This window comes from Balaenoptera borealis (genome assembly GCF_965194805.1).
Source record: "Balaenoptera borealis genome assembly, chromosome: 5".
In the NCBI taxonomy this organism is placed as follows: Eukaryota; Metazoa; Chordata; class Mammalia; order Artiodactyla; family Balaenopteridae; genus Balaenoptera; species Balaenoptera borealis.
In genome coordinates this window covers 81,291,291-81,579,648 of record NC_138862.1, presented here as the reverse complement: position 1 = coordinate 81,579,648, position 288,358 = coordinate 81,291,291, and the positions used below count along the sequence as shown (strand labels likewise).

General features: G+C 44.0%; 2 protein-coding genes across 5 annotated transcripts; both read right to left on the bottom strand.

Moving 5' to 3' along the window:
• Positions 1–11,930: 11,930 nt before the first annotated feature.
• ETV5 (ETS variant transcription factor 5) lies at positions 11,931–68,114 on the bottom strand. The gene is made up of 13 exons (XM_082392980.1): positions 67,815–68,114; positions 64,578–64,696; positions 64,355–64,442; positions 64,175–64,222; positions 64,031–64,081; positions 40,697–40,826; positions 39,516–39,803; positions 29,071–29,330; positions 26,941–27,000; positions 22,782–22,850; positions 22,464–22,633; positions 17,679–17,780; positions 11,931–14,429 (listed from the first exon to the last, which is right to left on the bottom strand). The coding sequence occupies exons 2-13, from the start codon at positions 64,620–64,622 to the stop codon at positions 14,208–14,210; spliced, it is 1,533 nt and encodes a 510-aa protein (XP_082249106.1). The 5' UTR covers positions 64,623–64,696; positions 67,815–68,114; the 3' UTR covers positions 11,931–14,207.
• Positions 68,115–95,861: 27,747 nt separating this feature from the next.
• On the bottom strand, positions 95,862–261,457 carry DGKG (diacylglycerol kinase gamma). 4 transcript variants are annotated; one of them, XM_082392943.1, is made up of 24 exons: positions 261,328–261,457; positions 247,069–247,145; positions 239,034–239,199; positions 238,393–238,455; positions 222,778–222,948; positions 219,114–219,163; positions 215,661–215,735; positions 214,801–214,923; positions 210,485–210,602; positions 208,847–208,935; positions 205,644–205,760; positions 204,554–204,646; positions 202,934–202,993; positions 200,357–200,436; positions 199,100–199,174; positions 196,438–196,523; positions 191,771–191,860; positions 189,529–189,689; positions 182,074–182,138; positions 153,405–153,495; positions 134,377–134,554; positions 113,445–113,565; positions 111,117–111,177; positions 95,862–102,283 (listed from the first exon to the last, which is right to left on the bottom strand). In XM_082392943.1, the coding sequence occupies exons 1-24, from the start codon at positions 261,392–261,394 to the stop codon at positions 102,185–102,187; spliced, it is 2,376 nt and encodes a 791-aa protein (XP_082249069.1). In that variant the 5' UTR covers positions 261,395–261,457; the 3' UTR covers positions 95,862–102,184. The 4 variants fall into 4 exon arrangements, with proteins under 4 accessions (XP_082249069.1, XP_082249070.1, XP_082249071.1 ...); XM_082392944.1 differs by lacking the exon at positions 199,100–199,174; XM_082392945.1 differs by lacking the exon at positions 205,644–205,760.
• Positions 261,458–288,358: the final 26,901 nt, after the last annotated feature.

The window sequence follows — 288,358 nt, the reverse complement described above, 5'->3', positions numbered from 1 at the left end:
TATCTTTCATATAAGCACACAAAAATGTATTCTATTTAAAAATCTCACGTGCTTGCAAATTTGGTGTCCATCATTCAATTAAATAGTTAAAACCTATTTTGTCAAATCATATTGTGACATGTGCATTACGATTATAGTCAATACTCATCTTATTTCAGCTTATAATAAGATTTTCCAGCTCCTATTAACAAAAAATAAAATTATATGCTAGCTGCCAGACCAGTTAGTTTTGTAACATATATACCTTTCTTTTTAATTAAATACATGCGAAATTTAATCATAATGTCTAATGAAATAAATGGAGCTATTTTGGCTTTTTAATGCATTATTTTATTGCATTATCCCCAAAAGCTTTCCACTAGAGTTCAATATTCACATGAACACACGTTTACTGAAGTGTGAAGTACACATTACTTGCCTTCGGTAATAGTCATCCCGTTAATAATTGATAACTTTAGCCACATATCACACTGGATAATTAGAAGATAATGAATACTACCATTATCATCTTGTTTTGATAACTCCAATATGATTAATTATATTTGCTCTGCATCAGTTTGATCTTGACCTGACTGCTTTTAGTAATCTTTCTTACATTATGTGCTACAAAATATATTATTCCAAGCTTTTATACTGTTTCTTAAAATTTTTCCTAACACACTTATTTGATTTGAAAAATGACATCAGACTCTTTCTGACAAAAAGTAGTACATAGTCGGGTTTGGCTGATAGGTTTGAACATGAGGCCCAGCTTTGCCAGAGGTGTTCTAGTAAACATTTTTTCAGAATGTTTAGTACTGAATGATCTAAATGGAACCTCTGAAGTTTTGATAAAATAGAGGTAAAGCATGCGATAAAACAAAAGCATTTAAACAAAAAATATTGAGTAATATGGCAGAGTATGAAGTGGCACCCATGATCCCTGTTTCCTAGGATTCCTGCCTGTGTGTCATCCTCTCCCCCGCCCCTCCCTTGAGTGGGTGTGGGACCTTGGGATTGCTTCTGACCAAGAGAATACAGCAAAGATGATGGGACTGAGTGATTGTGTTAATGTGATTATGTTAGATGAGGTTGTAGCACCAGTTTTGTTAGGAGAGACTCTTTCCCTTGTGTTGAAGAAGCAAGTGGCCATGCTGGGAAGACCCGTGTGGCAAGGAGCTGAGGGTGGCCCCTAGCTGGCAGACAGCAAAGAACTAAATGCTGCCAACAACCACGTGAATTTAGAAGTGGATCCTGTCCCCGTTGTGCCTCAGATGAGACTGCTGTCCCAGCTGACACCTTGATTGCAGCCGTGGGAGACCCTGAAGTAGAGGACCCAGTTAAGTCATGCCTGGACTCCTGACCCGCAGAAATTGGGAGAAAACAAATGTGTGCTGTTTTAAGCCACTGTGTTTGTGGTAATAGTGTTGTGCACTAACAGATACCTAAAACAAATGGCAAAGATATGTTGAAATCCATATTTCAATATTTAAACTTTTGGAAACTATCAGATTAAGTACAAGTCCAGGTGAAAGAATTACAGACATAATGGGCAGCAGTGATTCTCAAACTTGAGCATGCATCAGAAACACCTGGAGGGCTTGCTGGTAAAACACAGACCACTGGTCCCACCCCCAGAGTTTCTGATTCAGCAGGCCTGGGGTGGGGCCTGAAACTTTGCATTTCTAACAAGTTGCCAGGTGATGCTAATGCAGCTTGTCTGAAATCCACACTTTGAAAACCACTGATGTAGAGGCATTTGGTAGCTAAGTCTTGGTAAAACTTTTTTGGTATACTCATCAGAAATTGAGAAAATGATTAGATTCTAGTAACTGGTAACTTTTACTTTTGTAAGTTAAATTGTTTTCAACAGACCTAAGGAGCTGTGAGTTGATAGATCATTTAAAATAATTTCTGATGAAAGATCAGTATGTGAATTTTGGCATATAACTTGGAAAGACTTCCAAGAATGGAATGGCATTTCTGTTAAAAAACACATACACACAGCTCCTTCCAACTCCTTCCATTCCTAAGTACTTGTTTAAGTGAACAAGGTATATTGGTTGGGGTAGGTTAAACTGCTGTTACAAATGGACTCAAACATGGTTCAAACATCGCCAATGTTATTTCTTAATTGGCAGGTGTTCTGCATGTGGTGAATCAGAGACCCTGGCTTCTTCAACTAGAGGAGAGCATGGAGGAAGTACACATGCTTTCTTAATAGCCCTAGCCCATAAATAGCACACGTTATTGTCCCTCAGTGAGAACTAAGTGACATGACCACTGTAACTATCTGGGTCCAGTCAAGAGAGAAACCACGAAGTAATTTGAATAGGAAGAATTTATTAACTGTAACAGGAGATTGGAATAACAAGAGATTGGCAGTTCAGAAGTAAAGAAATAGCAGATAAAGAACAGATACTACTCACAGAGCTGAGATAGGGTGCCCAAGGAAGGGTCCCTCCTTCTCCTCCACCCTCAGGGCTGAGTCACCCTTGTTGGACAAGTGTATTTGAGGGCCCTCAAAATCACACTCAGGTTCAATGATTTGTAAGAATGACTCAAAGAACTCAGAAAAGCTGTTGTACTCAGGGTTATGGTTTATGAGAGTGAAAGTATATAGATTAAAATCAGCAAGGAAAAAGGCACTAGGGCAGAGTCCAGGGGAGACCAGATACAGGCTTCCACTTGTCCTCTCCCAGTGGAGTCATATGGACAGCATTTAATTCTCCCAGCAACGATGTGTGAAAACATTTATAAAGTACTGCCAATGAGGGAACCTCACCTGAGCCTTGCTGTCCAAGGCTTACTGCCCACATGTGTGACCTTACTTACTCAGTCTCCAGCCCTTCCAGAGGTCAGTTGATACTGTGAGGTCCAAAGCCTCCCCTCACTCTCCACATAAATCACATTGTTAGCATAGACTGCCTGCATGGCCCAAAGTCCTAGTTAAAGGAAGTTACCCTTCTCAAGCAGAATATTCCAAGGACTTAGAGGTTAATTCCCAGGAGCCAGGCAAAGGTCAAGCTTTTTTTGGAATGTGCAGGGTTTGGACAACGTAAAACTGCAGTAGAGGTCATGGCTATGGCTCATTGAAAGGCAGAGGAATGTCTGGCTGGTGGAACTTGATGGAAATCCACCCTTTTGGATGCCAGAGAAAGCTGCTCAAGGCACTTTGCTACAAAACTGCCTGGGAGGGTATGATGCCAGGGGAGCTGCTCATTGCTGGGTGCTGCTGGCTACTGTGCATTGCAGGAGCCCTCACAGGAACTGGAGAAGCTATGAGCATGGCAGGGGGCAGAGGCACTCTGCTACAAAATCACCCAAGATAAGTGGCACCAGAGAAAACTGCTGGAAGCTGATTGCTGTGCACTGCAGTAGCTGGACACTGGAGAAGCTGTGGTCACATCAGCAGTCTGCACACCGGATCTAGGAAGTAAACCCTCTTCTCCTTTAATGTCACACCAGTGCCTTCTACTGACAAAGCTTCAGTGCCAACTAGCAAAGGAAAGGTGTTTAAAGGGCCCAGATCCATTTCACAGAGCAAACAAAAAGGACGGATTTGAGCTGAGAGGCAATAAATTGACAACCGGCACAGCCAGCTACAGGGATGCTGGGGAATGTAGTCCAGCCAGATATCTGGCTGCAACCTTATTACCAAGAGAGAAGAAGGAAAATGACTTTGGTGGACAGCTAGCACTCTGTCACATGATATTTCTTAGCACTTACTTGAAATTGAAAATCAGGAATAGAATTGATGCTAAACCCTATCTCATTCTTGCAATGAACAAATGGAAAAAACAATAACACTCCCACCCCGATGAGATCATCGAGAGATTTATTTCTGATAAATTTTTACTTTTTCTGTTTCATAATTATACATCAGATTTGGCTACATATTTATGTTGTCTTGATCAATTATGAACTAATAGTTACAATAATCACTCAATACAGAATAATATTTAACTTGTAAAGCCTTATCATCAAAGGAAATTATTTAAAATAATTTGTTGTGTACAAGTATGATAAGTAAGATATAAAAGCAGGATAAAGACTTCCAAGCATACAAATATATTGGGATAAAATTTGGGGGGTGGGCACACATGGAAATATGGATTCAAGAATAAAAAGGAATGACAAAATTCGGTTAAGGAAGAGAGTGTGTATTTTGGTGATAGTTAATGGTGATAATTTAGTGATGGTGGTAATTACATTGCTGGTGTATATAGAATCCATTGTTAAATTGGACTAATTATAGTTTAAAATGTCATAATTTGCAATATATTGGAAATTATATACTTTTCAACTTTTAACAATGTGATGGAAAATATTAAATGTCAACTTAAAATAGTGCTAAAGGGTGCCTTGCTTTTCAAAATTCTTTTAGAGGGTATGTAAGCAAAAAATGTGAAAACTACTGATTTAATTCATCCACCTTGGTACACGGTATGTAATAGGTGCTCAATAAATAACATTTGAATAAAGAAAGAAGAGACGGGAATGGTAAATAGATGTGTAAATGTAAATAATGCCCAGTGTAGACAGAGGCTGTAAGAACCAGGTAGTCCCCTACTGATACAGGTACAAATTAATACAATCTTTTTGGTGGGCCTTTTGCAATTCATATAAATAACCTTAAAATATGCCTACCCTTTGCCCAAACAATCTATCTTCTAGGAATTTATCCTGAAAGTCATATATGAATAAAGATGCATATTACTGTATTTAGTTGTTCAATAGATATTTTACAATCATCTACTCTGTATTGGAGAGAAAGCAGTAGCAAAATAGATATGGTCCTGCCTTCATGGAATTTATAGTCTATTGGGGAAGACAATCAACTAACCTTTCAAATAAGTGAATAATTCAGAATTGTGAGACGTGCTATGAAAAAAAAGATAGCGAGTGCTGAAAAAGTATACAATGGTAGAAGAGAACATATCTAGGAAGGTCAGGCAATTAAAATTATTCACTTAGGACTTCCCTGGTGGCACAGTGGTTAAGAATCTGCCTGCCAATGCAGGGGACACGGGTTCGAGCCCTGGTCCAGGAAGATCCCACCTGCCGCGGAGCAACTAAGCCCGTGCACCACAACTACTGAGCCTGCGTTCTAGAGCCCACAGGTCACAACTACTGAGCCCACGTGCCACAACTACTGAAGCCCGTGCACTGCAAGGAAGAGTAATGCAGGCTTGCCACAACTAGAGAAAGCCTGCACGCAGCAAGGAAGAACCAATGCAACCAAAAATAAAAAATAATAAATTGATTAAAAAAATTATTCACTTATTTCCTGGATTAGTAGATTGTCTTCACCTGCGGAGACCTTGGAATTGGGATTAAAGTATGTGTGGAGGTTGAGCTGGTTGGAGGTTAGGGATGGACTTGGAGGCAGTGTAACATTTCAGGTCCAGGGAACAGTTTGTCTCAGGGCTGGAGCAAGAGGGAGCAACGTACAGTTGAGATACCAGAAGAAGGCCAGGGGCACTCGAACAAATAAGGGAGAGAATTGTGCAGGGTGAAGCTGAAGAGATAGGCAAGGACTTGCCTTGTAAGGCTAAGTTAAGGATTTTGGTTTTATCCCAAGAAATGACTATATGTATTTTTTGGAGGAATAATTAATGTAAAATAAAATGCCTACCCAACCCTTGCTACCACTTTCTGATCTCTATCACCATAGTTCATTCTTTTTTTTATTGCTGAGTAGTATTCTGTTCTATGGATACCACATCTTGTTTATCTGATCTCCTGTTGATGGACATTTGGGTTGTTTTAGTGCCTAGTGTGAATAAAGCTTATATAAATGTTCTTGCAGAGGTCTTTTTGTGAACACATGTTTATCTCTCTCATGCATAAATACTTAAAATAGAAATTGCTGGATCATAGAGTATATGTATTTACTTTGATAAGAAATTGCCAAACACTGGAGTACTGCCACACTGTGTCATGCCACGTGGCTTTCGAGGAGCCACTAAAACTTTCTGTGCCTAGACCTCCCCACCTGTAGAATGGGGTCAATACCACCTACCTCACAGGGTTGTTGTGAAGACTTAGAAGAACAATGTCAAATGGTTTTAATACTTTGGCGAGAGAGATGGCATAAATGAAACCAGTACTTCATGAGTTACACAAAAATGGACATTTGGTTCACTGTACCAGATACCGGAAATGTGTGTTCAGAAAAGCATTTTACCAACTCAAAATATTACTTATTTGTAGAAACAAGAGAAATTGCCAAACAGTTTTCCACAGTGGTTGTATCGTTTTATAGTCCCACAAGCATTGCATCCTTGCCAACATTTGGTGTTGTTAGTCTTTTTAAATTTTAGGTGTTCCTGTGGGTATCATTAAAGTCTCAAGAAGGGGAATGACTTGGGCTTAAAAAAGAATCCCTCTGACTACAATATGGAGAAGGGGTGGGAGTGGGATAAGAGTGGATGTGGTAAGACTGTTAGGTGGTGATTGCAACAGTCCAGGTGAGAGATGATGGCAAATTGGTTATGGCAGTGATGACGGAGATGGGTCTGAGAAATATTTAGAAGGTAAAATTAATAGGAGTTGGCTGCTAGTTGGGAACACTTGGAAAAGCCCAAATTGTTATTTTTTGTTTATTTGATTTTGGGGGATGAAGATCACTTGGCTTGGTTTTGGATATATATTTGTGGTGCCTTAATCTCCAGTAAAGGGGACTGCTTAAATATGTCATATTACATACGTACTTTGGGATAGCATGCAGGCAGGTATTGTAGGAGAATATTTCATGATATGGAAAGATGTTCAAAATATATTGTTAAAAAATAAACTTCAAAACTACGTACAATATATAGTATAACCACATTTTCCATTTGAATAACAGTACAGAGAAAAGACATCTGAAACGAAGTAAAGTGTTAACTCTGATCTCCATGTTGAGTTTTCAGAGTAGTTTTAAATTTGGGCTATGTCTTTTTCTGTTTTTCTACAAAGAACATATGCTAATTGTGTAATATGAAAAAAAGTTATTTAAAAAACACTTAACATTTCAAAAAAAGAAATTTAAGAGCACAAAACAAGAATAGAATCTCATAGGGATGGGAAAGGTGTTGGTAACAGCATCCTCACCTCTTCTCCTTTATCCTCAAGTGGCTCACCCTATACCTTTTGGGCAGGATACCTGGCCGGGATTCCTAAGCCTCTCTCAGATTTTGAGAATCTGAGAATGGAAGGGCTTAGTGAGAGAGACTGGGCTGAACTCAAACCCAGGATTTTGGAATCCATGGAGATTTCTCTGATCCCTGTCCCCAAGTAAACGCAAACCTCCTTTGGATTCCAGTAGTATCAACCAGTTCTGTCTATTATTTCTCTCAATCCATGGAAATGGCTTGTGTGAGTTACCCGTGACCTCCATTGTTGCCAACTCAGTCCCCATCCTCACCCTACTTGACACATCAGAAGCACCTGTTGATCTGTCTCCTGGAAATATCCTCCTGGTTATCCCTACTTCACCAGACACTCTTTTGCAGTCTCCTCTGTTCTTCATCTCCCCAACCTCTTAATCTTGGAGCGTCTCAGGGCTTTCTTTATTCTCCCTAGACCTATTCCCTTAGTGATCTCATCCAGTCTCAGCTTTAAATACTCTCTTACATACTGATGACTCCTAATTTCTCTCTCCAGCCTGGATCTCTCCCCTAAACTCCAGACTTGTATATCCAAGTCGACATTCCCATTTGGATTTCTAATAGGCATCTCAAAGTTATTTTGTCTAAAACACAGTGCCTCTTCTTCCCCTACTCCCACCCTCCATTTGTCTTCCTCAGGCTTTTCCATCTTAGTAAATGGCAACCTCACGCTTCCCTGTACTCAGGCCAAAAACCTTGGAGTCGTAACTGACTCCTTTCTTCCTCTCACTCTACAATCCAAAACCTATTGGCTCTACCTAAAAATACATCCAGAACATGACCTCCTCGTGCCCTGGTCCAGACCACCATCTCGCCCCACCTGGATTACTGCAATAGCCTACTCCTTGGTCTTGTTTCCTTCCTTACTCCCCTGCAATCGATTATCAACTCATCAGCCAGTGATCCTTTAAAATATAAATCAGATTATGTCACTTCTCTGCTCAAGACCTCTAACAGCTAAACATTGACAGAGTAAATGCCAGAGTCCTTAAAAAACCTACAGGGCCCTAGATGATACGTCCCCAGTTACTTTTCTGACTTTCTCTCTTACTGTGCCCTGTCTCACTCCCTCTGACCCATTGTCACAGGCCTTGCTATTCCATAAATAGTCCAAGCATGTTCAAAGTCTCACGGCTTGCTCTTCCCTCTGGCTACATGCTTTCCCTTCAGATAACCATCTGGCTACTTCTGTATTTATTGTCAAGTCTTTGCTCAACTGTGAGGTCTTCCCTGACCTTCCTATTTAAAATTGCAACCCCCATCCCCATCACTCATCATATCCCTTCCCTGCTTAATTTTTCTCCATGGTACTTAACATCATCTAATGAATACTTTTATTACTTTCATTTATTTGTTTCATTTGTTTTTTTGCTCCCTTCCCCAGATGTAAGATCCTCAGCAAAGATTTATATCTATTTTTTCCCCTCCACTAATCCTAGAGCAGTACCTGGCATAGAACGGGCACCATTTATTGGATGAGTAATACTCAGTATGCTATAACTTGTATTCTAGTTTCATGCAGACAAATGTTTCCCCCACTAGCCTGTGAGCTGTCTAAGGGGAGGATGGGTTTCACTGTGAGGTCCCTCTCCCCACCCCCTGCGGAAACGTCTATCATGGTGCCTCACAAACAATAGATGTTTGATATATGTTTGTTAATGGAATGATGGAAGCAAAGACTCACCCACCTTAAGTATGGAGACAAAGAAGCCAGGTCATGCAGGAGAGCCCTGCTAGTGTTAAAGGTGGGCATAGCGAACACCATGATGTCTGCTCCAGGTCTCCTTGGCCCCCTGAGTTACTGTATCTTCCAGCAGTGCCCAGCACACTGATACCTGCTCTTCTTTTCTTCCTGGAAGGAAGTACATTGGAGTGTTAGCCTCCCTGGGGTTGACCCTCAACCAGTAGGGGCAGGAATTGGTGGATAAATGTCCCAGCCTCCTTGGCCTCTGGTCAATGTGGTCAGAATAAGACAATGCCAGTAGTGTTGAAGTAGGAGCTGGAGAGTAGAGCATTTAAACATTTACAAGGTCAAGAACAGGGATTTATTTGAAAATGCCAGCCTAAACCTTTATTTTCAGTATCTAGCAGTGTCTGGCATCTAGTAGGTGCTCTGTGGATGCTTAGGGAATGAACAAACATATGCCTTTAATGGTGGGACAGAGCAATCTTCAGAGCTTGCTCAAAGGTGAGAATGATGTTAACTGTTAAATCTGCCTACACACTCACACACACACACATGCACACACACACACACCCCCTTAGAATTTCCAAGGAACTCCTTTCTCCTTTACCTCCTAAGAGATTTGGTAAGTAACAATTCATCAGTGTCCTCACTGATGTAGGAGGTTAGGCCAGGATGGCCCTCTGAGATCATCTAGTCAAATCCAATCAATCCCTGAACTGGGGCCAGAGCCCCAATGTTCCACCTCCCAGTGTCCAGTCCTCTTTCCACAGTAGCCACTGAGAACATTCCAAGAAAGTAATTTTGTAGGCTAACAGCCGTGAATATTTTCAGATTCAATTTCAGCAAAGTGTTACCATTTAAGAAAGTCTGCCAAAAAGATAATGCAGATGAAAATGTACTGTGTAAACTGTAAAGTGCTATCCAAACGTTAGCTATCTGAGGTCCACTGCCAAGGTCAACAAGGCCTGGGTGTAGAGCCAGCTCTTAAATTGGAGGAGCTAAGTAAAGGCTGGTCATTCAAGCGGCCCCTTCCGAATGGGACACTGGTGTCTTTGCTGGGATCAGAAGGACACAGTGGCTTGTCTGTGTGCCTCTTTCACCCCCATCCCACTAAGTACAATACACTTGTGCTGAATAAGATCAATGCTTACATTGTATATGTGATAAAACTGATGATTTTCCAGCTTCTTCTCCTTTTGCTTGTGTTTTAGAAGCCACACACTGAGCTCCAGCCACCTGTACCACCGGGCAACGGACTGTCTCTCCAAGGTTTCCAACTGTCTGGGTACGTGAGTGTTTTTCTCCCACATTCGTTTACATTTGTCCCAGCTGCACTACAATTTAGATTCTGAACATACTCTGGCTCTCAAAACCGCATTCTTTTGCCCTCACACTACTTCTTTGTCATCTAACAACTGAAAAAGCATTGTTTCCTTGACTTGGCTCGAGAAAGGGGACCTCGATGAAGAGTAAACTTCACATTTTCTGGGCTTTCTTATCCTAGTGCCCAACAGGAGAAGGGAGGCCCAGTGTTTGGTGACCTCCTGCATTAGGTTAACGATCTGGATATGGGCCCAGGGGGATAATGAGCCCCTGAATAATAGGGAGCTGATTGTCAAAGTCTTATCATGGTGAAGCTGAGTGGCAGAGCTTGCTTTGTCCTGGCTCCCTCGCCTTCTCCCCAAGCATCTCTTAATCTGTCGAAGCCAATGGGTTTATGTGGCAGACATTCATTCCTCACAAGCTTCGATTCAAGCGGCTGTGCACCGATTCAGGCTCAGATGTTTCTACACTTAGGGCTTGTAAAACAGTGAAAGAAAGATAGCAGATAAATTCACAGAAAGCCTTCTGTTATAGGCTTGAAAAAAGGATCTACTTATTTCTCTACTGTAACAGGAGTCTTGAAAAGCCCAAACTAAGGTGCAGAAAAAGGGTGAAATGAGAACACTAAAAGGCCTAATACTGCAGAGAGCCCTGCAAACTTTTCCCAAGTGATATATATATTCCCGAAATCATGAGTTAAATTCATTTCACCTGCATTCACTAATCAACGTGGTTTTAAGACTTACCATGTCCTCCAAGGAGCACGTGGCCTAAACAATGTTTGCCTGAGATATTCTCGGGAACTTGCAGTCAGCTGTGTGTACCTAGTTGGAGCTGGGCTGGTTAAGACCGGACAGGAGCACGGACCCTCCAACTGGGCATGCGCGGTGTCCGCTGGGTGACCTTTCGACACAGAGGGCTGAAAACTCCACCCTCAGGATGTGCAGAGGCCTATAGCCTAGTGCAGAACCTCGATTCCCGCACCTTTTTCCAATCACCTTTCGCCGTGCTCCCCACGCCTCAGTCGGCCCTGACGCTTTATTCCTAAACCTATAAATACCCCCGCCCCTTGCCTTATAGGAGGTAGTTTTCAAACTTGTTTTTTCGTCTATCTCGCTGCTTTCCCTTTAAGCTCTTTTTTTGCTGCAAACCTCGGTGTCTCAGCATTTTGGCTTGCTGAGCATTAGAATGAACCTGGTTCGGTAACATGGTTCAAACTCCGAAGAAAGGTTTTTACTGCTCTATGGCTGTAAAGAACAAACAGCCAAAACCTTCCTAAGTTGTTGTTTTTGAGGGAACAACTATTAGTAAAATTTCTACTCCTTAAGGTCAAACCTTTTGGGGGGAAAACTAGGGAATGGGCGGTCTTCTTAACTTCTGTCTGGTTTTCCAAGAATCCATCTAAGGAGCTGAGCTGGATGCGTCCTGGAACTCAGAGTCCTAGCCTAGTTAGTGATCTTTTCATGCAATCCAGGGCCCAAGCGTGAGCTATGCTTTAAAAAAAGTTGACTAAAAGTTGGCAAGTAGATGGGTTCAAGGAGAGGGGGTGGTGTCAGCTCACCACTGGCTAGGAAACCCTCTCTGCTTTCTACTTGCCTACTCTCTTGGGTCAAATGTTTAGCCAGAGCTTAAGAAATGAGGCAAGAGAGCAGTTGTACACAAACCATCAACTTCCACAGTCGTAAGGCTAAACAGCTGAGAGGAGGAGAGAAAGATGCCAGGTGGCTTCTGCTTGCTTCAAGATTAGACCACTGAGGGCAAGAAAGAGGCGGGTTTCAAGCACTTGGTAAACTGAAAGCAAACTTCTTTATTGTACACAGTACAGAATATAACGCAGCTTGGCAGGATGCAAACGGCCCTGCACAGGGGAAAGTATTTCAAATCAACTGGCAGGTTAAAGCCTTTCTGCACTGTAGACTTTCCACACTCTGGAAAGAAGCAAAAACAAGAACAAAGAAACAAAACCATCAGGGAGGTGCATGAGTCCGATGGGAATGCAACGGTGATGCTGCCATCCTGTGTCCCGTGACAGCACAGGCCACGTGGCTACAGCAGGGGAGGGGAGCTCAGGCTACAGAGGATTCTTTTCGTACTTGCTAAGACAGCATAAATCCATCAAAAAAAAAAAAAAAAACAACCCAACAAAACCCAAACCCGGATAAGTAAAGAAAGGAAAAAACAAATCCTATACAGCATTTACAACAAATTAACCTCTAGCCAGCTGGGGGTAAAATATGCATCTATGTATAGACTATGTGTAGGTTAGAAAGCTATAAATACCGGTTTGGAAAGTCCTTTGATTAGAATACAATGCTAATTAAGGCCCAAGCTACAGGTTCAATAACTTTGTGGGCTAATTAGCTTCCAAGATAGGAAAATCTTGTATTTCCATAGCTATAAAATGCACCCCTTATCTCTGTGACCCTCTTCACAAATGTGCTCCTGGTCACCAGGGGGACTGTTTGAGACTACAGAGCATTCCATCAATAGAAAAACAACTCAAAGCACTGTCCTCCGCATATGAAGAGTAGCATAGTCATTCTTTGTGTGCTAGGTGTCAGGGGAAGCACAGAATCCTATCAGTAGGCAGCAAGGTGCTACCACTTTCTAATTCTTTTTCCACTACTTTGAGCTTAACTTTCATATAGCTTTAGCTGGGTTATTTAAAACTTTCCCAATATAATACAGCAATCAGAGAAAACCTTTTTTTAAAGTGGCAGGAAACTAAGATGCTAGTACTGCTTTACCTGTCAGTGTCGCACATATGTCTCAAACCCTATTGAATCATATGCAGGGTTTAAAGTCCAAAAATTAAAGAAAAAGGAAAACAAAACAAACTGAAATGGAAATTGTCATCAGTCATGCCCAGGGAAGAATCCCTACCTAGGGTTTCCACCAGGTGACCAGGTTTCAAATGGACATGACATGTATTATGTACATATGCTTTCCAGAGAGGGCATGTGAGGGAACGGGGGGGACTATACACATAGAACCTAAACGGTGTACCCAGGCTGTCCTGCACACCTCAGAAATGTACAACTCAGGTGCAAATGTTCCATCAGGCTGTCTGGTGCAGAAAGCACAAAGCAGGCAATAAAAGAGGGCTTGTACTCGGCTAAGGGGACGCCCCCAGCAAAGCCCCTTTCAAGCTGCAGTGTCTTCATAAGTTGGCACTGCCCCGTTTAAAGGGTGCAGTGCACAGTTACCAAAAGGTTTGTTTTTTTTTGCTTTAAATACCAAAACTACAAAAATCAGTTTATAAACTGTTTTTCCAAAACAACCACCAAAACAAAACAATCCCCCGAATCAAAGCAAAACAAAATACTGTCAAAAGTATTAATCACCCTTCTCCTAAAATTAAAGCCATCCACACACACAGCCATGTTGTGACTGGGAAGAGAAAGGGGACTTGCTCTACTTGGTGACCACATGGCCACAAGGTTCCCAAGGGTAGCAATGGTTTTATTATTTGAGAACCATGGAGTGGGTAACAGCTGTTCATCCTTTTCCCCCTTCTTTCCAGACCAAGAGGAAACATTTCAGATTAAGCTGGAAGAGCTCTCTGAGTTTTAAGATATATTTGTAACTCTTCATGGTTTGAGCCTCCCCAACTTTGCCTACCTCCTGTTCTATGGGTTTGTGACATCTTTTTCAATAAATTGTGCAAATCAGAGCCCTTCTATGTAAAGGCATTTAGTAGTCCATGATCAATGCAGATTGTCACACACTCTGTCCTGGTTTGTGGGTACTAACCTGAACAAGGTATTGCTTTGCATATATTGTCCATGGGAAGGAGACTCCGTTTCAATTGCTTTCCCAGAAACCTTGTCAGGTTCAGAGCTGAGGCACCAGCCTTTTGGTGGTTTTCTGCCCCTCCCTGTTCCCACTCCCCCGCCAAGGTATCTGTCTTTAAGGGTGCCGATCCAGAGACAGCTTGGGTTCTCCAGATAATACTCAAAGGGCAAGCTTTGGGAACAGCCAGAAACACAAACAAAACCACTGCCCTCGTTTGCCTGAATGGGAACTGCTAGCTCTAGGGTTTGGCCGCTCAGCTGCTCGGAAACTTAGTAAGCAAAGCCTTCGGCATAGGGGAGGCTGCTGCAGCGGTCCACATCCAGGAGGTAAGCAGGGTTGTCTTCAAAGTGGGTCAGTGGCAGGGTGTCCTCCTCGCTGAGGTGGCACTCAGACTCCGCTTTCAGGAACGGACGTTGGTTGTCGGGGAAGGCCATGGAGAAAAGGGCATCGGGGTCGCAGACAAACTTGTAGACGTATCGTTCCCCGGCCACCTGAGAGAGAAAACACACCTTATGAGGCCCAGCTGGAACAGGGCGTGGGCCGGGGCCAGGGCACCAAGGGAAGAATAACGAGATATTTGTAAGTCACCAAGCTCTCAGGGAGCCAGGGACCAAGAGGCTCACTGGTAGCTGATTATCCAAATCATTCAGATTTATTTTGATAAACTGTGGGAACCTGTTACCTGCCAAGTGTTGACACCACAGCTTAGCAGTTGAAAAGAATATCTGAATTTCAAACTCATATTAGGTTCTTTTAAAAGAAAATCCTCACTGTGTTATACTCACAGCCTAGAAACAACGGTTATGCTGACGTTGGTGCCTGATATTACGGGAAGATATACGGACTGAAAGATGCAGGAGTCGGACCATGTGTTCAATTCCCTCCAAAGTTTACAGTCTTCCCAGGACAGCTTTGCTCTGAAGGGCTAGGAATTCAGAGAGCTGTGTGGGAATTTTAAGTTTGTTCCAAAACCAAACAGAACTGTGTTTTGGCTTACCTGCAGTTTTAAATTACTCATTCCATGGCTCTGCTACACTGAAGGAACTGATAACTACCTTTATATGAATTTTATGCATTATAATATTACGAGAACCAAATGGTCTTGATTAAGGGTGGCAGATGTATAAAATCAATCATCCCTATTTGGGTTGTTTTGTTTGAAAGCCAGTTTTACGTTAAATCTCTGGTTCCCCGGCCCAAGAGTCAGCTCACGTATGTGGAAGAAGGAAGTAGGAGGACATAATGGCAATGATATCAGCTCAGAAGCCAGGAGCGGATGGCTCCCAGCCTTGGCTCAGTCGCTAACAAGTCTCAACCTCTATGAGCCTCAATTTTCCCTTTCAAAAACCAAGGGTATGGGACTACTGCTTTTCTAAGTCCCTCCCTAGATGGGCATGCTACCACTCTTTTATTTAGTTCTCATTTACTCATGGGTCATGTAATAAATATAACAATGATCTCTTACACTGGATAGCACATTACTATTTCTAGAATGTTTTCACATATATTACCCTTTGAGATTAGATTAGGGACTATTATCTACATTTTTATTGGAAACAGGCTTTGGAAGGTTGACTTTCCTTAAAGCATAAATAAATGGGAGTGCTGGATCTGAGCCCCCCAAGTCTCATTCCTGTGCCTTCCTGTACTTTTTGCCTGTTTTATTCTCAGAAAATTCTCTTCTACTTCCTTAGAAAACCTAGGAACAAGTTCGTAGGGACAACTCGTTGCCATTAGTTCAATTTGACTGTCTTGATTACATTCCCTCAGATTGGATCTGGAGTTGGGAACAGCAAAGGAGTAATGGCCCTCCTTCCTGAGTTTAGGATTCTACCTGATAATGTTAAAACTAAAAGGGGAGAGAGTGTGTGTGAAGTTTGAGGGGAAAAAGGCAGTGATTGCTAATGGGTTCAGGGTTTCTTTTTAAGGTGATATAATGTTCTAAAATTGATTGTGGTGACGGCTACACTACTCTGTGCACATATTAAAGCCCCACTGACTTTAACCCTTTAAAAATAAAAGGGGGGAGGTCGGGCTTCCCTGGTGGCGCAGTGGTTGAGAATCTGCCTGCCAATGCAGGGGACACGGGTTCGAGCCCTGGTCTGGGAAGATCCCACATGCCACGGAGCAACTAGGCCCGTGAGCCACAACTACTGAGCCTGTGCGTCTGGAGCCTGTGCTCCGCAACAAGAGAGGCCGCGACAGTGAGAGGCCCGCACACCGCGATGAAGAGTGGCCCCCGCTCGCCGCAACTAGAGAAAGCCCTTGCACAGAAACGAAGACCCAACACAGCCAAAAATAAATAAATAAATAAATAAAGTTTAAAAAAAAAAAAGGGGGGGGGGAGGTCAGGTGGGGTGACCACCCATCCTAGAGTATTCACTCTGTGCCAAGCACTGAAGTCAAACCCTCATTCCTGCCCTAAAGGAGCTGATACTCCTGCGGCAGATACTGACAAGCCAGGGAGTAACTTACAATACAGACAGTAGGGGAAGTGATGGAGATGAGCCCAGGTGCTCTCAGAAGCAGAAGAGGGACCATGTAACTCAGCCTGAGAACTTCAGATTCTTGGAGTAAAGAGGTGATTTACTGAGAAAACAAGTAGGGGCTGGCCAGGCAATGAAGGCGTTAGGAGTGTTCTTAAGTGGGACGGTAGTTTAATAGGTATTTTTTTCATTTTATAGTATGCTTGATAACTTACATGAATGATACGTATTGTTCGGTAAACAAATATATTAAGATAAAGATGGCTAGGCTAGTGAAAGCAGCCAAATACAAGTGAGGAAATGAGGGTTTAATGGTGCCTTGAGCCTGTATGAAGCATTAAAAAGTCTGGATCTTATCCAGAAGACCTTCCATGAAAAGCTGTTTTAATATTTTTTAAGGAGATGAGAGGAATATGGGGTCATATTACCACCTGCCTCTGAGAAAGATAAACCTGGCTTCAGCGTAGACAAGTTCTCAGCAGCAATGACCATATACTTCTGAGTGCATCTTGGCATCTACCATGTAGGCTGCTTAAATGTGTAAATGCTAGAATCTGGGCAACAGTACAGTATAAAATCTGGTGGCTAAGAAAAACCAATCAAAGATTTGCCATTCTCATCTTCTGCCTATCCACAGGATTTTAAGATTGTGGTTCTTCACCACCTATCACAATAAGGATTTTGTATTGGCTTCCTCAAAATTACACTTCATCCTCTTTTCTGCTACCTGCTACCAGGTGATTCTGCCATTTTGCAAACCTTGGGTTTTTAACTTGAGTTCCAGTTTCTAAGGTTCTAAAAGAGAAATAAGATTTTTTTTTACTGCCCTAACACTTTTGGGAGTATTAAACCAACATATTTGGAGGTCTCGGTGTTTCAACTAAAGACTTCGCCTAAGCTCTCATGGGAGGGGAGACCTTCCAGTCGATTCCCTCACTTGCTCCTTTATGGATATAATAGTTGGCCTAAATGTCTGGACATTTTTGTAAGTAGAGACAGTTTAAAGCAGAGGAGGCTAATTTTCCTACAGTGTCTTCCACACACAACCTTTGGCTTTCACGTACCCAACAGCATTAAAGGTGCTCTTTATTAACTCATTTAACTCAAGTTTTTCCAAGATGTTTTTCCTATCACAGAATTACTTACGAGGCTGGCATTTCCTCCCAGTCATCACATACAGTTTTATTTCAGAAACCCTTGACATTTTCTTTGAGAGTGGTCAGAGTGGTCTAAGCGTCTCTAGTAATCGCTCACCTTCTGCATGATGCCCTTTTCATAGTAATAGCGCAGAGATCGGCTGAGCTTGTCGTAGTTCATGGCTGGCCGGTTCTTCTGAATGCCCCAACGCCGAGCGACCTGAAGAGACAGGAAAGCAATGGAAACTCATTCCCTGGGCTTAGTGGTTTTCTCCCAATCCCAGGAGAGCCAGTTCTAGAACCTGACTGCTTTGGTCAGTGACCCATTTCTCTGACCTGGAAGGAAAAGCACTTAATTCCCTCAAGACCAAACATTCAGCAAAGGTGATGATTCAGTCAAATGCTAAGAGGTGAGACCTAGAGGTGGAAAAATCCTAGCACTTTAATAAGACTGCAGAGGGCTCGGCTAGCGTCCCAGAGGAAGCAGGCTCTCTACTGTTTCTCCACATATGAATTATCGACCAATACCCATAGACCATTAGCATGTTGCCATTAAGTGCTATGGTTTCTGTAGCAGTCAATAAGGAATAATTAGAATGGTCATTCCTGAAACATTAGAAACACACTGGTGAGTTGCTAATGGGCCAGCAGAGCAAAAGTTCAATTCTAATAAGATTGGAGAGGGGCTGGGAGATGTTTACTTATAGCAGCTCATGGAGTAAAGGGGAATCGGATCATTTCAGCCTGCTGCCATCCAATCCCCTGCTCCCAGCAGACTTGCAGAATGGACATTAAAACATGTAGCACCATTATCCACTTAATGAAAAATTAACAGGGCTTCCCAAACAGTTCTGAAGTGCATTATATCCAACTTGGTCCACCTCTGAGGTGCAGTGATGGGGGGGTGGTGTAATTGGAGCTTTGGGCAAAGAGGCCTTATAGCAAGAAAACTTCCTAGTGGAGTTCAGCAGGACAGCCAAGCAATTTCTGTTCTCAAGTATCTCAACATCCCAAATCCTACTTATAAGGATGACTGTCAAGGTAAGAGAAGAATAACCTTGGAAATATGAGGTCTTTAAATGTATGCAAACCAGGGATCATGTTTTGAACATTTTGGGTCAGTTTTAGAAACTTAAAAAACCAAAATAACTACATTCCTTTTTATTAAAAAAAAAAAAAAGATGACAAACATGGAATGAGAAGTAGGGAGACTGCAAGTGGAAAAGGTGGATCATAAAACCACATTTCACTTGAAGTATTCTTTAAAAGTATTTGGGGCAGAATGAAAGCAACATCTTCTGAATTCAGGATTCTAAGATGACCTTTAATAAATATCAAAAATAATCTGATAAGTAAGGAAGAATGCATCTGTCCTAATTATATTACAGTAATTCAATAGCCACGATTCCACTCTGCCTTGCAAGAAACTGTGAAAGTTAAATTTCCATTCGTTTGCTTTGTGCCCCCATGGCACACACGATTATCCCTGGCTCTCCCCCTTTCTCCACATTGCACCCATTCAACTCTTTGAAATGGCCAAAAAGGCAAAATTAACCAAAAATACATCCCCTGGTTAAAGAAGACAAACATTTTATTTTACTATTATTATTTTTGGCTGCACCGAGCAGCATGTAGGATCTTACTTCCCCGACCAGGGATCAAACGCATGTCCCCTGCAGTGGAAGCGTGGAGTCTTAACTACTGGGCTACCAGCGAAGTCCCGAGAAGATAAAACCAATTTTTAATCAATTTCTATTTTGAACCAGTTTTTAATCAATTTCAATATTTAACCAATTTCTATTTTTAAACCAATAGAAATAGGGGTAAGAAAGAACCTGTTAGATCAGTACATGTCCTTTTACCTGTTCAAAAGAAATGACACCATGAAACTGTACTTGAACTGCTGTCAGACACAAGTGATGCAGGGACCCTTAAAAGAAGCCCAGCCTCATCATTTTACTACATTCAGTAGTGGAAAACAATTCGTGAATATTTTTCAACTTCAGCCGTGACCTCTCTTTGCTGTCACGTGCATATGCAGTAGCTTGCTGGAGAGAGGTTTTATATATGCACAGACTTCAAAGCAGCTCTGGTAGCCATAGTTACTGACTCATCCTCTTGGGCCAGGGCCCTCTGATTCAGTAGCCCTCACCAGGGCTGCTCCTTCTGCAGTAATCATGATGCAGCACAACTGCAGAGCAGCTGGGAATTAGGGCTGTCCCATTTCTGGGGGGAGGGGAGCAGGCAATATCTTGCTACCAGATCCTCCTTTCTTTTCATCTTTCACATTCGTTACTTTGATAGCATGCATCTTGAGGATGGAGGCCGAAGGAGTTTTAAAAACAAACAAACAAACAAAAAAACCTCACATGTCTCTTCCTCCCTTTTTAAGAGAGAGCAGCCGCAGCGCAGGGAGCGGCTCTTTCTAGCAGCCCGTCCTTTTAAACCTCCCCATGGCATCATTTATCTGCCACATGTTCAACAAACAACCCTACCCCCCAAAATATTCATTAATGCAGATTCACAGTTAAAATGGCTCCAGATTAAAGCCGAGTCAGTCATAATTGAGAGGGTGCTAAGCTGGATGACAATCAAAAGACATTTGATTAGGAGGCCTGCCAAAAGCAGTTCCAAAACCACAATTTCCATGCACAGTGTAATGGATATTATGGATAATTACCCAGAGTGCACTACTCAGCCACACAGCTGCCTACAATTACGGCCCAAACAGCTTCCTCCTCCGCTTCACCCTTCAAGCTTCCCCCATGACAACTTCTTACAGCTTTTTCGAGGAGTTGGTATCTTCCTGACAGTAACAAGAGTAGGGCCCTCCAAGTTACACAAGGATTAGAGAGAGAAAAAATTCAAATGCTGCATGTTCCGAGGCCAAAGCGCACATGTGGAACAGAGCTGATCCTGGGTTAAGAGAATGGAATATTCGGAGTTCATGGAATGCTCGGGGATTTCAAGGTGCGGCGGAAAGAAGTACTTCCTGAAGAAACAAAGCTGTCCAACCAGCTGAGGGGAGGCTCAAGGCCACCACAGGCCTCCCCTGTGACTTGGCTGCTTGGCATTTATGTGAGCATTCTGGCTTAGTATTAGCTTCGTTATTAAGAAAGCCGGGCCCTTTGCCATCTGTTCATCATTTTCTTTACCACTGGTAGGAGAGCAGCAGATTCAATAACAGCTTTACAAAGGGTCATAACCAGGTTTACCTGCAACTATACAGCCTGTGCTTAGGCCAGAGGCAGTGGCAATAAAGTAATAAAAGCTCCTGTTTGAAATGAGATAAATCAATAAGGGCTGCCCACATGACAGACTGACTTTCAAAAAGCCTTAGTGAGTCTGGGCGACATGCTTTTCTCAAGCCTCACATAAACCAGGCCACGTTATGAGGAAAAGAATGCAGGGCGGATGCTCTCCAGTGTGGCTGGAAGCCGCAAACACGGCTCCACTTCTAAACACGACTTGGCCAAAAAGACACCCTTAGAAAAACACAGCAGTACCAAACTCTGGCTTTGAAGGTAGACTGACTCTTAACAGAAACCATTTACAATATGAGGTGTTGACACATTTCCATTTTTCTGTGAATGATGCAAGATCGGGAACACCATACATGTATCTTCTCTAACTGCCTTTAATGAAGCCTGCCTTCCTCTCCTATCAGTCAGGATTCTCCTTAAGTCTCCAATCCACACATTCTCCTTTGCTCATCTTAACTTTCAGGTCACTTTCTTCTTCCAAGTCTCCTGCTGTTAACCCCCATGCCCACCTGTCCCCTTGGTGTGCTCAAGTGAGCCCTGGAATTGATGGAACAACATCTACAACTGCAGTCCCTGTTCAAACTCCTTCCGAGAGCATTGGTCCCATTCCAATCACACCCAACCCAAAGATACGTTTTGCTCTGCTGGTTTAATATGTAACACCTAAGTACATGCTACCAAAAGAAGCATATGTCGGATTTTCAGGGATGTTATTTCTTTTCTATTTATAATCTCTCTAGATTCTAAATCAGATAGAAATCAAATCAACCCCTTTGGGAATTCCCTGGCGGTCCAGGGGTTAGGATTCCGAGCTCTTACTGCTGAGGGCCCCGGTTTAATCCCTGGTCGGGGAACTAAGATTCCATAAGCCGTGTGGCGCGGCCATAAAACCAAAACAAACAAACAAAAAACAACCCCTTTTGAAATATGCCAAACTCAGAGCCTGATTTAATTTACTTTGTTATACTCAGGAAAGGAGGAGTTCTATGATGTCCTCCCCTTTTGAAGAAATGGTATTGGTTCTGTCCATTGGCCTTTCTGTCAATAGTGTGGGCAAACAGACAGTAACAATGTTTCTTTTTTCTATTAACAAAATAATGAAGGTTTGTGTCCTCTCTCAACCACTGTGATACTACATTTAAAAAAAAAAATCTAACTTCCTAAGATTGACCCATCTCTGATAATTTTATTTCTCTAGGTTAGAGCCATTTGAAATACACAGGGGGGTAGTTGCAACCTATAGTATATTACCAAAATGTCTTACACTCTGTTCATGTAACCTCTGGTATAGGCTATGACATATGAGGGCTGACACCAAAACAAGTCGGTATCACTGAAAGAACTCTTGAAAAAGACTTTCCGAGAGAGAGCAGACCCTATTAGAATGTAAGTCTTCATGGCCTCCCTCCTCAGAGTTTGCAGAAGTGTTACTAATACTTTTTATATATTCTGCAGTGGAGAACTCGTGTCTGTGAATTGTAAGTTGTCCTATTAATAGAAAAGGCACTGCCAAGCCCATTGGCCAGGCTAGAATCTGAATGAGAAGGAAGAGCATATTTAACACCGTAAAAAAGGCTCAATGGAGAACAGGAACAAACATCAACAAATCAAATCACCTGATGCCAGCTTCCAGTGCTTACCTCCTCCGGTTCTATCAGCTTGAACTCCATGCCTCGGCCTGTCCAGGCAATGAAGTGGGCATTGGCTGGGTCGTCAAGAAGGGTAACCAGGAACTGCCACAGCTGAAGGGAACCTCGCCTCTGGTAAGGGGGCCCCTCCCGATACATGGTGGGCTCTTGCTTGACTTTGCCTGTTTGGGACAAAGACACATATGTGGTACTTTAGTCTCAAGTTTCTCAGCTGATTTGGGCAAACGCTAATTTGGCCTCAAGACCGATGAGCGTACTCTGACATCTTGAACCTTCCAGTTTCGCAACAAACTGGATGTGGCTACTTACCTTCCAGTCTCTCAGGAACAACACAGGTGTCGTCAAAGTACAACCGGGGATCCTTCTCATATGAAAAACCTGAAGGAGAATTTAGAAAGAACATGTTGCTGAACAAACTGTGTTCTCTGAATACTCTGGATTTAAGGACTAAAACAGGATTCTACCATTTCAGGTCCTCAGCCTGATGAACTGCTCTATCTATGCCAGACTGAATTTTGGGGGGAACTTCAACTTCACCAGGACTTAGGTGTCCTGTTCTGATGCGATCAGAACTGAACCTGCGCTTCAGTCAGAGCAGTATCAATTCCTGCTATTAGAGCTGAGACTGTAGGGAGGCACCGAGTCGCCAGAACGTTCCTTTGCATCTTGCTTACGAGGTCTGCCTGGATCAGCGTGGCCGTGACTAAGCCTTTGTATCTGAAAAGACATCTCATCTATTTCAGTTGGCCTTACTGGGTGGATTTGGTTGATCTATACGTGGTCTCGCCGTGTTCCTTTTAGCAAATATTAATTTCAACCTTTCTTACTGCTCGTCCAGGCTGCCCACACACCTCATTCAATTACGAAAAAGCTTGGAGGGTAGGGAACAATGCCAAATGAGTGAAGACTTGGGCCTGTGGAGGATTGTGACAAGCAATAATTTTAAAGACAAGTTGGAGGTATTATCACCTCCAGACACTGTGGAAGGAATCTGAAGAGACTTGCTGTCAATAAAACTTATTCGTTGTATAGACAAGAAAACAAAGGGGAACTGACTGGGTCCAACAACACATGTAAGTGGAAATGAAAGGCAGGCAGGGCAAAAGGTGGAAGGTGTCAAGGAGAAGGATGGTCTGGCATTCTAAACCCACCAACCCTTAATATGCATTCAACGCTGACCACCAGGTCACCCGGCACCCTGACAAGGCCAGCGGCTCAAGCCAAAGCCAGTTAGTAGACAGGCGTGATGGGACCACACCCTTGCCTGTGGTCCAGCCTGTTTCAGGGGGCGAGTGCTCCAGCGTACTCCCCTCTACCCGCACACTGCTCAAGAGGAAGCGCCAGGAGCTCCCGTCTGCTCGGTGGAGCTCCCTGTGCTCGGTTCTCTGATCAGTTCGTCCGGCGTGGGGTCCAGGCCTATGAGTGTCAGGTACGCGGTAGGGGGAGGGCAGAGGAGTGAAGGGCTCTGCAGTGAAGGGCTAGCATTAGATTTTGAGAGGGATTTGATCTGACTTAAAATCCTTGGGTAAAGGTGCCAAGAAAGAATCTGTTCTTTTTCTTCACAATCAGCCCGGGTCAAGTTCTCCTTGGCAGGATCAGCACAATTTTAAAAAGGCCTGGGGTTGGGAAAACACTGCCCAACCTGGAGGAAACAGACTGTTTTAAGGTTCTGTATTATTCATTTTTGTTTCCTCAGCCCCAAGCATTATTCCTCTGCTTAACTACAAAGGAAGTATATTTTATTTAGTATTTAATCCAATAAATATATATGCCGGGCACTGTGCTAGAAGGGGGTAGATAGAAGAATACAGACGGTGCTTGCTCTCGTGGAGCTTGCATCCCAACCGGTGGAGACAGACAACAAAGTAGGGAAAAAAGAGACATGGTGTAGTGTGAAGAGTGTGGGCCCTGGAGCCAGACTGATAGACCTAGGTTAACTGTGTGACCTTGAACAAGTTAATTAATTTCTCTCAAGTTAATTTCCTCATCTGAAGACTGGGGAAGATAATAATTCCCACCTTATAGGCTTGTAAGAATTTAATGACTTGATACATATTCTGTTCCATTGACCGATTTATCTTTACAATAGAGAGCTAACAATAGCTCCTGGTACATAAGTGTGCAATACATGATAGTTATAAGAAATTAAGACAGTAAGTACTTGTACATTGTGATAAGTGCTATTAAGAGATTAACTGGATAATGTGAGAGCTTTATCTTATATTCTGTCATGGATTCTAAATTCCTTTAGGATAAGGACCATATCCTGAATATCTTAGCCTCCTTATAGCACCTGGTACATAAGTGCTCAATAAATATTTCAATAAATATGAGGGAATCTATAGTTTCCATTAAAAGATTTAAGAATGCAATACTAACTTTTAAGTTAGGGACTCAGGGACTCCTATAATTTATTTTCCAATTTGGTACTAGGAAACTGACTTATGACAAACTATTATACTTTATATTAACAAGAATTACATAATCCATCATGCTTCATGCTTTTTGCCTTGGCTACCAGGAAGCTATGTATTTCCTGAATTTCCACATGGATTTTGCTATTCCAGTGATGTTTTAACAGCCTTATTATAAAGTCATTATAAATAAACTACAAAGTTTACACACCTGTCAAAATTGCCATGTTATTTTTAGAGCTTTTCTTCCTCTAAGGTAAAGAAAATACATTCACAGTTCACAGTATATAGGGAAAAAATGTAAATCTAGATTAAATTCTAGGTTTGTTTTTTCAAACTAATCAGATGAAGCCCTGCCCATGAGTATCGTTTTGGTGTACTTTGTGGTTTCTAGTCATTGCCACATGTGGTTCTCTAAAACATCTGGAAGATGCTGTTGGTTTAAGTGAAATTTAAGTCAGTTGACTTTGCACAGCAGTTACATCAGTTGTGGCCACAACCATCTAATCACTCAAATAAAGGTGGCAGGAAGGAAGAACCTGTTTGAGGGACAAAGTGGAAATGAAAGATTCAAAACAGTATGCAAAGATTCCAGGTGAACGCTAAGGCAGGATGGCTGTCTTAGTAATCACAGATGCCAATCAGAAACACTTGTCTCACTATTTCACGGGCATCTGTGGTCAAGCCCGTATAAGGAGGAGAGAAAAACCATGTCAGGGTAATTGAGAGCAACTAAGAATGCAGATCTCTTTGAAACTAATTTCTTCAATGTGTATGGGCTCAGGGAAGAAGTGGGGGAAAAACACAAGCTCGCAGATATTCTGTGTGTAGTAAGCAGCCCGATGCCTTACTAAAAATATTTCCTTTAAGAGCATGCTCCTTTCTAAATGTTGTAATCATGCAAAGTGTTTTCCTCCCTCTCTTCCCTCACTCCCTTCTAGTTTGCCTGCTGCAGACATCACTTGCTGCTGTAGAAACATTCGGGAACCTGGAAGAGAGCCCCACACAGCTGTGCGGATCATGGCCAGAGGTCCAGTAGACAGCCCTTCCTTCCCAGGGCTGGACACTCACTCGGAATATCCCCGGGTGCCCGTGGCAGCCACACTGGGTCTCTCCTCTAACCAAGTCAGTGGGAGGCAGCCACCCATAGAGACCACTCTTGTGAACCAATCACTCACAATAACCAGCCAATGCTTCACAGTGCTATTTTACCGGGTCTTTCAAACTTTCTCTAAAACTCTAGAACAGTGGTTGTCACCCTGGGACACATGAGAATCACCCAGGAAGCTTTACAAACTACTAACGCCTGAGCCCTAACCTGAGAATTTCTGATTTAATTGCTCTGGGTGAAGCCTGGACACCAGAAGTTTTAACAGTTCCCCAGGGGATTCTAATGTGCAGCCAAAGCTGAGCCTCACGACTCTGCAGTAGTTCTCATGTGAGTGTGCATCACGATCGCCTGGGGGGCTTGTTGGAACACAGCGCTGGGCCCCTCCCCTGGAGACTCTGATTCAGCAGGTCTGGGGTGGGTCCTGAGAATCTGCTTTTCTAACAAGTCCCAGGTGAAGCTGACTGATGCTGTAGGTTTGGGGAATCACACTGCTCTAGGTATTTACGGAGAGACGTATAGGACAGAAAACAGGACATACTTCTGGGGAACGTGTTCTAAGAGAGAAATCCTTCCCTGTTTCAGCGTTCAGAAGAGAACTCTTGAAGGTACCATCTCAAGCCGTGACGTAGTTCCTAAGTGCCAGTTTAGGTGATAGTGTTATCTACAGCTATGTATACATAACCTCCTTGTATGGAAGGGTGGAAACCAGACGGTTCGTGTTTTCCTCGTAAAAGTTAGGGTCATTACTATGGAAAAGGATGGCAGCCCTCACAGGTCAAGAGCATGCCTCAAACCCTGTGTGTGAGATAACTGGGGATCACAATAAGTGAACTCTCGTGTTCACAAGCTAAGGAAGGTTTAAACTATGATCTCAAATCTTAGCCTGGAAACTGAGCAACTTTAAGCTTCCTTGAATATTATTATTTTTTAACGAGCTACTTACCTTCATGGCTACTGGAGAAGTAGCCCCCTCTCATGTAGGACGACTGGCAGTTAGGCACTTCTGAAAGAGAAACAGACACACACACTCCTGTCAATAGTCTCTGCAGCTGAATCAGCACATCGGTCCAACTGCAGCACTGCGGGAAAGCCCCTAAACCTTCTCCTGCTCCAAGGTCATGTCTTTTTGGCCTTGTCTTGGAAAAGAGGTACCACTCTAGTAAGCAGCGTGGGAAACACTATAACCCACCATCTGAACGGGGAGGACTCGACTCGCAATCAAGAGAACTGGGAGGAAAAAATACTCACTCCCGTAACTTGCTCATTTTAGAAACTAGTTAACGTCGAACCTCGTGAGAGAGTTAATGGCAGAAAAAGAAACTGGCTATCAAAAGGCCAACTTGGCCTTCTGCCTGTACTGACTCAGGGGCTTTGGGGTTTGGAGGGGCAGGAAGGTCACTTTAGAGCTTTCCCAGTTTGCTCCCCTTTACTGCTGATGGTCATATCCATTTCTGCTCCAAGAAGTGAGGGTATTTTTAGGTCACAGAGATGAGGGGATTGGAAGTGATGAAGCGAGGATAAGAATGGGCAGGAGTGAGGAACTGCAGCTTGGCAAGCACATTTCTACCACATTGTTACTGTTAGAATGGAACCCATGCTGACGCGATCTCTTCTTCAGACACCATGTTATCAAGGTGTCCATCGAGACAAAAGACAGTGAGCTGAGCTGTGCCCGTGTGGGATGAGGCTTCACCCTGGGAACACCTCTCAGATCAAAGCATTGTAGATACGGTAACATCTGATGGGTGTCTTGCTTTAAGGGAGTGGGATGGGGTGAAAGACTCATAGGACCGATGGAAATGTCAGTCCCAAAGGAAAAATGCTGCTGGTCATGCCTGCTCCTGAGAAAAATACATCAAAGCCTTCAGGAGGAATGCCAGTGGACATTTTATAAGCTATCGATACCTATACTTGGTAATTTTTCCATCATAAAGCAACAGATGTCTCCCTTCTGCCTACCTCCCCAGCCTTTCCCATAACCAATTTCTGCCTGAATTGAGCAATCTATGTATTATCTCAGAAGGCCAAGAGAAAATTCTATATCCTATTCCATTTGCAAAAGCCATTGAGTACATACTGCCCCACCCGCTCCCCAGGGTCTTCAAGGAAAGCACGCACAGGAAAGGTTGATAACTGACCCACCACCCTCAAATTCCTTTAGCACCAACTGCAAAAAAAAAAAAAAAAAGGAGCAAAAAAGTGTCATTTTTAAAATAAGGGGAAATGAAGAAGAGGAAAGAGTTTCTAAATGTGCAAGCTGCAAAATTCCCACTCTCCTTTCCCATAATGATCTCATTTAATAAGCCTGGCCTATAAGATATGTAGTCAGTGAATGAGTGTTCGGGTGAGGGTGGAGAGGACTCCCAAGGACAGCTGAAACTTCTTTACGTTTAAGTTTCTAGAGAAGAGGTAACCCAAAAGCAAACCATAGGTGTTCTAACATGTTATACCTCTCCCTGTGTACACTGGCAACAGCTGAAGGACACAGGAATTTTCCCAGATGAAAGTACTGCAACAGAACAGCGACTCCTATGAAGCAACCAACAGGACAAACTTTTCCATGGCGCACCCAGCACCCTATACAGCCATGACAGACCAGGCAATTTCTCAGAACACCACTCATTTCAAGAATAGAAAGAATCCCATCCTGCATGTGGACTCTCTTATATTTGTATTGGGAGTTTAATGGGTCACTGTATTCAAAAAGAAAGCCACAAAACTACAGGCAGGACTAAAATGCAGAAATAATATCCCCTGTGTCCAGTGACTCAAAAGGTAACCGGTCTTAAGAAAGGACATCACCAAGACTGGATGGCGGCAACCCTCAGGCTCGGACTCAGATGTACTGTGACCACTTCCGACTGCCTACTGCTCTTCCTACCATTTGCATGGCTTCTCTGTTTTGTTTTGTATTCAGTTATGCATAGACATGTTTGCTTTACTAGCTCCTAAGTTCTTTGAGGGCAAATTTTATAAAACTACTCCCCAAAGCCCTGCACATAGAAGACAGTCAGTGACAACCTGACAGATGAATGGGAGACTGAAGAAAGGAACGGCATGATTTTATGCTTACCTGAATCAACGCAGTAATCCCGGGGCTCCTGCTTGATTCCCATTGGTGACTGGAATCCATGTGCTGGGGGGCCCGGCATGTCTGGGACCCCGTGTTCATAGAGTGGGTCATGGTATTCTTGTTTGAATCCCTGAGGGGGTGGGGGAGGTGCAGGGACGATAGGTTCTGACATTTGCCGGTGGTAATTGGGGCGATTATCTCCAGGAACTCCTGACTGAGGAGGGAAGGGGTGGCAGGGTTCAGACAGTTGTCTCTGAAATCTGCAAGAAGAAAGTAGTAGTTACATTGTTAAGTAAGAACAAGATGAATACCTTCTATGGATTTAGCATTGAGGATTAGAAGTCCAGATTAATGGAATTATTTGCAAAGTACTTATTAATGCTTATTTCTGGACATCTTAGACTCTTCCCAAAATTATATCGCACATTTCAAACCTCCTGAGTCAGGGACTGGCCAAAAAAATAAATAAATAAAACAATGACATGGTAGCGTCTTATTTTCCATGCATTTTAATTTCATGCACAGTCTGTGTATAGTTGGGCCAGATTACGTATCTGAATATATAAGACCAATTATTTGCAAATATCACATGTTATGCTTGTTTACTCGTTCATTCATTCTCTAACCTGTAGACAGAATTAATTTTTAAAGACAGAGGAGTATTTAACCAGAAGTTAACCAGTTAGAAAACGTAGTTTAAAAAAAAAAGCCTACATGTAATAGCAATCAAAGCCATAAAATCCCTAGGAATAATCAGGAAATGTGTAGGCTATACAAGAATAAAATCTTAAAAACTATTTTCTAAGCAACAGATCTAATGAAAGAAAATATTTAGGACTTGGAAGGTGTTCACTCACTGAAAATTATTCTGTAAAAGCAACTCCTTCCCAACCAACTTGACAAAATGATTCTAAACTTTAAAAGATTAAGAAAGAAATAGTGATCTATTAGATTGACAAATATTATAAAGCCACAATAATAGGAATACAAAGAATGAAAGATAGGCATGTCAAAGGAATCCAACGAGAAGTCACAAACTGTCAAGCATGTTCTAGAATATGCTACTTGTTAAGGTTAGCATTTCAAATAAGAGGGTAAAAAGATCCCTGGTTTTATACCACATGCCAAAATTTTTATATAAAGATTTAGATGTGAAACCATGATAGTAAATATATATGAAAACATATCTTGGAGTGAGGAAAAACCTTTCAATACATCATACCAACAGCAAAAATCATGAAGATAAATACGGATATATCTCCTTGTATAAATTTCTGTAAGTCAATAAACACCAGAAACCTAAAGAAAAACAATAAACTGGGGGAAAAAAATCTATATTAGTCAGAAAATACCAGAAACAAGACCCCAAATTAAACAAACTGAGGAAAAATCTCTAACAGATACAGTAATGTTAATACTGTTGATATAAAGAGCTTTTAAAAAATCAATAAAAGATGGACACGCCAACAGAAAAAATGGGTAAAGAACATAAACGGGGAAATCACTAAAGAAGGGATGCAAATGGTCATAGACAAAAAGTTTAACTTCATTAGTAATCAAAAAAAGTAAGTTTTAAAAGTCCACAATGTAACCCTATAATATTAAGGTCTTACTCTCTACTTTTAGTTTGATCCTGTTGATAGTTTTAATCAAATAATTTGAATTTGATCTGAATCAATCTGTGACAACAGGTGGCCAATAGATTTCTAGAGCATCAAGACTTAAAATCTTAAACTGAAGAGATTTGTGTGCAGATAAAACACTGTTTAGATCAGGGTATAGCGTGGCTCTCACTTTGTGAGTCTTTACTATCTTACTAAAAGCAGCACCACAAGACCATTTTATAACATGAAGATCACCAAACTATTTTATATATATTTATCCTTTTATCCCAGACACCAAAAGCATCAGAATCTGCCTGGCTAATTATTTAAACAAGCTTTATGAACTCTGTAAGGTTCAGTGGGCACTGAATGCATTACAGTGGATTGTCACCAGGAGCGCAATTTTCAAGGTTGCTGTTATTTAAGGAAACCCTTCTGTGGTCTTTGAAGTGTAAATTTGAAACTTGGGTTTAGGCTTGACATTTAGAATACAGGCACCAGGAGCATGCTGCACCTGATTTTTTTTTTTAACGCAAATTCTGAAGAAGTGGGCAGAAAAGAAAGTGAAGATACTCTTTAGGGCTTTTTAAAATAAAGTACCCAAAGTTTATGCTAGCAGGAACAGTAACGAGGGCACCCACTGTCCATGTTCTCTCCCTCCCCCGCTCTGCAACCTTCCTAGCACCTTCCAAAGTAACCTCCACAAATCACTTCCTCGATGGCTCTGAGACAGCACCGAACCGCTCAGTTCTGTAACCAGAGCCTGTGCAGCTGGCAGGCCCAATCACTGCACTTCCGCTCAGCGCTCAGCTTCTCACTTTCCAGAATGAAACTCTAGAGTTGGCCTGCTATGGCCCCCTCAGGAAAAGGTACTTCCAGGTGGGCACCAGCCAGCAACCCTCATCCCCTCCCCCCAGCATAACTTTAAGGATGCATGAAGCTTACAGGCCTGGGATCTGCAGAACAGATTCTATAACTGGGATTGTTTTGTCCTAGTTTGTTTTGAGGGAGCGGGGGTGGCAAAGGGGAGCTTAAGGGTAGGTCACAAAACCAACATATTTGGAAGAAAGATTCTCTCAGAGCTTGCTGCCGATAATGGCTTTTATTTGCAGAGATTAGTAAAGTGATTCAGTTCTTGTCCTCAAATACATTCTGTGAACTTTACTCACTGACCTTCATTTGAACCCCCTTCCCCTTTCTGCAATCCTTCTGAAGTATCTAAGAATGTGTTGTATTCATAGCACAGCTATGACAGAGGTGCCTCTTGTTTACTGAGGCAGGCATTCATTTTCAGTGGAGGGGTGGCTTGGTTCCTAACAGACCTCTTCTTCCTCCTGATAACCACTCCCCCCTTCCACCACCCCCTCACCCCGTGATCCCAACAGATTTCAGGCCATAGTGAGCTCACAGTTGGTGAGCAAAAGGAGACTTCTGACTACTGAGCAAGCCTAAATTCAATAGGTTACAGATTAAGGCTTTTTTTTCAGTGCCAGTTTATTTAAAGAATCAGTTATTTATTTATTTGTCAGATTTATATAGCGCCTTTCCTCCCAAGAGCTCACCCACGCTACCAACATTTGGTTTACATTATGAAAACCGTTAGATGCTTTTTCTGCATTTCCTTTTCGGTTTCTGCTGCCAACACATAGAGTAAACACAATCCTTAGAGAAAAAAGGAGAAAAGTGTGGATTCAACGAAGGCTACACAGTGGCAGGCTATGGGTGCCAGGTGAAGTAGAGTGACAGTTCAGAGGCTAGCCGAGAGATGATACAGAAAATTGGCTAAGAAACCACCACCACGTACTTAATATTTCCGTTAAAGCTAAGTAAGAGAAGATAGAAAATAGAGAAGCAGCATAGCTGGGTAAGAGGCTCTGGCTGTGAAGTCAGAACACACTGGGCTGAAATCCAATCTCTACCCCTTACTAGCTGTGTGACCTTGGGTTAGTTACGTAAATGCTCTGAGCCTCAGTTTCCTCATCAGGAAAATAAGGACAGTCCGGTTGCTTGTCCCAAAGATCTGTCGTAAAGATTACATAAGATACTGTGTGAGACAGGGCCCAGCACGCTGCTGAGTTCTTGATTTTATGTTACCGTCAAATGTCACCATCAACTCCCCATGCCACCCTGACCCCCACAGTAAGCTAAATTCAGAAGGTATTCAAATGTAAGGGAAGAGCTTAAGGAGCTGGGAGAAGACTTTCCTCCACACAAAATAAGAGTCTCCTAGCTGCCTAGTCAGTCTCCTGTCTCAGAAAGAGAATGCTGACTTTTATTCCGGGTGGTAACATACCACCTAACTTCACATAATATTGACTTTCCTGACATATACCAAGAGCCAGGCACTGCTGCAAAACAAAACCCACACATTGTCCCTAAAAAGCCCAAAGAACTCTGAAACAGCTCTCAGGACTCTGTGAGGCCTGTTGGCATTGCTTAAACTCAAATTGGCTTAAACTCAAATTGGCCTATCTAAACTATGGTAAAACATAAAGAGATGAGGAACAAAATATGTCCTTTAAAGGCCTAGATATTTGTCTGATTTCTCATGATCTAATATGGAAGAAAAAAGGTGATGTAAATACAAGATGTTACCAGGAGATTAGATGGTGAAAGTATTAGTTTTACGTGTACAACATTAGTAAGTCTAATGATGAAAAGATTTAGGGATACAGGGAGCTTTACATTTTTAAAACTTAACATTAAACAGTGAACCAACTAAAGTTTCTGTTGTAGTATCTACATCATTTAAGGAAGATTCCTTTAGGATAGTTTTCTTTATAGAACGTAAAAGTGATTTTTGAAATAAAATTGTCATGGAAACATTGAGTACTTTCCCTGTGCCAATATGACTTCATCTAATTCACCCAATGAGCTAGTATTCTCCCATTTGCAGATGAAGAAACCAAAGCTTAGAAAAGTTAAATGCCTGCCTGAGGTCACACAGACAGGAGAGACGTAAGTGAGAGAGCAGTGTATTCCAAAATTCTTAGATAGGAAGTAGCAGAGCTGGGATTCAATCTCAGGCTGTTAGTCTGTCCAACTCCAGAGCCATTGGCCTATACTATTTGTACAATTGTTTCCATAATTGTTTTTAAATACCCTCTTGATGACATTTAAATAACAGTCATATAGTCCAGGCAGCTAGAAAACTCCCATATGTTTAGAAATCAAGAAATATATATTTTAAGAACTCCAGGATTGAAGAAATAATAGAAAACACTTGGAACTGAATTTTTTAAATACCACAAATCAGAACCTGTGGGATACAGCTAAAGCAGGACTTGGGAAGGGAGATCAAATAACTGATTGTCCCAGCCATGATATTTTGGGGAGTGAAAAGGCAAGCTATTAGCAATTACTTTCATAAACCATAAGTGACCCAGAAAAAACTGAATGTTTGGTCACCCCAGCCTTAGGAGAAATTTTATTTGGTTATATGGTTATAGTATAAAGAAAGAAAGCTAAAAAAATTAATGAGCAAATCATCCAACCAAAGAAGTTAGAAAAAACAGAATAAGCAAAGAAAATAGAGTAAAACATTTTAGTAGGAGCAGAAATCAATGAAATAGAAAACATCCAATAGAAAGAATGAGCAAAGCCAGAGTTGATTTGTTGAAAAGATGAGTGATATAATCTGCTAAGACTAAGAAGGTCTAGATAAATAGCATCAAAAATGAAAAATGGATAAACAGATGCTATAGAGGTTGTTAAAAGGACATTACGAACAGCTTTATGCCAATTAATTTTAAAACTCGTAAAACAGAAAAATTCCTAGAAAAATAATGTATTAAATTCACTCAATTAAATAGGAATCCCCAGAGCAAGACCATAAAAGGTGAAGACACTGAAGCAACCAGTAAGTAAAAAATCTTCCCACAAAGAAAACATCAGGCCCAAATGGTTTTACTGGTAAATTCTTCCAAAACTTCAAGGAATGAAAAACCCCAAATTCACACGAGCTATTCTGGAATATGTAGAAAGGAGAATACCCTCTACTCATTTGGTGAGTATAACCTCAATGCTAAAACCCAACAAGGACAATATAAGAAAGAGAAAGTATACATTATTCTTAATCATAAATACAAATGCAGAAGTCCTAAATATATATTGGAAAACCTAGCCCAGCAATGTATAAATGATAATACATAACAAATAATTTTGCCTTATCACAAGTATATGAGGTTGGCTTCATATAACTCAATGTAATTCATAACATTGAAAAATTAAAGGAGAAAATTTGTTTGATCCTCTCAATAGAGGCAGAAAAAGTGTTTGATAAGACTCAGTATGTATGTAGTCATATTAAAAAATGTCAGTACACTAGGGAAAGAAGGAAATTTCCTTTGGCTTGACAAAAGGTAAAAAAAATTAAAAAAACCCAAAATCAACCCCCCACCCCCCAAAAAAACCTATAGTAAACATGGGGAAATGCAGAAAACAAGCTCTTTTAAGATTCAGAACCAAAAAAAACCCCATACTCGAACCATTAGAAGTACATTATTCAGTCTGTCAAAGAAGGTTCCATTAAGCATCTATGAAACTCAGTTTTGGATCCTAAAGTGAATTTGCGCTGCCACACATAACACGCTGTTAACAGGAGTGTGTGGAGAGGCATGTGTCAGACAGGCTACAAGTGTGACTCACTGTCAAGTTCTTCCCTCTCTAAAAACTACGAAATATGAAGGACAAAAATGAATAGCCATTTATTAGGGATGGACTTTAAGAGAGGAAGTAGAAGCAAGAGAAAAACTTGCATATATTACATCTCTTAATCTAGCATCTTTAGGGAATAAATAGTTTTCTATTAAATCACAATTCTAGAAAACGTAGGCTCATCCTTTAAGCTCTTAAGTTTCGATCATAACCACTGAGGGAACCTTCTCAACCAGGCCATTCACTCCTTTAGATTGTGTGGCACACAACAGACCCTTTCTTGGTGACTCTGGGGACTCGGTTCTGACTATCGATTTCAGTGTGATAGCCTATTGCGACACTGATGCCCTTAGGAAGCATCAAGAAGCAGAGGATTTTTCCACCATCAGAGGTATCTCCTTAAATTTTGTCTTTTCTTGAGTTTTTGCTTCTTGATGCCATGTAAGTGCGACAGCAGTGTATTCCAAAATTCTTAGATGATGCTTTTCTTAGTGGAGTCTCTTCAGTTGAATTGTGGGGACTCAACTTGAGATGGATGACAAATGGAATAGTAAAGATGAAAACATATCTGGCCAGGACTATGGGCATAACATAGGAATGTTTTCTAAGTTCCTCCACCCAGCACATGTAAACATTGTAAACAGCACAGTGAAAACTCCTGTGAGAGTGGAAAAGCTGCATGAGAAGCACTCCTCCTTCTCAAGGAGCAGCTGCTCTTTAAGGATAAATGGAACATGTCTGAACATGCCAAATTACATGGTTTTTTTTTTTTTCCTCCTCCTTGAGGGGAGGAAATAACGAACATAAATCACGGCTTTCAAACACAGTATTTATCTTCTAAAAGTGAATTTTGAGTTGTAAAGAATTATATACTAAGATTATACAAAACATTAAGAATGTACTCTTGACTGGATTATATTTTACTTGTTTAAAGTATAATCTTAGCAAACAATCGCTATCAATAAACATTGAAGACAAGATACTGAGCTAAATGTGGTTTAAAGAAAGGGGTCTAAGTCATGATTTTTAAACCTCAAAGAGTTTGCTCTAGTCAACTGAAGAAATAAGGCACTCTGTGAGCAAAACAGAAAATATAGGTGTTACAATGTGGGCTTAGATAAGTGATGTGGGAATTAAGTAGGATTTTGTAGTTTAAGAGATGGATAAAGTTCTGGTAGTTTAGGAGATAAAGAGATAGATAAAATTCAAGGTCGAAATGGATTTCTCAAGGTCCCTTACTCAGCTTTCAGTAGATTGTTAGCAACCTTCCTCCTGCAAGCATAACCAAAATGGTGTACTTATATGTTAATGTTTTGGCTTCTAAGTGTAGGACCCTGTATTTGGCTATGTGACCTTTAGGAAGCCCTTTAGATGCTCTGAGGTCTGATTTTTTTTCCTTATCTGTAAAATGGGGTTTTTGTTTTTTTACTCTGCCTTGGTTACAGAGCTGTTGAAAAAAAAAAAAAAGCTCAAATAAGACTATATTTCCTTCTATCCTGCAAAATATCACATTTTTGTTATGGGGTTAGTTTTGAAGCAATATTCCCTCTAATTTAAATTAAAAGTCAGCAAAGAACAAGCTACAGTTACAAACTAAAGTAATCTGCCCCACTTTCAGGCAGGTATAAGTTATTGAATATGTAATTATTAAGCTTGTAATCATACATGACTACAATTCCCATTACTTTTACAAAATCAGACTAGGGATTTTAGTTTGTCTCATTTTATGCACGCTATCCAGTATCTACAAGCAAAATCAATTGTCATGTTTTTGATGTATTCTGCATCACAGATATCAAATCTCATTAATAACAGACAAGGGCAATAAGAACAAAATTCAGAGTATTGGGTACTTGCTGCTTAAAAAGAAAAAAAAGATGGGTTGGAGTAGGCGTGGGGGGTAGAAGAGAGGGTGGCACCATGATGTCTCAAAGTGTGACAATAATATTTCCAGGTCCTGCCCCAAAACCACAACTCCATCTCTGGGGTAGAGCAAGAAATGTGCATTATTAATAGCCCCCCACGGGGACTCCTGTGTACCCTCAGCTTGGAGACTACAGTGGTCTGGGGTAGAAGCCTAAGCACCCAGTGTTGCTTGTATTTTACCTCTCTAGGCGCCTGCCCTTCACCCCAATTTTCTCAAGGATCTCTATCACTTCCGTGTGTGTGAGGTCTTTTTATTTCAGACCCACCATTCCTAAAGGCAGAGGGGAAGGGGAAGTGAGTGCAAGGCGGACAAGCAGATTTCAGGGAGGAATCACCCCCCAAAAGAAATACCTACTTTCTGGCTCCTGCCTTTGGACACCTGAGGACAGACACTCAAATTTCAGGGATCAAATGTCCTCCTTTTGGGAGGAGGCAAACCTACTTCATCACTGAGACTAAGGCTCCCTGTCTGCCAGGGCTGCAAGGGGATGAATAACCACAGCAGAACTAGGGGATTTCTCCCCCAGTGTAGTTAGCCATTGACACCATCTGTTTACACAGGCCCCTGGATAAGAAACAGAGATTGGGAGGAAATAGGAATAAAATAGACGGAACACAAAGTAATTTTCCTTTCTGTATGGTGTAATAAATGTAAAGTTTGCTAATTATTTCAAATACCAAACATATACCCCACCCCAACCCTCCTCTTCAATTAATAATCCCTGTAGAAAATCAGAAAGATACTGTTTAAAAACATAAAACCAGAAAAATTATTGAAATAAAAATGGCATCCAGGCTCGAGTTCACAAGCTGGCAGGCCTGAGGGTGATTCTGCCCACAGAGGTTTTGTTTAGTCTGCAAAGTGTTACTGCTGTTTTAAATTTGAATTAGTTGCCAGCTTAAAACAAAACAAAACAAAAAAACCTCAAACAAACCTGAAATTTCTACATAAAAATCCAAATTTCCAAATTTTGAAAAACTCCAAGACTATTATTACAAGGCAAGAACTAGCAAAAGCTTCATGGTAGCTGTCTCCTTCAGATGAGCTCCCTGTGGAAAGCAAGGCCCACCACTGAGCCAGCCCCCAGTCAGCACTCTCCCCTCAGGCCCCGTATATCATTGGCGTTTGTGGCCCCCTGGCTTCAGCAGGGGAATAAACACTAACCAAACAAGTTATGTAGTTCTTTATGGTGACTTTCACAGCAAAGGGGGAAGGGAATTGGAACCAGACAAGAGTGCTTACTTTTCTACATTTCATCTAGAAATAAAGAAAGTGACCTCCAATTAAATACCAGCAGGCATCTGGGTTGGACCAGGCCAGGGGAAGAAACACTCATACATCCTTCCTCTCCTGTCCTCCTCCCCCACACCCACCTATGCAGAGCAAGAAAGACAGAAAGGACAAACAACAGTCACCACCTGGCAGCCCTTGGTAACCACAGACAACTACCCACTCTGTTATCTCCTCATCCCAGAGGGACTTGAAATAAAAAAAAGACAGGTCCGCAGAATATCCTGTATAAAGGAAGGTGACAAGCATCCAAAGTTCTAGAATACTGCAGATAATGGACTTTGAAGGCTGGGACCTAAGAGGTTAAGTTTGGTGTTTGCAGAGTAGATTCCTTTTACATTTTAGTTTTTCTGAGAATGAATGACTTTGGACAAGTTATTCCTGATGCCTCAATTTCCTTATTAAGAATGTAGAACTACCTGGAGTGAAGTCAAGATCTCTATCTCAAAAGTGAAAAATTATAAATAAGGTCCTTGGGTAATCCCCTACTGTAAAAATGTGTTAAAAATCAGATGAGTAATAATACCTCCTATAACTCAGCAATCTTCCCTAATACGTAAGTAAAATGGTAATAAAGTATTTATGGGTAGCATAAACCAAAGTGCAATTCTAGCAAGCAGCATCCAATGAGGAGCCAGGAAACCTGCCCTCAGCCATGGTCAACGGACTGTGCATCCTGAGCCGGCCCCTCTTCCTCTGCCTCTGCAATGGGGAGAGTACCAGCTACCTCCCCCCTACCTACTTCACAAGGATGTCGTAATGTCTATAACCCATGTGCAGTACCTCAGGTACAGGGTGATATATAAACAGGTCATATTCATATTATTAGTAGTCTTACCTCACAAGATGTCTCAATGGAATGAGAACTTTATAGGTACCTGGTAAATATGACTAACTGCTTCCCCTCTCCCTGGGAGGTAAAGGGGAGGGGGAAGGAGGCAGTAAAGGAAGCCCAGATATGCACCCACCTCTGTTCTGATGGATACTGGCTTTCAGGCATCATCTTTGGCATCTGCAGGGGCTGATGTGGCGGCCGGGGGACCGCAAAGGTTTGCTGCTGTGGTCCAGGTTCTGGAAGTGAATGAGGGCTGGGGGTGGGGCCCACACCTGGTACTGGGCCAGCTGCAGGGGCATGTGCCGAGGTGGGCAGAGTTGCCTGAGGCGGGGGAAATAGGGAATTCTGATGGGTAGGCGACAGTGGGGTGGTAGGAGGGGTTAATGGCTTGAACCCAGAGGGAGGCTTCCTATCATAGGCACTGTAAACAGAAAAAGAGAAGGAACCATTTAGCTGCAATGAAGCCATTAGCATGGTCACCAGGTCCAGCTTGCAGCCCACGGTTGCCAGGAAATGACAGCATTAACATAGTTAAATTGCTGGCAGCCCCGAGGGAATATTTGTACCTCTGAAAAGTGACAAACACACTGCGTCACAGGGACTTGTTTAACACTTCTAGTGATTCTTCTCAAAGATAATTTTAGCCTCTGCTTCCGGTTTCCTTTTTCCCCTTTTCTAAAAGAATTCTCCATGTATGCGTGTGCAGGGGTGGATAGATGAGGGGAGAAAGTATGCCTTGGGAGGAGTTTTCTGGCCCCCTCTCCAAGAATTCCAGGGTTCCCAGGAATTAGAATCTTTATTGAAGATAAATTTCTGCTGTAACATCACTTAACAACTCTTCTTCTCCCCCTTTCAGGCAGGTCTGTGTTTATCTTCCAGAGCAAAGAATGATTTAAAATTAAAGCTTCATTCCTGGGGCTTGGATATTCTTAAGTAAAGGGCACAAGCATGGGGACTTTTTCATATATTCTGATTTGAAGATTACTTCTTTGGTGCTTAAAGTTCACATTAACATATGATAGACATGAAGAAGCATATATTCCCTCCCTCGAAGCCACAGATCAAATATCCCAGCATTCAAGGTTCTTTCCCTTAGGAGGGCTCAGTACCCCATGAACTCAGTACCCCGGAGAGCCGATTTAACAGTTTTGCATTTTACGTGCAGACAAAGCCGCATTTGGACTGGCTACACCTAGAGGATCATTACACTGCCACGAAAGATGGGGTGCGCTACACTGAGCATCTGCTGAATAATACTGAAAGCAATCAGCGTGCCGGCCACTTCCAGGCCAGCCTTCCTCTGGCTCCACTTACCAATAGTTGTAGAGGCACTTTTCTCCATAATTAGCACCGAGAGCCTGTTCATGGCTACAGGACGACAGCTCGGAGGAGGGGCTGTGCAGCTCCCGTTTGATCTTGGCTGGAGGTGGGGCATGAAGCACCACTAAAATCAGAAGAGGGATGAGGGAGGAACAGAGGACAGCTGATTAACAGGGAGCACAATGCTTCCTTCTGCAAACCCTATACTAGCTGATTGTTCTTGGAACTCGTGTCAAATCACATGCCAGAGAAAGCCCAACCCTTAACACAGAGCCTACCATCTAAAACCAATGAAAAGTTCTTTAAAGTCAGAAATCATCATCTGACACTTTACATTAGCCAAGTCTGTTTTCACCAAACTTCTTTGGTGTTGGGTCTGCTTCCTAGCAGCTCTGAGGCCCTTAAAGATCCTGTAGGTGATGAAAAATCTTCAAGAAAAATGCAGGTGTGATAGAATACCAAGAATTGCAGATAAGAATAATTTTGTTTCTGAAAAGGACAAAACAACACCAAAAATATACCGGTAGACATTACACATTAGCTTATCAAAGGCTTAAAATTGCTGTGGCAAAATACAGAGGCATATATACAAATTAAATATGTGACTTTTAAAAAAAATACATGATTTTGAAAAGTCCTTCCTCAAGCAACTAAATATTAGCTCTGAGTAAGAAATACTCAGTTTTAGGGGCATTTCAAAATTTTTAGAAGCAAAGGAATACAACGATGGCCCAAACCACAACCGAGGAGAGGTTAACTGCATACGGGAGGAGGCCTGGAAACCTCTGTGCTCGTGTCGGCTCCATGCCTGTCCTAGTACCCGGCCACGAAGGGCAGGCTCTCATAACCAATCCTTTCACAGATGGTGCCAATTACTTTTCCTAAATTGATAGCATACAGAGCTGTTGCTTTATGTTTAGAAGTCGACTGCACATTCCATACGTGATTCTGAGAGGGCAGAGTAGTAAGAGTTTTTCAAACCAAGGTGACTTAACACGCAGTGGCAAAACCCAACCAGTTTTGTCTTTTCTGCCGTATCTAGGAACTAACTCATTTTAGAGAGGGCGTTTTACCCAAAGTAGAAGGGCAAACTCTAAAGATGCCGCGTCGTAAGGGTTGTCTTCTAGCTACGGGCTAGAATTGTTACTCTCTGTCCAGCATCTGGGAAGGAGAGGGAGGGGAACGAGTTAAGCTTTCCTGCCAGCTGTTCTCCACTGGATCCAAATTCTCATTAAATAGCTAACAGAGCTTAGTGCTCTGGTGACCCACTAAAGTTTTCTGTTCCACTCAATCTTTACTTATAAGCCATCTTCCAGGAGCTTGGTTTTCTTAGTGATTCTATTAGGGAGAATTAGCTAAAGGATCATCCCTTTCCTGTCTGGTAAGACTGAACAATCTTCCCACCAACTGGTTTCTCAGGTGCCTCCTCCAACCCCTGAATTCTGGACTCAGAAGTGAACAAATGAGACTGAAGACTAGATCACAGATGACAAGTTTATAAAGCAAAGTCCTGCCAGGGACTGACTGGCAAGGGCAGGTTTTCATTATTCCTTTCCTACATAATGCCAACTGCTTTTCCCGAACATGCAAAGTAAGTTCAGAACTGGCAGATTATATTTAGAAGTCATTAGAGTCTCTCTTGTGATTTTTTGATGGTGACATCATGGCAGCCAACCCTCAATTGCTATCAAATGTTTTCAGACATTCAGACACAGAAAATGGCTAAGCTTGTTGTTGTTAGAATGTTGTTAGTAAACGAGAAGGGAGAATTGACGACTTGACACAGAAAACCATTTCTCCAATGCAGTGGATGCTCTGGTGGTTCTCGGCACTGCCCCTGTGTCATTGCTTCTCCTCTTACCAGTCTTCTGCCATAAAAGTTTTGGCAAGATAATGAGGGAAGGTGATGATGCCCCAGCGTAAACAGAAGTTACATGTCCTGGAAAGTACTTTTCTGACTTTATCTAAAGAAAATCATTTATAATCACTGTTTTACCGAAGTTTGGAGAGTAAACAAGTTATGGCATTATTCAATTTTCTCACTTCAGGTTTTAGAAATGTTTTGACATTTTCACAATATTGTTATAAAAGTTACCAGCTCTGCTGACAGGACTAACAACAGAGGGTAAACCAAAGTTTCCCAGGAAGCAAACTTTCATAATGTCTTCAGGAATAGTATATACCCATTTTGAAAGAGAATCTAAGCTTTTGGCTAACTGGATGTCCTGATTCCCTCAAATCTACACAGTACTCTTAGTGTGTACTACACCATTTTGGCTCTTGATTGTATGGTGTCTTCTACCACACCAAACTGTCCTATACCTGGAATCTTATGTTCTCTAACCAAAGGAGGAGTTCAAGAAATAGCTGATGAGTGCTACGGTCTGAATGTTTGTGACCCCCAAAATTCATATGTTGAAATCCTAATGCCCTATGTGATATTAGGGGGAGGGGCTTTTGGGAGGTGATTAGGTCACAAGGGCACAGCTATCTGAGGACACAAGTCTGTGACCTGGAGGGGAGCCCTCACCCAACCATGCTGGCATCATGATCTCAAACTTCCAGCCTCCAGAACAGTGAGAAATAAATTTCTGTTGTTTGTTAGCTCCCCAGTCTGTGGTACTATAGCAGCCTGAATCAACTACGATAATAAGTGATTGAATGGGTTATATTTCCAATTAATTCTTAACCTTGAAGGTAGGGACCACATTTACCCTTCAAGGCTAGACACGATGTTAGTCATAAATATTCTTTCCCTCAGGAATCAACCATTCGAAGGAGGGAGAGAGAGAAGAGTGGTACAGAGCAGGAACGAGAATTGGAAGTTTCACAGATAACGGACAGGAAAGCCAGTAGGGGCCCTGTGAGGGGTTAGGACGAAGGCTCGGTCTCCAAAGGGACTGCTGGGCCAGAGGATGTATGAAGGAGCCTGACGGTGGTACGCACTAGTCAGAGCTAGTCGTGTATTTTAAGCAGGAACTTAGAAGTCCAAGGAATGCTCCTTGCTTTCAGCCTGTTCCCTCTTTGTAAAATGAGATAGGTGATGCTGCCTTCAGAAGTTAAGAAAATGGCACAGCACCTTGCAGATGGTGCTATAATGTTGTGTAATTATACACTGTGCTTTCAAAAACAGAGTATTTACCTTCGCATGGGCGACTTACTAAACGATGACAGAGACTGAGGACTATGAAGCACGGCAATGAATTGCAATTAAAAGAGGAGCATGAACTCCTTAGGAAGTTTGAAAAGAGATGCTACTTGACTATTTGAGTTGATAAACATTTTCTACAATTAGAAACTTTGAGTTTAAGCTCAGTTATAGAAGATGAGCCCATAAAGCCAACAGTGCCCTGAGAACAATTCCTGGCAAACGTGGGCCACCTTCCTTGTTGTAAAAATTTCTTTCATTCATTCATCCAATCATTCATTCATTGAACATCTTCCATGGGTCAGGCATCCTGAAGGTGTTGGGGATATGACGGTAAACAAAACAGACATGGCAGTCCTTTCTTCAGGGCATGCATAATTTAGTGAGAGGTCTGACTTTCAGCATCTTCCCACAGATGTAATTAGAGTTGGACTAGGGCCTCATGATCCACTTAATTCAGGCCCTTACATTTATAGATAAGGACCCTGAGGCCTAGAGGAGTTAAAGAAATTGCTCAAGGACTTGGAGCTTCTGATATTGGAGGGGAAAGGAGGCAAGAGCCCCCCACTGTCATTTCAGTGATCTACCACATTGACAGCAATGGGAGATACTGCACTCACCCACTTTGTACATCAAAAATAGAGGACAGGGCTTCCCTGGTGGCGCAGTGGTTGGGAGTCTGCCTGCCAGTGCAGGGGACACGGGTTCGAGCCCTGGTCTGGGAGGATCCCGCATGCCGCGGAGCGGCTAGGCCCGTGAGCCACGACTACTGAGCCTGCGCGTCTGGAGCCTGTGCTCCACAACAAGAGAGGCTGCGACGGTGAGAGGCCCGCGCACCGCGATGAAGAGTGGACCCCGCTCGCTGGAACTGGAGAAAGCCCTCTCACAGAAACGAAGACCCAACTCACCCAAAAATAAAAATAAAATAAATAAAAATTAAAAAAAAAAAAACCTTTAAAAAAAAATAGAGGACATAGACCTTTTTTTCAATGAAAACAACAAAAATACCACATTACATCTGGTTTAGAGAAAGTGTTCTAGAACAAAGGAATAATGGATAAGAACTAACACCTCTGGAAAAGAACCAGGTAGACCAAAAGAGAGGCAGCCAGACAGACCCCTTATCGTTGGCTTTGGCCAGTTTGTTTATATACATTATTTTATTCAATCTTCCCAACCCAGTGAGAAAGCTACTTTCACTATCTCCATTTTAGAGATGAGAACATCAAGGCTCAAAAGGTAAGTAATCTGCCACAGTCTCATAGCTGTAAGTGATCAGGATACTGTCCTAAACAGTTGTTAGTCATTCCATCATATTGCTTCCCAGAGGGAATCTGAGAGAAAAAGACTAAATCAAAAAGGGATTAAAAGAAATACAGAAAGAGGTCGAGAAAGAAGACAACACCAGAGAAGAAGATGAAGGAATACTATTTGCCAATTATCAGGGTCTGTGTCCTCATGTTTACTCTGCACTCGCCAGCTGGAGGCACACCTGATACACCTGAATCCACTCAAGGGCTTACACCTTCCCCATCTCTAGGCCACCAAAATACCCAGGATCCCTGCCTCACTCCTACTGGCAACTAACATCTCTTGACTCCAGTGGCCTCTACTTCTTACAGTCTTTGCCTCCCATCCTAGTATTCCATCTAGAAGATCTCATTCTCCCTTCTATATCCTGCTGATCAAAATCTTCTCATTCAGATAGCTGCAGGCACTTTGGAAGGCCTGGCATCTTCTACAGCCAGTCACTGACCAGCCAGATGCCACACTGTTGCCATGGATACCATCTCGCACCCCAAATGCCCCACCCCTCCTGAAACTGCTTCTTGACATTCCCTCTTAATGCCACCTCTGAGGCAAGAACACTTTGAGTGAGCTGTCTGGACCCCTATTTGACTATAAGACCTCTGTTAAGGATTCATGCACAAATATATGAGAGTCTCTGCTTGTCAGGGGTAGGAAAGACAAGGGTGGCTGGCTGACAAGATACAAGTCCATACCTGTGGGCATGCATTACAAAGTACAATGTGCTGCTTTGCAGACCATCATAATACCATCTAAAATTTAGATACGATGTTCAGAGATCAACCAACTTAACTTCACAGTTGCTTTTCTTACTAGGGAACTCCTTGGAATATTTTTCTATCTGACACAGTGATCAAAAATCAAGCCTGATCCTAGCCAATGCAGTAAGTTAAGAAAAATGAATAGAAGGCAAAAAGATTAGAAAGAAAAATGTAACTCTCATTATTCACAGATGGCCTGGTTGGGTACACAGAAAATATTAAAGAATCCACAAAGTATAATAATCAATAAGCTAATTTACCAAGATCATTGGCTACAAGGCCAGTACATAAAAAGAATGATTTATATACACAGTAACTAAAACAACGTGACATTCAAAAAATACATTTACAATAGCAACAGATAACATCAAATACCTAGGAACACACCTAATAAAAGACATGCAAGATATCTAAACTGAAAACTATAAAACCATGAGGAAAATCAAAGAACTCTCAATAAATGGAAGAATATATTATGTTCATAGGTTGGAAGGTTGATACTGTAAAGATATCAATTCTTCCCAAATTTATGTATAGGCTCAATGTAATCCCAAACAAAATTTCAATACTACACAGAAATGAGAATGAAGAAATTACAATCACACTTAACAACACGGACTCATAAATAAAAGCCAGACACTACAAAAAAAGCCAGACACTACATGAGCCCATTTACAATAACATTCAAAAGGAAACAAAATTACTCTATGGTGTTTAAAGTCAGGATGGAGGTTACTCCTGAGTCTGGGGGTGGTGCCTATTCAGGGGGCACATGGAGTCTCCTTGTATTTTGATAAGTTCTAGGTCTTGATCTAAAGGCTTGTATAGTTTGAAAATTTATCAAGCTGTACTCTTATGATTGCTATGTGTTATTTCAATTGTTCCTATTTAAAAAAAAAACAGCCCTCTCCTGGTCAAATAGCATCACTGAGTTAATACTAAGATTTCTCAAACTTTAGGAAATCTTCCTTTTGTGATGGTGTAGAAGCAGTCTTTCAAAGACATAACCCAATTGTTTCAAAATAGAGAAAAAAAAAAATAGACAAACTAGTCCATTCAAGAGAAATAATAATTCCCTCTGCTGACAAAATCTGTTTCCTGCCCACAAGTACAGGCCTGTGGATTCTGTCCAAGGCAGCTACCCCATGCCAGTGCTGGCAGTGAACTTCACTATTACAGCACAGAGGATCAAAACAAAGGAAAACACTTTTGTTGAATGTTATGATGCACGACAGTTTGAGTCAAAAGGAATTTTTTTCAGAAAGACAAAAACCACCTTGTCTAATAATAAGCCTTTCCTTTGGTGTTTCGTGATCATCAAAATTTCAATTCGCCACAGCCTTTGTTGTGAATACATACAGCATTTATGTAGTCGCTGAGTGTTAAAGAAATTGCCAATCAGTTATACCGCGGTCTGCGCGGGAGAGAGACCAAGACCATCCTACTTCTCCTGCATCACACACGGGCTCTGCCTGCCTTCTGTCGGGTGCCGCCGCTCTGATTTGGTTTTGGGGTTTTCCTCTCCACCTTCTTCAGTTTCATTACTTGCATCTGGAACAGACTCATCCTTCCCAAATCAGCTGTGCAGGCATGACCTCAGGGTAGGACCTTATGTGGTCACGATTGACAGCACGATCTTCTTACCGTATATGGAAGGTTGACTTTGGGCATGTCCATGAGGTTATGTGGCCAGGTGGCCAGCCCGTGTCTCCAGAGCCTCTCACAGCACTCGTGAACAAACGTGGTGTGGATGTACACGGTCATGGCTGAGACACTTCTCAGGATTCCAGAGCCATAATCCTAAAGGGAAGGTCCATTCCTAAGCTTACTACTCCCTGTGCCACCAGCTTTGGGTCACTGTTCCTCTCTTAGGCCACTACCATCCTGCTTCATTTCCCTCCATAGTATGGAATACATACTGTTTAGTTCAAGAATGATGGTGGAGGGGAGCCCGAGACACATGCCTGTACTGCTCTTTGGCTGTGGCTGTCAGTGGAACTCAAGGAGAGGGCAGAGGGACACATGAACTTAAAAATGACATTGGCAAAACAGAAATGCAGAAGCCGTCTGGAAGGAGCAGGTGTGGCCTCTTCTCCCCTGATTACTCTTAACTTGTCAGGGTACCCAGTTGGCAAAGACCAGAGGGCTTTACGTCACCAGGTGCAGTGTCCCTTGAGTTCTGTGCACAACAAAACCAAAAGGCTTACTTTCCAACATACTGCCGCCTTTCCTTAGTGCTGGCCTGTTTTGGACAAATTCTGAGACAAAGCATAGATAGCTAGTGAGTAAGAAAAAAGGGGTAGACAGGCTGAGGCTTATTTTAAGTTCTACCATACTACTAGAAGGGGTCAGAAATATGTCTTTATTTTAGGCCTGAGTAGATTAGAAATTCATTTCAAGCATAAAATATACTCCTAATCTCAATATTCTTTGCAATTGCTATAGCAAATGACAAGGACATGAGATAATACCCTGGTCTGGGAACCAAAGAGGTTTAAGGGAGATGAGATAAGTGGACAGGTTCTGGCACTTAAAAAGAGTATCTGGAAAAGGAGATGCCTTTTAGATTTCTAAACCAAATAAGAGACATGCTCAAACCCGTTTGAATGGATGGTTAACATTGATTCTGCCTGGCAACAGTTGCCAAAAATAAAAATTTGAAATGTTATCAAATTTAGTTAAGGGGCACAAGTACTAAAAGCAGAATTGGTGGAGATATGGGGGATTATGCCATTTTCTTTAATATCTGATACAGCTAACCTTTGTAAACATAAATTCAAAAATTGAATATAGCAAAAAATCATCCATAAATAGTAAAATCAACTATTTAGTAAGCTTTGCTAAAAAATTGTAATGAATCCCTCAAAAGCCCTCTCCTTTTGAGGGATTCATTTACTTAGTTATATGCATGTTTAGTTCTCTCCAGGAACTAAACATGCATGTAACTAAGTAAACATGCACAAACTCTCTCCATCTGATTCACTCTGTTCTTCTACCAGTGTTTCGAGGTCAACATAATAACATGGATATGAGAGGTGAGAAAACCCAAAACATAGGGAATTTCCAGGCCTAAGGTCAGCATTTCTGTATGTTGTTTGCATTTCTACATATCCTTTAGAAATGTACCCTAAAAAAGTCAACAACTACAAAACAACTGGCCAGGACCCTGCAAAAAAAGTCAGTGTTTTTTTTTTTTAAATCTGTATTGGAGTATAATTGCTTCACAATACTGTGTTAGTTTCTGTTGCACAACAAAGCGAATCAGGCATAGGCATACATATGTCCCCATATCCCCTCCCTCTTGAGCCTCCCCTCCCATCCTCCCTATCCTACCCCCCTCTAGGTCATCGCAAAGCATGAGCAGATCTCCCTGTGCTATGCTGCTGCTTCCCACCAGCCAACTATTTTACATTCGGTAGTGTATATATGTCGATGCTACTCTCACTTCGCCCCAGCTTTGCCCTCCCACCCCATGTCCTCAAGTCCATTCTCTATGTCTACCTCTTTATTCCTGCCCTGCAACTAGGTTCATCAGTACCTTTTTTTTTTAGATTCCATATATATGCGTTAGCATACGGTATTTGTTTTTCTCTTTCTGACTTACTTCACTCTGTGTAACAGACTCTAGGTCCATCCACCTCACTACAAATAACTCAATTTCATTTCTTAAAAAAGGTCAATGTTATTGGGGGGAGGGGGCAAGGTAGGCAGATTGTTATAGATTGAAGATAAAAGAGGCATAACAATAAACATAATGTGTGATTCTTAATCAAATCCTATATCAATAACAATGTCAATATCAGTTATAAAAGACAGCTGGGGAATATTACTGAATAAAAGTTAATTTTCTTGACTATGTAGAAGAATGTCCTTTGGAGACGCACACTAAAGTATCTGGGGGGTGAAATGTCATAATGCCTGCAACTTACTTCCCAATAACTTGGAAAAAAAAATCTATACACAGAGAAATGAAGTAAATGTAGCAATATGTTTTAAAAATAAATTGATAAAACAGCTATTATATCTCATCTCCTCCAAGATACTTGGAGAAAAAAATTATCTTACGGTTGACTAACAGGTCAGTAGACGTGCTAAGAACTTCAAAACCATGCATTTACACACGAAGGAAGTCACCCCTGGCCTATTACCAAACTGGAAGGAGACTGCCCTGTTTATACTGTACATTTACCATGTTTGGATAATACAGCCCTGGCAATCTAAAATTACACAAGGACAAATGTTGTCATACTCTAACATCTAAGCCAGTGATTCTCAAATATTTTTTTGCCCCTGGCCCACTTAGAAAGAAGGGAACACCCAAGAGAGGGCAAAATGAAAACTGCCACTACTATCACCATGACTACTGCCCAGTGCCACCTCTACTATGGCCTGGGTAAAAAGACAGCAATTACACAAGTACAAAATATTAACAAAAGTAAAATTGATCAGTAGTTCCATATACATATTAATACGCATATAACAGGAACTAAAACATAAGCTCAACTCAAGATCACAAAGCATTTTTGGACAAAAAAAAAAAGGAGAATGTCCACTCCTTGTGAATGTATATGCACAACAGGTTTAGAACACTACCAGAACAGATGAACAACTCATTAGATTTCATCCCGAGTCCTCAGAAGGGCACAATGCAGCCATCATCAAGCTGTGAAGGCTGGCAGAATTAAAAGGAATTAAAGTTCTCTTCCTTGAGGTTCTCCTTCATTCTTCCCTCCAAGCAGCTGGTTTGGCTCCTTCTGCCCATAAAGGCTGAGCAGGGCCAGGGCCAGGAGAAGAAGCTTGAAATGGGTGGCCTGGACTTTTGGTGCTCTGAGCCTTGGGGAAAAAAGGCACAAGAGTTTCTGGGAGCTACAACTGGTCCAACCTAGCTTATTAAGCTAAGAGATCAGAAAGGAGTGTGGAGCTGGAGACCTAAATTGTGTTCAAGTCTGTTGGCTTGGAGAATCCCCTGTGCATTTATGTTTTGGGAATCAAGAATGGCAGCAGGACTCTGGTATGGAAACAGGCTCTCCACATAACTCATGGGAAATATGACAAACATCTGGTACAGCCAACATCTGGGTGAGCATACCACATACAGGGGCTGAGATTTCAGGGTAGGTTCATTCTGAATCTCAAGTGGCAAGAATAGCTGCATTTGTCCTGGGCAAAGTCCTACATGGAGAAAGCAAGGCTTCTGTTCTGGGATAGAATCTGGTATCAGTAGGTATAGGGAAAGATCTCTTCACAATTGTCATAGTGGCAGTATTCAAGATTTTATTTATTTAAAGTAACTTTTGTTTTCATCACACTAATAAATTCACATAGTTTCAGAAATCAAATAGAACTAAAAGGTTTATGACGATGAGTAACAGTGGTAGTATTCAGGGTTTTAGATTGGAGATTAATCATGGTGGTGGGGGGATATGTTGATTATTCCGGCTTATTCTTTCCTTACTTGTCCTGTTTCTCAGTAAGGACCAAAGGACTGACTATCACCCTGGTGATATATTTCAGGGCCCCAGGACGTAAGATCAACCATGAAGTAGGAGAATTCATCAATTAACAATTAAAGAAGTCCTCCCTATACGGCCAATATCATCTTCTGTACAATAAATAACGCAAGAGCCAAATTAGGAACTGATAAAACTAGTTCCTGGAACATCTGGCTCCAGGAATCAGATTTCTCCCAAGCAGTGGGAAAAACCTACAGTCAGCAGAAGAGAGGCTTCAGGAATTGGTGTGTGGACAAAAAAACCCACTCTGTTTTTCATGATTTAGAGCTAGAAACTTGGGGTAACATAATCAGCTCAAGAAAAAAGCCTTTGAACTTATCATGACATGGACTATGGGAAAAGACTGTCAGATCCAACAAATAGGGTTATAATTACATTGGTATTGGAACAGGACCAGCCCAAGAGCGAGATTCAAATCTTGATGACCCTGCATGAAGATGGCTGGGTAATACCAGAGTGAAATAATAACCTACAAAACTAGAGCCAGGTCTTGCTACAGTGGGAAAAGAGGCGAGGGAAGAAAACACCTCTCTTAATCATAAGAGTAAATGAGGTTATATCAAGTATTTGGAATTCTAGAGCTGGAAACTTTGGGGGATGCAAGCCCAGGAATTTTGTTGGTGAGTTCCTATAAAAAATGATAGGCACTTAACTTGAAAGATGGTGTGGATTGGGAGTTTGGGATTGACATGTACACACTGCTATATTTAAAATGGATAACCAATAAGGACCTACCATATAGCCCAGGGAACTCTGATCAATACTCTGTAACAGCCTAAATGGGAAAAGAATTTGAAAAAGAATAGATGCATGTATATGTATAACTGAGTCACTCTGCTGTATACCTGAAACTAACACAACACTGTTAATCAACTATGCTCCAATATAAAATAAAAATTTTTTTAAAAGGTGGTACGGAGACTGTCTCCAGAGAGACCCCTCTCAATTCACAAATGGGGTGGCAGAAAAACAGGGTTCGCAGGGACATGAGACGATCACTTCAGAATTCTGAAAATGGAAACCTAGAGGTCTTGAATACAAGAGTTAGAAATTAAAGGGAGGAAAAGGAGCTTAAAAAAAACTGGCCCAACTTTGAAAAGGTATAAATAGCATTAGTAAAGAGTGGTATCTGAAACTTCTGAGAGGTCACCTGCAAAGGCAGTGGAATTTCTCCCAGGAGACAGGAATTAGAGTTATTGATAGAATGTCTCCCACCTGGGTTTTAAATTAGACAACAGAATTGATACCATGAAGAAGTTAAAACCATGAGGCCATGCTCTGTAGGCCTCTCTTCCATTTTGTTTACCTTGGATGACCCTAAATCTCTGCTATGGACTCGAGCTGACAAGAGCAACATGGGTCTAGGTTGTGCCCCAGATCAAGTATTGGGCTTGTAGAATGCTGCTTTCTCAGGGGGAAAGGCTGGCTGTATGTGAGATTGGTGCTTCGATGACAAGAAGCTGCAGTGTTCACACTGGCTCTGGGAAGTGAAATGTTGCTAAATTTTGTTTGGATGGGCCTGTGTTATGGTATTTTATGCTCTTACTGCTCCCTGGAATGTGGAATATATGACACAAGATAGATTCAACAATGGAGAAACCCAGCTCCAAAGATGCCAAAGCTCCAGCTTAAGGGGCCCTGAGGTTGTAGCTTCCTTTAGACCCCCAAACAAAGCCCTTCTGGCTAGGGTAAAAGCAGGAAGAGATGAAAATGGTGGTTTTACACTTATAAAGGGACTTAAATTTCTCTGTGGAAAAGAGGGACTGACTGGACATGGGGGTTATACTTTATAGGAAAGGGCTTTATTGGGGGCATTCTTACACTGCTGGGGTCTTATATGAACTAGAGTGTTTATATTATCTAGTAACTTCATAGAATGGGGAGGGGAGGTGGGTGATTTGGAGGTTTGCTTCTGCTAGGCCCAGCTCCATGATATCATCCCACAAAAAGTTTCCTCCCTCCCCTGCCCCCTCTTCCACTGCCTCTTCCAGCAATGGCAGCCACTGGTGGCACAACCAGGACACGGTATCTCAAAATCAAATCACCAGCTGAAATACTATTGGGCAGAAGATGAAAAACTAAATTTTGCCCATGGAAGTCAGTTTGGCAGGTCACTGTATAATGTATACTTGCAACCCAAAAGGTAGAACAGTACCACCCAGGCTGACCACTCAAAATGTGGGGGGCACTCTAGCCTCCAGGGGGTGCTCCAGGCTTCCCCTACCTCTTTACCCTGCCTCCGGAGAGGAGAAAACGTGACCCAAGACAAGGGTGATGCCCAGGTCCTAAAGCGCAGACAGAGCGAGGATAGCTTTGGCTAGGAAGAGAAGTGGTCCTCGAGGCCATCTATTTGCTACTTCTGCTACAAGGGGCTGGAAAGGCTGGGAGGGTGCTGGGAAGAGATCAGGGTGATGGGTCTATACACAGGGAGGCCTTAGGGGCCAAAGAGTCCTCAAGGGGGGGGACCTATGGCCCAGTGGCAAGTTTGCCAGGGTAAAGAGGTTGGCTGGTCATGTCCTTGGTCATCAACTAGGAAGAGCAGTTGCTAAATGGAATTTATAGGACATTGGCCTTATCCTTTCTTCACCTCTACCAGTACTAACAATAATGACAGGTGATTTTTTTAAGGGCTTCTATTCTAAATCTGGCTAAAATAGAAGGAAAGAGATTCTTTGTATTAATGCTTTCTTTCTCCTCCCAAAAGAAGTGGTCATGTTAGTAAGAGGAACCCACCTTGGCTGAATGTACTAAATCAGGAATGTCCTGACTCAGAGGGGAACTGCAGGTCAGAAAGAGGGCCTATCACGGAACAGCTACCTCTCGTTGAAACTGCATCTTTCAAACAGTCATTTCTAAATAGAAAACTGGTTACTCAAATAAGGAAGATAATTTAATGCCAATGGTAGTAGAGAGGTTTTTGGGGGGTTTTTTTTGACCCAGATGAACTAGTTTCAGATTTACTTCAAGTTTACACTCTCTCCACACTTTAGTATTATTCTTGAAACAGCTTGGATTTGTACAGTTCATTTTCTTTCAGGGACTCATTCATCCTAACAATTTAGGATTGTTATTTTAGAATTCCAAAAATGGAAACCCAGAGGCCTTGAATATAAGAGTTAGAAATGAAAGGGAGAAAAAGGAGCTTAGAAAAGATCTGGCCCAACTCTGACTGAGGTAGGCTTGTGTATTATAATACGGGGCTCTGCCATGAAAATATTTTGTACAGAACGAATATTTCTAATTGCATCAGAGTGTCACATCCCAAAACTCTAGGCCACAGAGAAACTAATATGATAGACAACTTATTTGCTTAACTTTTACCATGGAGAGAGAGAACTAAATAGAGCCCTGTTCTCCCAACTCGGGTTCGGTTAGAGGTGAAAGGCTGGCTCCCCCCACTGTGGGCTTTCCGTCAGCCACAGCAAATTCTACCACGAAGGGCTGCTCACGGCGGAACACACCATCAGGGAAGGGGGGGAAACAGCGCTTTCCTCCTGAATGGAAAAAAATGCAAGACCAAACCTTACACCCCTTCTATAATTTATTCCCAGTTTATTTGATTTTCATCTAAACTGGCATTAAAGCATCAACAATATTTGAAGTGGGATTTAATCACTGTGGAAAATTTTACCTTCAAGTTTAAAATTCATCTTAAAAGTCTGACGGGAGAAAACTCAAACCCTAGAGAAATAGGCTTCTCCTATGAGAGAACCATTCCCTTCTATTTATAACCCCGACGCTCCTGAGAGCAGAAACGCACCAAGTGTGTCAAGGGTACCTAAACTGTGACTTGTCCCCTCACACATACAGCCTTACTGGGGAACAGCATTAGCCACACAAAGTCTAGATGCAGCCTGGGAAGACCTGGCTAGTGTATGTGTTTAAAAGAGGAATCAGAAAATGAGAAATAGCGCTAGCTAGTTTTTTTCTATCACTAAGGTCATCCCACGGGCTTTCAGAACTCATGTTACAAACTTACTTCCCTGCAGGCTGGAGGCTGGTGTTGGGGCCTGCTGAGCAACAGGGCGGGGAGGGAACAGAACAGAGAGCGGTGGTGTGCAAAACACTCCCCAAGTGTCGGCTGCGCGCAGAGCGTCATGCTACGGCTCAGGCAGACGTGAAGAAACACATGACAGGGGTTCTCTGCTTTTGGACACACTTAGCGCCTAAGAGAAACTGTTTGCTTCTTGTTTCGACAGGAATGGAAATTGGGAAGCAGAGACCTTGTTTAATATGTCAAAATACAGAATACATTAAAGCCCTACGCTGTTTTCTCCTTATTCCCCAAGAAATAAGATCCCAGGCTGGTGCGGAAGGAAAGGAAAGAGAACGAAGTTGAAAAGGAGCAGAAACGTTCTGACTCTGCTGAGGCCCCCTCAGCACAGTGACATTATCCCTACGGAATTATTCTCTGTTAAAATTCAGATTCGGAAACTTGGGGTAGGCCTTCCAGGATCTGGTCTTTACCCTGGGCAGCCAAGTAGAAGAGACATCCCCCCTCTTCTATTCTACCTTTTCTATGGGAAAAGTATAAAAGACCCTCCTTAAGTGCCCTTTCAGGCAATTACAAAGCATTTCCAGGCACTCAGCTGAAAAGTGTTTATGTAAGCGAAGTCCTCCTCAGCCCCTCTGGAGAAGCACAAGTATCAGCATCCTCTTACACAGCCAATATCTAGGGTTACCTCCTGAGAGGTTTCAAACTCTCTCACAAAAGGACAATCTGCCCAGGCCTGTTCTTTTTTTAATAGGGAAGGGAAGACATTCTTGCAAGACCAATTTACAGCAAGGGAAACATTTCAGGAAAAAAAAAAAATCCTTACAGCAAAAACACAAATGCAAACAGCCTTGTTAGGTTGTGAGGATGAGAAGCAGGAACTAAGAAGAGCTCTTAATTTAAAACCCTGAGGAAATGGCACCGGATCATTACTATTAAGTTTTGTTTTTTTAAAGGATTGTCCTTTTTATGCTTATCATACAGCCCTGGTCTAGCCCACATGGCCCTTTGAGGTGGGGGAGGAGGGGGGGGGTATGTCTGCGAGCTGTTAGCCAAGAGGTTGGAAGATGTTTAGGGTGGGCGATCCTGAGTCAAGTGTACCCCTAGAACCTGGCCTAGTTTGGGGGTGAGAAAGCCACTCTGGTGTTGGGGTTCCTCAGAGGCTGGGTTCTTTCTGGTACTTCCTGGGATGTTAATTGAAAAGAAAAGGCATTTGATGAGTACCCCATGGGAGGGTTGCTGCCATAGTGAGGCTCCCCCATAGCTGAGGCCCAGTCTGGGAAGGGTCATTTTAAAATGACAGGTATCTGACCACAGTGGGAAATTAACCGGGAGAGAGAAGGCCAAGGAGTCGAGAAATTACAGCTAGGTCCCTCCCATGTTAAAATGTTAAGTAGAAGTGCTATAGCAGAAAAACACCCGTTCTTCAGGCCTGGAGTAAAGACTGGAGAAGAAGAGCAGGCAGGACTCTTCAGTGGGGAGATAAAGCCACAGCCCCACGGGAACCAAGAGATAAAAGGGTAATATCCTCAGATCAAGTCTCAACACCTCTCTCTCCAGGGAAGCTAAACCACCCTCTCTTATTATCACTCCCTTTAGACAGCTACAGTCTAAAATGGGAGACAAAGAAAGGGGGGGCGGGCCCATGGGTCAGTAGCAGCCCTTCCCTAAGCCCAGGCCCCCAGCTTGGCAGTTGGAGGGTTAAAGTCAGCACTTAAAAGAAAACTCAAACCCCATTAAGCCCAGGCTTGGAGAACAGGGAGCAGCAGGGAAGCCAAAGGAAACTAATTTTGGAGGTTCTCCAAACTGCCAATCACCAGCATATTTCTAACAGTCCCAGTGTTGTTTGAGTTGGTTGTTTTTCGACAGCCTGCACAATGGGGTCTGGTTATTCATTGAAAAAGTCTGCAAGGGAGCCCCGCCCTCCATTCACAACCAATTTGGAATGCTCCATTCAGGCCGGGGGGGGGGGGTACTCAGCCGCTCAGCTCGCTGGGGCCGACGGAGCAGAGCCCAGCTGTCGCCGCAGGCACGCTTGCTCGCCCGGCGCGCTGTGTTTATGTAAGAAATTCAGACCCTGCAGGCGTGCTCTGCACTCTCCCTGATTCAGATGGTCAAGACGCTGGCTGAAATCCGCAAGGGTGTGCAAGTCAGCTCCAAGTGAGGTCGGCAAGTGCCCTCTGGCAAAAGAAATCTGTCTTGTGCGGCCCACTTCAGACTCTGACTGTAGCTACCAGCTGAGAGAAACAGACTTCAGCGGTATTTCTCCTGCCCTCAGGGACGAACTGGTTTGCATTAGAGGACAGCTCCCTATGGAAGCCAGCCTTTCCAGACTCCTTGCTTTTCCATTCATTGCCAATAGCTGTATCGGGAGCCACCTGGCTTCCTCCCCAAGCGAGTGGGTCTCTGGAGACACCCACTACTAGATTCTGGCTGCAGAGGGGGAGGGGTCGAGCTACCTATTATGAACAGTTTCACAGTTCCTTTTCCTGGCTTTGCATCCGGCCTGAAAAGTTTATAATACCCCCCGGGCATGCTCATGAGACATCAAAAGAGAAGGGCAGGAGATCTGGGGGTGGGGGTGGGAGTGAAATCTACTCCAAGGACAACGCAAAGTACAGGGCTAAAAACTGGTTGGGTTTCTATTCTTCTCAAACCTTCAATAATCACCCTAAGGGTGATCTTATGAAGCCAGTGTGACAACTAGACTTTATTTCAAGGCAGAATGTACTACTTTAGGAAAATTTATCTCCAGGAGATAAATTTTAGCACATGGGTTTTTCTTCTTTTTCAAAACCTATTGGACTATTTTCAAATGTCTTATGTGGACCTCTTCTCACTGCCTGCCCCCATTCCCACAGCCAGTGAACTCAGATAGTGACACCGGAAGCATTTCTCTGCATCTTTCTAACTACAGACTCTCCATTCAACACCTTGAGTGCTCTGCAGATCAGTCTCAAACTCCTGGCCTTTTAATAGCTAGATCTTATCCTGCTCCCTGGAATCTTCACCCTTGGCTGCAACTTTCCTCTAGATGTTTCTTTCTGTTAGGCAGGGGAGCCTCCTTCATGAGGAGGCTCTTCTCAACTTTAACATCTGAGTTGCTAACATCTGTCATTTACCTGCCAAGCCCAAAGGTGTACTTACCTTGTGATTACACACACACACACACACACACCCCTGTGCGGGCATCCACCCACAGACACACTCGGGGCTTAGTGTCTTGTCTCTCCTTTATTTTAAGCTGAGCCACTTAGAGGGATGGGACAATGATAGAAACTGACGACCAAAGCCTCTGTTAAATGAGCTTGATGAGTTCACAAAATGAATTTTTAAAAAAGAAACCTAATCCGGTACTGGCATCAACATGCCTGGCACTTGTCCAAGAGCTGGGAGCTGCAACATGACAAGACTCTGAGCTCCTTGGATTCCAAGTGGAGAAGCACTGTGTGCCAGGGCACAGATGGGGCCCAAGCTGCCTCAAGGGCAGCCATGTGCCCGAGAGGGAGCTGTCAGCCTCTGAGCCCGGATGTGCTTTACCACCATGAAAACCGCAGAAACACGTGGAGGGAACAGTCTCTGGGTAGAGAATTACACACCCCACCCTACCCCACCAGCGGTAATATTTTTTTCTAGGATTGAAATTAAAACAATGATACTACTAGATGGTTGAAATGGCAGATAGTACAAATCCCCAGCTTTATCAGTCTACCCATGTCTTAATCTTATAAAGCCGAAGAATGCTGAAAAACAGGGGATAGACTGTAATTTCTTGATTGATGCCAGGATTTTGTTACCTCTGGAATCTACAAAAGTGATCTGCCCGGCAGACGTAGATGTAATTCCCCATTCCAAGTCTTTTGCGCCAAACACAAATGTTTGGAAAGGATACTGGGTTTTATTAGAGGACTGAGAGCAGAGAGACATAGAAGAGGAAGAGAAAAAAAATCTATTGTTTTTAATAAGCCTAACTGAATTAAAGTCAGATGAAAAGAGATTTCGTGTAAACATATGGCTCTGTTTGATAAATGGGAACACTAGGTCTTGGGTCCTTAGGAGTTCCAGCATCTTAGGGATCTTGGAGGCTATCAAAACAGGAAGGATTTCAAATCATTTAGTCCCTTCTCAGTGGTAAGGTGGTGAGTGGGCTAGCTAACAAAGACTTTGAAAGGTTTGTAAAACTTGGAGTCAAATAACCTCCAGTTTTCATCCTCTTGCTTTAGCACGCTTGTTTCTTCTCCCTACCTTCAGAGCTACCAGCTCTGGATAAGGATAAAATGATAGGCTTGACTCCCTCAAGCCTCTTATTTTTAAAGTGCCTACTGTTTTCTCTCTTACCTTTTATAACAAAAAGACTTTAGGATGCTCCTTTCATACAGAAATGGCCCAAGGACACAGAGCAAGTAAATGTACAGTTTTGCTACATCATGTCTGGGGCCAAAATGATGTGCCCTCTGCCAAAGGAAGGCACTCCCTCTACCATATCAACCTCCTATGCAGTAAAGAAACAAACAAAAAAACCAGATGAATAATATCATATAGAAACAGGATTAAGATCAATGTATTTTAAGCTCAAGGGCTGCCATAACAGTTAATCCTATTTCCCCAGTCATCTATTGCAATGTATTTATGAAATGTCGATTTTTATCAGTTAATTAGCCAGTCCTTAGGAAATTACCCTTACTTCCTCCAGTCGGTCCATTCTTTTTGAAGCACAGCTCTAAAAAGAACACTTCCAGGGGAAAATAAGGTCATTCAGATTTTAAAACAATTCTTCCAATTATATTTGGTACAGAGACCATCTTTTAAAATAAGATTTTACCACACCTTCTCCCCAGCATAAAATATTTTAGTTATTCAAAATGCCGACAGGTAAAACAGTCACAATATCACAATTCAAACAAGTGAGTGAGATTTTTAAAAATCAGAACTGAAAGCTGCATTAAAAAAAAAACCCATTTATATATGCTAAAATCTAGTAATTACCCTAAGGTGCCCAAACAGTCAGCTCAGAAAAATGAATGTCGACTACCCGCCCCTACCCCACATCTAAGCACTTTGAGTTCCATTCTTATCCATGGTTTTGATTTGCAGCTAATTCTGTGAAAATGTGTAGTAAAAATGTGTGGTACACATCTATCTACTGACCCAGATTCCGTGGTTTCGTAGCTCTGTGTGTTAAGGCACATGTAGCTACACACACATTTATAATATACAGGATATATACTCATAGTTTTATCTGTATACACACTAATGTCTTCTAGGAAACATGTGTGTTCCATAATTTTTCTGCTTTATAATTTCTCTTTCTTCCAAATCCTACATGAAAAAACTCAAAGCACCAAGATACTGAAATGGTTTCTTGGGATTGTAGAATGAAGAGACCTGTGGGTTAGACTGGGCAGCCAGTGCTCTCCCAGGCCTTCTTGAGGGCCAGCTCCAGGTATCTGAAATAATGAGGGAGAGCCCTGAGCAGCCCTGACCGTGACAGTGCTCCCTGGCTCTGCAGCTTTGTGAGAGCTTCTTCAAGGATATGATTTTATACATTTTCCCCCCTCATTTCACTTAACCCCTCCCAGTTGCCCCCAATCACCAGTCAGTCTCCCCAGCTATCTGGACCTTGTCATAAGTAAAAGGAAAGGGTTAGGCAAGACCCTTTAGTAAAATGAAAGGGTTAGGCAAGACCATCTCTTACAAGGGACCTCTAGCTCAAACAATCTGGGATCTTCAGGATTATTTATCAGGATCAAGGGACGATGGATGGCATTGGCAGAACGCCTATGTCTATAGGTTAAACTTTCTATTCCCTTGAATGTAACCTTTAGGAGTTTCCAGGTGGGGGATACTTTACTAATGTCTGAATTTGTGATGTAAGGGGAAATCTATACAACTAGAAGTAGGCTGGGCATTTCTATAAGACTTATAAGAACAGTGGTTTCATTTATTTAAATCACACTTATAGATGGATGTCTATGGGTAGGAACCCAAATCTAGAAAATTTACAAAATATAATCTCTTTAGAAATTGAGGTTACAGTGTTTATCAAAAACAGGTAAGCCATAACCTTCAAACCTGACGTTCTAAAATAAAACGTTACCCACATTACTTGGTATTTCTTTTTCTCTCTCACACACACACAAAAACTCTCACACATACAAGATGGAAAATTAATCAAATCGTCAGTAACAGGAAAGGTAGACTACTACTCGTGGCAGGCCACAGAAGAATATTTGCAGAAACAAATGTTTCTGCTACCCTAGGGAAGAGGTTTGCTTTACCTAGCAAGTGTGAGTTTGGTTTATAGTTCATTGGTCGGGTGATTCAAATCAATTCATAAGATTTCATTAAATTTAAATGAGCTTCCCCCCCTCCCCTGGAACAATCATGGGTTCTTCCAGAAGGTGACTGGAGTGGAAGCTGATCCTCAGCAGGAGGTTGTGAGATGCACTCACAGAGAGTCTGCCCAGCCCTGGGCTCTGCCAGCTCCCATGAGTCTACACTGCCTGTCTCAACTGCAGTCAAAGCAGTTACACATGTAACAGCAAGGATAAATGGCTCAAGGATACACCTCCCCACATTTGTGTTCCTGCCTAACCTCTGTTTGAATCGATCCTTCTTGAAGCTCCATCTCCAGAAATAAGAGTCAGAGAGGGGGAAAGAATTATTAAGAGACTTTTTGAGGCTACTCAACCATCTGCTTTATCCTTAAAAGACAGAAAAGCTCAACCTTAAGAAGTTAAAGCAAAAAGCAAACAAAGTAAGAAACACATCACACTTGGTAAGCAGAAACATCTCCCAAAGCAGCTCCATTTTAGGTATGGCACTTTAATTAAAGAAGTTAGCACATTCTATTTGCTGAGCAGGAATTATTTCTAAGGAGCCAAAACACATTTATTGATTCCTTCACTTTAGCTTCTTCCTGCAGATAAATATCTCTCCAAATATAAATCTTGTTTGCTGACATCTTTCTCTAAAGAACATACCTTTGATTCAGCACATGAAATCAACCTGAATGCAGTCATCTCACCTTCCTTTTAACTCTTTTGGGTTACAGAGAAACAAAAGTGTCATAAAAGCATTACCTCTGCCAAGAAAGCCACCTCCCAAACAGACTGCAGTTTATGCTGCTCTGAGCAAGAACCGGAAAGGCTGGGCAAAATTGTCAACACGGAACGAAGTAGGATTACAAATCCTGTCTTTTATCTTGCAAACACACACACACACACACACACACACACACACACACACACACACACACACACACACACACACACACACACTTTAGGTTATCTTTATTTAGCCTTTTAGTGGCAAGCTTCCCAATCACTTGAAAGCAATCAGAGGGCAATAATTAACACGCATTTACTCTCCTATAGAAAACATTCACAGCAAGCTGTGACAAAGCTAAGGTAACCATGCATCTGTGGGTTACAGTTTGTTCCCTTTCAAAGTTTCCCAGCACTGCACCTTGAATACGAGGCCTATCATTAAAGAATGTTCAGCTGGTACCTCTGGTCTTCAATTTATTGATTTAGAACACCCAACTTTTACTTAGACCCAAAGATATGCTCTCTCCCAGTGGCATTTTTACACACACACACACACACACACACAAGATAAAACAAAGCTGGGAAGAATGTGTTGGTGCAAAATGAGAAATCGAATCCTTGCCTGGCTCAGGTGCTTGCTATTATAAACTATGACTAAGACACGAATTTCTCTATGATGCAACTCTCAAGAGAGGCAGCATTTTTCTCCAGGCCTCTCTTAAACCTGCTCATTCGCCAGTAACTAATGCTCTCTAGAGCTGCCCTGTGCTGCTCAAATTTCATCAGCCAGCTTTGTCCTTGATAGCTCTTCCTGGACCATAAAATCTCCCAGACCTGTTGAGGACAGCCCCAAAAGATCAGCGTAATGTGAACCGCGCCTGTGCCAGCACAGAGAGCCATCTTTTGAGCTCCCACTGCATTTGTTATCTCAGTGATATGAGCACTTAAAGACCATTTTAAGAAAGTTTTTACTCTTCTCTGAATGATAAAGTCCTGACAACTACATGAAAAATAAGTGTAAATCAGGTCACTCTGTGACCACTTTTTGTCAACTTTGAACTAGTAACAAAACTGACAACATGTTTGGTGAAGCGACAATTAACTGGAATCTTCCATTAACTATTTTCTGCACCTTTAAAAGAAAAAAAAGTCAGGCTCATGATTTGCATCAAGGATTTAATTTATAAAACAAACCCTAAAAAACCACTGTAAAAGGAAGACTGATTTATGGATGCTTGGTCCAACAACTTATATATTTCAATTAATTTATCATTTGGATCTTGAAGCCTTGCAAAATTCTTAGGCAAAAAGACATTTTAAGATAAAATCATGTTCAGTAAATCTCACCTGCAATACAATAAAAGCACTTTAGAAGTAATTTCAATAAGGAATGAAACAAATTCGGAGGGGGGGTTAACTTTGAATTATTAAAAGAAACAAAACACATTCCACTGTCCAAATATGCTGGCTACAACTGGAAAGAGTATTCTAGACTTGGATGATCCAAGACCAAACAATTTCAGAACACATGTGCCACCACCAGAAAGGTACTTACAGTTATCAGACTGAAAATCTGGGACAAACTGTTCGTCATCAGGAACTTGTGCTGGAAAAGAGATTTTTATTTTAGACCTTTAAGTTTTATTAAAAAGCACAGTAAAATGTTTTATGTGGAAAATAGAACAGCCAAGAAACTTGCCTTCAGCTAACCAAGCCTCTTGAAGTTGACTGAGATCCTGAAACAACTCTGGAATTGAAAACAGAAGACACCAGAATGAGGAGAATTCTTCTGCTAGGGAGAAGAGGGAAGAGCTGGCTGCGTGCAGCTTTCGCGGGGAGCCATGTGAACGAGCCACAACAGAGGGGAAAGCTTCACTACCTTCAGAATCATGAGCCAGATCTGTGTCCAAAAACTTCCTCTTTCTGTCAATCACAGGCCGCCCTCTACTCTCCTCTGACCGAGATTTCTGAAAGAGGCCAACAGACAGTGAAGACTCAAGTGTAATAAAGGGGTCCAAAGGGGGTTGTGCCATAAACCAATAAGGAGAAGACTCATGTTCGAAGAGGGAAGACAAAACAAACCAAAAGCCACATAAACTTACCCCTGGGACCATAAAAGGGACTTGTTGATCATAAAAACCATCCATGGTGCTTCCAATGTCTCTAATGTCACTTTGGAAGGTCTCAGCATTGAGTAATTTCTGGGGGGAAAGGGGTCCTCCTGTAATACGAATTTGGGAGATTTTAACCGAGAGGGGGGAAGAAAGAGAAATGAAGTAATTTTATATTGCTTGTCCTTTTAGGGCCTGTGCAAAATCACTACCTTTCTCTGAGGTAATTAAAGCCCACTTCAAGGTGTAAGCTTTACAGACTAACGCTGGGCTTGATTAAGGGCATCAAAGATTCATGGTGTACTTAGTGCCAAATCCATTCAGCTAGTCAGTCTTTTAATCTTTTTCTCTCTCTTTTATTTAGTCATTAAAATTATAGGTTTACTACTACCTGTCTCCTACCAAAAAAAAAAGGCCTTATTTTCATTAAAAAGGGCGATTTCAAGATTCTCTCCATAAGAATATTCCCCAGGGCGTTTGTAGTGTTAGGGTTTTTTTTTTTTTTTAGACATAATTTAATTTTTGACAGTACAGTGACAGGAAGGAGAAAAACTGGGTTTAAGCATTCCAAATTATTTGCAATTAAGAATCTGACATACATACTGTTTCTAAAAGTATTTTGTAGGTCAGTGGTAAAACACTAAAAATAGTTCCAGGAATACAACGATCAGTGGTATACTTATCTTCATACACAACTTTTTATTAAAACTTAAACCTTCTGTCCAAACAGCTGTAGTGTCTGTAATGTCACAGATATCTCCGTGGCAACTTACAGAGATGTCTGTGATATCTCCAACTTCTTAAAGAATAAAGTAGCTATGAAAAGTAACACATAAAGTTAACTAAATTCCACTGCACATATTTTAAATGCATCTCTACCACAGATCTTTAAAAAGCATTAAGAACAAAAGATCCATGGAAAGAAAAATGAGTTTATTATAGTGAAATTATTTTTTCTCAAACATGACCAAAAAATAAAATTAAACTTGTTTCAGCACTGTCAAGTGTTGGGGCTGGGAAGGGAGGTTGGGGGTCAGAATGGAGAGGAGGAACTTTTTCTAATTTGAGAGGTATAAACTAACAATTTTAGGAAAGTGCCATTTTCCCAAACACTGTTTTATTCTTCAAACAAAAACGCAGTTAAGTCAACAAAATGGGGGAAACATTAATTTCACTCATCCCAGCTCTAAGCAATGCGAAACACTTCAGGATAAATCTTTTCTTTAACTTGTATAAAATTTTTAGATAGGGAACTTTTTCTCAGTGGGCAATTCCATCCAATTTGTTTTTCACACTGTGTGAAACATATCCAATTTTTGTAAGTTAGCAGGATACGAGGAAACCCTTCACGGCCAGCCTCCTCTCAGCACTTTGGTCCAAGTAATAAGATATTTTCCAAGTCAAAGAGAAAGAGGGAGAGAAACAAAACTGCACACTTCATAACTTCCTAGAAAAACACTTCGGCTAGCCTGCCTGCGTGCCTTCCAAACAGCGCTAAAACGTTCAGAATAAAGCTTCTTTCCCAAATGTCACCAACCCGTAAACAAAATCTGAGGGGCATCAGCAGTGAGTTGAGGGGCAAGAAAATGAGTTCTCTGCAGCCTTCAAAAATCTGTCAGATTAAATAAATCGCGGCCTTAGAAATTCTGTAAATGTCTACTGGGAGAAGGGGACAACGGGTAGGAGATCGGAGGGAGAGAGATTTTCAGAGTCTCACGATGAAATACGTTGCAAAAATACTTCACCATGAAGAGCAAAAATACCTTTTAAAAAATTAAATGAAAGAAAGAAGCGAACCCAAAAGAGGGATCAAGGATCTTTAACGCAGCTCTCAAAGTTCAAGGGCTAGAAAAATCGTGTTCAAAGTGTAATTTTTTTTTAAAGCCTTAAGGGAAGGCTCGAGTTCATCCAGGAGTTTAAACCACTTCCTTTGTGCCCCCCCCCCTTCCCGGGGCCCCCAGGAAAAACTTTAACACAGCGCAGCGGCGCAATCGAGGCCCCACCCCCGCGGCGCGCAGCGGGCCCGGTTTTATGAATGAGAGAGAGCCGCGGCCGCCACATCAGGTAAAGGCTGTAACTGGATCCCTCTCACTGGGCCCCATTCACAAAACAAGACACACTTCCACCCAATTCCCAGCCTTCTCCATTCAAGAAAACTCCTTCAGATGCGCCCCCGCCCCCACTCCCAAAGCACGCCCAGCCTCCGACGCAGGCCCCTCACCCCAGCGTCCTAGGAAGAAAGCTCAATGCTTCATTCACAAAAAGGGAAAGAAAAAAAAGCCGCAGGGAGCGGCGAGCCAACGAAAGAAACCCGCTTCATTCATAAAGTCACCCACATTCATAAAAACGAGCTGCGGCGCCAGGCGCTACCAACCGCCTCCAATAGCCCCCCCCCAAAAAAACACCCTTCCAAACATCTCTCTTTGGCACCCCTCCTCAATCAGGACTTCGGCTCCCCCAGAGGTCCCCTCCCCTCTGAAAACGCGGTCAGATCCCAAATCCAGCGCGAGGCTCCAGCATCTCTCCATCCCCCGCCCTCCGCACCCATTTTTTTTCTTTTCCACCATCCCCAGGCCGCGGTTCTGATGCTCTCCTATTTCTCGAGAATCGCCATGCAGCCTGACGCCCTCAGTCTGCTGGGGGTGGGAGTGGGGGGATTGGGTGTCCGCTTTCCACAACCTGAAACTTGCAAGGCCTTCATAAGTTCCTGGCCGACCCCCAACCCCGGAGGCTGCACATGCCTATGTCACTTAACCCCTCCAGGTGCTGGGGTGGGGGTGCATCACTCTCAAACATTCCCCCTAAGCTGCTTCAGCCCCCTCCTCCCCGCTGCAAAGATCTGCCGAGTGCCTCTTCTCGCGAGCCTCCAAGTCCCCTCGGGGCTCTCAGGTCTCTAGAGACTGTAAAGCCCGCAACTCCCCGCCCCTCCATCTCCACCCGGGAGCCTCCGCACCTCGCGCTCCCGCTCGCCTCCCCCGCGACGTGCGGAAACCCGCTCTCCGCTAGCTCCGGAACCGTTAGCCGCCCCCGCCCGACGCATCCCAGGAACCGAACCGGACCCGGCCGCGGGAGGAGGGGGTGGTCAGCCTCGGGAGGGAAGGGGACCCAACCCCAATAGAAAGTGCACCCGGACTCTGAGGATTCTGAATCAGCCAGTGAACTCTCGCCGGCTGGGCCCTTCCTGGACACCCCCTCCTAAGCCCCCTTGTCTCCTCGACGCCCCCTCACCTGAGGCAGTGGCTCTCCTCCCCTTGCAGCGGCCCCGGGGCGCAGGCGCGCTCACGCACGCGCGCACCGGGCCTGGGCGCCTAGGCTAATGGCTGGGCCGAACCGCTCCGGGGACGCTGAACCGCTCCGCGAACCAGCCGCTGGACTCTGCGCCGCAGCTGCCAACCAGGCTGGAGCGCTGGCCCGGCCCCCAGCGGCCTGCCGCTCCGCCCTCTGCTATTGGCCCGCGGCTATAGCCCAGCAGCGTTCCCATTGGCCCGAGGCCGCTCCAGCAGCTGTCCATCACCTCTTGTTTACCCTGTCTGCGGGCAAATCCAGCCAAGCCGCCCCATCAACTCCGGCCCCCATTGGTCAACAGCGCGTCCCTCCCCCCATCTCAGGGGTCTGTTTTACATAATTTATGCACCGGGGGCCATTGGCCAATCAGCACAGGCTTGTTTATATAATGAATGTAAGGACGTTTTTCATTCATAAAAAACGCGACCTGAGGGGGGAAGCTTAGCTGAGTCAGTGAAGAACTTAAAGGGGCCGAGGGCCTCGAGGAGCCGCAGTTCCTTCCTTCCCTGCAGCTCTCCCAACTTTTTACCGAGGCTTGGATCTTTCCCCTTCCCCATTCACCCCTAACTTCTCTCCCCACCCCGCCCCCCAGCAACACCACTGCCAGGACTGGGCCGCTGGGCGCCAGTCATTTGCAGCTGCAGCACCAAGCGAAGTTATCATTTTAGAATTCGGGCTACAGGAATCCGTCATTCCACCCGGAGAGAAACTCGCTGACCGACCTGGGCGTTCGGCCCATAGAAACACAGAAAACGGAAACCGACCGCTCTAATCTTAGTTACCTTTAAGAGAGGCCTTAATTTCCTTTAACTATGTTTCCAGTGGGGGAAGAATTAGCACCATCTCCCTTTAAAATCTGATCTCTCAAACAGACTTTAGTTACTATTTTATACTGGCCGGCCAAGGCCCAACCAAATCCCGTTTTCTCCCCACGTCTAATTGCGGTTTATAACCGCCAGAGTGGGTTTTGGACCCGAGATGAGGGAGGGTCGGCGCTCAAAGAAATCTTCTCCGAGGACTGCACCAACCAGTCCGCAGACCTAGAAACAGAAACATAAAGCCCTCCGAAACGGGCTTGCAGAGTTAGATCGCCTGCCTCCCTCCCGGGGCTGCTGTTTTCCATTTAAGTGTTGAATGCAAGATGGTGTGTTTGCGAATTAGATCCCGTGCAGCTGGGAACGACGAGAAGCTACTCCGCTTGCCAAACGACCGGGCACTAACTGCAATTGCTGAGATTCTTAACAGGGTGTTCCAGGAAACAAATAAGCAGTCCTCTCCCCTCTCCGCCCCCTCTGCCCCCTCCTACAAGGCCGTGGGGCGGCTCTGTGCTCTCCCCCAGGATGCTGGGGCTTGTGAGGGAGCTCTTCTGTTCTCGTTCTGTTCGTGTGCCCTGCCGTTCACCCCCGTGTGCCGGCGGTGGGGAAGAAACACGCCAAGTATCAGGGGAGTGCGCCTAGAAAAGGGAGCCCCAGGCAACTCTGGGGTTGCCTCATACCACTACCATGGGGAATGCAGTGTGGCTTTCTGGAAAAAAAATTTTAAGTAAAAATTTGCCCACTTTCTTTTCTGCTTCTGCTTATGGGTTCTTGGTCTGTTTATAGCCAAGAAATGTTGGAATTCACCAAAGGAAACCGGGAGTTCGGAGGCCCAGTGCTGACCAGGCATGAGACTTTGCAAGAGGGTGGGGTGGGCATGAGCGGGTGGGTGGGAAAGCGCTCTGAACTCTTAACAAGCAGTTCCATGATATTTAATTTCCTAGGAGAGCAATTTGCTACCTACCCCAGCTCCAGTGGAGTTTTCCCTTAGTGCCTCTCCAGGTAGTGCCATTTCTGTTTGGCGGCTAGAGTACAGCCCTAGCCCAGCTGTGCTCCCGGTGTGTTGCTGAGGGCTGTCTCCCTGGCTAGACTCGGGGCCCAGATTAGCTCCCCAGTCCTCCTCCTCCCCAGCTTGTCTGCCCCCATCCTGCCCCACCTCATCCCATCTCATCCTGCTCTCTGATCTAGTTTCTCCAGAAGAGCTTTTGAATTCCTCTTCGCTTCAATCTGTCTTCAGGCCTCAGCCTGGTAGGCCTGCAGCCCATGGGGCCACATAAACCTTGGTGCATCATCACACTGGCTATAGAAACAGTGCAGGACACTTCACAGTGACTTCCTCCATGGGGTTGGACTTGAGGCCTGGAGTGTGACTTGGATGACCTTTGCCTCGAGCCAAGGCTCTCCATCCCACCTTGGGGAGAAAAGCTGATATTTCTGGATTAAGTAGTAATAAATAGCAGCTTAGTTGGGGGGAGGGGAGGAGTTGAGGGAGGGGTTTTTATGAGAAGATTGTCACAGACACGAGATCATGGAGGGATTTACATCAGAGTAAAGCTCTTGCCAATTAATTATTTAGTCATTCGGTAAACATTTATTTTGTACTCAATACTCGGCCAAACCCTGTGCTCAGCAAAAAAGTTACAGAGATGAGTAAGATCCAGTCTTTGTCTTGGAGGAGCCCACCATCTATTGTACCATTTCAACGGCTGAAGTTTACTTAATGTATAACCTGTTCATGCCATGTACAATTCTCTACAGATTATCTCATCTAGTCCTCATAAGAATAGAACTGAAGTGGTCTCTACTGTTAATATCTGCACTTTATAGACAAGAAACGGAGGCACAGAGAGATTAAGTAACTTGCCAATAGATGCACCGCTTGTAGGTTTCTGAACCTGGATAAGCACTAAGGCAGGCAGGCTCCAGAGCCCATAAGTGGCCCACTTAGCATGTGCCTTTGTTGCTCAGAAAACCACCAGGAAATATCATTTGAACCCCAAATGGTAGAGGGCAGAACTGGTTGAAGTCACAGGGAGGCAGATATTTAGCTCAGTATCGGGTTCGGAAGAACTTTGGAATGTTTGGAATGGCCCCAAAAGGAATACTGCTGCTGGTAATGAGTCTCCTATCACAAGAGGCATTTACACAGAAAGATTTAGTGCAGAGATACTACTGCACTGGGTGGTGTAGATGAACTCAGAGGATTGCTTCAGCTCTGAGAACATGACTCGTGTTGGACAGGGGTTTAGGCCCTGGGCCCAGGCACCTTGCCTCTGCTGTGAAATGTGAGGGTATAACTCATGATGAACTACCTTGCCAGACTGACGCCTGGGCCCAGAGTTTGTTCCTTACTGTTAAGTGTTTATGATGTTTTTTTTCCCACACCTCTTCTTTCTTTTCTTCTGCTTCTCCTTCTTAGTGACTTAACCTCCCCCGCTCCCGTCCCCATCCCACTCCCCGTCTTCTTGAATTATCTTTGCCTTTAAAAAGAGTTAAGGGTCGGTATTTAGAAGTTCTTTGTTTAGTACACCGAGTCCTTCCTCCTAAGAACATTACTTACATTGGAGGATTTGTCCAGCCTCTGTTCTGATGTACCATTCCCTCTCCTTCAGGAGAGAAACGGGACTGGAAAAGATAACAAAAAGAGAGACCAGCCCTCTGGAACATTCATCTAGTGTCAATCTAGCCTTTGTTCTCTGGCAACAGCAAAACTCAATCACAGTAGGATAACTAGCCCCTTGTTCTTCGATTTGCAGTGTGTTTTCAGAGGAATAACACAGAAGGATAGAAAAACAAGTCCCTTGCCCCCAGCCTGAAAGCTTCTGTTTCCCTTTAGAGGACTGCTTTTAAAGTCTTCCCCTAAAACCCCAAAAGCGAGTTAAAGTATAACGCAGGTAACCCTGCCTTGAGCTGATCACCAAAATGGCAGTGGGAAATGTGGCAGCATGGTGATCTTGGTCTCTCTCACAGTGGGACAGTGCCTCCCCTTCCTTTGATCGAAATGCTGCAGGGAGTGTGGCCCTGTCTGGAGGTGAGGGTGTGGGCTACATGACCCTGGCGGGGGTGGTCCTTTCCCATTCTTGTATAATACAGGGGAAGGGACTCGAGGACTGCGTCAAAAAGGTGCAGCAACGTTTTTCTTGTCTTCAAGGGATAAAGGATTCTATCTGGTTGTCACACCTTCCTTTGTAAAATTCAGATATAAATACCCTAAAAACTGAGGCAAGAAAAGAAAATCTTTTAGATTCAACGTCTCTTCAAACGAATAGGTGCCATATTGTCTTCAGGGTTCTTTGTAGTCAGGGAATAATAATAGCTGACATTTACTGAGTGCTTAATATGAGCCAGACACTTTTCCAAACACTTCACATGTATTAGCACGTTTAGTCCCAACAACAGCCCTCTGAGGGAGGTACTATTATTATCACCTACACTTTTCACAGATGAGGAAGGTTAGGTGCAGGGAGGTTACATAAATCGCTACATGGCTAGCACACAGTCAGAGGGAGACTGTACCCACGGGACCCCCTCCAGAGTCCGGCCAGTAACCACTCTGCTGGGCTGTCTCAGCTCCAGAGAAGGTGTGTGTGCTTAGTGACAGTAGCTGACACCACAAAATCATGTTACTGCACCAGGCCATTTAGGGGCTTTGCCTGTACTAACCCCCTTGATTCTCCTAACAACCCTGTGATGTAGATACCATTGTTATCCCTATTTCATGCATGATGAAACTGAGGCACAGAGAAGCTAAGTAACTTGCTCAAGATCGCATAGCCAGTAAGAGTTGGAGTCAGGAGCCCATCGCAGATCTTGTACAGAGTCCTTGCTCCGAAACACTTTGCTGTGAAGTCTTAGCCCCAGCCATCTTCCAACTCTGTCGGTTTCCCTCATCTTGCCTTTGGGGCTCTGGCTGCTTCCTTGCCATTCCCCTGGGAGTCACGGTGCTTCCTTGGGAATGTGCTCCAGCAAATCCAGGCAGACTTCTGAATTATTATATTGGGCCAGCTCGAATTTGTTTTCATTAGAGCCATGTCAGAAAGAGACTAGAAATTACCTGTACTGAGCATCCCCGAGATGCCAGGCTCTGTGCTAAGACACTTCACATACATTGTCATTTAGTGCTCCCATTCCTTCTTGGAGGTGGTGATAATACCCAGTTTGCAGATGTGAAAACAGAGGGTCAAAGTGAGATTTTAAAAACCATGTCTGAGGCTTCACAGTCAGGAAGGAACAAGCCAGGCCTCTGATCCAATAGGTTGACCCTGTGACCCACTGGCCTAGTGGGGCCTCATTCCTCTCCCGGTTCATTTCCTGAGATTGAGGACACCCTCTCTCCTACCTCTTTCTCCTAATTCTCAATTCTTAGACTTTATAAAACATCCATTATCAAGAAAACTTGGGGGGCACATGTTATATTTAGATTCCTGACTGCTGAGGAATTTCTTCCTTAAGCCCCAACCCTTACCAGAACCGTAGGGTGAAAATCTTTGGAAACTTCCCATGGCTTCTTATTGCCTTCAGAAAGGAGTCCAGCTCCAGAACAGGATCTTTACTGCTCCCTGGTGACTCCGCAGCGTCTCCCGAGCCTCCTAGACCTTGGGTCCGGCCATGCAGGACAGAGCTGCCTGTTCCTTGAGCCCGTCACCCATCAGCATCCTGCTCCACCTCTGAGGCTCCTGGAGGGTCCCTGCATGAAAGAGCCTCAGACTGCTGGGCTTCTGGGGGATCCCATGTCTGATCTTTAGAGTTTTCCTGCTCCTTTTCCATAGTAGGTTGTCAAGTGGAACTTCTCAATACATTAAGAACACGCTTTTCCAGCAGCCCCTCATGTTCGCTGGGATTTTCTGCCTCCGATGTACCACGTGCTTGGAAATCAACAAACCAAGGGAGTTTGAAACGGGCGTCCACGGGTTCTGAGTGAGAGCTAAAGGGCCCCCTCCAATGAGGAAGTGGATGAACTTGAATGTGTAGACTTGGCAAAATCTATTTTGACCTTTCGGAGTCCTCTTTTTGCTTCCTTCTGTGCCGTTAGTGGAGAGTTTCCTATGGCCAGGGGTTAACCCTTGCTTGGATGTGCTCAGATTTGAGCCCCTGAAATCTGAGTAGCAGGGTAACCTAGAACTTGCCCTCCTCCAGCTGTGAAAGGCTTGTGGCGTTGCCCCACCATCCTACTGGGCGAGCAGGCTGAGGGGACGGTGGGGCTGGGAGGTGCCTTCTCTCATGGGCCTGCTTCACCGTGGCAGCTGGAGAGCGGGTGGTGAGGGGGGTGGTTCTTTCAGCTCTTGGCTTGGTTTGTGAGTGCCCACCCCCGCTCGGGCTCTGTCAGGCCTGTGAAGGGGGCTGTATTTATTTGGAGTTGGACAAAGGGAAGATCAACTCTGCCCAACTGGTAATAGAGCCCTCAGGTGAAATGCTCCACCAGTGTGGATCCTATCACAAGGCTTCAGATGGGGCGTCCAGCCTGCCCGTTCACCCTGCAGCAGTCTCCCGCCTATTGCCACCTGAAGCCAAACAATCAGCGTGTTTAAAACAAGTAGGTGGCTTCTGCTGACCTTTCCCCACCTAGATTCTTGCTAATAGTCTGTCTCTGGCCCCCAACCTCTGGGACGTAGGGCAGCTTCCATTTAAACCAGAGCCCACCTGAAAACCTCTCCGCACCCCTGTTCCTCTCCCTTTTTTGCCTTCTCGCCCATTAAAAAGCCAAACTACTTGGCTGGAAAGGTAGACTCTGAGCACAGCATCTCGTCCCAGGAAAGCTCGGGCCGCTCAGCAGCACAGAGGTGCCGGGTGCTCCGCAGTTAGGCTCTGCCTCCGGCAAGACGCAGGTGCTCGTAAAACCATTAGGGACCATGGTTTAGATGCCATCTCCCGCTGCTGTGCCATCGCCGGATATCTAGGAGGCTAGAAGTTCGGCATCTGACTCTTAAGAGGGACTATCAGCTTGATGTAAGCGAATGCTCAGGCATCTCATTTGTGGCTTATTCCGTGTGTTTGTTTACTTTTTACTGAAGTATAACATACATACAGGAAAGTACACAAATCCTAAGTGTGGAGCTTGATGAATTTTCACGAAGCAAGCACCTCTGTGCATCTAGCATCCAGATTACAGAATATTTTCAGCTCACCCTCCCAAAGGACCCCTCATCCCCTCCTCTAGTCTAGTGGCTGCCCCTCCCCCCGCTCCACAAGGGTAGTCACCGTCCTGGCTTCCAGCATCACGGATCAATTTTGCCTGGTTTTGTACATTATATAGATGGAATCATACGGGACACACTCTTTTGTATCTGGCTTCTTCAACATTATGTTTGGAAGAGTCATCCATTTTGTAGTGTGTACTTGTGTTTTGTTCTCTTTGCTGTACAGTGTTCCACTGTATGAATATATTACAACTGATTTTTCCATTTAATTGTTAATGGACATTTGGGCAGTTTCCAGTTTTTTGCTATTATTAACGATGTTGCTTTGAACACTCTAGTGAGACTCTAGTATATGTCCTTTGGTAAACTGCAACCTGATTTTCATTGTTCATTTAAGATATAGTCACAGAATTCATTTTCTTGTCTTATTTCTTAGAAAAGTGGCAGAGACTCATGACAAAAATCTCAAGATCACAGAAAGGTACAGAATGGAAAATAAACACCCCACATCACCTCCTAGCCCTACCCACTCTTCAGAATCATGCACTATTAACAGTTTCTCAATATGTTCTACTGCCTAGACAATCATATCTAAGTATATGCATTATAGCCTTTAAAAAACCACAAATTGGACTTTACCACACTGTTTTTCTGCCCCCTGCCCTTGCTCCCGCCACCCATAGCACTGTAAAGGCCAGGTAATAAGTGGATGGGAGTGTTTGGCCATGAAAGGCAAACCACCCTTCCCACCTCTTAGATTAGGCTGGGCTATCACTTTTAATAGGCCCTTACCTTATTAAGGTAAGACGCACGGGAGTTTACACAGCCGTAAGTTTCATTTCCACGTCCAAAAACATTTGTTGAGTGGCCAGTGTCCTCGGCGTGAGGCTTGTCCGAGAAGAGCTCCCAGTCTGGTGGGAGGTGGGTGAAAGGCACAGGAACAAATAGCTATTATACAATGTTTGCAGGTGTCGTAACCGAGGCCTGTAAATGGGTTCTGGGAGTACAAACGAAGGAGCAGTGAGTACATCCTGTTCGGGTCAAGGAAGGCACCAGAGAGGCTTGACATTTGGGCCAACCCTTGAGTGATTAATTACTAGGACTTTGCTGGGCAGAGTGAGGAGGGAAGGGCCTTCCAGGCAGATAGAACAGTGTTCACACACACCGAGGCCTCACGGGAGGGTCCAGGGACTGGCAGTTTTTCACATGTGGCTAACTGTAGATGTTCAGGCTGGGACGAGATGTGACTGAGAGGGGGCTAGAATGGATACTTGGGGACAGGGTGTCAGGCGTCTTATATAGTCATTCGAGGGGTGATCCTTCACACTTTGGAATCATGGGATACACCTCATAGATGCTTACAGATATCAACCAAAAGGCACACGAAGACTGCTTCCAACATCATACCTCTGTATTGCCCTCCATTACAGCATATATCACATTGTTCATGTGTCCGTCTCACCCATGGGACAAATTCCTCTAATAGGGACCCTTTGGACGCCTGTCTGAATTACCCAGCCCCAAACATAGCACCTGGCACTTAGCAAGAGGTCACCAAAGGATGAATGAACATGTGACTATGCAAGCGATTTCTACTGAACAGCAAACCCTCTGCTCGAGAAAGGGGGTGGCTGGGTTACCCTCTGTTGGTGGATTTGTTTTTATGCATGGCCTGCTTCGGCCTGCCCACCTGGTAGGCGAGGACTGAGAAGCGGGTGACCTGGGCTCTGCCATAGCTCAGGTTGTGGGCTGAGAGAGGTGCTGCATTTTCTTAGCAGCAACACCTGGGCCCTGGGACACTGCGTTTCATTTCAGCCAGATCTGGGGTGACATGGAGCTTGGTGGGACCCTAAAGCCTCATCACGGCCCTTAGCAACTCAGAGCAATTCATACTGCACCAGAACGCCCCCATCTCCCATTTGCATTTTGGAAATCCAGGCCTTGTTCAGAAGGAGGGGATCAGCCTCCTCATCGACTTGTTCAACCCAGATCCTCCCCAACAGGTGCCCCCTTGCCCATTGGGCTGGCAATCTTGAACAGCTTTCCATTTCTCCTTGGGCCTGACTGCTCCTCCTAAGTGTGGCCAGCTTTCTGGGATAGACTCCAGGGCACCTAGACCATCTCCTTTGAGCAGGCAAGAAAGATCAAGATTTCAGTCTGACCACTGAGGAATTTTCTTCATCAGGTAGCATCCTGGTTGGGAGGATTTCATGTGCCCTTTGACTTGAACTACCTTTGAAATCTTTCTTCACTCTTGTTGCTCCTCTCTCCATAACCTAATTGCTTCGGATATTTATCTGGGTTTCAGCTGGACCTTCCCACCTAGGAATGTTCATCTTGAACCAGGAAACTGATCTCAGGGTCTGTCCTGACAAGGTTGTCTCTGCCACGATAGAATATAAAAGCTAAATATGGTCTTCCTCTTCCTCCCTATGTGTTAAACTGCCTTCAATGACAAGATGTACTTTCTCATTACGGGATCCATGTTTTATCCTTTCCAACCCACGCATCCTGACTGGAATGCAGGCAGCATTCATTTACAACTATGTGTACACCTTGCAAATGTAAATTGTAACGAGGTAATCCATATGGTAATATGGTAATAGCTCTATAGACTCCCTTCTGGAACCAGTTCTTGATTTATTCAAAGATCTTCAGTGGGTTAAACTACCTCCCCCTTCTTCCCAGATTCACAGCCTTCTCTTGCAGTTACTAAGTTACATCTGCACTCCTTGTGTGGTGAATCGAGGGTGGACATGAAGAGCCAAACCCCCATTTCTTAGCTCACCTCCATCACTACTAACTGACACAGGCTGGGACCTGGGACCCTCTGCTGCAGTGCTTGCACCTGGACAAATGTCTCCTCGAGCAACAAAATACAAAGAAACCATAAGGGACTAAAGATAACAGCGTGCATGCGCATTGGGGCAAATTCTTGATACAAGATACAAAAAGACCAAAAAAACCCCAGCTGCCGCTTCTGAAGAGCTGGAAGCAAAAACAGGGTGTCCGGAGCAAAAGCAGGGCACTGCTCATGCCCCCTGCACTCAACACCACCAAAGGGGTGGGCAGACCACCTCAGCTACCCCTCTGGCCTGACCCCTGGACCCACCCCTACCCTCGCCCCATATAAGGAACCAGCTCATCAACCCCCTTGGGGAGTGAGCAAGGGAACACGTTACTTGTTTTTGCTCCCCCTCTGCTGCAGCAGGGACCCCAATAGAGCCTTGCAGGAATTTCTTGTCCGGCCTCTAGTCAATTTCTCTTGATTGCGGAAGGCCAAGAACCCTGGCCGGTATCATAACTAGGTGACTGTTGGCAGGCCATTTCACTTCTCTGCACATCAGTCTCCTACTCGAAAAAAGGGAATCACAACTCCTGCCTCACAGAGCTGTTGGATTGTTCAGTGACAGCCTGAGTGACGATATCCAGTGCCTAGTAGGTGTGGGCAGTGAACCTGGATTTCCCTCATGGCTCTGCCACTTGCTCAGTGGGTGAATTTGGGCAAATTCAATCTCTCTGAGACTCAGTCTTATCGTTTGTAGAATAGAGATAATGCAAACCTTAAGATTCCGAGGAGGAATAAATACAATATTCAAAAAGCACATAACGGAATGTCTGGCAAGAGTAAAAACATAATACATCTTCTCCCTCCCCTCTTCTCTGTATGAATGCAGCCACTAGGTGCTAACCTTTCATGACTACTACTGACTCTGTCAGTATCCGCCCCCACCAACCCTGGTAAATTAAAGAGTTCCCAACATTTTACTTCTCAATGTATTATTTCCTCCCTTGTAGATTTCACGTAGTGTTTTCTTCTTAACTACTTTTCTCTGATGTCTAGTGTTTCTTCTTCATTGATTTCTGGAGGAACTAAAGGAGTTGGGTTGTATCTCGGGACAGAGGGCAGAAAGCCTTCATGAAGGCTGTGCTGTTTGAATGGGACCTTGTGGAATGCAGAGGGGTTTAGAGATCATAGGCGGAACAGTGTGATAAAGGCACAAATGTGCCTGAGTGTGTGATATGTTGGCAGAAAAGGGGTGTCATGTGTCTGAAGCAACGGTTTGTAAAGTCACCCAGGTGTCCTGGCTCATAACAATCATAATTTTCTTAGCAGACCACGAAGATTTTTTTTTTTTTTTAAAAAAAGACTACCACACCTAGAAAAATGGTACAGATGAACCGGTTTGCAGGGCAGAAATTGAGACACAGATGTAGAGAACAAACGTATGGACACCAACGGGGGAAAGCGGCAGGGGGCAGGGGTGGTGGTGGTGGGATGAATTGGGCGATTGGGATTGACATGTATACACTGATGTGTATAAAATTGATGACTAATAAGAACCTGCTGTATAAAAAAATAAATAAAATTCAAAAATTCAAAAAAAAAATAAAAATAAAAAAATCCTTAAAAAGACTACCACAAAAGCATGTGGTATATAATTCTATCACATGAACCAATAACAATTTTATTAGTAGAAAATGGGAATTTATTTTACGTGTACATATAAAACCACAAGCATGAGCACATGTCTGTGAAATAAACAAGCTGTTGAAGACACGTGATGGGCTCTTCCTGAGGCTTTTCCATGAATTTTCACCAGGGACTTGTTTTTTTGCTTTGCCATCTGTAGGCTCTCACTAGCGCTAGGCAGAGCTGCTGGTGCCAAAGGTTTAACAAAAGTTGATGGGAGAAAACTTAACATTGGGGAAAATTGTATCTTTGAGCACAATTTGGACAAGACTCCATTATTCCATTTTAGTAAAGGAACATTTCTTTCCATTGGATGGGACTTCTGAGGGCCACTGAAATGCAGCCTGCCAGACCGGAGGGCTGGGCTGGATGCTGGGGTGGGTGGTAGGGAGGGTGGGGAAGGTGGAGGGCAGAGGAAGGTGAGTTTGGAGGGAGTTGGGTAGGGACTGTGTGTTGGTGATCTGAGGAATCTGGATCTGATTCCATGAGCAAGAGGGAGCCAAGGTAAGTAGTCCTGGAGTAGGGGAGGGACAAGTGGAGAGGGGAAATCTGCAGAAGACAAATCAAATGGGTGAAGGGTGGCTTGAAGCGCATCAGAGCAGAGAGGTGAGAGGAAAATCATGCAGCTTTAAGATGAAGAGATAGGGGGATCGGAAAAGCGTCTGTTAGGTGCCTTCTTGCCCAGGGCCAGATCACTCCAAAGTGCAAATAAACAGGACGGAGTCCACAGGAAGGATGGGGAAGGCTGTCTATGGGCTGCTGGTGCTCTGAGTGCCTCAGAATGACTGGCATCAACCCAGCACACCCTTCTGCTGCTGCTTTCTGCCTCTGCTGGCTGGCAGAGAGGAGGGAGAAAGGAGGTCTAAATTCCTTCAGTGAGTAAGTGACTAAGCACACGCCAGGCTGGGGATGAGACTCATGTTTGCTCCTCCCCCCTGCCTCCCTGCCCCCCACACACCAGGGATTTCTTCCAGGGGCCCTTCATCAAGCCTGACCATGAATGGTAGAGGTCAATTCAAGCTGTTTTCCACCCAAGTCCACCGTTGACAAGTAACAGAATCCTGCACACTGTTACATTTGTTATTTTTAAAGACTTGGTACATTATTATTTGTTAAGGGAGTGGGGATCAGAAGTAGAATTTGTTCTTTTCAACAGGCAGGCATGCATATCTATCATGATACTTAAAATTTTTTAAAATTTATGGCCTAATTCCAATCAGAGAAATTTTGGATATTTAGTACTTGCTTTTTTAGTAGTTTCCCTCAAATTGTTTTTAATTTTTTAAATGAGTCTTCTTAATTCACCCAAACTGGGAATTTCATCTTTGAAAAGTTTTTAAAACATTACAGATTATAAAATCATTATATACCCATTGTGTACAATTAGAAAAATACAAAAAACAATTAAAAATAAATGAACAGGTACCCATAATTCTAGAAATGAATACTGTTGACATTTAAACATATTTTTTCCCTGTCTTTTTTTTTGGTCGGGGGGAGGGCACTGTTTTGCATAATGGAGACTTTTTTTAACAGAACTTTGCATTTTACCTAGCATGATATCATAGACATGTCCCCCAGGGCATTAAACATTCTTCATAAATTCCATTTTTAAGTTTTGCCTAATATACCTTCTTATGGCTATAACATCATTTACTTGTTCCCCTGCTGTTGGATATTAGGCTGTTTCCAATTTTTTGAGGTTAGAAACAACACTACCATGAACATTGTGTGTGTGTGTGTGTGTGTGTGTGTGTGTGTGTGTGAGTATAGGTGTGACTGTTGGAAATCTGGCCATACTTTGTTGCCTATCTCAGATGAGGGTCAAAGGCTCCCTCCCATTGTGAATGACAGCTGTCAGGCAAAGGGAGGGCTGGGCCAGAGGCATCCATCTGGCTCCTGGGAGAGGCAATAAGACTCAGAGCACAGGGGTGTTATCAACATCAGGGAGGTCTTGCAGTTCCACTTGGTAATGGGGGAATCTAAAAGACAATTTTCAAAGGAAACATAGAGGTTTTCAAAAAGTCATTTGAATTGATTGGGTTAGTATTGTTTGGCTTTTAAATTACATGTGTTAAAAGATAGAGGATCTAATGAGTAGAGAGTAGCAGTTGTTTTGAATAAAAACTGGTAGGAATAGGCAGACATTGTCTTCTGTTCAGGCCGGCTCCCTTGGTGAAGCGGTCCCCCGGGAAGGAGCTTTGGGGTCAGCAAATCGGAATTCTGACTCGAGCTGAGCTATCTCGGGGCAAGTTGCTTGGCCTCTCTGAGCCTCAGATTCCTCACTTACAAACTGAGGTGGATGAGGACACCGTCATGGCTCACCTGCAGTTTGTTGAGAGGAACTGAACACCAAGTAAGGGGGAGGAAGTGATGGCTGAGGCTGTGCCCAAAGGAGTGGCTGAGGCATGTTCTTGACCCAGAATTCTAAATAGATGTGCCTGTCCTCAGGACAGCCCAACCCAGAAGACTCCCGCTTAACAGGACATGGAAATGAAAGGGGAGTCCTGGGTTATATTTTCAGAATCCACTGCAGGGATCTTAAGCGATCTCTCTTCAGGCGTTTAATAAATGGTTTAATTTGCGCACACTGGGTTTCCATAACTGATAGTTCAACGCTGTGCTTCCCACGCCTGCACCGCCCGCCCCCCCCCCCCCCGCCCCAGCCTGGTGGGGGACAGGGCTGGGCTAAGAGAACGCTGAAACATTGCATTCCTCCCTCAGACACTTTAAAACCCTGCAATCAAAGCTGAGGCCTTATTCGGAAACAACTGTATCCGATGACAGCTTATTATGGAAGGTTCTGAACTTCTAAGAATTCCTTAGTAGGAAACAAACAAAATACAAAGATCTCTTTCGAATTTTCTGCCACTAAAAATTTTTATCTTTCTGACTTCTCCAACCGTGCTGCATGTTTGCTAAAACGTAGGCACCCAGATACAGGGCATGTGATGCTTGGGTGGGCAGAAGGCTAGCTTCGGTGGGCCAGGAAGCTGGAGAAAGTTTGGTTCAACTCCCACGATTCCTGGGAGGTAGATTTCTCCATTAGCTCACCGTGGACATCAAGTAACGATTTCTGATGGGAGTGTGTTGGCGTGTTTTCAGATCCCAGGCACTTCTGAACCTGTAGAATGATAGGAAAGAAAATCTTGATCACCTGCCAGGTATGGGATGCTGACAGGTCCCAGGAGGTTTTATTTAGAGATATTCCAGGGAGAACTTACTATCCTGGCTTCATCTGCTCTTCTCTCTCAGGAGGAAAGAGTTACGCTTTTCCTGCTCCCACCCTGGACGTTGTATTTTCACAGTTCTTTGAAGTGCCCTCAGAGAGCTAAGCGTCAGGCTGAAGGCTCTGTGTATCTTTGCAACAGATTAGAACACATTCACATTTTATTTGTTCCCAGAGCAAATATTTCCCTTGGAATGAAACTGAGGCAGCGGAACAGGATCAGGCAGGACCGGCCACCAAAGAGAGCACCCCCCAGCCCCCAGGGCCTACACAGTTGATTCTCCCCTATTGGCTCACTTAGGCCATAGAGACCCATATTGATTCCTTGATTCATTCAGAAATAATCAGTGAGTGCCACCCATGAACCAAGCACTGTGCAGTTTACAGAAATAAAAAGAGAAACAGATTCTGTCCTCAAGGGCTCATAGTCAAGTAGAGGAGATAAGAGGTGTTTGTATATGAATGACTCTAATCTAGGTGAGAAAGAAAAAAGTCTTCAGAACTCAGGAGATCAAATGCTCTGAGGTGGGTGATTATTCTGTGTGTGTGTGTTAAGGGTGGGAGGACAAGCGGAAGGTTGTGATGTGTATGTGCCTCTGTGTGTGGGGGGCTGTGTGTGCATGTTAACGGGAGTAAGCCTATGTGTACGTAGTAAGTGGTGGTAGTGAATGTGGGTGTGACTGTGTGGTAGTGGAGGTGGTATGTATGCGTGTGTGCATGAGTGTGTGTGTGTGTGTGTGTGTGTATATTGATCATGCTGGTGGTAGAAATGAGGTAGGAAAGACTTTTAGGCGAAGGGTGGTGGGTAGGAAAAAGATGGGTGGGGTACATGTGTATGGTGAGGTGTGTGTGTGTGTGTGTGTGTGCGCGCGTGCGTTGTCCTCGGTCGTGGTAGGGCTGAGAGAGGGAAGGTCTACTGGCAAGTGCAGACGGGGAGGAGGAGGAGGGCCCAGCAGGCAGAGGAGTTGTGCCAGCAAAGCCACGGAGATGGGACAGCTCTGGGGGGCACGTGCAGGTGGAGGGTGGGTGGTAGGAACTACGCTAGGAGGGAGGGTTTAGTTTTGATAAATGCTTTCTGATCAAGACAATGACCATTTGGCACACACCAACTGTCCCTCATCCTAAGCTCCTGCTAGGATCTTGGGTTAAAGGAGTCTTTTCCTTCCCTGAAGGTCAGACCCCAGCTAGAAGTCAGGCCTCCTGACTGAATCTCCGAGCGTTCACCGGGCCCCTTCTCAACCTGCACTGCTGCACCAGGGGTGCTTCTTACGGTTTCCAGCCTCCCGAGACCTCAGGATAGCGAAGGTGGATTCTACTGGGCTCGGGGCAGAGGAGGGTTAAATGCTAGGATCCCTGAGGCAAAGGTTAGAAACCAGGCAGTGTGTAGCTACCTGCCAGCAGAGCAAGGGGATCTCTAGCACCCTCACAATTCACGGGCTGCCTGGGCTAGGATCTGCATTTTGTGGAGCTTTTTAAAGAACAAACAAGGAGGCAGATGGTAGGAGCTGGCTCCCTTTCTCAAATTTTGGTTTGCTTTTCATTACTTTCCCCTTTCTAGATAGGGTCAAAGCTGCTGCATGATTAAACCTTGGCCAGATAAGAATGTTTTATTTCCATTTAATTAGACAAGGAAAAGAAACTAACATTTATAGAAAGTCTAATATTTGCAAGATACATGTCCTCTTCATAGTTCTCTGAGAGGTAAATATCATCATCCTCATTTTAGAGATGAGAAAATTAGGGCTAAGAGAATTAAGGTAACTAGCACAAAATCACTCTGATAACTTCTGTAGTGAGTTCCCCATCACTGATCTCCTAGCTGAAGCTTGAACCTGTCTGTTTGGCATAAAAGACCATGCTCTTTTTATAACGCTTCCTGAAGTTTAGGTGGCAGCATGATATAGTGAGGTGATGGTGCATTTTATCATCAGATGGACATGGTTTCAAACCCAAGCTCTTCCCTGTACTGATTGGGTACGTGAGCTTGTATTCCTTCCTTCCTTGGCAAATATTCAAGGGCCTGTTATATTCACGGTAAGCACTGAGCTGGGAACATATCAGTTAACTCCACAGTCCCTGGCCTCTCAGAGCTCCAGGGTGATGGGTAGTGCAGACCATGAAACAGGCAACTGCGATGTAGTTTGAGAAGTGCTGTGATGGGGAGGGCACCAGGTGCTACGCGAGCTTCTCTATCCAACATGGTAGCCACTGACCCCAGGCTAGTGCTGCCAATGTAAAATAAATACTGGATTTTGAAGACTTAGTATGAAAAAAATAATGTTAAGTAAGTCATGAATAATTTTTATATTGAGTACGGGTTGAAATGATAATATTGGGTTGGCCAAAAAGTCCGTTTGGGTTTTTCTGTAACATGAAAAACCCGAACAAACTTTTTGGCCAACCCAATATTTGGGATATGCTGAGTTAAATAAAATATTTGATTAAAGTTAATTTCACCTGTCCCTCTTTACTCCTTTTATGTGCCTACTAGGAAATTTAAACTTACATATGTGGCTCACATTATATTTCGATTGAACAGCTCCACTCTGGAAGAATAAAGACATGGGATGATATTTCCTTAGTGCAATGATCTAAGAACACTTATCACGTGACTGCCCCAGGAAGGCACACAAGAGTTGCTTAACAAGTAGGAGTTTCTTTCCTTTTCCACATCATCTAAGTGGCCACTGTGGAAAGGGTTGTTCATTGTGGGACCCTCAGTCCTCTGATGTGAAGAGGGTGTCACGCGACAGCTCCAGAGCCTCTAGTTCAGCCCCCCTGAGGATTCCTTAGTCTTTGGGTCCTACTTCTTGAGAGGTAGCTGTTGTAATCTTTCTCTCCCCTCCCCCCAATAAAACCAGGGCTGGCAATCAGATGAAATAAATGTTGCTTATTGCCATGACCCCAAGCCATCTTTGCTTTTCTTTATTTTAGCAGAGGAAAGTCATGTGCAATATTTTGAGTCTGATGTTCAATATCTTCATTGAGTTGAAAGAAAAGAGGAACTGTTGGATTAACGATAAGGTCTTTTTTACCTATTAGATTCATAAAACTGGGAAAGGTCTTGGGAATTGACTAGTCTCACGGAGATGCCTGCTTCTCAGAAAGTGAGGCTCTGAGAGGTTAGGTGGCTGGCCTTGGGTAACAGCCAGCCAAGCTGGATGGGACCGGGGACCCACTCTCCCAATCTCCCTGTTCAACACGCATCTGCCACCCCACATTACCCATTCTTCTCTGAAATGCTCCCTTCCAGCTCCTGCCTCCCAAAGGCTCTCCCTGTTTGGCACTTCGTCCTCTTCTGCTGCCTTCTCTCTCTGACTTGGTGTCTTCCCTTTAATGTCAGGGGTTGCAGAAATGGGAGTCAAAAGATGGAGATAGGATAAAGGATGGGAAGAAATTAACAGACAAAGTGGAACAGAAAAAAAAAAAAAAAAGAGATTTTGAATAGACATGAACAAATGAAGCCAGGGAGACTTTCTTGGCTTTAACAGAGGTTCAAGTGAGAAGACAACATGGGTGTGTTTAGAGGAGCATGGATTTGGCTTGAGCCTGGCCATATGGCTTTGGAAAAATCTTAGTTTCCTCATCTTTAATCAACTTCACTGGGCTGTAGTGAGGAGTAAAATAGACCATGTTTCTGAAAGGACTTTGTGATCTGTGAAGCACCACACCCATGGTTGTTATTAGCACTCATTAGAGGATAGGAGATTTCGGCTGTGAGAGCAGGATGAATTAGCAGGGTGATACAGGTGCCAAAGAAAGCTAACGTGGCATCCAGAGCGAGGATGAGGCTCTGCACTTGTCCACCCGTTTCTGTGCTGTGTTCAGTTCTGGGAATCGCAGTTTAAGAGGGACCTTGGCAAACTGTTGTCAGTCGCTCCACAGAAAGTTGCAAGAATAGCTTAGGGTCTGGGAGTCATGACATATAAGGGATGATTCAAGGATTTAGAGGATGTTTAGTCTGGAGGGAAAAAAAATAAAGAGTTAGGACAAGGGAGCTGTTTCCAAATATCTGAAAGCTGTCCTGGAGAAGAGAGGAGAGATTTATTGTGTGTTGCTAGTGGCCAAGTCAGGGCCCAACGATGGGAGTGAATGGCCGGCGGATTTGGGTGCAAGAGGAGCCTATCTAAGGCTCGGAAAACCACTCCCAAATGGGCTGCCTGGGAAGGTGGTGGGCTGTCCATCAGCGGACATCTTCAAGCAGATGTGGGTGTGCACAGACAGATGCGGTGCTGGGGAATCTGGCTCTGGCTGGAGGAAGCGCTAAGTGCTCTCTGGGAGCCCTCCCATTCTGAGACCACGACCATGTCCTTCTGATCTCGTGGATCTTTCTTTGCTGCTTCCATCACCACTTTTTGCTGCCTTTTGACTTTTTGTCCCCCCCTGTGAATGGCTGTAGAGTTTTAGATTCAGAAAAATTTCTGAATAATATGTGATAGTCTGGTTTAATGGAAAGTAGGAGGGAAGAACATCTAAAAGCAAAGTCAGTTTTGTTACTTTTAAGGGCACACAGTGACCTGTTACGTGGGGGAAGGAGCAGGAACATGGTCCCCTGTGTTAGAAAATCTTGTAAATGTTAACAGCAAATGGCTCATTCTTCACTATTGTTTAAAACACAAACACAACTGCTTAAGGCCTTTGTTCTTGAATGCACCAGCATTTTCCTTGTTTACCCAATTCTTTTGTTAGCTACAGAGATTCAAGAAAACTCTCACTGTAAGAATTCAGTATCATAAACAACTTTCCAGATTCATAATTTCAGAGTTTTGCTGATTTGGTAACATGAAATTCTGTACAAGAGGGGTTTTCTTGAATTCTTGCCTCTAGAAAAGCCATTTCCTTGAGGAAAATATTTTTCATGCATAGTTAGTGTTTCAGCTGGGAGGGTGATAGCTGAATCTCCCCAGCTGAGTGGGCAGCTAAGCTATTTCCAGCATTTTCTTCTGCCCCCAAGTAGCAATTATGCATCTGTCTCACAGTGGCCCTGCCTCAAACATCCTAACCAACATTTCAGAAACCTCCATCTAGACTCAGAGGCACAAAATAGAACTCGGTAGATCCAGGTGGAAGGGGGAGGGAATGGGTAGGAGTGAGTAACATTTTGCGTAGGTTCCCTGAGGTTGGAGTCCGTGCCCAGCCCCGAGGATGACAGCAGGGACATGGAGAAGACTGAGGGTTCCAGGCGTGAGTTCCAGGGCTTTTGTGGCAGGAAGAGCCTGGAGAGCAGACAGCAATGGCTCGTCAAAGCCTGGGGAGTGGCCAGTCAGGCCAGGCTGGCCAGGGAGATGGGGGCTGAGAAGGCAGCAGGAGCCTGCGGCGAGCAGCTGCCAAGCGTCCTCAGCTCCATCCTCGGGGGCTGCTGCCCCACGGCAGCGCCCAGCCCCCGAGGCTGCTGTGTTGGGCCCACACCTCCTTGCCCAGCCGCATCCAGGTGTGACCCTGGACCCTTGGCTCAGGACAGCCTCCACCCGGAGACCAGCGGAGGGACTTGTTCTTGGGGCCTGAGTTCTGGGGCGAGGGGCAGCCAACTCTGATGTGGAGTCCACGGCCTCGCTTCCCCTTCGCCCTTTCATTGCAGACCAGCTTCCTCTCCCGGTCTCTTCTGTCAAAGTGTGCTTTTCTGCAGGCTTCTCCCAGAGTGGTCCTGCCCTCTAGCAGGTGTGGTACAATGGTTCTCAAGCTTTCGGGGGCACAAGGATCTATCAACAGTCCCAGGTTATAAATGTCAGGTCTCAGGGTCCTACTCTCAGAGATCATGATTCAGGAGATCTGAGTGGGGTGCAGGAATCTGGACTCCCAAACGTTTCTGATGGTAAGCAGTCCATGGGCCACACTTGGAGAAACACTAGTTTAGAGGCAAGAACCTGAATCTGGGGGTATGAGAGAGACAGAACTAGGATACTTATTGTGTTACTTGTTAAGTAAGCTCATCACTTTTTCTGCATCTTCGTTTCCTAATCTATAAAATGCTAACCACTTCGTAAGGGACTCTTCAGATGTCAATGACATTGTGTACATAAAACGTTTAGCAGGTGCTTCTTTAATAGAAATTTTGGCTTCCTCTCCCCCTCCTTCAATCTCAGGCAAGTGGCAATAGAGTTTCCCTTCTTCCCTGTCTTGGCATATCAGTGGTACCCGGCTCCCCCAGCAGTGGGCAACTGTGGAGAGGCTACAGAATAGTCTAGAGAAAACTGTACAGCTCCAGTGCTCTTGGCTGACCAACCAATCCTGATTTCTCAAGCCATGGCATGAAAAAAAACCCACCAGGAAGTCAGAGGCCAGCCATCTGCTACCATTTTTATTTGCAGTAAACCACAGAGTCAGACATGCACACACACCGTACGTTACAGAACAAGTCCACGGCACTCTAGGCAGGCAGACAGGCAGGCTGGGGCAGGCACCCACCATTACAGAACAACACATCTATGGGTGGGCGTGTGGGCAGTGGAGGTGGACGAGCCGGGAGGGAGGGATCTGGGCCCTGGCACTGTCTATCTAGTTGCTGCCTCAGTCTCAGCTGGTAGAGTCTGCCTTTGGGGGCTGCAGTTGAGGGGTGTTAGAACCTTTAGCTTCATTCAACCTGAGCCCAGAGTCACCCCCAAACACGGAGGTTTGGCTAAGTTCCCTAAGAGGAAGCAGTGCTTTTCTGTTGGTGGGAATGAATTTTCTCCGAATGCACTGGCAATTAGAAAGGGTAAATGAGGTCTGATACACAGAAGGGAAAATGTTTACACTTCAGCGATTGGGTATGTGTGTCTGTATTTGTGTGTGTGTGTGTGTGTGTGTGTAAATGTGTGTATAGGTGGAGGGCTTATCGAAGAGTTTCCTTGTAGTGTTTTTTTTCCATGTTGGCCCCCCAAATCAGCTGATTTCTGAGCACTATCAATCCTCAAAAGGGAAGGAAGGTAGATTCTCGGCTGAGGGGCTAGGAGTAGCCCTCTGGGGTCAGCAGGGCTGGGGGGAGCCTTGGGGCTGGTGGAAGACCCACGAGAACAAGGATGGCAGCGTTTACTCCAGGTGAAGGCAAGATTGGTGAAGTGGGAAGGTCTTCAGAGCTCCCCTTGTGTGATAGATGGAGAAAGAGAGGTCCCAGAAGGCTACAGGACATGCCCAAGGCCACATGGCTGAGACAGGACTGTAGCCCCCTCCCCGTGTTGCTCTTGTTTCCCAGGCAGGGTTTCTTCCTTCAAACCACCATAGCTTCCTTCCTCAGCAGCCTCGATGGAACATTTGCCAGATTTTTCCAAGATAGAAGGGTCTTGTTTTCTGCAGAGAGAGAAAAGCATCCATCAGAACCTCCTTAACAGGTGGTGGCTTCTTGGAATTATGGTTACTTGCTAACAATAATCCTTTCTCTGAGGTCTCTACCAAGCATTGAGGATGACGGTACAGAGAGGAACACAAGGTGACTTCTTCCCATTCTACAGGAGAGGGCAGCTGTGCTGTACGCTGGCTCAGCAACTTGCTGTCGGATCCTGTTCTCTTTAGTTGGATCTCCTGCCTCTTGCCATCTGGAGAAGGAAAAAAAAAGATGCTGCAGGTTTTGAAATCTGCTTCCTTGTCAGGTGACCTGCCCATTAGAGAACACGGCCTCTATCAAGACCATAAGCTACCTTGGCAGGTTCGAATAGATCAAAAGGGGCACATTCTGGGGCACCAGGCCCTGTCTAAGCATTGACCTGGACTGCTCCCTACCTAAGGGCCTGGGAAAATGGCTTTGGAGAGGAATTCTGTATATGGTGACATAGGAACCAAGGCTGAATGACCACCACCTATTATTCAACGACCATCAGCAGAGCACAGACATTATGCCACGTGGGCTACCAACTTGGTGTGAAAGCCTGGACTCAGTGACATCTAAGGAAGGGCTTTTCCAACAAGAGGGGCCTATGATTCCACAGCTCCCTGTTCAATGGACTTTTCAGATCAATTGAGATAGTCTATCAAATTGTGACTCCAGAAGGGTTATGCTTGTGGGATTTTGCTTATTTGTTCTCTTTTTGTTGATTTTTATAGAATTCAAACCCTCTTAACTGCCATGGCCTCTTGTCCCTTCTTGTTCCTGATTCTGTTGTTTTTACACTGAAACTAATATACTTATGGTCTAGGATGTTGAACTATGTCATTTTGGGTTAAACGTTCCAACAGTTCTGTCCCCACAAAGGTGCTTTACGGCTGAGATGTGACTCAAAAGGTAAAGAGGAAAATGAGTTTAGTATTGAATAGGGGGTAAGTGAGACATTGAGGATGAGTTCTTGACGGGAGAAGCTGTGAGACGCTGAAATGCATCCTGAGACCGGGCTCTGGACTATGTCCTCTGATCTTTTAAGCACAGACTTGCCTGGAGATAACAAAGTGGGCAGATATCTCTTATGATCCCTCTCATCCTCCGATTTTATGTAGAAACACTCTAAAAAGAGAATCACGGGGGGAAAAATGAAGAGAAACATCATGAGGATAAAAGGAAGAAGAAAAAGTAGAAGCAGCGGACCCTGGGGGTGGGTGGAGGTTGAGAAAAGCAGAATGTGATGGGAAAAAGTGGAGAAAAATAAGAGAACTGCACTGAAACATGTTAAGAGGCTAAGGTACATGCTTAGCAAATAGACTCCTTATTGATGAATACATGAATAGATGCATTAACCATCCTCTCCAGCCCCATTTTACAGGTGGAAAACCTGAGATATAATTTGACTTGCCCAAGTCCCTGCTGCTAACTGGTGTCAGGGTAGGAAGGGGAGTCGGCCCACGAGAGGAGCAGGGCAGAGCTGAGCAGAGGCGGGAGAGCACTCTTCCCCGCCCCGAGGCTGCGTGGGGAGGAGTTGCCCTTGGGTCGTGGCCTGTGAGGCTCTGAAGGAGACAGGCTGAGGCCCCAGCCGTCTCTGGCTTTGCCTCCCGCTAACCAGGCCTGGAGTAACTGAGGCAGCGGCATAGAGTGCGTTACTGCCGAGGGCCTCACGGGTCCTCCCCGTCCCTTTCTTTTCCTCGATGGCCACAGAAGAACCAAACCCTGACCTAAAATCTTCCCTCCTCCTCTTGGGAGCCATGTGAAACATCCACTGGATTTGGAGGTTGGGCTCCTGGCCTTCCCTTGTTTTCTCTGTCCCCTCACGTTTCTTTGAGTCTCCTGAGTGCGGTTCCCAAAAGTTTCTCTCCTCCCTCAAGAAAATGGAGGCTGGGCAAGGATGGGAGTTCTTCCCAAGTCACGTGGAGGCAGGATCAATTTCCTGCAGATGGCCTGCCTCTGGGGACATCTGACAGATTTCCATAAATCCCCATTTTTTTCATCCCTTTGGAGGAAGACAGGAATTCCCATCTATTTTCTCTCCCTCTGCCCCAGACCCTGCTCACAAACATCTCAGAAGGAACACTTGAGCTGGCGTCCCTCGAGTCATCAAGAAGGCTTCTGTCCAGGGAGATCAGCTCGCTGCTTTGTGCCCACCTAGAGGGGTGGGATAGGGAGGGTGGGAGGGAGGTGCCAGAGGGAGGAGATATGGGGATATATGTATATATATAGCTGATTCACTTTGTTATACAGCAGAAACTGTTATACAGTATAAAGCAGTTATACTCCAATAAAGATGTTAAAAAAAAAAAAGACTTCTGTCCTCCGATCCCATTTTATTTCTCTCTTTGCTCCTCTGTTGAGATCCCAAGCAGGATGGGCTTATCACGGAAAAGAGCCGAGGAAAGGGCAGTGCCACCGGGAAGAGGGCTCAACATATGCGAGTGAACTTTGTCTCTGTTACTCCCCCTCAGGAGACCGTGACCATTTTGAGCACTGGGATACAGGAGGGGACCCTGTGCTTCCTCTTCCCTGCTCCCAAATGACTCACGAACAACAGTATAGACCGGCCTCTGGTTCCAAGCAGACAGAGAAAAGGCAAGTCATGTTGCCCAGAGGAGGCAGCAGGGGTGTGCAGACCCGGCCCGCCGTCATCTCCGGGAAGGCCTGTCAAGAGCTCTTCTGCAAGCCCCAGGGAGCTCATGTGTTTTCACGCCCATCAGTGGGTCCTGGGCTTCAGGGTACCGGGGGTTAGGCTGGAGGAGGGAGCTCAGAAGAGACTGTGTTCTTCCAAAGAGTGGGTGCTCTGGGAAGAAAACATGTTCCCACTGGCAGGAGGATGAAAACAATCTTCATTCCCGTCTTAGTCAACACCGACTGTCATTCCTCATGGCAGCAGTGTCAGGAAAGGAGAAGGTGGTACTTGGTCTTATGAGCTCCACGATGTTGGGAGATGGCGTGGTGGGCTGGGGTGTTTAATGAGTCAGAGGTCTGCAGCAGTGCACTGGGGGTAGAGATGAGAAAGCGTTTCTTCCTGACGTGTGGGCCGTCGGATGGGTGCTCAGTTAGGTCCACCGGCCACCAGCTGGGAATCAGGCCTTGGGTGAATACCAGGCCTTGCTTTCCAGTTGTTGCTGCCACCTAGGCTGTTCTTAAATAATAAACTCATTTCATTCATTGACTGAGATGGGCTGAATATTCTGAAACCTGCTGTCATTCATTTTACCATCCTCCCTTTGGTTGGGCAGAGTCACTTTTGAAAGCAAGCCAACCAACCACCTTGCCCACCACCTTGTCCAGAACGTCTGCAGTCAGCCTGCCCTGACCCCAGCATGACCCCAGCAGCCGAGCACAGAGCACGTGCAGCGTTACCTGCTCCCCTTACACTTTGCCCATTGAAAATGATAGCTCGCCCTGCTAAGTGGGCCTCCCAGATGGTCTCTCGGGGCTTGACACAGCTCCAGTTCAGTTGCCCCAGTGGAGGGGGAGGGCCTGTCTGTACACCTCAGCAGCTGTCCCCTCCCCCAGTCTAGCTTCCTCGTCTTCACGTGGTGGGGGCAATAACCAGAACTGGTTTTTATATGGTTTTTAAACGAACCTGCAGATATGATGTTACTGTTTTATTTGTCCCAACTAGTACTGTGCCTAGTCTTCCTGTAACTCCTACTGTTTTAAACAATATTTATTTCAAAAATTAGAACACGCATCCTTCAGGTACATTTCTAACTCCTCCAGGTGCTTTGCGTTTTCTCTCTGGCATCATCAGTGCTTATAACACTCCCCGATTTAGTGTCTTTTGAGAATTTAGTTAACGTGCTGTTTACCTTCCTCTTTCCAGATCAATCAGGAATGTTTTGAATACAGCTAAGATCTTCCTTGGGTTCCACCCAAAACTTTCTCCTATCAGTGACAGAGCAATGTCCTGGTTAACGTCTACTTGTGACAACTGGATTCAGTCAGTTGAGAAATGACTGAGCTCAGATGCACAACACCCTGAAATCTTCCTTCAGCAACATGGATGATACAACAACGTTTAACACTTAAGAAGGGATCCCCCATAATGATGTATGTGTAATATTTTGGTGTGAGGTGTCATGACATCTATAATTTAAAGTATTCCAGTAGAAAAAAAGATGAAGCAAATATGGCAAAATGATAACAACTGTTGAATCTAAGTGATGGGTCTATGGGTTCTCATTATACTTATGGCTCTACTTTTCTGTATGTTTGAAAATTGTCATAATAGAAATTATTCCCAGATGGTCTAATTCCAGGAAGTATATGTAACTGGGGGTGGGAGCTGCAGGAGGCTGATGGGGTGGATGGGAGAGGGAATTGCTTAGTCCTCATAAGTTTATGATCATTACATTAATGCCTCGTGGTAGCACAGTGTGATGACAGCAAACTCCACACAGCAATTCAATGACATCCTCTATCATTAACACCTTCCATGCACGGATGGTTCTCTAAGTTAAAAGCTCTAGTTCTCAACCTTTTTACCTCAAGGATGTTGGGGAGAAAGGAAATATTCACCAGGAAAATTTTTCTTTTCTTGAAGATCATGCCATTTTCTGGTAACCACTTGGTACCAGTTTTTTTTTTTTTTTCTTTAAAGAAAAGGACAAGAAAAATAAAGTTCATTAATTACTTTGAAAGTACTGTTGTTTAGTCCCTCCACAGCAGACTTTCTGGAATCTTTCTCTGGATTGCCACTTATATTGTGACATTTATAAATTCTTTTTTTTGGTATTATCTAACATAAAAAGAAATTACCATTTTTATTGCCCCTCACTTGTAACTCTTGCGAAGATTCCATTTTAAAAATAATTTTTTTTTGGAAGGGAAAAAGTTTTTTTGCATTTTTCTAGAAGCAGTCTTTTTACTCCAAATTATGATTCACTCAACACATTTTTAAAAGGACACTTCAAGTCTCCATCCCACCTTTAGATATCAGGTACTAAATTCTGATGTTTGACTGCCCGACCTCACTTCACTGGACCTTTGATGTGGTCTCTGTGTGTCTTTTAATACGATCTTTAATATTCTGTGAATACTCTGATCTGGCTGAACACCAAGGTGTTCACGTTGGTGCTCTGTTCTCTGATCGGTGTCTTAGGAGGCGGCCCCACTGTGCCTGGGAGAGAGGGCCTAAGGGAGGTGGGCAAGACGTGTATGGACTTGCTGCCGCCCAGACCTGCTCTGGCCACCGTGCCACTGCGCCCAAGCTAATGCCGTTTCCACTCCGGCTCTGTGGAAGGGGGAGGGGAGGGACTTGGATTTCATTTTGAGAAGGAAGTAATCATGCACAGGGGTGGGGTGGGGGTGGGTTTGGGTGTAGTAAATCCCTGTCACCGTGCTTGAAGCTCAGTGGCCTCAGCCAGGGCACTGCCAGCACGAACATGGGCTCTGAAAGGCAGATCCTGACAGATCTGAATCCCAGATCTGCCCCATGAGATTTGCTCTGTTTCCTCATTTGTCCAATGGGGAACCGTATAGCTCTGACTTCATAAGGTTCTGGTGAAGTTTAAAAGTGGTCATAAAAGCAATAGGCTTTGGACTGGACAATAAATGATAGTTGTTATTTAATAACCATTTCATCAATGCCTGGACACTTCCATTTTACCATGAACTCAACGTTAAGCTTTTTTAAGAAAAAAGGATTTCTCAGTCCTTTCTTCCATTTTTGGACTGAGTGTTCAGGCTCATCTCCCTTGCCCAAATAAACCTGCTAGAAAACCCAGTTCTCTATCTCTTTTCATCTCATGAGTCTGTATCTTATTATGCTGATCTCTTACTGTGTTGTAATTCCACTTCTGTGCTGTCTTTTTTTGTTTTGTCAGTTCCGACCTGACCTCTCAGAAGTAGACTGCAAATATTTCTGTCTTTTTGTCCAAGTTGAATTTCATATTTTCTGAATCATGAAGCTGCCCTCCATGTGACCTAGAAAGCCCTTTGATGATCCATATTTAGCTGTATCCATCACTCAACAGATGTCTGAGTAGTTAAAGGCCCTCATGAGCTCCCTCTACATCCTGTGGTTTCAAGTTTCTGAGTTGTTAGTTAAAAAGCTTTAATCCCTTCTACCCGCTTTCCCCTACCCATTCCAGGGTAGAAGGACAGATACCCATTTTAGCTATTCATTCATTCAACAAGTATTTACTCATTACCTGCTACATGCTTGATACTGGGTTAGATGTTATCCTCTTTGCTTCCAAATTGCATTTTCTAATTTGACCCATTTAGACGAGTACTCTAAGTTTTATGATTATTCCTCTAGAATCTTCACTGAGCATCCAATTAAATGGTCTCTTCTACCTGTAGTGTTTCCTGACCCCTGGGAGGCTCGGAGGCTTAATCGCAAACCCTGGTGCCTTGCTATAAGGCACCTGCCATTGCATCTACAGATTCCAAGATAAATAGGTTCAGCTTGGGATCCATCTCAGGGAGTTTAGTTAGCAGGTAAGTCTGCAGGGCTCTGCTCGTTGGCTTCCACCATGAACATGAAGAATGAAGTGGTAGCAAGGGTGAAATGCCCTGTAAGTTAAGCAGCTAGTTTCCAAAACCCCGTGGTTTTCTGTGTCCCTGGTTTCCCACAGAGATGCCCAGGAGGAAAGATGTCTCTCTGATTTTTGAGCTCTCTGGATCTTGCCATTAGATAGCATCTCTTGGCATCTGAAAGGCAGCCTGCCATTCTGTTCTCCCGTGGAACACAGATGGCCCAGCCCACGTCTATCACTAATGAGGATCACATGCAGAGCCTTCTTGCTGGAGGCTCCCTTCCACAACCCTAGCTCTCCTTCCCCGTGCAGGCCAGTCACTGCTGACCATGGCATTTAAGTCTGAGAAGGCTGCTTGCTGCTCTCCTACTCACAAAGTTGAATAGAAAAATCTATTAGGTGTGCCTTGGGAAACGATTCTCAATCAGCTAGAATGTGAAACATTGAGGATTAAGGGATGGCTGCCAGTTTGATTGCAAGGGTGAAGTTCTGGGTTCTAGCTGCCCATGGAGGCTGTTGAGTTTCCATATGAGCAAGCATTGTAAGTTCTTCAGTAGGAACATGAGTAGATGGCCAAAGAGAGGTTGACCAGATAGGACAGCAATTTTTCACTGCTGTGTAATCTCACCCAGGATGATGGTAGGGTTGGAAATAGTGAGATAAGAAGGTTAAAGGCATTAAAATATAGTAGAAAAAGCATAAATGTTGATGTAAGACAGACCCATGTCAAGTCTTTGCTCTACTACTTGCTATCTGTTTGACCTTGGACAAGGTACTTCACCTTTCTATGCACTAACTCCTTTTTCTGTGAAACAAGCAAAATGCCCAGATCATGAGGATTAAATGGGATAGCACATGAAAAGGCCTTGACACAGTGCCTTGTACTCAGCAAGCCATAAATGAGAATTCCCTTTCCTGTTTTCTTTCTATAGTAGAAATTTAAAAGATGTACTTGAGTATGGTGGAACGTTAAAGTGAGCTAAAAATGATGGCCCCATGTGAAATTCTACACAATTCTGTTCACCTGTTTTATGCAAAACTTGACTGATATTTGAGGTGTAGGATAGTTTCTTTTTCCTTGCTATTTATTGCAAGTCGGATGCAGGTCTGGTACTCGTGACTAGGAGAACAGTTCCAAACTGCTAATATGAACACCAACAGAAATGCAAAATCTCTTTTGGGCTTAACACTGTAACTCATTCCTTTAACTTTCAGAGCTGCCAAGGAAAGATCACCACCACCACTAGCTGCCCTTGAGGGCGCCAATGATTCTGGTCAATCCCGCCATGTACAAGTGTGGTCTAACTGGTCAGTACCAGTTAGACCAGAAAGTACTTTTCTAGAACAAGGAGAAAAGTACTTTAGAAAAGTACTTTATGAATATTATTTTCTGATCCAGAAATCTCTCTGGGAGTCATCTTTCACTCTTTCAGAAAACAATGGACACTGAGGTTTGCTGCTCAAAAGGAAGTACTAGACCTATTGATTTAACACTGATGCCTACAAAAATAGTTTCAACAGCTTTTAAACAAGGTAGATCAATCACCGCTTGTTCCTCCTCAACTAGGTCAAGGCTCTTCCTATAAGAGCAGGTGGCTGTTCATTCCCTCACAAGTCAGCTCTTTCCATATTCGGCCAGCTAGCTCCAAGAGCGGTCATTAAATTGAATAAACATCGATCCTTTCCACAACTGTGTTCTTTAGACCTGGTTCTGTCCTCTAGGTCTACACAGATGAAATCTGACCCCTGGCAGCTATCCTGTTTTCCCCTTAATTTTTCCCCAATCCCTTCTCTACTCAGGAAGCAAAGAGGCCAGATCCTTGATTCTTGCTTGAAGACACGTAGAGGGGAACAATAAAAGTAGTTAAACAATCACAGAAGAAACTAGAAAGAGTGTCTTAAGAAGAGAAGTTCCTTGTCCTAGAAAAGTACTTTATGGAATATTATTGCAGAGGATGGTTACTTCCATGTTCCCATCTCCACGGAGAACAAAAAGAAGAAATGGTGGGCTTAAGGCAGTGTTTCTAATCTGTGGACGTCAAGAGACAAATCAAAGCCCACCATTTCTTCTAGAAGGGGATCTAGTACTTGACCACAGAACTCTTTTGTTCATGGAGCAATTTATGGATACTAGTATTGTGTGAAACACATTTTAGGAAATTATGGTTTCAGATATGCTGCAGAAACTTAAACTAGACTTTTGAAATAACTTCCTGATTGATTATGGTCAGATCCTGGGACTGGTGGCCAAGGAACACTGAAGTTTCCTTCCTTGGAGGGTTGGTAGACTCTTCCTCTCTCCCCTTCTCTCTCCCTTTAATATCAGCATTAGACATCCATCTGCCTGGGAGCCTTGGGGTGTAGGTCGGTGACACAGGGAATCTGGGAGTCTAGATCCTTCCCATCCCCAGAATCTATTTTTATGGATCTCAATCATGGTAGTGTTCCACGGAAGGTACAGCCTAGCTAGGACTGAGGGTTTTGGCTAAGAGGAGAGGGGGCTAGAGATGGGAAAAGTTGATGCAATTATTTTTGGCAGGAGTTGGAACCAAAGCAGCAGGAGAGAGTAAGTTTTAAGACTCTCTGGCAAAGTAACTTCCTAATCTGTCACTGGGTATGTGTAAAAAAGTGATTAGTGGGTCTCTATATTTATCATGATTACTCACAAATATGTAATTTACATAATATATACAGCACATTAAGTACTATGTCACCTTATATAATGTCCATATGTATAATGTATATGCATGTTATGTAACGCCAGTCTGGAGGTTCTTCCAGATTCTGCCAAGTATTTCCTAATTTATTTGGCAATTTTAACATATCTTTTCCATCTGTGGAAAGAACTCTCTTGAGAGGAGCTGGTCTCTGACCTGAAATATAATCATTCTACTAAGTCTGTCTCCATTCTCAACTCACTGGAGGAAACCTACAAAGACCAAGTCATAATGAGATGCAACGCCTAGCCCATTAGTCCAGGGACAACATAATGTATTGAAGACTTCCTGTTTCATTCTTTTTACTGCTAGAGGGGTAGAACTGTGGGGGCAGGTGAGAACATGTCTGGGGCATGGCCAGAATCAGAATGGGATGAGGAATAAGGGAGGATTCTCCCCTGACTGCTTAACTTCGAGAAGTCACTAAATTATAGTAAGCCTTGTTTTCCTCATTATTTAGATGGGGCTAATAATATCTTCTCTGTCAACGTCAGGGGTTGCTGTGAGGAGCATTATGATGAGGTACTCCACCGTGAGAAACCACAGTCCCAGTAGTTAAGGGATGAGTTGCAAAGTCAGATTAAACAACACCACCAGACTTACTGAGGTTACAAAATTGAAAGTACAATTCCACCGATGTTTGCTATACTTTGTGGCTTTAAGGAGGACATGGGACATGTCTCTCAAGCAACACTGCCAGTCCTGTGCACCACAGTGGGCAGGCAGGGGCCAGTCTCTGACTTGTGAGTCTCTAAGAATCACTTTCACCTGTTGATAGTACCATGTCTCAACAGCCTCAATCTTGGGGGGTTGAGGCTGAAACACATGCAAGAATTTCTGCAAATGTCTTAGAATCAGTGACCCCCAAATTGAACCTGCCTTCATTTCAGAATCAAGTGGCTTCCAAGATAGTACCTGTTGTCATTCTGAGCTTGTTAGTCCCATCCCCAAGGAGCCCATCATTCAGGACATTCTTCAGGTGGCCTGCTTTCCCCCTGCCCAGTGTTCTGAACTGTTAGGTTGAACAGGATGGCTCTAGATCTCTGTCTTAGACGGTCCTAGATGACTGCTTCTTTCAGAGTTAGGATCAGTTTGTACACACAATCTTAATTTTCCCTTCCTTGTGCAAAGTTCCCGACCCAGTGTTAGGAGATTAGAGGGAGCTCAGTGGAGTGACGTCGAGTGGGTCCAGGTTTCCTTTTCAGAAATCTCAGAGGGGATGGAGGCTGAAGGACCAAAGGTGCCGAGGTGAATGTTTCTTTCTACCAACAAAGCTCTCCACAGACTTGCCCTCGGGGAAGGCGGTGATGCTGTTGCCAGCTGAATGAAGCCCAGTGAACTCTGCTGAGGCCCCTCTGGGCACTGGCTGGCAGCTCCTTGCTGAGGTGCCTCTGTCCTCCTTGTGCCTCTCCACTGAGGTCATCCGGGCAGCCAGAGGTGTTTCTAGGTTAAGAGACTATGATGACCATGATGAGATGACATGTGGAGAGTTTAATTTGAAGATCTGTCCACTGCCTTCAACCCTGGACCAACTTCTCACCAGGGCAGACCAGAGAGAGTCTCTGGGAAGTATTGGGAGGCCTCATTCTCTCATGTGGGCTTGTCCCGTCCACACATGTGCCACACGTTCATTCCTCCCTGGCAACCTGGATCCAAATGGAATCGTTTCTCAGTGACCAGAAATGACCCTTTTCCAAGATGTGGAGGTTCTTTTCTCTATTACATATCTTCTTAGTGGTACCTAGTCCCAAACCACATTAGCCAAGATACCATGGACAAGTCTCTTAACTTTTCCGAGACTCAGTTTCCTTATCTGACAAATGGGAGAGTAAATCCTGCCCAGCATAGCTTTCATGTTGTTTTGAGGATATAGAATAGAAATTCTCAGTCTCTTTATGATAAGGAGATACTTTAATTTCCCTTAAATCTCATGATCACCACGGGGCAATGTGCCTTGACAATGAAATGGCAGAAACAGGGAGTCAGAGCCTTCTTTTTCTTTCCCACTTTCTGTTCTTGTACTGCATATTTTTTTCAATCCAGAAAAATCCACCAGTAAATAAATATTTGTATATATAAATATATATATGCTACATATATGTACACACACCTAAGACCTTCAGTAGGGCCTCCAGGTCGTGCTCGGGGAGTGGTCGTTGCAGAGGCAGGAGGGAACTGCCTGACGCCTTGTCTCCTGGTCTCAGCAAAAGGCCCTTCCCTCCCATCTTCTTTGCCTTCAGGAATAGTCTGCCACCAGGGCTTGGAACTCAAACAGGAAACACGCTGTGGCTTGAAAAAGAAAGAAGCTGGGGGTGGTTTTTTTTTTTTTTTTTTCTTCCCTTTTTACACAATATTATGACACCAATTTGAAAAATAAATCTCAGTTTCTCTGCTTTCCCTCCCAGGTGTTCACAGAACTAAGAAAATAAATACCACATCTAAGGTGTGCTATGTAGGCAGCTCTGGGGGCTCTTGGAGCCGGCTCTAAACAAACACACAGCCACCAGAAGGCTTCAGGAAAATCACCAGTGCCCACTGAGAGTGCGCAGAACCAAGAAGGGAAACACAGCTTTCCACAGCATTTCTGCCTCCTCAGCAAGTTCCGGGAGAAGCTGTCACTCGAAGGACAACCAAGAAACCAGCGTGCGTATGCTGAGTCCTGCCAAGGGCTGCGATCTGAGAGTCGGAGGTGTTTTTGTCTCCTCACAGAGGGACCTTTGTGAGCGTCCCCTGGAACGCAGGCTCTTTCCCTTGGCCACATCCGATCTCCCCTTAGACAGGAAACCTGCAGCTTGCTCCTTGCGAGCGGCGAAGAAACTTGCAGGGCTGGTGGAAAGAAAGGGGGGGTTTCTCCTTCAGTCTCAGAAAGTCCCGCTCAAGGTCTTCTGGGAAAGTGGAGGTTGCTGCATGAGCCAGCTGCACCCTGGAGGGCCCTAAGTCCATTCACAATGTCCTGCTGGCACTGGTTCTGTTGGAGTGTGTCCATGGTTGAAATAGAATGGATGTCAGGGTGAAGCCTTCTTCCTGAAGGGTGGCTTGGCTTCCACTGGTTGGAGAAGAGTGTGTGTGTGTGTGTGTGTGTGTGTGTGTGGTGTGTATGTGTGTGTGTGTGCTTCAGTTTCTTGTCTTCTCTCTTGGTTGAACTGGCATTGGGCATAGTGTCTAGTCTTTTGAACGGCTCTTCCTCCTCAGAGAAAAGAAGCTGCTCTTCTGGGGGGGCCCCATCATCATAGGCGCTTGGTTCTTGTGAGTAATTTTAATCTAAAAGCAAAGAGGCAGAAATGAATTAGTGGCCTGCAAATCCTGGGAGCCTATGGGAGAGTGAGCTGCAGAGAGAGGAAGGGAGGCCAGCTTCGGGCTGGAAGGAGCCCCGTGCAGAAGGACGACTGTCCTTGAACAGCTTCAAAATTGGCAACTGGACCCTGACTGGGCCTGGCGTTTGGCACTGCTGGAAGCAAGGGGCGGAAACGCTGGGGAGAGACAGGTGTGAGCTTCCCACGTGGCGATCAGCTCACACCTGTCTCATGTTCTTGCTATTCATAGTCCCTCAGAATGTCACAGCCGGAGGAGACCTCAGGGACCATCTCATTCAACCCCTCTGCAGGATAGATAAAGGAATGGAGATCTCAAGGCTCTCTTGAGCCTTGGATTAGCCTAAGGTCACACAGAGAGGGCCGGAACAGCTAGAGCCTAGTTCTTTGGATTCCCCGCCTCCACTGCTCCTGGCCATTCCTGCCCGGGCAGTGCAGAGATGTCAACCAGTAACTCCAAACTGACCTAGGGGCTTCAGTCTGACCTCTGATCCAAGCGCTACTCAGGTGGAAAGTTTCCAAGGGAGTCTCTTAGGCGTTTCCTCTTTTCTTAGTCTTCTAGGGGAGACCCAAGTTTCTTTTAAAAGCTTTTATTTTTGTTTGAATTTTAGGTTTAATGAGTGCCTTCTCCTGCAAACTTTAAGTCAATTGGAAGTAAAAGACACTGGTGAATTCTCAATTTTTGGTCTTTCTTCCCAACCCTACCCTCAGGGTATGGCTTCAAAATGCTTACTCCCTATTTGAATGTGGCCTGGTGACACTGATGCGTTGATAACTTGCATTGTCAGTCCAGCAACATTTATCAAGTAGGAAGATGATGTGGGAACAAGAGGCACTTAGGATTCAAAGACCTGGGTTTGGGTCCTAGGACTCTCCCTTCTTTGCTGTGAACCTTTGGACAAATCATTTAGCCTTCAGAAGCAGTGCTTGCGGAACCGTAAAATGAGGATAGTAGCATTTATTCTATTTTTCTCACAAAGTTGTTGTGAAGATCAAATGACAATCTGTCAATAAAAGCCCAATGTAAACTGTAAAATGGAATGCACCATAAAATGGAATGCACCAGTTAAATAATTTATCTCACACTGGAGGAGAAGAAAGATGCTTGTCAAAAGAAACACAATCTATGAACCTGTTCTCATGAGTTTTACCACCTACTGAAATGACAGTGTGACCCTAGAGAACAACAGAAGAACTCTTGAAGAGAGAGACCCATTAACAAGCTTAAATGTAGGATAAGCCAAGTGGTGTCAAAAAGAAGTTAGGTAAGGAATGAGAAGAACCTGAATGGAGCAATTGAGGAAGAATTTTAAGATCTGAAAGGAAGGGAAGAAAATATGTTGGTGAAAGAGAAAGGGAAGGCACTAGGTTGAGGAGCTACATACCAGCTGGTTGAGTGTGGACCAAAGGACGAGAAATGAGGTCAGGGATACAGGTGGGCCAGTTGGTATCGGGCTTTAAAGGGAAGGAGGCAGCAGAGGTTGGGCTTAATATGAGGTAGTGGGGAACCATGATAACTTTTTAAGCTGGAGGATAACATGAAGAAAAGAGTTTGAAGGGAATTATTCAATAGCTGTTGTCAAGATGAGCTGGAGCTGGGAAGAGTCTGGCTAAGAGGGTTCTACTGCAAGCCAGGTTTAAATTTATAAGGCCCCAGGATATAGAAAGAAAAAGATGGGGCCAAAAGTCATGGTGGGGAATGAACATAACCTGGGGGAAGGAAGCTGAAAACGACTGTTAGGTTGGTTTCCATCAGCCTGGAAATCTAGGAGGGGAGTAAGTCTCTCTGTTTTGTGGTAGTCACCAGGGGAGCACACCGACGACACAAGTACCGTTTTGTGTTATGTGCCTTATTATGGGCATTGCCTTTATCTCAGAATTCAGGGAAGTGAGGCACTTATCTGTGGTGTGCAATTTAGCCCCATCTGATGGTAGTGATTTGTGGCACATTGCCTGTGGTAAGCCTTGTCCCACTCCGGAGCACAGGAGCCCCGAGGGGAAGAAGACATTTATCTTATTCACCTTGGTATTCCCTGAGCCAGCGCAGAGCCTGTACCTGCTATGGAAGTACTGACTAGTTAGCACAGCCAAGAAGAATGGGGGGAATGTTCTGGCAGTGGAGCGGGCCGTGCTTGGGACAGAGAGTGGCAGCTGTGGCACCGCTTACATTTCCCACTGATGGAGCCCATTTTTTTAGACCGTGGAAGATCCTTGCTTCTCCTTTTTCTCCCTCTAGCTGACCAGTTTATTTGCTTGTTAGCACCTCCAGGGCAAAGGGGAGGAGGTGAAACTCAAATCCCTTTCATTTGGGTTTTCAGCAGTTTTGACAAAGGTTTTGATGGGGCAGGAGTTTGGAGATGCTGGGTAACGTGAGGTTTTGATGTGGTTTGTGGATTCTACTTCTACAGATAACTGGGAGTTCACTGTATGTACATACACTGGGGGCAAGAAGTATGAGATCATGTCCTCATCTCGAGTCAAAGAAATGTCAGTATCTTACCCCCTCATCCCCAAATTAGGAGGGGCTAGTGGGTTAAATAGGTAAGATCCCATTTTAGGAGGTAGTTGGACGTGGTTAAATCTGCCTTTTCAACCCCTGATGGAAAGAGAGCGTCCCACATTTCTGTAGTTAGAACCCAAACTTTGCTGGTCAGGCAATTAACTTAAGTCTGTATGATTGTCTTAAAAACCCTTCATCACATTTATAACATCTGGCAAGCACTAGGGACAGCAGCCCCATGCTCTTAGTTTTCTGTTTTATTACAGAGAAAATTTGTTAACAGTTAAACATGTCACATTTTCCTTAGAAAGTCCTTGCTCATAGTGTAATAATAGTCACCCATTTTCCCCTTCCCTAGGTAAGTAACATTTAATTCTTTAATGGAATTGGAGATTTTTTGGGTTTTTTTTGGAGTATACTTTGAGGTGAGAGGTTACTATACAGTTATCCCTTGGTATCCATAGGGAATTGGTTCCAGGATCCCTGGTGATACCAAAATCCATGGATGCTGGTTCTATACAAGTCTCTTGTGTAAGATGGTATAGTATTTGCATATAACCTATGCACATCCCGTATACTTTAATCATTTCTAGATTACTTATAATACCTAATGCAGCGTAAACGCTATGTAAATAGTTGTAAGTATAATGTAAATGCTATGTAAATAGTTGCCAGCACACAGCAAATTCTAGTTTTGCTTTTTGGAACTTTCTGGAATTTTTTTTCCTGAATATTTTCTATTCAAGGTTGGTTGAACCCAAGGATGCGAAGCCCATGGATGTGGAGGGCCGACTGTATAATGGCACTTTCCCAAACAGGCAATTTCTTGGATACCATATGTTAAACAGTCCATTACTTTCAAATTAGTTTATGATCTTTCTTCTCTCCTTCATTAGTTTTTATGTATACTAGGGTTTCTTAGGGCTCTCTTCTGTACTATTATCTATCCAATATTGCGTCAATTGCTGTGGCTTTATAACTATTTTAATATCTTGTGGGAAGTCCTTCTTCACAGCTCTTTTATAAAATGCCTTAGCTATTGCATTGTTTTGTCAAGTAAAAAAAACTGCATTAGAATTTTTTCTGGGGGTCCCTATTTAGAAACATAGGATGTTTCTAAATTCAAATCTTTTAAAAAATATTACTTAAGCCTTGAAATCTTCTTCATCTATTTTTCACAATTCAGTTTGGTATTTTGTTTTTGTCTGTTGCCATTATAATACTTAAACTTTTTTCTATTATATTCCTCTGATTGGTTATTGCTGGTATGTACAAAAGCTATTAACTTTTGTCTATCTTTCTGTACAGCTTCATTGAAATAATTTAACCTATGAGGTTTTCAGTTGATTTTATTAGCTTTCTATATACATAACTATATTATCTGCAAATAATGACAGTTTTGATTCTTTTCCAAATAGTTATATTTCTTTTCTGCTTCATGTGTTTTGCATTGGTTAGAACTTCCAAATAACATTAGCACACATGTCTTACCCATGATTTTAATGAGAATTCCGCTAGTGTGTTACATAAAATATTATTCATTGGTTTAAGATAGATATTTTTCGGGACTTCCCTGGTGGTCTGGTGGTTGGGACTCCATGCTTCCACTGCAGGGGGCACGGTTTTGATCCTTGGTCAGGGAACTGAGATCCTGCATGCTGCGTAGCACGGCCAAAAAAAAAGGAGATTTTTTTCCTGTTTTGTTCTTTTGAGGAAGTGCCCTTCTGGTCTGAGTTTTCATCTTTAAAACTCAGAAATGTTGAATGTAATTGAATATTTTGGGGTCATCTATTCATATTATCATGTGATTTTTCTATCCAAACTTATATAAGAAGACATCCTTGCATTCCTTTGATATATCCTTCTTGAGGAGTGAATGATTCTTTTAATATATTGTTCAATTCTATCTGCCAATACTTTAACTATAATTTTTGTATCATGTTCATATTTGAGATTGGTCTGTAGTTTTCTATTTTTAAGCATAGTTTTTGTTAGGTTTTTGTAGCTGTCTTAATTTTATCAAATGGATTGGGTAGCTTTCTACCTTTGTTCTATGGAACAGTTTACATAAATATTTATTCCCTAATAATATGGAAGAACTCACCAGTAAGATCATCTGTTTTAAGATCATTGTGGATGTAATTCTTTGAAAACATTTTTCATTTCATTAAGGTTGCCTAGAATTTTTATAAGATGTTCAAGTTTATTAGAATCAAGATAAAACTATATATATGTCATATAATATCTTATTAAATAAAACCATTACCATATTTATATTTATATTACATACGTATTAAATATTTTAATATCTCTAATCTCTGTTTTTCTTTTTCTCTTTTTAAAATTAGGTTTTCAAACATTTGACATGTTTAAAGAACTAGTTCTAGATTTTCCTGTTTTTTAATTGTTTAATTTCTAATTTTATCTTTATTTTCTTCCTTCTGCTTCTCCTAAGTTTGTTTTATTATTCTTTTAATTTGGGGATTATTCATTACATTTTTTTCCTTTTCAAATGATGGAAGTATATGAGACTCTGAATTTACTTCCAAATACAGTTTAGGCTATATTCTATAAGGTTTGAATGCGAGCCTTCTCATTTTTATTATTTTTTAAATAGTCAATAATGTTAGCTTTGATCGCCTCTTAAATCTATTATTCTTTAGGAGAATTTAAAAATCTCTGAGTGATTGGATTTTATTTATTCATTTAATCTTCTATTATTAATTTCTAGTTTTATTGCTTTGTGGTCACATAAAACAACCTTTATAATTTCTGCTTCTGGATTTTATATATATGTTTTCTTTGTGGACTAGTTTATGATCTATTTTAGTAAATATCCTATGAATCCTTGAGGAAATGAGATATTTAATTATTTAAAGCATAGTTATTTCATCCAAGTTTAATTTTTAAATTGAGGTATAATTGACATATGACATTATATTAGTTTCAGGTGTACAACTTAATGATTTGATATTTGTATATATTGTGAAATGATCACCACAATAAGTCTAGTTAACATCTGTTACCATAGTTACAAAATGTTTTCTTGTGATGGGAACTTTTAAGAGTTACTCACTTAGCAGCTTTCAAATATACAATACAGTGTTATTAACTATAGTCACTCTGCTGTATATCACATCCCAGGACTTAACTTATTTTATAATTGGAAGTTTGTACCTTTTTACCCCCTTCACCCATCTCACCCACCCTGCTCCCCCTACCCCCACCTCTGACAACCACCAATCTGTTCTCCGTACCTATGAGCTTGTTTTTTTAAAATCCAAGTTTTATGTCATTTACTTTTTTTACAGCTTGACCTCAAAGACAGAAACAAATATTTTAAAGCCTCTCAATACCTGTCTTTCTGTCAATTTTTTATATATGTATTTTTCTCAGAATATACATCTATACTGATTTTCACAGTATATATTTTGATTCTGTTATTAAACAACTAAAATTTTATGACCATTATATCTCAAAATTGAGAGTATTTTTTATTAAATAAAAAGTGACATTTTTATTCCACTTTATGCTTTTGGCATTGTTGGAAGGTTAGTTTGCCCCAAATTATCACTTCTTACTTTTAATTTCTCTATGTTTGTTAAGGATAAGATAAAAAGATATATATACATGTCTTTCTGTTTTAGATGTATCTCTTTATAAGAAGTATATCATTGGATTTTAATTTTTAACCCAATATGAGAGTCTTACACTTTTAATAGGGAACTTTAGAACATTTATATTTTTTTGTCATTATTGATATATTTAGCCTTAACCTCTTTTATCTTAATCAAAAAAATTTTAAATGTTTGCTTGTTATTCACTTTCTGTCTTGTGCTACACTGACAGGGTTCATTAACTTTAAATTCTCCCAGATTCGAAAGGTGTGTGCCCTGTTTTTAGTGTCACTAGTAATTATCTAGTTATTAAAGTTTTCTTCAGATTTACATCGTGTAATTATCAAAGTGAAGAGAGACAGTGAAAAATTTAACATTTTTACTATTCTTTCAACAATGTCTCCCACATGCTTTCAGCCTTGGTGAACATAACTTTAGGTTTGGGGTCCAAGTTATGAATGTTTATATTATATATCGTCTCTTTCAAAGAATGATTTTTGCCATTTGCATTCAGTTGCATAACCATATTTAACAGTTTTTTTTTAATTTTATTCTAATTTAACTGGTTTTAATTTTTACCAAAAGTTCTTTTGTTGCTGTGCTGTCCCATCATTAAGCCTTCAATTCGGAATCACTTCATAGTATGTACCTTCAGGAAAATGATTCAAAAAGGGTGCTTTTGTTTTAACTCTTTCAAGTGTAAGAATGACTTTCTGTTACCTTCTGCTGTGGACTGAATTGTGTTCCCACCTCCATGCCCCAAAATTCATATGTTGAAGCCCTAACCTTCAATGTGAGGGCATTTGGAGATATGGCCTTTAAGGAGGTAATTAAGGTTAAATGGAGTCATAAGGGTGGGGGCCCGAATCCAATAGGACCGGTGTCCATATAATAGGAAGAGACATCAGGAGTGAATGCACACAGTGAAAAGGCCATGTGAGGACAAGGTGAGAAGGCCATTGTCTGCAAGTCAGGAAGAAAGGCCTCACCAGAAAGCAACCCTGCCGACACCTTCATCTTGGACTTCCAGCCTCCAGAACTATGAAAGACTATGTTATTTAAGCCACCCAGTCTGTGGTATTTTGTTAGGGCAGCCTGAGCTGACTAACATACCTTCCACAGACTGAACACCATAAAAATCATTGGGTCACAGTTTTTTTTTCATAGTGAGTTGTAATCTCTAAAAGGTGGCATGGAGAGAGAGTGAGGATAGGAGGAGTATCTGGCTATTTTAAAACCAGTGCTTGGATATGGAGGAAAGCAGTCCAGTTTCCAGATACTACTGAGCTAGGTGGCCGAGGGTTTGCTTTCTTCCAGCTTTTTTTTTTTCTTTCTTTTAGGAGACAGGAGGAGCTTGGATAGATGTTTCTTAATTCAGCTCCATCAAAATTATAAGTAGTACAAATTCCTTCCATCCTTCCCAACTCTAACAAGGTGGTAAAATATTAAGTTTTGCTGTAGTGTGTTCTCATCCTTTTCTTAGACTTCATAGAAACCAAAAGATTGAGGTAAGATTTTGCAGAAAAACTTCTACTTTTGATAATCTTTATAAAAGATGACATTTCTAAAGTCTCTGTCTCTAGGGACTAATTTTACAATTTGTAGAAGTTACATGGAACAAAGAATTATAGAAATAAACCTACAATTCAAACCTAGTAACTGTCTTATGAAAACCTCTTTTCTAGAAGACAACTTGATGTTCTGAAGGGCTCCAAATAGCAGGTTATCGAGGTATCTGAATACTCCACCAGAGTGAGGAAGCTCAGAAACACAACTTCTGTCTTGAGATTTGCATCCTCACGATAGTATTGAGGATGTTACTAATGTAGTATCCCAGTGAGCATCCTGGGCCCTGAACACCAAGACAGTGGTTTCTCTTTGCCATGGAGTTTCTAGCTGGGTTTCTGAGAACAAACTGCCAACAAAGGTATGGTAAGTCAGGGACTGGGGTTGTTCCCTTGATTTTTGTTTGTTCAATCCTTTATTCGTTGTTAAACAAATATTAATATTATTGTGCAACTATTACAAACAAACCAGGCACAGTGCTAGGTGCTGGGTAATATGGGTCACAGAAATGCCATAAACAAAATAGATAACCCGTGTGGTTACCTTTTCAGGGGAGCTTTCAGGTGGGTCCTCGGGGCTGCAGGTGCACCTGGGGTGCAGCGTGTCTGTGCACTGTGGGAATTCTCCCCCAGGAGCCCCGGTGGTCACAGCAACTAGGTGGAAGTTTGGCGGTAAGTGTGCAAATTTGGCTGCCATATAAAGAAGCACTTTCTAGTGATTAGGCTTGTTCATCCGTGGAACAGTCTTCTTTTTGGGGTGGTGAGTTCCTTGCCACTGAGTGATTCAAGCTGAGGCTCTCAAGGATACTGTAGATGAAGCCTCAGAATTCACCATCTAGAACCATAAGCTCTTTGAAGACGGGTCTATGTCTCCTTTGGTTTTGGAACTGGTGTCTCCCAGTGTCTGGCACATAGCACATATTCAATAAAAGCTTGGCAGGTAAATGAATGGATGGATGAGTAAAGTGGAAGAGAAGCTGCACTAGATGATCTCCCAAAGCTCCTGTAACTCTGAGATTCAGAGTTTCATATTAAGTCAGTGCCCCAAAGGGGCCCAAAATAAAGCTTCTCACCCTCATCTCAAAGGTTGGCAAAACTTACCGTGCAAGGTGGCTGCATCCAGGGCTCTCCGTCCACTTGCATTGGCAGCAGCTTGTTCGTCCTGGAGCCCCAAGAACAGAGAGCACAGTGAGCTTCTTGGAGTCTGAGGATGAGGGTTGCCCCCACCAGGGAAATAGAAGTGGGAAGACCTGACCTGCCCACCTAGGAGTGGTTCTGAAGACTCTCCTGGGGGGGGGGGCTGCTGAAAACAGATTTCTGAGCCCACGTCAGGGGTCCCGACTTGACAGGTGTGGGCCAGGCCCAGGGGTCTGTGTTTTAATAAGCACTATGGATGATTCTGTTGCTTTGACCCCCAGACCCTACTTTGAGAAACGTGGCCCTGGGTGAGCAGTGAAGTCCACAGGAGTCTGGGAAACAGCGGCCAACAAGTATGGCAGCACCACAGCTGAGTGGACCCTTAGTCAAATGATCAGCCAGAGGGCCTGTCCATGGTGCCAAAACGCCACTGTGAAATGGAAAAGGTTATGAAATGGGGAAAGGTCTGGTTTCAATGTTGAGTGAGCAGTTGCATCATGTCAGCGAGGTAACGTCTCCCACTTAAACGAGGTACAGCTCAGGTCTGAGTGTGTCTTGCCTTGCCCCCCAGTCCTAAAGCATCCCCTCTTTTATCTCCTGAACAATAGTAGATGCTGCGGTTGCATGGACTGTGGACCTGGCTTAGCTGGGAAAGGGGGTCATTGGGAATGTGATCCCCATGGGTAGGCAGAGGAGAGAGGAGAAAGCGTTGCTTTCTTGCTTGGGTCAAGGCTTCTTTGGCATATGGATTATTAAAGGAGAGAGATGAGGGAGAAAAGGCAGGTCCTTTCGGAGGCCTCTGGTCTGGGTGAGCAGGGAACAGTTGCCACCCACTGGCCAGAAAGCCCTCACCTGGGTTTGGCATCTGTCCTGTTTCTGAAATTATAAAATGAGGGAGGCAGGCTGCGTTTCTTTTTTTTTTTTTTTTTTTTTTCAGGCTGTGTTTTGATGTAGATGATTCTCCTACTGACTCTGAGGATATTTAATAACAAGAACCAATAAACCTAATAATAAAACAAATAAGAGGAGACAGTGGCATTTGGGTTTTGGGGAGTGCGGAGAGTATCTGGGGAATGCCCAGGAGGCTAGGGCTTCTGACTCACCTCCTCTATTTCTATCCAGAAACAGAAAATATCCTATCTCTTATACATGTTTTTAAAAAATTCTTCAGAGACCAAATTCTCTGGTCTACATATGTTATGGCTTAGATGTGCTAAGGGACTGGACCTACTCAGTGTTAGAGTCATGGGGAAAGGACAGAGAAGGAACTACAGAGGTTAACCTGGAAAACAGGGGCCCCAGCACAACAACAGCCCAACGAAGAAGAGAAGCAAAGATTTGGGGAATAATTGAAAAGACAGAGGAGACACAGAGAGGGAATGAAGAAAGGGGGTTAGTGGGATAGATCAGGGAACCAGCTCTGAGGACCTTTCTGAAGGATGCAGGGTGGCACCGAGAACAGCGTTTCTCTGAATGTGCTCTGAGGACATTCACCCAAGAGGTTAAGGGATAAAAGGGTTCTGTGTTTAAATAACTTCGGGAAACCCGCATGTGGTGGTCCCCTCCAGGAGATCCCCAAGACACACGAATAGATTTGATCCATAGAAATTAAATGGGAAATGGAAAGGAATAAGGACTCCTGAAATAATCAGGTGGGGAAAAATCTGTGACGAGTTGCATTTATTAAACAGAAGCAACCAAAATCAGAAGATCCCCTCCATTAGACCCCATCTATTCAGGAACCTGCAGTGGCTGACCTGTGTGATTCATACTCCAGAGAACTGTCATCCTCTCAGTCAGTTATGACGGGTTTGCTGAGGTTGATGGTTTAGCTCTACAAAGGTATATGCGATTGCTAACTCTAATAAAAGTATTTCTAAGGCCACTATCCAAGAAAGAGCAGAGTGGAGCACAGAGCCTGGTTTTTGTCAAAGTGTGCCCTCTGGCACGCATTGAACAGTTCAACTTGTAAAGATAAAGAAGGCGAGGAGTTGGATCTCTGGTTCTCTGGACCTCATAATATGACAATCCTATTTAGAGAATCTCACCAATTCATTCTAAGAGAACAGCAAACTGGGTGTGGTGGGACCCTTTAGTTGATGTCCTGGATGGTTGCATTATACCTGGTTGGGGAAGTGGTCTCCAAAGACATTCTTTATAAATGTTATCAAGCTTCTGCCCCACCCCACTCTCTCTGCACTGAAATCTAAAGATGGCTTCCTAGTTGTTATCTGTAAGAATATTCAGGGAGGTGGGGAGACTGGGGGGCTGCTGGGTGATGAGGAAGCATACCTGATGGAGACAGAGGAGCACTGGGCCAGCCTCCTGCCTGCACTCTTCAGGCCAGTGTAGATCTGCCCCATTTCCATGGCTCCCTCTAGCCCCACCACTTCAAGAAGCTGGTCACTGAGGTCTGTAGAGTGAGACAAGCAAAAGCAGTGCATACACATCTCTCTGTTTCCCAGTCTGGTCTGGGCCAGAAGGTCTGGTCCCTAGATGGCCAACCCAGAACTCTCAATATCCCTTCATCTCCTACCAAACAGCATTTTCATCCTCATTCTGAATAGGGAATTTCCCCAGAAGTCAATAAATGTACCTTTTCATAAACAGAAACCCGGTTCTAGTAAAAAAAAGGTTTTGATCCAGAAGGTTAACATGCATCCAATGAATAGGCTGACATATCCAGAAGCCTCTTCAAATGGAGAGTAACATAAAGGATGAACCAGCTATTTCTGAACTACAATCCCCCAGTGCAGCTAAAGACACACTGGTTTGGGATTAGGATAGGAAGGAATGCTGATGAAGGTCATTATCCAGAGCTGGATCAGGTTTCTCTTCCCTGAATGTCTGAATAACATCTTGGCCCTACTGACGATGACTGATGCTTAATTAACTTCAAATTTGGCCTGTGGTAAGCCAGTGGTGAGCCAACCTCCTTGGACATCCTTGGGGAAGTCAGTGACCTCTTTCAGGACACCAGGTGCCTAATCTGAGCCAAGGAAAAGAATATTTCACCTACACCAGATTATTCTGGGTCCACAGCACAAAAAGAGGGATAGAAAATACGAGTCTCAGGCTCAGAGTCACACAGGATCGATGGCTTCCCACAGGGGCAGTTACTTCTGATTCAGCACCTAGAAGAGGTCCTTTTTTTCAGAGTTCCTGGGGCTTGGATTGTGCCTGTCCAATTTCCGGGGAAAGCAACGGCAGGATTAAGGTTTGATCGTGGGCCCAAAGACTCATTTTTACAACACAACTTTTATTTATTTAAAACAGAAGCAAATAAAAAGGCAGATTCTTTAAAAGCTTCCATTCCTTCTTTGCCTACTAAGGCAGGGGAAATTCTCTCATAGGTTGTGGCTAATCACTAACACCCTATTAATATTCACGAACTAGAAAATTGTTCTATGTTAATGTTTCTGCTTATTTGACAGATGGCTTCTGTCTTCTAAGGTGCCTCCTGATACAGTGCGATAGTGTGTATTAAGATTGGCAAGGAGATATTTGGGTTTGCCTTTACTTTTTTTTTTTTTTTTCCACACACACACACTGTATTTTATTTTTACAAGAGATAAATAAACCGACACCAAGCATTGTGTCTTTACTTTTTTGTTTAGAAGACTGTTATCTAAAAAACAGTCTCTTGACGGATATACTTCTTTTTTCTTTTTTAACATCTTTATCGGAGTATAATGGCTTTACAATGGTGTGTTAGTTTCTGCTGTATAACAAAGTGAATCAGCTGTACATAAACATATATTCCCACATCTCCTCCCTCTTGACGGATATACTTCTAATGAAGACAGTTAAACAAACTATTGGGCTGACCACAAATGTGTAAACTTCGCTGAAGTCTAACCTAATGATCACTAATGGACATCAGCTGCCAACAGATACAAAAACTGCATTAGTCTCTCTACACCCATGGTTTTCCCCTCTACACCCGCTGACACTCCCATTCTCCTTCTCTGGTACTCCTTTTTTCACAACTGTGAAAAGATACTGTCTCCTTAAACCCTCCATCTCATTTGGATTTGGAACAAGAAGCCATGAATGGGCAAAGTTTGTTTAGGAGAACGCTCCAGGCTCTCTTAAGGAGCTTAGGTCCAGTAAACAACAAATGTCTAAACCTCTAGTCACTTAATTAGTTCCCTTCTTACTAAAGTGTGTTGAATAACCATTGGATAGTTTTAGCTTAATGTGTCATTTTACAGTGTCTGTGAAATCAATATGGGTTGTGAATGAGAGAGAGAAGAAGAAGGAGGAGGAGAAGGAGAAAAATGAGGAGGAGGGGGAGGAGGGAGGGGAGGGAAAGGGAGGGAGGAAAGACGTGTAGGGTGTGCTTAGGGGTGAGGAGAGTGGGGGAGTCATACTGGGGTAGGAGAAAGGAGGAGGAAAGAGAGGTAGAACTTTTTAGAAGTTTCTCTGTTGGCAGAGAGACAGAGGTCTTGTAAAATGTTGCTCTCTGTACCAGGCTTTGGTATCTGACAGTGCTGTGATAGTTCAGTGTTTTCCCTCCTTGAAACACTCCCTGGTAACAAAATGTTCTAAGAAGCAGGGGACTTAATAGACTCAAGTGTTTCAGCTTTTACAATGTCTTGGTCTTTTAACAAATTTTCCTGTTGAATGGCTTTAACTCGAAAAGTTGTTATCACTTCCCACACATTACCTTGCAGCTATTACTTCCCACACATTACCTTGCTTCCTGGCTCTAGAAGAGACATAATGCAGGCTGATCTCATCCGTATGGGGGGTGGGTAGGGGCAGGGGTTTACACAAATGTGGGACTCGGGAGATAAGTGCAGGGGGAGGGGCTAGGGTCTTCTATGTTTCACCATTCGGCCTTTGAATCTGTACTCTGAATCTTCCCCGGCATGAAGAGGCTAGAATGACTCCTGTTTACTACTGAAGGAAGATTTGCTGGCTCTTCTGTTTCTCTACCATTGCCTAACTGATCTTTCAACTTCCTAAAATGCCTACCAGGAAGTTCTGCAGTAAAGAAATATATTCAACTTTGTTTCCCAAACTTATTGGACCATGAGACTCTTCTTTTGTGTGATACCTAGAAACAGTTTTATAGGTATCCCTGGTAGTTTTCTTTGGAACACATTTTGGGAAATTCTGGCATCACTCAATTCCCTGTACTTCCTCTAGCACACAGATACTTATGCAGAAACTAAATCTGGAGTTAAAATGAAACAGAACAGAGCACAAGTTGATGTCCAGGCACACAGAACATTTAATGTTCAGAACTTAGAATCCAGGATCAGGACATCTGATAGACCACGTGTCTGCTTTACCTTAGGTACCAATGACTCAGAGTGTGGTTTGGTAATTCATATCATCTCCATATTGTCTCTACATTCTTCAGTTCATTTGTATTTAAGATGGAATGTCCATGTACCTTAGCAAAACAGGAACTCATTAATTCACTCACTCAATCATTCAACAGTTACTGATGGCAACCAAGTGCCAGACACTGTGTTAAGAACTGGGAATGCAAAATGTTCAACTCTTGAAGGACTCTTGGCCAAGAGGGAGGAAAAGCGTTAGGTGTAGAAAATGTTGTCAGTGAACTATAGGAACGAGGAGGCCTGAGTAACCGATTATGACTGGGCAAGGTATGGAAGGAAGTGTCACAGACATTTAAGGAAGACATTTAAGGAAGACATTTAAGGAAGACATTTAATGAATGCCAAGGTAATTTCCTGGGTTAAGAAGGAGAAAGAGGAAGGACATTCCAGGGACAGGATGATCGTGTGTAGGACTGGATAGTCACTGGATGCACAAGGAAATTAATTTATCAGTAAACTCACTTGGCAATGTCATTGGAAAATATAAAAAGTATCTCTCCCTAATGAGAATTACTATCCAGAGATTTTTTTTTTCATAGAACTATAAAAAGAGGGTCTCTGGGCTGGGCACCAACTTGTTGCAACCACAGAGCTAGGTCTTCCAGCACTGCTCCTGATAACAAAGTCTTGTGCAGTGCTCCGTGTGCAGCAAACACTTCCTCCAAGAAAGAAAAAAGAGGAAGAATGGGAACATGGGAACAGGAGAATGTGGAAGCAAAGGCAGAACAGCAAGGACAGCGATAGCAGTTCCAATCTGGTACACTTGATTCAGCCTCCAGTATGGGATTTTATAAATGCACATCTGCTCATGTCACCTCCACAGCAAAAACCCTTCAGTGGCACCAACCATGACACCAAGCACTGGGAAGGGAAGGTGAAACGTGCACGCTTTCATACCTATGATCAGAGTGTAAACTGGCAGAAAAGTTTTTAGAAGTTTGGTAATAAATGTCTAAAACTTTCACACTGTTGATTCATTTCTTTCTTGATATTGATCACCAGAAACCAATGAAAAAAATCTAAGTTCATACAAATATGAATATTGTGGCATCATTTATTACAGTGAAACTTCCCCCTCTCCCATTTCTACCTATATGAGAATAGTTAAATTATATGGTATCAAACTATAGAATTTTACACTGCTATCAAAATGTTTACAGATTTCAAAAACACTAAATATGTATATGTTATAACTTTAAGTGTGAAGGCAGGATATAAACTTACTTCCACAGCATGTTCTCAACTATATAAGAACATGCATGGAAGAAAAGAACAAATTCCCCTAAAATCTTAAGAGCTGTGAGTTCTGGGTAATTAGATTAAAAGTGATTATTATTTTCTACTTTATGCTTTTCTAAGTGTTTTGCATGTCCTATAAGTGTATATCACTGTTATAATTTAAAAGTCATTTAAAAAACCTGTCAACTGCTGTTCATACTTGTAAAGATGTTAAGTTCCCTGGCTTGATGATGCTCAAGACCCACCCCCATCTGACAAGAGGCTGCCTCTGTACTGTGATTTCCTGACATCGTAGGGCTAAGTTCCTGCTCCAGACATATACAACAACACTTAGCTCCCCAATAAACCCTACTGTTTCTCTCTTTTATGCCTCTACCCATGCCGTACCCCTGCTTGAAATGCCCTCTTCCACTTTTACCTGTTCATCAAAACCCAGCTCAAGCACCGTCAACTTCAAGAAGCCTCCCTGGACTTCCATGCCTGCAGTGTGATTTAGATATTCCTCCTCAAACTTTCCCAGGTAGACATATATGGTCAAAGAAAGAACAGGGTGGTTGATGTGTTGCTGTGGGCAAGAGGTGGGTGCAGTAATGACTGTACCACAGGATCTAGGTTGAACAGGGAAGGAGATGATGGACTAGGCGAAAAGGGAGAAGCCAAGTGAGAGACTTGATGAGTTCCAGGAGCAGGTGTTCTGAGACGGTGGGAGAAAGGTTTGGGAGGGTGTGCTGTGAGTGGCGCTAGGATGACAAGTTCTACCTGTGGCCCCAGTGGTGGGCAGCTGAAGGAGAGGGTGGTGATAGGGATCAGAGTCAAGGAGAAGTGCGGCTAGGTCAGCAGTTCCTCCACTTTGCTGCATGTTAGAATTACCTGGGGCGGGGGGTAAAAATAATAATAGCCAGGTTGCCCCCATACCAGTTAAATCAGAATGTGTGGGCCTCCTACTGTAGAGCACAGGGAACTGTATTCAATATCTTGTAATAACCTATAATGGAAAAGAATCTGAAAAAGAATATATATATGTATATATTATGTATAACAGAATCACTTTGCTGTACACCTGAAACACTGTAAATCAACAACACTTCAATTAAAGAAAAAAAAAAAAAGAATGCATGGGCCTGGGAGCTAGGCATCAGTATTCGCCTAGCTGATTTAAAGATTCCCCAGGTGATTCCAAAATGCAGACAGTTTGGGAACCGCTGGGCTAGGTTGTTGGGTAGATCATCCCCATAGGCCAGCGGTTCTCAGAGCGTGGTATCAGCATCACCTGGAAACTTGTTAGAAACGGACATCCTCAGGCCTCACCCAGATCGACTGAATCAGAAACACAGGGGGTTGGGCCTGGCAGTCTGTGTTCTAACAAGCCCTCTGGAAGATTCTGAGGCACACTCAGAATCAAGTTGGAGAACTTGAGCCTTAGGCAATAAAACTGTCCAAAACATACGCAGGAGTTGGAGTGAAGAAGAATATAAACAAGTTACTTCCTGACTGCTTTGATCCAGAGCTTCTTCACTTGAAAAGGAGACGTTAGGAATAATAATACTGACCTCAAAGTGTGGTTATGAGATTAAATGGCAGAGGTGTATGTGAAAGTGCCTGGCACAGAGTGGGCTCCAAAAACATATTAGGTTCGCTTTCCTTTTCTGCCACATTCACCCTGGCAACTCCCAACAGTCTATCTGTCTGTCTACCTTCTTAGAGCTGTGTACAAGAGTCCAGACCATAACAGTCAGGTTAAAACATCTTTAACAATCTTCAGTGTTCCTCATGGTTTCACACCTCCACACAAAGGCCGTAAATCCAGGTGAGCTTCAGATGAAGTGGGCATCCTGCTCCAGCTGTTTTTCTTCCTTTAAACTCTTCCCTGACTCTGTTCCTTTTCCCACTTCTTTGATCTCAGCCCCATTTTGCTTTTATTTCTTTAGACCTTCCCACAGTCTGGAGGAGGGGGTGGAGCTCAGTGCCAATAGGTAAAGGCTGGCAGAGCTCTCCTATTTAAGGGGCACATCTTCCCTGTTTAAACCCTCTGGAAGCCCAAGGACAACATCTCAGTTCTTAGTGAGGCACGCAAGGTCATTCGCTATCTGGCCCTGTTCCCAGCACAGGTATCCCTCTGCCTGGAGAACTCCTGTTTACCCTCCTGGGACACTCCAGGCAGTGTGCTTTTTCCTGCTCCTCTGCTCAGTGGATCTCACCCAACGACAACTGTTTCTGGACGCATCACTCTCCCAACCCCACTGAGAGTTGAAGGCAGGGATGTGTTCTTGTTTTGTTTATCTTTGAATCCTTAGCAACTAGCCCAGCCCTTGGCATATAGAAGGCTCCCAATAAATGTTTGTTGAATAAATTGAATAAGATACATGCTTTAGTGCCAAAGACCTTGACAGGTTTAGCCTGAAAGAGGAAAAATATAATGATTAATAATAATGATAACAACTTGCCTAGATTAAACTGGGTAACAGGTTTTCCACGAATTAACTCATTTAATCTGCATATAACAGATAATGATGACCCAGTCTGGTTTTCACCTCTCTTCTTTAATGCATAATTTTTATGTTCATACTCATCTTGGCTGCTGGTTCACATTAATGAACATTCAGTCCTTTAAGATGTAAGGGATATGACGTGGGTGTCATGATTTGGGCTCCTCGCTTGTGGTGCCCTGGAGAAGCGTGGGAGATCCTTAGCCTAGCTGGGTGCTTTGCTACCCTCAATCTCACTCCCACCCTGCTTCCCCTTCTATCAGCACTCCAGGGTTCAGGTCTGAGGGCTGCAATGGGCTACCCCCGGAATCAAGCAACCCTCAGCGGAGGTGCTGAAACCCTGACTATGTGATGGCACCCAGCAAGTTTCTGAACCATCCCATTCCAGTGGTGAGGAAGGCCGCCCCATACCCTAGAGCAGCTGTGTGACATAATAAAACCTGTGGGCTCTGCCCCTTTACCTGGGGTATAGGAGCACAGGTGGACTGAGGTGTTAGGTGTCTGTGCTTACTTTGGGCTAGAATCCTACCAGTTCAGCAGGTAACACCAGTCAGCTAATGCTGCTCTGAAGCTTTGACTGACAGGGGTATGTGTCTGATTAATTCAAAATGCAAAAATTTGTCACTACTTCATACGTGGCCTCTGACAGACAAATATGGCATCACAGGGATAAAGGAAAAAGCTCAGAAACTCTGTACAAGTTCTCGAGTTTGGGGCTAACAGCTCAATGGCTGTGTCCATACAGGGCAGGGCATTTGTTTTCTCTGAGTCTGTTAGTTTGCTAGGGCTGCCAGAACAAATCCTGCAGGCTGGGTGGCTTAACCAACACAGATCTATTCCTTCACAGTTCTGGAGGCTGGAAGGCCAAGGTCAAGGTACGTCTTGCACCTTGCAGGGCTGGCTTCTTCTGAAGCCCTGCTCCTGGGTTTGCAGATGGCCACCCCTGGCTGCCCCTTCACACGGCCCTTCCTCTGTGCACGCGCATCTCCAGTGCCTCTCTCTGTGCCCAAATGTCCTCTTCCTGTAAGGACACCAATCAGCTGGGAGTAGGGCCCACCCTAACTGCCTCATTTAAACTTAATCACCTCTTTACAGTCTCTGTCTCTGAATACAACCACATTCCGGGGTACTGGGGATGAGGGCTTCAACATATGAACAAAATTCCCCCCCCCCCACAACATCCCTGCCCATAAGAGGGACAATAATAAAACCTACATCATGGGTTATTTTGAGGACAAAAGAAATAAAGAATGTGAAGGTGCTCAGTAAACGGCAATTAGGAACGTCCCTTATCACTGGGCTACTGAGAAGCTGGCATGCACGGGGAGGGGCTGTGGGACCTTCTTACTCGCCTCCGAAAGCAAGGATGCAACCCCGCTCTGCCCTGCAGCACGCCAGGTTCGGCCCCCAGGTTCTGGACGGGTGAGTGGTAGCTGGCAGACTCGGCCTGCCAAGCCTGTGGCAGGCGTCACCTTGGGCTCCTCTCCTGCCTCCAGATTTCCATGGAGATAGGCCACGTGCCCTTGGCGGCTCAGGAACCCAGAGCGCAACAAAGCCGGGCACTGATCAGCCCACCTAAGCTTCCCACTGGGTCTGGTCTGTGCAGATGAAAGGCTGCTCCCAGCTAGACAGCTTCAAAGCCAGCTTAGAAGCATGGCGGCCTGAAAACAGGCTGGGGGTGGGGAGATGGAGATGGAGGGGGCTTTGGGGCTTCCTTGGGCACAAAAAGGTGAGTAAGGAAGGAAGGCTGTGACTTACCTGCCATGTTCCCACCTGGCCTTTCAAAGCACCAGGCCCTCAGGCATCCCAATCATAGCTTATCTGAAGGGTAATCTATGACCAGTGCTTTCCCTAGAGATCCTAACTCAGACACAGCATAAAGTCAGAGGGCTCCTTGCCGGTAAACGGAGCAGGTAGGGGGCTCACTTCCTGGCATTCTGTAAACCCAGCGTAAAGAACGTTCTACTGTGAGCCAAGCTGTGAAGCACAGAGCACGGGCTTTGGACAGACGTAGGTCGGAGTGCCTACTGTTTGGCGCTCACTACTTCTATTACTGTGGGAGAAGTCGCTTAGCCTCTCCGAGTCTGTCTTTTATCAGGAAAATGTAGGTCTAGTAACCTCACTGGCAGGGTTGCTGATGAGGTTTAGAAGTGATGCCATCCAGAGCCTGCACAGAGAGCACACAGAAGGCCCTCAAGAAACAGTGGCTGTCATTGTGATTTTATGTTTCTTGAGAAAGGGTGGTCCTCAGGAAATTGTCTTTGCTACATAGTAAGTGCGTGGCCTTCTGCAGATGGTAATCAATGTAATCCAGAGAAGATTGTCCAGGAGGAGGAAGAGGAGGGAGAGGAGAAGATGGGGGGGGGGAGGGTAGGAAAAGAAAGAGGAGAAGGGCACTGAGGAAAAGAGGAGCAGAGATACCATGACCTTGAGATTTTAGGGTGACTGTCCCTCCTGGCAAGAGAAGCCTCCCTATTTCAACTTTTTTCCTTTAAAACAGGGAGCTTTTACTTGGAAATGAGTTCTTTAGTTCCTTTCCTTTCCCCGCCTTTGTGTTCCTCTGTGTGTGTGTGTGTGTGTGTGTGTGTGTGTGTGTGTGTGTGTGAGAGAGAGGGAGAGAGAGAGAGAGAGATACAATCCCACAACGGGCCTGGTGGCTTTCCCTTGTTCCTGGGCTGAGCAATGAGGACGCAGAGGAGGATCTGGAGACCTTACAGGCATGGCTTTGACACCCCTGGTCCAGCTGGGCACCCCTTCTGACGGGTGTTTCCTTTGTGTCCTCGTCACACTGGTTTGCAGGTATCTTCCACTCCCAGGGGTCTGTAAAGCCCCATCAGAACATAAAAGTGGCCACAGGGTATTGAGTGGTCTTGGACTCTGGATGATCCAGATGGAAACGGGAAGGAAAAGCAGCCCAGAGCCACTGCTTTCTGAGGAGGAGAGGGGCTGCAGGGTGGAAGGGAGAGGAAATGTGTTGGCCCAGCAGGCAGGGGCCGGGGTTTCTGTCTCTGCTCCAGCTGTCTAGTTGTATGACCTTGGGCCAGTCACTTTCCTCCACTGGGCCTATGTTTCCTTGATCAGGGGTGAGGGCATTCTATCCTTGAGTTTGGTTTGAGCTCTTCCAACAAAGGTGGAGGCTGGGTTTCCTGCCCGGCTGGGTCAAGAGTAGGTTGGCAGCAGGCCTTGCCGCTTCTCACACTGTGCAGAAGATAGAACGTTCTGTGCAGCCCTACGCTGAGGCAAGAGGAAGAGTGAGTTTGCACTCACAATGGCCATTGTGGCTGGTTCCTGAAAGCCTGCTTGTGTGGTGGGGCCTCTATTCTGTGTGGCTTTCTCTTCCCGGGTTTGGCAGGGCTCTGATGAAGGCTCGGTACATTGGGGGAGGGGGGCTCCTAATCCCCTCCATGCCTAAGGGCCAGGTGCTTCAGAAGGGGAGGGGCAGCGTGCTGGTGGAGTTGTGTGGTGGGGAATTTCCCCGGAAGCAATGGTCTCCTGAAATGGCTCTGAAGGGAGGGTCTGACATCATCATCATGCCTCTAAGAAAGACCAAGAGTGAGAATATCCCATAAGGCTTCGGAGGCAGTGGAGCTACAGGAATCTTGCCCTGGTGGTCCCAATGAGGACATGAAGAGAATGACTATTACTGGACACAGACTCCAGGCCAGGCCTAGAGCTTTGTCAGCTTTATCGTTTTTAATCTTTGTGGCAACTTCGTTGGATAGACACTATTATCCCAACATAAAAAAAAGAAAATCTTGAGGCTCAGAGAGGTCGAGGAACTTGCCTAATGTCACAAAACTGGCATATGGTAAAGCTGGAGTTCAAACCAAGGCCGGTCTGACCCCCAAAATAAGCTCTGGATAAAGGACTCAAAGCAGAGACCAAACATCTTGGCATGGTGGGGCCTCTCAGTGCAGGGAAGGGGCGTGGAGTGGGGCGAGCCTATCCTCAGCTCCTCGCAGGGGAGACTTCTTGTTAAATGGAATGCCGACTCTCTTGGCCTGAAGGTGAAATACTAGTTGGTTTATTATCTGGCATTACTTTGCCCACTGAGCTCAAGAAGCTTCAATTCCACATACAGTGTATGTAATAGAATCAATCAATTAGCTGTGAGATCTTCCAGTTCAACTCAAGCCTGAGCCTCAGGCATGACACACATAAGGTACATTACAGAGAGCGACACCCACCAAATGAATCACAGCTCAGAGGGACGCACGTACCCAGAAAGGCAAAGCTAAAGGATAGTTGTGACTTTCTGGTTGTTGAGTCAAGATCAACCAGAAATGGGGAGGTGGGGGAGGGTATTGTGGTGTGAATGGAAAGAATGCTAGGTTTGGTATACTTGGACTTGGCTCTAGTCCCAGATCCACCGATTAGTGTGGCCTTGGACAGGTCAATTAACCTCCCTGGGCTTCATTTTTCTAATTATGAAGTGTCTCTCAGGGGTGTTGTAGGGGACTGAAACGAGATGATGAATGCAAAATATTTCTAGCACATGGTGCTAAATTCAAGTAGGTGCTTAACAAGTGTTGGACGAATTGTCCGGAAAATGGGAAGAGATGGGTGCTGGCTGCAGGCTGGAGGTGGAAAAGACACAGGGCCCTGCTTAAGGCATCCATTCTGCCAACACCAGCCACTGGTAATGGGGAGGGCTTTGGGGTGGAGGCAGACAGGAGAGGGCTGAGCTTGTGGGCAGAAGAAGCGGGGACCCTGTTGGGTGGTTTGCGGGGAGGGAGGCATCATCCACACGGTAGTGTCCCCTTTGTCTGTCCCCCACTTCCTGTTGGCTTTTGTCCATTTTTCCTCTTGTGCCACTGACTCCTATTCAAGGCCTCAGAGTTGTAAGCTTGTGCTCTGCACCAGCCTCCTAACTGGCCTCCTTGCTGCCAGTTCCTTTCCTTTTCCTTGAATCCAAACTGCGTGCTGCTCTCTCATCCTATTGCTCTTGGCTTAAAACCCTTCATCTCTTCCCATTATTCAAAGGATCATATACAAACTCCATGGCACATTACTCAAGGGTCTCTACGCTTCCAGTCTTCCCCTTTGCTATTTCTGTGTGCTAATCTCTAGTCCATGTGTCTCTTCTCTCATTCTGTCCTTTCAAATCCTTTCCGGCTTCAAGTACTGGCACACACACATTCTATCTTGTTTGTTCATTCATTCATTCAGTCAGTCAGTCATACATCAAATATTTATTGATCACCTCCCAGGTGCCTGGCAAAGTGCTGGGCAGCTGGGGATTGAGTCCCTAAGGAAAGCCCCTCCTTTTCTCACTCCCCACGCTCTAACCGTACTCTGTTTCTGCCACTCCGTGGCGCTTGCCTATCATGCCAGTGGTAACATGATCGTTCTACATATATTTCTTATGTTAGACTGGGATCTGCTGGAGGTTGGAACCATGTCACAATGGTGCTTGCACCCTCTATAGCACCTGGAGCACTCGGTACTTGAAGGCAGGTTTGAGTCAGCTCTACTGGGTATCATCTGTATTCTTCGGCCAGTCACTTAACCCCATTAGCCTCAGCCATAAAATAGATTAAATAATTAAATAGGCAACAGCTTGGCTCATAAATAAGTGCTCAGTAAACAACAGCCCAATACATATTTTTTGATTAATTAAGAAGATGAAGCACTTTTGCACGACTTAAAAACAGATCAAGAAGCACAGGCTGTGCAGAGCGTGTGGCCAGTATGGAGTTTTGCTGTGGGCTGGGTCTTAGGAGGTGCCAGATATTAAAGCTGCTACAGGGGAACAGGAGTTGGTGGTGGGTCAAGATGGGGCAGCAGAAGAGGGAAAAATCTAAGATGTCTAGGCCTGCCAGCCAGCCAGTCTAGAAGGTTCTTCTGCATGTGAAAAATGAAAGTTTCCTTGGTTCTTTGGTTCTATTTTGAGCAACAAACCTCCTAAGGCAGGAATTCAGTTGGATTTTACCTCCAGCTTGAACCTGTATGAGCAAGTTTCCCTCTGCAGACGTGGAACAGCTTCCGGAGGCCCTATTCTGCCTCGCCCACCCCTCCCAGTCTTGGCAGGGTGTGGGGGGGTACTCAGCTGGAGGCAGAGTCCTCCTGATTCACAAGTCAGCTGGGGAAGAATGAAGGATCGCTTCACTTGAACTTCTAGTAAATGCAGGTTGGGTCAGGGACAGGCAGAAATGGGGAGGCTGGGGTGGGTGGTCTGGTGTGTATAGAAAGAATTCCATGTTTGAAATACTAGGACTTGGGCTCTAGTCCCAGGTCCTCCAGTTTGTGTGACCTTGGACGGGTCAATTAATCTCCCTAGGCCTCATTTTTCTAATCTATAAAGTATCTTCTTGGCATCCTCAGGGGGAGCAGCTAGGCCCACCGGTGCAGTGCTTTTCAAACTTGAGTAAGCATTCATCACCAGGGGATCTTGCTGACAGGCAGATTGGGCTTCAGGAGGTTTGGCCTACATTCTGACACTCTCAGGTGATGCCCTTGCTGCTGGCTGTGGACCACGTGAGGTTCTAGTGCAGGGATGGGCAAACCACGGCTCGAGGGCCAAACCCAGCCTGCTGCTTGTTTGTGTAAATAAAGGGGGACTAGGACCCAGCCATGCCATTCGCTTGCGTGTGGTCTATGGCCGCTTTCACGCTGAGTGGTTGGAGGTAAGCAGTTGTAGCCGAGACTGCATGGCCCACAAAGCCTAACTATTTTAAGAGTTACTATGTGGTCCTTTACAGGAAAAGCTTGCCAACCTCTGCTCTAGTGGACAGAGGGCTGGCCTGTGTGAACTAAAAGACCTGCATTTCAGTCCGGGTTTGGCCAAGGGCCAGCCACTTCACCTTGCTGGTTCTCCCTCTCCTTATCTAGAGGACAAAAGGATCTCTAAATTTCTAAGAGACCAGTGATTCTGGGATTTCAACACTACATAGAAAACACCACAGTTTCTACAGAAACAGGCATCTGAGAATCAGGTTGTGTGGCCTTGATTTGGAAGCTGCAAAAACATACCTAGCCTAACCCGCAGAGTCCAGCAGGCAACCCTGACAGGTACGGAGGGACTGCGTGATGTAGAGGCAGCTGGGAACACATAAGGGCTTGGAGAAGGGACCAGTGAGGATGGAAGGCAGACCTCCTGGCCTCCTGTACAGGCTGATGTTGGCACAGCAGCTCTGGAACATTGCTCACGAGCAACACACACACAAATTTCATCCCATCAAACACGATTCCCTATCTTACTGCTCCAGGTGCCCCTGACCCTGGGTGCTTTTGGTCAACCAATATTAATAAGCTCTTTCAAGGTCTCAGAGACCGTGCCAGGCACAGGGATGTAGAAGGAACTATGATATCTGGAGCAGAGGAGCTCACATTGGGTGGGAGAGACACCATGTGAGTAAATAATTACAGGAGAGTTCCACGAGCCGCTGTGACGGGAAATGCGTGATTCTGGGTCTCTAGCTTGGGCAACAGGTGATGCCATCAACAAGGCAGGGAACGTAGGGATGGGCAATGGGCTTTAGGAGAAGGGGTAGGGTGTGTAAAGAGGGAGAAGAGAATGCCTCATCTGGGTTTGGGGCATGTTGATTCCAACGTGGGTGCTTGAGGGACTGAGTGACAAAGCTGTGATTTCCTGTGAAAAGCAGAGCAGAGTCTCTCTGTAGGCCTGCCACTGTTGCAGAGGAATGACTGGTGTGTTGCCATGGTTACTTCCCAGCGCTGAGGGGTGTCCCAGTGCACACCCCCCAAGTGCCCCCCAGGCTCTTTAGGGGTCGCTAGCCTTGCTCCATCTCAGTCCCTAGGTGAGACCTTGGCCAGAGAGACCTCTGTGAAATGCACACTTTTTAGGAACATTTCTATTTTTCAACCCGAATGAGCCGTACATGGCTGGCGATTGCTCACTACGACTGTCTTTCTGGTCAGATCTCCACCAAATGGGAAAATTGGGAACATACAACCCTGGACAGCTCCTGAACCCAACCGGCCACTTTCTGTTATGGTTTCCTACAAGTGAGGAGAGAGCCCTGAGAAGCAATGAACTCATGTACTCATGATTATCCTATTGTCTCATCTGAGTTCTGGCTCACCACCCGGGAGGGTGGATCTATGACGGCTGGATGGCATCCCTTTATCTGGCTTTGGGATTCAGGGTATGACCCATGCAATTAGTGAAGATCCACACGGGCACACAGGCAGATTGAACCCCCTGTGCCCACAAAGTAGTGGTGTCAACTGACTTTGAAGTGGGAGGGCTTTCCTCTTCCCAGGTAAGACCCTGGCATCTGGGTGGCAGATTTGATGACTGTGTGCTTTTGCCAGGAGGGCGCCTGTGTGAGTGCCTGCTGGTTGGTCTGAGTTCCAGGCTAGCGAGCCTACCTGTGACCACGCAGTGGCTGGCTGGCCTTGCTGGGGTGCTCAGTAGCCATGCCACTCTCCCTCTCAGCGCTTATCACAGATGCTAATTACATGCCTGTCTGTGGGATTGTTCTACTGAGGCTTGGTTCCCGCACTCCCTAATGGCTGCAGGCACTAGATCTGGTTTTGCTCATCAATGTGCCCTGGTGCCTGGCATTTGGTCGGTGTTTTAAAGGTGTGTGTTGAATAAATGACAGAAAGCCTGTCACTGCTGCTGGGAAACTGAATCAAAATGTATATCCTACCAAAGATCTCCCTGTTTTTGTTTACCAGGAATTGCAAACATTATTACCTAGGGGAAGTCTGGGGAGATTTTGCCCTCTCTGCTTAGAATCTTGTCTAGGACACCCTGGTTTCAGTTCACGTGGGGTTGACTAAGAAACCTCACTGAGGGTAAGGTAGCCAGCTCTGGGTGACACAGCCTCAAGGCTGCTGCTGGCTCAAGGCTGAAGGCTGGATGGGGGCATACACGAGCGCAGAGAAGAGTCTGAGAACATGAGTAGGAAGTCTCCGCATTCACATCCAGGGTGGGGCTGGAGAGAACCAATGGCAGAGCTTCCAAAGCTTCGCTCCCTAGCCTCGGGGGTTGGGGGGGGGGCGGGGGGGGGACTGATCTAGCTTGTGCCATGCATGCCCTTGGTGCTTCAAGGCTCGGCACCCTTACCCTCACCTGGCTTCGCCGGACAGCCGCTCAGGTGGAACCTCCACATTGGCAGCAACAGCCAAACACACTTAAGCACAGTGCCAACAAGTAACCCTAGAGTTGTGGGCTGTTAGAACTGTAGGTAATTTAAAGATAATCCAGACCAAATTACTGAAGCAGAAGTAAAGAGACTGAAATTCTAAATTTGGCCCTTTTCTCACATACTAAATACTCATCACCTTCCACTGATCACTTAACAATTTTTCTGATTACTATTGATCAAGCGCTCACCACGTTCCAGGCATTCTGCTAAGTGTTCTGCATGGATGATCTCATTTAACTCTCAAAACAAGGTGACTATGCTGATGGAGAGAGATTATAATTGTTTCCATTTTGCAAGGGTTGAAATGGAGGCTTGGAAAAATTCAATGATTCAACTAACGTCACATGGCTGGTGGTGGGGAGGTCTGGGTCTTCTAGCTTCTAGTTCAATGGTCAGTCCCTTACTCTACACCGACTCTCAGCTATAAGTCCTCCAGGCTATATTTGAATTACTTATTTGAAGACAGCCAGCACATCTTACTTATCAAATAAGTTTCTAATGGTTCCATGAAACTAAATTCTCAGTCTCACAAATACTTGCATCGAACTCTTTATAAGACTATTTTTTTTTTTAAGATTTTTCACTGAGGGTCTGCTCCTGTCCAGCTCCAGAATCTACTGCCCACTGTGCTCACAGGCCAAAGGCAAGATTCCTTCCCCCCTCTCTCTCTCCCTCCGACAAACATTTCTATAGAACAACCTGAGCCAGGTAGGATGTTAGGCTTTGAAGGGGACACAGAGGTGAAGAACACATGCTCCCCATTTTCCAGGTACTGGCAGGAGAAAAATATGATGAGGATACACGTGCCTACGAGACAAGGCAACCCATAATCAGTGTACTGTCAAGACAGAAGCCCAAATTAAATGTTCTAGGAATTCGGAGGCCAGACTCACTTCCAGAGGTGCCACCATAGGCTCTAGGAAGGAGATGGCCCTTGAGGTAGGTCTTGTAGGAGGAGCAGAATTTCAACCAAGTGTATATGGAGACTTTCCTTGGACTGGAACATAAATGCTTCCTGTTTTCTGAGTGTCTGGCTTGTGCAGAACACATAGTAGGACCTCAAATAAATTTTCTAGTTGGACACTAGCCACTTGGGGCTAGGCTAGGAATCAGGGACTTGGTTCTGATGCGACCACTGGACATAAATTGTATAAGTCCTATTGCTTCTCTGGGCCTCTGTTTTTCCCAACTATGAAATAGGGACATGCAGGGGAGTGGGTATAACCTTGCTCATGGGTTTCTGGTTAGGGTTAGGTTAAGTTAATATGTGCAAAACTGTCAGCCAAAATGAAATATAAATACCTGTCACTATTCTTACTGGTATTATAAAAACTAAAAAGAACCATTGCCCAGGCACCTCTCATTTATCCAATAACCTTTTTTGGACTAACTACACTGGGTCAGGCACTGGGGAAAAGATGAATAATATCCAGCCTCCATCCTTGGAATTTGAAAGGTCTAGGAAAGGAGGCAGTAGGTACAATTTATGGTATAGGTTGAATGTGCTAGGGCAAAGGCTGGGCTGGAGTTTGGCAGGATCTCTGCTCTTTCTTAGTGATAGTGCAGATAGGTGGCAATGCTAAACCTAAGAACTTCAAAATCAGGAATTCAGCTGGTATGCCCCAACATAACATAGCGTTAAAGGTGAGGAGAAAATTTATTTTAAAGTTTGAGCTTATACTATGTTCCAGGCACTCTGACATCCATCATCATGACAAGCTAGGTATTATTATGCCAATTTTACAGATGAGGAAGATGAGACTCAGAGAGGTTGGGTAACTTTCCAAGGTTTATAAGACTAGAAAGTATAAAGCCTAAATTTAAACCCAGGTCATTCAACTGCAAGCTTGGTGCTTTTCCCAGGACCACTTCTTGCTTTCTAATCAGCCAATGGTTTTATAGAACTCATTCCATGCTAATTTTGATTGACCTTCTTTCTTGGCTTGCTTTTCCAAAGAGAAAGACTGATCTGTGATGAGATTTGACAGTAACATTTTCTGTTGTCATTTCCTTTAACACTTCCTATAATAAACACCCTCCCTCCCACTATTCTCTTCTGACCTCTCCCTCACCTCCAACCCCAGTGAAACTGCCAAGGAATAATGAATCCCAACAAATAAAGAGCCTGCAGAGAAAGATCCCTACCTTCTCAGCCACTGGCCTATAAACTGAGACAAAACACACTGAAAGAAGGAAGAAACCTGCCATATAATTCTGTTCAAGGAGTCCACTAGACCAAAACCCGGCCATGCCTTAATTCTGTGAAGCTGTAAGCAACCTATGCTCTACAGGAACCTGCATGATTGGCAGATTCGCCTATTTTACAGATAATGAAAACTGAAACCCAAGAAGTTGAAAGGACTTGCCCAACATCATACACTAGTGAGAGGCAGGGTCTGGACTGGAACCCAGGACTCTTGACTCCCAGGCCAATGCTTTTCCACTTTTCAAAATGGGTTGCCTCTTTAGCGTTTCCTCATTAACATCTCATCTTAAAGGAGATCATGGCCCTTTAAGAAAGAGCTTGCACTGTAGGTTCGTTCTCTGCAAAGCCCAGAAGCCAAGACTCCCTCCTCGGTCTCTGCTCTGATCAGCTCCCGTCCTCATCTAAAGAACAGGAAGTAGCTGCATTTTTAGCTCTGAAAGCATATTCTTGGGGTGGGAAAGGGGGATTTGGGGAAGAGAGTTTCTGTACATGATGGTCATGAGCGATCAGCAGACACATTACTCTTGCTTGAAGAAGGGGAAGATACACGGTAAGACATACAAGGGAAGATGACCATCGTCCTTGAGCCCCAACCAGAGCCCGTCCTCAGCAAGAGTGTCCCCCAGCCCCTGCCTGAGGGGAAGGGGATTCTGCCCTGATTCTGCTCTGCCTGGATGCCAGAGTGGCGGCTGGGGTGGGAACACCAGGGTGGGAAAGTTTGCAGGAACTTTCTACAACTTCCAATGCCTCCCCCACCCTCTGCTGGCACCCACAACTTCCCCTGCCAAGGGAGGAAGGAGGAACACATTATTCAGTTTAATAATTTATACAAATTGAAAAGTTTACTCTGAAATAAAGGGGACTTAAGAGGGAAGCAGAGAAAAAAAAAATTCCCAAGTCTTCTCTTAAAGGACACAGGTGTGGAGATTACCCCTCTTGATGACCTTGCTTCAGAATACGACAATCTGACTGTTTAATAGGTAGGTCTGGAATAAGCCAGTAACCACTCCCTCAATTGTTGGCCAAGTTTTGTCTCCTTCTACTGGTGGGATCACATCCAGCCTTAGGACTAACCGCCTAGGACATCAAAGAACCCAGACCCAGATTACTGGACACTTGTCTGTGTCAGTGGTTCTCAAACCCCGCAGCCCATCAGATCGTCTGGGGAGCTCATTACAAATTTAGATTCCCAGGAACCAACCTAGAGATTGATTACGGAGCTCTGGGCTGGGGCCCAGGACTTCATTTTCGATAGGCAGGGCTGGTTTAAAAATCAATGGTCTGGTCAGTCCCATCCATTCAGTCATCAAAACTTTTATACCAGATGCTGGTTTTATGGCAAAGAAAACCGACATCCCAAAAAGTAGGTCAGTGCCAGCACTTGGATTTGAATCCATTCTCCTGCCTCCTCAGGTGGGGTCTTTGCCAAAGCCCTCACATACGGCTTCTCCCCACACCCCTACCCTGGCTCACCAGGCCACGGAGAATCCCTGCGGATCAGCGAGGCCTGCTCATCCGATCCACAGGAGAGGCAGAGCTGCCAGGAACTTTGATTGAGGCCCGTCTGGTTCGCTGGTGGCAGTGGCTGGTAAGGGGTAGGGTTGAAGGTAGTTTTAAGGGCACTCTCAGAAAGCTGTGTCCTGTATCCTGGTGGGTAGTTGATGGCCTCTAAGGCACACTACCCAGTTGTTCCAGGCAGGAAGAAGAGTCGGCTCATGGCAGGGTGGCAGAGGCAGAGGGAGTGAGGGGGCAGTAAAAGAAGATGAAGTCTGGAGGTGACGAGAGGCCAAACCATCTAGGACCCTCTAGGCCACATGAAGAGCTTTAGCTTTTAATCTGAGCCACTGCAGGATTCTGAGCAGGAGAGTGGCACGGACAGACATATTTTCCCAGGGGCATTCTGATGCAGTGGTGAGAAGAGACTGTAGAGGGTGGGGGAAGAAGCAGGGAATCCAGTTGGGAGGGTTTGCAGTAATCCAGGGGACAAGGGATGGTGGCTCAGACCAACGTGGTAGGAATCTTAGATATTTTTAAAGAGTGGAGCTAACAGATTTTTGGATGGGTTGGGTATGAGATATGAGATAAAAGGGAATCGAGGATGGTGCCAAGTGTTTTGGCTTAAGCAGCGGGCAGGTTCGAGTTATCGTCAACTGAGATGGAGAAGGCTGTGGGTGGAGAAGGTTTGGGGGAGGGACGTCAGAGATCAGTTTTGGACTTGCTGAGTCACTGGCACTCACGTGGTATTTAAATAAAGTCTCACTACTCGATGAGATCATCAAAGAAGTGAGTACAGACAGAAAAGAGAAGAGGGCTGGGGACCCTCCCGCATAAAGAGGTTAGAGAGAAGATGAGGACTCAGCAAAAGAGATTAAGAAGGAGTGACCAGTGGGAAACCAGGAAGGTGTGCAGTCCTAGAAGCCGAGTGGACAGTGTTTCCAGGAAGAACGAGTGATCAGTTGGGTCAGATGCTGCTGACAGATGAAGCAAGGTCAAGATTGAGAACTTGAACTGAGAACTGACTATTTAGCTACTGAAGGACACTGGTAACCTTGACACAAACAGCCTTTGACTCCTAACCTCATGGAGTCCCACAGTTTGACTACTGACTGTCATTTAGGGCTCCCTTATTGTAACTTTTCTCTTCTCAATTAGGTTTTTAAACATTGCAGCATCAGGGATGACGAGTCAGTGTACCTCCGAGTCCTTGTAAGGCTGTAGAAGCTTCTAGAGCCTGCTGTAGACCCTAATACAGTTTGCTGCCAGACCCGCCTGAACATCCCTCCCACTGACCTAGAGCAATTTTCCTCATGCTTGGCTTACCTTGAACGCAGAATTTCAGTTCCTTGGGGTCAGTGACGACCTTCCTGCTTTCCCGGATCACAGCCCGGTTCTTCTTGGTTTCTCCCCAGAGATTGGTGCCACCGTACATGCTGGGAATGTTGAGAATAGCAATGCCTTCAAGGAAGATGCTGCTCAGGTCCACCCCAACTCCGTCACACTGAGGGGCAGAGAGAAAATTTCATCCGTTAGTGTCCTCAGTATATCCCAACCCAAGGTGGTGTGTGTGTGTGTGTGTGTGTGTGTGTGTGTGTGTGTGTGTGCGCGCGCACGCGCGTGCGTGCATGTGTGGTGCGGGCTCTCATGGAGAATGTGAAAGGCCATCAGCCACCAGCCAGCCTCTGTCAGAAGCTGAATCTTGGGCAACGTTGCTCTGGTCTAATGGTTTGGCCACTGCAGTGGGATGAGGGAGGTCCAGTCCTGGTCAGCTCTGGGGAGACAGCACAAAGCTTCAGGAACCGTCTATAGATCTAGAAGGGCTTTAGGAATGGTTCAGAAGACAACTGCAAACTGTTCTCCAGTCCAACCTCATTATCATCAATCTTGCCCCTCCCTAACCATTGTGAAGATCTGGTGGAGCACTGAGTCCAGAACCTAACATAGCATATTCTCAACAAATGACAGAAAAGTTTCATTTTACCCCTTCTTATTTTACCCCTCTTGTGAGAAGTATAAGACTTTAAGATTTGGATGGCTTTCAGAATTTTCCTGTCTCCTGTATCTCTATCGTAAGTGCAATTTTGGCATATGTGCTTGCTGATGTAGCAGAGTTTCTTTACCCAGTCTCTACCACCCACATCACCGCCAGGTACAAAAGGCCAGTAGGCTCCAATCTGCCTGTCTCACATATCTATAAAGTCAGCCTACTTTGGCATAATGCTTACCAATACAGCAAAAAAGATATTAGCTCTGATCCTCGTTCCTCAGGATTGGAGGTAGTTTACTTCATTTACAGAGGAAAACATTACCCAGAGAGGTAAGCTAAGTTATCCAAGATTGCACAGTTGATAAATAACAGAGCAGGAATTCAAAGTTGGGGAATCTGACTACAAGGCCCAAGCTCTTTATCTTGCTTATTGTGAGGCAGGAAAAAAAATCAAAAGCATGCAACAAAAATTCACTATCTTTGAGGTTACCAACAAATCCAAACTTCCAGAGATTTCTTAACAGATGAGTAATAGAAAGGTAGGGCTTGTTGCCATTCATTTTGGCATACTTCCTGATTTCTTTGCAGCTCTCAATTTATCGTATCTTATCATCCCCATGACTTGTCTCCCCAGCTACAAAATGGTAGAGAGTGAGCTTCTTTGGTGACTGGGAATTCCTTTCTTTATTAGGAAGGTCTGATTATTTGAGAGGTCTTTTAATGTTGAACCTGATTCTCTTCCTTCCTGCTTCCACCGATTGGTCTTATTCTCCCTTCTGAAGTCAGACAGAATGAACCTCCTTCTCCTCCAGGGAAGTGCCCACTGGGTACACGATGATGTGCATAAATCATCATCAGCATCATCATGCATATGCATTAAACATTGCCATTTGCCAGATGGGCTTTTATACACATCTCATTTATTACCTTCATGATAATCTTATAAGTTAGTTACTAGGATTACCCTCACTGTACTTTTGGGGAAACTGAGGCACAGAGGCGGTTAAGTAACTTGCCCAAAGTCACACAACTTACAAATGGAAGTACACAGATTGACGGCAGGCTGTCGGAGCCTCAGTCTTACCCACTCCTTTCTCTCTCCTCCCTCTCACACCACCATTTAGTTGTGCCTCTGGGTTGAGCAGTCAACTCTCTGGCTCCTCCTGTGGGACTTGCCCCGTTCTGTACACACTACAGTTTGTTACTGTCCTACTCCATAAGGTCCTGGCACTGAAAAGAACGCCAATGGCAGAATCTGATGGCACAGGCGGCAATGGCACCAGCACTTCCTGGGTCTGGGATCCCCTAATATTATCACGCCCCAGAAATGAGATAATGTGGGGATCCCATGTAGAGGCTCAACATGTCCCCCACGATCATTATCCTTAGTGTTAAATACGATCAAGTTTGCACTAGCTCTTTTATGAGCAGCTACATGATGACTGAATCACTTCAGCTTGAGTGGGTGGTCATCTCAGGCACTCAGGCCCTCATCCCATCATCTACTTCTCAGCCCACTCTTCCCCATCCTGAACTTGTATAGGTATTTTTAAATAACTTAGACAGAGGGTTTTGCACTTATTTAATTTCATCTGACTTTCAGCCCAAGCCCCCACCAGTCCATCTAGTTTATATTAAATCTTCATTCTGTGACCCTATGCAATAGCTCTCTTATCATTTGGAGATTAAGTCCATTAATACACATATATAAAGGGCAAAACAGGGAATAAGCCCTCTCCTTGGTCAGTTTAACGCACCAGATATTGTGCATTAAATGGCCCTCGGGGTGTGGCTGTCTTATCAGGGCTGCATCCTCTGAACAGGACTGTCACCCAGCCCACTTTTCATTACAGTGTGGAATCATGGAACTCAGAGATGAGAGGGACCCAAGAGAACATGTCCTATCTTTCATCAGTGAGGCCCAGTGAGGTTAAGGATATTGCCTGTGGTCACCCAACTTACTAATGGTGGAGCTAGACTAGTATCCAGGTGTTCAGACTTCAAGTCTGTGCTCTTTCCACTAAAACATAAGACATTGTGCTGAGATCACATAGCATTTCCTAAATAACCACCCTACAACCTCTATCAGATAAGGAATAAGAGAACTCATATTAAGCCACTAATATCTGTAAAGGGCAAGTACTTGGTTAATACTTTATTCCAGAATTTTGCCAGCGTTTGGGATGAAGTATATCAGTCTGTGGTTTCCAGAATGTATTCTTTACTAATTTTTAAAAAACTGGGACATTTATCTGTTTGCCTCTCATTGGATGGAACCCACTGTGTTTTCTGGATTTGTCAAAGTGGTCCCCGAAGGCCATCTATAGGTTTGTCCAGCAACTTGGATTCAAGTGTGTATGTTTTCCAAGGCCAGTTAGTTCTCTATTGATCAGCTTTGGGCTCTGATACCCACCTTTATCATCTGTTCTTCCATTTTTGGTTAAGGCTACTCTCTCTCTGGAAAAGATAAAAAAAACTCTTTCGGAATGTCAAAGTCCTAAAGAGGTATGCTTTCCATGTTGTTTTTTGCTTCAAACATTGTCTAACATTCTGCTTGGCCTTCAGCTTGTCCAAAGCTAGGCTCACAGGTCTGAGGTGCCTTGTGCGTTTACACCTGGTTGCATGCTCACACCCTGTCTGTGAGTACGTGTACAACCCTCCAAAAGCATGGGCTCAACCCAGAGTTCCTTGTTGCTGTCATGGTGATTTTTTTTTTTAAGCTCTTTGCTGCTTTCTTCTTGATAGAATTAATGAACTGTTAAGAATTTATTTTGGAATATCTTCCATCCTTTTGTCCTTTATACACGTATTCTTTTTTCAAAGAATATTTATTTTGTTGCGCCAGGTCTTAGTTGCTGCAGGCGGGCTCCTTAGTTGCAGCTTGTGGGCTCCTTAGTTGTGGCTGGCTGGCTCCTTAGTTGCGGCACATGGACTCCTTAGTTGTGGCTTGCTGGCGCCTTAGTTGTGGCACGTGGGCTTCTTAGTTGCGGCATGCATGTGGGATCTAGTTCCCTGACCAGGGATCAAACCCGGGCCCCCTCCATTGGGAGCAAGGAGTCACATCCATTGTGCCACCAGGGAAGTCCCTTTACACACATATTCTTATTTAGGGATTTATAAATAAGTCAGACTTATTCTCTGACTTATTCACTGGGTCAGACTTTTCTCCAAACTCTGAAATTAGCTTTGCTCAACCCTGTGCCCAGCATTGAGTTCTTGAACCCTTATCACCTCCTAGACCACTCAGTCACTTTCTCTGTTGGTTGTAGTTACTTCCGCATGACCTCAATTTATTCATTGTTTGGCCAATACGCCCCCTCCCTTCTAGAGATAATAATAATAATACTAGCAACTATTTGACAAGAGCTTCCTTGTGCATTGTGCTGGTCCTTCCCTTACATCCTCTCTTGGGATGCTCACGTGAACACCGTGAGGGAGGCACCATTGCCACCCCCAAGTGACAGGGTCTCAGAGGGGTTAGGGTGCTGGCTTAAGGCTACACAACGTCCCCTCTACAGGCTGGCAGAGCTTGGTTGCAAACCCAGGCAAGCCAGATGCCAGATTGTACTCTGGAGACGAAAGAGTCAGTGCAGCAAATTGGGACTTTTGCTGATGCTAGACTTGTCGCAAAATTAAACTTCCAGCTGTTGTTTGAATAATTGAAATCTCCCACTACTACTCTGTATTGTAGAGTACTTAGAGCAGTGCCTGGCACGTCAATGTTGGTATCAGTATTATAGCTTGCCTCTGTGCCAGCTTTGTGTTAAAAAAAAAAAAAAAAAAGTAAACCATTAGCACAGCACAGTCCTTGGCACACGGTGTTCCATAAAGTCACCTTTCTTCCCTACTGCTGTTTTAAGTGTACTCTGTCCCCTCCATCTCTAGTCATAACAAGCTAGGAGTGTTAGTTATTAACTTGGTAAGCCGTTAACCTCTCTCTGGAAGAGCAAACAGTCCTCACTCTGCTTTATGATGGAATGTCCCCTTCCCCCACTATCTCACTGAGTCATAGGTGGACTGGGGCGAGTAGAAGAGGTGGGGGGAGCCTGGGGACTGTTGGATGTTGCTGCCCCCCACCTTTGGAATGCACCTATTTGAAAATTGAGAGGCAGTGCCTTGTCTTGGAAGGAGCATGCCTGGGCTTGGAGACAAAGAGATATGGGTTTAAATCCTGGCTCTGTCACTTGCCAGCTGTGCGATCCTGCGTTGGTTCCTTAACCTCTTTGAGCTTTAATCTGTCATCTGTAAGATGGGGTGGGGATGGGGAAATAACATCTACTTCGAGGGTTTGACTGGTCTTTGGAAGACAGCAGCATTCCAAAACTGTCTGCATTGTTATTACAGTTAATAATAATATTACCTGTGCCATGAGGCATTTTTCAGCCTGAAATCATTCTCCCACTACCTGAGATCTTGCTGGAAGCATTTTAATGCCCCCTTGGCCATTAAACTCATGCTAGTGGGAGCCCTGACTGACCATACCCGTATGCCCATTCTCCACGCTTCTTGGCCTAGACACCACACACTGATTTCTTTCAGAACCCCAGGGCTGCTTAAGGCTCGGGAAAGGTAGAAAGTTGCCCTGCTGGATCTGGGAACGTGGAGCCGAGAGAAGTACACTGTAGGCTTAAATGGAACACCGGCCCCAGGGCCGCTCCCGGCGGGTTCCTGAGCTAAATCCTCCAATAGTTCCATGACGTCATGGGGCCCCCTCCCCCTGCTGGGACCCGGGTGGGGGGCGCCTCCTGGGGAGAGCGCAAGGAGGACGGCGGTCCCTGTGCGCACCATCGGCCATCGCTAACCTAGGACCGGGCTGGCAGGCTCGCCCCTGAGCCGAGGCTGTGCTGCAGCGGAACCCAGGTATTTACAGCCGGGTATGGGTCGAAACAGAGAGCTGTTGTCCCCGGCTTGCTGGCAGCAAGCTCGCACACGCCCCAAGTTGTGCTCAGAGTGGGCGCGGGCTGCGAGGTGCCGGACGCGGGCCGCCCGGGTCCGAGGCAGCAGCGCTGCAGGCGCGGGGTGGGGTGGGGTGCATCCAGGCCAGCCCGGTTCCTGCCCGCCTGGAAGCCGTTCAGGAATCTGCCGGAGCCCAGGCCGGGAGCCGCCCGCGCCCGCCTGCTCCAGGCCTTGCTGCGCCGGCCGCAGCTGTCGGCAAGTTCAACAGTCGTCCCCACTTGCGACGACAGTACCCAAAGCTCTAGTGTCTTTCTAAGCCAAGGGATGGTTTGTTTGGTGGAGGGCCGGTGGGTAGTCTTATTCATGCCATTCCCCCAACCCCCTCCCCCATCTCTCAGATCCTTAAAATCCCCATATTTCTGGGCAGAACTAGGACCCGCCAAGTTCTCCGTGCTCTCTGAGGGGCAGAGAGCCGAGGAGGTGAGAGAGGGCAGTGGTGCTTCCCTGCCCGGGCCTCGGGCTTTTCCGAGACCAGGGTGCGTACCTGCCGGCCTCGGTGACCTGAAAAAGGCGGCGGATCTGAGTGAGGCCGCCTCCATTTGAGCCCGGACGATCCTATTTAGGAAGGTCCTCAGAGAAGGAGATCCCATAATTTATTTGATGACCTGTTTCAGTTTTTAGCAACTAGGAAATTCTCCCGTCTTCTAACCTCGATTCACGGTGCCACGGATTACGCTGATTTTCTCCAGTTTAGAATGCAGATTGTTTTGTTTCATTCTCCTGCCATTGGGCAGTGTCTGCTCTCTGGAATGACCTCTTCCAGGCCAGATTATAAGATGTAACCCAGGCCTCGATGCCTCTGGGGGCATTTGTCCCCTTTCAGCTTGAAATTTTCTTTCTTGGGTTCCCTGCCTCTGCGTTATCTTGATTGTCTCTCCCATCTTTGGTGACTCCTTCCTGGACTTTCTTTTTAAAAATCTTTCTATTATGGATATTTTCAAATATGTAGGAAGATAAAATAATAAATCCCATGTACCCCAAATCTCAGCTTCAGCAATTAGCAATTCACAGCTAATCTTATTTCAACTCTACCCCAGTTCATTTGAACTATTTTATAGCAAATCTCTGATATTCTATCATTTCATCTATAAATAGTTCTGTATGTATCTCTAAATGATAAGACTCTTAAAAAATAGAATTATCTCAATTCGCTTATCACTCTTAAAAAGTAACAATAATTCTTTAACATTGATAAATAGCCAGTAATTGTTCAAATTTCCTCAACAGTCTCATTTGAAAAAAAAAAAATGTTTTGTCTGAAAGGTCTACAGATTAAATTTGGTTGATAGGTCTTTTAGGTTTCTTCTGATCTATAAATTCCCTGTTCTTTTTTTTTTTCTTGCCGTATAATATTTATTGAAGGAAATGGGTAATGGGTCATTTGTCCTGTACAGCAGAGCAAACTTTAACGTGCATACGAATCACTTCAGGATGATTAAAATGCAGATTCCGATTTGGGAGGTCTGAGGTGGCCTGAGACCACATTTCGACATCCTCCCTGGTGATACTGAGGTTGCATATATGATGGACCACACTTTGAGAAGTAAGGCCATGTAGCATTTTCCAGATTTTGGATATTGCTGATTGCATCTCTGAGGTGTTTTAAAAACATATTCCCAGCCTATCTGGAGGCTTGATCAAATTCAGGGTTGACATTTTGGCAAGAATACTCTATCAGTGTATTTCCTATTGCATCTCATCAGGAGGCACATAGTTTACTTGTCTCATTTTTTGGTGATGTTCAGGTTGGTTAGTGGGTTCAGGTGTCGTCAGCCTGACTCTTCCATTATAGAGTTCTTAATCAGCGGATGATGATCCTTGTCTGGACCCATTATTACAGTCCTTTAGTGGTAGGATACACCTGAGGACACCCTAACACCCTCTCTGTGCTCTTCTTCCAAATTTCTACAAACGCCATTTTCTCCATGAATTCTTCCTTTCCATTCTCCAAAAAGGATCTCTGTCTATCTCTCATCTCTGCATCTGTGTTCTCATGGAATCAAAGACCTGAAGAGTCTTGAAAGATCATTCAGTCTAATGACCTCATTTTATAGATGAGCAAAATGGAGGTTAAGGAGGTGAAAGGAATGGTCCATTGTCACATAGCTAATCAGAGTCATCAGATCTGGAATTAGACCTTTGGTCATTTAGATTGGCAACCAAGAGGACATGAGTGATTTTGTAAGGAGGAATTTTGGCAGCTGGATGAGGGCCAAAGCACAGAATCTTAGAATGGTAAAGCCAGATGGAACATTAGGTTTGGTAATGTCTGACTACCAAAATGAGAACAATGAGGCCTAGAGTTAGTAAGTGACCTTTCTAAATCACACGGCTGTCTCTTGCAAGAGTTAGGGCTTAATTAGGGCCACATATATAGGCCACAGAGTTGGGCCTACTTGCTTCTGTTTCTGCTGTACTCACTGCCTAAACTGCCATGCAGCTCTTTTATGCGTATTAAAATCCTACCCTTCCAGCTCAAAAGCTAACTCCTCTCTGAGGCTTTTTCTATAGAGGAAATTGCTCTAGCTAGAAATTGATGTTCCCCTTCTCTGAATTTTCATTGCATTGTTTTTCTGTCGTATATGGAATGTATATTCTGCTGTAGATCATGCATATTTGCCTGTCCCCAGGAGATTTTAAGCTCCCAGAGGGGAGGGACCATATGTTACATGGCTCTGTGTTTTCCATAGTTGTGGTATGTCTTACCCATTTCAGAAGTCCAATATAACTATTTTTTAATTGGAAGAATGTGTACAGAGATCCCCAAACAAAAACCAAGGTGTTCCTTAAAGAAACCTGACAAGGTTTTTTTCCTTCCAGATGAGTTCACACAACTTCCCAGGATGAGTATATTGACCGAATAAAGTGGACTGAATACCCAGATTAGGGAGAAATACGGAAGGTTAATCCAAGTCTGCAAGAAATGGTCCTCTGATCACAGCTAAGGGTACTCTATATCTGAACAGCTGGTGATAAGAATAGGACACATGGGGCATGATGTATATGAGACAAACATTAAGAGACAGAAGACAAAAAGCACTCATTCATCCATCAAGAATGTTGGGAACCTACTTTGTGCTAGACCCTGGGGATGGAGTGGAAATGGGACACAGTCCCTTTCCTTAAGGGACCTCCTGCAGGTCAACTCGAGAGGCAGTGATATCCTGCTAAATGCTTAACAGCAGGACCTCCAGGAAAAAAAGAAGCTCTGATCGTGGTGTTCCACAGTGTAAGTATTCCCACTATGGCCAATTTCAAGCTACAAATGTGACATCACCGAAAGCAGAGGTAGGAAGAGATGTGCCAGCAAGCAAGCTGGCCCCAGCATACCACTGAGAAGGCAGTAGATATTTGCATATCTGCAGGGCCTATGGCCAGAACAGAGAAATTTATTGGGAGTGAAAGAAAAGCAGTCAGGGCAAATAGTGCTGTCTATTTTCCCTAGAGAAGAACTAGAAAGAATGTTTTTAGTGTCAATAATCTGATGTGTATCCTGAGGGAAGAAAAGGGAAGAAATTGAGTGGTGTTGATGAGTGGTGATAGCATTTCTAGAAAGACAGTCTGGTATTATCTACATTAAAGACATTTTTTTGGCCTGGCATGTAGCTAAATCTTCCAGAGCAGTGGCTTCTCCTGCATTCAGAGGAGCTGTCTTATAGCATTTTCGGAGCTCATGTCTTGCTGTGGGCAGTTAGATACTAATACACATGTGTTATATGATAAGATTAATAGATATAATTTATTGAGTAAGTATTATGAACCAGGCACTTCATATATTTTATGTCTAATCCTTACAGCCCTGCAAGGTTGGTATTTGTATCCTCCTTTTTACAGATGAGGAAACACTGAGTCAGTGAAACGGAGGAAGGTCCTTGTTTTCCCAGTTTATCCAGGTTTGTGGTGGGCTTCATGAACTTACAGGTTTCCTACGGAAGATGCAAATGACAAGATCAAGAAGACAGTCCAGCTTATAGAGCATATACCTGAGGCCTGTGAATTTTGTGCTTTGTTACCTATGAGACTACTTTTGGAGTCTTCTAGATATAAGGGATTTGATTCTTCATTTTAAGGAGGACACTGGAAAAAATAGAGTCTATCAAGAGAAGAGTGGTCAGGGTAGTCAGGAGTCTGTACATCAAGTTGTATAGGAACTGGGGACGTTGGCAAAGATCAATAGGAGATGACATGGAAGATAGATTTCAGCCCTATGAAGGGCAGTCGTGTGGAGGAGCAGAAAGGCATGTTCTGTGTGCCTCCAGATTGTGGAAATAGGCCCAAAGATGGGGAATTCAGTCATGCATCCCACAAACACTTATTGGGCCTCTATTTTCTTCCAAGCATTGCGCTAAGGGCTGACAAGGGAAGGATATGGCGATAAAAGGGACATACATCCTTGTTCAACATCGTGAAGAACTTTCTGAAAGTCAGAGCTTTCTAACAATGGAACAGGCTTCTGGAAAAGTAGTGAGCTTCCTACCCTTGGAGTATTCAGGCAAAGGCTGGATGTGTACTTATCAGAATGTGCCAGAATGAATCTTTTTGTTGAGTGGTACATGGGACCAGATCCCCTTCCAGTTCAGAGATTCGGAGTCTTCATTCAGCCTTGCTTCGGCAGGCTGAAGTGCTGTGCTGAAAAAGTGTCATCACGGTCCCCCTCCTACCGCCCGTGTCCATCTAGCTGCATGCTCCGCGTTCTCTGACAGTGAGTGGTGGCGGGCCAGTTAGACTGGAAAGTGGCTGCCATCTGTGACAGGGATGATGGCATTTTGGCGGGTTTGTGTGGGCTCCAGGAATGCAGCATTGAAGCCATGTACACACAACCTGCTTAAGAACATCCCATGGGCAGAAAATGTTTTCTTCCTCTTCACCCCTCCTCTGTTGCTGTGCCAGGCGGGCACAATGGTGCCTTTGAGAGGGGCAGCTGGAAGGGGGTGTTGGCAGGGAGGCTGGAAGTAGAACATTGCAGCTGAGGGGGAACCAAATTCATTTCCAGGAGCAAGCCTGCCCTGGATGCCAGTTTCCAAAACAAAACTGCTGCTTCTCAGAGCGCACGGTGGTGGGTTGCCTCAGAGTTGGACAGAGGGCAAAGCCGTTTCCTATCCGCTGCTCCATCCTCCCCAAGTTAAAAAAAAATCCTGGTGTGTTGAGGCATTCTTGTTCTAGATGCAGATTCATGGGTTTTGCTGTCTGTCTGGGGAGCTCAGACCAACTTGGGGTGCATGGGGCTTTCTGAAGGGTCAGACTTGCCTGCAGATAGAGCGGGGCTGATGGCCATAGGGGGCAGGTAGGCTTCTTGGCCACCAGAGAGGGCTCAGGATGGAGACCCTTCCTTCTGCCTTTCAGAGTCGCTTCTTCTGACCCCCTAGCAGCCCTGCACCCTTGCTGCCATATGGGCCCTGCCCACTCACTGTCTTCACTCTCCTTGGTGGGAAAGAGGTGGGAGAACTCTGGCATTTCCTGTCCTGGGTTCACAGTTGTCCCAGACCCTCGGCTACTTTCAAAGTTCTCAGCAACAGCTCAGAGATGGGCGTGGGAGGTCTTCCCACTCACCTCACAGTTAGGAGAAGGCCTGAGTACCGGACTGCAAGCTCAGCCGTCTCCCACTCTGTGTTGCAGTTGGAGCAAGGTGGGTCCCTTTTACTTTGGCGGCTTCCAACAAAAAGGTATCACTTGAGTCCGGTCAAGTAGTAACTTCTGTTAGTGTTCACACTAATTATGGGATTTTTTTTACACTTGGGTTCAAATTGTACAATCAATAACTAGAGAGCAATTACTTCATTTCAGGTACCGGGGAGACAGGATGAATAAGATAGAGGCCTTGCTTCAGACAGCCGACTGCCTAAGAGATACGCCAAGTCCTGAATGGGAGCCCCGCCACCAACTCAGCTGACACATACATTAGGGGGAAAGCAGAGGTGTAATGCAGAGGCCAGCTCCTACTGGGAGGGCTGTGGCATTGTGGGAGCATGTGGGCTTTCATCTGATCTGATCTTGCGGTACTTATCTTGAGGAGACTCAATTTCCTTGAGTAAATAATACACACCATGCAGAATTGTTATGAGGATTAAACAAGACAGTGTACCAAAGTGCTAGGACAGACCTTGTTGCAAGGTGAGTGCTCAGGAAGTGACTGCTGTTGTTATTAACTTGTGGATCCCAATGGACTTGAGATGTAATGTGTATGTGCACACATTGTTTAACCGCTCCTTTGTTAGGTTATATGCCCTTCCTGAAAGAGTCAATTCTTCTCCTTTCTTAATTCCTCTTCTATAGAATACTAGGATCAGCAAGTTTACGACCTCACTAAGATAGATAACCAAAGACCTATCCACTATAGCCAATGAACATATTTGTATGTAATAGTCTCTGTCTGTTTCATAACCCAGTTGTAGAAGCAGAAAAGGATTGGAATAGTTCTCATCTAAGGTCCCTGAATCTCCTGAGTGTAGAGATGAAGATCATGAATTCTTTTCAATATTCTAAAAAGTCTAAGAGAAATAATTCATTTCCCACTGACAGGGCCTCACAGGTCATTATTATTTAAAAGATGCATTTGTTTGGTAGACATAGCTTGGGGAAAGTTATTCTTTCACTAAGGGACCTTGGTGGGTAGAAAAGTTAAGCTCGTTGGGGCAGAGGTTAGCCGAGAGATCGCCCAGGAATCTGTGTGGAGGTGCCCTGTAGCCCAACATGCTGAGTCATGTGACCCCAGCCTCAGTCTCCTGAGACCTCCTCGGGCCTCATCTATCCACTGTGCTGCATATACCCCCACCTGCTTTGTGAAAATGTAGGCATGAGAATTCATCCCTAAAAATTATTCCGAAGTCCTTGGGAGACACAAAGCATATGTAGCCAGGAGTCTGAAGACAAAGAAAATCAAAGCAATTCACAAAGAACAAAGGAAATGGAAAAGAACAAGAAAATAAAAGCATATGGATGAATGGAGGCTTGAAGCGAAATACAGGGTATGCATTTGTAGGGAATAAAAAAGAGGGTCATTTAAGAGAGAAAAAGTTATGTGTCAGAAACTGTAAGCAAACAATGGGATTTTTAAAGAGGAACTGACAGAAACACTTTCTTCGTAGTAGGCTGAAAGATTTTAAGGATCAGTGAAGGAAACTTATAGTCAGTGCGTGGCTGAAAGAGGTAGAGAGACGGAAAGGATGGAGCTGTGTTTAAAAATGGATAAAGATTTAGGAAATCAAAGAATCACAGAGGTCCTCCAGAGGCCTGCTTTTAAAGATACAAAGGCTAATATTATTACAGGATTGAAATAAGGTCAACATTAGAACAGTACTGATCCCTGATTGCTGAGACTGTGGGTTACTTTTCCTTTTCGCCTCTCTATGGTTTAAAATGTTCTACCATGGATTTGGATAGCTTTTATCATCAAGAAGAGAATTTAGCACACGTAGTAGGAGGGAGCGGGAAGAAACTGAGGTGGGGTATTTGGAGCAGTGAGAACCGTAGGATGGGCAAGAAGGAGAAATCTGAAGAGCAAGAGCTGCCTTGGGTGGCCTCACAGTGAGGATGCTGCTGGAAAGTTGGAGCCCCTGGACTCAATGGAGGAAGTGAATGGACTCCAGAGACGGCAGAGGATGTCCTCTAAGGCCCATTCCAGTCTTTGACTCCAGGGTTTGATGCGTGATCAGTTTGCCACCTTTTGTTTTCTAAGAACTCAAAATCCCCTGCAATGCTCTTCTCAACTTTCCCTTCCCCGTGAATACGTTTTCGTTTCATCTCCCCTGGAATCACTGCGGCTGTGTTGATGGGCTGAGCATTTGGCTAGTTCCCACCTTCATTACTCCAAGCTCTGAAAGGCTCTACCTGCCCAAGCTGAGAAGGTGTAGATGATGCCAGAAGAGGCCAAGGTGCTTGAAGTTCTCTTCCCTCTAACTGAGGAGTGTGCAACATTGCCAGTGGATGCCAAGGCAGCCATGGGTTCTTTCCTGCCACTTACTGGCTGGGTGAACTTGGCCAAGCTACTGAACCTGTAAAGTCCTTGTTTTCGCTCTTCTGAAAAATAATGACACTTGACTGGATTGGAGTAGCTAAAGATATCTGCTCAATCTTAAAGTAATCTGATTCATTATTTACTCAGCTTCTTTACATGCACATGGCTGTGCTAAATATTAGTTTTAGAATTTAGGATTCTCATAGACAGGGCCCATCTCATGATATGGCTTCAAGACCCCTAGTACTGTGCCCAGCACATTGCTTTTTGTAAAAATCACATTTAAAAAATTGAGATGAAATTCACCTGACACAAAATTAACCATTTTAAAATATATGATTCAGTGGCCTTCAGTACTTTCACTCACTCTATCTTTTTGAGGTGTTAGAATAACACAGTCTTTGGGGTTGGTTCCGTTTTGTTTTAAGCTGCACTGCACCTCCATGCTCATCCCCTTGTGAACTCACGCACAGGAAACTCTCCAGGTCTAGGACGTGAAGAACCTGCTGGGTCATTTGGCCTACAGGTGCATTTTCAGTTCAGCATTTGCTGTCAAACTGCTCTCCAGAGTGGTTTACCACTGCTGTCTGTCCCCCGGCAGTGTCTGAGAGTTTCCATTTCTGCTCCTTCTCCCATCATGGGGTGCGATATTCCCCATCGTGGTGTGGGAGCCCCACAGCACAGAGTAGGTAAAAGAAATGAACCAGCTCCGGCAATGTCACCACGGAGAGATCTCAAGAACTAACGGTGAGTGAAAAAGGCAAGCTGCAGAGCACAAAAGGGTTGTGGGAACTCGACTCCATCCAGAAAATTTTATTTCTTTGGTTACAAAGATACTTGAAGGGAATATAACAAAATATTGACAAACACCAATTCTAAGTGAGGGGGAAATGGGAGGGTTTGATATAAAAAGTTCTCAAAACCTTGTTGTATTAAAAATAAAAGACCCTCAATTAAAAGGGGGGAATTGATGTGCAGAGATCCCCAAAATACACTGGGTAACAGATTTTTTTGAAGCAGCTTCCACATTTGGACTCACTTTTTCCCCATGCAGAGGTTCATATTAGTGGAGCTGGCTAGCCTTCCCTTGTGAACATTGTTTAAAAGTAGATACAATATCAAGGAATTTTGGAAGTTCTTATTTTTAACCAGTAAAATGAAAATTTTCCACAGCTTGTAATAAAATAAGTGCTCAAGCAGAAGCCTGCCTCTTTTGCTCCATGTAACTACAGCTCAAAACCTGTGCAAGGCTATTCTGGGCCTGGGGTGCAGGAGGTGACTCACTGTGTCCCTCCCTCACCCTTCCCCCACCCGTTTATTCAGGTAAAATCAGATTAGAATAAACATCAAAGGCCGCTTTGGAAGGGAAGGGAAGTCAGAGACGTTGAGACCAGGGCTGATGACACCGATGTGGGTGACATGCTGGCTTCTTAATTAGAGGCAACCGCAATTTATGAGCACCCATTTCCCAGGAACGGCACTAACTTTCACAGCTTCCTTTGTGTGCCCGTGGAAGAAGCATTTAGAGCATGCATTCACAATATATATTTTTTTGCTCTCTTTTTCATAAATGTAAAAGTCTCATGCCTGCTTTTAATGTTATCTGAAATGTGAAAATAAATAAAGTATGTGACTACGAGCAGATCAAGTATACCTCATACCTGTGAGAATCTCTGCTCTAGAATAAAGTGCCAGTACTGCCCTGAAACTCCTGAGTTTTGGGCAAATCTGGATTTGAAGCCTGACCTGACCACTCAGAGGCTGTGGACCTCAGGTGAGCTTCTCGCTTTCTCTTAGCTTCTATGCCCATCTCTGGAAAGGTGATATGATACCTGCCACTTGGGGCTGCTTTGTAGATTCTGTGAGGCACGTAGCACCACTGCCAATTAACTTAAAAAAATAACAAACCTGAAAATGTTAATCCAAATAATAGCCTTGGGAAGTAGGCTAACCCCTTTCTTCCCATTTTATAGATGAGAATACTGAGGCCCAGACAACACACTTCCGCTGACGAGGGCTAATGCTTGTCCAGGCCAAGCCCCTTTCACTAAGTACCCCCCCCCACCCCCCGACCAAGTGTCTGCAGGTGAACAGTAGATCTGGAGTCACCTTCTCCCCAGCCTTAGTCTTTGACCCCAAAATAGTGTCCAGGGTGATTGCTCATGTGGCTCCTCAAGGCCCCAGGATCCAGTTTCCTTAGCACTAGTTAAGTAAGTATTATATTAACCAGCTCTTCTTGTATGTTCTGTCAACTGGGCTGTAAGCTTTATTTCAGAGAAGGGACCAAGTCTTCTAGGCCTCAGTTAGGCCACAGGCCTCTGAAAAACAGGCTGTATTCCTTGTGAGAGACTTTCAATGGAGACCTTCCCTGCATAAGCTCATTTTAGCTTTAAGTTTCACCATCCAAGTTTTACCAAGGTGACACACAGACACGAAACTAGAAATAGACTTTCCTATCTGTTCCCCCGAACCCCTTACCTTTGTGCCCTTTCTCAAGTCGCTGAACCTCTCAGCCTCAGGTTCCTCACCCATAAAGTGAGGACATTAATATCTTCCCTGCATGTTCTGTGGATCAAAATAAAATGAGATGCTGTGGGAAGACCTTTGGTAAACTTTAAGGCAGTTTCCCTCTCTGACTCTCCTCCTGTCCAGCCTGAGCCCCCTCCTTCCTCAAATGAGCGGTAGGACTGTGCCCTCTGTTCTCTTAAAGCATTTCTCAGCAGACCTGCCCAGCTGCCCCAGCTGAGAGGGGACCAAGTGGTCTCACATTCAGTAAAGGAGGAAGAAACAGTGCGTCCATGCTGAAAAATTCGCCGAATTTCTAGTGCTTGTTAGGTCAATCTCTATTTACTGTGTTCTAAGCTAAACTCCTTCCAGGATGCCTAAAATCTCCTGTCTTACAAGTTTCCAGCAATGAAATCTTGGTCAAGTTACTTAATGTATCTGAGCCTCAGTTTCCTCATTTAACAAAATATGATAATACTTGCCTCACTGGGTTATTGTATCAAATGAGGACACATTACAGTAGGCAGTCAGAGCCTGTGATTTTTTTTTTCCCTCTTCCTTGTTGCTTTTCTCTCCCTTCTGTTTATCTTTCTAAACCTCCGTGCCTCAGCTTGCTTTCTGTGACGAGGGGATAAGAATACCTGGCCTACTTAGCTCCCTGCTTGTTGTGTGACTCTGGAATAAAGGCTGAGGTAGGGCTTTGGAAACGATGACATGTAGTATAAATACCTGTGTGGGGTTATTCCCTGGATCGCTGACCTTGAACTGATGAGTGTGCTGGTTCTCCCAGGCCTGGGCTGTTGTGTGCAGTGGCCACATGTAGAAGGTCACTTAACATACCTTCTCTTACTGCTCTTCCTGAGGCCCCTGATGCTCTCACGTCTACCTGTGGTGCCCTGCAGCCTCCTAACACCTGCCACTCACACGCCTCCCCCTTCTGTCTCTTTCACCTCCTCTGGATCGCAAGACCCAGGACCGTCCACCCACTGCTCCCTGGATACAAAATGATGCCTGCCCCAAATCCTCCAGGCTGTCAGAAGCCGCCTGTCATATGAGCCCCCCATCCTTGGCCTCATGAATAAATACTAAAAAGACTCATTATGGAGAGCTAAGGAAAATAAGACGTGCTCCCAAAGCCCCCAACGGCCCACAGTGTGAACACCCTCCCCCGCTGCAGAGGCCACCAGCCCCCTCTGCGGTTGAAGAAGAGCCGCTGAGTATTGGACTCAGAGGGGGCCCGGGGTGCTGCCGGCTGGGAGCTGGGAGGGCGGGGCCCACAGAGGCAGGGGGGCTGAGCTGCTCTATTCTGGGCACAGTTTCAAGGCCAGCTGCAGGGAGAACAAGCAGTCGCTGTGTGTCTGCAGCTGGCAGCGGTTAGGCCAGGGCTGTCCCTCACTTGGGGTGTATTTAAAGACACCCCAGCAGATGATCATGCCAACAGCAAAAATGCACACATAGCTCCAGCCGCGTTCAGTCTCCAGCCCAGCCCTCTCCTCCTTCCCTGCAGCTCCCTGGCCGTGGATTTACGTATCCATAGAGGACGGCGGGCTCCTCAGCCTTTCCCCGGTGGAGGTGGTACCACCTGGGGACATGTGCCCCCGGCTCCTGGGCCTCTCTGTCCTCTGACTGAGCCGGCTAAAAGTTCAGGGGATTAGCTGGGGCGGCTCCTCCCACCCTCGGGTTGGTAACCCGGCAACCGCTGGGGAGAGGCAGGCAGATGAGTCAAAGAGAAGCACAGAATCTCTGGCTTTGTGTTTTGTTTGTGAAAACTCCCTGTGAGCGCAGGCTGCCTTCTGCAGGGAGTGGCAGGGCTTTCCCACACTGCTTCAGGCGAAGTGCTCCTCCCCCAAGGGATGCCCGGGGCCCCCTTGACTGCTACTGCAGGCTTAGGGACAAAGCCCATGGGCCGAGAGGAGCCCATCCCCGCCGAACTCTCTGACCGCCTTTCACTTGTTTTTCTCAAGTGAAAACAAGACTACAGGCCTGAATCCCATGGGAAGGGGTTGGGGGGGCGGTGCGGTGCGGGTTGGTAAACTGAGAACTATGGGCAAGGCACCCGATGGGCCTGAGGTCCAGCAGAGCAGAGACAGCAGGTGTGCAGAGAAGTTTGGGCTTTCAGGTGGCCAGAGACCAAGCAGACCTTTTCATAGAAGTGACAAGACCTCACGAGAGCAGCCCAGCAGATGCGGGCTGAGAGGTGGGAAGTGGGCAGCTTATCCGCCGGGATGGGAAGCTGCCAAGCTAAGTGTCTGAGGCAGGCTGCTCCAAGTGCCGGCAGAGTGAGGAAAACACGAGTGCACCAGCGGGATCGTCTGTGTAATTGGAGGGGCCTGGTTCAAAATGCAAATACAGGGCCCTTTGCTAAAAAATCATCAAGAATTTCAAGACAGTGTCAGAAGAGCATTAAACCAAGGGTCCTTCTGAGCGACTGTGCAGGTTGTACACCCATGAAGCCGGCCCTGGGTGCCTGTGAGTCAGCTCCTTGAAAGCAGCGGCGGGCGAGCTGGGGGATGTCTGGCCACCTCCGGCCTCAACCCCAGACCCCTCAGCCCTGTGGCCATCAGTTCCCAGACTTTTACCAGGCTTGGGACATTGCCTCTACCCTCACAGCAGCTCCTCTCCCTGCGTGGGCAGCACCTGTCTTCACCTCTTGGAAAAGGGGAAATTTCAAGGCTACAGCGGGGAGAGGGCTGAGGGCCGGAAGGGACTGCGGCCCTGGGTCCGCTGGGCCTCTAGGTCTCAGAGCCCCAGGACTCCCTGGACGGGCCGAGAAACGCAGGCCCCATGACTGGAGCCTCCTGGGAGTGAGGCCGTGGATGTGTTGGGAACAGGATGGATGTACAATGGACTACACTTGGGATCACCTCTTGAGGACGCTACAGGACATGTCCTGAGGGTGTGTAACAGTCCAGGAGCAGAACCAAGGTCCAGCAAGTCTTGGGAACTCACCTCCAACTCTATGTGGTCGTGGAGTTTCTTGCAGGTGGCTGCGAAGGTCTCCGAGGTGCCGAATTCAAAGTACCACAGCTTGTTCTTCATCCTGGACCACGAAGCAGAAAGATGGCTCAGTGTTCTGTGTTTGAAATGGTCGTGTACAACAGCTCTGCTGTCGGTGTCCCCAGCCTTATGTTTTCAGCACTTGTTAATCGGATCAGGGATGGAAGATTTTTAACCAACCGTTCTTGCTATGAACTTAGAGAAAAACCCATTTATTTCTTAGACATCATGGCTACTCTGGGTGAACTGCCAATGGATCTGTGAACTTCCTGGTCAGAGCAGGAGAAAGGCCTGCTTTGCCTCCGTATCTGGATCAAGGGAGGAGTTCCATGAAAGTCAACCAGAGGTGGCAAGGGACAGCATGCTCTCTGGTCACTGTCCTTTCTACTATTAACGCAGAGGAACTTCAATAGTTGGGGTACAAAGGGACGATCAGACAGCCCTTTGAGACTTGAGCGATGTACACTCTCAGGACAGAGGGGGAACAGCCTAACGTTAAACCAGCTAAAATGTGTGCTACTTTGCCTATGCTTTGATTGGGAGAAGCAGAGTGGAGAGAATTGGACACAGATTTGCAGGCAAGGTGGAAAGAGAAGAAAAAAAGTGAGTTGTTTGCTAGCAATAGTTCCCCCCACTTCTTTCTCAACTGTGTTTGCTTAGGCTATGACAATCCTTGTTCTGTTTGCTTCAAAGGAAGAGCTCACTATTTGGAACTTTAAACATTTTCAACATTTTCCTTATTGGGGAAAAAAAAAAAACCACAATGGGGTTCCCACGCAGCTGGGAGCTTTGCGAAGTCAGATGGTGTGTCCTGACACTTGGTCGTTTTGATCAGATGGGCTCACCAGGAAGTGTTTCTGAAGGTATTCCATTCCTTCCATGCCAACTGTCATCCCCTTATCAGGGGCTGGCTAAGAGAAGGGACACTGTCCAGTTTATAAGCTGGCAGATTCTGCTGAGGAAGGGTTAAACAAAATCACATTCTTCTCGGCACACTCTTCAGGAGAGAGGACGCCGCTTTGCGTATTGCGGATCCTCCATCCTCAGATCTGTGGGCTAAGAGGAAAGGAGCATTCTTCAAAGGCAAGAAGGCTCTTATTTCTTCCTAGTATTCCTTAGGTCAGACTGTTTAGAATAACAGACAAAACTTTTCCCTCTACATTTCTCAAAGAGTCCACCTAGAACTGGAAGATGAGACTGTGTCCTCCCACTGCGTGAAGATTTCTAAGACCTAGTTGGGAAGGTTTCTGACTCTTGGTATGCAGGAGAAGAAATGACAAATGATGAAGGCAATAAGAATAAGCAAGATTTGTGGAGTTATGCTCACGAAGAAGGTTAGAAGGACTGGGTGTGCTTTAAGTAGACCAGTGCTTCTCAACCAGCGTGCTGCGGCACAGGTACGCCTGAGATACCGATCTCCTCAACCTTCAGGGTGGCCAGGTTGGGGTCTGGGGCAGGCTGAGCACCCCCCCCTCCCCATGCCACAGCTGGCATTCTCTTCTGTGTGAGAGAGATGCCAAACAAGTGCTTTTGTTTTCTATGCCTGCCATGATATACATAGGAAACACTGCTCTGATCGCTAGTTCTCTGTATGCACAGTAAGGTGAATACAAACTACCTGGGCGTTTCATTGAAATGCAAATTCTGATTCAGTCATTCAGGATTTGGGCATAAGAATTCCTTGTTTTCTAATAAGCTGCTAATGCTGGTCCAGGGATCACACTTGGAGCCGTGAGGATCTGGAGACTACATTTGTGGTTCTGAGACATTAGTATTCATAAGAATTACTTGGCGAATGTGATTAAAATGCTAGTTCCTGGGGTCCCATTTGTAGAGATTCTGTGTGATAGCTGTGGGGCGGGGCCCAGGAATACGCATTTTTATGAGTGCCCATGTGATCATTATGCAGGTGGTCAGCTGTCAGGACTTTGAGAAACATTGCTCTAGATACCAGTGAAATGACAGCCAAGGAAGAGGACAGACCGATTAACCCTGAAAGAGAGGATTCCTCAGGGAGGACAGAATGAGGGTCAGTGCCTTTCAATAGACAGTGATGGCAAAAGACCCAGTAATAAGAAAAACACAGATTGTCATAAATGTCAAGGTTGAGGATGCCTCTCCAGCAATGAGAGCATCTCTGCAGCCAGGAGACCCGCATTATGATTCCATTTTCAAATATCACTGCTGGTCTGAATCATGACTTTTGAAAGTTATTGCCAGGAGATTTAGAGTTTTAATAAAAATTTCCAGAAGCCACATGCTATTTTTGCCCAGAAGTGGCTCTTCTGATGACCTAATAAGGTTAAGAGGTCATGGTTAGGTCAGTATCGAAGAATGACTGAGAGGATCAGACAGACTGCTCTTCCATTGCTGGTTAAGTGTCCATTGCTGGCTGTGTAACCTAAGCCTCAGTTTCCTGATCTGTAAAGTGGAGATAATAAAAAGATCTGCTTCAAGGGGTAGTTGAGAAGATTAAATGGGATGACTGCAAAGCACTTCCCATAATGCTTGCTGCATGATAAACTCACCAAGACTGTCAGCTACTTACTTATCAGTTATAATTTCAATGTCTTTTGAGTTGGCATGTTTGGATAACATAATAAGGTTAAATGACAGATCAGGTTGGGTAGCCGTAGACATTATACATTCAAATTTTTCTGGGACAGAAAAATATGTGATCATATTTGTCAGATCATGTGTCTTGACTTTTGGTTAAAAATACATGTTCCCGACATGTCTAATCTAATAGATTTTTTCCAGAGTCACAGACCACACCCTAATCCTTGGTTAATTATCTTGACTGCTCACATGATTGTCCAAAGACATGATGTTGATTGCAAATATGCTTTTAAGAAAGTGCACGTTTGGTGTGAGACAAAGTAGTTATCTATTCAAGAAATATTCGTCGTGCCAGGACTAGATAGGGTGCACTAGGTGCAATGAAGAACAAAACACAGCACTCCACGGGCCAGACACCTGGGAAGGGCAGCCAAGGAAACAGATCATAGGGTCGTGTGCCAAGCACTGGGACCACCTAGGAGGTGGGACATCCAATGCTTAGTGGGACCACCACTCATCCTAGGTGGGTGATGAGTTCCGAAGGATGTGGAAAGGAATGGGGAAGGTGGAGGAAGAACATTCTAGGCAGAGGAGAAAGCCCAAGCAATGGCACAGGGTAAGAGAGAGCATAGACCTGCTGGAGGGGATCTGGAACTCAAGGAGGGGTGGATTGGCCAGATAAGGCTGGAAGGGCAGATAGGAGCAAGATTATAAAGGCTGGGATGCCATGTTTAGGTGTTTGAGCTTTATCTTAAAGTCTATAGTGTGTCATGGACCATCCTTAAGTGGGGGTGGTGATAGGGGGTGGCAGTAGTGACCTGAACAGACTTGTGCTTTTTAAAGATCACTCTGTCCCAAGTCTGGAGAGTGGACTGCAAGGGGTGGGTACAGACTGGAGGCCTGGAGAATGGTTTTTAGGTGGTGTAGAAACTCAGGAGAAACCCAGGAGAGAATTGGGAAGGACCTGAACAAAGGTAGTGATAGTAGAGCTCAGGAGAAGAGAAGGGATTCACAAACTAAAATACAGGAGGTGGAATTGACAGGGCTGGTTTGTTGTAAGGAGTGAGTAAGAAAGAATAGTCAAAGTGACACCCAAGTTTTTGTCTGAGATGGCATGATTGATGGCAGGTGCTGTTCACTGAGAGAGTGGCGCAGATCAATTCTCCAGTGGCAGTCCTCTTTGTAATTGAAGGACAGCACTTTTGTGTTGTGGCTCATCTGTCCATCCATCCATCCATCCACCCACCCACACATGCACTCATCCATCCATTCACCCATCCATACATCATCTATTGAGCCATACTATGGACCAGGCACTGCATAAAGGCCTGGAGATAAGTGATGAGTAAGACAGGCAGGATCTCTGCCTCACAGAGTTTACATACTTTTAATAGCTTCCCCAAGATGCTAACCTCTGCCCCACAGGGAACTATGTGTTCAAAATCTGACAGCTTTTGGGACTTCCCTGGCGGTCCAGTGGTTAAGACTCCGTGCTCCCAATGCAGGGGGCATGGGTTCGATCCCTGGTTGGGGAACTAAGATCCCTGCATGCCGCATGGTGCGGCCAAAAAAAAAAAACAAAGACGAAATCTGACAGCTTTTATTTCTCCTCTTTTAACTCGGGCACATTTTAGTTAGAAGTAAATACATTCTATTCCTATGGTTCTTTGGTTTTGCACTCTGCTAAACATTTCACGTATACTATCACTTTCGATTCCCTGAAGAGCCCTGTGAAGTAGGTACTATTACTGCAAGTCAGGGAAGACTTGGGGGAGAAGTAAGTTGCCTAAGGTTGCAGAGCAAATAAGTGCGGAGGGGACACCCAACCCTGACTGTCGGACCCCAGAGCCTGTGCTTTGCTCCCCTGCCACGGTATCTTCTCATGCTTTTGCATGTTGTGTGGTGTGGTGGTGTGTGCTCCTATTACACTGCCTAGGCTGCCCTGGTTGTCCTTCACGAGGCTGTGAAATGGATGCAGGTGTGGGCCTGGGGTGTTAGTGGCTGCATCATGCACTAGGAAATGCTGTCTGATGAAGAGTGTGTGTCGCCCCCCGCCCCCCTCCCCCAGGTCCCAGTGGCCAGGGAGGTTCTAGAGGAGTTTCAATTGGATTTGTCACAGGAACCTCCTGGTCTTGAATCTACACAGTCTCAGAAAGTCAGGGAGACCAGAATTGATCCCTAGAAAAGCCAGATGCTCCCAGGACACCCTGCACCTTTCATTCTCTCTGCTCACCCAGAAATGAGGCAGAGGCAGTGCCCTTGCACCATCTCCTACACAGAGTGAAACAGGGAAAGCTGGGAGACAAACGTAAATTGTTCCTTGGGTACCTCCAACTTCAGCTTCAACGCCGGCCAATTTTGGCCACTCATAACAAGAGAGGGTAGTGTGGCCTAATGCAAAGACCCCACGATGGAATCGAGGAGCCCTGCCTTCAAATTCTGACTCTGCCCTTTATGGGTTATATAACTTTGAGCATTTTTTTTACTTTTCTGAGCCTCCTTACTCTTAAAATGGGTAAATACCTAATTCACAGAATGTTATAGATACTGAATGAGACATGTAAAATCATCTAGAACAGCTCTTGGTCTATAGGCCCTCATCCCCTATACACATTAAAAGTTTGTTGATTGAATGTCACCAATGGCCTGTCAATAATCAAAGTACTATCTTCCTAATGAAGGTCACATATCTTGTTTCTCAGAAAAATTGCCGCTAGCCTTATATTAGATAATACAGAGGAGGATTACTTTGGTTGCCTCTGTCCTGGCCACCAAAATGTTTGAAAGTACAAAGGCTGGGGCCATGGGGGTAGGGGCAGAAGAAGGAAGAGACTCCTCTTGGGATAAAGGTTGATCAGGTGGAGATGATTGAGGCCCACTAATGGTGGGCCCTCAGGTGGAGGTTGTCTTCAGGCCAACCTGGGGTGAGGTTGACACAGGCCAAGTGACACAGAGAAGACAAGACAGACCCTCTCTTTGTATATGTTGGGAGGTTGTCGCCAAGGACTTCACTGGCAGGCCTATCTGAGGCCGGGTTCCCTAAAGGTTTCTCAGCTGCTCTGAAAACAGGAAGGAAGGCAAGCTCCCAGCCTACTGTCATTGTGTACCGAGACACCAGGGAGCAGTAATCTGGATTCTTTGGTTCTGTCTACACTGGCAGAGCAGATTTGTATAGCATATAATCAACAGGTTATTTGTTGATCTGGAAGTAGAGAAAGCCTCTCATCAGGGAGGCTTTGGGCTTTTGGTTTTGCACTCTGATAAATATTTTACACATATTATCTCTTTCCATTCTTGGAAGAATCCTATGAGTAGGTACTCTTGATACAAATAAGAAATTCACAGGTTGAAGCAAATTCACCTCTGCCTCATCTTCTCTTTTCCCCTTCCCCTTTTCCCTCTACCAGCACCAGCACCTTTCCAAAGCCTTTGGTAAAAGCCAACAGGCATGTGATACCCTATAATTTGACAAAGCCCCCACTCTTCCTGCTAAGTAGACAGCCTGACTGCCAGCGTTCCTCTTGTCTTTTGGAGATGTCTCCCCCGCCACTTTACCCTTAGCCCTTGCTGGAGGTTTGCTGCTGCTGCATGGGGCACTGGTTTTTGTCTGTTTCATTTTCAGTTGTACAGGAACATGGCATTTGGAATCCGTGAGCCTAGGGTTCATGCCTGGCTCTGCCACTTCCTGGTTAGACAAGTTATTTCAGTTCTTTGACCCTTCATTTCTTCTTCTACAAAATGGGAATGTTATTTTCTACCCAGCAGAGTTGTGAAGCTCACGTGGCAAATGCAAAGCACCAAGCAGGTGTTCAACACATGGAAAGTGCTCCCTGACTGTTCTATCTTGTTGCTAGGAGACACACTCACTGGGAGACTCGCTCCCCAAAGGCTGCAGGGGTAAGGGCAGGAGCAGTGTGCCGGTCTATCCCAGGCAGCCAATATTTTTTGAAGAAAATAAAACTAACAATGTTTTAATGACTTCTGGACTGCTTTTTCTGCATCCCTCTTCCTGAGTTTTTTTTGGCCCACCATTTCTTTCCTTCTCATAATCACCTTTCAGCTGGAGATGACTAATCCTTAACCAGTTGTCCTGAGGATGGTTTCCAGGTCCACGAAACTCCTAGGTTCACTGTCAGGGTCTAAACTACCCTGGTGAACCTGTTCTTGGGGCAGAAGCCCCTTGCCTGGGCTCCAAGGGACTCTCAGTCATATGGAGGAGCGGCAAACAGCAGCAGTGACACCATGGGTTGATTCTATTTCTGGGCTTTCTTAATTTCCCCCTGCTTTCTAAGAAAATAATATTGATTATCAGTTGAATCTTTTCATTTGACACATGAGGGGAAAATGAGACGAATTAAAAATGTTCTTTTATATTTGTCAGCAATTTAGGGCTGGATTCAGTCACCATCCTGACAGCCTATGAATAGCCCGTCTTCAAGGATGTCCCCAAGAAAAACCAAGCTAGCTGCTGGGCATTTTCACCAGCAAAGGCAACGAGCTTCTGGTGGCCCTTTTCTGATCATCTATGAAGTTTTAAGGGCAGGAGACTTTTGAAGTCATCAAAACATGAAAACATCTCTTTGGACGTAGAAGGCTACAAAGAAGACACTAGAGCTATTTCTAGAAATAGGAGCCCTTGAAGTGAAGGTATTCCTCTTTGTGGTTTGGACTTTGATAATCAGGTTCCCTGAGTGGGTCATGACTCGATCAGTCAGTTAGGCCTCTCTCAGCCCAGTGAAGCAGATGCTGCCCACGTGATGGTGCTCTGTGTTGTGCTGAGGGAGCCGAATGATATGGGGGCCATGCTGGGCCAGTGGGCAGGAGACTCCCCTCCAGCCCCAGTTCTCATACACACTAGAAGGTGATACCGCAAGAGTTACTTGGGGACTCCCAGACTCAGTTTCCTCATCCTATAATGAAGGGCTCAGAACGATGGATTTCTGAGATTTCTCCAAGCTCCGTGAACAACCTGAGATAACAGGATACAGGGTAGGGTCGGATGGCCCACGTGCACCACAACCAGTGCCGTGTAGAAGTGTGGGCCCAAGTATTGCCAGAGCTGCCATTTTTTACAAAGATGCCAGAAATGTGTTTTATGTAAAATCTCCTGATTATTAAAGTTGCAACCAGTTCAACTCTTTAAAAGCACACTGTATAGGCCAAAAACTACACATCCAGGGAGAACTATGCCTAGCCAACAGGCTACTTCAGTACACTAGCTATACATTTTCATAAGGTTCATCTCAACTAAAAAACAAAAACAAATGATCTCACCTAATACCATGGGTTTGCTGGGTTACTGGTGGTGGTATTGCTATGACTACTAAAGACAGTAGACTGGTGCCAGGTTATTCAGGAAAATAGTAATCTAGCACAACCAGACAGGTATGATAGCAACACAGGAAGGGCAAATGCAACTCGAGCTGAATGACGACTGTTAGCAATAATACCGAGACTACTTTATCTGTTAACATTTTACATTATGTGAATCCCAAGTGCTTTTGGACGCTTAGTAATTGTGTTAACTAAAGTTTAGATCAAAGGTTTCAAAAAGAAAAATAAAAGCCAAGGTAGGTAGGCTTAGTTCTAAGGCCAGGATGTCCAGTCCTGTAAGGGACCACTAACTGTCACCTCACAGGTGCTGCAGAGGCCATCTGTGTTACCTGCACACCCAGCTGCCCTGGCCCATCAGAGAGCTTGTCACCACACCGAATCCACCCTGCATGCTGTCCCCTGCTCTCGCTGTTCACTGGAATGGCACTCGGTGACCTGCAGGCACAGAGCTGTGGATGGCAGGGGCTCTTCCAAGAGGAGGTGGTGACCCCTTTGGTACAAGGGAGAGTGAGCCCCCAGCAGTCAGGAAGCAGGCTTTATAAATAGCTGTTTCTGTTCTCTGAGTGTGACTCTTGTGCCCGCTGTTCCTGCCAACAGATTTGTCTTGGCTCAGCTCAAGGGGCGAGGTATTCCCTGGCTTTTTTCCATACTGGGGACAAGACTGGTGTTTATGGCGCTCAGAAAAATCTAGGGTGGTGAATGGACGGGAGGACTGGAGACCAGAGTCCAGGAGCGTGTGGGCAGAGGTATGGGGAACAAGAAAGAGGGGAGCACTCAAGAAGGTTCTAAAGAAAATGAAAAGACCAAGAAAGGAGGGAGAAACCCGCCTAGCATGTATTTAATAGTATATAGATCGAATCCTCTTAATAACCTATGAAGGCACTTCTGAAGTCATTTTCATGTGTGAAAAGTTACCTGCAAAATCACAGATGACAGAGTGTTTGCACTTAAGGGAACTTTGGGGTCCAGGGATTCCCAGCCAGGAGATCACAGGTTCCAAGGAATATTCCAAAGTATGGAAGGAGTCCATGAGTTGCTGTCAACATTTCTTAATACGTAATAGTACTTGGGCATTTACTCACAACAAAGACTGCACAGACTAACTAGTGGGTTAAAGTGTTTTGTGACGTCAAATGGAATAAAATCAATTACATCGGTTACTCTTGGCAACCAGAGGAACTGATTGAATGGCAAATGGATATTGTTGATTCATAAAGATGGAAAATGAATGATTACTTAGAACAGCCTTATGGCTGACAGAAATCTTATTCAGTATGGCACCGATGGTGGGGGGCTGGTGGCGAAGAATAAATAAAAATAGTGCACTACTGGATACGATCTGGGTGCATGCAGAACCATCACTCCATACCAGCTCTGGATGGTGCTTCCTTTCTAAACCATAGCAGCCTTCTCAGGGTACAGATTAGGAAACTGAGACCAGTCCTCGAGGATGCAGTGGCTGGAATTCGAACCCCAGCTCCCAACTTCCCATCCTTATCCCTTACGCTTCCACTCCCCCCGCTCCTCCTGCGGCTATGCCCCAAAGGCATCTGAGAGAAGTGGAAAGGTCAGCCAAAGCCACAAGGGCTGGTGACTGCAAAGCTGCGGGCCATTCTCATGCCTGCCTGTGGGCTGGCTTTGATCACATCTACCGCTCAGGCCACGGGAAGGCCACGAGCTCCAGCTCGAGGTTGGCTGGCTCGTTGCTCAGGACCCCGCGGTGCTTTTCCCCACAGAGTGTGCAGTCTGGGTCTCCCTGATGGTCTCCGGTCTCCACTCTTGCCCCAAAGTAACAAAGGGCCAAACCCACTGGCCTCATCCAGAGCAGTGTCTCTACCCCTTCAAGGGTAATTCTAAACTGCAGAGAATCTGCTCCCTCTGAGCAGTGACCCTTCTCTTGCACACAAGACAGTTTGTTTCCGTGGACTAGGGACAGAGTCTCCTTTGGTTGGCGCTCCCGAATTCTGCCCGGCACCCAACAGTATCTCCTGCTAAGGGCAGGACTCCAGCACGAAGCCAGCCAAAGTCTGAAACCGGACCCTCCCCCAGTGCAGCACCCGGAGACACACGTGTGTGCAGGCACACACCCAGGCCCAAACAGGGAGGCTTCTCTCAGGCTCTCCATCCACGGGTACCGAGCACACTCATGGCCTCTGATGCTCTGAGGCCCCGGGGTCTCTCCAAAGCCCGACTTGAGAACCGCCGCGGTGATGGGAATGCCACCACATGGTCCTGCCACTTTGGGGGTGACCCTCAGGAGAGACAGCGGGTGAGGCAGCTAGGGTTTTCCTCTCCTGAGGGCCTGAGTGTCTTGCAGTCAGTATCTGTCCTTGCCAGGAGAAAACAGCTACCGTCCCCCATCCAAAAACGTAAAAATAAAAATAAAAATAAAATAAAAATCTCACCGAGTTTGGCTGTTTTTAGCAATCCTTTCTCCCTTTGAAGATTTATTTGTGGAATGAAAATCCCCTTCAGGCCTATTTGGCTGAGGCTACAGGGCTCTGAATAAGCTCGATCGCACAGTTCTCAGACAGCAAAATCCAATACGGGGACAAAAAGCAATCCTGCTCCCGGAGGGAAAGGGGCAAAGGCAGATGGGTGTGGGGTCTCTAAGGTTCTGTAACAACTGCTTAGCTGTTGTACAGCTTTTTGATTCCGAGCTACGTTTTGCCAGCACTCACACATCCATCAGCCCAGGAAGCTGGTATCTGAAGGCAGGAGGGGACGGTTAGGGCCGAGGTGGGGAGGACGGCAGATTAGAACATAGCCCTGAACACCTGGAGAAGGTAGGCTGAGGAAGCCCTCAGAAGCTCCTGCTGAGGAAGGCCACTTCCTGGGTCCTGAGCAACCAAGGTTAGAAACTGAGGAACTGTCTCGGGGAGCAGGAGGCAAGCCCCCAAAGCAGGTCCACACCCTCACCCTACCGCAATGCACGCTACCAGCATTCCCAGGGAGGCCCCGAGAGAGACGGCAGAGCTTCCCCTCCCTCTCCGTGCCCTCCACTCCAGGTCACCCCCAGCTGTTGGGAATCCCTCAGTCCCCACTTATCCAGTGTCTATTTTGTGCTGGACCCGCACTAGCTGCTTCAGGAGCCAAAGGGTCCCCTCACGGGGTCCTCACACCTGTCTTCTGTGGTGGGTGCTATGTGGTTATTTTGCAGATGCGTTTGGGGCTGTTGTTTCTTGGCAAATGCACGGCTGGCCTCGAGTGGTATCGTGGTGTCTGAGGGGTGCTGGTTGAATATCTCTCCCTCCCACGACCAGCCTTTCTGAGCTTGAGGCGCTGCCCCATTTGTGATAGGTCAGGTTACAAAAGTTCCATGCTTAAGCCAGTTGTTTGTCACTTGGAGCACATTTTCCCATAGAAACAATGTTATGTTGAGATTGGGTTCTCAGAGTAACTACCAAAGGCGATTAGCCTGTTAGGTATCCAATGTCTAGTTTTGGACACAGCTTGGTAGAGCTAAAAGCCCTGGTTAGAAGCTAGAAAGGCCTGGGTTCCAGCCCCAGGTCAGTTACTTACTTGCTATGTGGCCTTGGGCAAGTCATTTAGTCTCTTTCCCTTAGTTTCTTCATCTTTGAATTAGGATGATATTTCCTACCTTGCAGGGGTTGTTGGGAATATTAGTTGAGAATGTATATGTGGGTCCTCTGACATACACTCAAATAATGAAGGAATAGAACTCCACTGCCACGTATAAAACTGGCTTTGTGGCCTCATGGATTCTGAGTCCCAACTTGAAATACAAATGGCACGTCTTTCCTGCTGAATTTGGATTGGAGAATATTTGCTTTCCTCAACTTCCTGGAAAAGAAACATGGGGACTCTTCCACCCTAAAATCCCTGGTGGCCACCCTGAAGTCTGGGCTGGAGTTCTGATTAGACTGGGACTGGAGTTGCCAGAGGGAAGTAAGAAGCAGAAGAGGTAGGAAGGGGAGGAAAGGGCACGACTCAAGTATGCATCGTATTTCTTCCTTTGGCTTTCATAAAACTGCACGATGATCTGGTTACTTTCTCCGAAGTTTCCTGTGCCTTCCACACCATAAGCCAGTTGGATGCTTCCTGGTCAGAATTAAATACAGAGTAAGGCAGTTCCCTCCTTGCTCCCTCTACCTTTTAAATCATGAAATTGTTAGCAAGGCAAGTCAACAATTCATTTGATGGGGCAGATACCTGAATAAATATCCTCTTCCCATCTTTATTCCATCTTCTTCCTGTGCTGCTTTGAAAAAATCTTAAATGGGAAGGCATCAGCCAGAGCCTCCTTCTGCCTGAGAAGACTGCAGTATACACCGCCAGCAAAATCCTTTCTTTTTTGCCTTTTTGAAAATCTCATCTGTATGCTCTTGGCTTTGCTTCCACTCGGACGTTTGTGACTTCTTCTACTTATGTACACACTCCTAACACCTATTTCAGTGACGGTGATCATGTGAACTTGTCACCCTGACCTAGCATGGCGTTCTGGCTGTGTGTTCTACCCACCAGATCTCTGTTGTCTCGGAGGTCATGCTTGTCTCCCCTGTTCACTTTGCCCCCTCACTGTGCAGTTGGCAAACGTCTCCCCACTGTGGATGTGACCCCACTGCCAGTCCCTCCGATAACTGCTTAGCACCCCCTTTCCCAGGCCTCATATTTCTAGCTCACACCTGCTGCCCCTCTGTTGGCTGTGATTTTAGAGTTTCATTTGAACATTCTACTTTATCCCCTTTAAATCTCATTTTAAAGCTCTCCTGTTTGGTCTTCAAGTCTCCGGCCAAAAATATTTTTCTTGGTTTATGTGACAAGCTCCCAATTCCTTGCCAAGGGGCCTGTCATTACAGCATCCAAATCCATGGTCCAGAGGAATAGGCGTTCTCAGCTCAGTTACAGAGCAGCTCATGTTCCCCATACACGCATGCCTGTTTCTTCTAAAATCTTGACTAATGGCTGAGGAAGAGACTAGAGCATCACCTCTGCCCCATGTCCCTTAGTTTCCTACCCCAGATACCAGAGTCACCAGAGATACTAACCAGGATTCCTCTGGATGAGTGACTTGTTCCCACACCCATGGCCAGAAGGGAGAAATAGTCTATGGGTTATTTGAGCATGTTTACTCCTTTTTGTCTTTAACGCAGGGGTTTTCACCAACGTGAATTCAGCAAAATATTGGTCTCACAAGACGCTCTGGGGTATGGGGATTCTGTGGTCAACTAAATTTGGGAGACTAAATAATTTATCCTGCTTTTGTATGGTCTCAATAGGTTAGAATCTACGTATACTAAAGGCTCTACATTATCATACAGAAAAGAAATAGATTTAACTTTGAATTTTCCCATGATTGAGCTCCCCTGTCTTCCTGTGCCTCTCCTTTTAACATCCCGTGGAATGCACTTTAACCAATGCTAATTGCTTGAAGACAACCTGATTGTGACTCCCACAGGCGCTCATCAAACCTCATGATGATCCTGTTAGCTGTTCTACTTTCCCTTCTCCAGAAGGTCCAAATCTATCTCCTTCGAGTACAATCTCATACTTTAATTTTTTTCTCCCCAAAAGGGATTGGGCCTTCCCTCTTTATTTCTATGTTATATCTACTTATTAATCAAACTCTGATTCTGCTTTATGTTCTCTTTGACCTTCTGAGTGCCTTTTCTTTCTGGATCATTTCTTTTAGGATATCTAAGAACCCTTCATCAGTGCAAAGACACTGACCTCTTAGGTTTCCTCAAGCCTATTCATTCTCTCCTTCGGTAGGAGACCAGTTTACATTTGCAACACCAATAATTTGTGACCATGGTGGAGCAAAAAAAAAAAAAGTAATTGGCCCCCATCATATCCCTAAGTTTATATTTCCTGGGCATCAGTGTGACAACTTGGAGGCCTACAGATCTTATGAGGCTTGGAAAGGTGTTTGACTTGCACAGCGGTTTTTAAAATTGGAAGATATTTTACATAAACACCTGGAGCCCAGCTTCTCTTGAGAAATCAGATCTGTTAACACTGGATTGCTTTCCAACCTGGCAACAATTGACCAGAGCTGAGTACTGGCTGCTCGCATTACACAGGGTATATGCTCTCCACTTTGCCAGAGTTACCACCACTCCTTAAAGCCTTATATCCTCCCACTTCCCTCATTTACATTAACTGCCTGTCTCTGCTGACATTTGGATTTGTGACCCCTCATACAGACCTCTGTAGTTTCCTCCTGGGAATCATCCTAAAAGCTGCCTCAAAAGTGTCTCTCCCACTTCCTTCCCAATCTGATCCTTTCCATCTGTGCTCTGGTACCTTTGGTTATGAGTCCTAATATGTGTCTGGTTTGAAGGTCTGACCAGCTGCAGGACAGTAAGAGCTGAAGCTGTTGGTATTTGTAAAGATCATGTGCACAGAAATGAAATATCAACCCAAGCCCACCTTTTCGGGGGAAAATTCTTTTCAGTTGTTCTATGTTTATAAATCAGGTACAACCTGGTAAGTTATCAACTATTCAGCAATCATGGAACACCAAGTAATGAACTTGTCCTTTAACTACTGCAGAAGTAGCTTAAGTTCATGTTTACCTTGCCCCTGAATTTCCCACTTTGCACACATGGATGGTTATTATGAATGTTAACATTATACTATCAAGTCTTGATAATTAAGGGACAAGTTATCCAGTCCCCAAATCTCTTCTTCTTTTCTAACCCATTGACTTACTGTTGGTCATTTAATTTTTCTGTAGTACACTCATCTCCAGTTGGGTGGGGAACATGATTATAAGTACAAATCATGAACCAGGCCATCGGCTCAAGTTGGAGGGCATCCTGTTGTATTTTCCTCACCCCCAACCCTGCAAGTGTTTGCAGAAACCCTGATTATAAGAAGCCTCCACCCCTCTCCCTCCCCAAGTTCAGGGATGAGGTGGGACAGAAGACAAAAGGGAGAACCTGATTAACTAGAATGCTCTGTGTTGACGGCTCCAATAAAAGTTTCACTGAGATTAACATTTTGGGGTTTTAATTTATCCATGACATTCCTACCACCTCTTGCCCTGTGGTAACCCGAAGCTGGAGATTACAGACACACTTTCAGCTCATTGAGTTCAAAGGCAAGGTAGGGTACTTGGCTTGATTGGCACTTTGGAATGCTCTCCAAAATGGTCCACTTTCAAGATTAAAGGGACTCTTCATTCAACAGAATAGAAAACATCTTGTTACTAGACAGTGAGGAATTTCAACCTAAGTGTAGGTTCAATAAACATGAATATTCAGCAATTATGTTAAGTCCCTGATACTTTGACAACTTGAGGGTATAAGTACACTCTTGGAACAAGGAGAGCCCCTCATTCATTGAAGAGCATTAGAAGATCGGGAAAAGGCTTTCTTAGTAAAATGTGAAGTGGTAAGGCAAAAAAGACAAAAAACAAAAAACAAATAAAAACCCCCACCACCACTCCTACAATCTTCAAAGTAGAGATCTGTAATCTTCAAAGTAGAGCTCTGAAGACCTCTCTCAGAGTGATGTTTGTAGAAGGGATGCTTATACTGGGAAGGGGGTTAAAACCTAAAATCCAGTCCAAAGCTAAGATTCTATATGTTGTTATTATAGGTAAGAATCACAACACTATGCATTTAAATGAGAGATTCTGCCATGTACTCACACATATACTGCTGTATGTCCTCCTGACAAATTCCTGTATAACAAATAGCATCACACCAGCACCTGAAACATTTCAAATCCATTTATTTATCTACTCTAATTCTCATAAGCATCTTGTGAGATCATTGTAATTTCCATTTACACGCCAGAAAATTAAGAATCAGAGAAGTGACTAACTCGTGAGGGATTAGCATCTACATTTCGCATAAGGGTGACACAGCCTGAGACATGGAGTTGTAAAGCCATTTGCTCAGGGTTTCTTGAGAGATAATTCACTTATTTCACTAAAGAGAGTTACTGAGTTTCCTAATAAGTATAGCAAGAAGATGAATTCAGAATTTCCTTTGGCCAAATAATGAATGCAGTAAAATTTTCTTTAGCAGATGTTGATTTAAATGAGGAATTAATCATTTGAATCTTTCTTGAGAGTATCTATTACTCTTCCAAACTCCTTTTAATAAAACATGTGCAAGTATGAAGAGTTTAAGGAAAATATATTGGAATGAATACGCTAATCACATCAGCTCTAAATATAAAGATGGACTCTGTATCACAGAAATGCCCTTATACAAAAGGACAGTAATTCTCCAACGTTTTAATTAGTAAAGTACGATTAAGGGTGAATAAGATCTGATATTCTTTTCTCTGGAGCTAAAAACAAACAAACAAAAAAACACATTCTGCTAAGTTTAAAAGCCACCTAAGTCAACTTCTGCATGAGAGAATCTGAAATTGTGGTGGCAGAAAAGAGAGACTGACTTATGGATTTTTTTTCAAAATGGATTTCTACTTCCACAAGCAAACAGCATGCATCAAGGTTTAGAGTTTGTACGAAAGTTGGTTGGTTTCCATAGTTTTTCTGGCCCTGATATGTACTAACTCCCCCAGGTTAGCAGAGCTGGTTCCCCTTATTTCTATCCTCTTCTTTCCGTTTCCCCCTGGGGTTACCTCTCCTCCTCTCTCCCTGGGTCTCTGTCTGATTTAACAGCCTGCACTAGCCTAACCCTTCAGCAAGGCTCAGTATATAAAGGTCCCCGTGTTTCAGGAACCCTGACATTTTGGCTCTGGAAATACTTGGAAGAATAATTTATTCCTTCATTGATATTTTCAACATTGATATTTTCAAAAAGCATTTGCTGACTCACTACCTCACCATTCACCCGCTCACCTACAGGATAAAGTGCAAACTCCTGTGCAAAGCACTGAGATCCTGCTGTAGCTGCCTTCCACCTCACCTCAGAGCCACTCTCCTTTCCTCTTGTGTTCCCGTCTTCTCACACTTCTGCCCTTGGCCCAGCCTGCTTCCCTCCTCCTAGCACACACCCAGCTCCTGTCCTCATGAATTCCCATTTCTCTCTCAAGCTCACGCTCAAACGTAACCTTCTTTTCGAAGTCTCATCCCACTTTCTCAGTTAGGTGTTCCCATTCATTATTCGTGTCCCCTTGTTAAAACAAGGCTCACCATATTATATGGTTTTTCCATCCCTTGTGAGGGTTTGAGGGAGGGTTGGTATTGGGAGTTAAGTTGTGTTCCCCAAGAAGATCTGTTGAAGTCCTAACCCCCAGTGCCTCAGCATGTGACCTTATTTGGAAATAGGGTCTTTGCAGATGTCATCAAGTTAAGAGGAGGCCATACTGGATTAGAGCAGGCCAAATCCAATGACTGATGCCCTTATAAGAGGAGGGAAATTTGGACAGAGAGACACAGAAACACAGAGGGAGAATGCCATGTGAAGACAGAGGCAGAGATTGGAGTGATGCAACTACAAGTCAAGGAATGCCAAGAATTGCTGGCAACCACCAGAAGCAAGCGAAGAGGCATGGAACAGATTCTCCCTCAGAGCCTGGGAAGGAACCAACCCTGCCGACATCTTGGTTTCAGACTTCTAGCCTCCAGAACTGTGAGAGAGAAATTTCTGTTGCTTTAAGCTACCCAGTTAGTGGTAATTTGTCACGGCAACCTTAGGAAACTAATACAGTTGCTAAGAGCCTCTCTATACGCTCATCTTCCCAACTAGGCCCACGGACTTCGGCAAGTAGGGCCTGTGGTAACCCATCTTTCCTCTTGGCCCCAGCATCATGCTAACAGAATAGATGCTCAATACGTTCTGGCCGAATGAGGGCATGTGCTCAGCACCACCCTTCTGGTTTTAAGTCAGTGGATCCCCAAAGGATTCAGACCCTGCTCTGAGTGAGCAAGCTTGTGAACGAGGTAGAGAGAGTTTGGTGCCAAAATGATGACTTATAGAAGACAAAGAGGAAAAATCAAAGTAGGAAAAAATGTGTCAAAAACCTTGTAGATGGATTCTAAGAAAAAGCAGAGGCCAGGGCTGGGAGTGGGCAGGGAGGGACTCTTCAGAATATTTTAGAGTGCATTTTGAAACAAGTGCTAGGTGATGATTAGGTCCCAGAAGGAGATGTCATCCTAGACTGAGAAATTAAGGGCACGTGGGGGAAGGTGGGAATAACGGAGCAAGCAAACAGTAAGACTGGCCCGGTGTTTGGGAAGGAGAACTTTATAAAGGACTCTGAAGGCAAAGCAGGTGCATTTAAATTCTATAAAATGGGACGTGGGTTGTGGCAGCAGATTCTCGTGGGGCAGAAATGGGACAAAAGCCACGAGCAGCTCCAGGTAGGGTGGGCCTGAGAGGGAAGAGCATCAGGATGGGCCAGGGGGCTGCTGAGGACATGCTGAGGAGCAGTCATCTTGGGGCCCAAGTGGGAACTGAGGAATAAAGCGGGTGAGAGGTTTCTCGGGGACCCCTGGTCATTGGTGGGGTGGGAAGCAGGGGCTCCCGTTTGGTAGCACAATGACTCACTCCTGGGCTCAGAGAAGATGATGTGTTTGTCAGCCCAGATGAATGAGGCTGTCTTCTGTTTTTAGAAATCTTTGCAAGACATTCCACAATACTTCTCTCAATAACTCATTTTAGCCTTTAATATGTCTCCAAGCCAGGAGATTCTTCCTGCCATTCCAAACGGCAATTCCTCACTTTAGAAGTACATTCTTCCCCTCGCATTCTTTCCTGAGCCGAGAGGAAGAGTAAGGAGGTGTGGTCACTATTTCCTGTTCTGAATCCTTCACACCCTTGAGGCCCATTCCCAACACATTCTCTGTTTCTCCTCTCCAGGAAAAATGATTTTTTAAAAAAGTTTTCTCATGGGCCTTGTTAATTGTCTCTGCGGCTCTTCTCTTGTCTCTTTCCTGAGTGCGTCTTTGGTCATGGGGCACCAAACTGGGCATTCAGGGATGCAGGAAGTGTAGTGGGATGAATGGAAGCTGTGGAGTCAGACAGACTAGGTTTGAATAGCCACTCCCCTAATTAGTTGTACGTTCTTGAGCAAGCTGTATAATCTCTCTGAGCCTCAATATTCTCATCTGTAAAATGGAGCAATAATACTTATGTGCTCCTTGGAGAATTGTACCAGTTAAAAATAATACACATAAAACTCTTGAAAGCATTCAATAAATGATGGCTCCCATTGTTAGTATGAGTTGGAGCGATGCTGATTATATTGGGCTTATCACCTTCGTGAGCACTTCAATACAGCCTGATAGCCATGCATCCTTAAAAAACTACACCACTGCAGAGTCCAGATGGCAATTCTTGCTACCTCTGATGGTCACATAAAACACAAACTGGTCTTTTTCAGATATAGCAAAACTATGTACAGGACCAGGAACTGTGCTAAGAGAATTATATCTTTTCATTTGCTCTCCACAAAAGTAGAACTGCATAACATATCAAGTAGTTATTTCATTTGCAAAGGGACTTGAGTAATACCATCTTTAAAACTCTCATATTAACTGAACAAAATCACTGGAATTTTTTTAATTGGAAAAGACAATAAAACTCCCACTGCAGATAAACTCACTCCAATCAGCTCCTTTATATCATTTTTCTTTTATAACCTGTAAGTGCTACTGGGTTAATAATGTTTTAACCCAGTGTATACCATGTCATCTTAAGTAAATAAAATTGTGCAGCAAAGTGCTGAAGGAAAATACATTAGAATGATAATAACGTTTATTTTTTGGGGGGGTACAATATAATTTAATTTTCTACAATAAGCCTTTATTTGAATAAGGAAAATTTGTTTAAAAAATAGTACAGGGCTTCCCTGGTGGCGCAGTGGTTGAGAATCTGCCTGCTAATGCAAGGGACACGGGTTCGAGCCCTGGTCTGGGAGGATCCCACATGCCGCGGAGCGGCTGGGCCCGTGAGCCACAACTACTGAGCCTGCGCGTCTGGAGCCTGTGCCCCGCAACAAGAGAGGCCGCGACAGTGAGAGGCCCGCGCATCGCGATGAAGAGTGGTCACCGCTTGCCACAACTAGAGAAAGCCCTCGCACAGAAACGAAGACCCAACACAGCCAAAAATAAATAAATAAATTAATTAATTAAAAAAAAAAGTACATAGAACTTTATAAGGACATATTATCCTAATTATTTTAAAATACGTATATCAAGTAAACTGCTGGAAAGCACAAAAATGGCAATATTATGTTTTTGAGTGATGGGAATATGAGTGATTGGTTTTTCCTTTAACTTTTCTGAACTTTACAAATTATTTATAATGATTTTGAAATATACTATGATATCATACTATATGATATATTATTAAATTATATAATGATACCTGTACTGTTATTTTATTGAAGATACTCTGTCAAGATAAATGAAAAAAATGTCATGTTTTTTTGATGACTCCTACCCTATGACCAATAGATATTTACCTGTCCCTCTTAGAGAATCTCCAAATCTCAGAGTTTTAAGGGCTTTTCTGAGTCATTTAACATGACTATTATCTATGTGGGTTCTGTCTTTGTAATAATAAGAATGTTAATAATAATAATAGCTGGCATTGACGTGCCGAACCTCTGTAACAAGCATTTTAAATGCACTGTTTCATTGGATCTTCAAAATAATTCTACGAGGTAAGGCACTTGTGGTAGGCGGAATAATATCCTGAAGATGTCCATGTTCTAACCCCTGGAACCTGTGAATATGAATATGTTACGTTACGTGGCAAAGGGCAATTGAGGTTGCAGTTGGAATTTAAACTGGCAGTCAGCTGACCTTGAGGGGTGAGATTATCCTGGGTTATCCGAGTGAATCCAATGTAATCACAAGAATCCTTTAAGGGGAAGAGGGAAGCAGAAGAGAGACTGTCAGAGGGATGCAATGTGAGAAAGACTTGACTGGCCATTGCTGGCTTTAAAGATGGAAGGCGGCTACAAGCCAAGGAACGTGGTCAGCCTCTAGATGCAGGAAAAGGCAAGGAAATTTATTCTCCCCTAGAGCCTCCAGAAAGGAATGCTACCCTGATGTGACCTTGATTTTAGCCCAGTGAGACCTATTTCAGACTTCTGCCCTCCAAAACTGTGATGTAATAAATGTGTGTTGTTTTAAACCACTAGTTTGTGGTAATCTGTTACAGCAGTCGTAGGAAACTAATACAGTATTATATTCCAATTTTACAGGTGAGCAGACTGAAGTTTAGAAGAGTAGCTTGGTCAAGATCACATACAAGTGGTTAGTGCAACTCCAGCATTTGAATCCAGGTTGTCTGATGACAGAACCTGCCCTCCTGGGCATTTGGCTCCACTGGAGCTCCAAAATGATTGTCCAGTGCCTGTTTGGGCATAACATGTGAAAACTCACCACACCTGTTCCCCTACCCATTAGCCCCCTGCACTTGAGGATGGCCTTAACTGGTGGAATTGATGTCCTTTATATGGGGCTCAAATTGGTCTACCCAGTCACTTTTCCCATTGATTTTTCACTCAAAATAACCTAATTCCTCCTTTATGAGAAGCACTTTTAAAATATTTGAGGCCAATAATCACTTCTTCCTAAGTCTTCTCTTCTTTGGGTGAAACAATCCCCAATTTAGCCCTTCCTTATAAGACATGGTTTCAGATTCCAGCACTTTCCTGACCTCTCCCTTCTGGAAAGCATCCAGACTGTCAACACCCATTTGAGGACCTAGCCAGTTCCCACCTTACTGTCAATTTGTGTACTTTGATTTTCTTCCATGAGGTTATCATGCTGACCTTAACCCTTCTGAACTTCATCATATACCATATCTTGAGCTCTTTGATGGAAATATTTCTAGAGAGCAATCAATAAATAAATACTGATAACTTTTGGAATATCTGGCCTAAAGACTTGAAAACAAAGCTGGCTTTCAAGTTCCTTCTGATATCATCACAAACTGATTCCACTCTTCGTTGACATGAATCGTACCTGGCAGGATATGTTCCAGCCTGGCGGGGGCTAGAAGAAATGGCCTGTTAAGCTACAGTAAGGAATTGTTCTGGCGAACAAGCAACTTTGTAAGGAGCCTTGAGATATCATAGGCTGCTTGTGTGTACCAGTCTGAGAAGTTGTGCTGTCTGTTCCAACGTGGACTGGGGAGCCAGGGGGAAAATGAAGGAAATGTTAAGAGTCCATGTGATTTCATATCATTTAAAACACTGTGAATCTTTACAGCAGAGACCTGCACACAAAGATTAACAGCAGCCTGCTAAAATCTCTGACCATCCACAGCTTTAAATGATGTATGTTGCTGTTCCCTCATTCCTGCAAATAATCAAGGGCTGACTGTAAACAAATAAGACAGCCAAAAAAGCCCTGGTCTTCAGCAGTTGCGTAATGAGGAACGCCTGGTGAAAAAAATACGAACCCATATTTCATTCATTTCACTAGCTGCGTCTCTCTCTAGGAGGGATGGGGGATAAAACATTTTTGTGGGCTAGTATAGAAACATTCGACTAATTAAGTAAGTGGTTCTGTCAGACCTGACTTGAAGACTTGAAGGTACTTGAACACAAAGCATAAGGTTTGCATTTCCTTTATAAATACATAGGGGAGTAAGAATAAAAACAGAAAATGCCATAATCAACTTCACTTGGGGCTTTTCTGAATCCTACATGTTTGAAAAAAAATAGTTTGATATATTTAAGCAAAAAGGTGCAGACAGTTTGGCCTTCTGAGTCCTACCTAGGGCAGGTCTTTCTTGGGCTGCTGAGTATTAGATAAGAAGAAGCAAACCCAATTCAGGCACAGAATGAAGATTTTAACCCTGATGTATCTGCTGCTGTTATACATTTATGCTTTGGGAAAGTCAAAAATCTGGGCCGTAACACTGGGCTCCCTCACAGGGTTCCTGGAAAGAATAGCTTAGAATGGTCTCATTTTTAGATACAAAAAGAATATCTTAAGTACATGGTGATACAGTTTGTGCTTGTGATTGCAGAGCATGCTACAGGTATTCAAGAGAGGAGGCCTTTTTGCTTCCAGAATTGTATGGCTTGAGCTTTGCTGGCTTCTGCTTTGCCTCCCACAGAACATCTCTGTGTCCATCTAAAGTGGGAGAAGAGATGCTCGGAGGGTGAGGGGAGAGCTAGCATCAGCGAAGGAAGGGGAATCACGCCTCCAGCATCTGACTGCCCTGGGCCACCCACCTACCCACCAACCGTGCACTCCATGGCCCCAGCTTGTAAGCCCAGATTTTCCATGGAGCGCATGGCACCTGTCCTGCAACTCCCCCTTACTCACTCCCACCCTGTTCCTCCAGTTATAATGTCAACAGGGGTCTGTGACCCCTACCTCAATCCTGCCTCGAGCCTGAAATTGGCATTTGGACTTAAACTCCCTGGTCTTCAGACCCCAAATCTCTGCCTCTTGGACACCCATGGAGCCAGTGAAGGGAATTTTTTCTACAGCTCCAGTCTGTAGAATCCAGTCCAATCCTGGTTAACTGGTGCCATCTTCCCACCCCCTAAGAGGATTTGGACAGATTCAATGTATCACAGCTGGCGTCTCCTCCAACTTTTAGCTGTCCTCCAACTTTTCAGGTCAAGGGCCATGTCAATGAAACAAAGACTCTATAACTGAATCCCACTTGCCACTCCACCAGAAAAGCCTTTTATTGTCAATGCCTTACTGGCAAATTTAAGGCAATGCTTTCCTCCTGCTTGTCATTCAATAATATGCAACAACAAATATTTACTAAGAACCTACTATGTGCCATACACTTACACATTATCTCATTAAATACTTATAGCAACCTTGTAAGATTCAGGGGAGGAAGCAAAGGATTAAAGAGATTAAGTAACTTGCCCAAGGTCACATAGCTAGTAAGTGGCAGGGCCAAGTTCTGATGCCAACTTAGACTATACCCTGCTGCCTCATTCTATAAATACCTATTAAGGGCTTAGTTATTTGCAAGATGTATTGCCAGCCTCTTAAGGACTCAGGCTTCATTAGGGCTTCTGGGGAACCCCTCATCAACTACTCCACGGGCCTGGCTCCAAGAAAGTGAACACTCCACAGCCCGCTCATGACTCAAGGGCTTTTGGGAAAGGTGGTCAGCTTCTGGTAGGAATGAAGCTCTGTTTTCGGTCCCTTTCAAGGACCTAACAGGAAATATCTTGCTTCAGCCTAAACTGCTGAGGGACATATTCAAGTGGATGGCACTCAGCAGGTTTGGAATACCACATTCCTCAAGTGCTCTGAGTTTCTAAGCAACCGTGAAAAAATTCCATAGTTAGACTTCTCTTTCTGGATACTCACTGACAGTGACATGGGAATTAGGTAGCTTATATGTATCTGTCCCATACATACAAAACGCTTCACAGAGAGTGAGTCCAGAAACTTCGTGGGGGACTGGTTCTTGGATACCTGGAAGACACTGCTGGCTCCTCTGCTAATTCTGACTACCGCCCGTTTGAGGGACTGATAATCCATCCCCCTCCTCCCCTAACTGAAACCCTCTTTCCTCCATTCTTTTACCTTTATTGCCAACTCCCTACTCTGTGAGCCCTGGCAAATGTGTCTTCGTTTTTTGATCTCCTCTCTCCTTGCTCGGACCAGTTCATGGCTGTGAGATTTGTATAGCTGTATGGGAACCCACACTGAGAAGGGCCCTGTGGTTGGTTTAATGCTCTGCTGTCACTGACTTGAAATTCTTAATGAATTTTGAGCAAGGTGCCCCACACTTCACTTTGCACTGGGCCACGCAAGTCATGTAGTCAGTCGTGCTCCTCGCTGTGGACACTGAGATAGGGAGAAGAGTCCCACCGCACAAGGTAAGAGTGGTGGGATAGCTGCGGTCCCTCTATGGAACTCAGCAGGCACTTCCACATAGAGACCATCCATAAAGGTGGATCCAACTGATACTAGCTCCACCTTCCTCAGCCTCAATTTCTTCATCTCTAAGATGGGGACGGTAGCATTTACCCTTGCGTGTCATTGCAAGCACTGGGTGGGATCATGTATAAAGTATCCATCAGAATGTTTGATATACAATTGGTGTTTGCTTGATGCAATCCATGGAAGACAGCAAGTGCAGAAAACAGAGTTTGAACTCTAGAATTAGAAGCTAGCTTAAATCATATCAGCCCCACTGCTTAAAAAGATGTATGACCTCGGCCGGGTGACTTGGCTTCTCCCAGCCTCAGTTCCATTATCTGTAAAATGGGAATGTTAGTATTTACCTTGTAGGGCAGTTTGGGGATTCAACTATTCTAATGTATTTAAAATAACTAGTTTATCACTTGGCATGTAGTAGGAGCTCAAAAAATAAGTTCTTAGTTTGGTTCCCTTACAACACAATTTCTGCACTCTAAGCAATTCATTTACAAGTGATGCTAGGATACGACCATTAATGAGTGTCTTATACTATACAGCTTCCTGTATACTCTATGACTTACAACATGTAGCCTCCTTGTATGTGAAAATCATTTTGTAAAAAATATTTGAGGCTTATTTTTTCTTTGCTAGACTATGAATTCCTTGAAGGCAGGAACCATGTCTTATTTACCCTGTGTCCTAGAACACCTTCTAACACATTATATAATCTCAGGTGAATTAAATCTCTCTTTTGTTTATGCCAACAATGAGATGATAAATTTCATAACATTCCTAAGTTAGCAATTAGTAATTAGCCTGTTAATGATTAGGAAGTAGAATGAACTCAATATAGCCGTATCCCTGCCATTAAAGTTCTTCTAATACTTGACATCACACCTGGCTCATCATCCAGCATCCTTGGTTCTGGTTCTTGCTCCATGAACAAAATGATTCCACAGGGAACAACAGTTTTGTGCAACCAACCACCTTCCTTGCCAACAAACAACCTATGTCGAGAGGCCACTGGGGGAAGAATTTCCTGAAACCCCAACAGTTGAGTCATAATTTGATGCCTCTTAGGACTCAAAGAGGGTTCAGAACTGTTACTTTTAACAGTTTGAGCGGTTATGGGTCCCTTCAAGAACCTTCTGATAGTTATGGACATTCTCTCCAGAAAAATGTACTCAATATCTTACATACAATTCCAAGGTGTCTTCAGAGCTCCTGCAGCCCTTGTACCCAGGTTAAGAATTCTTGTTATAATAGCGCAGAAAACCGAATGAGCAACGCAAAAGATTCAAGTTTCCTGATAAATTCTGGCCCTGACTAGTCACATTCCCTTGTTCAAAACAAAGCAAAACAAAACAGTTACAAGTCCCTAGATTTAACCTCAGGGTTATCCCTGAGGGCCTAGTCCCAGGCATTAACAGTAAGGGCATCCAGCCAAGCAGTAACTACTCTTTGGAAAACCTAAGTTTAGCTGAGTAAAACTGAAGCCTTGTTTGATAATATCATTTACATTTCCAAATCCCCGTATCAAGCTTTCTTCCTATCCCTTGTGGCCCTTCCTAAATTTAGCTGCTGGTGTAATGGGGTAACCATGGCAACAACCACCTGCCTATTTAAAACCATCTCCAAAGCTAAATAAGGAATCCTGGAAAAACATGGCTGCTCGCCTGCCTCTCAGTGGACAAACTGGGCACTCCTGGGTATTTTCAACATGAGCAAGCAGGCAGGGTAGAAGCAGCATGGACTCAAAGTTCTTAATAGGAAGTGTTCTGGGACCTTGTGAAACAGGGCCTACCTCTACGCCACTATATCTTCACTTGTTAGTAGGCACATGGCTTTACATGCAAATCCCTGTGTCTGGCATCCTTAGGCGACCACATGACCTTGACCTCAACCAGGTGAAGAGTAAGATGCACACCTAACTGCAAAGAGTAGTCTTGTTGATGGAAACTGGGAAGTGGGGAGGAAAAGCAGTCATTCAGATCACAGGGAAACTGTTCATACTTTGGGTTGAAATGAACAGTTACAACTTTTTTCTGACAGAGGTATCTTTCTAACTGTACTTAATCATGTGGATAATTGATGATTGCTCTATTTATGTCATATGTTGACCTGTCTATTGATTTTTGGAGTATGGAGAAATTCTTCCCTCCTTCTGCTTCCTTGCTCTCTACAAACTACGGAGGTTTTGCTTCTTTCCACTAAAGGAGACCACACAACAGACCACACTGAACAGCTTGCTCTTGCCCAAGCAGGCTGTTTTCCATCACTCCTTTGGATCTTTTGGTACATTTGGTTCCTTCTCGCTGGGTTGACCTTCTCTTTCTGTAAACTTGGAAAGTACTTACTTGTTTTCTGTGTCTTGGTTCAGGCATCTCTCTAGTTGGAAGACCCTCCACATCAAATTCCATGCCCTTGCTTTATGTCACCTTGATTCATATCATTTAACACAAATCACTCTGCAATGCTACTTTCCAGTCTGTCTCCACCCCTGCACTGTGAGCCCCCTACACATGTCTATCCAAAACACCTATACAACAGTGCCTGGTTCTGTTTTCAAAAGATACATTCATTGAGTGAATGAACAGAACCCCCCATGGGTTTCACAAACATTTGGCATCCTATCAGGCATGTGTGCATGAGTATGCATAATGATATCTGTGTAAAAAGAGGACCTTAAAAGTCTGGAATGGATGGAAGAGAAGTATTTTTTTAAAGTGATTTTTTTGGTGTATATATTAGAATGAAAAAGATTGTGAGAAGAGCATCAGTTGATCTGTAAGTCTGTGACTATAATAGGAGTAGGGGCTGAAAATATACATGTTAATAGTGTTCTGTGAGCTGACTTGGTGTGTGTGAAAGTACATTCTAATAAGGTTAGCTCAGCTACTATTAGACTCCACAGATCACTTTTCCTGAAGTCAAAGTAGCTTCATTACGTTCAGTTTCTGACCCCGAAAAAGACTTTCTGATTCTTGGTTAACCTCCCAGCCATGGGGTCCGGGGAAAGGAGGAGGGATGAAAATGATGGAGGTCTGTGGGAGTGCCTGGCTTTACATGAACGTGTGCGGGTAACACTGGACTTCTGCTTGGCGGGCTAAATAAAGCCAAGTCTCTTAGACTCAATCTGAGCCCAAATTAATACCCCCTCTCCTGCCCACCTGCCTGAGGGGGGGGGGTGGGATCAAGTGGTCACTTAGATAAGCTCCAACAAAAAGGAAAGAGAAAGAATGCAAATTAGCCACCGAGAAGAGGAAAAGGAGGAAGGGAGAAAGGTAACTGAGCAATCCCAGGGTAGCTATATGCCACCCGCCGGCAGAACGGTTTGACTTTGCAAATGATCTGGTTTTCTTTTCTGCTTGGTTTTTGGACCTCACAGCCTGCCTTCACAGGTGCGCGGGCTGAGGCTGGGCTCGGGTGGGCTCCCCGCCTCTGCATGGCCTCCCTCTGCTGCCCTCTGCCGGCAGGGAAGGCGGAGGCGGAGGCGCCGCCCTCTCGGCCCTCTCGGCCCGGGACGCGAGCCGGCACCCCCCTCCTCTTTGTGACGAGGGGAACATGAGGCCTCTGCCCCCTGCCAGCCCCTCACCCGAGGAATCAAGGGACTGGGGCTGGGAGCAGCTGGTTTTGAGAAAGCGGCGCGCCCCAGGAGGGGGATCCAGTTAGTCAAGCGCAGACCCCCACTCCCCAAGGCGGGCGCACCACGCCCTCCCTCCTGGCCCCAGGCCCTCCCTCTGCACATCACCCTCTGCGAGGGGACAGGCCACCAGACTGCGGCAGGTTTCTGACATTGCTTTCTTCTTGGAAATGGAAGCCCTCCTTCCGGCAACGTGGCAGGAAAAGCGCTGGGCAGCCGGGCGGAGAACATTTCGGTGAAAGCAGGTGGAGGCCTGGGACAGGCCCGTGGCCGCGCGGGCAGGGCAGGTGGGCAGTGCAGCCCCGGCTACACCCGCTGGGCCCTCTTACCTGCTGTTGAATTTTTCGGGGTGTTTCTCTCTCATCACGTGGAACCTGTGTGCGATGGAAGCATCCTGAAAGGCAAAGGGACAGAAAGCAGATCCCTGGTTAGTGGTCCTGACCCTGCATAATGTGGCAGGAAAGGAAGCAAGCACACGCTCTCACCGAAATCCCCCAGATCTCACAGGGGAGACCAGGGAGGCCCCCACAGAGGCTGGACACCAGGTCCAAGGTTAGGGGCGAGTGCCCCCCATCCTGTTAGAGCCTGCACTGTTCACTCTCTATCCGCCCGAGTTCAGGGAGAGCGAAAGGGGACGCGGCTGCCCTTTGGGGGCAGGGAGCGTGTCTGGGTCTGTGAGCAGTGAGAACGCAGAAGCCCACGTGGGGCTGAGTGTGAGTGTTTGCAAATGCCTCACCCTATTCACTCTTTAAAAAAACACTTTGTATTCTGGAATATTCATAAGAAGCTGCAAAAATAGTACCGAGAGTCCCTGTGTCCCTTTCACCCAACTCCCCCCAGTGATAACATCTTACATAACTCTCTAAACCAGAAAACTGATGTTGGTAGATGCTGTTATATATTAACTCTTAATCATCCATATCAGTAGATAGAATTGGTAGCATTGGATAACAGGCTTAGCAGATAATTAAAAATATATTTAAACTTCTGGCTTCTGCCTCTTGATCACTCCACGGAAACAACTCTCCCCAAGGTCAGTAAGAGTCTCATTATCACATTCTATGGACACTTTGCTGTCCTCCTATTAGCACATTCCTTTGCTGCACTCTGGCCACCTGCTCCTCAGAACTCACAGTTAGGACAGTTCTCACGTCACCATGCTTCCGGGCTCTCCATGCCCGGAGCAGGACTTCACAGCCCTGAGCCCCTTCTGCAGCCTACACTCCATGCCACGGGCCATCTCGAGTTCTCACAGTTGTTACTAGCATGTAGCTGCTGATGTCTCCACAGTGAATCGCTCTAGAACCAAACCTGAATTTCAGTCCTAAAACTGAACTCATCTTTCTTCCTCAAAGTTGGTCCTCCGCCCTTGTTAATGGTCTCCTTTTCCAGCAAAAGAATGTGCTACGCCCCGCCTTCACCGCTCAGGCCTCCCCCCAGCACATCTGGGGGTGGGGCAGGTGGTGGGTTTTAGAAGTAAACAGGTTAATTGAGCTAGGAATGGTGGGGGTGGGGTGGGGGAGGGTGGGAGGAGTGGTGACAGAACAAGGGAGCTGATTCAGATTTGTGCAGGGAAAAAAAAGATAGAGAAACTCATTTACTGGACTGTGTAGCTAAAAGAAAACTCAAATTCCACACGGTGAATTTTCAGCTAGTGCATATTAATTCCTTTTCTTGATATGGAAATTTGACAAAAGAAAATTTCTGAAAAAAATATTTTTTTTAACATCAGGAGGTGTAGCTCAGTGAAGAAGCTTATTTTGAGCATGTGCTGTGTGTGGGGAGTAAAATACAGGCTAAGGGTGGGGACAGAAAATCCAGAGGGAAGTTGGGGGCAAAGAGGAGCTTTTGTAATATTTGCACTTGGCAGAGAAGTAAACCCAGCTAGCAGCCCCTGTTGAAAGGCAGACAGGGTAAGTCAAGGATATGGGCTTATTTTATGGTTGGCAAACACTCTTTGCTGAAACAATGTATCAGGAATTTAACATTTTAACTCTAGTTATTGATTTCTTTGTTAGTTTTTTGTTTAAGACACATCAAGAGTTGAAGTTTAGGCACCCCTGTGGACAACGGTGGGAAAGGTGCAACACCTTGCCGGGGCCTCTGTCCTCTGGGCCTATCCAGCCTGCACAGCTTCTCCAGGCAGGAGCGCTTCATGCCCCCAGTTCCCTCCTCTGAGCAAGTTTCGTGAACACTCTGAATAAGATTCATGTGACATCTGTCAAATGCTTCTTTAGAATTCAAGAAAACATTCCATCTACTTGTGTTCTTTTGAAGCACTAATTTTCTTCTGTCAGGGAAAAAGAAAGAAGAAAGAAAAGAAAAAAGCAATCACATGTTGCCTGGCACGATTTGTACTTCACTGTCCCCTGCCCCCAATGCTGTTATGACTGGCTCCTGTTTTTTTAATTCCCTGGGATATGTGCACAGGCCCCTGCCCTCTGTGTAGTTCCGATTATCCTTGTTTATTTTTCTTTTTCATAACTAGGTTTTGCAAAGCTTCTTTTCACAAAGACCAGCCTTTACAATATTACTAGTTAAGCATGTGGTTCCTAATTTGACAATGTAATCCCGTGGTAAATACACAAAGTGGTTAGAGGGAGCTGAGCAGGTCCTTTGCTGTTCAGTTTTGAAAAGGCAATGCTGGTAAAGACTCTGACCATGTTTCTCTACCTGGGGATTAAAAAGAGAGGCAAGATTCACCTCCATCCTCTTCTGGGCTTCTCTGTGCCAGGCACTGAGCTAGCTGGCTGTACTTACATTCAGTAGTGACTTCATTTAAATTTTAGAAACCAGTGCTACCATGGTTCCAACCCTTCCTTGTAATAATTCCAGCAAAATGAGACTTCTGTTCGGACGGTGTGGGTGGAGGTGGGAATTGCACACCCATTTCTGATGGCCTCATTCTCCAGGGTCCTTTCTATGAGGTGTGGGGTGAAAAGGAGATAAAAGCAGTATGGACACATGGCTACTCTTTCCTGAACTAAAATTCCCAAGTGCAGAGTTGGACAAAAGATTCTTGTGCCCCTTCCAAATATAAGCAGTAGTCATTTGGACTCTGAGCTATTTGGATGTCTAGGCCAGTCCCGTCCAATAGAAATAAATTTAAAAAATTTTAGTAGCCACATTAAAAAAGTGAAAAGGAACAGATGGAATTAATTTTAATAATACATTTCAATTAACAAATATTATCACTACAACATGTAGTTAATCTAAAAACCATTGAGATATTTAAAATTCTTTCACACTACATTTTTGAAATTTGATGTGTATTTTATACTTATAGCATCTCTCAACTTAGAGTAACCCCATGTCAGGTGCACAATAGCCACATGTGGCTAATGGCTACCATACTGGACAATGTAGGTCTAAGTCACTTTGGCAATCTATGGAGATAAAAAAAAAAAACAGAAAGGAGACAATAAGACAGATTATTTGGAATTTGGCTTGTTCTGAAAAATGACAGCAGACTGGGGAATGAAAAAGAGTGTAGACCCCTTGTCCAAGACACCTCTCAGGGGGTCCCACTGTTCAAGTACCTTCCTGGCTCTCATAGGTGACAGACAGGAACCTGAGGCTGAAGGAATTTAAAAGGCTGCAGGGAAATGATGACTTTCTGACAAAATCCTTAATGGGTCTACCATTGTGGAAACTTAGCTGGTAAAGTCTACTAAGTACAGAATGTAAGATAGAAGATGGTGTGTGGGTTAGAGTGATGACTGTGGCCTCTCCTTGGCCCCTGGGTTCCCCTAGCATCAGAAATAGATTTCATTGACTCAAGGGATTAGCTGTTTACTTATGCTGTTAAGGCTCAGTGAAAGCAGAGCCTTTGAGGTGTTCAGAATTACACATACCACAGGAATTACTTTGCAGCCCCAAACTTCCTGTCATTGATACCTGGCCATCCTGACATTTCTGCAAATCCAAAAATAAAGAGCAGGGATGAGGAGGCCAGAGAAGTCAGAGGAAGTAGCGTCCTGAATGACTGTGTTTAAAATCTCCTGCCAATGGGTGTTATCAGGTCTCAGGGCTGAGAAGGCCAACAATCTCAGCTCTTCATTGGTGGGGAGCTGGCGTGTCTTGTGGGTGATGGGAATGTGGTGACAGTGAGGCCCTCGTCACTCTCTCATTAGGGTAGGAGTCTGCCCTGTTTATCCCTCCAGCTATTAAATGGGTTCTATTGGCACCAAGAGGAGTGAGTGAACTCAGCGGGGTGAATTCTTTACCACCTAGGGACACCATGGCATCGGTCATTGTCACCACCTTTACAAATGCTGGGCAGCAGACATTTGATGTCAGTAAGATACTCCAGGTCCTCCAAAAGAGGCGAAGACTGCAGCTCTCTTTGCCAAAGGAGTCCGACTCTAATCATCTTAAGGAAGTAAAACTGGGAGTTGGTTTACATACTACTTCTCCTCTTACAAAGTTTGGGAAGTCAAATAGGGAGCAAGAGCTTCTGCAAATGTCAGCCCCAGATTCTCTTAGGGTTACATGTTGGCTACTTGTTTTCTCAAGAATTTCCCTTTCCAGCTTTTAAAGAGTGAGCACACAAACGCTGCAAGCATTTTATTGAGACAAGGCTAAGGGTACACTAGTGAGATAAAAACAATCCTGGTTCTTCACTGCTTTGCAATAAAATATTAAACACGCACAAGCTAAAGGTATATGAAAAAAAACAGAAAGATTTTGTGAAGTTCTTCATAATTTGAAAGATGAACCGATTGGATTATTATAGGTGAGCCCAGGGCAAATAAATATCTTGACCGCTGAATGAAACGGAGAATCTGTTCCTATGCATTTCCTTTTTTTTTTTTGCTGAACTGCACAGCATGCGGGATCTTAGTTCCCCGACCAGGGATAGAACCCGAGCCCCCTGAAGTGGAAGCACGGAGTCTTAACCACTGGACTGCCAGGGAAGTCCCTCTGTGCATTTCCTTGGGGGACAATTAGTCTGTATTCTTTCCTTCTTTTCCTCCCTCCCATCCCCCCACCCACTTCCGTCTTATTTGTAAGAATGAATTAAAACCATGCTCAGTTTTGGCTTTTGGGATTAGGGCTTGGTTATCTAGCTGAGGGGAAGTTGTATCTTCCTTTTCGGCATGGTCATCCATTTGGTCAGCAATACTAAGTGAATGTCATTTTTTGCCTATGGCGCTTGGCACACATGGACAGGGAGGCCTTAGGAGTCCTGTTTTTTCTGGCAGCCAGAGCTGGGCATGTTAAGACTTGGGGCTGAGGACTCTGAAGGCAGCTGTGGGTGTAACCTGCCATCTAGAAGCTCCCAGGCAGATCACCCAGTCTTGCGGCTCAGCTCTCACTTCTGGCCCACGGCTTACAGGTGCTGCTTTCCCCTCCTTTCTATCTTTTCTCTCTGTCATCTCCTTCAGATCTGGGTTCTGCTCCTGTGAAGAACCACTTCCTCTGACCATCCTTCTCTGTTCTAAGGGGTTGTCTTCACTCACTGAGGACTTGATTGGGACTGTCTGCATCACAATTATCTCAGGGGCTTGTTAAAAATGCAAATTCCCAGACCTTGCCTGGACTAACTGAATCAATATGAATCAGGATCTGTCACAGGGGTGGAATCTGCATTTCTGACAAAGGGTACGGGTGGGGTATAGGCGAGCCATCATGCACTAACTTTTAAGGCCCGCCTCCCCACCCAATGCTGCTGCATTCGGCAGCATGGAGATGGAGGGCCGTGCAGAGGCTGCATGGCTCAGGGCCCACAGCTAGGTGGGCTCTGGAACTCGACTCTAGTGATTCCCGGCTCTATCGCTCACCAGCTTGGACTGGTCTCTATCTTTCTAAGCTACAGATCCTTCTTACAAAATATAAAAGGGCAAGGGCTATACCCACCAATAGGGACACTGTGCCTGGTGTGCATTAGGTACTCAGTACATGTCAGCAAGTTATCCTCTGGTTTAGGAAAAGGGCACGAGTTTCTGTCACACTGTAAAGATGGGAAGCCCGTGCTCCAGAAGTCCTCTGACCCCCGAACACCAGACCTGTCAGTCACGTCTGATTTGCAGAAGCTGAAGACTGCGTGAAGTGGAGCCTGAGCAGGTGGTCCCAAAGTAGAGGGGCTTTTGAGTCAAGAAGAGGAGGGAGAGGTCTGCCTAGGTCACTGGGGGAGGAGCTGGAGGGTGCTAGGGAAAGACGTCTCCCCCCATGAGGGCAGGGGAGCTGGGGAGATAAACCATATCAGGACAGCAGAGACCCCTAAATATGTTTCTCGTCCAGCGCCCCCATCCTCTCAGAGCCTGATCACGGGCCCAGCAATGCCTCTCTCTTCTGTTTTAGTAATTGAAAAAGAGGGCAGCATTGGGAGTCAGAAAATGAAGGCAAATCCCTTAGTCTAATCCTCTATTTCCTCACTTACAGAACGGAGGTAGTACTGCCCTCCAGTGTAATCATAAAAATCAAAATATCTGTGAATACGGTAAATTTTAAATCCCGTAAATATAAGGTATTGTTATTCATTCCTTTTCTCTTTCACGGTTCTCCTTTTAGTTTTCTTATTAAAAAACAAAACCCTTTCCTTAACCCTGCTCTTCCCTCAAGCTACCTATCATTTCTCTTTTTCTTTCCTTTTTTTAAACAACCAACATTTGCAAAAGAGGCACAGGTGATGATTGAGAAGATCACACAGTCTTGGTCTGGAGGGGCTTATGTGCATATGAAACCGGGCAGCATAATTCCCAAGACAGGGAAGCAGAGAGGAAGGAACCTGGCTTCGGAGCAAGGCACAGTGTGTGTGCGCTTCCTCGCCCGGTGTCCTGAGGCTTCATCTGTAACATGCGGATGGTGGGGACAATAATACCTGCAGGATTGCTGTGAAGACTGAAGTCTAGCACCGTGGAGAGCACACAGTAGGTGCTCAATAAATGCTAGTATCTTTGTTGCACCTTCCTCCCAAACCTCAGTTCTATTTATGGAAATGATCGATAACTTTTCTCCCCAGTGCTGTCCCCAGCAGTTTGGGAAGCAGTGTCCACCCCATGCACTTTGGACCAGAAGCTGAGTTCAACAAAACAAACTAACTGAGCTGTGCTACATGTGATGGGAGCTAGGGGAGGAAGAGGAACATGGTGCTGTCCTACTCCCGTGTGTCCGTGTGTGTATGTGTATGGGTGCGTGCGTGTGTACGTGCACGTGTGTGTGTTTCAGGAGGGCTGAGACAGGCACATTAGAACAATGCCTTCAATCTAAGGCAGAGGTGAGCACAGAGGGCTGTGGGAGCACCAGGGGGAACACGGAGCTCAGCCTGAGGGGTCAGCCAGGAGGAGATGCCCCAGAGGCTTATGAGCACTTGGATCGTGGGGAGTGGGGCTGGGATGAGGGGAGAGAACAGGACAGATGGAATTCTGAGAGCTAAGCCAGTAGAGCCAGCTTGAGACAACGTCTTCCCTGGAGGATCAGAATTTCCAATTCTGGAAGCTCACCTGAGAGTCTCCTTCTGACCTCAGCCCTTGGTTATTTCTTGGTGTCGCTTTTCTTTAACTACTTCGAATTATCCAAAGGGTAAATAGGTCTTTTGAAAAATGTGCTGTCTTTTGAATGATAGGGACAGGAGCTTCCTCCATAATCATGGGCGGGGCTTGGTGCGATAAGGATGTCCATGCCCAGGCCAGATGCAAGGATGCCTGGACCTGAGTCGAGGCTGGGGGCAGCTGGGATAGGTAAAGAATAGGGACCCAGAGGGGACAGTGGAAGACTAGAACCCTTCCTGCCCACCCGGGCACTTGTCTCCCATTCAGAAGAGCCATCCCTGGCCAACTCACCACGCCGATGGAGAAGTAGTTGTTCATGATGTTGTACGGGACCTGGTCCCCATTCTCCACCTCCTCTCTGGGGATGACTTCCAGATGCCAGCGGTCCAGCATCACCAAGGGGCTCTGCTCAATGTCCTTCAGGATTTTTGTCAGGCTGCCACCTTCATAACCTGTGGAGCACAGCACTGCATTTACCCCCAGAGCAGAAAGGCTAAGTTGTTGCTGATGCAGCGGTCAAGGCAAGGAACCCCTTGGGCATCTGGGGCCAGGAGACTCCCCAGTGCGTCTGTGGGCCAGAGCCACTCAGGTTCCCTGGGCCACAGAGAAGGAGAGGACAATATGGAGTAATTAGAAAGAAGCTGGGGTGATCTGGAAGCCAGAGTAACAGAGGTAGGGCTGGGTGCTGGCCAGAGATGGGCAGGCCTGTGTAGCTGAAGTGAGCCCTGGGGAAGTGGTGGGCTGGATGGTCGGGAAGCTGCCCATGGGAGAACTAAGCATCTGTTCCAGGACTGTGTCATGATGGAGATGGACAGCACCGTAGGCAGAATTTTAAGACGGTCCCCACATTTCTTGCCCCACGGGTATATATACTGAGCAAACCCCCAGGACCTGTGGATAAGATGGGATAGTCACGGTCATGATTTGGTATATTACATGGCACAGCTGACTTCAAGAAAGTGAAGTTATCCTGAGTGGATCTGACCTAATCAGGTGTGTCCTTAGAAAGACTGGGCTTTCCCTTAAGAAACAGATTTGAAGCTTGAGAGGGATTGGAGGTAAGGGGGAGTCTCTTCTGCCAGCTTTGAAGATGGAGGGATCCATCGGGCAAGGAACACGGAAGGCCTCTAGGATCTAAGAGTGGTCCCAGCTGACAACCAGCAAGGAGACAGGGACCTCAGTTCTACAACCACAAAGAAGTGAATTTGGCCAACAACCTGAATGAGCTTAGAAACAAATTCTTCCCCCAGAGTCTTCAGAGAGGAGCACAGCCTGTTCAGTGCCCTGATTCTACCCTGTCAGGCCCTGAGCAGAAGACCCAGTCACGCTATTCCAGGACTTCTGACCTACAGGGCTGTGAGCTGATAAATGGATGTTTTAAGCCTCTATGTTTATAATCATTTGTTACTATTACATAGTAGCAATAGAAAATTAATGTAGCAAGAGAACTGTGAGAAGTTAGTGGGAGAGACAATCTTTTCTTTCAAATAACACTTCCATGTTCCTGCTTACCTTTGGGACAACCTTGAAGAGTATTTTCAAGTTGTCAGGGCTCTAGTCCACTCCTTAGGGGATGCCTCACAAGACAGCAATGATACCAACAAGGTAGCTGAGGGCCTTGGTGCCATCTGGGAGCACAAGGGTGTGTGAAATTTGTGCCTCGCTATGCTGCCTAGACGCCCAGCTCGTGGGGCTACAAGTCTGCCTGTCCCCTCTTGAACAGAGGGTCCTTCCCTAGCCCAGTGTGTGGCTGAGGACCCTGGGAGCTCTTCCCATGCCTGCCAACTTCCTTCTAGGGCTGGCTCCTGCTTGCTCTGCCCCTGCCCTCCAAGCACGCACACTGACCGCTGCCGGCCTGGTCCTGGATCACTCTTGGAACCGATCCGCCATCTGCAGTCTCACCCCAACTCTGCCTGCCAGACTGATCTGTCTGCTCCATGTGCTGACCTGAACCTCTCCACTCTCTGGAGCACGCCCAGCCCCACAGGGGCTGTTGCAGTTTGCAAAGTTCTCCTTAGCTCCTGCCCATTGCCCTGTAAGCTGGCTACCATTTTGAGTTCCCCCCTTAAGTGAATTTCAAACTGAGGGCCCCTGGCCATGGGGCCCTAAGATGATCTGGATGCCCCTAGTAGCTGGCGAAGTGGCTTTTCGGTCTGCATTCTGAATCCTAATTCAGAAGATCAATAATTTGGAGAGGGGGAATTTCATGCAGAAAAATCCCTAAGTGAGCCCCTACTGGGATGAACCCTGGAGGGGAGACAGAGGAGATTCTACCCTGAAATTGACTTGTTCTACTGGGGGAGGCAGACTCGAAGCTGAGTTTCAGGCTGATAGTAAATCTAGTGAGGGGTAGACACAGGCCTCGGCATGGAAGGGAGGTTAAGGAAAACGTATGGAGTAGAGATGATTCCAGAGTTGAGTATTACTCCGTGGGATGTGATCCCTAAGAGGGAAGTTCAGCCAGGCTCTGCAGAGCCTCCCTGTAGACTGGAGCACTTGTCTCCAGGGTAAGGCCTCTCCCACGCACACTCACCCCCTCCCCAGCGGAGACAGCGGGCCAGGTCATTTCCCGTTCCAAGAGGCAGGACAGCCACGGGTGGATGCTTTGCGAAGTTGGCCTTATCTGCAACCCATGAAGAGGAAGAGAGAACCATATGCCATGTGATTATAGAAGGCTCAAGTTGTCTAGTTATCCCTGATCTAATGCTTGAAGCCCTCCATAGCATTCTTTGTTTGAATTCTTCTCCTGATGGGGAACTCACTACTTCCTAAAGCCATCTTTTCCATCTGCAGTGTGTTAACCACTGCAAAGGAATCTTTCAAATTGAGTTAAATCTGTCTCCCTGTAACTTGCACCGGTTTATCCTCATTTCATCCTAATTCTTTCCTTTGGGGTGAAAGCATATAGCTCAAAAACATTAGTTTGCACAGTTTTAATCTTTAATGATAAGTAGCATTTACCCCATTTATCCCTCAGACAGACCCTGCAAGGTATTATCATTCTCATGGATGAAGAAATGGAGGTTCACAGAGGGAAAGTCATTCCACAGCCAGGATCCAAACCCAGATCTCTGTGGCTCCATGTCCATGCTCCTCCTTTCTTCAGAGGCCAGGCAGGTGCATAAATAGTAAAACAGGTGGGTCTGAGATATCAGAAAATGGTGGGGCACTTGGAAAACTGAAGATGCCTCGCCTCAAGTCATTCAGGCTCAGAAGCTTAAAAATAACATTGTGTCTAATAAGCAAAACCCCCAGGTGTTATTTGGCACCCGGGTACCAGTTTGCCACTTCCACCACCTCCCAAACCTGCAAACACACCGATTCCTAATCCTATCTCCCATGATGGTTGTAAAGGAGCATCAGACTGAACTGTTAGAGAAAGCACATCAGAACATGTATGTTTTAATCTGGCTGTAGGTCTACAGCAGCATGTTGGCTGAGCTGGGAAAGTTGAAGGAAGCCAGACACCCACTGGGCTCTGGAGGACACCACTTACATAAACCTCAGTGCATCAGGTGCCGGGGGAGGATGTGAGGGATGTGATTGGGAAGCATGGCTGGGGGTTGAGCGGGGAGTGATGCAAGAATCAGCATCCTGCGTGAGGCTCATGCTAGGGCTGCCCCAGCAGAACAGGTGTTCACAGATGCCCCAGGTAGTCAGACTCATGCCGGAAGTGGCTGAGCTTAGGCAAGACTCAGGGCTGAGGTTACCACCAAGAGGGTTGAGATGGAGTAAATCAGTGGACTCTCTCATTTTCCCAGAACACACAGTCCACGTTTATGCCTCCCTGCCTTTGCATGTGCTCTTCCCTTTGCCTGGAAGGCCCTTGTTTGCTTAGGTCTGCCCCTTCTTCTGTGGTTCCCATCCCAGCAGATCAACCATCCTCACAGTGTTGAGGCTAGAAACCTGGATGTCATTCTAGATTTTTCCTTCACACACCAATTTCTATATGCTGTCCCACATCCATTTACACATCAATTTCTATATGCTGTCCCCTTAATAGCTCTCCAGGCAATCTCTCCTCTCCATCCCTTGGTGATGGCTGAGTTCTGGGACAGTACGATTCCTTCCCACTGCTATTGCTGCAGCAGACTCCTCTCTGCCTTCTCGGCCTCCAGTTCCACCCCCTGGTGTGCCCTCCACACTTCCACCCAGGCAGGAGATCCTTGCACCATGACCTGATCACACTGGTCCACTGCTTTCCCTTCTGCCATGGCTCCCACCACCCCTTAGCACGCAGCGAAGCCCTTCCTGGCTCTGCCTTTCTCTCTAGCCTCATCCTTCTCACGTCCTGCCTCCCACTCGACATGTCAACCTTGCTGAAGTGCTTTCAGGGCCTTAAATCACAAGCTCTCTATTGCTCAGCACAGAGCCCTCCCTGGTTGCCCTAGTCTGGACCTGGTGCCTCTCCAGAGTGTTTCTTTAGTACCAGGGGTGATCTCATCACACTGTCTTGTAACTGACTACTTGTTTGTTCCCCAAATGTCCTGTAACCTCCCTGGGGGAGGTATATCTCATTCACCATAGTATCTCCACACATATTTACTGAAAGCCTAGGTGCCGTGTTAGGTGTTCTGGCTCTAAGAGACAGCAAAAAAGCTGTCCTGCTTTTTTGGCTGGTACCGGCCGGCTCCGGCTCTCATGGTACCTACAGTTGAGAGGGAGAGACAGCTATTAACAAGGTCTTCATAGAAATGATGCATAATTTCAGATTCATACTGGGAAGGAAAGGAGTGTGGTCCTGTAATGAGTTATCAGGGAAGGCTTCCCTGAGGAAGCCACACTTTGGCTGAAATCTGAAGTAGAAGCTGACCAAGCAAATGCCAGGGGAGCAGAACAGACAGGCCCTGTGGTAGAAGGGACACTGGTGCCGTCAAGGGTCTGAGAGAGGGACCGGGTGTCTGGGTCTAGAGGGAGAGGATGGCGGTAGGAAATGAGGCTGGGTGGGCAGCTCCTAGACCACTTAGGGCCCTGTGGAGCATCTGAAGAGTTTTTATCTTTATCTAAGAATCCTGGGAAGCCACTGATGCGCTTTGCACACATCACAACCCCACTGACATTCAGGAATGACCACTCTGGCTGTAGCAGGACAGCACATCAGAGAGGGGACCGAAATGGGGCGGCGGAGAGCACAGAACAAGGGCTTCAACCTCTCTTGAATGAATGAATGAAAACTGTGCAGTTATTCCTTTTACCCTTGTTTTTTGATCTTTGGGCCACTAATCTGTGAAAAAGCAGATCACCTCACATGACCTTTCTGTTCTGGGCAGCGTATAGCACCTGTGTCCTCTGCAGCTGAATTTTATAAAACTTATCAGCAAAGCCTACTTTCTCCTTCCCAATGGAGAGGGACCTGTGCGAGCAGCTCCAGGTACTGCAGCCATCCACCCCCTGCTGATCAGCTTCTCCTTCCCCGGCTCCCAGAGGACGCCTCCCTCCTCCCACAAACAACTCCAGAGCCCGAGGTGACAGGAGAGCGTGGGTGGCTGCTTGGCAGGGCTGTGTCCATGGAAACCAAAGTGCCTGTGGGGGAGTAGATGTGGCAGGTGTGCGGGGTGCCGGTCCCCCTCCTCCAGGTGGTCTGCTTACGTACGACCCCTGGGGGCCCAGGCTTCTCCACCCTGTTCGGGGTCTATCCTGGCCCATCCTTGACGCCTTCCTTTCCCTCATCTCCCACACGAAGTCTGTCAGCAAATCTTGCTGGCTCCGCCTTCAAAAGACATCTGACTCCTCCTCACCACCTCCTCTGTCACTACTGTGGTCCATGGCACAGTCCCCCCTCCTTGGATTACTGCAGGAGCCTCCTAACTGGTCTCCCAGCTTCCGCCCTTTTCTGTTTCTGTAATCTGTGGTGTCCCTGCTTTGCTTAAGACCATCCAGCATCTTGGGACCTTCCCAGTATGAAAGCCACATTCCATATAATGTCCTACATGTCCTAGTGACTTGGCCGTGCATTATCTCTGCTTTATCCCCTGCCACTCTACCCTCACGCACTACACCCCAGGCACGTTCTGCAGCCTTCCCACTGCCTTTGGCAGCCTGGCCTGCTCCTACCTCAGGGCCTTTGTATTTGCTGTTCCTTCTACCCTCAGGCATCCGCAAGGCTCACCCTCCTCCAGGTCTCCATGCGAATGTCATCTGCTCCTCAAGGCCTTCGGAACCACCTGGTCTTAGATTGCAACCCCACTCCCTCCGCCGAGCTCCCTTTGCCCCTTTTCTGCTATGTTTTTATCACCTTCTGACACACTGTATGTTTCACTGATTTCTTTGTTTATTGCCTGTCTCTTCCCTCTAGAAAGGAAACTCCGTGAGGGTGGGATATTTGTCCTTTGTTCACTGCTGCATCACCAGTGCCTTGAGGGGAGCTGGGCACCTGGAGGTGCACAGGTAGGATTTGGGGAATGAAGGACGAAAAGACCAAAGCAGCGCAGGGCTTGTTGCTCTGGGTCATCTCGGACCTCGATGACCACCTTCCCCAGCAATACCCCTGGCTGCTTTCCTATGCTTATGTCCCATGTCCCAGTGTTTATCTGGGTGCTCCAGGGTTAGATCTTGAACATACCCCTTGTCCCAGAATTTCAGAGTCATTCTCCATCATTTACTGGTGGTGCTGTGTCCAAGGACCCACAGACCCAGGCAGAGCTGGACTAGACCCAGGCCTCCTGATACCCAGCCTGGGCCCTCCCTACCCTCCCTATAGCCTTTTGGATCTCGGCATATTGGACACAGCCCACCGTGGCGCTTCTTTGCTTGCATTCATCTGTGCTTTCTAGATGTGCTTTCTGGGCTCCAGCTCCAGGTGTTCATCTCAAAGTGTCTTGCCCCGGGCTATGCATCAATGCTTAGCTCTTTGGCCTTTATCCAGCACCCTGGACCTGCCTGGAGTCCCAGTCCTGCTCCTTCTCCCCGCAACCCCCCATCTGGCCTGTCCTACGACTGCCTAAACCCTGGCCATGACAGCTACTTAAGAAGCAAGGCCTGAAACTAAGCTGTTACATCTGTACCAGTGGGAATCCTTCCATTATCTTCTTTTATTCTTTTTTCCACCCGAAGTAGATATTTAGTCAAGCACTGGTCCAAGAGTAGAAACAAGGATGAACAAAACATGGCTCCATTTCTCTTTCTTGTTTATTGCCTTCCTCTGACTTTAAATATATTTATGATAAGTCAACTGCAAAGGCCCTTCCAGCCCATTCTTACCAATGCAATCCAAAATCCAGCCAACTGTCCCATCTCCTCCACAGGCCAAAACACGGAAGTCTGGAGTATCACGGAAAAAGTTAAGTCTGGAAGTAGAAAGGCCAAAATGGTTTTGTTTACAGGCTGACCTTTGACAATCCTTGAGTCAGAGTCCCCCGCCCGCTCCCTTCCCTGGGAGTATGTTATGACCTTGATTCCTTTTGGGGTTGAAAGGGTCACTTAATGTTATGAAACCAGAACTTACTAAGCAATGCCATTGAGTATGAATCCCATGGAGCCATCTTTGCATAAGGAGATGCTGACTCAACATTCAACACAGAAAATGGTTTTCTAGAAATTCTCTGTGATTTAGGCAGAGGAATCCATAGTTTGCTTATTTTGGCACTGATACAACTAACCCCCAGCATTCTGACTCCTCTCCAGCTCTCTCACCTGCTCTGTCCTCACGACCTCCCCTTTAAGTCAGATGCACTGAGCTGGCTGGATCTTCATCCCACCCAGACCTAAGTGGAGTGAGCACCATCTCCCCTCAGGGGCCTTAACCCTTTAGAGCAGGGCTCTTAGCCTGAGGTGCATATCTAAGGGGTCTGGGAGTAGAATCCAGAGGGCTATGAACTGGAAGAAAATGTTACACTCTTATCTTCCCTAAGCTCTAAGTGAAATTTAGCATTTCCTTCAGTTATGTATGTAGGCCACAAATCACAGAGGTATTAACAATACCTGTGACTTTGTTAAGCAGCTGAAATCACAGGTATTTCGATGTTTTCCTACAGTTGTGGCAGATATTTTACATCACTTCTGCTCATCGCTGCTTTTAATTTACAATAGCTATTAGACCTGTCTCTGGAACTTGCTATATAATGTCTTAGTAAATCACATATATTCTCCTATCACAAATTTGTTTTTTAACCTTTTGATAACTGTTCTTTTCAATATAATGAGTTTCCCTGTTACTCCTATATATTTCATTTTATACATTAAAAAATATTATCTTAATATTAAGAAGTGGTCCGTAGACTTCATCAGACTGCCAAATAGGTTCCTGGTGCAAAAAAGGTTAAGAACCACCGCTTTAGCACAGACATGACCTGTGGAGGCCTTGAGGTGGGGCTTGAGAAGCTGAAGCTCAGTATTTCCTCTTTGCCCTGCATGGTGATCTGAGAAGACCCCTTCTGAGTCACCAATGCATGCATGGGCAAGTTAACATCCCGTCCCCTCCCTTTCTCTTAAAGAACTCTGCTCTCCTGTATGAAGTGGGTTCTGAATGGAGGCTCCCTTCAGCTAGACAGCCTGTCTGATTACAGGCTGACATGTACAGCAGAGAGAGATACTCAGGGCACAGTGGCTCTAGAAGTAGCCACCAGGCTTGTCATCCTGGGCAAAACCAATTGAGAACAGATGCAGTTAAGTGAGAGTACTGTCTGTATTCAAGGATTAAAATGCCCTAAAAGAGAGCCGGCTGGTAAAGGTATTTGTGGGCTGCTGCTCAGTCACAAGTCACAATGGAGCAGTAATTGGCAATCATGGTGACCGTGATGGCACACGCAGCTGTATGGGTGGGCTCTATTTTGAAGTTAGTTTTACAGGTAAGTCACGGCAGAGGTGCTGAATCTACATTCATGTTTCTTTCCCCTTTACTGGGTCTTCCACCAACCCTGCCATTAATAATAGCTTTGTGTCAAAGCAAAGACAGGGACAGAGTTCCTTTTTAGAGTCCTTACTCCAGCCCCTATTAAGGTCTTGCTGAGCCCAGAGTAGAAATGCAGGTTCAGATGTTGGGCAAAGCAGCTGTGTGTTGGAAAGCCCAGCCTAGCAGGTGCAGGTCTGAGGACCTGGCACTGAGATAGCTTTGGGCCGGCTGGCAGATGTCTCTAGTGCACTGTCTCTGGCTGGTAAGAAGGTACCAGTCTTTGGGTACCTTCCAGCCCTAATGCTGGAGGGGCCTCTGATTACAGGGCACATCATGTCCACCACCAGCACAAGGACCAGCTCCTCCCATAGGCCTTGGGTTGAGCTGCAGAGGGGCTGCCTTGTCTCCTCTCATTGTTCCCTGTCTCCTTGACACTTTGCTGATGAGCAAGGAAATAGCCAATAGGCAAATGACAGGAGGAGAAGGGCCAGGGGGAGCTTAACAACCTCAAACTTGGATGATCCAGGAAAAAAGTGATTTCATTGAACAACCAATTGTCTTGATCCTTACAGGCCCCCACAACAGAACATGCAGTGGAACTCTGAGTCAGCTGTACAGATTTCTGAAACACGGACAGACAGTGGTAAGAAAACTCTTTCCTTCTCCCTGATGATTCAGTATGAAGATACCAGCTAATATGGCCTTGCAAATAAGTTAAAGTAATCTACCAGCCCACCCTTCGTGTCAAGCCAACAAATGACATGTGCAATTTCTCCCTCTTACAAAATCAACAACTTTTTCTGGGATAAAGCACAGGAGGCTACTTCCCAGAGTTAGCCATAATGGGTGGTCCTGAGTATCTCCAGGAGGAAATAAGAGTAGATATGAGGAAAGAAGAGAAAAGAAGTGAAATGGCAGGAAGCACAAGTCCACCGATGAAAGAGACAAAAAAAAAAGTGACCCCAAAAGCTATCTTTTTAGAGATCTAAGGGGGCGGGGGAGAAATAAGAAGTAAAGATCGTATCTCCATACCCTGGAGTAGGCCCCCCATTGTCCAGGTTGAAAACTTGTTTGGGGTTGAGCAGATAGTGGAATTTCCGAAGAATTCTATGGAAAAAAAAAAAAAAGAAAGAGAGAGAGAGAGAGACCGAGACAGAGAAGGGGAATGTCATTGTGAGAAGTCACAGGAGGGCAAGTACCTCTGCAGCCCATTGATGGTGGGAACGTGGGGCCATTTATACCCAAGAGGGGAGAAGAGTGCATGCAGGTCCTGCAGACCCTGAAGCCCCAGGCCTGGCTGGCCTCACCCATGCCCTCACCCCATTTCAAGGTCTTCCCCACCATCCAGGACTCTAGTCTCCAACCCCAGGAGTAGCACCCCTTGCACAGAGGACAGGACAGAGCAACCCGGAGAACAGAATTTCCATTCTCCTAAAGCCTTCTCCTTCATGGAGACCTTCTCCCAAATGTTCTGTATGTTCTAGGTAGTATGATTCTGCTCTTTGTGGGCTAGACAAAGGCACCAAGGGACTCTCTATGGAAAGGTCCCCCAAATCCCGGGATCAGGAGGACACGCAGGACGTGGGGTTGGGGCAGAGGAGGGCTGGGGGCAGTGACCACATCTAGGCTCGGTTTCAAGGCTCCAGCTTGAGGCTAATCAGGTCAGCTCAGGAGGGGTGTTCTGCCCCTAGGACTGAGGTGGGGGCTCTCATAATTCTTGCTTAAACCCTGTTTATTATTTTTTAAAACCTGGATTCCAGATCACTCTGCCATCTGTTCACTGCCCCAGAGCTGAACCCTGGGAGGCAGAGCTGCTCTGCCCCTTGCCACCCCTCCCCTCCCCTTTTCTTGGGGCTTCCCACAGACTGGGCGTTCCCTTCACTGATGAGACGGGTCCCCTGTTTTCTCAAGGGTGGGATAGGCCAGGAGGTCTCAACCAGGCGCCTCTGCCACGTCTCTTAAATCAAGAAAAGACTTGCAAGGCTGGGAAGTTAACGGACGTCTCAGAACTTGGTCTGATTCCGGGAAACATTATAATGGCCCACGTGACAGGCCCTAGGCTAGCACTGTGTCTAGTTTAACGCTCACGAAACCCCTGTGGGAGGAGAAACGATTATTACCTCCATTTTACAGAGGAGGAAACCAAGGCACAAGGACATTAAGTCCCTTGGACCAGGTCATCAAGCGGTCTGTGGTAGGGTTGGGATTGGACCACAGGTCTGCCTTCTCCACAGCCCACTCGGTTACGGTTGGCCTAGCCTCTCCATCTCGAGAAAGAAGAGAACATACCTTTCTCCTTGTCTCCCTCCACTCTTGGGGTTCACCAAAACCAGCAGGGGGTGGGTACCCGGGGTGGGGATGATCTTATACTTAAAAGGCAAAAGAAAAAGAAATTAGCTCTGTTTCAGCCAATAGGAGGAATGCGATGAGAGTGGATGCTGAGACAGCTCCCGGGAGAGAAGCGGGTCCAGGCATGGAGGAGAGGAGGTCAGGAGGCAGCAGGTGCTGGTCCACTGGCTGAGTTTTCTGAGGGATTAAACAGCTAAGTGTCTCCAGCCTAACGGCCTTTAAGTAGTGTTAATGGTGACAGGCATTTGAAGTCGGGATCAGAGATGGGGCAATGGCATCACAACTTCAAATTATTCACAATGGTGTGGCATTGTGCCCACAGCACAAGATTAGATTTTGTGGGGGATACAGCTGATTACGATCTTAAAAGTTAGGGCCATCTGGTCCTACACCTAAATAAAATAACAGCCATGGAGTTAACTACACTTCCACCCCAGTACCTTCCATATCCACATTTCCAGCCCCCATTTTCCTCCTGAGCCCTGGTTCCACATTTCTCACTGTCCAGTGGGTACTTTCAGCCAGATGTCTCACCAGAACACGCTCCAAACCGGACCTATCTTCTTTCCCCACAAAACTGGCCCTCTCTCCTGGCTACTCTTATTATTCATCCCGTCATCCAGGGAAGACCCTGTCCTGCCAGTTCTTTCCCTGGAATGTCTCTTTATCTCCGGCGGCTGCCACAGTGCCCACACTGCTTGGGCCTTGCCCCCCTCAGGTGAAGCCCTGTATGCTGCCCCCATGCAGTTCCTTCCCAGGACATCACTAGTCATACCACTCCTGTTCAGAAACCTTTACAGACGTCTCGTTACCCAGAGGATAAAATCCAGATCTCCTAAGCTGGCATGCAAGGCATTTAAGTGCAGCCCCAATCTACTGTTCTCTCTTAATTACTCTAACCTTCACTGCAGTTCCAGCCAAGCCTGGCTATTACCTTCTAGGGAGTTAATTCCCACCCCTTGGGGCTGCTCACACTGGTTTCTTCTCCTCCTTAATGCCCTGAAATGCCCACTTCCTTCTTAGCAACCTCTTAAAAAAGAACTCCTCATTCTCTGGGCCCAATTCAAGAGCTACTTCCTCTATGAAGTTTTCCTTGATCACTGCAACGAAAACTATTGCACTTGAAGCATATATTGATATGGCCAAAAGGTTCGTTCGGGTTTTTCCGGAAGATCTTATGAAAAACCAGAACCAACTTTTTGGCCAACCCAATAATATCTTCTGGGTTTCTTCTGTTATCCCTTATTTGTATATGTCTTTATTTTTTATTTTCTCAGGTAAATATCACAAAACATCAAATGGATTTTAATGCCTCAGGAGCAGGGCGGGTGTGTGTATAACCTTTCTACCAAGGGCCCCATTGCCCCAGATACAAGAGTGGGTACTCAGTAAATACCTGTGTCTTCAGCAGAAGGACACACCGATACAGAGATGCAGCTTTGCTCCATATTCACTATCTAATGCCTACTTTTCCAGATTGCAAGCTAAAAATTCACCAAACACAGGGCCATATTGTTTGAAACGGACAGCAGCACCCTTTATAAATTTTAGGAATTTTCTCATCTGCCAAGGGTGATTATTTGTGTGAAACCCAGAAGCATCTTGGAGCCTAAGGAGTAATTCTTTATCTCTGGGGGTGACATTCAAAATGTTTAACAACCTGTAGAGCATGGGCACTGCCCAATCAGAACAGATGCAGGATAACCAGATAGATGTCAGCTGTAAACAACTGACATACCTGCACTGTGTGTGTATATATGTGTGTGTGTGTGTGTGTGTGCGCTCCATCTGACTTTCTCCCTTTCAAGGTGTCTAGAGCTTTCCCACATTAAGCATCATTGCTTATGTTTTACACTCATCCACATGTTCTCATTGAATCTTGGAGCATCTATGGGAGGTGGGCAGTGCAGGGATTGCTATGTCCCCTTTCAAACAAGGAAACTTAAGGTTCAGAGGCAGAGGAGAAGGCCCCAGTGTTCTATTTCCTTTTCTGGTACTTGTTCTACCTCACCAGGCTGCCTTTCCTGCATTCCCTGGAACTTTGTGAAAGGCACAAAGAGAAGTTCATTGGTGAATCCACCTAAAAAAATGAGTTCTGAAATATACATTTAAGAATGAAGAAGAACTTTTGGATCTAGTTAACTCTGTTCTGGCAGATCACATTCTGGAGACAGCTTGGCAGTCCTGGAAAACCTAATTGTCTATTTTTAAGCCACATTCTTGTTATTATTCAGAGAGTATGCATATTGAAGTTTTATGCAATGTGTTCCTAAAAAGGTGATAAAGCCAGTTCAGCCAGCCACGGGATCAACCAACCTCCCTTCGCACCACTTGCCTACAGTGTGGTTGTTAAAGGTAACCCCAGAGGCTGGAAATACAGTGTCCTGTGCGATATAATCAATCAGATAAGAAAGCAGATGTTGAGATGTGTTTCTCTAGAAGCCAAATCCTGTTCTCCCCTCCACAGCCTTGGACCAGCTTAGAACGAGTGAGTAGATTTGGGGCTTGCCGAGGTACCTGCGTTACAAGTTCATCCTTGGCTGACATGCTACCATCAGACTTCCCATCTTGCCTGTCCTATAAAAGAGAGGAAAGACAAGCATCTTTTGAAAAAAAAAATGCCTACTACAAAAAAGGAAATCAGAAGAAAAACAAATGGTTAATATAAAGAAAGAGAATAGAAAACCAGTATAGTGTAGAGAGAAGTTTTTCAAAGTGGGACTTTCGATGTAAAAAAAGAAATGTTCCCTTTGGGTTTCTCAAGGACTCTCCAGGCAGTTGTCGTCACTTGCCCTGACTTTAACTTCGAGACACTGGAAGGGACACAGTGTTTCAGAGGAAACACTGAAATGGGCAGAAATCTACTTTGTTGATTTAGAAGCTTGAGCTTTGAGAAGCAAGGTCTCAGATCTGGTTTCTCTGTTAAGCACTACCTAAATGATGTAATACTAAGTCATATGTCCTATTTTGTTTGTTTGTTTTTTCAATGTTTATTATTCATTTCATTGAGGTTTAATGTCACATATAGTAAAATGCTCAAATTTAAATCTACAGTTCTATGAATTTCTGCATACGTATATGCCCTTGTAACTACTGCCTCTTCTGGCATAATTCTGTTGTGACTCCTGATACCTTATTGGTTTTGCCTGGCTTTTGAATATCATACCAATGGAATCATAGACCATATCTTTTCTGAGTCCAGGTTCTTTTGTTCAGCATTATATTTTTGGGATTATCCATATTTTTGCGTCTAAGCATGGCTGTTTTCCATTGCAATGCATTATTCCATTATACTAATCTGCCTCAACTTATTTGCCTATTCTCTTGTCAATGGTCATTTAGCTTGTTTCCAGTGCCTGACTGTTATGAATAAAGTTGATAGGAACATTCCTGTACATGTCTTCTGGTGGAATAAATGCTCATATTTCTCACAGGAGGGCAATTGTTGAGTCATAGAGCTTGTGTATTTCCAACTTAGTAGATACTGCCAAATAGTTTTTAAAGTGGTGGGTTTTTTTCTTTAGTTTTTAATAAGAAAGAAGATGGTCAAGTCAAGGGTGAGATGTGAGGAATCAGTGGAACTCAGCAGCATCTTTAACATGGAAAGAGAACAGTTAAGGTGTTTGGTGCTTGGCTTGAAAGAGGGGTCTTCAACACAGGAGACAGAAAAAGTTTCAGATGGGGATAAATAGAGTTTAATTTTGCATCTTTCATTTCCAAGAAGGGCTGTGACACCCAGGTGGAAATCTTCACGGCAGAGGAAGGTCCATGTTTGGACACAGGAGAGAGGGTGACAGGGACAAGGGAGGCCTGGGAAGCCCAGCTGTGCACAGGTGGTGACTGAGGTTCCATGTACGTGATCTGCCTGCAAGGTGCTTAGAATGAACGCGCTTTCCTTGCTGGGCCATTTCAGAGCATTCTGGGTGGCCAGCGGTTGGAATCATTTCAGTCAGGGAAGTTTCCCCTCACAATGTGACTGTGCAGCACTGACCTCTTTTAAACTTGGGCTGAAAACACAAATCCTAAGAGTTGCTGAGGGAGGCCTCTGAGGGATGTGAATGTCTGAACGCTGCCTGCATCTGAAACATGAGCTGGGGTTGCAGGGGGCCGGAGCCCCATCGGGGTGGCAGCACTTACCTGGGTGATGGGGCATATTGACGTGGGCAGCAAAATATGGTCTCTGAGCTCCCCACCATCACACAAAGTTGACAATTCACACTTGCGGTGAAACTGGAGGAAAAAATGAAGATGAGAGTGAGTGAAAGTGATCAAGGAAATGTCAAGTATGAGGGTTTAGAAATTTACTAGGGAGGCAGGTTGTCTAGTGCTCCCCTAAATCCTGATGCACTGCTGGCTTTCACAGTACAGCAGAGAGAGAGAGAGAGTGTGTGTGTGTGTGGTGTGTAGTGTATACGGGTGTGTGTGCTTGGTTATGGGTGCCAAGTCTGCCGTGGGCAGAGAAAGGAGACCAAGTGCTGCCCATGGCAGCTGGAGCAAAATGGTCCCAAGCAGGCCTGTGGCCTGTCTGTATGGCACCCCCATGTGGATTCCAGAGCCCCCATGGGATATCTGCTCCCTAGGATCTGAGACACGGGAAGGAAGGAGATCTTGTTGAACAAACTCATGAGAGGCTGGAGGTAAACCCCATGACTCGACCTCTGCATTTTAAGAGTTCTGCAGTCTGACACATCCTTTTGGAGGCTGATACCCAGTCAAGGGGACAAGACACTGAGTCTGCTTTGGAAGGCAGGTCGGGCAGCTCCAGGTGTCCAAGGAGGAAGTGGACATTTGTCATGGATGATGGCAGTGGGCACAGGCCTCTTGTCCAGGCAGTGGGGCTGCTGTCAGGAGTATGCCTTCCTCTGATGCAGGTGACTGAGTATCTAATTCCTCTCCCACTCTGTCAGTGCCCCCGGCCCAGATGACACCCAGGCGAAGGAAGTTAATGGTCCAGCCTGCTGCTCACAGCTGCCTGGCCACAAAGAGAGTAGACTGGTCAGCTTCTTCTTAAGCAGCCCTGGGGGGTGCCCTCTCTCTGGGCATCTTGGTGATTGACTGGAGGCAGTTAGACTTAGGGCACTGAACAGGGGCTCTAGGCTCCCTCTCTAGCCTTGCCCACATAGCTCTGCTCATGCCCTCTGGCAGGATGTCCACTGCTGCCTGGCTGAAGCTTTGAGCAAAAAAACCACACTGAAAAGCAGCAGGGCTGCCCTGGGCGCCAACCCACCGTCATCCGGCACCACAGGCAGTGCCGCGCGGTGACACTCTGGTAGCACTTGATACTTTTGTGGCACCGGTCACACTTGACAGAGGAGTTCCCTTCCACCCACGCGTGCTGCATCACCTGCAGAAGGGAAGGGAAGGATACCAGGGAAGGCTGCAGAACCACATCCCAGGGCCCTGGGCCCTGGGCCTGAGGAGAAGGGTCTGGGAGGAGCGCAGGGAGCGGGGAGGCCAGAGAGGGTTGGTTCCTGTTTAGTGGATGCACTTCTGGGTGGCGGGCTGCTTCGCTGAATTGCACCGGTGTGGTCACTCCCTACCTAACCTCTATCATGCTAATCGAGATAGACGGAAAGCCACTTTGCCTGCTCTTTGAACAGTTCATACCCTCTGGCAGTCAAGCCTCTGAGCGTCTTGTCTGGCAGTTCATCTGTCTGTCGCCGGAACTCTTTGCAAAGGGATGTGTTTGTGTGTGCCCTTTTCTGGAAGGCAGCGGGGTGCAGGGAAACGCAGGAGGGCTTGGGCTACAGACAAAACTGGTTGGAGTCATTGATCTTCCACTTTGCAGCGGGGTGACCTTTGGCCAGTTCCTGGACCTCTCTGAGTCTCAGGTCCTTCATCTGCAGAAATTGGCATAAAATGCCCCACCTCTGGGTTTTCTGGGAGGATCCAATGAGACAGCACATTTGGAAGGGCCTTCCTGGCTCAGTCCTGACCCTTGGAGGGTGCCCCTGATGGGAAATCCCTTCCCCCTCTGTCTCCTATGGGCCGGTGCCTCTCAGCCTTAGCAGCCCCTCAGGACCACCTGGGCAGCATCTAGAAGTCCTAATGCCCAGCCCTCACTCCAGACAAAATAAATTAGAGTCTCTGGGGATGAGACCCGTCATTAGTATGTTTTAAAGCACCGTGAGTGATTATCATATGCAGCCAAGGTTGAGAAGCACTCAGGAAGGAAGTTAGAGAGAAAGCCCAAAGGGTTAGTGTGGGTCATCAGCCAGCGGCTTTCATGTCTGTTTCCTGGAGAGCGGGTTGTACCTGCCTCCTGGCCAGGATATGCCCCTGAAGCAGCCCAGGAACTTGGGAAGCAGGTGGGAATGCATGTGTGTGTGTGTGTGACTGTAAGTGCAAAGCGACCCATGACACCAAATTCTGGGGATCTGAGCCCTCAGTTAAGTCCCCCGGGAATTCTATAGAACTCCTCAAAAATTTTTTCACCAGGGTATCCCGAATAGCAGAAGGGGTGGATATGGACTCTGGGGGAACGTGGGGACATAGCCTGAAGTGCCAACTACAAGCACAATATTAAAAACACATGGAATATTTGCATGATACCATCCATGTTTGTATTAGATAAAAGTTTTAAATTGCTTATCAATTAAGTTACTGTGTCCTCCTTCCAAAAGATTTTCGGTAAAATTGTTGCTCTAGAAGATGTGTCACATTTACTTTGTAGTTTCTCCTTCTGCCATTCACCCCTGAGGGTATAAAGAACTCAGTTTGCTAATCTATTTGTTATCTACATGGTCACAATGAATTTGTTCTGAGATTATTATTATTTTCATTTTACAGAGAAAAAATATGAGGCTGCAGAGAGGTTAAGTAACTGGCCCTAGGTTCCAAGGCTGGTAAGTGGCCAAGCAGGGACTCATGGCCAGGTCTCCTGACTCCAAGTCCACGGTAGTCTCCCAATACCACGTTGCCTTCTCCATCCTCTTCCAGGATCAGAAGAGATGGTTAAAGACTTAGGTTGCCCCTGGAGACTCAGAAGGTCGTGAATGTGCCCTGCTGGTCCCTCAGAGGTCTCTCTCTGTTCCAAGTGTGGCAATGGCAGGAGTGCAGGCTTAGGGCCTGAGCCCAGGAGGTGCACCATATGTCCTGGTAAAAGGCATGGACATGGAACGGTGTGTGTATGGGCGTGGTACGGAAGGAGTAGACAAGAGGCCATGCGGTGTCTCACAGGCATGCATGCGTGTCCCTGGAGGTGCCCTTCTCTCTCGGAGTCCTACTGGGGAGGGCTGGATACCACTCCCACCTGCTAACCATCTCCTGACTCAGATTCCTCAATGGGGATTTCCCTCTGCAGGAACTCGGAGTGCCTCTCCCCTGCTAATTTGAAGAAGAGTCTATTTCCAGACTCAGTGAATGGTACCAGCCAATGGCCACCTTAGAAACCTGGTAGCCATTTCCAACCTCTCTCCCTCTCTCATCCCCTACATGACTGTCACCAGGTCCTGGTGGTAGGACCTTCCAAATTATCTCTCAGACTCTCCCTTTATGTCTTCCACCTTAGCCAGTGGGACAGTCAAAACACTCAACAACTGGCATGGCTGGGGGATGCTCACTCAGCACAGACAGAGCCATCACTGTGCTCCTGCAGACATAGCAGAGCACAGTGGGTGAGTGCAGACCCCACCCCAGTCAGGCCCTAGGGCAGCATTAGCTCTTGCCTGAACTGTTGGAAAAGTTTTTTTCATCCCCTCTGATCTGATCTCTCTCTGGCACCATGGTCAGAGCAATTAACCTAATTCGCACACCCAAACATCTCCTCACTTACCCAAAACTCTTCAGCGGCCCCCTAGCTACACATGAAGCCCCTTCCCAAGTCCTCAGCTGGCCTCACGAGACCTGGATCTCACCAGTTCTGCAGCACATCTCCTGCCGCTTCCCTCTAAGCATGCTCTATCCCAGTCACACGGAACCAAGTACAGATCCGAGAATAAGCCGCGTCTCCGTGCCTTCACACTTGAGGCTTCTCCAGCCTGGGGTGCCTTGTCCTCCTTGATTCCTTATGAAATCCTGCTGATTTGGGTTCAAGACACAACTCAAACGCCATCTTTTTGGTGAAAGCTTCCCTGTCCACCACCCTTGGTGCCTCAATTGTATGTCCCACACAGTCCTATCGCTACTGTACAGCTCGCTACTTTGCGCTTTGCTTACATGCCTGTCTCCTCCCACTAGACTGCACAGTCCTCCAGGCTGAGGACCACCTTTTAACCTGCAAACCCCCTGGCACAGGATCTGGCACACGGTGGGCACCAGGGAGATGCTAAATGGATTGATGGATGAACAAGATGGTTTAAGGGTGGTCCTCAAGGCAGAGAAGGGACTGTATAAAGCTCCCAAAGTCCCTTCCTGCCCAGGAATCTGTGGAGATGGACATGTTGCCTGGGACACAGCATGCAGGAGAACAAGGCAATACGTATCACCAACCTCGCCGCCCCTTTTGGTTTTTGAGTTCGTTTTGATACACCCAGGAATGTTTTTGGATACACAGCGTTCATGGACAGTGTATTTACAGTCTGAAAATAAAAATAAGAAGAGTGACTGTGAGTGACCACGTAGGGAAAGTCAGCCATCCCCCTGCCCCCCACCCCAGCTGAGGCCCGTGCCTCCCTCTGCGTGGCCAGTCAGGGGCAGGGGACATATGGAGCTGGCCTTGCCTAATGGCAATTCAAGTCTCCAGTTGTTCACTGAGAAGAGTCCATGATTATCTCCCAGACATGCTCCTGCACCCTCCACCCTGCCACACTGCCTTCTACCGCGGGTAGTGAATGCAGCAGGAAAACATCCCCAGAAAGGTGCTTTCCGCTTAAAGGGAGTGAGGAGTCATCCTGGCTATGCCAATGCCACAGTATTGAATGTCAGGATGTTGGGGAGTAGATAGCAAGGCTGGCGTCTTCCTAACTCTGGAGACAGGCAGGCCTGGGCCTGAACTCTGGCTCTGCCATTTGTAACTACCCACACGATCTAGGGTAAGTTCCTTCACCGCTCTGAAATTCAGGGTTTTCTGCAAAATGGGAAGAAAATTGCTTTCTCTTTGCAGCATTACATAATTTGTATAAAGCACCACGTGTGCGGGTCAGAACAGCTATTCCACAAATGACTGCTGTTGTTATTGTTTACAACTGTGTCAACAGGCCTAGAACGTACTAGGAATGAGGCTGGGCCTATGAAAAGTGGGTGAGAGCTGGATTTGAAATGGGTGCTGGAAAGACAGGTGGGTCCCTACTTTTGCCTGCTGACGCTTGCTCTTGGTGGACACTGGGCCCAGCTCTGCTACGATGACCTTTGTGGCTGAGGTTGCCTGCTGCCTGGCTCCTGTGTGCATGGCAGATAAAACATTTTGGTGACCCGCCCCGCACCCGACGGCCCTCGCTGCAGCAGCAGCTCCCCAGTCCCTGGAGGGTTCAGGTTGAGTGCTTGCTGTCTGCCTCCTGAGGTGGGGGGCAGGATTCTGCACCCACGCACCCTGGGTCCTACAAAGCCCTCTTGCTGCAGCCCCTCCCCTCTCCTCCTGCTCCGCAAACCCACCCTCTTTCCTACATGACCCCATCTTTCTTCCTTCTCCTCCATCTCTTTCTTCTGTCCTCCTTTCCAGTCTCCCTCCTTCCTTTTCCATGTGTGTTTTTTTCTCCTCTCCAATCTGACTTTACTAAATGGATTATAAAGTGAAACAAATGGATAATTTTAATTCCATTGTATATATGAATATAGTTGCTTATTAATTGAAAAAAAAAAACAGGTTCTTCTGACCAACCAAAACATTCACTAGCAAAACTCAATTGAAATTATTATGAGATGTTTTTTAATTACATTTGAACCTTAATAGCTTTTTTTCTAGGCAGTCAGTGGCCTATGACGAGACTCCAATAGGATAATATTTGTCCATTTGACTTGGGTAGAACAAAAATAGGACATGGAAGTTTTGCTTTATTTTCTGCTGTTGGAATAATATGGCAAGTCCCTCAAGCTAGGAAGCAGAGACGCCTAAACTTTTCTGGGAATGGCTCAATCATGTATAGAGCAAGACAGTTCCTGGGAAAAGGGGTTGGAAGGAAGTTTACTCACAAATGCAGCACAGGCCTTGCTTCCGAACGCCCATCAGCATGACATGGCAGAAGTTGCAGTAGGTTGGTTTCTTGAAATGCTTCATGGTCCAGGCGTGTCTCCCGTCCCCCTTGGAGCCCTGCGGGGACAGCAAGGGAATGAGATGCAGGCAGCCCCACTCTTTCTAAAAAGAGTCTCTTCTCATATTTGGAAAACAAGTTATTCACTTATTTTACTGTTGTAAAGATTATTTTAATAGAAATGCAAATCAAAACAAAATTCTTCGTGTGTGTGTATTTTCTAAAATAAGCAAATATTAAAAATTAGGGCCATCTGAGTGGAGTATGTGGTGGGGGGAGTAGAAATCAGAACAATCTTTCTTTCTTTCTTTCTCTCAATCATCTATTAATCATCTATTACCTAACAATCATCTATTATCTATCAACAATCTATCATCTATCACCCATCTATCTATCCTTTAAATGTTTACAACCTTCAACTAATAAATTTCCTTTCTTGGATTCTATCCTAAAGAAATCATTTTTGAAAGATAGATGAGCATTTCTGTGCTCTGTCAGATGTTTAACCCAGCATTATTTAAAATAACTGAAAATATCCTAAAGGCCTCAAAATGACCAAAAGGTTTGTGGTACATCTGTATGATTTAATGTTAAGTGGCCATCAAAAAGATATTTATAAGAACATTGAATGGTTTGGGAATGTGCTCATGTTACTAAGTTCTAAGGGAAAAAAGCAGAATGCAAATTTGATGATCTATTATGATCTCGGTTTTATACAATGATACGTTGTACGGGAAGAAAAATCACCAAACTGTTAACAGAGGTTAGCTATAGCTAGCAGCACTATGGATTTATTTTATTCTCTAATTTCTACTTTCTTCTGTATTTTCCAAATTTTCTACAGTGAGGAGGTACTAGTTTTATAATCAGGAAAAACTTCGCTTAGTAAAAACAATGTACTGCTCTCATCACCTTTCTGTGCACAGATAAAACAGCAAAGAGACAGAGACAGAAAGAGGGTTAAGCCATTTCCCCCTGACTTGGCTTGGAAGCAAATTCATTCCATCCACCAGATAAGCCGAGCCTCACATAATCACACACCTTCCCTGGACACCAAAGCTCCCACCTTCCAGCCCCTGGGAGCACAGGCTTGCTGGAGACTGCGGCTTCAGGAGCATCCCTCCACATATGGTGTCCTTGACCTTTTGTCATAGGCTCCATCAAAAGAGTAACACTCTTGGGCTGTTGTTAAGGGTAGTAAAAAGTACTGTAAGGTGGTAAGGATTGAGAGTCAGGTACATGCAGTCCAACGTGCTGGACTGAAACCCACTTCTTACTTCTGCGTCCCTCTGGTTTGGTTTGGTCATGGTGGCCAGACCCATTCCTGTGCTCAACTCTTCCGCTAATGGTCTCTAGAGGAGCCCACATGCTTTTTCAAATGCTGGTCTCCTTCTGGGGCCAGGATAAGTTCTTCTTACCACCTCAAAACCCTGCTTCTTCCAAAACCTGAGTCTTACAGAATTAAAGTCTTTTTATCTAATGGCTTCTACTTTAGTAAATGGGTTCACTAACTGATTAAATGATCCACTTAAATATCGATTCATTCATTTCTTTGACAAACATTGACCTCAAGGGATTTTTGTAAAAACTAAGTGAAATACTATAAGTGAAGCTCCTAATCCAGTGCCCGACACATTGTAAATGAAAACATTTATTAAGTTCCTACTCCGTGCTAGGCAGTAGGGGACACAAAAATAAGTAAAGAGTGTTTTCCTACGTGTAAGGAGGTAGATTTATACCTGTTCTAGAAATGAAGAAGCAGAGACTCATAGAAGTTATATAAATAGCCCAAGACCACACAAATAATAAGTGACCAAGCTGAGCCCGTAGTCACACTGGGGGCTCTTGCTGGCCTCGGAGCCCATGCTCCTTCCATGCCTCTCCTGTACCTCCACAAACCAGGGTTTTCCTTCATGGACAGAAGGGAAATTACAGCACTCTTAGCAGACCCAGCTCCTTCTTCATGCAGCCCAAGGGACGGTCATTTGACCTGAAATACCTTTATCAGCACAATCAATTAGTATCTGAGAAAGGGAGCGTCAGCTATTTTCATAGATACAGGGTAAGAAGCAAAGGGACCCTGACTTGGGATAAAGTAACATTTCTGCTTGGGTTATAGCACCATCATGTGGCTCCTTTATTTCTGCACGTTGGCGGCTGCAGGGTGTAGAAGTAACGTTCCTTATGCACGCCAGGTTTTGTGTTGAGGCTGCAGTTCCCTTGGGAGACAGACTGTTTCTCATACATGCCATTCAGAGATCCCCAGACTTTTCAGTGGCCGCGTGTGGGTTTTGAAAAAAGCCAAACAATCAAGGTGGCTTTTAAAACATAGAGGAACACTTTCCCTAGAACCCCAACTATGAATGTGAAAACATATAATTTAGTGCCTATTTTCAAATAAATGCATAAAATTTCAATTAATAAAAACCAAATGCACATTTGTTTTTTGTTTGCATTATTCCTCAGGTAAAGTATGGTCTTAGTACAAGGCTGATTTGGCATCAGGGGGAGACACTGGGGAGAATGTTGAAGAAATAATGTCTCTCCCTCTTCCAGCCATAAAACAGTGGATCCCCTCCAAGCAAAGAGTTGGTGGCACTTTGGACTCAACAAGTCCAAAATAGGAAACAGAACTAGAAATTGGTTCCTTGTGATTAAAATGTCCCATCTCTATTTTCATGTTTCAGAGAGAAAACAGGTGCATTAGAACAGCACTCAAGCAGAACTTCCACTTTGATTCAGCTATAATGTTGAGCCTTGATAGTAGAAAGTATACCTAACCTATCTGAGCACCCCCAGGTCCTAGCTCATGTGGGTTCGTGCACACAGTAGGTTCTTGGTAAGAAATCACTGCACGAGAAGTCTGCTGTTACTGAATATGGAAGATGGCCTCTGGTACTAACTAGGTGTGTGTCCATGGGCAAGTGCCTTTACCTCTCTGGTCCTTGGTATGAAAAATGAAGGGGACAGACCAGGGAGCACCAAGTTCTCTTCCAGCTCTGACCTTCTAGGGTTATAAGGAAAAAGGAGATCCTGGTTCATTGATTTCTATTTAGCACTTGGAAAGAGCTGGACATGCTATGAGATAATTTCAGGATTCTTAGTCCTTGAGTGTTGGAGAAGAGGGCTCAGCTTTAGTCCTGAATTGCAGAACTGTCAGATGGACACAGCACAGGCAACAACATCAGCTAGAGGCTAACCCAAATGAACCTCCTGTTCTGTCCCTCTCTTTGACATTTCAGTAATCTTGAAGAGGTATTGTCTTACAACCCGTGTGACTGTACTGGTAAACGCTAATGTCACCATTTGTACTTTTAGTTCTAATCTTCCCTACCTAATGTATGGAAGCTACTTTCATGGTAAATAAGCAGACCAGGTCAGATGCCAGTGATTTCACATTAAGCCTCTACGTGTGTTCCCTACTCTGATCAAAACTGGGAGGTTTCTCTAATATACCCTGAACTTTCTTTCATGTGGGTCTTTGATCAAGCTATTCTCCTGGCTGTAAACTCTCTCTTCTACCAGCCAAATCATACCCATCCTTGAGAGCCAGATCAAATATCCTAGGTCTTTATCTTTATCTCAAGAATGGGATATCAAAATCCCACACATCCTTCAGAGCCAGGGCAAACACCCTCCAAAGTATCTTCCACTGGTCTCACTCCTAAGTGTGAGATGTTCCAAAGTGCAGGTTCTTTGGAGTCAAGTACAAATAAATGCTGGCTATTCTTTTTCCTCTCCGGACTCAGAATCTCAGTTTTCCATCTGTTTAAATGGGTAAAAAAAGATCTACCTTATCTGGTTGTTCTGATTGTTAAATAAGATATTATCATTGAACGCCCTCTGCCTCACAACAAATCAGTATTTTTTCCTTTCTTTCTTCCTTTCCTTCCTTCCTTCCCCAACTCTCTTAGCATTTTTAAATCTAATTTGTGGAAAAGATGGAATTCTTCCCTGAATATTTTTTGCCCTTTGCCTGGTTGAGCATAAGTTTCCGGTGGGTGAATATTGTACCTGTGTTCCCTCGTAGCCCTCAGAACAGTATCTTTATTTAGTAATAATTTAGTAAACGTCTGTCAAATGAATGAATGAATATTTCAGGCACTAATAGGTAAAAAGAGAGGACTTTTGGGCTGGCCTACAGCGTACGGGCTGTCCATTGGGAAGTCCGGGGCAGAAGCCAGGGATATTAACTTCCACATGGAACTTGATGCTTCTGAAAGGTGAGAGGTCTTTGACCTCAAGCTTGCAACTTACAGCGTCGTCCATGCCCAGGAGGACCAGCAATGGGATGGTGGTCATCCCTCCGTGGACCCACTCCTGGAGAGACACCAAGCCATCCCGGTCGTGGTCCATCCCTTGTAACATCTCCTTCAATATCTGTGGAATCCATAGAGCAACCAATGTCCACTTTCATCTTCAACTTCTCTGCCCCGCCCCTGCCCCGCCCACAGGGCCCTGCTGCCCTTTTTAAGGGCCCTGCTGCCCTTTTCTTTCTCTTCTGTTCTGTGTTTTCTGGCTTGGGTTTTACCCCTTTCCCCTCTGATTCAGAGTGAGTAGAGCATTGAGGGAGCAAACGGGGGTGAGGAGAACAGGGGTCCAGGCCTGGCTCTGCCCTGACCTGTGTGGACTTCGACAAGCCACCCCAACTCTCTGGATTCTGCTTTGCTCATCTGTAAAATGGAACTAGTATTGCTATGTTCGCAGCATGGTAGTGAAGATTAGAGAAAATGTATATAAAATGCTAAATATTATATCGGACTCATAGGAGCCCCCAATGTAATTCTTATTATTAATATTATCTAATGATTGAGAAAAATCTTTAAAAGTCTTTCTAGCTCTAAATTCTCTGATCTCTGAGCTCCTGTTATAAAAATTTAGCTTTGGTGAAAGCGTTAGGGGGTATTATGAGGTATTATTATTTGAATTAGTCTACACTTTCCCCTGCTGCCTCTAATCTTTCCTATCAGGGAAGTGGGAGATCAAGGTGTAGGACCCAGAGAAGTCACCTCTAAGAAGATGATCTGGGACAGCCTGCACCGTAAACATGTGTTTCCAAGTCCCACTCTCATCTTGGAAGCTCACTGGAAAGTCACCCCTTGCTTTTGGAAACTCACAGGCCTTAGCTCCGTGGGATCCCACTCGAGATACTGGGCAATGTGTAGCATCTGGTTGACAATACGATCCATCTCCTAGAAAACATCAAGGAGAGAAGCCAACTGAAGATGTGTTTTTACGAGCAAGACTCAAAATCAAACCCCGTGGGAAGATGGGCAGGGCAGAGTGTGAGAAGCAGCTGGTACAATATACTGGCATTTCATCAAGCACTCACTATTTGTTTTTGCTCTTTATTTCTGCCTTGACCACAAAGCTCACAAGAAACACAGACCGTGGATAAGCCAGAGGTATGCAGAAAGCTCACTGAACACTGACCTCCTCCTAGACCCACCTTCCTTCCCCTATTCTGTGCTCTGACTTAGCATAGAAAGCACTCCTGTTCCCTCCTTCTTTGTGATCCTACAAATACTTACAAACCAAGGCACTTACTTCCTCCCTCTTTTCCCACACCTCATTCCCACAGCTTTAGCAACTTCGGATTCATCTATACCCCTTGGGAGTCAGTTTCAGTTGGATGTAGAGTCACTGTGTTGGTCCTTTCTCAGGCACTATGATTCAGATTCCTTTTGGCATCTCCTTTGTTTCCTTTGTATCAAGTCCTGGGTCCAGGACTCTTGGAACAGGAAATTCATGAAGGGTACGTTTGCCTAATGAGTGAGCCTTTTGTTTGGTACCAAGGCCAGGCTCCATCTAAAACCTCACAGAATTGTTGGACGCTAATGAATCAGTGCACTGAGAGTCCCACTGAAACACACTGGACTGAGAAAGCATTTGCATGTCTTGGGCACCATCTAAGATGTTCATAGTAAGGTTGATTTGGGGACACAGGTTGGAGAACTGAAGCAAGGTTTAATGGTGTTACTTGCACCAGGTAGAATGCTGGGTCAAAATAAGCAAGCTAAAACCCAACAGCGATTTTTTAAATTGTATTTCATTTAAAGTAGAAAATAACCCATTGCAAAACTGCAGATGAAGTGGTAGATGGGGGTAAGGAAGTGGGAAGAATGGTGGGAACAGGGCTCAGCAGAAGTTCCAAAGGAAAAGAGCTCATGAAACTAGTTGGGTCCAAGATTCAATGTGAGCAAACGATGTGGTTCAAGAATGGAGAATTAGACTCAATCTTGGGCTGTGTAAATAGGTGGGCATTTTCAGGAAGCGGAGTGGGCAGATTTCAGGAAGAACTAGTTCCCTGATGTGGATACTTAAAGAGCCCTGGAGGGGTGGGTTCAGTTCTATGCCATATTTTAAGAATGGCATTGACAAACTAGAGCTTGACCAGAGTGGAGATTTAAACCTTCCTTATGAGAAACAGTGTAGAAATTAGGAAATATGAGCTTGGGGAAGATTTTTGGGAAGATGTGATAGTACCTTCAAATACCTGAAGGCCTATTGTGTACAACTGGTACTCCACTGGTCAGCTGCCCTGGTCAGCTACAGAGTAAGCAGAAGTCAGCAGAAGAAATGGGGGTGAGGTACTCCACCGGTCAGCAGAAGTAAGCTGAGGGATGGAGGGAGGGAAGAGTTGAGGGCTGGCCTATTTTGACCTCACCACTGGGTTGGGGGAGGGGAGAGAAGAGCAGAATCAGGTTTTGGATTGAAAATTTCCCTGGCAGACTAGAGATGCCTTGTGTGCGGGAGGGATGCCTTCTCTAACAGTCATCCCCAGTGGTGGAGTGGCTGTTTTAAGGTACTGGGTGAACTCTCCATTACTGGGAGTGTTCACAAAGAGGCTGGGCATCCAACTGCCAGGGGGTCTTGGTGGGAAGTTGAAAGAGAGAGAACTATTTTGAGACTCACTTCAGTCCACCAGTGTTACCTTCCAAATAGATCCAGAATTTAACCACTTCTTACCACCTGCAATGCTGCTACCCTGGTGCAAGTTACCATCATTTCTTGTCTTGCTTATTTTAATAGCCTCCTAACTGGTATCCCTGCTTGCATCCCTACAGTCTAGACTCAACGCAGCAGCTAGAGTGATCCTGTTAGGACCTAAGTCAATCATGTCACTCCTCTGCTCAGAATCTCCAATGGTTCTCTACCTCTCCAGAGTAAAAGAGAGAAAACCCTTTCAATCACCTGCAAGGCTTGATAATGCTTTGCAAACGCCCCGTCCCTTCTCATTACTTCTCTGATCTCATCTCCTGTTACTCACTCCAACCTCATCTGTTCAGTCATCCTGTTCCACCCACTCCGGCCTCCTAGTTAATCTGCTAACATTCCGGGCATCCCTCAGGACCTCTGCACTTGCTGTTCCCTCTGCCTGGAAGGTGCTTCCCCGTGACTCACTCCCTTCACCTCCTTCAAGTGTCTGTTCAGATGTCCCCTCCTCAGGGAGACCTTCCTTGGCTCCTCCAGCTAAAACTGCAGCTCCCTCCAATACTTCCTTTCCCTCCTTTATTTTCCCTCTAGCACACATCTCTATCTAACACATACTTGACTATGCTTTGCAGTGTGTGTGTCTGCACTAGAATGAAAGCATCATGAGGGCCTGGATCTTTGTCTGTTGGCTCACTGATACACCTCCCCCAGTGCTTAGAACAGTAGCCTGACATATATGAGATACTCAATCAATATGTGTTGATCAAATGCTTGAGAGTCTGTGATTCTCTGGTGGTTCCCCCGCATGACCCAGCTCACGGAACTACAATGTGGCTGCAGGGATCCCATAAAGACACTCTGGGGTTGAGTGGGAACTGGGACGATGCAGTTGGTCTAGTGGACTGGTTCCCTTTCTTCCTCCCTCTGGTCTGACTCAGCCCCGTGCACTTCAACCTCAGAGACTTTCTGTTAATGAGTCCCATCTCTCACACTGCCAGTCATGAGGACAGGGCCTGTCTGATTCTCTTTGCCTTTTCTCCTCTGTGCCTTCTTCCTTTTCCATCCATCTTCTCATTCTATGACCCCTGACCTGTCCCTGCCTCTTCCTGAGGGGAGGTGGGGATGAGACTCAGGCTTTCCCAGGTGTGGTGGGATGGGATCATGTGCTCAGAGCAGACAGAGCCAGACTCCTAGAGCTAGTGCCCTGGGGTATGAGAGGAAGGCAAGAGTGATGGCAAAGCACGCCAGCAGTTACCTGCCTTCCTCCTGTCTTCTTGCCCTGGTCTCGCTGCCTCTCCCCACCTCCTCTCCTCCAGCCCTGGGCTTCAGCAGGAAATTACAGGGGGAATTTCTGAACCAGCTGGGAAGTTAAACTAGATGAGATACTAAAGCATCTCCCCAACCTGAGATTTTGCGATTTGAGCTTCTGGAATGAAAAAGCAAGTTGGAGTTCACTCTCCTCTGGGCGGGCTCTTTGGAAGTAGAAGGCGGGGGGCTCTAGTCATCTCTGCAGCTCATATTGAGACACTGTTATTCCTATGAAGATGGAGCTGAGAGTGTTCGGCCTCTCCCTTCACCTGTTCCCCTCTCCCCCGGCCTTTCTTGGATCTTGGAGGGATATTTGGAGAGCTTACCGCTTGGTCCAGGAGACCATTCTCATCCGAATCATAGAGACGAAACATGACTGCAAGAAACACAGAGGTGAGGCTTGAGATGTCCTCCGGGTACCAGGGATGGGCTGAGACTTTGCTGCTGCCAGTTTGTAGATCAGTTCTGACCATCACTGGAGTGAAGTCCGTTGCAGCCAGCTCATCCACCCTCCAAGGCACAGAGTCTGACCTTCCTTACAGTGGGAAGAGGGAGGAGAACCAAGCCACCTGGCCTCTGGGACTGTCTAAGCAATAACTCTGCAGCTGATGAGGTCTGGGTCACGAGCGTGATTCCCTGTAGAGCATTCACACCTCTCAGCATCACGGGAACACAACTCAAAGCAGATGCCCTGCTGGTGGTGGGGCAGAGGCACCACAGTTATAGACGGGACACTGCTTCTACTGCACACAGAAAGGGTGTGGAGTTAGGCAGGTTCAGACCTTGGTCCTGTCCTACCACCTCTAGGGCATCACATAAGTCATTTATCTTCTTTAGGCTCAATTTCTTCATCTGTAAGATGGAGATTATAATAGTTTCTTTATCCTAAGTTTTTTTCAAATGAAGATTAATATCTCAGTGATATGCTAAATCTATAGCACTTGGAATGTAGAGAGCACACAACAGATGTTATTTATTTTTATTTTCTTTCATTAATGAATATTTATATATGGCATTTAATATGTACAATGTACCATCCTATGCACCTTATCATTATTACTTATTCAATCCTCAATAATGCTATGAAGTAGTTATTATTATAGAAGCTATTATATTTCTTTTTCTAAAATGTCTACACGCAATTCAGAAACATCCTCTACCATGCTCTAGCTGTAGAGAGGTGATGGAAGATAAAGATTTGGGAGTGAATTTTGGGCAAAGGACTAAATGTTCATTTATGGGATTTGGAAACTTGCCATATCATTCATCTAAAAGGTAGAGATCCTGTCTGTGGTCTCAGAAGTAAGCAGGGTGGGGAGCAGAGCTGAATACATCTTCATTTCCCTCCCACCCTTTAAAACCCTTCATCATGCCTGTGTTCTCTGTGGCTGACCCTTCCCTTGTGTAACTGCTCTGGACCTCTTGGGATGTACCCACAGGGTCACAGCACTCCTGTTCATTTGCCCTTGTGTTGTCACTTCTTTCTACGTGTTTTATGTCTCTGTACCCTGTGTTTATTCAGTGGTGTCTCTGGTTGGAGTTTAAGTTATTGAAAAGTCACGGGCTTTCGATTCTTTGGTCAGAGACACTCTGGGCCCAGGTGGCTCTAACATGGAGCCCTCTTTGGTCCCACTGTGCATGAGGAGTAGAATGAGAAAGTGTGAGCAAGCATCCTATTTTTTAGCAGCATGGCCTTGGGCAAGTCATTTAACTTTTCCATGCTTTCTTACATATAAAGGGAGAACAATCATGTCAACCGTCTAGGGTTACTGTGAGGTTAAAATGAGAAAATGCATTTAAAGTGCTTAGCAAAAATAAGGTGTTCAGTGATGAGTTATTATTGTTATTACATTGATGATGGGTGGGATTTCAGGCTATCATTTCCAAAAAAAAAATACATGCTTGGTTATTTAGAAAAAAACCTTAACTTGGTTTCAATCACTAAAATCAGAGATGATTTGAATTTATTTAATTTAATTTTTTAAAAAAAGAAAACTTTATAGGACAAATGACCAAGTTTCTGCAACAAAAAACTGTAGGGAAAAAAGTAAGCAAAAGATTAAGAGAGGGGCTTCCCTGGTGGCGCAGTGGTTGGGAATCCGCCTGCCAATGCAGGGGACACGGGTTCGAGCCCTGGTCTGGGAAGATCCCACGTGCCGCGGAGTAGCTGGGCCCGTGAGCCACAATTACTGAGCCTGCGCGTCTGGAGCCTGTGTTCCGCAACGGGGGAGGCCGCGGCAGTGAGAGGCCCGCGCACCGCGATGAAGAGTGGCCCCTGCTCGCCGCAACTGGAGAAAGCCCTCGCACAGAAATGAAGACCCAACACAGCCAAAAATAAATAAAAAACAAAACAAACAAAAAAAACAACTCACAAAGCTCAGAGCAACTATTTAAAAAAAAGATTAAGAGAGACTAAAGAGACGTAGTAACAAATGGCAATGTATGGGCCTTACTTGGATCCCAATTCAAACAGTGCTTGAATTGTTCCCCAAGTAAGGGAAAATAATGAATACTGACTGAATATTTGATAATAGTAAGGAATCGTTTTCTTTAGATGTGATTGTGGTGTTGTGGTTATATTTAAGAAAAAGTTGTATTATTTTAGAGGTACATACTGAGATATTTACAGATGAAATAATATGATGTCTGGAATTTGCTTCAAAATAATCTGGGGCAGAAGAAATAAGTGGGAGGTATAAATAAAACACGACTGACCACAAGCTGGTAATTGTTGAAGGTGGTTGATGGGCACACGGAAGTTCTTTGTATTCTCTACTTGTATCTGTGTTTGAAATTTTCTGTAATAAAAAGCTTTTAGAAATACAGTTTCTTTTCATTACCATTACAGGACTCAGTCTGAGAGGCACTAATACGCAGAATTTGCCACATTTGCTCCTCTCTGGTAGTTATGAACAAATATAATGCCTGAAACTCAAAATCCAACTGAATGTGGGAAATAATTTGACATTTCCCTTTTAACATTAGTCAGAAGAAACAGAAATCTGGTACATTTGCTTCCAAATTAGCATGTAAGACTTGTAATTGTTAACACTTCAAACCTATGGGGGAGGTTTTAAGCTCGCTAAGAGAGCAAACTGTTTCATTTTGTTTTGGGCAAGGGTTAACCTTTGCCATACTTTTCCTAATGCTTAAGTTTCATTGACTAGTCCGATTATTAGCTGGAATTTTGACTTTTGCTATAATGTGTATGCTTTTCCCTCAGTGTCTACTAAGATCCCAAGAGATGCCAAAACAATATATATTTTTAACAAGGTCCTACCTGTTATCTGTTTCAAAGTTTGCCGTAGGCTCGCAAAGGTCAGCGAGACCGTCCCCAGAGTGAGTCATCTGCCAGACTGCAGGCTGCTTCAGCCACTGTGGGCTTTCCTTTCTGCCCCCAGCTATTATTCTCCTTCTGAAGACATGTTTTTGAAACTAAGCTCAACTCCCTTAATTAACTAGCCCTCTTTCTCAAGAGGTCAAAACACTTGGGGTGGGGGTGGGTGAAGACATGGAAATAAGCTATAACAAGATAGAGGTTGATTAGATCTCAAGAAAAAAAGAGTTCTTCATAGTTAAAGAGTTGCTTGGGCATGGAATAGGGGAAGGAAGATAGATGTTGAAAATCTTCCCTTGAAAAATCTTCTAAGAGGAGGCAGCAGCTTTCTGATTGGAGGCTTTCAGGAAATCCTGCCAGCAAAGGAAGGGAGCCTTCACCCTTTGCAGAGACCCCTTACCTTTCCAGATCTTGGTTCTCAATACCAAGGTCTCAAATGCACCTTCCACCCTATACAACTGGTACTGTGTTCCAGGGCAGATTCTAGGAAATATTCATGTCACTGCTGGTGACAGGGCAGAAAAGCTCCCCCAGGGAGGCAGGACCCATCCCCAGGATCCCAGATCAACCTCCAGCCTGTTTAGAACAATAGACAGGACACTAGCTCTTCCCCTAGGAAAAAGTCGAAGCCCCTTGACAGGGTGCATACTTACACTCTAGCTTATCCTGAGGTCTCCCCGTTTCCAGCAAGGACAGGTAACACATGACATCCTTCAGGTACACTATGGGGGATTCTGAGCCTGAAGACTGAGCAGCATGGTTTCCCAGGGGGGTCGCAGATACTTGGTCTTTAGTTGGCACTTGCTTCTCAGTGATTTTTGATTCTGTGACAGGCAAGAGGAAAGCATCCAAGGACACAATGTTTAGTAAACATGAAACCCTTTGTTGCCCCATTCTTTTCACGGTAGAGACACGAATTTTATGAGTGTCTTCAAAAGCATGGATTACATAGATATGATCAAATCAGTGGCCATAGAAATCCAGTTTGTAGAGTTCATACTTTCTGAATGAACCCCATTCTGACCCTTTTAAGAGTCTATAGCCATATAAGAAATTCACCAATTCTCTGGGAATTTTAAGAAAAGATGATAGTGATTTTTAGTAATATCAATAGCCAACAAGTAAATGTCATTTAGCCTAATTTTGGGGGGAACACACCCAATTTGTAGAGGTAATTTTGTCTGGGATTCCAAAAGTCCAGACTATTGGTTATTTACCAACATACTGTTTTACAATTTTCTTCTCAAATGCATTTAAAGATAAATAAAAAGATGAAAGTTCGAAAGAGAAAACTGGGATTGACAACTAATCTCCAGAAACTAGGAAGAATTGTGACTTACTGAAAGCCTAATCAGTTGCATAAGGAAAGTATAGAGAGTGGCTTATCATACCACAGGAATAGAGTGAGTCTTCCCTCTGAAATTTTCCTTCTCATAGGTAGGAAGACTGTCTCTTTGCCCTCTGGTTAAGAAATATGATGTTATTACTAACCAGAAAACCAGGCACCGATATTTTACGTGTGAATCATACTCTTTTGAGGCACTTTAAGGGCTATCTCTTTTTCCCCAGCCTCTTTATATCCATGATCTCAATATCAAATAAGAGGATGCAACTCAGAGAAAACACAGGAAACAGTAAAAGGAAAACTGGCAGTGGAAAATCTAACCCAAGTGTTGTACCACCAAATAATAGAGTGCTGAAGGCACAGGCAGAGGGAGAGATAGCCTTGCTGGTACTGCCTGCTGGGGAAAGCAATGCCACCAGTACACTCTCTATTCAGAGAACCAAAGTGCCAAGCAATGGCAAACAGTTCAGCTCAGGACAAGAGAGCTGTGCTAGATGAAAGCCTACCAGGTCCTAGGGGTTAGGCTGTGGTTTGAGAAGGGAGTTAGCCATCACCCAGATGGACAGTGGGTGAGACCAAAGGCCACTGACATACTCTGTATGTTACAAAGGGTCCTGTGAAGAGACCAAGATGGGACCCATGAAACAGAGTTGCAAAACAAGGAAAGGAAGCTTCATCATGAAGTCTCAGAGGACAAGATATCTGGAAATAATTTCCTATCGGACAAGACCCTCGGTAGGTTGCAAGAAGGTGTAACCTCTGTTAAACAGGAGCAGAAAGCCTCAGGGGTGAGCAAGTTAAGATGAAAACACAATAGGATGAGATAACAAGGATAGTGAGGTAGGGGAAAACTGCCATGAAATTACATATGCAACAGAAGTATTAAAATCATCACTGAGGGAAAAGTTAGGGAAAAACTTAACTTAATAATGTATAAGACAAAGGTGAAAAATTCTGTGTATAGGGTAGCCCATTATGCCCCAAGTTACTGTTATATCCTCAAATTATTCATCCATTAAAACACTATTAGAATGACTTCTATGCTGACTAAACTGGAATAAGAGGGACCAGATTTACCCTCCTAGTGATGCAACTAAAAAAACTGGACAAAAGATATGAAACAATGGTCCATAGGACATTGCATATGGCCAACACCAAAGGGCAATCCCAAGAGATGGGAAACAAATGAGGTGATCCCTACAAATGCCACATCTTACTGACTGGAAAGAGTTTCTAGGCTGTGGCACAGGGAGGGGAAACCCAGGCAGATCCTGGAAGTCTCTCTGAGTTGCAGAGATGGAGCTGGGAATCTGGGGAGCGAAGGTGACTGGAGTTCACAGAGCAGAGCACTGAAGAGGAGGGAGCTGCACAGAGGGAACTCCAGCTGGCTCTGCAGAAGGTCACTTTGAGTAATCAGCAGAGAGTTCCCTCAATTATTCATCTGAGTAGTGATTAGCACAGATGTGTGAGGAAACTACCTGAGGCTGGGGAAGGAATCAGGATGAGAGGGAACAATCCCTGGAAGGCATAGAGAACTAGGCATAGTGTCTATTCCCAGCAATCAGAGTAGAAAACTCCCATAATTCATGAATCATTGAGTAGAGTACTTAGAGAGTTTTGCCTTGCTAACTGGGCAAAATTAGCCCTACAAAAAATGCCTCCCTGGTCCTACCTAACAAAAGCTTGACCCAAAAAGGTCAACCTACCACCAAACCAGCTTTACAACAAATGCTAAAGGAACTTCTCTAGGCAGGAAACAGAAGAGAAGGAAAAGACCTACAATAACAAACCCAAAACAATTAAGAAAATGGTAATAGGAACATACATATTGATAATCACCTTAAATGTAAATGGATTAAATGCTCCAACCAAAAGACATAGACTGGCTGAAGGGATACAAAAGCAAGACCCATATATATGCTATCTGCAAGAGACCCACTTCAGACCTAGGGACACATACAGACTGAAAGTGAGGGGATGGAAAAAGATATTCCATGCAAATGGAAATCAAAAGAAAGCTGGAGTAGCAATTCTCATATCAGACAAAATAGACTTTAAAATAAAGACTATTACAAGAGACAAAGAAGGACACTACATAACAATCAAGGGATCAATCCAAGAAGAAGATATAACAATTGTAAATATTTATGAACCCAACATAGGAGCACCTCAATATATAAGGCAAATGCTAACAGCCATAAAAGGGGAAATCGACAGTAACACAATCATTGTAGGGGACTTAAACACCCCACTTTCACCAATGGACAGATCAACCAAGATGAAAATAAATAAGGAAACACAGCTTTAAATGATACATTAAACAAGATGGACTTAATTGATATTTATAGGACATTCCATCCAAAAACAACAGAATACACGTTCTTCTCAAGTGCTCATGGAACATTCTCCAGGATAGATCATATCTTGGGTCACAAATCAAGCCTTGGTAAATTTAAGAAAACTGAAATCGTATCAAGTACCTTTCCCAACCACAACACTATGAGACTAGATATCAATTACAGGAAAAAAACTGTAAAAAATACAAACACATGGAGGTTAAACAATATGCTACTAAGTAACCAAGAGATCACTGAAGAAATCAAAGAGGAAATAAAAAAATACCTAGAAACAAATGACAATGAAAACACGATGGCCCAAAACGTATGGGATGCAGCAAAAGCAGTTCTAAGAGGGAAGTTTATAGCAATACAAGCCTACCTCAAGAAACAAGAAAAATATCAAGTAAACAACCTAATCTTACACCTAGAGCAATTAGAGAAAGAAAAACAAAAAACCCCCAAAGTTAGCAGAAGGAAAGAAATCATAAAGATCAGATCAGAAATAAATGAAAAAGAAATGAAGGAAACAATAGCAAAGATCAATAAAACTAAAAGGTGGTTCTTTGAGAAGATAAACAAAATTGATAAACCATTAGCCAGACTTACCAAGAAAAAAAGGGAGAAGACTCAAATCAACAGAATTAGAAATGAAAAAGGAGAAGTAACAACTGACACTGCAGAAATACAAAGGATCATGAGAGATTACTATAAGCAACTATATGCCAATAAAATGGACAACCTAGAAGAAATGGACAAATTCTTAGAAAAGCAGAACTTTCAGAGACTGAACCAGGAAGAAATAGAAAATATAAACAGACCAATGACAAGCACTGAAATTGAAACTGTGATTAAAAATCTTCCAACAAACAAAAGCCCAGGACCAGATGGCTTCACAGGCAAATTCTATCAAACATTTAGAGAAGAGCTAACACCTTCTCAAACTCTTCCAAATTATAGCAGAGGGAGGAACACTCCCAAACTCATTCTATGAGGCCACCATCACCCTGATACCAAAACCAAACAAAGATATCACCAAAAAAGAAAACTACAGGCCAATATCACTGATGAACATAGATGCAAAAATCCTCAACAAAATACTAGCAAACAGAATCCAACAGCACATTAAAAGGATCACACACCATGATCAAGTGGGGTTTATCCCAGGAATGCAAGGATTCTTCAATATATGCAAATCACTCAATGTGATACACCATATTAACAAATTAAAGAATAAAAACCATATGATCATCTCAATAGATGCAGAAAAATCTTTCGACAAAATTCAACACCCATTTATGATAAAAACTCTCCAGAAAGCAGGCATAGAGGTAACTTACCTCAACGTAATAAAGGCCATATATGACAAACCCACAGCCAACATTGTTCTCAATGGTGAAAAACTGAAACCATTTCCACTAAGATCAGGAACAAGACAAGGTTGCCCACTCTCACCACTATTATGCAACATAGTTTTGGAAGTTTTAGCCACGGCATTCAGAGAAGAAAAAGAAATAAAAGGAATCCAAATCAGAAAAGAAGAAGTAAAGCTGTCACTGTTTGTAGATGACATGATACTATACATAGAGAATCCTAAAGATGCCACCAGAAAACTACTAGAGCTAATCAGTGAATTTGGTAAAGTAGCAGGATACAAAATTAATGCACTGAAATCTCTTGCATTCCTATACACGAATGATGAAAAATCTGAAAGAGAAATTAAGGAAACACTTCCATTTACCACTGCAATGAAAAGAATAAAATACCTAGGAATAAACCTACCTTACCTAAGGAGACAAAAGACCTGTATGCAGAAAACTATAAGACACTGATGAAAGAAATTAAAGATGATACAAACAGATGGAGAGATAGACCATGTTCTTGGATTGGAAGAATCAACATTGTGAAAATGACTATACTACCCAAAGCAATCTACAGATTCAATGTAATCCCTATTAAACTACCAATGGCATTTTTCACAGAACTAGAACAAAAAATTTCACAATTTGTATGGAAACACAAAAGACCCCGAATAGCCAAAGCAATCTTGAGAAAGAAAAATGGAGCTGGAGGAATCAGGCTCCCTGACTTCAGACTATACTACAAAGCTACAGTAATCAAGACAGTATGGTACTGGCACAAAAACAGATCAACAAAAACAGATCAAATATAGATCAATGGAACAGGATAGAAAGCCCAGAGATCAACCCATGCACATATGGTCACCTTATCTTTGACAAAGGAGGCAAGAATATACAATGGAGAAAAGACAGCCTCTTCAATAAGTGGTGATGGGAAAACTGGACAACTATATGTAAAAGAATGAAATCAGAACACTTCCTAACACCATACACAAAAATAAACTCAAAATGGATTAAATACCTAAATATAAGGCCAGACACTATAAAACTCTTAGAGGAAAACAGAGGCAGAACACTCTAAGACATAAATCACAGCAAGATACTTTTTGACCCACCTCCTAGAGAAATGGAAATAAAAACAAAAATAAAGAAATGGGACGTAATGAAACTTAAAAGTTTTTGCACAGCAAAGGAAACCATAAACAAGATGAAAAGACAACCCTCAGAATGGGAGAAAATATTTGTAAATGAAGCAACTGACAAAGGATTAATCTCCAAAATATACAAGCAGCTCATGCCACTCAATATCAAAAAAACAAACAACCCAATCCAAAAATGGGCAGAAGATCTAAATAGACATTTCTCCAGAGAAGGTATACAGATTGCCAACAAACACATGAAAGGATGCTCAACATCACTAATCATTAGAGAAATGCAAATCAAAACTACAATGAGGTATCACCTCATACTGGTCAGAATAGCCATCGTCAAAAAATCTACAAAAAATAAATGCTGGGGAGGGTGTGGAGAAAAGGGAACCCTCTTGCACTGTTGGTGGGAATGTAAATTGATACAGCCACTATGGAGAACAGTATGGAGGTTCCTTAAAAAACTAAAAATAGAACTACCATATGACCCAACGATCCCACTACTGGGCATATACCCTGAGAAAACCATAATTCAAAAAGAGTCATGTACCACAATGTTCATTGCAGCACTATTTACAATAGGCAGGACATGGAAGCAGCCTAAGTGTCCACTGACAGATGAATGGATAAAGAAGATGCAGCACATATATACAATGGAATATTACTCTGCCATAAAAAGAAGTGAAATTGAGTTATTTGTAGTGAGGTGGATGGACCTAGAGTCTGTCATACAGAGTGAAGTAAGTCAGAAAGAGAAAAACAAATACCGTATGTTAACACATATATATGGAATCTAAAAAAAAAAAAAGGTCATGAAGAACCTAGGGGCAAGACGGGAATAAAGATGCAGACCTACTAGAGAATGGACTTGAGGACACGGGGAGGGGGAAGGGTAAGCTGGGACAAAGTGAGAGAGTGGCATGGACATATATACACTACCAAACGGAAAATAGATAGCTAGTGGGAAGCAGCCGCATAGCACAGGGAGATCAGCTCGGTGCTTTGTGACCACCTAGATGGGTGGGATAGGGAAGGTGGGAGGGACGGAGACGCAAGAGGGAAGCGATATGGGGACATATGTATATGTATAACTGATTCACTTTGTTATACAGCAGAAACTAACACACCATTGTAAAGCAATTATACTCCAGTAAAGATATTAAAAAATTAAAAAATAAAAAAGTAAAAAAAATTAAAATGACCCACGTTTGAAGTTAAAAAAAAAAAAAAGGTTCTGAAGAACCTAGGGGCAGAACAGGAATAAAGACGAAGAAGTAGAGAATGGACTTGAGGACACGGGATGGGGGAAGGGTAAGCTGGGATGAAGTGAGAGACTCGCATGGACATATATACACTACCAAATGTAAAATAGATAGCTAGTGGGAGGCAGCGCATAGCAGAGGGAGATCAGCTCGGTGCTTTGTGAACACCTAGAGGGGTGGGACAGGGCGGGTGGGAGGGAGATGCAATAGGGAGGGGATATGGGAATATATGTATACGTACAGCTGATTCACTCTATTATACAGCAGCAACAAACACAACAATGTAAAGCAATTATACTCCAATAAACGTGTTAAAAAAAAAAAAGGTCAAACTATTCCAAGTAAACCTAAGTGTATCCCAAAACAAAGGTCAAGAATATTTATAGGAATGCAAAAATATCTAGTACAAACAATGTAAAATTTTCAAAGTTTGGCATTCAATAAAATATTGCTACGTATGCAAAAAAGAAGAAAATGTGAACAACAGTAAGGAGAAAAATCAACTGAAATGGATCCAGAAATGATAGAGATGATATAATGGACAAAACGTTTAAAATAGTTATTATAACTCTATTCCATATATCTAAGTAGCTGGAAGAAAGATTGAACATGTTAAGTAGAGACATGAAAGATATTTAAAAATGCCCACATCAATTGTCAAGATATGATATACTAAATGAAAACTACAAATATACTGAGTGGGATTAATAGCAGATTAGATATTGCAGAAGAAAAGATTAGTGAATTTGAAGCATCGCTACAGAAACTATCCAAAAGACTACAAAAAAGAAAAAAAAAGAGTATCATACCGGTGAGCTGTTGGACAACTTCAAGTAGTCAAATAAACATGTAATTGGAATATCTGAAGAAGAGGAGAGTCAGGAACAGAAAAAAAATTAAAGAAATAATGGCTGACATTTTCTCAAATTTGTTGATATTTGATAAAAACTATGGAACCTCAGCTACAAGATGCTCAATGAACCCCAAACATAAGAAATATATATAAAACTATACCAAGGAACACCAAAATCAAATTGATTAAAATCAGTGATAAAAATCATAAAAGAGGCCAGAGAAAAAAAGACACCTGATATAGAGAGAAACACAGATAAGAATGACTATAGCTTTCTTACTGGAAACAAAGTATGCTAGTAGCCAGTGGAACAACATCTTTAAAGAACTAAAAGAAAAAAAAAACCTGTCAAATTAGAATTCTTTACTCAGTGAAATATCTTTAGAATTAAAAGGCTAAATAAAGAATTTTTCAAATGTACAAACCATATAGAGTTGTGTTACAAGAAATGGTAAAGGAAATCCTTTCACTAGAATTACACTACATGGAAACCTGGATTTATACACAAGAATGATGAGCACTGATAAATATAAATAGATAAATATAAAGAATATTTTTCTTATTAATTAAATCTTTTAAAAAGATAGTTAACTATGACAATAATAACATGCTGTGTGGTTTATAGCATGCAGAATTAAAATGTAGAAGTTAAAAGCACAAAGACCTGGATAAGAGAAATGGAGGTATGTTGTTGTAAATTTCTTATAGTATATGTAAAGTGAAATTCTGCTACTTGAAGGTAGACTGTGATAGTTAAAACAACTAAGATAAGAAAGGAGATAAAGTGAAATCATAAAAAAATTCAATTAACTTAAAAGAAGGCAGAAAAAGAGCAAAAGGGAAAAAAAGAACAGAAAAAAGAAAACAAATAGCAAGATGGTGGTTTTAAACCTAACTATATCAATTATCACAGTAAATGTAAATGTTCTAAAACTCTAACTAAAAGGCAGATATTGTCAGATTGGGTTAAAAAATAAAACCCAACAACACGCTTCCTATAAGAAAGTCAATTTAAATATAAAGACACAAATACATTAAAAGTAAAACAATGAAAAAAGATATACCATGGCAACACTGGTTAACCAGAGTGGCTATATTAGTTATGAATATAATTATAATAAAGTAAATTTCAAAGCAAAGAATATTACTAGGGATAAACAGAGTCATTTCATAATGGTAAAGAGGTCAAGTCACTAAGACAACATAATACTCCTACTAAACATTTCTACCTCTAGGTCTTTACCCAAAAGGAATGAAAGCTCTCCGTACAAAGATTTGTATACGAATATTCATATTTTATTTTTAATAGCCAAAAACTGGAAACAACCCAAATGTCCATCAGTACATGAATGGATAAACAAATTGTGGACTATCTACCTGTATACTGAAATACTAATCAGCAATAAAAATATGTTAATTACTGATATATACAACAACATGCATGAATTTTTAAATTATTATGCTGAGTGAAAGAAGTGGAAAAGAGTACATACTGTATCAATCTATTCATATAAAATCTAGAAAATGCAATCTGGCCTATAGTGACAACAAGCAGATCAGTGGCTGTATGGAGATGGAGATGGGTGGGTAGGGAGGGTGGGAGAAAGGGATGATAAAGGAAACTTTTGAGGCTGATGAATATCTTCATTATATTGATATGGTGCTGATTTTATCGGTGTATACAGACATAAAAACTTATTAATTGTACATTTTAAACATGTACAATTCATTTTATGCCAATTGTACCTCAACAAAGCTGTTTTAAAACAAAATTGTCAAAAAAACCAAAAACCAAAAAACAAAATTGTCGTTATGTGCAGATAACATAATACTCTACATAGAGTACTCTAAAGACTTCATGCAAAAACTGTTAGAACTAATAAATGAATTCAGCAGGGTAGCAGGATACAAAATTAATATACAGAAATCTGTTGCGTTTCTTTATACTAGCAATGAAATATCAGAAAAAATTTTAAAATCCTGTCTAAAATTGCATCAAAAAAACCCAAAAAACAAAAAACCTAGGAATAAACCTAACCAAGGAGGTGAGAACTATAAAACATTGATAAAGGAAGTTGAAAATGATTCAAAGAAATGGAATGATACCCTATGCTCTTGGATTGGAAGAATTAATATTGTTAAAATGGTCATACTACCCAAAGCAATCTATAGATTTAATGTGATCCTTATCCAACTACCCATGACATTTTTCACAGAACTAGAACAAATAATCCTAAAATTTATACGGAACCACAAAAGATCCAGAATTGCCAAAGCAATCCTGAGGAAAAAGAGCAGAGCTGGAGGCATAACCCTCCTGGATTTCAGATAATACTACAAAGCTACAGTAATCAAAACAGCATGGTATTTGCACAAAAACAGATATATAGATCAATGGAACAGAATAGAGAGCCCAGAAATAAACCCATACACTTGAGGTTAATCAATCTTTGACAAAGGAGAATATATAGTGGAGATAAGACAGTCTCTTCAGCAAGTGGTGTTGGGAAAGCTGGACAGCCACATGTAAACCAATAAAATTAGAAACACACCCTCACACCATACACAAAAGTAAACTCAAAATGGTTTAAAGACCTAAATATAAATATGACACCATAAAACTCCTAGAAGAGAACATAGGCAAAACATTATCTGACATAAATCATAGCAATATTTTCTTAGATCATTTTTCCGAGGCAAAAGAGGTAAAAGTGAAAATAAACAGATGGTACCTAATCAAACTTAAAAGCTTTTGCACAGCAAAGGAAACCATCAACAAAATGAAAAGATGACCTACAGAATGGGAGAAAATATTTGCAGATGATGCAACTGACAAGGGGTTAATATCCAAAATATACAAACAGCTCATAAAACTTAACGTAAAAAACCCAATCAAAAAATGGACAGAAGACTTAAATAGACATTTCTCCAAAGAAGACATATAGATGGCCAACAGGCACACGAAAAGAAGCTCAACATCACTAATTATTAGAGAAATGCAAATCAAAATCACAATGAGGTATCACCTCACACCAGTCAGAATAGCCATCATTAAAAAGTCTACAAATAGTAAATGCTAGAGAGTGTGTGGAGAAAAGGGAACCCTCCTACACTGTTGGTGGGAATGTAAGTTGGTGCAGCCACTATGGAAAACAGTATGGAGGTTCCTTAAAAAACTAAAACTAGAGCTACCATATGATACAGCAATCCCACTTCTGGGCAAAGAAGAAAACTCTAATTTGAAAAGATACATGCACCTCAATGTTCATAGCAACACTATTTACAATAGCCAAGACGTGGAAGCAACCTATGTGTCCATCGACAGATGAATGGATAGAAGATGTGTTGTATATATATACAATGCACTATTATTCAGCCATTAAAAAGAATGAAATAATACTATTTGCAGCAACGTGGGTGGACCTAGAGAGTATCATACTAAGTGAAGTAAGTCAACAGAGAAAGACAAATATTACATGATATCACTCATTTGTGGAATCTAAAAAATAATACAAATGAATTTATTTATAAAACAGAAACAGACTCACAGACATAGAAAACAAACTGATGGTTACCAAAGGGGAAAGGGAGTGGGGGGAGGAATAAATTAGGAGTATGGGATTAACAGATACATACTACCATATATAAAATAGATAAGCAACAACGATTTACTGTATAGCACAGGAAACTATATCCAGTATCTTGTAATAACCTATAATGGAAAATAATCTGAAAAAATATATACCTGAATCACTTTGCTGTACACCTGAAACTAACACAATATAATATATATATTTTTAAATATTTATTTATTTATTTATTTGGTTGCACGGGTCTTAGTTGTGGCATGCGAACTCTTAGTGGCGGCATTCATGTGGGATCTACATCCCTGACCAGGGATCGAACCCGGGCCCCCTGAATTGGGAGCGCGGAGTCTTAACCACTGCACCACCAGGGAAGTCCCTAACACAAAATTATAAATCAACTATACTTCAATTAAAAAAACATTATGACAGCCTTTTCCAAAGATCCTTTGGTTACCAGAGCTTTGACTGGATCTTGAGCCATTGTTCTAGTCCTCATTGAGGTCTATTGTTCAGTCCAGCAGTCGAAATGCTGGGGCCCAGAGGGACTGAGTGGCACACAGTCCCCCCCTGGTGTCCTACCTGCTCATGCTGCCTTACATGAAATACCCCTAACCCACACCCATCGAGCACATCCCTCAGGGACTACCCTTTTCCAGAGCACAGAGGTTTTGCCCAGGTGCCACATCACATACACTTCTAAATGAGGGTTCTTGGGCAGAGCTGACTTGTTCCACCTTCTCTCTTAGTCTCTGCATTACTTCTTGCCTTTCAGTTGGGCTGTGTGGAAAGAGCACCAAGCTAGAGGCAGAAAACTGGGTTTGTGCTAAATGGTGTGTGATCTTGCACAAGAATGCTTATTCCCCACACCCAACCTCAGTTTTTTCATCTGTTAAAAGACAGACTTGCATTAAAATTGATGTTTACCAGAAGTTTTGAATGACATGAATAATGCTTGTGAATATAATGCTAAGTGAAAAACAAAGCTGGATCCAAAATTATATATATACAGTCTGATTCCAGTTCTGTAAAAAATTTATGGAAAAAACCCTACAAGGATACATATGTATAGGTGTGTGTGTGTGTGTGTGATCACATTGGTAGATTTAGGTGATTTTGTTGTTTCTTTAGTTTTTCTGTATTCTTCAGAAAATTTTTTATTGATACAATGTGTTACTGTTAAAACTGGAAAAAAACAATAAAAAAAAAATGGAGGGACTTTCCTTGAGATTCCAATAGTCCAAGCTGCTGAACCATCTCAACAGCCTGAGGAACTAAATAAAAACCAGGGGAATGAAGTTCACATTGTTTATCCCACCTTTTCATGGGCATTCGGGGAAGGGTGATTTCAGCCCTTCCTGAGCTGACATCCTGACAATGACATGTTGCTCAAGGCTCTGAGCTGACCTCTGGACTCAGTGAAACTCCTGTCTGCTGTGCCTATGGACCCAATCATGCCCCCACCTGGCTGTGGGAATGAATAACTTAAAGCGGGTTGTTCTAGATCTGAGCTTGGAGCTTGATCTGATAGGCATAAACAGCCATATCAAATGAGAACAGAGTTTCTTCTTCTTGGGCAACAGGAAAAGGGTGGAATTTTCAACAGATGGCCTGATTTAAGGTGATTCCAGAACTTGGCTCTTCCTCGCTGGCAGAGGCCCTGCTCTGTGGCGTCCACCTGTCCCTACATTCTTGTTTTTGGTGAATAGGGGCATCTAATTAAGACATTCATGGAAGGTGGCCCAACAGGAGAAGGATTTGCTACTTAACATCACAAGTTACAAAAGAGGATGAAAAAATGCTGTACACCTCCCTGCGCCAGCAGTCAGATAACTGCCCTTTCATGACTGGACCACAAGAGACTGATATTCTGCATGCACGGGAAAACAGTGCATGATAAATCACTTCTCCAGGAGCAAGTCTCTGGAAGTTGTTCTGAGACCCCAAATGATACAGATATTGCAAATAAACATGGTGGTCAAATAAGCCAGCCAACGTCTATTATCATCATTCATTATCTTTTCTCAAATATCACATAATGACAGGATCCCCACTAAGTCCTTGTCTGGTACCTTGGAAACTTCAGCCACTGAAACAAACCCTGCCCAGACAATTTGGAACCTCAGGGAATGAAGTGTAACTTCTCTCAGGTTCCTCTTGAAGTTCCAGATACTTGGACTAAGAACATCTATGGGTAAAGAATCTGGGTAAAGAAAAAGATGCTTTTCTTTGATTTTTTTGCTGAGAGTTTAGAATAATCTCAAAGCTTCCAGTTTGAACCTTTTCTTTCTACCATGAGAATGATTTATGTCATAAAATGCCCTCTCTATTCCAAATAAGATTTAAGACTTATTTATGACTTTAATCCATTTGACCAAGGGGCCCAAGACCTAGCACGCCTGGGTGAGATGCTGGGCAGAGGGGTGGGTGAGCTTATACTTTGCACAGTCTTGCCCTGCTGCTGTCCCTGAAGGCCTCAGGAAGGCACCAATACTCTTAATCCTTGCTTTCTGGAGCTCTATGAGAAGTCTGGATTTTGCTGAGCTTATGGTCCAGAGGCAATTCTCCTTTCCCAACCATGTTCTTCTTTCCATTCAGAGTGAATTTTTGATCTCATCAGTCTTTCAGTTACACACTGAAAACTCTATAATCCTCTAGTTGCCCTTTTGGCAATGACTGGAAAAAAGATGAGAACTACATCTATCACCCACTCGAAGAAATTCTCTCATCCTAAGTCTCTGTTACAATTAGTTCTCATTCAGTTGTATTATCTCTTACCTATTCTGCCATGTGTGTATGTATGTATGTAATATATATTGAAAGATACAATAAAACTGCATCTTTATCCCCTGGGCACATCCCAAGAGCTGGAATTCACCAATGTGCATCAATCTTTTCCAAACAATAATGCAAGGAAATAAGGTCTGTCTCTCTGAGTCTTTGTATGTGAAGCTCCAAGAGCAACCTGGGAGGGAGACAGTCCCTGAGAGTCCTTCCATGAGAAGAGGATGCCCATCTGACACAATTGGAGACTGAGGGTGCAGACTGAAGGAGATCTTGGCAGACATGATGAGTTGAGAATAGGGTGTGCTTCTGGAGGGTGGCCTGAATAATAATTGCTAATATTTACTGAACATTTACTCTGTTCCAGGCACTATACTAAACATTTTACACACATAACTCACTTAACCTTTTTCACTTACTGTCATCTCATGTTACAGATGGGGAAACTGAGGCACAGAGACATTGTTCAAACATACCCAAGGTTTCAGAGCTAGGTGTTGTCAGAGCTGGGTGTCAAACCCAGGAAGTCTGTCTCTGAAGTCCGGATTCTTCACCAATATGCTTATTACCTGACCCAGCTTAGGTTGATAGTGTCCAGGAAATTTGTATTATATCTTAGAACAGAGGTCAAGGAGTATAATCTTTGTTCTTTCCAGTTTTACTAGGAGCTTCTGCACTTGGGACTGTGCCTGTCAATAGCCTGTCAACAGAGGAATGGCCTCCCATTGATAAATGTGCCGGGGAAGTTTCCACATCAGTCACGACCCAAGAGAGGGTGCATGGACAGCCAGGCATCACGACGGTGGCTCCACTGGGAATGCAGCCTTGATCATTCCACTAGGACCTAACCAAACTGGTGCCTTTACGTGGAGACAAACCTTAGTCCAGGCACCTCAAGAGAGACCACTGCTTCCTATCTTCGTGCAGGAAAGAGCAGCAGCTTGGAGGATGGACACTTCTGGGTTGAATCCCCAGCTCCTCAGCTCGCACAGTGGTATGTAATCTCCTAAAGCCTCAGCTCCTCAGTGTGTGACGTGGCATGACTACAAAGGCTAAGGTGAAACATGCAATAAAGCAGGTGCCTGGCAAATAGATCTTCAAAACAACATTAGCTGGCTTCCTCTTGCTCCTCTCAACTTGTTCAAACAAGTGCATGTAAATATCGTGGGAAATCAACCAGAGCACACTCTTACCTTCTTTCCGTAACCCCCTTCAGCCATTCACTGGTAGCGTCATCTCCACCTCAGCCGTACGGCCATTTCTTCCCATATGCTCTCTGTCTCTCTCTCTTTCTCTGCCCCCCGCTCCCCCCACGGTACACTTTCTCCTTTTCCCCTCTTTGGCTAGGCAGACCCATCAGAAGTAAACATGTAATGAGCTGTCCGAAGTTCTGACCCGCCCTGTTTTGGGACAAATGAAGCAAGAACCTTCATCCAGCCTCAGAATCCCAACACATTTGAGTGTCAGGGGCCCCAGAGATGGAGGCAGACAAGATCTGCTCAAAGGCATACAATTACATGGAGACAAAACTGCTGGTTAGATTTTCCCCCTTCCCCAAGGATGAGGTACTGCCCACTCCTCCCCCAAAGACTTACCCATATCAGGGGCACAAGCCTCGTCTGCTTTGGCAGCATTATCTGCATTCTGTATGTTGGAATCTGGGGAATAAAAAGAAGATGTAGTGACCAGCCCATGCCCTCTAGGTTTTTAGAGAGGCAGGTAGGAGACTTTCCCACAAAGTCTGGATCACTTGGGTTATGCCCATGTCTCTGGTGTCAGCTGGGTTCATGCTCACTTATTGGGGTTGGTAGTGTCTCCCCCATTATAGCCCAAACTTCAGAAAGACAGTAACCACGACTTTCCCCTCCGGTGACTCTCCCAGGCTCGTCCCAGCCTGGGCACAAGAGCTGAATGTGCTCTCCAGGGACTGGCAGCTTTTGTGGGCGGCCCGCCCGCCCCTGCCATACATTAGGCTGTGCCTCCTCTTCTCCCCATCCTCTCCTCTGATCCTGAGTAGCAGGAATTATGCCCTCTTTATTTCTCTTAGTGAGAGATCCATCAGACAGGGCTTCCTGAAAGGGCAGGAGTCTTGGTCCCCTGGTCTCCGTGACCCACTCTTCCCCATAGGGAAGTTACCAGACACAGAGGACCGTCTAGGAGTGCAGCCTGAACCTGTGGCAAGTGGGTTAGAGCTGCAAAATCTCCCTTCCATCTTGGGGAATGCTGGTCCATGTACCTGGACCACTGGCTTCGCTGTTGCTGGCCCCCTCCTTTGGGTGGTCTGGGGTCTCCTGTCTGGGCTTCTGGCTGAAGGCCAGGAAGAGGTGTGTGCTCAGTGGCTGTGGAAGGTCCACCTCCAGGTACGCCCTCATGAACAGCTTGAAGACGTCGTAGCTAATAGGCTGAGAAGGGATAAAGAGGGAAAAGTCAGTGGAGAGAAGTGAAGAGGCAGAGGGCGGGAGAGAAGAAGAAAGAATGGGGGAGCTGGCAATGGCAAGGGAAGCAGAAGGGAGTGGAGTGATTGGTGGGGGCAGGAATGAAAAGGCCTGGGAGTTGATAGAGGGTGACAAGCATAGGGAGCGGGGGTAGGACGTGAGGAAGAGAAAACGCTGGTGGTTGTGTGTTGGGGCTTGGTGGGCCATGGAACCATGGGAGGCTTTCGTAACAAGACATGTCTAAGTTTAGGAAGAAAAGGGGGTGCTGAAGACTGAGCACTGGGAGTGAGGGCTCTGCCTGAGTCGGGGACCACATGAGGGTCTTGTCTCTAATGAGCAGGACTAGGTCAGTGCCCTGGAATCCTAGGTAAGATGAAGAAGAATGGTAGGGAGAGGGAGGTGGGGAGGACAAGACAGGGGTATGGGATTAAGAGATACAAACTACTATGTATAAAATAAAAAGCAACAAGGATATATTGTACGGCACAGGGGAATATAGCCATCACTCTGTAATAACTTTAAATGGAGTGTAATCTATAAAAATATTGAATCACTATGCTGTATACCTCAAACCAATATAATATCATAAATCAACTGTATCGCAATAAAAAAAAAGATGAAGAAGGATGTAGTTGAAAACACAATGGAAAGAAATCGCTCTTCTGCGGTATGTCAATTTTCTGCTTATGCCGTGAGGGATGTGATTCCTGAGGATTCAGGTCTCAGAAAATAAAAAAGAACAGGCTCCATCTTTCATTACTTTCATAACTGACCTTCTTTGGACAACCCTCAAGATAACAGGGCAGGGTGTGTGTCTGGCTCGACTGCTCTCAAACCATGTCCTTGTGAAGGTTTCAGGCACTAGGAGAGAAGAGCAGGAAGCCAAGGACAGAAGGTAAAAACCAAGAAACAAAGCCAAAACCTCTCCCTGCTGTATGTCGTCCAGTGCTGCCTGGCTTCTGGTCCCAGGTTGGGAGAACTGTGCCAGAAAGGGCTGCTGCACTCAGCAAACACTCGGCAACAACAGTGAGCAGTGAGTCATCACTGGCTTGTGCTTTGATGGCATCAGATTCTTCATCAAATCAGCAGATGCTCCTGGAAATCATCTGAGGAAGCACTCCTCCAAGATCTGCTGTGCAGGCTTTTGTGAATAATAGCGATAAAATCCCTTTTTGGGAGCCTACTTGGCTCTCTCTGAAAATGTTGGTAGCATTTAACCCCTTGTCTCTTCTGGAAGATCTGGGAGCCTTCCCAGAACCAGAGTTGGCTGGCACGTGCACGATCAGGTTTTGGATACAAAGTCCTGGTCCTTAAAACAAGCAATGCCCTCTGGACCCCACCAGGAGAGAGCTTGCAAGGCAGTTTCTCCTTAGCCCCAGGCTGGGCTATTTAAACATCTCTTTAGCAGAGTGAAGGAAGCCTGATTCAGTTGGACAGAAGATAATGAAGGCTCATTACCAGATGAAGGCATCTCTAAGCAAATGGTGGACTCACATTTCCTGTGACAGCCACCAATCTCTATCTCTCTGCCTTTCCTGCCCCAGAATCTGTGTCTCTCTCTTGTACTCTTTCTGTCCCTCTCTGTCTCCACTGCCTCAACACCTCAGAATGTCCCTTCCACACACATCCTCTTTTTCCCAGTACACATCAGCAAAATCTTTTCCTCCCACTTTCCCAGTGGAACCCACCATGACCTGCAATTCCACCCTCCCTGCCTCTGATGGCATTTCCCAGCACCTGCTTGTCTACCTGCAGGCACGTTCAGGTCACTCTTCCAAAGAAACTGCTGGCTGCTCGAGCTACTAGCCTGTGCTTCTTCCCTTCCCCTTCACACTTCTCACCTCCTTAATCCATTCAATTTGGATTCTAGCACATCACCTCTGAATCTGCTCTCTTGAAGGTCACAAATTCAATGGTCTTTTTTTTAGATCTTCTCATCTTTATTATTAATTTATTTTAAAAGGCTCTTTTTGCATCGTCCTTTCCTTTGCACTATTTTGATCGACAAGTACTGTTTTACAATATAGTTTTGAGTTCCAAAATGTTCTGTTAATTTTTTTTCTGGTTGGCCTCAAATTGAAAACTATCAGCATATTTCTGGAAAACAGCGTATACTAAATGATTTAACAAAAAAGGAAATTCAGTTAAACAAAGTCTTACATAATGCTCTTAAAAAACCAAAGCTGAAAGATCTTCAAACAAGGTCAGCGTGAGATTCAGGAGACCTCGTGGCTGGTCTGAGGTCCACCACATTTTCCTTTTTTGAACCTCAGGTTTTTCTTTAGCAAACTGTGAATGCTGGACCAGAAGATCTCAAGTTCTAAACTTCCATTGGATTCTTCCTTAAACCAGTTCCTCTTCCTGACCCTACAGTTTCTGTTCATGTCAATGGCAGCATTATCCTCCAAATATTCCAGGCTCAGCTTGAACTCCCAGTTGTCTGAGATCAATTCTTGTCCCTTCCTTCTTTCCACTGTTCTTTCGCAACATCTGTCATATCCAGGTCTTTTCTGTATCCATTGCCCGTCGGCCCCACCCTGACAAGGCGGCTGTTGAAGTCCCCCATGCTCCTGGTTTTCGACTCCTGTTTCATGTGTCCAACCTGTACAACTGCAACGCCCCTCAAAGGCTTCCAGGCCTCCACCTCCATCTGTTAGTCCTCTCATCTTTTCCATCCTTGCCAAGGTGATCTTCCCAAAGCGCAACTCTGATCAGACTGCTTCCCAACTCAAAAACTTTCCATGGCTTCTAATTGCTCATGGGAGAGTTGAGACCGCTTGTCTCCAAACTTTTAAAATCACACGCCCTTCTGTAAGATTTTCAAGCATACATTGCCATTTATCTTTACTTATACATTATATATATGTACTACCGTGCTCCGCTACTACACATTATAAAAGACACACAAAGAAATTAGAAAATGGAAATTAGATGAGATAAAAATCAATGTAAATAGAAGGTCTAATATGCAGGGTTCCTACAGTCCAGTGGATCATCCTGTGCACTCCCTGAGTCCTTTGGGATTCACAGCCCTACCATAATCCCACTCCAACCTAGATCTGTAGCTACTTCAAGTTCGGAGACCATTCTGGTCTTTTCTCCTACTATTCTCTGTGTGTACCTTCACATTCTGCCCACACTGATCTCTGTGTTCTTTCCTGGCCAAGCTTCCACGTACTTACATGAATTGCTTCCTTCTCTACCTGTTAAAATTCCAGCTATCCTTTATGGCCCAACTCAGATGCCACCTCTTCCAGGAAGCCTGGTATGATCTCTTGTGCCTGAATTGCTATACATTTCCACCTTGGTTCCTGACTTGGGACACTCATATCTGCTGCCCTCGCAATATCCAGTTGTTCATGACATACACACCTTAGTTCCTCGACTAGATCTAGAGCTCCTGGAAGGTAGGGAAATGTCTTATTTCATCTTTGTATCCTCCACACCACCTATCACGGTATTTCCTGATAGGTATTCTAATGGACGTTGGGTTTCCAGTTGGTACACTTGGCTGTCATCAATCATTGTGGGGTCTGTTCAGTCAACATATATGTACTGAGTCTCCCAGGTACAAGACACAGTGCTGGGCACCACTGGAGAACACACCAGTGAATTAGGCATGAGCCCATACCTTTAAGAGACTCAGTGGGAAAGGTATTGAAATAATTCTAATACAGGGTCAACAGTGGTGAGTGTCACAGCAGAAGAACTGACAAACTATTATGAGAACTTAGAAAACAATGATGATTGAACACATGTCTAACCATTTATGGCCCTATCCTGGGGAACAAAATGGCATAAAATAAGCCCAGAAACACAGAGCATTCATGTCAGAAGAGCTCAGAGTAGACTAGATCTCCTTACATCACTGAGACTCTGGAATTTTACTGATTTGCCCCAGCCAGCTAGCAGCAAAGCAAAACCAGAAGCCCGATCATCTGACTCCTAGTCCAGTGTTCCTGCTCTAGTAGCTGATCTGGCCCAGGCCCTGGTGCTGACATCGTGTTCCCTGCCATTCCCTCTAAGCGCCCCAAGATCAGTAGGCAAGGAAATGTGCCTGAGGGCCACTCTCAAAGTGATATCTGGATTGCAAAGGAGTAAGTTCTTTATGAGCACAGGCCAGGCTCAGGGTAGCTGCTTGGTACATGTGTGATGGGTAGGGAGTGGCTCGTACTCTGCCCAAACCAGATAAACAACCACTATGTAGCACGCTGACAATTCTCAGAGCCCTGAGTAACATCTTAGACACTGCCATTGTTCAGACATTTTTTCTTTTTCCCCAGAAACTGCAACTTTCATGCGGAAACTAGCTAGGCAATTGTTAATTCTTCCACAGGTCAAAGAAGGAAGGAGAACTAGATGGAGAGTTTATTGAGCATTGTACATACGTGATCTTACTTAAGCCTCAAAACAACAGTGTGACGTGGTACTATTACTGCCATTTTGTGGATGAAAAAAATTTTGAGAACATAAATAACTTGCTCAAGTCATAAAGCAAGTGGCAGAGCTATGCTTTGTGCTAAGGTGTGTCTGAGTCTAAGATCATGGTGATACCAGGCCCCCTTACCTTTTTGGCTGCACTGTTTCCGTCTGCTTTCTGGCCATCTTCAGCTGTGCTCTGTTCTCCAGAGAATCACTCGGTGCCGGTGGGCAAGGGCACGCGTGTCATGGCCAGATGCAGCCCTGCCACTCTGTAAACTTTTATTCCCAGCCACCCTTTCCTAGCAACCTGCCCCTTCCCACAGCTAACTCATTTCTCGTTGAGACATTTTAGCAGCAGTAAGCCATCAAACTCAAGAGAATTTAAACCCTTGTTGTTTCTGAACCCCGTGCTGGGACATTATACCTACTTGAAGCCAGCCACATTGTGAGAGAGAAAGAAATCAGAGTGACGGAGCTCCCCAAGGACATGGCAATGGCAGGGTATAAAGAGCGGGGGCCAGCCTGATGGAGGCGGGAGCCTGCTTCTGAAAGCTCCTACGGCCTTCACACCCTCGGTAGCCCTGACCAAACTGTTCCCCTCCCACTCTCGTCAGCTGCAGGGCGGACAGGCTGAGGAGCAGCCCCCGCCAGTCTTTGTTCCTGTGTTTTGGGAGGTGGGGGTGGGGACTGGGGGGCTGCAAGTTCTTTGCTGGCTTTGGCATCATTTCCACATGGTTCCTCCTCAGGAATGTTCTTTGAAAGGGTGCGTTCTCAATCTGGCTCCTGTTCTGGCACCCTTCCTCCTGTTTCATTCTCAGGTGATCAGTGCATTTTATTCAAAGCACCTCTCAGGTGTACCTCGAGGGTGTGGGCTCTGTTGATTCACTTCCAGGGCCCAGAAGAGAAGGAGCTAACTCAAGGTTCGTTGAAAGGATGACAATATGAATAAATAAGCGGCCAGCCTGCTTCCAAGTTTGTCCTGCTTATCAGTTGCTTTTCTGCTATTAGCCCTCATAAAAGGACCCAGGCCCAGGGAAAAGGGAGTTGAGTTTAAAACATTTTGGGGAAAGGTAATAGAAGGGTAATAATAATGGGCACTAATTTTAAGTGTCCTTAAAGTGCTAGACATTTTGCAAAAAGCATCTTATTTAATTCACTCATCTGCAAACTTCAAGGTCTTTCTTCTTGGTTGTTTTATATATTCAGTTCACGGAAGAGGAAACTGAGGCTCAGAGAGGTGAAATATTCAAAGCCACATTGCTGGTTCTCAGCAAAGCTAGGGGTCTAACCTAAGAGCATAACCTCCAGGGTCATGGCTCTTAAACTTGGCCTTGTCAGTAGGAAGTAAGTTCTGGAGGGGAGGAACTATGCTTCCTCATCTTCATATCTTCTACGGCATTCAGCACAGTGCCTGGATGCTCAAGAAACATTAGATGAGCTGAATTTGAAAGTAGGGGAGGTCTTGCATGCATTTATTCATTCAACAAATGTTTGTTGAGTGCCTGCTATGAGCCAGATACTCTTCTGGGCACTGGGGACATAGCAGTGAACAAAACTATTCTAGTCAGGGAGATAGACAATTAAATAAGTAAGTTATACAGTGTGACAGATGGTGAGAAGCACTAAGGAGGAAAATAAGGCAGAGCAGGAAGATAGGAAGTGTCAGGAAAGAGGGTTTAACATTTCAGATAGAGAATGTGACATTCACTGAGAAGGTGATTTGAGCAAACACTTGCAGGAGGTGAAGGAATGAATGATATGGATATCTGGGGGAGGAACATTGCAGGAAGAGGCCAGAGCATGGCACAGGTGCTAAGGTTAGAGCAGCCTTGGCTTGTATGAAGGTATCAAGGAGGTTAATATGGCTGGGAAAAAATGGGAAGAAGAGTAGCAAGATATGAAGTCCGACAGTAGGGGAGATGCAGACTGTAATGGTCCAATAGTAGGGGAGATGCAGATTGTAATGGTCCAATAGTAGGGGAGATGCAGACTGTAATGGTCCAATAGTAGGGGAGATGCAGATTGTAATGACCTTGATTTTGACTCTGAGTACCAGGTGGGCAGACCATAAAAGATTGTGGAACACAGCAGTGACATGATCTGATTTCAGTTTTAACAGACTGCTCAGGATGTGCATAAAGAATAGACTTTCAAGGTCAAGAGCAAAAACAGGGAGCCTAATGAGGAGACTACTGCAATAACCTGGGCAAAATATGGTGGTGCCTCAGGTCACGGTGATAGCAGAGCAGGTAGTGAGATATGTCTGGATTTTGGATGTATTTTGAAGGTAGAAATGATGGAGGTTGCTGATGAATTAGATGTGGGATGTGAGAAAAAGAGAAAAGTCAATGATGACTCCATAGTTTTAGGCTGAATAACTTGATGACTGGACTTGTCATTTACTGAAATGGGAAAGACTGCTGGAAAAACAGGTTTTATAGAGGAAGATCAAGGAGCTCAGTTTAGCTTATGTTAAGTTTGAGATACATATTTGATTTTTAAGTGGAAATGTCAAATAAAGGGGTAAGAGGAAAATCAGAAGAGTATAGCGTCCTGAAAACCAAGTGAAGGAAGTGGAGGAAGATTTGACCAATCAGGTCCTATGCTGTTGAGTAAAATGACTTGAGTTTTAGCCACATGGAGGTCCTTGGCTATTCTGACTAGTGATTTTAGTGTAGGCGTGGGGGTTACACGCTGCTTGAAGAGCTTTCAGAAAAGTGGGAAGAGGAGAAATTGGAGGCAATGAGTATAGACACATCTTTTGCACAGCTTACTTGCTATAAAGGACAGGAGAGAAATGAGGTGGTAGCTGGAGGGAGAAGTGGAGCCAGAAAAATGTTTTTTAATGTAGGAGAAAGAGCAGTATGTTTATTTGTTGATGAGGAAGATCTAATACATAGAGAAAGCTGATGGGAAGGAGATGGAGTGAGAGTGAGAGAGAAATAAGTTGCTGAAGCAATGCCTGTCAATAGACCAAATAGGATGGGACTGAGTGCACAAGCGGAGGGGTTAGACTGAGATCAGAGCATGGAGAGCTTGTCCCTAATTACAGGAGAAAAGGTACAGCTAGGTGGGCACATAAGGTGAGGATTTTGGGGAAGATTGCTTCTGACTGTTTCTATTTTCTCAGTGATGTAGAAAACACAGTTGATAACTGGGAATTGAGGAAGAGAGGAGGAGTGAGAGATTTGAGGAGAGAAGAGAAGGTATGATGTGGCCTTCTAGGACAGTGAGAAGGCGAATGGACTTGAGGAACTTATGATTCCAGGTAGCACCAATGGCTCACTTGAAACTTGGGAGAAAATATGTTGAGAAGCATGTTCTTCAAAGTGAGCTAAACTTCTAAGAGAGGAACAAATTATGGGAAGGCTAGAACGTGGGGTTTTTAAAGGCTTGAAATGAAAATGTTCTTACCTCATGTGGGTCATATTGTTTGAGGCTCCCACCCTCATTAAATTCAGCCAAGACATCATTTATCTTCTTGGAAGAATCTGGAGAGACATAATCCATATGTGAAACACGGTGAACAGTGAATAGGAGCTGGGCCAAGTAAATTCTCCGTGTCTAATCCTGATTATGATGGAGTGAGCCCTCATTCCAGAACCACATGGAGGAATGTCACCCTTATCTGCCCTTCTGCCCTCTCATTTATTTATTTATTTTTTAGTATATTTTCTCTCTTGCTGTATGAACTATCTTTCTAAAACACAAATCTGATTAGATCATGTCTCTGCTCAAAACCCTTACACAGCTCTTAACTTTCCCAGGATAAAGCCTAAACCCTTAGCTTGGTATACAAGTACTTGGTGATCTGACCTAGCCTATTCCTTATCTCTTCCCTTAACCTTTCATTCACTCCATTTTTCAGCCACATCAAACCACATTTCTAGAAACTTCTTATTATGCTCTGTACTTTTTCATGGAGTCTCTTCTGTGTATTACAAACTTCACTCAATTCTCAGTACCCAGCTCAAATGTCAACTCCTTTGAAAAGCCTTCCTTTACTAGTCAGAGTTAATCACTCCCTCCCCTGGCTCCCACATGGCTTGTACATAACTCTGTAACAGCGCCTGTCATATGGTGTTATATTTATTAACTTGCCTTTCTTGCTCATCTCCTGCCTCAGTTCAACCTTGAGAGCTGTAAGTCTTTGTATACCATATCAAGGCCTGACATATAACCAGTGTTCAGAAAACCAATATATTAGATGATCGAATAAACATCTGAGCAGAAATTTTAAAACATTTAAAATTTTGTTAATTAAGTGGGATGGGTGGGCATCAAGCCTGGCAGGGTTCTGTCCTTGGTGCTGAAACAGAGACAGGATTCATAAAGCATGGTAGTTTAGAAAATTCTGCTTTCCATAGGAAATAATTTAGAAACTACTGGAGAAAATTGTGGGTTTTTTTTTTTTAAGTTTATAAGGGAATTGGGAGTCAAGAGAAGGGAGTCAATAATTGTCATTATAATATCCTGAGTAGTTACCAGTACTCTAGACATCAAAGAAAACCAGGATTTCTGCACTCTCTCTGTCTCACAGTATTGTGGATAATTAAGAGCTTCTCAAGCTCCATTATTGCCATAATTTAAACATCTGAACAAAGGGCAATGTCATTAAAAGCTGATATAGTGTTCCTTGGTGTTTGGGCTCTTTGTACAGAGGGCTATGCTTTCTTAGGCCTACGTAAAGTGGATGTGCTTGTGGGCTGGGCTGTTCTCCATGACTTTGCTGACTTGGATTCAATCAAGCGCAAGTTATAATCATTTCAGGATTGAGACATATTGAAATGCCACAGGAAAACGCTGCTGTTGCCTAAAAATGGACATTTCTTTCTGAAATTCAAAACAGATGTTGGAAAACTAATAGCTCAGTGAGATCCAGGCAGCAGATGCCATCAATTTGGGCTGCTTCCAGTCAATTCAGAAAACACTATGGAGAGTAAGATGTTGCTAGGTACTGTTGATGAACTAGTTGGGGACAGGATATGAATAACTGTGGTAATAATAGCTGCCCTTTATTAGAGACCTTTACTGCATATTCTCATATGCTCTCCCCTACCAGTCCATGCAAATTTGGTAATATTTTCTTCCGTTTACAGATGAGGAAACTGAAAGTCAGAAAAGTTAAATGACTTGCCTAAGAGTCAGGGTTTTGACCCAGGTCTAGTCTGGCTCAAAAGTCTGTATTACTATTCCTTAAGCACTATTCACTATTACTTCCCAAACATTTGCTAACACAAGGAAAGGTGTAATTAATGCTGTGGCAATGATATGGAGCTCTAGGAAGCACAGAGTGGAGAAGAAGTAAAATAACAGGGAAGAAGTAAAACTAGGATGAGAGTGGGGTTAAGGTGGGGACTGGGGATGCCCCATGAAGGAGGTAGCATTTGAGCTGGGGTGTAAAAATGAGTAAGGTTTTGAAAGGCAGACATGAAGTGGACAGGGCATTCTCAGAAGAGACAGGGTGAACAAAGATATGAAGATGGGCACCACGGGACCTTTAGGCAAGGTTAGAACCAGAGAGTAGTCTGGGGCCAGATTTGTGGGAGTACTGAATGCCGAGTTAAGGACATTGATTTCAAACTGTTGAAGACTTTTTGAGTAGTAGAGTAACATAACCAGGTCTATTTTTAAAAAGCCACTCAGGCAACAGAATGGAAGAGAGGTTAGAATTAGGTCAGATTTCAGTTAAGGTCACACAAATTATATTCAAATTATTCTATGAGTAGCTTAAATATTTAGGAAAAATCACTATATTTTAGAATCTATTTCAATGGGAGATTTTCAGCTCAGCCAGAATGGCCAAAGTTTTTAAAAAATGAAAAATTTGGAGCATGGGTCTTCCTGGTGTGGCTTCTGCAAAAGTAGTATAGAGCCAGCATTTTGACTGAGAACCAAGAAAGTGATTTCACTTGAATTTTGTTTTGTTCTGTTTCCCCCATCTTTCATTCCTGCTTTATTTTTCTCCATAGCTCTTACCACCATTTAATATACTATATATTTTACTTCCTTAGCTTTATTTTTTTTAAATTAATTAATTATTATTTTTAAACATCTTTATTGGAGTATAATTGCTTTACAATGGTGTGTTAGTTTCTGCTTTATAACAAAATGAATCAGTTATACATATATCCCCATGTCTCCTCCCTCTTGTGTCTCCCTCCCACCCTCCCTATCCCACCCCTCTAGGTGGTCACAAAGCACTGAGCTGATCTCCATGTGCTATGTGGCTGCTTCCCACTAGCTATCTATTTTACATTTGGTAGTGTATATATGTCCATGCCACTCTCTCACTTCATCTCAGCTTACCCTTCCCTCTCCCCGTGTCCTCAAGTCCATTATCTACATCTGCATCTTTATTCCTGTCCTGCCCCTAGGTTCTCCAGAACCATTTTTTTTTTTTTTTTAGATTCCATACATATGTGTTAGCATACGGTATTTGTTTTTCTCTTTCTGATTTACTCCCCTCTGTATGACAGACTCTAGGTCCATCCACCTCACTACAAATAACTCAGTTTCGTTTCTTTTTATGGCTAAGTAATATTCCATTGTATTTATGTGCCACATCTTCTTTATCCATTCATCTGTCGATGGACACTTAGGTTGCTTCCATGTCCTGGCTATTGTAAATAGAGGTACAATGAACATTTTGTTACATGACTCTTTTTGAATTATGGTTTTCTCAGGGTATATGCCCAGTAGTGGGATTGCTGGGTCGTATGGTAGTTCTGTTTTTAGTTTTTTAAGGAACCTCCATACTGTTCTCCATAGTGGCTGTATCAATTTACATTCCCCCCAACTGTGCAAGTGGCTTCCCTTTTCTCCACACCCTCTCTAGCATTTATTGTTTGTAGATTTTTTGATGATGGCCATTCTGACTGGTGTGAGGTGATACCTCATTGTAGTTTTGATTTGCGTTTCTCTAATGATTAGTGATGTTGAGCATCCTTTCATGTGTTTGTTGGCAATCTGTATATCTTCTTTGGAGAAATGTCTATTTAGGTCTTCTGCCCATTTTTGGATTGGGTTGTTTGTCACTTGAATTTTTGATGTTATTGTCACATTTTAGAGATTCCACAATTCATCTTAGCAGAAATCCTTTGGTTCTCAAGTGCTATTGAGCTAATCTTGCTTTATATTTAAATGTATGATATGTATATTTATATACACATAGGTGTATATATTTGTTTTACATATAAACACATACACTCATATATTCATCATATGTACATATTCAAGTAAACAGGTTTTAAAAAGAAAAAATAGCAGAGGCATTCATTTGAAAATCTTTGACCACTAGGCTAAAATTAAATAGGAAAAAAGCAACCTAAGAGATTGCTGGCTCCTAGATTTCCATGAGCAGTGTTCCTCACCATACATTTACATCAATCTGTTTTATGGGCTTTTATGAGCTCATAGCATCAACACCTTTCCCTTTCAAAAAAGGGAAACGTCTAATTCTCAAACTTGAGACCCATTACTTTCTCCTTGGAGGTCCTTTGATACTTTGTCACAGCTTTCTTCTCAACAGATTTCTGGGCTGGGTTGCTCTTTCCCTGAGGAATAAGTGGGCACTGCTCCATCCTGTTTGTCTGAAGATAGTTAAGAACAATGAGGGGCTTCTTCAGAGCATTCCCTGATCTTACTTCAGGCACCACGTGTGGACCCAAGAGCACACAGCCTCGGTGGAGACCACCCTGCCCAAGTCTGTGCTGTAACACCACCTCCAAACGCACAGGAGATGGAGTTCCATTTCTAAGTGTGCAAAGCAGAGCCATGACCACAGTTCTTTGCAGCAACTCCTATTTTGAGTACCTGCTATGTGCTAAGCTCTGTCCTAGTCACTTTATGTATTTTATTTAAACCTCCACAGCTAACCCCTAATATAATAGTTACCTCTAATTTAGAGAAGGAGAAACTGAACTTTGTGGAAATTAAGTGATTCTTTCAAGGGCACAGAACTAGTGAGTGGGTCACTCTTACTTTTAACATATCTAATTTGGGCTTCCTTGGTGGCGCAGTGGTTAAGAATCCGCCTGCCAATGCAGGGGACACGGGTTCGAGCCCTGGTGCAGGAAGATCCCACATACCGCAGAGCAACTTAGCTCCTGCGCCACAACTACTGAGCCTGTGCTCTAGAGCCCATGAGCCACAACTACTGAGCCCACGTGCCACAACTACTGAAGTCCGCACGCCTAGAGCCCGTGCTCTGCAACAAGAGAAGCCACAGCAATGAGAAGCCCGCGCACTGCAACAAAGAGTAGCCCTTGCTCGCCGCAACTAGAGAAAGCCCACGTGCAGCAACGAAGACCCAACGCAGCCAAAAATAAATAAATTAAATAAATAAATTTAATAAAAAAAACATATCTAATTAGAGTCATTGGATACATGAATACTGGTAAATCAGAAGATAAGGCCCTCCTTCTATGACAATGGCTGTCAAATCTGACTGCATGTTAATATCACCTGAGGACTCCTAAACACATTGAAACCCAGGCCTCACCCCAGACCAATTAAGTCAGCATCTCTTGGGGAACTCAGGAATCAGTATATTTTAAAATTTTCTGGGGGTTCAAATGTATAGTCAAGGTTGAGAACTGCTGTTCTATAATGTGATTTTATTATTAGAAATAATAATAAATTAGGATACTGCTGACCTTGTTGGATAATCATTGCAAAAGGAAAAAAAGGTTATAATTGTGTTAAATCTAAAATTGCTGTCCTTGGCTAACATTCCCCATAGTTTAAGTGGACAGCACTAAAGGACTCCACCCAACAGGTCAACTTATTCAGCTGCTTGGCAACGTAGGGACACATTTTGCATTAACCCACCCTGGTGGGACCATCAGCACACAGTTTTACCCCCAAATTAGAGGTTTAGAAGGCTCTTTTCTGTGATCAAGGTTGCTAGTGATAACAACTGCCCTAAGAAGTTTTGGTCTAAAGTTGTTTCTTGATGCCAAGAATTCTGGGACCTTAACCAAGCACTTGTTCCTAGTGTTTGAGCAACTCCAAAGCCTTTTGAAGGAGGAAATTTGGCCCTACTCACAGGCATCTTTTATATATATATATATATATATATATATATATCTTTATTGGTGTATAATTGCTTTACAATATTGTGTTAGTTTCTGCTGTACAACAACGTGAATCAGCAATATGTATACATATATCCCCATATCCCCTCCCTATCCTACCCTTCTAGGTGGTCACAAAACATTGAGTTGATCTCCCTCACAGGCATCTTTGCTGCCATGTTTGTGTGGGACGGGGATGTCCTCAGAACAAACAGACACATCAGAAGCTTCAGTGTTTACAGCAGAATGTCAGCTGCGCTGCCTGAACCAGAACCCAAAGTTTATGGACTGTCTTCTAGTTAGGAGCCCTGATTATTTGGCACTAGTCAGACCATTAAACTTGGAAATAACTATAAATCAACATTTTAAAAAGTGAATCTGAAAACCCATAGGTGAGAGTGAAATTCTAAGGTACATGATAACTTTCTATACCTCCAAGTTCCCTAATATCACCTCAAACTTCCCTAAGATCGTCTCAAACTGTAACATGCATGTGGATTGCCTGGGGATAAGGTTTAAACGCAGATTCTAATTCAGTAAGTCTGCATCATGGCCTGAGATTCTGCATTTCAAGGAAGAGCTTAGGTGACACCAATTATGCAGGTCCATGGACCTCACTTTTCATGAGCAGACCTTAAGCAAGGTTCCTGTGTATCTGTGGCTGACTAGTAAGGATTGCCTGTTACAACACAGAAAAAAAGCATGATGCTGAGCCTAGAGGAACATATTCCACAGATTGGGAAGATCATAAGTGACTCTCAACCCAGGGAGGGAAAGACACAGAGAGAGAGAGAAGGGAAAGTTGGCACATGAAGGGAAAAAATTTTCCTAGATTTTCCTTTTTCCAGTGAAGGCTGGGATGTATGAATAAGTTTTCTAAGTACTCAGGGAGTCAAGAACACAGTGACATGCACAAAAGCAAGAATGGGGTTTTCCAAGGGTCCTAGAAAGATGGAGGATGATGTGAGAACAGAGCTGTCAGGCCTGCAGCACTGCTTCAGAAGGCCCACCTTTGCAGCCAGGAGTCGTCGGGCCCTGGGGCGGAATGTGGGAAGCATGTATAAGAAGTCCAGCATCGAAAGCACCAAAACAGTCTCCCAGTTAGCCTTCTTTTCCGGTTCCCTGCTTATCCTCAGCATGTAGTCCATTGCCTGTCATAAAATCGATGTTCAATAAAAATTTACAGAATAAATGAGGGCTAGAACAGGGATTGGGCTGGTCATGCGCGTCCCATATGTCCTATATTCCCAGGGGCATAGGGAGAAAAGGTAGACCAGTGGTTCTCAATCTTGGCTGCCTGTTGGAATCACCTGGGGAGCTTTAAACACTACTGATGCCTGGGTCTCATGCCTACAGATGATGATTAAACGGTCCAGGGATGGGGGTGTATGAGGGCAGGACACTGCAATTGTTCAAAGTCTCCCAGGTATTTCCAGTGTGCAGCCAAGGCTGAGGACCACTGGGGCCCACCAAGGTAACTTCTCGGGGAAACCCGTGGAAGTGATGGCTCTGCCACAGTGTTACATATAGAATAAGAGAAAAATACTTTACGTTGAAGCAGAGGGAATTTTGGCTGATAAAGAAAACCCTCTTTGGGATACTAAGTTTTTCTGATTCATCATAAATGACCTGAATGGCTGGTATGGCTTATTTGTATAAGTAAAATTTGCATTGCTAGCAAGATTTCCCACTTTTTCTCCAAATAATTTGGCCTCATCAGTCATAGGTGGAGGAATAGTTACCTTCTTGCATCTAAAAATGTGGTCCCTGAACCAGCAGCGCCAGCATCACCTGGGAGCTTGTCAGAAACACAGAATCTCAGAACAAGCACAGACCTACTCATTCAGAATCTGCATTTTAACAGAATCCTGGAGATTCATGTGCACGTTCAAATTTGAGAGCCATTATTTCCAAAGAAGTCTCTCCCTATCCATAGATTCTGTGACTGCTTGTGGGCAGAGTCCCAGTCATCACTAATGAAAAGAAGGCCAGTCGCACCAAAAGAGATGTGGGTGAGAAGCAGCTGTGATTATCCCTTTCACGATGGAAGCAACTAGACATGACCCTTTACGGGCCCAGGAATCCATGAACAAGTGATTAAATCTCACTCTACTGGCCAATATAAATAGCAAAGTTTCAACAAAGCTTACTTACAGCCTTGCATTGTTCTACAAATCAGCCCTAAACATTTTCTCTGACAGGTTTGAATTTTGAGCTATAAATTATCTACATCTTAAAGTCAAAAACTTTGCCTTGATCTGATTCTACTGAAATATATTTCTGAATAGCAGAATTTGCTGATTCATTCTCCTTAAAATGTATTTAAAATTTTTGTCCAGGTACGAAAAGTCAGCAAGAGAAAAAAGCATCAGGGCTGCCCCACACTGAGGACCCTGCTGACCTGTTGGAATTCAACACCTGGGAACCAGCATGGGGGTTAAATGAGACCTTCCTGCCCAGGAACCCTGCCTTGGGCCCTCTTTCTTCTTGTCTACACCTCTCCCACTATCTCAAGGGGAGAATGATTGCTGGTGGTAACTAAGATGAAAAGATTATGGAAGGAAGAAGATGGGACTCTGGGCCAAAGAGACTTTATAGACTCCTCTGTGAAGAACTAAATAGAGAACAGAAGCATAAAGGGGGAGGGGGTCCCATCTCAGAGCCTTAGAAGGGCACTGAAGCAAACCCCAGTTTTTTCTCTATTTCTTTGTATGTCGCTATTATTTTTAAAATTACCTAAAACTTAGAAATAAGAAAAAAAGTGGGAAGCACATCTTTTCAATGTCATATGGAATAAAGGCTACCCAAGGACTATCTAGGTGAATGTACTTAGTTCTACTCACTGTTTACTATTGATTAAACGTATTAAATGTACCAGATTTAGTGAAGTTACACGTTAACTTACAGATTTTTTTCCAGCAGATATGCATAGAACTGTCTGGTGGAACAGATAACCCAAAAGATTAGGGTTTGTTGTCCTGTAAGACAGTAACCAGTTTTGTATCTAACCAAGCAATCTTATCCTTACATTTGTTTACAAAATTGCCTAACTAGGAATTTATGGATTTGATCTGTATCCATCCAGGGTCCGTCCATACCTCGCTTCTCAACTTTAACGTCTTACTGGTTCCTCCACTAATTAATGAGTTAAATAAAATCTTTGGCACATGTTTATTAAAATTTTTTTTGTTCTATTATAATTTAATTAACATATACATATATTTATTTTTCTTTACCAATGTATGGTTGAAGGTTGAGCTCCAATGAGTACTCTCTGTTTAATTTATTGAAACTGAATTGAAGCAAACTGAATTTACCTGGAATTGAAAACATTGGTTCTAATTCTTATTCTGCCACTGACTTTCTGTGTGACCTTGGGCAAGTCACTGAGCTCTTCTGAATTTAGTGTTCTCATTTGTAAAATAGACTTGCACTTGATCATGGCTAAGATCTCTCCTAGCTTTAAAAAGTCTACAAAATCAAGCAACAACTAGCTGATGTAGGAAATGTTTGGTTTCACTTCTTAGAGAATTAAAAGTAAACATGGATGTTTTATTGGGTTTTTTTCCCCCTTTTTCCCTTTATGAATAAGATGATAGTTTCTGTCCTTGATAAATCATGGAAAAAACTGGAAAAATCCCTCCCCCCAAATAACAGGATTAGGACAATAAGACAATTATCTCTCTGAAGCTGTTAGGGGAGGGTCAGTAGGAGGCATCCCCACATGCTCACACCCTGTGAGGTTGAAAAGAAACCTGTTTAAACATAGAAACTAAGTATTGACAGGGCTAATGAAGGTCATTTAATCAACCAGACATCTGATGCTCTAACCTCCCCTCTAGAGTCTCAGCCAACTCTGCCCAGGCAGTTCTAGGGAAAGGAAACTCAGTCACTTTGGGGTCCATTCTGTTCCATCTTGGACAGGTTTGACCATTAGGAATCATTACTAATACTCATACCATTAGTATTCTTTACTTTGAAGTCTTTCTTCTGATGCTTTTCTCCCATTAGTCCTAGGGCTACTTCTTGAAGCCTTTCAAAATTAAGTTTACACCTTCTCCCCACAAGAGCACTGTGGCTATTTTAATACAGCTAGCTCTCTCTCATCCTTCCCTGAGTCTTCCCCTTTCCAGAAAATATGCATAGTGTTTTCATCCATTTTTTCATATCCAGGCTGTGAGGCCCCTCACCATGCTGCTGGCACTTCTCAAACAAGTTCTGGTTCGTCCATATCCACTGGAAACTGTGGTGCCCAGAAATAAATTCAGTTCTCTAGAAAGGTCTGATCAGGGTAGGATAGAATGTGGATATCGGTTTGCCTTACTAGAAACTATGAGTCTATTAATACATCCTAAGATCACAATTAATGATTTGGTTAAATAAAATAATGTACATGCACTCAAAAGAAATCTCTGTAACCACTAAAAACCATGCTTCTGAAAAGTACTGGATGATTTGGGAACACCTCATGACATGTTGTGTGCTAGCTAGTCTCCAGAGATGGCTGCTGCCAATCTTCCTCCCTGCTGTGTGTCACTGTCCCATGAGATGTGGAGTCCATTGTCCACCCCATCAAATCTGGGCCAGGCCGGTGACTGCTCTGACCAATGGAATGTGGAGAGAGTTATGTTCTAGCACCTCTAAGCCCAGGTGTTAAAAAGGCCTGCTGCTGCTTTTATGCTCTTGGAGCCCTGAGCCCCATGTACAAAGTCCAGGCTACCCTGCTGGCAAGAGAGGCCACACAGAGAGGCCCTGGGAGATGAGAAAGCACTTGGAGGAACAGGCTCCAGAGGGGAGAGCTGAGGTCCCAGCGAGTGAGTGAACAGGCCATGCTGGGTCATGTGACGCATCCCACCTGCAGCCCCAAACACTGTGGAGCAGGAACTAGTCATCCTGCTGGGCCCTGGCCAGGGTTCCCGAGCCACAGAACCATGGGAACAAAACCAAAATGGTTGTTTTAACCTACCAAGTTTTGAAGTTGTTTGGACATAGCGATAGATAACTGAAACATATTGTTAGGGTGAAGAAAACAGCACGCAAAATAGCCTAGCATGTTTGTTTTTTAAATATATATATATGTATATATGTGTAGGTGTATGTGTAGTTTGATATTTATATTTATACACAAACATACTAGTGGTGGTTTTCACTGGGAGATAGGATCATGAGTGTCTTTAATTTCACCTTTTCGCTTTTCAAAAATTTTACACTTGTTTTTATTTTGTAACAGAAAATTCTTAAACTGTCACATTATCCTTTTGACAAGCACTTTACAACCTTAATTCACATTAAGTTTACTGTTGATTATATATATATAATAAATATATATTTTACCGCTGAGAGTATTTTAACATGGCTTCTCCCCAGAGAAGTGGCAGGGTTTATGACATTTAAACAGGACATACAAAAAGCCTCTTGTCCTGAAATTCTTGGCCTCTCCCACCCGGAACTGCACTGGAGAAAGTTTTCAATTCTCAGGCTGTACACTTCAGTTATTTCGCTACTGTAAAGCTACTGTTTTTGTGGTTATGGAAGAGGGGTTGCTATGGCAATGCAATCTGACTGAATGCCAGAATGAGTCTAAAACTGGTAGAAGTGACTTTTTCAGGGTTTCCTCTGAGGATTAATCATTTTCCAAGAATTGTATCTTCTTTTCCTCTCCCATTAGAAATGGTGCCGGAGCACCTCAGCCAGTCCTGGGACACTGACAAAATGAGGATGGGTCCGAGAAGGACAAAGCTTACGGTTGGAAAAAAAGACCACGGAGGAGCCATTTCCTACCAAATACTCGGGTTTCTTTCCACCCCTCCCTCCTTGACTGCTTTGCCACATTTGGACCCCTCTGTCCTTACTTTCCACAGACTCTCAGGATTTGAGATATCTTTGTTGGCTTCCTTTCGTTCCACAAGTTGTGAGGAACTTCCACAGCAATTTCCCACACATTAACATTTGTTCATTGCCACATTCCCCATCTTAGCTCTTCAAATGAGATTTCATTCAAAGGACCTGCCTGCCCTCCCTGCCCTGGCAGCTTCCTCATCCGGGCCACCTTGCACATAGTCACCAGATTCATGGCTCTACATTTGGCCACCTCAGTCCAAATGCCATGCCTTCACATGCGGGGCCCAAGGCCTGCTGCTACCCACATCCCTCCCATGTCCTCCTCCCCACCCTCCTGCTGCTTCTCTCCATCTAGCTCACAAGCTCTCCTTACCACCCCATAGACACCTTCTCCCTTTGTGCCCCTTTACCTTTGCTTCCACAGTTTCTATCCCTCCCCCCACCATCTACTACTCACATTTTAAACTTCTTTTTCCCACAGAGTTCATCCAGCTAAATCCTCTGTTATGAGTTAAGTTGTATCCCCTGCAAATTTATACGTTGAAGTCCTAATTCCCCGGTACCTCAGAGTGTGACCTTATTTGGAAACAGGGTCATTTCAGAGGTAATTAATTATTGGTAAGATGAGGTCTTACTGGAGTAGGGTGGGTCCAATCCAAAATGACTGTGTCCAGACATTAAGAACAGACTTCTGGTTGCCAAGGAGAAGGGGGGTTGGGGGAGGGATGGACTGGGAGTTTGGGGTTAGTAGATGCAAACTGTTATATATAGAATGATAAATAACAAGGTCCTACTGCATAGCACAGGGAACTATATTCAACATCCTGGGATAAACCATAATGGAAAAGAATGCAAAAAAGAATGTATATATGTGTATAACTGAGTCATTTTGCTGTACAGCAGAAATTAACACAACATTGTAAATTAACTATACTTCAATAAAAAAATAAATTAAAAAAGTAAGGACAGAAAAAGAAAAAAGAAGACTGTGTCCATATATTGATAAAAAGGGAAATTTGGACACTGAGACACGTGCACAGGGAGAGTACCATGTGAAAGATAGAGAAGACAGTCATCTGTAAGCCAAGGAGAAAGGCCTGGCGCAGATCCTTCCCTCACAGCCCTCAGAAAGAACCAACCTTACCAATACCTTGATTTTGGACTTCTGGCCTCCGGAACTGTGAGAGACTTTCTGTTGTTCTAAGCCACTCGTATCAGTTTCCCCCAGTTCTAAATTCCCTTCTCATTTGTGCACTCCGTTTAGCCATCTCTGCCAGAGGTGTTTCCCCGCTGTCTTAAGCCTGTTCTCTGCTTGTATCACAAGTGCATATCTGACTCCCTAACAAGATTCAGATTCCTCAGGTGAAGCCTTATCTCTCTGCTTCTTTTTCATCCCTGACAGGGCCTGGTACTTTGCTGACCTACGGAGGAGGCTGAATTAGATGGAGTTTACCCTGGAGGATGATTCCTTGCTCCCTGTCAATACACTGCAGAGTTTCTCTAAACCTACTGCGGTCAGACAAGAGGCCACGGGCTCCAGGTCACCAAGGAGAGACGGTCCAGTAGCCCTACAGGGGAAGCACATGGAGTCATGGGGTGTTAGGCCTGGAGGGATCACGGGGAGAGATCATCTAGTCCAACCCTTTCAGAGGACACAGAGGCTGGGCGTGAGGCCGTGGGGATGGGGGACTAAAGGGTGGGGTGGGTGTTAGGGCTGTCACATCACAGAGAGCAAGAGCCAGAGCTGGCATGAGCCCAGCCCCCGGCTCCCAGGCCAGTGGAGGGGCTGCCTGCCCTGTGGGAGGGGGCAGGCTGCCTACAGGGCATTCGGAGGACCACCTGGGCACGCTCTGTAGGGCAGGTCAAATGCGCTACAGGCCTAGTGACTTACAAAAGCACCAGCACGACCAACGTGAAGGGAGAGGGTTACAACGATGAGGTGGGGTTGGCAGTGCAGCTGAGGGCTCTGCCAGACAAAGGGCTCTGCAACAAACAGGCTGTGCAACAATTTGCTATTGCACAACCATGACGGGCACTGTGTGTGTGCAGAGTGCAGCGGTCAGCCCGGGCAGACTCCTGTCACCATTCAGGATTAGGAGTGGCCTGCGGGGGGCACGGCTGTGGGCCTCGCCACCACTGTGGCTTGATGCACTGAAACTGTTCCTGGGTGCAACTAGTGAAACCAAGAGCTCCACGCAAAAGCCCAGGTTTTTCCAGAGCAAAGTCGAGAAAGAGACACCCATCAGAATTCCATATCTTGCTGAAAGAAGGCATTGGGTCCAAACACAAGAGTATATTAAAGCAAATGACTGAGTAACATTGTAACCAAGCAGCTTGCAGCCCTTCAAAAGTTCTGCTATAAAGAGATTTTGACGACCTGAGAAAATTCTTACAATATTACACTAGGTGAAAAATGCAGACTGAAAAGAAAAAAGGTACATTCAGGAACTCAACCACGTACAGCAATATGCACAGGATGCATCCAAAATGTTCATAGAGTTTAGCTGTGATCTTTAACCTACTTTTTATTTTCCTTCCCTGTATATTCCAAATTTCTATGGTGAGCATGTATCATTTATAGAATATAAAGATAATTGTGTTTTTATGTTTAAAGACACAAATTCTGTTTTTATAAGGAGGTATAAGCTGATCCCATTCTCTGTGCTTTGCAATGATTATACTACTCTGCTCTCCAATAATGCTCTCCCCAACCAAGAGGAAATCCCACCCCAGATGCGTCAATCCATTTACTCACATTCTGCATATTTCTGGAGTTGGCCAAATTCTTCTGGAGTGAGGGAGACCCACCGTTCTTCACTCATCTTTCCTGGATGTGCACGCTTGAGGCTAGGGAGAGAGTTTTGTTCACCAGGCTGTAGCCAAGGCCCAGCCTAGGGCCTGGCTCATTGCAAGTACACGATGGACAAGTCCTTCAGGAGATTTCTCGAGGACCCAAGTGTCTATGGCAGCAGCGGGCACTGTTTAGCAGCTGAGAGAAGACCTCTGCTATTCCTAAGGCAACATCCTTCTATCTGTAGTCATGGTAAATTCAGAAATCCTTGCTTTTCCTGGGCAGGAGTAGAAAAGACATTGGGAATGAGAATGTTAGAATACATAAGTCATCTTTTCTTGTAAAGAAAAAAAAAAACCCCAAATGTTCTTTGCTGAAAGCTCTATAGGAGGCAATGGTTCTCAAGGTTGGGGGAAGCCACCTGAGGGAATTCGGAAGAGGACATACAGACCAGAGCAGCACAAGTCCAGACAGCTGTCTGGCTGGAGTGGGGGTTAGGTGATCTGTATAAAGAGGTAGCCATACTCCCAAACTCTGGAAAATTTAAAATGTGTCTCATGAGAGGTGGTAGTAGGGCCACCTAAGAGCATCCTCTAGTCATGAAAATGCCTCAGGCTGTAGGTGTCTCATGAGTAAGTACAGGACAGTAGCTCACGTGGCGTGATTTGAAAGGTAAGCCAGTCTCTCCTCCACTGATTTCTAAATTCCACTATTAGAGCTGCTTACCTTCCTTTTATGAGTCATTGAGTCACTCTGGAAATTCAAATACCACTCTCCTCAAGGCTGGCTAACATCCTAGTGACTGAAGCAGTTTTCTTTCCTCTCAGAACCATAAAAACATGATTAAAGGGAAGGCCTGCTGGCTCCATTGTGGAGAGCCTGAGGGAGGGAGGGAGGGGGTGGATTCAGACAAAAACTTAGCATCTTTTCCTTTGAGCCCCTCCTAGCATGGTGGCTATATCAGTCCTACCCTCAGTCATTAAATCAGTTTAATGAGTTGTGAAATTAATGGGGTGTGCTATTCTAAAAACACATAATACAATAACATAGAATGCAACGGAATGAGATGGAATTGAAAATAAGAGTGCATCTCCTTTCAGTTATACATACATGTATACACCTATCATAATATAAAGTGTATTTCTTATTCTAGGTTGAGGTTAAAAAAATGTTGAAAAGTCATCAACTTCATAGGACAAAGAATAAAGACCAATGTTACCAAAAAACAAGCCCAGTTTTAATAAACGAGAATCCACCGTACAGGGTCAGACTTGAAGGCAAGTCTGGGAGTCTGGAGTGTATGAGGAATGGTGGAGGGGTGGCAGATCTGGACAGTTCTCTGCAGTGGCAAATAGACTTGGTTGGTGTGGACCTGGAGGGCTGAACTAGAGCTGAGGGAAAATGCTAGAGGGAGATCTTCTGTAAGGAGATCCTCTGTAAGGAAGACCTTCCATCAGTCAGCACTCTCCAACAGTAGGAGGAAATGCATGGCAAGGGAGTGAGATGCCTGCATCTTTGGGAGCATCCAAATTCTAGTTTCTCTCCTTGAAAGGTCTAATTCTCGGGGCTTCCCTGGCAGTCCAGTGGTTAAGACTTGGCGCTTCCACTGCAGGGGGCGAGGGTTCAATCTCTGGTCGGAGAAATAGGAGCCCACGTGCCGCGGGGGGGAAAAAAAAAATGTCATTCTCTTAATCCACTGGCCAGCTGGATTCTGCTTCTTAGCACCTGCTCTTGCCAAGGTTTCCAGTGTGAAACTTAATAAAGGGAAACCTCACTAAGATGGAGGCAGGAGGCCAAAAGGGGAAGCTCTCATACAGTAATACTGATGTCAGTTGCAGGAGGAATTGTCAATTATAGACCCCAACAGAAGACTCATCAACAGGAAAGAATCATCAATTACAGGCCCCAACAGGAAAAGGTGTACATTGCATCGCCTAGAAGAAATCTACTACCCTAGCAATTCAACCAATGAGTAACTGTCATCACCCTGAGCTCTCACTTTTGTCCAACGGACTTTTATTCAAAACATCCCCTCCCAACTTCCTCCTTTTTTTTCTATAAAATAACATTCCTCTTTGTTTTTTGGACTTGCCTATGGCATTTGCTATAGCTTGCTTGTTGTGAATTGCAATTCCTCTGCTATTCCCAAATGAACCCATTTTTGCTGTAAAATAACTGGCTGTTTTATTTTTAAGGTCAAAACCAGTAACCCAGTTGTCAAATCCAACAGGCACCTTTCAGGTCTTCCTTGCTTTATCTGCTCTCTATGCAGCCTTGGCCTTTGCAGAAAACAACCCCCTGGAAACTCTTTTATCTTTGTAAGTGTTCCTCCTCAGTCTCATTCCACTTTTTCTTTTGCCATTGTTAAATACTGGGTGTTTCCACAATCCTATCCTCAGCCCTCTCCTCACATTGCACCCTTTCCCTCAGGGATCTCATCCACTTGCACAGCTTCAGTGACCCCCAGCCATGTTGCTCCAGCCCTGCGCTCTCCCTTCTACCCAGATCTGCACATCCAACTGTCTACTGTGACTCCCTTCTATGTCCCAAACTACCCTGAATCAGCACCTTTCCATGCCCCCAGGCTGCCCTTCCTCTGTATTCTGGTCATGCCCAAGAAGAGCCAATACTCAGGCCAGAGGCCTGAGGCTGAACCTAAGCTCCTCACCCTTTCTCTCCTGCCACACCCAGGCACCAGTCTGGGAGTGTGACTGTCCATTGTGTGTTCCCTCCTCTCCATGATGCCAGGTGGCTTGTTAACTCAGACCCTCATCTGCCTGGTCTCTTGACAACAGCCTCCTGCTGGTCTGCCTGCCTTGGGTTTTGGGTTCTTCCCCTTGGTCTGCTCTAAATTGCCAACCAAATCACTTCTTTCCCAGTAATAAAATTCTTCAGTGGTTTCTATTGCCTATAGAATAAAAGGTAATCTTCTTTTCATGACACACAAAGCTCTTTATGATCTGGCCCTTGATTATCAATTCAGTCCAAAAGCAGGACCTTTAGAAATATTTTCCACCATACAAGGGAATTCAGCATTGCAACTGGTATTAACACTGCTGCCAGACACATTTTATACTGTGCTCTATGCTTTACATATATTATCTAATTTAGTCCTCATAACAACCATGTAAATTAAGCATTGCCTTCCCTATTTTTAGACAAGAAATATGAGGCAAGATGCTTAGTAAATATGGTGAGGATAAAGAAGGAACCCCCAATGCTTTTGTTTAAAAATGCCTCTCTGATCTTATCATTCTGCACACTTTCAGAAGCTCAGAACTCTAAGAGGACCCAGAGATATACAACGTGATAGAATACCACAGAACTTGAAGTCAGAAGGCAGGGGATTTGAGTCCTGACTCTGTCTCTTATAACTATTTGACTTTAAACAATTTTTTCATTTCTTGAATCTTGGTTTCCTCATCTTAAAGATGGGAATAACTAATAAAAAAATCTGAGTTAGTATTAGGATTGAGTGAGTTAATATATGCAAAAAACAAACAAAAACCCCCCCAAACCCCACCTAGCATAATGCCTATCACACAATGGACACTCAATAAATAATTATTGTTATCATCCTATTGCAAATACAACACTTAGCAATATGACAATCAGCTGACAGCATTTGGGTGCTTTGTGCTGTAACATAGATTTCTGAACTTGATCTCATCCTGCTTCAGGTTGCTGAATTTTGTAATTACTCATCAAACTTTTATCCACTAGTTTTAGCACCCACTGATGATTCTTTCCTGGATTAATTATTACTATGATAGTGAATTTCTAATTCCATCCTCCCTTCTATATTAGTTGGGATTCTACTGTGAGGGAGAGTTTTCCCTTCTTTATTTCTTTATACTATACTATACTTTCTTTATACTATAAATACTACATATACTATAAATATATAAAATGTTTATATAAATATACATAATAAATACATAAGTAAGTATAAATGTGTATTACTTTTACATATAATATATATTTACTTATATTCATGGATTCTTACTTTATTCAATGGCTTATAATCCATTACCATCGTTATTTGTTTTGATTTTCAAATTGTCCCAGATTTGGCCAGAGCAAGCTCATTCAAGGTGATTCCTTGTTCTTTAGACATATTCCTATCATTCTCTAATCACATCTTTATTTTCTGGTACTACAAAATATTTCAGGATCATCTTTTTCTTCCTCAGTACTGTCCTGAAATCAGTCATTTTCCCAAAGATCCCTGATTCTTTCTAGTGGGGAATGGTTTTTGAAACCAAGGTTCGGGTACTAGGTATGCTCATTGCTACTGGGGTGTCACCACTTCTAGGCCCTGTCAGGGGCAGAGCTAGGAAATATATGCACGTATACACACATATCTCATCTCTGGCTATTTATCTGTCTTTCCGTCCATCCATCCATCCATCCATCCATCCATCCATCCATCCATGCATCCATGTTAGAAACCCCAAGTTCATACTCATACACTCTGTCGTTCCATATTGTTAAACTCCCTTCTCCAACAAACTCTGTTTCCATTATCTACAACGTGCTTATTTTCTCAACCCTAAAATATACAGAAAGTAGTTTCGGAAGTGCTAGCCACATCTCTGTGAAAAATAGAGTTCAAGATTTATTTATAGTTCCTTTGTCTTCATCCAACTGCATATCCTCAAAGGACTATTTTCAGAAGTTACTTAGGTTAGTTCTTTCCCACTCCCATTCATTCCTGTTTGTATTTCACTGTAGGGTTTTCCTCCATTCCCACTGATTCTTTTTTAGTATGGTTTCAAAAGTCAGAACTATATAAAAAGGTTTCTTCAGAGAAGCCTTGCTTTCCCCCGTTCCCTTTACTCTGTTCCCATCCCCCTCCTTATCATCTTTTCCCCACCCCATCCTTATGTTTTCTAGTTTATTCTTCTTGTTTATTTTCACATCATTGAGCAGATATATGGACATTTTCTTATTTCCCCTTCTTTACCTACAAAAGGTAGCACATTGTAGATTGTCTTTTGCACATTGTTTTTTTCACTTAACAAAATATCCCATGAATCACTCCATATCTGTTCATAGATATCCTCCTCATTTAGAACCAAATTTGACTCCAGCATTTACCTGCTTAAAACCCTTCAGAGGCCTCCATTGGCTTCCAGGATTAAAGGCAGGTTCTTTAGGCAGCTGCAGAAAATCCTTCATCTGTGGTACAGCTCACCTCCCCATCCTTACTCCAATGACCTCCTGTTCCACGTGCTCCACGTTACAGCCAAATCAACCTACTGTGTACTCCTAGCACCTAGCAAAGTATCTGGCACATGGTAGGACCTCATAAACATTAGTTAAGGGACTGACAAACACACCATGCCTTTAATCTACCTGGAATTCCCTTCACTCCTTCCTTCCCATAACAAACCACTACTCATATGTCTGGCTGCAGATACAAAGGTCACTATAGTTTTTTTGAACTCTTTGAGCAAACCAAGCCGTTCTCCCAGCTGCGTTCCCATAGAACACATACATTGTGTGTGGACAGGCACATGTCATTGTGTTTGGACAGGCACATGTCACTCTATATTTTCCTGTTGTAGTAGCTGACAGTCCCATGTGGGAGACAGACACCTGAACAGATAATTAACACACAGCTGGTAAGAGGAGTGGTACAGATATATAAAGGGAACTATGGGGCTAGCTAATGTGTCTGTAGCAGGCACAGGGCAGGTGGAAAGATTCCTGAAGTTGAGAAGGAGTAACAAGGTAAAGAGGTATATGTTGCAATAACTAAACAAATACTCCTATTATTATCATTGCTGTTCCATTGCAGCTCAGTGCTTGGCTTCATAGTGGAAGAAGAAACTGCACCATTCTTTTTTTAAAATTTTATTTTATATTAGAGTATATTGATGTACAATGTTGTGTTAGTTTCAGGTGTACAGCAAAGTGATTCATTTATACATATACATATATCCATTCTTCTTCAGATTCTTTTCCCATATAGGTTATTGCAGACTATTGAGTAAAGTTCCCTGTGCTATACAGAGTGTTGCTGTTGATTATTTATTTCATATATAGGTAGTGTGTATTTGTTAATCCCAAACTCATAATTTATCCCTCCCCCCATGTTTCCCCTTTGGTAACCATAAGTTTGTTTTCGAAGTCTGTGAGTCTGTTTCTGTTTTGTAAATAAATTCATTTGTACCATTTTTTTTAGATTCCACACATAAGTGATATCATATGATATTTGTCTTTATTTGTCTGACTTACTTCAGTTAGTATGATAATCTCTAGGTCCATCCATGTTGCTGCAAATGGCATTATTGCATTCTTTTTTATGGCTGAGTAATATTCCATTGTATATACCACATCTTCTTTATCCATCCCTCTGTTGATGGCCATCTAGGTTGCTTCCATGTCCTGGCTATTGTAAATAGTACTGCAATGAACATTGGGGTGCTTGTGTCTTTTCGAATTATGGTTTTCTCCACATATATGCCCAGGAGTGGGATTGCTGGATCATATGGTAGTTCTATTTTTAGTGAAACTGCACCATTCTTTTTTTTTTTTTAGAATAAACATAATTCAGTGTTTTTATTCATATTTTTGAAGTTTGTCTGAAATGTATTAATAAACCTTTACATAACTTGAAGGTGTGGCATTAGGTTTGTTTTTTTTAAATTTACACATTCAAGGTTGAATAACAAGTGTATTAATATAAATTTTTTTCCTTTTCAAATATAACTCAAATCAGCTTTTATCCCAGTTTATTTCTCCATTTACTGGATGCATTTATGGAAGGCACATAACAGGTATTTTGTTTTCTATTACAGCATCTTAAATGTAGGTAAGACTTATATAAACCTACTTCTGTTATTTAAGGAAACTGGCAGATTTTCAAATAGTGCTACAAATTACTATGACCCCAGATACTTTGGGTACTTTGAGAAAGCTTCTTCTTAGGCCAAAGGATAATTATTTTGCATGTCTTCTTATTTGTTAACTATAGGCTGACAACATGTAGAAAACTTGGGCTTAAAAAAATTGCTTTGCTGTTTGGGAGTATATACTATAATCATCCCCAGGCTATTATTTAAACCAGGGGCCTATTGCCTATAGGCCAAATCGGATCTGCCACTTGTTTTTGTAAATAGCTTAGTGAAACTGCACCATTCTTAATTTCCAACAGGAAACACTGCCTGACTCTCCAGATGGTAACTGCTGACCATGCTCCCACGTGACAGTCCCCTCTGGTTTTCCATCCTTTGATAGAGATGATGGCTACTGCACAAGAGGGCTTGCTCCAGCTGACATCTCTTGGCATTTCTCTTTCAGCAGCCTATCTTATCACTTCCCTCTTGGAGGCTCTTTGCAGTGCCAACAATCTTCTTATTACCACCCTGAACATCTTTGCTGACAGAAAAAAATGTAATAGGATCTTCTAAATAACACTCAGATTGGATATTGTCAGGCTTGGGTGGGAGAAGAGTGTTGTACGTCCCTACAGCTATGCCACTCTTAGCACTTGCTTCAGCTCCCCTGGCCTCAGTTTCCTTGTCTGAAAACGAGGGGGTGGGAGTCATGGTTTTGAACACATTTTCTAGCTCTGCAATTTCATATACTGGATCAAATCCTGTTTGTTCTGTACAGATGCTGGCACGGAAATCACAAGTCAGAAGGAAGATGGCAAATTCAATAGGTATTGAATTGCACCCCAGGTCTCTCTATTCATTCCAATGAATCAGCCATCGCCAATTATCCAGGAACAAACACCTCTTCATCTCCTCTTTGCTCTCATAAAAATATTAATTTACGAATACAGCATCAGATTGGGGGAGCTTGTTTATATGCGTCTGATGATTTATAACAGACCGTAATGAGTATATTTTTTAAAGGGAAGAATCACTAAAAACTAGAAAGACACAAACCCCTCTCTCTTCCCAGACTTGTGACAAGTCACATCTTGATAACTGTACCATCTCTGGGCTTTTGCTCTTGCTGATCCTTCTTCAACTCTGCAACTCCTATTCAGCCTTTGGAGTTCAGTTCAAGTATCACCTACTCTAAGAAGCTCCCTTTAATTGCTTGGACGGGGCTGGACATATCTTCTCTGCTATCCAATAGCTCCTTGGGCTTTTCTCCATTGCGGCACTCACCACACTGCAGTGTACTTGCCCACTCTTTCCTGCGAGACTGAGCTCCTTCAGGGTGGAAACAGTGTTCTGCCCACTTTGTAGCTCTAGTTACTAGAGGACTTCTAAGGGTTCACTTCTTGACCACTAGAAAAGTGGTTCTCAACCTTTTTTGACTGAGACTATTTGCATGGAGCAAAAGTCCTACCACACCTGTTTGCACTTCCCAATAGAAAAAGAACTGGGTGCTAACAAAGAACTGGAGAGGAACAAAAGACACTAGTTGACGTAAAATTGATGATAATATTAGTTCTGCGTCACTTATAATAAAAAACATGAATTGGTGTATATATTTTAATATTAAAATAATTACCCATAAATTTATAACTATAAACTATAATCTATAAACTTATAATAGTCACTTTATTAGGCTTAACTTACAGTATATTACGGGTTAACTTGTTTGAATTCATCAATGAACTGTCACTTTTGTCATAGTCTATTACATTGAGGGTTCATGCCTCCTGATATTCATGTCCTTTTTATTCTCTACCCCTTGAGTTTGGGCTGTGCCTGTGACTTGCTTTAACTTGCAGTAGAAGTGATGTTGTGGCAGTGTTAGGCCTAAGCCTGAAGGCCTGACAGCTTCCACTTTTGTGCTCTTGGAAGCACTGGACTGCCATGTCAGGAGTTCAGCCACCTTGCTGGAGAGATCACAGAGAAACCATGTGGACAGAGGGAGGAGAACCAAGCAACCCAGCTGATGATGACACCTGAAGCCCTTGTGGTAAGAGCCCAGTCAAGCCATCCAGCCAGCACGCAGTCATATAAGCCACCCGAGCTGTGATGCCGGACATGAAGCCACTTTGCACTTTACAGCTTTAGTAGACATGATGTGGAGTGGAGATAAGCTGTCCCCGCTGAGCCCTGCCCGAGTTCTGGACGCACAGAATCATGCAGAATAATAAAATAACGGTTGAGCCACTACGCTTTAGGATAGTTAGTTATGCAGTCATAAATAACCAAAACAACTGAAGAAGCATGTTTGGGTTCAGACTACATATGTATCTATTTAGCAAGAGAGTATGCATGATTCATGCTTGAACTGCAGCTTGCTCATGTCTTAAAATCTAGTAACTGGAAAATTATAGGCCTAAAATACCTTTGATGCAAATACGTATCACTGCATGCTGTCAGGTTAACCAATTATCCTCCACAGACTAATGTGATAATGATGAAGTTAAATGAACTACCATTTCTAATTAAAAAGCAAGAAGAGCAGTAGCTGAACACCACAACCAACTCAAAACAAGTCTGACATTACAGTGATAACAGCGTGACCTTCCCCCAGGTCACAGGATTCTCGAACCATCTGGCTGAGTGAGGAGCCAGTAGTTGCTGAACATTTAGAAGCAGCTTGACTTCACAGATAACCCAACTAGAGCCCCTGGAGAACTTGGTAAAGATCTAATTTGATTTCATGAATAGCAAATATGAGTAATCCCTAATAACTCATTTAGTAAATTACCAGTATATAAGTCCTTACATAAACATAAAAATAAAAGCCTTGGATTTGTGTGCTACCCATAAGAATTCAGAGAGGACTTGCATTTGAGGATTCTGCATCTCATTAGTGGCCTCAGAGTGAACGTGAGAAGCCCTGTTCTGGCGGAGGTGTGAAAATGTCAGGCTGAACAGGGCTGCCCAGGTGCAGGGGACCAGTAGCCAGGAGAGGCATGCAGTCTCCTGGGAGAAGCTGAGACCTGCTACTTGAGGGGCTGCCTTTGGTACAGGCAGGCAGTGTCAGACTGGGGAGTGTTTAAATCCCAGGGCCATCACAGCTCAAGTGAGCTCATTCATTCATTTATTTGTCCACCTGTTCTACAAGTCATTAAAATAGAAGCTATAGCAGCAAACTTCATTTATAGACTGTCACACATCTGGTGCTTTGCACACTGCATCTGTAATAGTCACCAACCCCTGAGAGGAAGGTATCTTGATGCCCATTTTACAGCTGTAAAAACAGCCCCAGAGTGATTCTCTTAAGTTCATCCATCAGTAAGTGACAGAACTGGTATTTGAACTCAAGTCTGTTTAGTTCCAAAGCCCATGGTCTTTCTTTCACCATAACACCTCTGGATGAATACCTATTGAGTACCTAAGTGCCAGGTCCTGTGCTAAGTGCTGATACCATCAATAAACCAACTATGGAGAGCCTAAATCCTCATCCTCAAACTGGAAGGTAAATTAGAAGCCAGAGGAAAAACCATGGCATGCACCTGGAAAGCCAATATTATTTGAGGGGAAAAACGTCTACATTATATTAAACATGAACAGAGAATGGCATAGAATGCAAAATATTCAGGAAGCTTGAGGTAAAACATGAGACTTTGGAAAAAAATAAAGTTCTTGCCCTGGGGCCACCTTTGCTCTCAAAAATGTGGGAGAGTGTTCCCTTGGCTCTGCCATTAGGGGCACGCTGCAGTGGAAATGCTAAAGAAGTGGGGCTATAAACATCAGGACCAAGGTTCAATTCTGGACTCCAGAGCTGAGGGGCTGATGTAGGGATAAGAGCATGAGAGGAGGCCTCCTTCACAACACTAATGCCTGGGGAAAATGACTCACATCCAGTGTCAGAGAGCCTTCTTCCCAAAGCACCAAGCACAAGTCTGGCACTGGAATTAGAACAGAATTCACATCTTGGCTCTACCACTTACTAGTATGTGACATTAAACCAGTGTTCTTCATCTTTAAATGGGTATAATAATAGTAGTAGTACATGTTTCACAGGGTTGCTATGGGAATTATTTGTATAATGTTTTATGAGTATCATAGCAAGTAAAATTTCCTATCAGTGGTTCTTAAAGTGTGGTCCTCACACCAGCAGTATTGGCATCAACTGGGACCATGTAAGAAGAGCAAATTCTCAGAACCCACCCCAGATCTATAGAAATTCAGGGTGGTCCAGCAATTTGCGTTTTATAGAGCCCTGGGGATTGTGATGCATTCCAGTGTTTATAAGCACTGCTTTACATTAATGTAAGGGACAGAAAGAAGAAGAGAAGCTTGGACTATCTGGAGCTATTCCTTCTCCTTAAGGGGGCCCTAAAGCAGACAGATTCTGGATCTCTTAAGTCAGTTCCACTTTCCCAAGGCAGGAAAACATTACAGGGAAGCCAGAGCCCCATGACTGTCAGATGTCTGTCATCCAGCCGAGCTCCTAAAATTCTCATGTTATGATTTATATTCCCTGGGGAATTTTCCTTTCTTTACAATCTGGATCTATGTTTCATACTCCTCCTATCACATTTTGTGCCAAATATATAATCTTGAGAGGGCACAGAGCACATAATAGGAGTTTCCCACCATAAAGTGAAGGGCAAAACCCAACAAACAGAAAAGCCTGAGAGGGTGAGAAAATGACAGCCCTATTCATGCCACAGAGCATCCCTGTGTCAGGAATGGAACAGTCACAGAAGAGACACCTCAAGATACGAGTATGGGACTCAGGCAGAACTAGAAAAAGACAGCACTATAAAAATATCAGGTATTGTGGTGGCAGTGGTGTGGTGTGTGCTTGTGTGTGTGTTAACAATAACCACAACAAAGCCACACCACAGAGACAACACCCAAGTTTAGAAGTGTGTGAAACCGCATTAAGCTTGGAAAGTTCCTGTGGGCCAGGAGGAGCTTGTGGTGAGCTGGCCTGTGAGCATTCTCCACTTGATGAACCTCTTGTGTTCTCCCTCCCCTCCCTCCTCTTCTACCCCTCCATCTCCATTCTCTAATTCTCCTTTCCTTTTCCTTCTCCCCACTTCCTGATTCCCATAACAATCTGAAGAATAGCTGCTATTTATTGAGAATCTACTGCCTTCTCCACATTAATATAATCCTCAAAATAATCTTTCAAGGAATTATCATGCCAGTGTATCTAGGATCAGACTCCTTGCAGGCAGCTAAGCCATTATTCAAACCCATGTCTGCCTGATGCAAAGCCCATACTTGCCCCGGCATCTGTGCTGGCTTTCAGACCTGGGAAAATTATTAATACTATCTCTAGATTACAGACTGCCTGAGGATCAATTTTCTGGCTCATTTCAGGAACCCAGGATTTAGTTTATAGAAGACTCTGGGCAGTCATGTGCCTCTTCTTCCACCAACTCTATAGAGCAGCAATGTCCTTTGGGGAATTACATAACTATGATTCAGCACCATGGACAACAGCACCCAGACACGGCTACCCCTTATTCTGACCCCTGACAATATGTCCCTGGATGGCCCCCTCCACCTCAGAGGTGTCTAGCCCCCAATTTGAAAAACACCTTATTAATAATGGTTAACCTTTACAACATGCCAGACTGTCCTAAGCAACTTACATGACTTATCTGGTTGACTACTCCTAACAACCCTAAGAGGTAGATACAAATATGCCCATTTTAAAGATGAGGAAACTAAAGAACAGAGAGTTAAGTAACTTGTCCTAGGTCATGCAGCTATGAACTGATAAATACAGGATTCAAATCCAGATAATCTGACTCTGGGGGTGGTTCTTCACCATTATGCCATGTGACACAAAGATAAAAGGGGCAATGAAATCATAGGACAGCACTTGGCATTAGCTAATCATCAAGAAAATATAAACATATTTGTAATAATTTTAAAATATTCTGATTTGAGTAAAAGCACAAAATCTAAATCTTTGCTCTTGCCACACAGTATCTGGTACCATTATTTTAGGCTGGGAAATGTCATTTGTTTTTATACTCATTTAAATCATACTTCATTGGATAGAAACAATAATAAGGCATTATTGCCACCTTATCAAATTGTTAACAATTTTAAAATAGGGAACATCCTTGTTGCTAAGAAAGCAATGAAATAGAAACTCTCCTACACTGCTGGTATTGAAGTAAATTAGCCAAAATATCACTATATATCAATAGCCTCGAAATGTACATTTCTGTGTAATTTTACTTCTGTAAGTTTATCTTAAGAAAGTAACTATGGATTTTTGAGGTAGTGGTCAAGACGGTGGAGTAGGGAGACCCTGAACTCATCTCCTCCCATGGGCACACGAAAATTACAGCTATTTACAGAGCAACTATTGATGAGAAAAACTGGAAGGCTATCAGAAAACATCTTCTACAACTAAATATATGGAGAGGGAACCACAATGAGACAGGTAGGAGGGACAGAGATGCGGTATGGTCAAGACTCATACCCCTCAGTGTGTGACCCACGAACGAGAGGATAATTACAATCGCAGAGGTTCTCCCCAGGGAGCGAGTAGTCTGAGCCCCACATCAGGCTCCCCAGCCTGGGGGGTCCTGCACTGAGAAGATGAGCTCCCAGAACGTTTGGCTTTGAAGGTGTCGGGGCTTACTTTTGGGAGATCCAGAGGACTGTGGGAAATAGAGACTCCACTCTTAAAGGGTGCACACAAAATCTCACCTGCCCTGGAACCCAGGGCAGAAGCAGTAATTTGAAAGAAGCCTGGGTAAAACCCACTTACTGATCTTGGAGAGCCTCCCGGAGAGGCAGGAGGCGACTGGAGCTCACCCTAGGGACATAGACACTGGTGGGTGCCATTCTGGGGGGCTTGTTCTACCACATGGACACTGGTGCTGGCAAGGGCCATTTTGGAATCCTCGCTCTCTTATTAGTGCTGGGACCCAGTCCCACCCACCAGCTTTTCAGTCCCAGTACTGAGATGCAGCCAGCTGGGGAGAGATACAGCCCCAATCATGAGCAGGCCTGCTGCCTTAAGACCCCCTGAGCCCTGAGCCCACAGCTGTCCCAGGACTGCCTCTGTCCACTAGAGGGCCCAGGACCTGGCCCTAAACACCAGCGGGCCAGCACTAGCCCAAGGACCCAGCTCTACCTACCAGTGGGCTGGCACTAGCCCCAGGACCTTGCCTCACCCACCAGTGGGCAGGCACCAGCCCCAGGAGCACTGCAGCCCTGCAGCCTGCCATACCAGGACACAGCCCACCCATCAGCAGGCCAACACTGGGCCCACTGGGCCCCGGCCCTGCCCACCCACGGGCAGAGTAAGCCACCACTAGCTCTGGGACACCTTGGGTCTCTCAGCCAGCCACCCTGGGAACCGGCCCCATCCACCAGTGGGTTGACACCAGATTTGGGACACCTCGGACCCCACGGTCAGCTGTGTCAAGAACTGGCCCTGCCCACCAGCAGGCCAACACTAGATCTGGGACCCACAATTACCTATTCCAGAACTCAGCTCCACCCAACAGTAGGCCAGCACTAGCCCTGGGAAACCCCAGGGCTCCAAGCCAGCAGCCTCATGACCCGGCCCCACCCATCAGTGAACAGCAGCCTCTGCACAAGGCAGGGCCTGCAAGCATCTGGATGGGGAGCCACCCATGCCGACCGGACCACCCGTTAGTCAGCCCGCCACAATGGAAGGACCCACACAGCCCACATAGGGGACACCCCTAGAGCATATAGTTCTGGTGACCAGAGGGGAGTGAGCTGCTAGGACACACAGGATGCCTCCTACAAAAGGCCACTTCTCCAGGGTCGGGAAACATAACAAATACCAGATTCATAGAAATAAAAACAGCAAATAAGGCAAAACGAGGCAACAGAGGAGTATGTTCAAAACAAAGGAACAAGTTAAAACCCGGAAGAAGAACTAAGTGAAGTGGAGAAAGGCAATCTACCCAATAGAGAGTTCAAGGTAATGAACGTAAAGATGTTCAAAGAATTTGGGGGAAGAATGGATGAACAGAGTGGGAAGTTTTTAATAAAAAGAGTTAGAAAATATAAAGACAAACCAAACAGAGGTTAAGAACACAATAACTGAAATGAAAAATACACAGAAGGAATCAACAGTAGATTAGATGAGACAGGTTAGTGGAGATCACTGAAGCTGAACAGAAAGAAGAATAAAAAGAAATGAGGACAGTTTAAGAGATTTTGGACAACATCAGATGTACTAACATTCACATTATAAGGGTCCCAGAAGGAGAAGAGAGACAGAAAGGGGCAGAGAACATAATTGAAGGCATAACAGCTGAAAACTTCCTTAACTTGGGAAGGGAAACAGACATCCAAGTCCAGGCAGCACAGAGAGTCCCAAAAAGGATCGACCCAAAGAGGACCACACTAAGACACACTGCAATTAAAATGGCAAAAATTAAAGATAAAGAGAGACTATTAAAAGCAACAAGGAGAAAGCAATGAGTTACATACAAAAGAACTTCCATAAGGCTATCAGTTGACTTCTTAGCAGAAACTCTGCAGGCAGAAGGGAGTGGTATGATATATTTAAAGTGGTGAAAGGTAAAAACCTAAAACCAAGGATACTCTACCTGGCAAGGCTTTCATTCAGAATTGATGGGGAGATCTAAAGTTTTACAGACAAGCAAAAGCTAAAAGAGTTCAGCGCCACTAAACCAACTTTACAAGAAATGTTAAAAGAGACTTCTTTAAGTGAAAAGGAAAAGGCCACAACTGGAAACATGAAGCTTATGAAAAGAAAAACTCATCAGTAAAGGCAAATATACAGTAAAGGCAGTCAATTAACCGTGTAGAGAGCTAGCAGAAATGTTAAAAGACAAAAGTAGTAAAGTCATCTATATCTGCAATAAGTAGTTAAGTGATACACAAAACAAAAATATGTAAAATATGATGTCAAAAACAGTAAACATAGTGGTAGTGAGTAAAAACATAGGTTTGTTAAAATGCATTTGAACTTAAGAGATCAGCTACACAAAATAATCATATATATATTGCTATGTACAGTGTGGGGAATACAGTCAATAACTATGTAATATCTTTTTTTTTTTTAGAAATTTATTTTATTTATTTATTTATTTATTTTTGGTTGTGTTGGGTCTTTGTTGCTGCGCACGGGCTTTCTCTGCTTGCAGTGAGCGGGGGCTACTCTTTGTTGAGGTGCTCAGTCTTCTCACTGCGGGGCATGGGCTCTAGGTGCATGGGCTCTAGGCACACGGGCTTCAGTAGTTGTGGCACATGGGATCAGTAGTTGCGGCTCTTGGGCTCTAGAGCGCAGGCTCAGTAGTTGTGATGCATGGACTTAGTTGCTCTGCGGCATGTGGAATCTTCCTGGACCAGGGCTCGAACCCATGTCCCCTGCACTGGCAGGCAGATTCTTAACCACTGCGCCACCAGGGAAGTCCCTGTAATATCTTTATATAGTGACATATCATAACTAGACTTACTGTGGTGATCATTTTGAAATGTATAGAAATACCAAATCACTATGTTGCATAACAGGAACTAACATAGTGTTGCAGGTCCGTTATACTTCAAAAACAAACAAACAAACTCACAGAAGAAGAGATCAGATTTGTGGCTACCAGAGATGGGGGTGGGGGGAGGGGGAACTGGATGAAGGTGGTCAAAAGGTAGAAACTTCCGGTTATAAGATAAGTAAGTACTAGGGTTGTAATGTACAACTTGATAAATATAATGAACACTGCTTATGTTATGTATGAAAGCTGTTAAGAGAGTAAATCCTAAGAGTTCTCATCACAAGAAAAATAATTTTTCTATTTCTTTAATTTTGTATCTCTATGTGATGACGGGTATTCATGAAACTTATTGTGATAATCATTTCATGATGTATGTAAGTCAATTCATTATGCTATCCACCTTAAACTTATACATTGCTGTACGTCAATTATATCTCAAACTTAAAGAAAAAACAAAATTAAAAAGTGAGGATGTTTCTCATGAGCCGTTATGGACAACTTATTAGAATTTATTACAAAGAGAGAAGTTAAAGTTGTAGAATAGTGTATACAGTACAAACAGGTGAGGAGGAATAAAATATAGATATAGATATATATCTTAAAAAAAGAAAGTAACTACGGACAAAAATAACAGCACTACCTCTGAGACTACTGTTAGTACTTCTACAAGATTTCAGCTCTGAGGATATTTTTGGCAGTATGTTTATAATAGCAAAAAATTCCAAACAATTTAAATGTCTCACAAGATGGGACTGCTAAATACATTTTGGTACATGCATCTAATTAAATACTATGGGGAAATGTCTTATACAGATTAAATGTCAACAGCCAAAAGTTAGTTAAAATATTAAACTGTAAATATTTGTAGTATGTGCTGAACTGTGCCAACCAGATCCCCTTTTGGAAAGGATTTACTTCCCCAGCTACTTGGGAGTGCTGCTGGAAGACAGCTCTCAGCTGTCAGCCCTTTTCAGGAACTGCCTTAGCTGGAAAGATCTGCCTTGCCCAAGGTCATGCCCCCTTCCTGGGCAACCCACATACAATTACTGAATGATACAAATGGGAAGGGGCATAAAGGCCTGGTCCCCTCAACCCAATGGGAAACAACTCAGCAGGGCCATCCCAGTCCAAATTCTTTGCCACATCCTGCTCTGTCCCATCCCTTCCACAAGTAGTGATCCCAAAAGCATTCCCTTTAAAACTAATAACACTCCTGCATTGCAATCTCCATCTCAGAATCTGCTTCCCAGGGAAGTCAATCTGCAACAATATGGTAATTTAAAAAAAACCCCATATATTCTTAAGTAACTTCTTGTTTAAGAAGAAAGTGAAAATATGGAAGAGTTACATATCAATCTAGTAAATGTGCAGTTTGATTACAGGATGCTTGTAGCCTTAAATAAATTTCTTAGAAAACAAGGAAGATGAAAATAAATAAATCAAACTTCCAACTCAGGAAGCTGGAAAAGGAACAAAAGAAAGCAAAATAAAGCTGAAAAGGGCAGCACTAAAGATGAAGGCTAGTGCCCACAACAAAACAAAACAACTGGACAGTAAGTAAAATCAAAAGCTCTTTTTGCTGTTGTTGACAAAAATCAATAAAATAGACAATTCTTTGGGAGAGAGAGAGAGGAGGAGAGGGAAGAGGAGGTGAAGGGGGAAAAGGAGGAGGAAACACCAATATTAGGAATAAAAATGGGGGCATCACTATAAATGCAAGAGGTTTTATTAAATGATAGGAGAATAAGATAATCAACTTTACAGCACTACATTTGAAAGCCTAGATGAAATGGGAAGACTTCTGAGAAAGCACTGACACTGTGCAGCTCAGAGACAGGAGAGCTCAGCTCGCAATGGTGCTCACACGGCTGATGTGAAAGGGCAGAGAAGAGAAAAGACTTGGGTTTACTAAGTGTACCTGACATGTTGGCACTGCAGGGAGGAACTGCTGAAATCAAAACCTCAAAACTTCTAAATTGGGTCTAATTTAAAGGAGTTTCTTCATGCTATAAGATTATTTCTTGTATTTTCAATTTCAATAAAAATTATAGCTAATGGATTCCTTAGTTCAAAATAATTAGGAGCATGCCATTTCATTTCCCCCAAATCTCTTCCAAACCCATGAGCCTTGTTCACTCGAGGGTGTGTATGGGTTGAGAGTGTCAGGAGACCTATACACCAGGGCCTGTGAGGTGTAAAGCACTTCTCGACTGTTCCTCTGCACCACTGGTTTCTGATGTGGAGAACAACATACCAACAGTATTCTATACCTAGAAATACAGATCTGTCAGAAAATAGAAAAGAGTATAACCCAGGAGTTCAACAAACCTGGGTCTGCATTTCCTAGATTTGTGGCCTTGAGCACATTACTTATTCTTACTTCATCTCTCTGAGCCCAAGTTTCCTCAGCTGGAAAATGGGAATAGTGGTATCACCTTGCAGAATAGCATTAAACGTAATGAATACAGATTTCTTAGCACAGTGCCATAGGACTCCATGGATGCCAACTGCCTTCCCTTCTTTTTTATCAGATACGAGTAAATGTGCCAAGATCCCCTGATAACCTTGCATGGTCTCATATAATGGAGAAATGAGTTTATGATGAGAAAAGATATGAATTTCAGGGTGAAAAATCTTAGATCTCAATTTAAGAAAGAGGATGGAGGGGCTTCCCTGGTGGTGCAGTGGTTGAGAATCTGCCTGCCAATGCAGGGGACACGGGTTCGAGCCCTGGTCTGGGAAGATCCCACATGCCGCAGAGCAACTGGGCGCGTGTGCCACAACTACTGAGCCTGCGCGTCTGGAGCCTGTGCTCTGAAACAAGAGAGGCCGCGATAGTGAGAGGCCCGCGCACCGCGATGAAGAGTGGCCCCCGCTTGCTGCAACTAGAGAAAGCCCTCGCACAGAAACGAAGACCCAACACAGCCAAAAATAAATAAAATAAATAAATAAATAAATAAATAAATTAAAAAAAAAAAAAGGAAACAGAGGCACAGAGAGGGCCATGGGATCAGGGAGGGGTTGGTCCACTACCTGAAAAAAAAAAAAAAAAAGAAAGAGGATGGAAGGGAACGATGATGCTTTTCAGAACCAGCTATAAAAGATGAAATGGTATAAATTTTCACTTTCACCCCTCAGAAGCAATTAATGAATAAATCAAAAAAACTATGACATGGGAACTCTGTGGCAACATCTGCCTGCAGTTGTTAGGAGTGGCTGGGTGCATGAGCTAGATTAGGACACTGGAGGGTTTGGGAGATGAGCACAGAGTTAGTCATTTGGATGAATGTATTTAATAAATCACAGTCCAATTGGAGGGACTGGCCTCCCTGGGTGAATCACTTTGAACTAGACAAAAACAGCCAACAGAAAGCAGCCCCAACTAAAGAAGAAATAGTAGAACGAGAAAAGTAATTTGATTTGATTGACTAACTGTATTTTGATTGGAGTGTGAAATCATATACTGAATTTAGTTTGGTCAGAAAGGCATCCTGCTGCTGATGGAATCACACGCATTTACACAGTGTTCCAAGCATATATAAGGTGTGACTTTTAAATATATAAATAGATCTTACTCTCAAACTTATCTTCCTCCCACCTCCACCTCAAAAACTGAATAACACAGATTTTCCTAACTTTTTCAATGTAAATGTCATTCTCCACATTCAACGGGTTGATAATTGGTGTTATTTACTTTCAGCCTCCTTCCTCCTCCCCAAATTTCCAGACCAAACCAGAAACCAATTTACCAAGTTTTGCTTTGTATTATCTATCAGCTCTGTCCCTTCATTCCATTCCTTGTGGCAGCGCCTCCAGTTTCTGAGTAACAGCCTGCTCACTGGCCCCAGCATCTGCCTCTAGTCTTCAGAACTGTCTCGTTCCATTTCAGTCTGCTCTGCATATGAATACTTTACCCTAGGAGAACCATTAGTTTCAATTATTTCCCTTCTCAAGAACTAAGAATTACTTCTTACTGACTATCACTTTGTGTCCAATTCCTTTTCCAGGCATTCAAGGTCCCTTATCATCTAGTCTGACCTGATGTCCCACTAGTTTTCGGCAAGACAGTGAAAAACTTGGGAATAGGGATGATGTTGTCATCCGTTCTTTCTGCTGACAGTTGGGATTCTGAGATTAAATGGAAGCAAACAGTGTCAATACTGGATGTAGTTTTCTGGGTCATGATTCACCATATGCTGAAAGGGGAGTTCATATCTAGTAATGAAATGCTTGCATCTCATGAGCATGGGGTGGGGGGGGCAGGTATTTGCCTAGAGACTGATGAGCAAATGATCAAAGAGCTGTAATAACACCACGAATCAATCTAAAGTGTAGAACTGCTGGTAAAACAAATAGGAGAGGGGAGGTGCCTGGTGATACACACAAATACACACACATGTACACATGATTACAAAGAGTACTAAAAACTGTATTTAAGGACTGGCATGTCTATATGGCAACATGGCTTTGGACCAAAAATTGGTTTATGATGGATACTCATGACCCTAAAGATAGAGCACCTAAAATATCTCATGAGTGAGCAGAAAAGGGTGAGGAACAGTATGATATCATCGTGAGCATATTCTACCAGCCTCTTGACCACAAGGAGGAAATGAAGGGTGCATTCCTAGCCCCTACTCTTCTGGCATGAGGGAAGTTGGAGCTGTGAAAGGGAACTCGTGCTGGCTAAACGTTTGCAGAAAGCCTCATTTGGCTAAAAGAGCATCAGCCAAGTGTTTCTATTTCCCTTGTTGAAATGGAGTAAAGAAGTCTAACTGGATGAACTCCTCTGGACCTCACTCTGACCAACAGAAAGACCCTACTTGCAGAAGGGTGAAGCCAGCGTAAGAGACATCTTAGGAGAAAGAAGCTACTCCAGCTCAGAGGTCATTATTGTCAAGGAGAAGCCAGGCTGTAATAAACAGCCAGGACCTTTAAACTTAGGCAGACACAAGAGGGAAAAGGAATGGTTCTTAAAAAAAAAAAAAAAAAAAAAGTGCCTGCAGGACTAACCCACAGGTTCATAACTGAAAAGGACGTTTAGAGATAAAGAAGAGGAAAGGCACACAATCAAGCAATATACAGGAAGATGGTACAAACTTACATGAAGTACATCATGAAAAAAATAGCTCAAAATGATCTGAAAACATTAAGTGACCAAAACAAAGAAACAAACTAACTAACCCAAAACACTACTGACCAAACAATGTTTGAGGGAAGTTTGGGGAGTGGGCTGGTTAATTCTAGAGCAAGTAGAGCAAAGGATAGTTTGGTCTACTGCTTGGGACCAGGATGACCAGGCTCTTTAACCACTGTTATTTGATCTTTGAAGAATTTTGGAGAACAACAACAGCAACAACAAAAAGCCAAACGACTAGAAACAAGCAAACTAATCTTCATTATCAAAACAACTGGAAGAATATGGATTCTACAAACTATAAACAGTGTGAGCATAATATTAATCTTGGCCAAGAGTCCAAATCATATTTTAATGATTTTAAAATAAAAATCACATGTAACCTCACCACCAATTATAACCACCATTAACATTTTGCCATAAATTGTTTCTAGAATTTCCCTATGTATATATGTATGCATACACTTTTTTTTTTAACTCTTTTAACCTCTTTCTGACTTTATTCACTTATTTGTTTAAGGTGACCATTATTTGGTGTTACTAAACATCCTTCTACATACAATATTGTCTTCCATGGCTACACAGTACTTTATTATATAAATGGACCATAATTTATTGCTTGTCCCCCCTGTTGTTATTTATTATTATTCATTTCTAATGGTTAGAGACTGTGACCTTTATTATTTCTGTTTTAAGGAACTTGCAGAGATTTTATTTGTAACCTAATACAGAGTTAATTTTTGTAAATGTTCTATGAACCCTGGAAAAGAAATTTCATTCTCTGTAGTTTGGGTATTATACAGCATGTATTTTAAAAATCATATTCATAATATTACATAATTCCTCTATTTATTTTTTTTGTTTCTTTACTTGATATAGAAAAGCCCTAGAGAGTGGCATTTTGAAATCTTTTACCATGATTGTGCTTTGAATGCAACATTAATTTTACATCTATCAACATTTATTGATGCATGTATTTCCACAACAGTGTATCTTCACTGTGAATTGAACTATTCAGTTATATAAAACCACCCTAATTGTCTTAAAGAATTTGTCCTTGCTAGAGAGGGTGTGGAGAAAAGGGAACCCTCCTACACTGTTGGTGGGAATGTAAGTTGGCGCAGCCACTGTGGAAAAGAGTATGGAGGTTCCTCAGAAAAATAAAAATAGAATTACCATATGAGCCAGCAATCCCACTCCTGGGCATATATCCAGACAAAACTATAATTCAAAAAGATACATGCACCCCTATGTTTATAGCAGCACTATTCACAATAGCCAAGACATGGAAACAACCTAAATGTCCATCAACAGATGAACAGATAAAGAAGATGTGGTACATATATACAATGGAATACTACACAGCCATAAAAAATAATGAAATAATGCCATTTGCAGCAACATGGATGCAACTAGAGATTATCATACTAAGTGAAGTAAGTCAGAAAAAGAAAGACAAATACCATATGATATCACTTATATGTGGAATCAAAAATATGAACCTATCATGAAACAGAAACAGAATCACAGACATAGAGAATAGACTGGTGGTTGCCAAGGGGGAGGGGGGATGGGAGAGGGAAGGATTGGGAGTTTGGGGTTAGTAGATGCAAACTGGTATATATAGAATGGATAAACAACAAGGTCCTACTGTATAACACAGGGAACTATATTCATTATCCTGTGATAAACCATAATGGAAAAGAATATGAAAAAGAATGTATACATATGTATAACTAAGTTACTTTGCTGTAAGGCAGTAATTAACACAACATTGTAATTCAACTATACTTCAATTAAAAATAATAAATATCCTGAAAAACATAAAGTATTTGTCTAGAGTTGCATTTAGTCTTACATTAATATCATGACTTTTGCTTTAGTGTTTGTTGCATCTGCCTGCTATACCTTTTCTCAGCATTTTCTTTTTTTTTTTAACATCTTTATTGGAGTATAATTGCTTTACAATGTTGTGTTCGTTTCTGCTGTATAACAAAGTGAATCAGCTATATGTATACATATATCCTCATATCTCCTCCCTCTTGCGTCTCCCTCCCACCCTCCTTATCCCACCCCTCTGGGTGGTCACAAAGCATGGAACTGATCTCCCTGTGCGATGCAGCTGCTTCCCACCAGCTATTTTACATTTGGTAGTCAGCATTTTCTTTTAATCTTTGTACACTGTTCTGTTTTAGGGATGCCTATGGTAAACAATATATGGTTGAATTTTAGTTTTGGACCCAATATGAAGACCTCTTAAAAATGGGTCATTTAGTTCATTTATGTTAGTTGTTATCAATGAAGTATTTGATCTCATCATTTTCATGCTCCTTTTAATTTTTTTTAATGCTTCCTTGCCATCTCCTTTATTTTTTGTCCTTTGTCATGTGACGTATGTTTTCTTAGACCCCTTGGTTTGGAAGATAGAATAGTGGGGAAAAGAATTCTATAACTATTAATTTCTTTTTTTTCTTTTTTTTTGGCCGTGCCACGCAGCGCAGCATGTGGGATCTTAGTTCCCCGACCAGGAATTGAACCCACGCCCTTTGCAGTGGAAGCACGGAGTCTTAGTCACTGGACTGCCAGGGAAGTCCTGATAACTATTATTTTCTAAATTTTATTTTTATCTATTTATTTTTTTTGTTTGATTTTTTTATACTGCAGGTTCTTATTAGTCATCAATTTTATACACATCAGTGTATACATGTCAATCCCAATCGCCCAATTTCTAAATTTTAAATGTCAAGAATAAAATGAATCTCTCACAGTTGAACCAAGGAATTCAGAACATTTTATTTACATTGTCCCATCCTGTCCTACATTCTCCAGAGAAACACCAGACTTTTCAGGATTTTAAAAATGTTATCTGGGGTTTTAAATCTAAATTTGGTGTTTCAGAATTTTGTGTAGCAATACATATCTTCTCTTTGAATATATTTTACTTTTGCATACAATTTAAAAACTGGATTTACAATAATTATTTAGACATCTCTTTTTAAATTGGCTTCGGTACTGATTGCCTATCCTTTATAACATTACTTCCTCTGCATACTTGATTTGATTTTCTATAGATTAAACTCTGCTCATTAGTTCCACCTAATAGACTTTAATTCTGTAGTTGGGTTTTAGTTTCCTTGCCATCCTTCCATACCTCATTCATATCTTTGCATACCATTTTTCATTATCACCTCAGCTTTTCCTTGTTCTCTTCTGATTTGTAAAGGCCATAGCTTCTTGCCCTCTTAAGACGATTCCAGTCTCCTAAAATGTTCTTTTAGGTCCAGCTGGAGGAGCTCATTCATTTTAATTCTGTATGCTATTCTCTCGTTTTGCATTTTCCTTAGTTCCTCTCTGTTAAAACATTTATTCTTTCTTAAAGAAGGAAGCATTCTACAGACTTGATGCTTGTCAAATAACAGGTCTTGGGTCTTGTTCTCCCTGAATGTTGAATTAATAGTGGCAGGTGGATGTGCACAGATCCCAGGCAACATCAAGTTCCCAGAATATATTATCCTAGAGTAACTCTGGTTTTATTTTCCTCTTATTGATAGAACAAGTTCTGCTTTTTGGAATGTATCACAATTTTCTTTACAATGTCACCAAAATTTCCCAATATTGCATAAGCATTTAAATAGATATATGTTCATTCTTGAATGTGAAGGAGTGTATGTCCATTACGTCAAGTTTCTTACATCCTTAAAATTCTTTACATATTCATTGGTTTTTGTCACTCAGCATGTTGAAGATTGATAGAAATATGTTGTCTCCCTCTGTGATTGTGTTTTTGACAAGTTTATTTTATATATTTTGATATTTTTATGTTATTCAGAATAAAAATATTCACAGATGGTATGTCTTCTAATGGATTATATCTTTTAGTCACATTTAATGCATCGCTCGATGTTTCCTGCATTAAATTCTACTGTGTCTAATACTGCTCTCCCTTCTTTCTTTGGTTTACATTTTCCTGGTATATCTATACTCTTTTTCTCCCTCCCTTCTGTCCCATTTTGTTTAAAAGAGCATATATTTAGAATTAGTTTTTGCCCAATCCATGTTTCTTCATCTTTTAATAAAAATGATTAAACCATTTGTACTTAATGTAATAATATGTTTGACCTCACTTCTATCATCTTATTTTATACTTTTTTTTTTTTATGTTTCCTTGCTATTTGCTGTATTAGTTTTTAACCTTGGCGCTAACGTTCCAAATCTTCCTCCTAATTTTGAAGTTAAACATGGCACTTCTAGTTTATATTCATCTACTCTCTTTCTTATTTAAAATTTTATTTAAACTTATATTTTTCCATCTATGTCAACAATGAAACAATATTCATGTTGCCCATGATACAAAATGAGGAAGTTAGCCCTCTAAGGGTTTTTGGTTGTTTTTTTTTTTCTGGAGTAATCTGAGTTTTTAGACCCAGATTACTATCATTAAATTTCTTATGTATTTTTTAAATTAAGAATGATTTTTGACAGTTGCATTGTTTTGTAACCATATTAACAACATTTAAACATTAAGTCAGTGTTTGACTGGTTTCATTTTTCACCTCATATCTTTTATATCTCATCTTCTCCATTCTCAAACTTTAATGTTCATTAATTTTCTTGTTGATCAGAGTATTTGGAGTAAATACTTTTTTTCGGTTAAGGATTTTAGTGGTCTACTTTCTGGGTACTTTTTTTTGTCTGAAATTTTCTTTTTCTTCACAAATTACTGAATACAGAATTCTGGGTTGTAATTTTTATTACCACAAAATTTGATAGCCATATATCAACCTTCTTCTGACATTTAGTGTTACAGAATGTCTGGCACATGCTTATTTTTTTTTTTAATAAAATATTTTTTTTCTGACAGTATAACAATAGATTTTTTTATTCATATAAAAAATTAACTTTCATCAGAATATAGCTTTAATTTTCTCTGGTAAACAATGAACTATTTTGAACTGAAATCAGGAAAATATTTTTCTATATTTTTTATTATAACTTATCTTCCATTTCCCTTTCTCCTGAAAAATTCTGTATTTTTATATTTAATGTGTTGAATTCTAGCCTCCATTTTTTCACTCATTATTTCATTTCTTTATGTATTTTCTATCAGTACTATGAGAATTTACATTCATCATTGGTTTTCTGCATTGTTCTAATGTTCATGCTTCCATTGTATGATTTGAATTCTGCAAAATATTTTTCATTTTAAAAGAGGTCAATTTTCCTAATCTCACATTGCTCCCTTTTGATAGTTCCTGCTACATCTTCTTAAATCTCTGTATATACAACTTGGAGATTTTTTTTAAAGGTTTCTCGTTTTTTTTTTTAGTGTGTATTTTATAGGGAGACATTAGTTTTGCATTCTTAGATATCTCCTTTCTTTTGAACTACTAAATACTGTTTTCATAAACTTCCACCATGTGTTGATTGAAAGTGAGTCCCACGGCCCATCACCATGTGTGCTGGCCAAGACCTGTCCGAGGCGGCAGTTATGTGATTGAGATTTGTTCTCC

Excerpts from the sequence above, each read along its gene's own strand:
- ETV5 (XM_082392980.1), bottom strand. The coding sequence starts at position 64,622 with ATGGATGGTTTTTATGATCAACAAGTCCCTTTTATGGTCCCAGGG. Across the intron at positions 64,082-64,174 it reads AGAGGCTTGGTTAGCTGAAG|CACAAGTTCCTGATGACGAA; the intron begins GCAAGTTTCTTG and ends TCTCTTTTCCAG. Across the intron at positions 39,804-40,696 it reads AAGTGCCTCTACAACTATTG|TGCCTATGATAGGAAGCCTC; the intron begins GTAAGTGGAGCC and ends TTCTGTTTACAG.
- DGKG (XM_082392943.1), bottom strand. The coding sequence starts at position 261,394 with ATGAGTGAAGAACGGTGGGTCTCCCTCACTCCAGAAGAATTTGGCCAA. Across the intron at positions 199,175-200,356 it reads GGAGGGAGACAAGGAGAAAG|AATTCTTCGGAAATTCCACT; the intron begins GTATGTTCTCTT and ends TTTTTTCCATAG. Across the intron at positions 191,861-196,437 it reads CTGGATTTTGGATTGCATTG|ATAAGGCCAACTTCGCAAAG; the intron begins GTAAGAATGGGC and ends CATGGGTTGCAG.